This window comes from Ylistrum balloti, unplaced genomic scaffold, assembly GCF_031769215.1.
Source record: "Ylistrum balloti isolate Yb309-2 unplaced genomic scaffold, AGI_CSIRO_Ybal_v1 Utg370078, whole genome shotgun sequence".
Taxonomy (NCBI): domain Eukaryota; kingdom Metazoa; phylum Mollusca; class Bivalvia; order Pectinida; family Pectinidae; genus Ylistrum; species Ylistrum balloti.
In genome coordinates this window covers 228,973-517,330 of record NW_026782116.1, presented here as the reverse complement: position 1 = coordinate 517,330, position 288,358 = coordinate 228,973, and the positions used below count along the sequence as shown (strand labels likewise).

General features: G+C 34.4%; 9 protein-coding genes, 1 long non-coding RNA gene and 3 other non-coding genes across 16 annotated transcripts; 7 read left to right on the top strand and 6 right to left on the bottom strand.

Moving 5' to 3' along the window:
- Nucleotides 1–13,196: 13,196 nt before the first annotated feature.
- On the bottom strand, nt 13,197–52,634 carry LOC132549824 (apoptotic chromatin condensation inducer in the nucleus-like). Its single transcript, XM_060213797.1, has 13 exons — nt 52,469–52,634; nt 52,027–52,171; nt 49,445–49,693; nt 49,144–49,252; nt 38,272–38,295; nt 35,468–35,574; nt 34,149–34,214; nt 28,400–28,782; nt 27,712–27,834; nt 27,150–27,322; nt 21,482–21,758; nt 19,240–19,251; nt 13,197–14,989 (listed from the first exon to the last, which is right to left on the bottom strand). The coding sequence occupies exons 1-13, from the start codon at nt 52,632–52,634 to the stop codon at nt 13,464–13,466; spliced, it is 3,360 nt and encodes a 1,119-aa protein (XP_060069780.1). The 3' UTR covers nt 13,197–13,463.
- Nucleotides 52,635–53,686: 1,052 nt separating this feature from the next.
- LOC132549848 (endophilin-B1-like) lies at nt 53,687–100,010 on the top strand. 2 transcript variants are annotated; one of them, XM_060213822.1, is made up of 10 exons: nt 53,687–53,786; nt 57,896–58,037; nt 58,896–59,024; nt 73,282–73,415; nt 79,467–79,559; nt 82,851–82,886; nt 90,204–90,293; nt 90,589–90,689; nt 93,143–93,347; nt 95,679–100,010. In XM_060213822.1, the coding sequence occupies exons 1-10, from the start codon at nt 53,712–53,714 to the stop codon at nt 95,784–95,786; spliced, it is 1,113 nt and encodes a 370-aa protein (XP_060069805.1). In that variant the 5' UTR covers nt 53,687–53,711; the 3' UTR covers nt 95,787–100,010. The 2 variants fall into 2 exon arrangements, with proteins under 2 accessions (XP_060069805.1, XP_060069806.1); XM_060213823.1 differs by lacking the exon at nt 82,851–82,886.
- Nucleotides 100,011–145,238: 45,228 nt separating this feature from the next.
- Nucleotides 145,239–151,641, bottom strand: LOC132549806 (uncharacterized protein C1orf131 homolog). 2 transcript variants are annotated; one of them, XM_060213779.1, is made up of 7 exons: nt 151,619–151,641; nt 150,790–150,878; nt 149,559–149,941; nt 148,809–148,976; nt 148,301–148,387; nt 147,995–148,044; nt 145,239–145,365 (listed from the first exon to the last, which is right to left on the bottom strand). In XM_060213779.1, the coding sequence occupies exons 2-7, from the start codon at nt 150,842–150,844 to the stop codon at nt 145,248–145,250; spliced, it is 861 nt and encodes a 286-aa protein (XP_060069762.1). In that variant the 5' UTR covers nt 150,845–150,878; nt 151,619–151,641; the 3' UTR covers nt 145,239–145,247. The 2 variants fall into 2 exon arrangements, with proteins under 2 accessions (XP_060069762.1, XP_060069761.1); XM_060213778.1 differs by lacking the exon at nt 151,619–151,641 and adding an exon at nt 151,301–151,383.
- Nucleotides 151,642–152,857: 1,216 nt separating this feature from the next.
- LOC132549761 (guanine nucleotide-binding protein-like 1) lies at nt 152,858–167,282 on the bottom strand. Its single transcript, XM_060213720.1, has 13 exons — nt 167,163–167,282; nt 164,842–164,965; nt 161,854–161,941; nt 160,669–160,797; nt 160,245–160,385; nt 159,515–159,725; nt 157,523–157,618; nt 156,481–156,648; nt 155,975–156,027; nt 155,606–155,731; nt 155,052–155,220; nt 154,698–154,838; nt 152,858–154,432 (listed from the first exon to the last, which is right to left on the bottom strand). Exons 1-13 carry the CDS (start codon nt 167,236–167,238, stop codon nt 154,188–154,190), a joined length of 1,767 nt encoding a protein of 588 aa, XP_060069703.1. The 5' UTR covers nt 167,239–167,282; the 3' UTR covers nt 152,858–154,187.
- A 325-nt stretch (nt 167,283–167,607) lies between these two features.
- On the top strand, nt 167,608–175,216 carry LOC132549817 (alpha-tubulin N-acetyltransferase 1-like). Its single transcript, XM_060213790.1, has 9 exons — nt 167,608–167,699; nt 168,206–168,275; nt 168,452–168,546; nt 168,846–169,017; nt 169,260–169,473; nt 169,684–169,814; nt 171,901–171,983; nt 173,498–173,857; nt 174,958–175,216. Exons 1-9 carry the CDS (start codon nt 167,608–167,610, stop codon nt 175,145–175,147), a joined length of 1,407 nt encoding a protein of 468 aa, XP_060069773.1. The 3' UTR covers nt 175,148–175,216.
- Nucleotides 175,217–181,370: 6,154 nt separating this feature from the next.
- Nucleotides 181,371–182,853, bottom strand: LOC132549799 (uncharacterized). The gene is made up of 2 exons (XR_009554190.1): nt 182,608–182,853; nt 181,371–181,989 (listed from the first exon to the last, which is right to left on the bottom strand). It is a non-coding gene; the product is annotated as an uncharacterized LOC132549799 (long non-coding RNA).
- An 805-nt stretch (nt 182,854–183,658) lies between these two features.
- Nucleotides 183,659–199,859, top strand: LOC132549842 (serine/threonine kinase-like domain-containing protein STKLD1). Its single transcript, XM_060213815.1, has 20 exons — nt 183,659–183,705; nt 183,828–183,914; nt 184,491–184,535; nt 184,942–185,016; nt 185,621–185,725; nt 185,887–185,957; nt 186,886–186,998; nt 187,257–187,450; nt 188,423–188,490; nt 188,793–188,896; nt 188,997–189,245; nt 189,989–190,036; nt 192,992–193,053; nt 194,075–194,141; nt 194,447–194,575; nt 195,270–195,398; nt 195,646–195,777; nt 196,030–196,182; nt 199,122–199,204; nt 199,748–199,859. The coding sequence occupies exons 1-20, from the start codon at nt 183,691–183,693 to the stop codon at nt 199,832–199,834; spliced, it is 2,016 nt and encodes a 671-aa protein (XP_060069798.1). The 5' UTR covers nt 183,659–183,690; the 3' UTR covers nt 199,835–199,859.
- Nucleotides 199,860–202,301: 2,442 nt separating this feature from the next.
- On the bottom strand, nt 202,302–205,414 carry LOC132549782 (mediator of RNA polymerase II transcription subunit 22-like). Of its 2 annotated transcripts, none has more exons than XM_060213746.1 (4): nt 205,385–205,414; nt 204,602–204,768; nt 204,413–204,493; nt 202,302–202,902 (listed from the first exon to the last, which is right to left on the bottom strand). In XM_060213746.1, exons 2-4 carry the CDS (start codon nt 204,722–204,724, stop codon nt 202,684–202,686), a joined length of 423 nt encoding a protein of 140 aa, XP_060069729.1. In that variant the 5' UTR covers nt 204,725–204,768; nt 205,385–205,414; the 3' UTR covers nt 202,302–202,683. The 2 variants fall into 2 exon arrangements, with proteins under 2 accessions (XP_060069729.1, XP_060069730.1); XM_060213747.1 differs by having other exon boundaries at nt 205,389–205,413.
- Nucleotides 205,415–205,516: 102 nt separating this feature from the next.
- On the top strand, nt 205,517–214,886 carry LOC132549768 (large ribosomal subunit protein eL8-like). The gene is made up of 7 exons (XM_060213726.1): nt 205,517–205,544; nt 206,580–206,700; nt 207,184–207,333; nt 208,816–209,036; nt 210,619–210,749; nt 213,221–213,290; nt 214,740–214,886. Exons 1-7 carry the CDS (start codon nt 205,542–205,544, stop codon nt 214,842–214,844), a joined length of 801 nt encoding a protein of 266 aa, XP_060069709.1. The 5' UTR covers nt 205,517–205,541; the 3' UTR covers nt 214,845–214,886.
- LOC132549856 (small nucleolar RNA SNORD36) lies at nt 208,656–208,734 on the top strand. The gene has a single exon (XR_009554196.1). It is a non-coding gene; the product is annotated as a small nucleolar RNA SNORD36 (small nucleolar RNA).
- Nucleotides 209,207–209,283, top strand: LOC132549851 (small nucleolar RNA SNORD36). Its single transcript, XR_009554191.1, has one exon. It is a non-coding gene; the product is annotated as a small nucleolar RNA SNORD36 (small nucleolar RNA).
- LOC132549855 (small nucleolar RNA SNORD36) lies at nt 210,034–210,110 on the top strand. The gene has a single exon (XR_009554195.1). It is a non-coding gene; the product is annotated as a small nucleolar RNA SNORD36 (small nucleolar RNA).
- Nucleotides 214,887–216,232: 1,346 nt separating the features above from the next.
- On the bottom strand, nt 216,233–288,067 carry LOC132549823 (ATP-binding cassette sub-family A member 2-like). Its single transcript, XM_060213796.1, has 48 exons — nt 288,002–288,067; nt 261,296–261,389; nt 260,390–260,504; nt 253,013–253,170; nt 251,570–251,691; nt 250,764–251,111; nt 250,128–250,226; nt 249,527–249,628; nt 249,159–249,221; nt 247,944–248,159; nt 247,239–247,383; nt 246,898–247,019; nt 245,706–245,834; nt 245,264–245,525; nt 244,847–245,022; nt 244,368–244,471; nt 243,795–243,909; nt 243,131–243,321; nt 242,778–242,928; nt 242,308–242,512; nt 241,845–242,021; nt 241,541–241,611; nt 240,288–240,397; nt 238,238–238,369; nt 236,311–236,391; nt 235,775–235,971; nt 235,465–235,650; nt 234,707–235,006; nt 234,166–234,396; nt 231,757–232,359; nt 231,154–231,355; nt 230,648–230,865; nt 230,161–230,221; nt 229,135–229,309; nt 227,432–227,547; nt 226,916–227,063; nt 226,651–226,774; nt 226,182–226,320; nt 225,848–225,968; nt 225,558–225,629; nt 224,276–224,382; nt 223,550–223,691; nt 223,162–223,296; nt 222,824–222,927; nt 222,033–222,237; nt 221,442–221,579; nt 220,632–220,796; nt 216,233–220,264 (listed from the first exon to the last, which is right to left on the bottom strand). The coding sequence occupies exons 1-48, from the start codon at nt 288,065–288,067 to the stop codon at nt 220,232–220,234; spliced, it is 7,476 nt and encodes a 2,491-aa protein (XP_060069779.1). The 3' UTR covers nt 216,233–220,231.
- Nucleotides 288,068–288,358: the final 291 nt, after the last annotated feature.

The following is a 288,358-nucleotide window of genomic DNA, read 5'->3' as shown; positions in this document are numbered from 1 at the left end:
AATGAGAACAAGATAAACAAAAATGGAACCACGAGGTTAATTAACGAGCATAAAACATGTTCAGCTGCATATCACACAAAGACATAGAATATAGATCTATATATTTCTATAACCTTCAAGATTGCTGGCGGACTTTTGGTCCCCGAGGTTGTCATAGCCTGTATGCCACGTTTTAATTCATTCGAATAGTGGCACGATTCAGAATTTCCATGCGTTCTTGAATTTGTTCTAAAATAATTATATATATGGAAATTTCGAAATGTATTGAACTATGGGACCAGGGAAATTGAAATCACCATGCTTATCATATAGCTTGGTGGAAAGATGTACACGCTGGTTGTAAGAAAAGATCGAGATAAGCGGCTGAAGAGTCCTTTGTGTCCTTGAATCCAATCCTGGTGGGTATGTACGATGGACAAGGGAGGAACTAATAAACTTGGGCTATAAACAACGCCTGATTAGTCTTGGTCTGCCATCCTTAGAATATAGACGTCTTAGGGAAGATAGGTTAACGACCTTTATAGGTGTTGAGGTTATAGTAAACTATAATCACGAGAGTTCAATTTGAGTAGAATGAGACCAGGGCAACACACGGAATTTCGTGTAAGCTAACAAAAACATTGTAAGCTAGACGTAAGAAAAAGCATTTTCTTACAAAGGAAAAAGTTATCTGAGGACATAGCCAAAGCAGAGACCTTTAAAAACCTAGTAAAAATAAGAGACGTTCTAGAAACAAAACTGAGAATCATTCAATTTTTACCAAACTGCTTATCATGCCTAACAGAACCAGAACGATCACCAGTGATGGGTCAGAGAGGCCAAAGATCTGTTGATAGGGCAGTAACAGTCTAGGTTTGTAAAATTCTTGCCTGAAAGATGAGTTTTTATGACGTGTGACAATGTATATTGTAAAACATCTGATTTCATTCTTACAGGCATTAATGTTTTTAAAGTTAAGCTCAATATCAATATTTTTAAAAGTCTTTCTTATGAGTTATTATATTGCAGTAAAGGTTTTATTGTTTTGTTTCGTTTTTTGTTTTGTTTTGTTTTTTGTTTTTTGTTTTATTTGTGTTTTTTTTATTTGTGGCCAACATTTACAAAACGTATTCAAAACTATGTATCCTATTCGTAACCGATTTCTGTTATTGATCAAAAGCCAAAAATATCATTTTTACGTTGTTCATGCAGGACCATGATATTGCAATGGATACAGAATATTGTTTGTAGGTTATGGTGTAATGCACAAATAATTTGAACCTGAGCTTTACAGAAACGGCTTACTTTACCAGATAACTCAAAGGCATCCGACATTTCGGTCATATTTCTCTCAGTGAATCCTTAATATTTTTGGTAGCTAGATTAAACCAATTTTTGCATGATAAAAACACACCAGAGCCAAATTTGTGTTTAAATTACGTTCAATTATGTTTCTATGAAAACCCTTTAAACGACAATTTCATCAGACCACGTTAAGGTTTTCGCGGAAGACTGCTTTGATTGGTCTCTATTGGGCTACACAGAAGCCGAATAAGAGCTACAGATAACATGTTCATACTAACTGCTACGTCGAACAGCAGCGTCGACAGTGACCCAGTTTGAAAATAAGATGCCCATTGAGTGTTCAATTACATAACCTGCAAGCTTTCCGTCAACAGAGTGAAACATTATGGCTTGTACACCTAAGGAAACTACAAAATTGGGGATATATGATCCAACCCAATATAGTAATCTGGGTACGTTTTGTGTCGATGGGGACCATATGATTAAAGATGCAAATATATACAAGAAAATTCGCTATAGTGGGTACATTTATCAGTCTTTTTTGGTACATTTGTACGTGTAGCTTATGGCCAATTTACAGCTCCGGTAATGTCTGGTAATATTGCTCAAGATACACGTCAAGAACGGTATCAAAATTAAAAAGTCAAATGTTACGATATCTCAGCACTCAGTATATGATTGGTGGGTGTGTCATAATGTCAAACATATCTAAAGTAAATGACATTTCCAGACATATGTGAAATTTTTATGATGTTCTCTAAGGCAAGAAATCAAGAATTACTGCTCCCAATGAAGGTTTTCGAATTTAAAGCTCTGGTCCTATTCCACTATTATGATATATTGTTTCTGAAACTTCTCTATCGAGGAGTATTGCTTAAGATGTACCTCTTATAAACCTTGTTCAGGCAACAAATCTAGTGAGACATAATTTTTTTTGGTATTGGTCGGTAACATGTGTATCCACGTACAGGTGTCAAGTGAATCCATGCTACGTTTTGTTCATGTGCCTTTTCAGAATTCAATCACTCTATATGATATCTCTTGCTTTCTATGTTCACCCACTCTATATGATATCTCTTGCTTTCTGTGTTCACCCACTATATATGATATCTCTTGCTTTCTGTGTTCACCCACTATATATGATATCTTTTGTTTTCTGTGTTCACCTACTCTATATGATATCTCTTGTTTTCTGTGTTCACCCACTCTACATGATATCTCATGCTTTCTGTGTTCACCCACTATATATAATATTTCTAGCTTTCTGTGTTCACCTACTCTATATGATATCTCTTGCTTTCTGTGTTCACCCACTCTATATGATATCTCTAGCTTTCTGTGTTCACCCACTCTATATGATATCTCTTGCTTTCTGTGTTCACCCACTCTATATGATATCTCTTGATTTCTGTGTTCACCCACTCTATATGATATCTCTTGCTTTCTGTGTTCACCCACTCTATATGATATCTCTAGCTTTCTGTGTTCACCCACTCTATATGATATCTCTTGCTTTCTGTGTTCACCCACTCTATATGATATCTCTTGATTTCTGTGTTCACCCACTCTATATGATATCTCTTGATTTCTGTGTTCACCCACTCTATATGATATCTCTTGCTTTCTGTGTTCACCCACTCTATATGAAATCTCTTGATTTCTGTGTTCACCCACTATATATGATATCTCTTGCTTTCTGTGTTCACCTACTCTATATGATATCTCTAGCTTTCTGTGTTCACCCACTATATATGATATCTCTTGCTTTCTGTGTTCACCAACTCTATATGATATCTCTTGCTTTCTGTGTTCGCCCACTCTCTATGATGTCTCTAGGATTCTGTGTTCACCCACTCTACATGATATCTCATGCTTTCTGTGTTCACCTACTCTGTATGATATCTCTTGTTTTCTGTGTTCACCCACTCTATATGATATCTCTTGTTTTCTGTGTTCACCCACTATATATGATATCTCTTGATTTCTGTGTTCACCCACTCTATATGATATCTCTTGATTTCTGTGTTCACCCACTCTATATGATATCTTGCTTTCTGTGTTCACCCACTCTATATGATATCTTGCTTTCTGTGTTCACCCACTCTATATGATATCTTGCTTTCTGTGTTCACCCACTCTATATGATGTCTCTAGCTTTCTGTGTTCACCCACTCTATATGATATCTCTAGCTTTCTGTGTTCACCCACTCTATATGATATCTCTTGCTTTCTGTGTTCACCCACTCTATATGATATCTTGCTTTCTGTGTTCACCCTCTCTATATGATGTCTCTAGCTTTCTGTGTTCGCCCACTCTATATGATATCTCTAGATTTCTGTGTTCACCCACTATATATGATATCTCTTGATTTCTGTGTTCACCCACTCTATATGATATCTCTTGATTTCTGTGTTCATCCACTCTATATGATATCTTTTGCTTTCTGTGTTCACCTACTCTATATGAAATCTCTTGATTTCTGTGTTCACCCACACTCGATGATGTCTCTGGGATTCTGTGGTCACCCACTATATATGATGTCTCTAGCTTTCTGTGTTCACCCACTATATGATATCTCTAGCTTTCTGTGTTCACCCACTATATGATATCTCTTGTTTTCTGTGTTCACCCACTCTATATGATATCTCTTGCTTTCTATGTTCACCAACTATATATGATATCTCTTGCTTTCTGTGTTCACCCACTCTATATGATATCTCTTGCTTTCTATGTTCACCCACTCTATATGATATATCTTGCTTTATTGTTCGCCCACTCTATATGATGTCTTGCTTTCTGTGTTAACCCACTATATATGATATTTCTTGCTTTCTGTGTTCACCCACTCTATATGAAATCTCTTGATTTCTGTGTTCACCCACTATATATGATATTTCTTGCTTTCTGTGTTCACCCACTCTATATGAAATCTCTTGATTTCTGTGTTCACCCACTATATATGATATCTTTTGCTTTCTGTGTTCACCTACTCTATATGATATCTCTAGCTTTCTGTGTTCACCCACTCTATATGATATCTCTTGCTTTCTGTGTTCACCCACTCTACATGATATCTCATGCTTTCTGTGTTCACCCACTATATATGATGTCTCTAGCTTTCTGTGTTCACCCACTCTATATGATATCTCTTGCTTTCTGTGTTCACCCACTATATATGATATCTCTTGCTTTATTGTTCGCCCACTCTATATGATATCTTTTGCTTTCTGTGTTCACCTACTCTATATGATATCTCTTGCTTTCTGTGTTCGCCCACTCTCTATGATGTCTCTTGGATTCTGTGTTCACCCACTATATATGATGTCTCTAGCTTTCTGTGTTCACCCACTATATGATATCTCTAGCTTTCTGTGTTCACCCACTATATGATATCTCTTGTTTTCTGTGTTCACCCACTCTATATGATATCTCTTGCTTTCTATGTTCACCAACTATATATGATATCTCTTGCTTTCTGTGTTCACCCACTCTATATGATATCTCTTGCTTTCTATGTTCACCCACTCTATATGATATATCTTGCTTTATTGTTCGCCCACTCTATATGATGTCTTGCTTTCTGTGTTAACCCACTATATATGATATTTCTTGCTTTCTGTGTTCACCCACTCTATATGAAATCTCTTGATTTCTGTGTTCACCCACTATATATGATATTTCTTGCTTTCTGTGTTCACCCACTCTATATGAAATCTCTTGATTTCTGTGTTCACCCACTATATATGATATCTTTTGCTTTCTGTGTTCACCTACTCTATATGATATCTCTAGCTTTCTGTGTTCACTCACTATATATGATATCTCTTGCTTTCTGTGTTCACCCACTATATATGATATCTCTTGCTTTCTGTGTTCACCCACTATATATGATATCTCTTGCTTTCTGTGTTCACCCACTATATATGATATCTCTTGCTTTCTGTGTTCACTCACTATATATGATATCTCTTGCTTTCTGTGCTCATCCACTCTATATGATATCTCTAGCTTTCTGTTTTCAACACTTTGGAAGTATTCTCTTTTATTTATACATAACTTTAACGGGCTATTTTTCTGACCTCTTGCAGTACTTTTGCATCATCTGCTGTCTTTACGGTAATCATGAAGTCGGACACCGAAACGTTCACCTATCTCCTGAGTATTATCATTAAGTTTTTGCGTCTTATTTTGTACATATATGTAAAGGTAAACTGTAGTGTTCAGAAATGTCATGTTGCGTTTTTTTCTGTATTGCGATGTCATGAGATGGTGGAACCTCTTTTTGTGAAAGATTTGATGACTTTGCCGCCTTCACCATTTTGGTTAATTAATTAACATTGATTGTCCCTTAATTTTCTCCTCGTGACCCAGCGTTGACGTCCAATCTTGAAATGTTTAACCGAGTTTTGTATGCTCGACACACGATGGACATTTGATTTCAAAGTGGTCTATTTTTATTTCTATAACTGTCTTGTTATGGCAATTGAGCAAGCAAACAAAGCGCCAGTTTGCCTGAAAAAGTTTTTTTGTCACTTAAAACGACAATAAATACCATAACAATACAGTTGAAGGCTTTGCTAATCGACCAGAAATTAGAAATGTATAGTTTTTAATACACGTTGTAATAAATTCTGTGTCTCAGCTAGTTTCACGAGCACCAGACTAATTGTTATCGTATCCTGCATGTCAAAAGATGCATGAAAGAAACCAATTACAATACAACGTGTATAAACAGCGGGCGACAGATAAAACCTGTTTAGTCTCACTGAAGGTGGATCAGGGTTGTGAAATCAGGAAATATCACCAAGCTACTCAGGAAATTACGGCATCTCACACATTATCTGTGTGACAGCTTCATATCAAACATATTAAAAAAAACATACAATAAATCTTCCCTCAACTTTTCCGGAAAGAGAGTGTATTGAATTCAAATATATCCCTTTCCACTTGATTGTGGTATACAAATATTTTGTTATGCGGGTATTGAAGAGGATGTTCTACAGTAAAGTCTTGTACCTTTGCGTTTATAACAAAAAGAGTATATATTCTAACGGCAAGCTATATATGAAAAAGTAAAGGTCATCATTCTTAAAGAAAAACGGAAAAGCCTGACAGACAAATAGACGTGTCTGAGTGGAAAGGAAATGGAACCAATTACAGTATAAGGTTGATTTTTCAGGGTTTCTCTTAGTCTCTGGCAACAAACAAATATAGTCTACTCTTAAATGTTGACAAATTAAGTAATCATACAAATCCATGATAATTTTTTTTCTTTTTTGAAACCAGGTTATTGTTTTGGTGTTAATAAAAAAAAGAGTATTTCATACAGTATGATGTAATGGTAAATCATCAAAGTTTTGCAAAATATCTTGGTTATTAACAGAAACACAGTGAGCATGGTATCGCGTAAATATTCTCCAGTCCCTCATCTTTTTTCAACCGAACTTTGTTGATATCGTTCATCATAGCGTTATACCGAAATAATTCTGACCAGGGATTTAGGAGATATATCGTACAAATTCTGATTTCAAAAATGGTCACGTGTGACCTTTAACCTTGATCTTGACTGATGACCACCAAAATTTACAAGTGTTTTTTTAATTATTTTATCTATTTAATTGGCTTTATTTCCGCTATTACAGACTTTCAGCCTTTCAGCGAACGAGAAAAGTGAGAAGAAATCGTAACGCAATAAGTAAGAGAAGGGGATGGGATAGAGATAGAGTCCACTAATGGTCCTACGTGGCCTAATACTCTTATACCTTAATTCTGACTACTGGAAACCCTCTGCACTTACTCGATATGCTCGTGCGAGAGGACTGGAGGGTTCTAATCTATGATAATATTGTATAGTATGCTTTTTCGAACGTAGTATTTATTTGATCCTGTCTTGATCTAAGCATATCCTAACGGGACACCATTTTAAGCCCCATCCGACGAACTTGATGTTAGTCATTTTAATATTATGCTCGTGCTATGATATATTATTTTTGGTGTCCATACATTGATCACCACTACACAGCTGTCTACTCTGTGAACTGTTCTCGTTAACCGACTTCATGACACCTCTCCACATTCCGACGTTTCCGGCGTGAGGTAAGTTAAGGGATTTGATTTTGGATTGTGATTATGTTGTTGGTTTGTTAAAAAAAGAATTACATTGGGATAACTAATAATTTATTGTGTTAAGTATGTCAACGTCTAGGTTGGGTTAAGGCCGAATACTGTTAAAAGGTGAGTTAGGTAAGAGTTGGAGGAAGGGTTGCTTGAAAAATATGATTATAGATAAGGACGAAGCTACAGAGTTTTCCTTTCAATATTTCTGTAGTTGGGTTTCCCTGAGGTTTACAGGTGTAGAACTTGGTGGTATAATGTTAAGGTGTGAAGACGAACTACATATGTTGTAAAGTTCATAAGATATCTTGTACACAAGTTTTCATTTTCAAAGTGGTCAATTGAGACCTTTGACCCTTAACTTTGACCTATGATCACAAACATCAGATCAGGTGCGGAACTTTATTGAATGATGCTTTGGCGTGAATAGGAACTGAATCTGTCCAAGGGATCATGAGATATCTTGTACATCAGCTTTGCACACAAGGAGGAACGGATCCGAGCGACGGGTGCACAAAGTGATTACTTTAGAGTCCTTCTCCCATTGTGTTGCAGTGTCAGAATGCAGATTTTAAAAGAAATAAAGTAAATTCCTGTCATGAAGATATTCTTCAAGTAGTTGTGGAAACTTCAACGAAATTAAAAAAAATATCGAAGGATAAATCCGCTGAGAGCACATGTCACCAGCTATTAATTTGTCTACAACCTGTTCTCAAAGTATTAAATGAGTTAGTCCATAAGAAATGAAAAATGCAGATGATGCTATAAATTCACGTGAAAGAAATAGGATTAAGCAGAGTGCGGGCATTAACCCAAGTTTCACTAGAGTGTTGGGCGGTAGGCTCTAACAGCAGCGCAGTGATCACTCGACGACAAACGGATAAAAACGGATCCGAGAATTTAATAGCTTTCGGTGCTTCATGTTTTTACAGAGATGGCATTTAAAGAATTTCATAAAACAAAAAAAATGTAAAATAAAATCAGAACATAAAAAAATTGTAAAACAGGAAAAATATACGAATTCGTTTTTATTGTTCCCATCGAAATTGACAATCGGGACTTCTTATACAACAGAATGGCATCGTAACAAGGACCTTAACGATCACCAAAATTCTACGATAGCTGTCGTTTTGGCTGTAATATTTCTAACCAAGTTTCAATTATATCCAATTTTGAATGACTATGTCTAAAACATCATTTGGTTTTACATAAATGTGTAAATTCTGATCGAGGGAAATATAGACCCTGAGGTCATAGAAGGACAAATTTGATAAAGAGCTCGATGATCCTTCCATCATGAACCATTTTATTCTATCATATCAGAATCTAGAGAAGCAGTTAGTGATGCTACAAAATGTTGGTCGAGTTTATGTCTTCACTTCAGTTTGACGTTATCGCAGAGCACGGCAGGTAACCGAAAACAAATACCATAATACGTGTTTCAGTTCCACTTACAATGGCGTTTGAAATGTTTGTCGTCCTACACGTCTAATGTTGTAGTGTTTGTCGTCCTACACGTCTAATGTTGTAGTGTTTGTCGTCCTACACGTCTAATGTTGTAGTGTTTGTCGTCCTACACGTCTAATGTTGTAGTTCCACTTACAGTGGAGTTTGAAATGTTTGTCGTCCTACACGTCTAATGTTGTAGTTCCACTTACAGTGGAGTTTGAAATGTTTGCCGTCCTACACGTCTAATGTTGTAGTTCCACTTACAGTGGAGTTTGAAATGTTTGCCGTTCTACACGTCTAATGTTGTAGTTCCACTTACAGTGGTGTTTGAAATGTTTGCCGTTCTACACGTCTAATGTTGTAGTTCCACTTACAGTGGAGTTTGAAATGTTTGCCGTCCTACACGTCTAATGTTGTAGTTCCACTTACAGTGGAGTTTGAAATGTTTGCCGTTCTACACGTCTAATGTTGTAGTTCCACTTACAGTGGTGTTTGAAATGTTTGCCGTTCTATACGTCTAATGTTGTAGTTCCACTTACAGTGGTGTTTGAAATGTTTGCCGTTCTACACGTCTAATGTTGTAGTTCCACTTACAGTGGTGTTTGAAATGTTTGCCGTTCTACACGTCTAATGTTGTAGTTCCACTTACAGTGGAGTTTGAAATGTTTGCCGTTCTACACGTCTAATGTTGTAGTTCCACTTACAGTGGAGTTTGAAATGTTTGCCGTTCTACACGTCTAATGTTGTAGTACCACTTACAGTGGAGTTTGAAATGTTTGCCGTTCTACACGTCTAATGTTGTAGTTCCACTTACAGTGGAGTTTGAAATGTTTGTCGTCCTACACGTCTAATGTTGTAGTACCACTTACAGTGGTGTTTGAAATGTTTGCCGTCCTACACGTCTAATGTTGTAGTACCACTTACAGTGGAGTTTGAAATGTTTGCCGTTCTACACGTCTAATGTTGTAGTTCCACTTACAGTGGTGTTTGAAATGTTTGCCGTTCTACACGTCTAATGTTGTAGTTCCACTTACAGTGGAGTTTGAAATGTTTGCCGTTCTACACGTCTAATGTTGTAGTACCACTTACAGTGGAGTTTGAAATGTTTGCCGTCCTACACGTCTAATGTTGTTTATATGTATCTTGGTGATATATAGAGAATAAATGGTCAGTGTCTTAAAATATAAACTGTATTTTGGCGTGGTGAAGAAAGACAAAATTGGCAAGCCTCTAGCGAGCCACTTCCGTCTTTCTATTCCGATTTATTTGTCCAGCAACATTGATTGAAAATCTGACTATTGAAACTTAAACAGTTCTGTTGTTCCTTCCGTGTCTATCTTACATTGACGTTATGCTAAATTTTGCCTGATGACGGACTCGAAAATAATTGCTCCGCGCGGAAACATAGTTCCAAACTTAATCGGATATAACAGCAATTTTATGAATTTTCATAAATCAATTTGTTCATTACAACAACTGCTGATTTCAACAACTATTTCTATACGTCATGATAATTGTCGAATTACCGTACGTGCTAAACTTCAGTTGTTTACTGTCACTGACAAATACAGCAAAACGTACAAGTGGCCAGATGCAGGATAAATCAACTGGCGCTGCCATTTCGGAATACACCTCCAACAAATGTTCTTGTTATGTTCGGCAGTTCTGTAAAACAGTAGTATTGTAGCATGTACATTAATTCGACACAATTACCCTCTGAATCTACTTAAACATTACGCTTACAATGCAAATCACTTATTAAAGATGGGATTATATATGCTGTAAAGACCAGATTTATTTACGGAATGTAATCAAACTTGCTGTTACATGGGTTTAAGTTGAACTATATTTCTGCGCGGGGCATTATTTTTTGCGTGTGTCGTCAGACAATGTCAACGTTAGGTAAGCAGATTGAACAAGCTGGTGACGTTTTGATAGTCTGAATTTTTAATCAACAGCTCACCATTGTGTCTTTCTTCATTCCAACCAAAATACTGCTGATATTTTAGACACTAACCATGCACTCTATATAAATGGTTTTATTAAAGCAATAGATGATGCAGGTTGATGACTTATGCGTCTAAACTTCACTTCATTGCATATGTCGATGAGTCGCTGAGATGTCCTACAGTTGTCAAAACTGACATTTTAAAGAGATATCGTATATTTAAAAAAAATTGAAGTCAATAATTGAATATCGAATGTAAGGCAAAGATTTTACAAAAATGTGCGTGCTTCCTTCGAAATGGACATCAAGATCATTTCATCTCCGGATATACGACGGTACGTGCAGTGTCGCCAGGGAGCCATTGGTCTATACATTAGTCACACGTGTCTACCAAAGTAAGTAAGAAGACCAAACAAATCATCTACAGTGTCACATAGAATAGCAGATCTTTTAATCTGAATTGTGTTTCCAACGCAACCAACGTTATAAGTGTACAAAGAAAACGTTTAACCGATAAACGTTCTGAAATCACTTAGCATTGCAAACTGATATTCATTGGATTATGGGTAATTGCAAACTCCCGATTTATATTTACTGTATATAATTCTTTTGTACTGAAATAAGTTAGATATGTATTGCGTGTCTTTTGTACCATCCTTTATGCTAATCTCTGGAAATTACGTAATATATGATACTTTCTCATCTTGTCATCAGGTAGTAAGTTAAATATAGATTTAGTACACAGGGACAAATTGAAAACTCGAAACGACCAGACAGCCGGAATTATGACATCACAACTGAGTCATTCCACTGGAAAACACAACACATACGTCCCGATAAGCATGATGACATGTGCCTGGTCCAATGTAGGAGAAAAGCGTGAATCACACGTGATTCAATAAAACACGATGAAATTAGTAGTTTTCTGAAAAGCAGTTAAACTAGTAAATAATGGCCTGGAATCTGCTTCAGAGTTGACCGTTAGAATCTTCTGATTAAAACGGGTGCTATTTATTTACTGACAATAGAACGATCATATATTTACAGACAGTTTCTGTTTTGCCAGTTGCAAAACACACTAGGAATTGGTCTTTATCAAAGAACTGACACTGTGATGAGAGGTCGACATTTAATGCCTATTTTGTTCTTGTGTGCCCTATTGATGTTTAACAAAAAATGATAACGACAAGAAGTCCAAACTGATAGTTATATTAATATATTTCAATATTTACAAAATAAACATTTACAGCTGTAGATTCATACAGCATTTCATTTTTTACAGAGATAAATGAAATAATACTTGAAACATTCATCATAACCAACAGTATCACAAAATAGGAAATATCACAGACGTGTGTTCGCAAATCGTATACATGTACCAAATTATAAGAAATGTTTCAAGTAGCAGGTCACCAGCAACTACCCATAGCCTTGTGTATCGCTCATAAAAATTATATGTATGATCCTAGGTTTCAAACTGATATAAAACGTTTTATTGTTAGAGGCCTAATTGTATGAATGGCGTTACTATTGAATATGCTGTCAATTTTGTCAATCGATGCAATCTGTTTTAGCACAATACACAATTATTTAGAACTGCTAGTGACAGCTCAGAATTGCATTTCAGTGACATCTAATGAAACTGAAATATCAGCAGTGTGCGTACAAATTCCAACTTTCACTTAAACATGAGCCAATATCTGACATATCACCATGTGCTCTCATAAAAAAGGAGAGACAGGCAGCTACCAAATTATGATTAAACATAAGTAAGGACGGACAGACATGCAACAACAAAATTATTATTTAACCTAAAGTTAGGACGAACAGACAACCACAAATTTATTATTCAACATCTGATCTATCACAACGTGCTCTAAATAAAATAAACACAAACAACCCACAGCTAAGTGTAAAGTTCAGTAACAGGTGTACCATCACAATGACCGTAGATCGTAAATGATGACGACATAAAATCAATATACATAAGCAATGACAACTAGAGCCAAAGTTTCTCAGGAAAATATCATAGTTGACGAATTTTAAACTTTAGATAATATGTGATCAAAAAGACGATATATAATAGTGTAAAAAGTTGTAATGCTTTCAGATGTCCCTATGCTTTTACAGTTACCGCTGTACATATTGTTAGTTTTAATTGTAGTTATCCATCGAAAAGTGCAGTTCATGGCATTTATGATTTTCTCGGTCTTTGGAAAAAAATCATAAAAAATCTATATATAAAAATATATTGCATATTCTATATTAAAAAGAATAAATAATTTGTAATATGTATCCGAGACATATTTCTCACTTCTTGTAGAAAAAAACACATGCTCACACGACAAATGCTGAAGTAATATATTCTAAACAAGAAACTCACATGATTGGAGTATTGAACATCAGAAATTATTTCATATATGTAATATATATACATATATGTAATACAAAAACGTAGGCCTCATACCCAATTGATTTTGTTCTGTATATATATAACTAACCAAGAGTAATACACAGGCTAAGCAGTGTATCAACTCGCTCACTGACGCCCTGTTATGTGGTCACTAGCTACCGTAAAGTCAGTAGGATAAACGTTCCCTTTTTGTTGGTTCCACGGTTCACTAATCTTCCTGTCAGTGATTGTCTGATGCATTTTAATGTTTTTATTCACTCTCCTTGGCTTACCGATGAAGAAATCTGCTCTTTTACATCATTTGGCGATTTCTCTTCTGACACCTCAATCTGAATCTCTGATTGCCCCTGTCCCTCATGTTTTGAATCAATTGCCCCCTCTGGGACTGGTCTTGATTCCTCATCATCCTCACGTTTTGAGTCCTCTACAGATGTCTGCTCTTGCATCTGCCCAGTCTCCTCCTGTTCGGCATTTGGTGCCTTGACCTGTTCACCTTGTACGTCGTTTCCTCCCTGAACTTTCTGCAGCTTCTCTAACTCCTCTCTAAGCTCTTGTTTAAATCCCTCGTGATCGCCTCCGTTCTCCGTTATATCCTCGTCACCCTTTGTTTCCGATCGCTCTGTGATCTTACCATTGTGGTCCTTTTCTTGGTCTCCATTTATGAAAATTTTCAGATCGATGTTTTGTCCTTTATCTGGAACTGTAGAGGTCGGTGATACATTTCCTGCCTGGGATGGGGCTACCCCAGCAGACATCATGTCCGACATGGAATCTTGGCCATCAATAGATGGATCTACCATAGAGCTCATGGCAGACAATGGAACCTCTCTGGTGTTGAGGGTCTGTGTAACAGATTCAATATCTTCCTGTGATTCTTCAACAGTTGTTTCCAGTCCATGAGTGCGACCTACCTGTTTTGCCATTTCATTATCATCTTCAGCCAGGTTCACAGAAACAGCTGGTATGTCTATGCTTACAAATGTATCAACAGTGCGGTTATTCTTGTTCCTTGGTTTTCCAGCTGTTCCAAGAGGAGGCACAGACACTACAATCGTCTTAACATGTCCCTGATTGAGAATTATTTCCCCTTCCTCATCACCCTCCATTAAAGGTGTCATCGTGAGGGACTCCCGGGACAAAATGTCACGCCTGCGTCCCCCAGACTTCGGAATGTCATAAGCATTCCTGCTTTTGTCCTTTGCTTCAGGGGATGGAGGAGGCGGACCTGGAGATTCTGCCTTCTTCATATCATCCTGTTTTGTGTTAGCTGCACTTGAATTACTGCTAATTTCTTCAGACTTTCGTCCATTATGCATTGAGGAACGATCAGACATTGGGTCTACCACAGCCATCCTGGAGTCATTGGCCACACCATTTTTAGTATGTTCACTGTGTAAAGCCAGCTTAGTTGAAGACGGTGTGACATCAAAGTCTGCTTCATTGACTGCTGGCCAGGGTTCGGGTGTGGACCCCATGGTCGACTCCCGTTTCCTATCTGCTGGAACTTGAAGGTCGAACGAGGTGAGGGTAGGCTCTCGAGTGTTTACAGTGTTCTGGTTTGTAAGAACAGTGACATGACCTGCCCGATCCTTGACAACTGGCGTGGCCAGTGGTGTTGTCAAATCTGATCGATCATCTTCCTCTTGCGGAGAGGATGGAGGAGGTGGGATTTCAGGAACCTCATTTGCAGTAAAATGAACACTGCGACTACGTGAAACACCTGCCCCATTCTCGGCTGTCTCCTCGTGTTTCTTCTCTTCAATAGTATCAAGACCCAAACCTGAGGAATGTAAAATATAAATAAGTATTTACAAGACAGGAAACTTTATCTGTGTATTGTAAAGATGTTTATGATAAAATGACCTTTCACAATGTGAAACATCTGAAGCAAAAATGTACAGAAAAAAATAAACATCCTCGGCACATACATTGAAGTACTAGATGGTAAATATACTCAGTATTACCTAAGGTATTCATATAAAATATAAACCATCATGGAATAATTGGCTAAAACATTACTATTCACATGTTTTACCAATATTTTATTTATACTTCCATAAAAAGGAAAAACTAGTCTAGTTAAATGGGAAGCATTATTGATATTTTGAGTTCATGATTAGAACATCATTACATCCGCAACAAAACATTGGCGGTCTCATCCGCTAACTACCACAAATGTTTGTATTTCACAGCATTCGGCCCCATAATATATCCTTTTTTTCATTTGAAATATTTAATAAATTTCATTTTTGAATTTAGTTCTCATAAACCAAATCACATCTAACCATACAATATCATTCATGTCTTTCTGGTGAAGGATAGGTACTGATCCAAAATCATTGTCACTATTCATACCTCAACCTGTACTTACATCCAGTCGTTCTTACAGCCACTTTGATAGAGCATAAAATCAAGATCCGTCACATACTTTCTATGTTGTCAATTAGTTAACAGTACAAATGTACGGCGAACGCAGTCAAGCTTAACATAAAATGCCAGTATCAGGTTCATGCAGGTTGTGTAGAAGTTAAGTCGTACACAAAAAACATTTCAAAAACTTCCTTTGACTTTTTGGCGTATCATATCGCCTCTGTCAGAACTAATAGAACCTCAAGAGTCTTCAGCCAAATGTCATCACACAAAGATAACATTCTATTCCAAAATTACCAGCATTAACCAAACTAACGACACCCTGGAAATCTACAATCAGATTGGATTTTCTTTTTCATTTGCCCGCATCTAAGTTCTACTGTAGAAAACCATTACTTTTCTTGAATCACTTTAGACCGTTTCTCGTAAAAATACTGAGGATCAAATCCTGAGAATGATCGAAATTTTGATTGACAATGTCTTCAAATCTTTATTTTGTGGCAAAATTTTCTGACAGATTATTGGCATAACAATAGAAACTCATTTGGCCCCTCTCTTGGCTGACATATTTATTTTCATACAAGGCCCAATCTTTTAAGATCTTATTCAAAACAGGTAACAAAGACCTTGCAAAGCCCTTCAAGTTCTCTTTCAGATGTCTTAAAATCCGAAGAATACAGACCAGGATTGGAAATCAATGATACCCCGATTTCTATCTTCAAGGAAATCAATTTCACTAGCTGTATGACAAAAGTGATGATTTCGTTTATACTGTTTCAAATTTTCTATTTCCACATCCTACAGTGTTTTATATATTGCAAATGATCCAACCTTCAATGACTTGTTCCCGATATCACAATATTCATGAAAGATAACCTTACAATACTGGGATTCGGGATACACAGATGAATATACAGACTGCACCAGGATTTTGTCGTCACCGTTATATTCTCACTGGGAAATATTAATATTCTATTTCCTTGTGCATATGAAGTTAGAGTGCTTGATGCTCGTTAGTATGCCCAGTAGTTTCATTGCTAAATCTGGTTTTCTACAAGTAATATTCCATACTTGGATTCCCTAGTCGATAAAGCACCAAGCATTTACTCTTCAAGAACGCCTTATTTTAGTCTGTGTGTACATTTGTCTTTTATTCAAATTTTACCCTTGTTTCATTGATTTTCAGCTTGAAATTAAAACAGAAATCATTTTTAAGCATTTCGTTACATTGCTGTTGTTTCTAAGAGTACTTGTCATAAGGAAAATACATGCAAAGGTGTCTATAAAGCCATTAAAGAGAGCAGAGTAAAGTGGTCTTTATATAGAGGTTCCATGACTATGAATTGTTTTACACAGGTAATCAAACAACGGCCTTTACAGACAGCTGGCTTTGTATAAAGGTTGCCTGTAAACCAGGCTGGACTGTTGAAAATTTCCTGATAGGCAGTAATATATTTTTTTTTAATTCCAATAATGCTTTTTATGTTAGCAGTTTCCGTTTTTCATCAATTTTATCTCACAAACAATTTCATCCCTCATTTCAGGAAACAATGGCAATATTTAGATTAAAAAGAGAGAAAAAAGGAAAGAAATTGTCTCATATATATATATTATATATCAGAGCAGTGAGTACACAATTGTCACTCCGTTTACAATATTAATTCAATTCTGTCTTAATATTGTTACAAAAACCCTCTATAAAATAGCTCCAGGTTCAATTCTCTTGAGAATTGGGACCGAAATAATTGTATTTGAGAGGCATCTCGAAGTCATGTTATTCACAATTGCCTAGCAACTTCTGTCTAAGATCCTATTGGGAACAAGAAACTAAACCATGCATACTGCCAGTCTGCTATTCTTGATATCAATGCTAGCAATGTTGAAAGTACTAGCTACTGTTTATACAATAGTGGAAGAACCAACTACTGTACACACAATGTTGGATGCACCAACTACTGCATAACCATATTAGAAGTACCAACTAATGTACACATACTGTTGGAAGGACCAACTACTGTACACACAATGTTGGATGTACCAACTACTGTACACACAATGTTGGATGTACCAACTTCTGTACACACAATGTTGGATTGGGTAACTACACATAAACCTTGAAGGACAAGCTATAACCACTATTAACCTTGTATAAGTTTAATAATACTGGATACAAGATACTATAAAAACTCCAGTTATGGTTCTGATGAAATCGTTCACCATTTCAAACATCCTAGACAAAAGATGTACACAATCACACTGGTCATGATAGGATAAAACATATCTAATATACTGGCATCTACATCCTTTTTTAATTTGATTGTTTTCTGTGATATTTATTCATTTATCTTTCTAAAATCTACCTTTATTAACAATCAGACTGCTGTGATCTCATCTGGAAGAAGTAATACACCTAACTAATCCCATGTACTGTTCAGCACAGAGCAGCTGATTTGGTATGGAGATCGGACATCTATTAGATTTGTATTCCACCGGAAAATACGGTCAGAGTCGTTTCCCACTGGAGAATGCGCCAGTACACGTGGGAGGTTGGTCATGCTTGCCAGAGAGAAGCAGATGTGTTTCTGATCATGATTATGATCAGGTGTTAATACAAAGTCCTTCTCCCAGGTAATTTTAGTCACTAATTTAGACCTCCAGTTTGGATTACAAATGACAGAGTAAAAAGGACAAAATCTAAGCTAGACTTTAGTTGTCCTACATTTAACCAAGGGAATGTTTTCTCTGTATAATTCACCAGCAGCCTTACCTTTGATCATTGTAGTGACAACTATATATATATATATATATATATATATATATATTCCTCATAAAGTCTTTTTTCAAAATAACATTAAGTTAATGCAGCATAGGATTTTGCACAGACACGCATTTAACAGAAGTATAAAATTATTCATGCATAGATATAAAAGTCAATACATTGCATGCAAAATGGCTATAACACTTATAAATTGTTTGGATTTCATTACAAATAGGGAAAAAAATACAAGAATTTGCAGAACTATTTCAAAACAAACTGTTTTCATTATGATGCTGCAGTGTCAGTGACAACATGGCAGAAAGCACATACATGAGATAAAAGACAATTGATCCGAACCCTATCATTTTATTTTCTATTTCCTGGTTCCCAGACACAATGAAAGTCAGTAAATTAAATGGAAATCAGAATTCAGATAAACATTTGTTGTAACAAGTCGACCATAAGTAGTTAATCATTCTTGTACGCTGGAAACTGACATTTTTCATATTTGTAAAAGAATATCCACTCTCCGGAGTCATATCACAGCTTATAAACTACCTCTTAGCTCTTTAATGGGAGGTAAGCATTTATGCTAAAGCTCAGAATAACTATGCTTACATATCAGTTGTGCATTGAAAGGAAATAATAAAATGCATAAGTTAATAGCATGTTCAAAGTTGAAGTAAGGAGCACTTGCAGGTCCATGCAATGATATATATGTATAGACACACTTGGATTTTTAAGCCAAGAAATAAAAAAGTACTGCAAAAACAATTCACCAAAATCCTTCAATTGACATGCATTGATAAAATAAATAGTGCATTCATGGTATGTATTGATGATGGAGTGATGCTTTTCCAGAATATTTAGTAGTTTTACAGGTATCAGTAGATATTACTTACCAAAAATCCTTCCTGTAGACATTTGATAAGCATGAAATAACAAACAGTCATTTTGCAATTTACTTTTTCTTGCTTAACTTAAATGAAATCTTTTCTGCAGTCCAAATAGTAGTGTAACAATGGTGCTGTACAAGTACTAATTAATTTTTAAAAAGTACCCTAACATTGATGATGTTATCTATAACATTCTACAGATCTAAAAATCACATTTATGTTTTTTTTTTATGATAATGTGGCTCTAAAAGATGATGTAATTTTTCAATTTAACATTTGATAAGATAAATGGGATTTTTCAAGTGTTTACACAAATTCACGACTCGTTATGCTAATGTTAATGAAACTATTACTATTACTGCTATTGCTCCTTGGAAATCAAATGAAAACAGAACACCCTTTTTTTGCTTCAAACACAGTTCACAAATAAATTATAAATAGAAAATTTTACATAAATATATGAAGCCATAAAAGTAATTAATACTGTTTTGGAAACTAAAGCTTGATCAACATGCCTGCATTACTCTTACGTAACATTGAAATTCTGTACATGGACAAGTACGGCCACTGACTTGGATTTAGAGTTAAAATCAATTATTCAACATACAGGATTCCAGAGCACCAATAGGAAAAGAAATAAAACTCTCTCATTAAATCTCATACATGACATCCATCCAGTAATGATCCCCTCAAGTCGTAGAAATCTGAGACAGACTCAAACACTGAATCTGCCTGGCAGTGTTAATCAGAAATTATTGTGCCTTTATTATAGGACTTCCAAGGATATGACATGAAAGCTTGCTATCTTTCAGTATCAAAATTCTCTAGAAAATAACACAATGATTTGAGCTTCAGCAAAGGCTCCACATGTGTACAGTGAAAAACAGCAAATTAAAGATTTAATGCTTTAAAGAGAGAGAAAAGAAACAGTCCTCCTCCAATGTTTTAATCTGACATGTGAATACAAATTCATCAGAAAAACCATATGGTGGATCCTAGCTACCTAAAGAGTAGAGGTCTACGCTAATGAAAATTCAACAGAAGATTTTACCGTATCATAATTAAGACTTTACATTCAAAAGACAAACTTTCACTGTTCCCACTGCCAAACTGTTGTATAAAATTGGCAAGATCTAACAAAATTTGGAAAATTCCAGTACATCAATCTGTGATTATAGATAGCCTTGGAGCATAGTATCTCCTGTAGAATGTTTTTTGACAATTCTGATCAAATTAATGATAATAATAGCACAATAAAAAAAGAAGGAGGGGGAGGGGGTAGGTTTGGAGCTGAAATAATAAGACAATTATCTAATTATGAATCAGCACTAGGACTACTCCTAATAACAATCTATTTCCTAGCAATGAAATCCAAATCTTTCTCTCAGAAATCCCTAACTTAATTTACAAACAAAGACACACCATTGCTAACATAGTTTAGATAACACTGTCCAGACATGAAGATTTAAGCCACATTCATCTTAAGTCTTCTCAAAACACACCTTCCAACAAGGACACATTCAACAGAAATCATGTTACGTCTAAATCAGTTGACTGGGATTAATGAAGTGACAGTGTGTTGAGAATGACGATCAATAAGTGAACTAGGGGGCAGTGTAGGCCATGTGTATCATATCACAAATTAAAAAAAAAAAGTTAATTTATGTGATTCAAATGCAATTTTGGAATTTTAAAACATCTTTTTAAAAAGCGTTTGTTTCGCATTCACAAAAAAAAAAAAAATGAATGTCTTTTAGAAATAAAGTGATAACTGGGATGAATATGTGACAGATCTGCATAAGTGAATATACACTTAACAGGTTGAAAATAAAAAATTGCTTGTTACTATAGTAACTATTCAAATTACATCTCAGATATATCTCTGAACATTTTACCAGATTATTCTATTTTTAATGTTTTCCAATTTCTTGTCATTTCTGAAATTTGATGCCAATTCTTGATTGAGAAGTTTGTATATAAGTTTTTTAAAAATTTTATTTGAAGAATAAAAAGATATGCTCGCCTTCATGAAGATAGAAAATGGAGTACGAAAGTCTAATAGCTTGTAAATGAAAATATTTGCAACAGAACAGAAAATGTCAGGATACAGAAAAGATAACTTACTTATCGACCTTACTCATAAGTATGTAGTAGTAATGCATGGAACAAACACTGACGTTAATAGCCTATGTGTAGGAGAATCGATTTCATGAAGCAATGGGTAAAAAGTCCCAAGTTTTATACTGACCTGTCCGAGTTCGCTCTGGTGAAGTTTCCCGTGGGGAATTCATAGGTGCCCTGATGTTCTGTGTGGGAGAGAGCGTGCTTGTCCGTGAGATCATCAGATCTGCTTGAGTACCCTCTGCTGTCGGTGGAGGGGCTGAAGGCTCCCTAAAGAAGGCCTTGGAGGGAGAGTGAGCCGCCGCAGGAGTGGTGGCTGGGGCCTGTGGCACTTTAGTACTCACTGCCGGTGAGACAGCATGCAAAGGTGTCCCAGACATTCCAGTTGCAGATCGTGTTGGGGACTAATAAAAACAAAATCTGGTAACAGTATCTCAACATATGTACAATAACATATCAACGCTTTTGAAATATGCCAAGTTAACTAGATGGAAATTTTCTGCAAATGGAATGCTGCATACAAGAAGAAATGAAAATGATAAAGAGAAAAAGATAAAGAATAGTGTTATAATTCTTCATGTATTCAAAATTAAATTCATACTTTACTTACATTTCATTCATTTTTTTAATTTTTTTTTATTTTTTTTTATTTTTTTCTGAAATTCTATGGTGAATGTTTGTATGGTGAAAAGCTTACCAATATCATGCAAAATACATTAAAAGCACACTCAGGTGTTCCCTCAATAAGCTGCTGTGATGAACATCAGACATGACCTATTTATTAATTTTACCTGTGATGACTTGAATATTGCATGATAATATAGTGCTGATGCCATGGACAAAACTCCATGTTAGGCTTTTGAATAAATCATTCCTACCCAACATTATGACATACAGCAGGGTATATTCAGAAAGTGTATGGTAACAAACCAGATATTCAGTTTTATGCCAAAAAAAGCATGTTTTAATATGTCCCAGTTGTTCACAAGGACAGCTTTGGTAGTGGTGAACTGCGGAGGCTGCCCAGGAGATTGTGTAAATGTGATTTAGAATGCATGATGGCCCTGCCAAATCTAACAATCTGGCTCTGGTTGTTCAAAGGCTGGTTAGAGATAACCAGTGGTTAGTGCAAATTTTTAAACATGAATTAAACAAAATTGCTGGTACACTTTATCATTTCGCATTCATAAATTTGTTGAGACAGGTCAAATTGGTATTTTTGAGTGTCAACTTTGCTTTTTTAAGTCCTTGAGTTTTTAGTGGCATCAATTTGAATTTTTCACTAGTCACTGGTTAGCACAGACTCACCTTTGAGCAATCAGAGCCAGAAGGACAGAAAACCTCTTAACTACCCTCAATAAACAATCATTTATAGTGACACATTGACACGGTTGGCCAACCAGATGGCGCCACTGCCTTGTTCAATCTTTATTTTGTTTTTTGCATGATTTGCAATAAGAAAGTACTTTCTCATCATTTTTTTTTAATCAAGACTTAATATTTATTCAGTAAAGAACAATCTTATAAAAAATAAAATTTGCTGTAATTTGTCCCTTTTTTTTTTTAATTTTCATTATAAAACAAAATAGGACCAATGAAAGAGTTACAAATGTATACTGAATATCTCAAGTCCTACTGTTCACTCACGTATGATATTAGAATTTTATTTTTTTTCCATTTTTGGTAAAACTTCCTACCAGAAATTCCTACAATCCTGATCATATAAATGACAATTTCTTGCTCCAGTGAACAAACACTGAAAAGAGAAACTTATTTGCTTGTATGATGAAGCCCCAATACAACTGTGGTTGATTTAGTATTTCAATGAAGTGACCGCTGAGGAAAGACTGTTCAACTAGGTAAGCTTAATAAGAAAACATGGGATAGAACAATGGATATTGTTAATTAAATACCAAGAAAAATTGTTTACAATGGACAAGAACATGTTCTTGCAATAAAGTATATGAAAATATAATGATTGACTAATTATTCTGAAACAGAAAGCATAACCTCATAACTAAACATTGCTAACCACATGAATAAGACATGTCTTATAAGATATTTATAAGAATTTACTATAACAAAATTGTCTCTTTCAACCATATAAAAAAACAATCTTTTCTTTAATCAAAGTATAAGAACTGCCTCCCTTAAGAAATACAGAAATTACATGAAGATTGTCACCCTTTTGTAGCAATGGTCTACCTTAAGTCATATTTCAATTCTTCCAGGGATTGTTGTAATCATTGCAATTCATTTCAAACAATCAAAACTAATGAATTTTTCATTTCTGCCAAAATAAAGATAGATTTCTGCTAAGAGTAAATTCAACATTAAATTGTATATATATTAATCTACCATTTTAATTTCAATTCTGAAATTCAAGAATTCCAGCCATTAAAAATTTGGAAGGGCCAAGAGATAAATAAACAGATATATTGACCCTCACCAACCCTCACCAACCCTCATCATTTCTTCATTGTTATGGCGCCCTTTAGGAACAGTGACAACATGTCAGTCACAAGAAAAGGTCACCTATTAAAATGAATACAACCAAGATAGTAGTAAAATACCTTATATAAATATAGTACATAGAAAACCATCACAGTGTTTTAAACCCTTTACCAGACCATTCAAATGTATACATTGTACCACCAACACATCAGATATAAAACCAATCAGACCAAGTCAAACATTCAATGTCGCTGAGAAAAGTTCCACAATGCTGTGATGAAATACATGGTATGTATATATGACAGCCATGTACATTAAGTATTTCTCAAATCTGCCTGTGTGAATATGAAATTTACATGACTGAGATATCCTGGATAGACATAGAAACAAACAATACTTTTGATTAGAATAAAACAAACCTGACATATGAAATTAGAAAATGGGAAGTGTCAGTCAAAATTGACATACATATATCTTTCTTTAAAAAAAAAAAGGTCAAATAAAATTCTTTTAAATGAGATTTGAAGTTCTTCCATTAAAAGTGAAATATCTTTTTGTTTAACTTTCTTTTAATTACCACAGACAGATTTAGAAAGCTGAATGATAGGACATACAACATCCAGCACCGATGATGATGAAGCCTGGGTGACACATGTGATTATCTTCCCTGGTCCATGTGTATGCTTGCCTCAATGCCATTGTTACAATAAAATGTATACATAAATATATATTTTAAGACTCACATGCCAGTATGTCCATAAATGGACAATGTCCCGCTTGAATCGCTGAAACTTAAATATTAACATTTTTCTTACAGAATGTGTGCTGTTGATTGTGTGTTGTAATGTTAACTGAAGTCAACAGTTCTTACACCCCTTCCTGTAAACCAGCTTCAAGGGACGTGGGAGGATCTGTTATCAGGTATAATCTATAGATTCACAATTAAATAAAAATAAAATCCAATGTTAGGACAAAAATAAGTAAACTAACAGTCAAACCCATCCCAACCCCCACCCAAACTGGGTAATCCCCACCCAAACTAGGCTACCCCCAGAAAAACAGCATGATGGAAAGAGTCAGCTGAGCAACAGTTCAAGAATCCCTTGCGCCCCACCCCCTTCACAGACACATACCTAAAATTACATCAAGGTGAAAAGGAACAACAAAGTCAATTGTTTCCCACTTACAATACAGAATCTGCTGGCCCAACTTTCTCCCTTAAGAATAAAATGGACTATTGGTAAAAGAAATGGCTGTATAGTTTTATATCCACGGAAACTTTCAGACAAACTTCTTTGTGACAGACTAACAAATAATATCCCCTATGCACTGTTTGTGCTTTATTGTAATGCACATCATAGTTCAGTTGATCTCTGCTTAGATTTTACAACAGAAAGTAATTGTTCAATTTCACATTTAACATTACTTAGTACATGTAAACCATTGTATAAATTTCCGTAATGTCAAGCCAAAAGTATTAGATACATACAGGAATACACAAATCACTCTACAGAAAGATATCACGGTAACTGTATAGCAGTTTCTGTCAATCAATATCTTGTAAAATATCAGTGGATGTAATTCTTCAAAAAAAATGTTTTACATTTTATAAAAAAATATAGAAGAGTGATATTTTAATGTTGGACCAGTCTTTTCTTATTTTTTGTCGTATTTTAGCTTTAATATAAATTTGCATTCTAAACAAAGTGAAACATAAAACTTTTCCACAATACATGTTTAAAAGGTTGTGAGCACACTTTACATCTAATACAATGCTATTGAACTAGATAACTTCCAAAATCTAATGCATGTTATAGAGTAAGTCACTAGAACATTGTCACTACAGAGACTAGAGACAGGGGGCTCAGCTCACACATTACATTCCTAGGACTAAATCATTATCTCACATCTTATATTGTTGGACCAGTCTTTTCTTATTTTTTGTCGTATTTTAGCTTTAATATAAATTTGCATTCTAAACAAAGTGAAACATAAAACTTTTCCACAATACATGTTTAAAAGGTTGTGAGCACACTTTACATCTAATACAATGCTATTGAACTAGATAACTTCCAAAATCCAATGCATGTTATAGAGTAAGTCACTAGAACATTGTCACTACAGAGACTAGAGACAGGGGGCTCAGCTCACACATTACATTCCTAGGACTAAATCATTATCTCACATCTTATATTGTTATGTATATGAGAAGTATTTCAGGCATATCCTACACTCTGACACTGTTGAACCAGTTACTAAAGGTGTTGTAGTAATGGGTTTTACTGTAATGGGAGGGTATTGGAGCAGAAATTCAATTTCTCTCATTATAAGGCTGATTTGTTTTTCTGAAATTTGAAATTTTAAAGTATAATATGTCAACTTTATAAAAGTGTTTTTCTCTGTGGGAAAATTGGGACATTGTTTGACTACTCTATAGTATCAAATGTAACACAGAATCCTTTGAAAGATTATCCTTAGAAAAGCAAAGTAAACATATTTCAATTTTCTTAACTGCTTAGCAGTAATGATGGCATTTTGAAAGAATTATTTAAAGCCTTAATCTAACCCTAAGTATCCAACAAAAAGCCCAGAGGCCAACACATTACCTATGACTTTCAGTTAGCGCTATCTGATGGTGATATGGGTGGGCTTATTAAAAGGCATGGGCTTATTGATGGATAAATAGAGCACAGTATAAATTCTTTTAAGTTGGAATGAATTTTTTTTTTTTAAATTTAAAGACCATATACAATTGTCTATGATCATACCATGTGTACATGACCGAATGCATGTCAATCAAAAACACACTGATCTAACTATGCAAGTGGAAAAAGTTTCCAGAACAATATTGAAATGAAGTTATAAAATAACCTTTATAGTGATATTAGCACACTTCTAGCATTAAATGAAGAATGTTTATTGAAATCAACACACAACTGGCTTTCTACTGAAAACAGCACACTTTATTTAATGTAAACAAAATCCATTAAAATCTCTACTGAAGTATAGTCAGGTACATGAGCTCTACGTAAGGGTATAAGCTACCTTTTTGAGGCTTTTTCAGACTTATATTTCCATAATGTAAATGTTCAACAGCATGAACACTTTGACTGTTGGCTCAGACTTTTGATAAAGGATGAATGATAATGATCACAACATTGATAATGGTAACAGCATACAAAATCATTCCATTTTTATTGGTCAAGGAAGACCTCTCATCTATCAGAAATATTTCCAGTCAGGTAGCTTATACTTGCAAAACCTGTGTATTCATGACAATCTAAAGACCTAGCTGTAGACAATGAAATTCTGACAAAAATGGTGTAATTATTAAAACATACCTGAACAGCTTCAGCAGCCACCTTCCTCTCCTCCTGGGATACGACTGGTATTTCCAGGGGAGCTTTCGGTGTGGACGGGGACTGAATGTTGACCTGTGAGGGTGAATTGTGTTCAGACTGTTCTTGGAGTTCTGCAGATTCCCGTAGACTCCCAGGTGGCAAGGGCATGGGAGCTAATGATAAAACATATATTTGAAATTTATCAATCTCTTCTAATATGCATACCATTCTTTATCACATGGGCCTGAAACATACAAGCCCTCTTCCCCAGAAACATTGTTACAGTCCCCTGTGTTCTTTACTTCCAATATACTGTATTCCAAAATAAAAAAGAAAGCATTTGTTTTCAAGAGTATAAATTATTCATTAAATATGACAGCATGCAAACATGTAAAATGGAGAGATTTCCCTTCAGTAATAGCCACCGTCTACCCCATAGCTTGGCCAGTCTCCCAGGAATTGATCTATAAAAAACTGGATCCATTGAAAAATACTTTCAGCATTACATAAACAATGGATTTGTGAAGACAAAACTTGAAACATCTGAGAGTAGAATACCTACCAAGTGTGAAGTCTACATCTCTGTAATTTCTCTTGTTATAGGTAAAGGTACGTGTTTTACGTAGACCCAATGGTAGCTCTGGTAGGCCAAGGGAAATGGATGGAATCTTGACTGGAGTGTCTGCTGCAAAATTCAGTGTTTGATGCTATTTTTAAGCAGAATAAATCAGAAATATTCAACATTTTCCAAGCAAGACAACAACACTTCATCAATCAAAACTTGCTAAAATTCTTGTGCTTTGTAAATTCTTGTGCTTTGTAAATTCTCGTGCTTTGTAGATTCTCGTGCTTTGTAAATTCTTGGACATTTTCTGCTGTATGGATTCCATGTTTTCATGATTAAAGTTTTTATTGTACCGTAAGTGTTTAAAACAAATCCACAGTGCCACAGAAATCAGATCTTTATTGTAACTCTTCTCCATAATAACCCCAAGGGATTGTAAAACAAGTTTTCTCTGCAGTAAAATGTGTTAGTGATAAACTACAAGCAATTAAAGAAATTCATTTTCTACTATGAGAAAAAAAAATTAATATTAGATAAAAATTAAATCAACAAGTAACAGAAAACTTAACTAAATAGTCTTTTCTGCACAAGAATATCTTGAAAGTGAAAAAAAAATCTGTAATATCATCACTACTGATATTAACTCTGGTGTATTACAATTTGTATTTGTTGTACCAGTAGTTACCTCCAATAGCTGGTAGAGGCTTCCGAAATCTTGGAAAATCTTTCATGCCCCCAAAATAGAAGTCACGGAAGGACCCATAATCACTATCAAATCGCCTTTCGTTGGTACGTTGTGTGTCGGTCACACGTCCTGTGACTTGACCTTCCTCTTCTTCTTCTTCCTCCTCTTCCTGTATATTATCCTCCTCATCATCCAGGTAAAACACAGGCTTTGTTTCCATCAGGTGGGCTTGACGAAGATGCCGGGCCTTAGATATATGTAGGTTCATCTTCTTCTGCTGCAGAAGGTCAGAACTAGCCGTTGACATGTTGGTGTTCACACGGTCATAAGGTGGCAAGAAACGTTCTATAACCTCATGGATACGATCTCGTGACATGAAGTCACTGAAAGTAGACAAAAACATCTGATATTATATTCACATTTTACTCCTAAGTTTGGCTTGCTGAAAGACAAGTAGCTGTTTAACTGAACAAGAATAAATGGTAATTTAAATTCCAAATTGAAATTATGGTAATGTGACATCTAATTAAGAGACACTGAGAACAGATTATCACATCATGGAATTTAAAAATAATTTGATTTGAAATTTCATAACTTATTTCATAACTTGTCAGTTACTTCACCTACTTTCACAGTTTGTTGATTTCATCAAGCAAAATCAATTTCCTCAATTAACAATATCAACGCATGTTAAGTTTTAATGAATATGAGACTGGTTTCTTCATTTCATGAAATAGAAATTGTCATCCAAATGAATCCATCACCAAATTAAGTACACATATATAAACATTGTACAGTGATCTGTTCTGAACATCCAAATTGGCATGACATGTAAAGTATTGTTCTTATACTGTGATTCTATAAGCAGCAATTCACAAATACCATACCATATTTATCAAGCAGTAAGCCCATGTCTGATTATCAGTACATCTTCTTACTTTTACTACAATGTAACATATTGGACCCTGGGCTTATTGCAGAGTAAATATGGCTGTACTCTAATCAGAGCAATGAGGGACAAGGCACTGACTTGTATACTGTGATTCAGTAAAGAATAATTTCTGAAACCTGAGTCCTTTATTACAGAGATGGATATTACCAAGCTGATTTTGACTGATGTAAGTCTGTCTTTGACAATAAGTCCCCTTGTCGATACTTTCACAGGTGTTATTGTCAGGGAACTTACTGTTACATGTTTTAGCTGCAATCTGATTTCAGCATTTTTTGCTGAATCTTATTTCAGATTTTACATGCTAAAATATGACTGAGGTTTTGAATGTCATTAATAAGCCATTATTGTGAATGTCCAAATTCATCATAGCACTTCAAAACTGATATTGCACTTAAATTTGATTGCATCAAAATAGGTATGTTCATAGTTTTTTGAGCCATAAACTCAATAGTCAGTCTACCTGAATTCTTTTGTGATTTAATTAATCTCACATTTAATAATACTATTGTCCAAAATGGATATTGATCTGCTAAACCATACATGCACTAGTGCTGGAGGAAATGGATTTTAAAAATTTCAACCAATTACCCATTTGGGTTTTTCGCTTTAAGGGCCAACCATCTATTTCAAAACAACGTTCTTAAAAACGTGACATCTTCTTGTTTTGGGAATTATTTACAAACAAATCTGAGGCAACGTATTCTGTCGAGCACCCCAACAGGAATCAAACCCATGTCTATGGTGTGATAATCCTCGACTCTACCAACTGAACGAAAGAAGAATGCTCTGTCAGCTGAGTGACAGAGACGGTATTTAACACTATGTACAAGCCACATCAACCCCTCCTTTAACACCACTCCCCCTGTTTATCTAAAGACTTCCTAAATCTCAACCTTAGACTCTTAATACCACAACCTGTTAGGTTTTCATAGGATGTCAGTCCTATACGCCCACACATTCCACACCATACCATGTAGCTGGTTATTCTCATTAGGACGATATTTTCACTATTTCAAGGTACATTGTTATGCAATTATTTACAATAACTTTCAATCTAATTAGGTGTTCATGAGATATCTTGTTCACATTTTTTTTTATTTCCATAGTGGTGAAAGATGAACTTTGACCTTTAACATCAACGAATGTCCAAAATCTAATCAAGCGTAGACCAATGTGAAATATCTGATACACAAGCTTTTTATTTCCAAAGATGTTAGACTGGTCTTCGACATTTTACCAATGACCTCCAAAACCACATCAGGTGTAGACCTTGATGGTAAGATGCTATGGTATGGATATGAATCAAATTTGTTCATGAGTTCATGAGGTATCTGGTATCATAGATTCACAGAACGAGGGATGCAGTTACACTCATGCACAACCAAATAGACAGTGATTACTATATACCCCAATTACCTAAGAGGGGATGGGGTATAAAAAATGAAAAGGGTTTCTACACTTATATATATTCTAACATTTAAGGTTCAATATATGAACCTTATTCAAATATATTCTTTAAGATAAACTTCACAACAGTTCGGTATACATTGTAATAATTTCTCAATCCATCCAGTTCTGGTGCTTTAAAAAATTCAATCCTTTCAACTGTAAACAAATATTGCAGCACTTGATGATTCAAATGTATGTACTTAAGGCCAGCAGTAAAACATAAAGTCAACACCACAGACTAGCACATTAATGTGATATAGTACACAGGGAGTTTAGAAACTGTTTAGTGGCTTTGTATTAAATGGCAATTGGATGTGTAGTTGGTAAAATAAATAGACTGAAACAACATGTTTCTATCAGCATGATCATTGTGTTATATTTGTTTTGAGTGGAAATATGAGAATTCTATGGGGAAATTTGATTGTACTTAAAGTATAACATAGACATGAGTAACAGATGAATCCACAACATCCATGGTATATTTTTCATTATGAATGCCATCTAACTAGGAAGTTTGTTGTCAATGTCAGTGAGAGACACAAATGATGAATAAATAATAAAGCTGTTGGTTAAACCACCTCTATCTTCCCTCCTCCTCCACATTCCCATCTCCCTCTCCCTTCCCCCCTCCACATCCCCATGTCTATCTCTCCTCCCCCTCCACATCTCAACCTCTATCTCCCCTCCACCTCCACATCCCCACCTCTATCTCCCCTCCACCTCCACCTCCACATCCCCACCTCTATCTCCCCTACACCTCCACATCCCCACCTCTATCTCCCATCCACCTCCACCTCCACATCCCCACCTCTATCTCCCCTCCACCTCCAAATCCCCACCTCTATCTCCCCTCCACCTCCACATCCCCACCTCTATCTCCCCTCCACCTCCACCTCCACATCCCCACCTCTATCTCCCCTCCACCTCCACATCCCCACCTCTATCTCCCCTCCACCTCCACATCCCCACCTCTATCTCCCCTCCACCTCCACCTCCACATCCCCACCTCTATCTCCCCTCCACCTCCTCCTCCACATCCCCACCTCTATCTCCCCTCCACCTCCACATCCCCACCACTATCTCCCCTCCACCTCCACATCCCCACCTCTATATCCCCTTCACATCCCTACCTCTATCTCCCCTCCACCTCCACATCCCCCTCTCTATCTCCCCTCCTCCTCCTCCATATTCCCACCTCTATCTATCCTTGCCCTCCACACCCTACTTTTTTTTTAAGTTAATCAGAAATATTTGTTAAAAGGAAAAGATCATCTTTGATTCAATAACATGACAATATTGGAGATCTGACGTCTGAACACTCAGTAAAGTTTAATGAGCTCCCCCAGGAGAATTTCTGTAAAGCCAAATATATATACAATGGTACAGAGATCATACAGGATCAACATGCAATGAAAAATGTTGTGATATTTATCACTTTCTTTTATAAGACCAGTTGCTTTTGCCTTGGAAGTTGATAGACAAGTTATTGATTGTCATGGAGTTAAAACAATAAGCTGAAATCTACATTTTTCAAAATAAAAATAAAAATAATTTGCGAAACTGTCGAATATAAATATTAAAATTCTGCTTAAACATTGCACATCCCAGTAAGTCAAGTGCTATATAATTAGGATCAAGTAAAGAGTTACTGTTTCTAACTTACTCTAGATATAGCTTTCTCATTAAATTTGATTTTGTCTCTGAGTAGAGAAACTCTGACATTTCAGAAAAGCCTTGTGTCATAGAATTTTACCACTAGGAGGCAACATCATGTCAGCTATAAAATAAGTTATAAAATTAATAACAGACAACTAACCTTTCACAAAAATAGCAGTGGTGATTAATTTTAGTTGGTCTGGTTTTCTAAGTTAACTTTAAATCACTGCTTAAAATTATGTCCCCTTGAATTATTGTCCATATCAAAATAGATAAAACAAACATCCAAATCTGTATTATACACTTGTCCAAGTCATTTAAAAACAATACTCAAGAAGCACCTTATATTTTACCTGGTAAAGATTTAAACTATAGATGCATTTGAGATTTTTACCTGGAAATAATGTAAAGACACTTGATATTTTACCTGGTAATGATATTAACATACAGTAACAAAATATTTTACCTGGTAATGATATTAACATACAGTAACATATTTTGCCTGGTAAAGATTTAAACTATAGATACATTTTACCTGGAAATAATGTAAAGGCACTTGATATTTTACCTGATAATGATATTAACATACAGTAACATAATATTTTACCTGGTAATGATATTAACATACAGTAACATATTTTACCTGGTAATGATATTAACATACAGTAACATAATATTTTACCTGGTAATGATGGAAACTACAGAGCACCTGATATTTTAACCAGTAATGATGTTGTCAATAGAGAAATTTGATGGTTTATCCAGTAATGATAACACCTAGAAACCAGACATTATGTGATGATTGTAATTTCTTCATCATAAACATGATTATGTCATTCAAATCAGTAAAATCTTATGTGTTTTCCTAAAAACTGCAAGCATATATTTTTACATTTAAGGAATCTCCAGGTGTGTATAAAATACTAAAACATGGCTGAGCCAAGTAATGGTTGAAACCAGGTAACGCTAAATCATTTTAATGCTGGTCTCAGAGGAACAAATTACCATGAAAAGTTTTCAGGCAGTAATCTCTATGTTCCATGTTGTAGGTATCACAAAGCAGTTTCAGGTGCGAGCAAAAGATATATATGTACCATTTATCTGTGATGGTACCAATGGGAGCAATATAGTTTATTTCAGGAGAGTTTCCACATTAAATTACATAGATAATGACACCTGATAAAGGTCACCAAGGAACCAAGGTGCACTTCCATTGACAATAAATCCTTCGTTAGACTTAATGACATTACAGCTGCGGGGTATGGAGAATTATCCACAGAAATAAACCATACCCATTAAAGTGGCTGATAACTTGCTGAATCTAGAAAAATGTGGTGACAGTTTTTCAACAGACTTGCACCAATTTTTTCAAGCACTGTCAGCTTAACACCAAATTTATGCAGAATCTAAATTTTGTCAATTCTTCAAATCTGTTAATTGTTGAAATACAAAACCACTATTTTATGTTTAATCATTGAAAATGATATCCAAAGTAAGAAAAATATCAAATTATCAAAATGTTCTCAAAACAATCCTAAACAGAAATTTCAGAAGTAAACTCCATACAGCAAAACTAAAATGCCCATGGATATCTTGGGTTTCAGGGGTATCTTCTCTGTCCTGACATGTTTATTTGTACAAAGCATCTGGTTCAAATAGCGTTTTTTGATATATACAGTATATGTCACTCACCTTTGTTTGGCATGATCCAATACTTTCACCAGAATGTCTCGTGGGAGATCAAGCAAATCGTCAATTCTACACAGCAGAGCAAAACAACACAACATACATGAAACACAGTCATATCACATTCCTTCACCGTTAAAAAGAAGCATGGGACACACACAAAAATACATTAACAATTTCAACATATAATGCATTACCTAAGCATTTTTTTTTTTTTCAATAAACTGATTGAAGCGAATGTTATTGTAAAATTAGAAACAGACAGCACAAAATTTATTGGTGTTTTGAAATAATATTCATAACTGGACCTGTCAGTATGACATGAATGCCTCCCGCTGGGACAAAACTGGAAATTTGAACTGTTTGAAATTTGTAAGTCCAAGGGGCATAACTCTATTAAAAACAATGTATCATTTAACCCAACTAAACAAACACATGACCTGCCTTTTTCCTTAATAAATGTATATACCAAATTCCAATTCAAAATTTCTGACAGGTAATGAGCAGAAGCTATTAGTTGCTTGAAATTTTCTCAGGACAAGGGGCATAACTGTAATAATATATTTAACCAGCAGTGAATAATCTTGAAATTAGTGCAATTTAAACCTTGATGGAGATTTTTAGAGTGGTCAATATCTTAAATATTTCAATATACATGCAAAGTGTTATTTCAGTCTATTGAGGCATTCTATAGTTATGGTGTGGAAACCAAAGTTTCTAAGTCAAGAAAAGGCCATAACTCTGGTAGAAACTGTCAGAAATTAGCAAAAATCAAAGCTGGCCTAAATTTTTAATATCTAAAGAAACATGCAAAATATTATTTAATTTCATTAAGGCATTCTTAAATTATGGTGCGAAAATTAAATCAGGACAGACTAATCATACATGGGTAACACTTAATGCACCCCATTTTCGAAGGCAAGGGCATAAAAAGGAAGTCTGAAGTATATATCTATTACACATGTGCTAAACATGTTAAGTATATATTCAATTCAGAATAGCTTAATGCAAGGGAAATAACTCTTTCATACTCTTTCCATTACATGTATTGTTGTATACACAGCCTGTTCAAAGTTTCCAATTCATAGTGTTTCTGTTAAATTTCCCTTCACCATTTAAAACACTTCAAATAAAGGCACACAAATAATTTTGTAAGGATTAATGTTCTAGAACACATAGACATCATTAGACATGTCTATTAAATAAGCTCTTTTTATGGTTCAATATGTATAACCAACTCATAAGTTTAGTAATAGATGGGACATCTTACAATGATAATAATTCTGAAATAGAAGAATATGTGACATCTCATTATGGCTACTGACCCATCCGTATCAAATGCTGTCCTGTCATGAGCAGAATTACCAATGCTTGAGTAAGGGGTTCGACGATTGTACTGACTGTATGTTGGTGACATCACAGCACGTTTTTTCTGTAAAATAAATCATTAAAATAATTTAACTAATGTTTACCAGTATGAAGAATATTGTATTTTTTTGGCATTTTAAACAAGTCTGATCAATTTGTGGAATTTTGAAAAAAGCGAGAGAAATGACATTCTATTCAAAATACCTACCTTTAAACCAATTTACAAAGAGTGCTAGGTATCAATGAAAGTGACAGTTTCTCACAGAGTTTAAATCATACCAGTATCTATGTATTTACAGTACCATTATGGTAATATGATTTCCAAATTATGTAAATTTGTCTGAAAAAATCTGAAAGTAAATTGAAGAAAAAAATGTTTCAGAAGAGTATGTTGGTTACTAATAAATCATCCCATTTGATCAACAAGATGCTATCTTGATTTTTAATGTTTTGAGAAGACAGTAATTGAAAGTTTCAAGAGATTATATGTAGTAATCAATAAATGTTTAAAATATTTACCTATCCTTTTTATGTATAACATGCTGAACATTTTTAGAGCAGAATCACCCACATATAACATAAAAGTCACTAAAACTCTGCCACTTCATTTATCTTTTACCACTTATGTGACACCAGCCACCCCCTCACCATGATAGCTCACGCAGGTTAAAACATTGGCCTGCTCAACCTCAATTAAGATCAGTGGTACTTGGTTCGATGACCCCTACCCTTGGGAGATTTGTTTTTCTAAGAAAGCTGAGAAATGGACCAGTCTTTACTGACATGGTTATGTCCTTAGGCAAGACACTAGGGAGACTTCTAATTCTTGTTCATCTCACTTGGTCGGCGCTGATCTTAATTTTAAAAGTATATTGCCCTCCTCTTAATGCAGTGTTGTCATTAAATATATTGTTATTTTCTTCCATGGCACCACTACTCTCTGACAAACTAGTTCCATGTAAAGTATTATATCCCTTGAGAAAGAAAATCTATTTTTTGGATTATTTTGTCAGGCATTGTTGCTTTCCAAACAGGTACAGTAGTTTCCAGTATCTGTGTATTACTTTCCTCAATACCCCAATATTTTGTAGACAGTTTCACCTATGTTAATATTATTGTTCCTAGAATTATCATCTTTTTTACAAGTAGATTCAGAATATGTGCATGATTTCCTTTGTCACAGCTATCCTCTAAATAAAAGGGTTAACATATCTGTGTATCATTTTCCTAGTATCTTCATACTGTCAGGGGATATTTTTAGCTTCCTCTTCAGGTATTTGTGAAGAACCAAAGAAATTTGCATTAATGTCAATATCAAACTCTAAAGAGTCAGAAGTATCTGACCATTCTCAATCTGAGGGAAGAGAAATTTCTTGAACAAAAGAGTGTTTACTTAATGACAATTACATTGATAACTGTTATACCTCCTCTACATCATTTCACCTGTTTCTTCTAAGAATTTCAGAAATTCCTGGGATAACATTTTTTTTCAAAAGAATCAATATTCCCCTGATTCAGACAAATGGGGTCATATCAGATAATTGAGTTGTAATATGAAACCAAAACCCATTACAATGTGTGTGCAACAAGGCGCCTTCTCATGACAAGGCATCTTGTTATACAAACTGATACTGAGATTGCACCTTGTTGCTCAAATCCTTATCTAATTTCTGAAGATAGTACGTTTTGTTAATAAGCAATTACCTTCTTTAATTATCTATATTTTACTTAGATATCAGAAAAAACTCATTTAAGCTAAAAAAAAATCCAAATAGCACCATGTTGCTCTGATGGGATGAAATAATCTGTGTATTTTGTTAATTGGACAGCGCTGATATTATAGAGGCCCATGCAGATCATATACCATCACCTACAAAAGGCGGATTATTTTTACAGTAGACAAACAACATAACATCAATTAATCATCTATACACTAAATACTAACTAAACTTATTATCACAACATCCCACTTCCAGTCCTAATACCAGAGACCATCACATCACTCTCATGTTTTACACTGAGCCCTACATTACTAATATCTAGGATAGTCTTCTGTCATTCTCCAATGCATAAGAAAATCACTCATCTGAGTTTTCTACAGATTTCCCATATTTTTATATGTTTGTACTGAGAGAAGGTATCACCGGGAATGTACAAGTCAGGAGAACGTGGTATATATTATGATAAATAGCAAAACTCTTACGATAAATGAAATTTTTCAATCTTCCACTTATGACAATTAAAGACTTATGATGGGTAATGTTGACTTATCAACAGTTAAAAGTTGAACTAACAAGTGAAATAAAGGCTGCCTTTGACTGCTAAATCCTGACTATACATTTTAATCAAAGTTTACCATTGTGCAGTGAGTTTGTAGTAAAATTCATTACTACATTAGAGATTGTTCTAAAGAGGCGAGAAGGGAAGCTCACACAGATCAGGGCTAAGGCATGCAAAAGGTCAAAACAAAGGTGATGTAAATACTGACATGATTTACTATATCCATGCATGTGTGTGAAGATGTGCAATCACTAAATACAACAGAAACTAATGGGAATTAAAATTGGCAATTTTCTAAGTGACAAGTTAAAAAAACTGACTACAGAATTCTACAGTCAGATAAGTACACATATTTAACAAGCAATATTCACATAGGTTTAGACAGGCTACATAATGTTATCATAATGATCTGGTATAGTTAAAGGTATTTAGGCAGACTATAGGTAGGTACAAAGGTATGTATACAGAGACACAAAACTACCTTCAGTACGGGCCAGCTGTCAGCCTGTAAGGAATCATCACAAATATATGTAACAATGTCAAAACTTTACAAATAGGTATCATGATCAAAGAATTCAAAAATGGCGAAAAACAAAGCTGTTAGTATTTTTTAATTATTTTTCATTAATGCAAAGGTAAAAATTAAATCAAAGGAACAAAACAAAAAAAATAACAGCTGGTAGTCATCCTTAATTAATCACAACTGCAACATGTAGCTCTGTTTAACAATATCTGAGAAAGTGCAGATAAATTTTCGATCGACTCTTCACAACAATGTCCTATAACTATATTTATTCTTCAATAAGCCTAAAACAGGCCCAACATAAAACTTCTGACATAAAACAGGGGAAGTAACTGGCTCTTTGGAAGACAATGATATGTCATTTCTTTGTATTTCAACCATGGTACTCAAAAACTATAACACTAAATTTATTTATGTTTATCATCAGCAATGAGTTCAAAGCTGTATAAACACAGTAATATTCATGATTTGAAACATTAGGCATTTTTATCATATCTATTTCTTATCACTCCAACGGCATCAAAGATTTTTTTCATAAAATTCATGATACTAAATTGAAGTAGCAGAATGTTTTTGGTCAATTCAATCTGTTTCTGGCTTTTAAAATTGGTTTGGTCCAGAGTGTAAAATAACATATTCATTTGAGAAACTTATCTTTCTACATTAATGATAGTATTGCAATGTGCCTTCAACTCGGAAAATTTAATACCATACCGCAAAACTGGGTACAAACATGTACAGCTATTTTATCAATTCATTTCAAAAGATGCTTCAGTATTTATTTCAGTGTTTCAATTTAATGAAAATAAATTTGAAAAAGTGAAGTTTGAAATTATAGCACATGTTACACTTCATGAGAAATGCTTTAAACAGCAATATAGCATTGTAAGAGTTGTGCATACATTTTGTAGGATGGCTAGAGTCTATAGATTAATCAAACATCATTATCTCTAACCCAAAAATAAGGAACAAATCAAACTAAAGATACTTCTATTTATTCAATTACTCAATTTTCTTATTTTTACATTTTAAATCCATTAAAAACAGTCAGCATCCCTATTCACCATTAAAGTAATGGAAATTCTGTTAGGACAAATGTCAGTAACCTATCTACTTCACAGTCAGCTTCATCAACTAAACAGACAAATAACTTTAACTATTGATTTAGTATAATAATTAACTCTAGTTTAGTAAAACTACCTCTGATGATCAGAGTGTATAGTGCTAAAGTTTAACTACAGACAAAAAACAACAAAGTAGTCCCTAAAGTCAGTCTCACCTTGAATTATAGAATAAAGTCAATAATTATGCATGCAAAAGATTGTAGATCAAGATATTAGAATTTCTTTCCTGAACGTTGATATACAGTAAGTACAGTAATAGCACAGTTTGTGATTTATGGATGTTACGTTATTTGAATTTGTTTGCCAGAACTACTTTCTAATAATGATGAATTGATTTCCTTCCATACATAAAAATCAACAAGTGAAAAGTTAGATCCCATGTAGGGAGATTGTATATACCTAATATGAATTTATCTCTATAGCCAAATAAAACCAGATTGGATCAACATCACATTTTACAAACTTAATGTCTACTGACATGATTAATTTCATTCTACACCATTACTAAGACATTATACATACTAAGTTATTGATAGTAAAATTGCTCTGATATTTTTTGGTGGGTTTGTCCAGAACTATCTATCAGTGAAAAATATTTTGTCCAGCACATTTTAACAGTAAGCAATAGGGAAGGATGTCATACTATTTTTATCAAGTATTAATAAGTAGTCTAAAGTTAAAACAATGTACTACAAAGTCAGTACAATCTAAAGACCACACTTGTATTAATCCCTAAAATATTGAAGCTCTCTAAAAAAAACTGTGACAGGATGATAAAACGACACACTTGGAAAGTGGAACCACAGTGATAACCAAACTGTCCAATAGGAGAGTGGATACAAGAATAATAAAACCTTCCACTGGAAGAGTGGAAACTAATACAATAGATAGACCATCCACTCTGACAGTGGGTACCAGGACAATAGATAAACCATCCACTCTGACAGTGGATACCAGGACAATAGATAAACCATCCACTCTGACAGTGGGTACCAATACAATAGATAAACCATCCACTCTGACAGTGGGTACCAGGACAATAGATAAACCATCCACTCTGACAGTGGACACCAGGACAATAGATAAACCATCCACTCTGACAGTGGATACCAGGACAATGAACAAACCATCCACTCTGACAGTGGATACCAGGACAATGAACAAACCACCCACTCTGACAGTGGGTACCAATACAATAGATAAACCATCCACTCTGACAGTGGGTACCAGGACAATAGATAAACCATCCACTCTGACAGTGGGTACCAATACAATAGATAAACCATCCACTCTGACAGTGGGTACCAGGACAATAGATAAACCATCCACTCTGACAGTGGGTACCAATACAATAGATAAACCATCCACTCTGACAGTGGACACCAATATAATAGATAAACCATCCACTCTGACAGTGGACACCAGGACAATAGATAAACCATCCACTCTGACAGTGGACATCAATACAACAGATAAACCATCCACTCTGACAGTGGACACCAGGACAACAGATAAACCATCCACTCTGACAGTGGACACCAGGACAACAGATAAACCATCCACTCTGACAGTGGATAAGATGACAGTAGATAAACCATCCACTCTGACAGTGGATACCAGGACAATGAACAAACCACCCACTCTGACAGTGGATACCAGGACAATAAATAAACCATCCACTCTAACAGTGGATACCAGGACAATAGATAAACCATCCACTCTGATAGTGGACACCAGGACAATAGATAAACCATCCACTCTGACAGTGGACACCAGGACAATAGATAAACCATCCACTCTGACAGCGGGAACCAGGACAACAAATAAACCATCCACTCTGACAGTGGATACCAGGACAATAGATAAACCATCCACTCTGACAGTGGATAAGAAGACAGTAGATAAACCATCCACTCTGACAGTGGATAGCAGGACAATGAACAAACCACCCACTCTGACAGTGGATACCAGGACAATAGATAAACCATCCACTCTGACAGTGGATAAGAAGACAGTAGATAAACCATCCACTCTGACAGTGGATAGCAGGACAATGAACAAACCACCCACTCTGACAGTGGATACCAGGACAATAGATAAACCATCCACTCTGACAGTTGATACCAGGACAATAAATAAACCATCCACTCTGTCAGTGGATACCAGGACAATAGATAAACCATCCACTCTGACAGTGGATACCAGGACAATAGATAAACCATCCACTCTGACAGTGGACACCAGGACAATAGATAAACCATCCACTCTGACAGTGGATACCAGGACAATGAACAAACCACCCACTCTGACAGTGGATACCAGGACAATGAACAAACCACCCACAAAGTGGAAACCAACACAATAAATGAAACATCTGAGTGGAAAACGAGACCATAATTAAACCATCTGAATGCATCTGAGAAAGCAGATATCTGGGAGAAACCAACCATCCACAGAGAGATTGGATATACCCGAATGACAAACAAACCACCCCCTGGGAGATTGGAAACCAGGATGATGAACAAACCACCCACTAAGAGAGTGGAAACCAGGATGATAAACAACCCATCCCCCATCTCTCTAATGGAAGAGTTGGAAGAGTGGATACTAGGATGACAAACAACCCCCCTCCCCCTTTCCCCCCTTTGGAGGAGTGGATACTAGGATGACAAACAACCCCCTCCCCATTGGAAGAGTGGATACTAGGATGACAAACAACCCCCTCCCCATTGGAAGAGTGGATACTAGGATGATTACCCGATTGCCATTGGGAATACCAAGTGAATACCAAGATGATAAATTACCCACTGCCAGATCCCAACTGATAAATACTCTACTCACTTGGAGAGTGGATAACAGGATGATAACAAATTAACCACTGCCAGATCCCAACAGATAAATAAACTATTCACTTGGAGAGTGGATAACAGGATGATAACTACCCACTGCCAGATCCCAACAGATAAATAAACTACTCACTTGGAGAGTGGATAACAGGATGATAAATTACCCACTGTCAGATCCCAACTGATAAATAAACTACTCACTTGGAGAGTGGATAACAGGATGATAACAAATTACCCACTGCCAGATCCCAACAGATAAATAAACTACTCACTTGGAGAGTGGATAACAGGATGATAACAAATTACCCACTGCCAGATCCCAACAGATAAATAAACTACTCACTTGGAGAGTGGATAACAGGATGATAACAAATTACCCACTGCCAGATCCCAACTGATAAATAAACTACTCACTTGGAGAGTGGATAACAGGATGATAACAAATTACCCACTGCCAGATCCCAACAGATAAATAAACTACTCACTTGGAGAGTGGATAACAGGATGATAACAAATTACCCACTGTCCAGATCCCAACTGATAAATAAACTACTCACTTGGAGAGTGGATGATAACAAATTACCCACTGCCAGATCACTCACTTGGAGAGTGGATAACAGGATGATAAAATTACCCACTGCCAGATCCCAACAGATAAATAAACTACTCACTTGGAGAGTGGATAACAGGATGATAACAAATTACCCACTGCCAGATCCCAACAGATAAATAAACTACTCACTTGGAGAGTGGATAACAGGATGATAACAAAGAGTTACCCACTGTCAGATCCCAACTGATAAATAAACTACTCACTTGGAGAGTGGATAACAGGATGATAACAAATTACCCACTGCCAGATCCCAACAGATAAATAAACTATTCACTTGGAGAGTGGATAACAGGATGATAACAAATTACCCACTGTCAGATCCCAACTGATAAATAAACTACTCACTTGGAGAGTGGATAACAGGATGATAACAAATTACCCACTGCCAGATCCCAACAGATAAATAAACTACTCACTTGGAGAGTGGATAACAGGATGATAACAAATTACCCACTGCCAGATCCCAACAGATAAATAAACTACTCACTTGGAGAGTGGATAACAGGATGATAACAAATTACCCACTGTCAGATCCCAACAGATAAATAAACTACTCACTTGGAGAGTGGATAACAGGATGATAAATTACCCACTGTCAGATCCCAACTGATAAATAAACTATTCACTTGGAGAGTGGATAACAGGATGATAACAAATTACCCACTGCCAGAGATAAATAAACTACTCACTTGGAGAGTGGATAACAGGATGATAACAAATTACCCACTGCCAGATCCCAACAGATAAATAAACTACTCACTTGGAGAGTGGATAACAGGATGATAACAAATTACCCACTGCCAGATCCCAACTGATAAATAAACTACTCACTTGGAGAGTGGATAACAGGATGATAAATTACCCACTGTCAGATCCCAACTGATAAATAAACTATTCACTTGGAGAGTGGATAACAGGATGATAACAAATTACCCACTGCCAGATCCCAACAGATAAATAAACTACTCACTTGGAGAGTGGATAACAGGATGATAACAAATTACCCACTGCCAGATCCCAACAGATAAATAAACTACTCACTTGGAGAGTGGATAACAGGATGATAAATTACCCACTGCCAGATCCCAACAGATAAATAAACTACTCACTTGGAGAGTGGATAACAGGATGATAAATTACCCACTGTCAGATCCCAACTGATAAATAAACTATTCACTTGGAGAGTGGATAACAGGATGATAACAAATTACCCACTGTCAGATCCCAACAGATAAATAAACTATTCACTTGGAGAGTGGATAACAGGATGATAACAAATTACCCACTGTCAGATCCCAACAGATAAATAAACTATTCACTTGGAGAGTGGATAACAGGATGATAAATTACCCACTGTCAGATCCCAACTGATAAATAAACTATTCACTTGGAGAGTGGATAACAGGATGATAAATTACCCACTGTCAGATCCCAACTGATAAATAAACTACTCACTTGGAGAGTGGATAACAGGATGATAAATTACCCACTGTCAGATCCCAACTGATAAATAAACTACTCACTTGGAGAGTGGATAACAGGATGATAACAAATTACCCACTGCCAGATCCCAACAGATAAATAAACTACTCACTTGGAGAGTGGATAACAGGATGATAACAAATTACCCACTGCCAGATCCCAACTGATAAATAAACTACTCACTTGGAGAGTGGATAACAGGATGATAACAAATTACCCACTGCCAGATCCCAACAGATAAATAAACTACTCACTTGGAGAGTGGATAACAGGATGATAAATTACCCACTGTCAGATCCCAACTGATAAATAAACTACTCACTTGGAGAGTGGATAACAGGATGATAACAAATTACCCACTGCCAGATCCCAACAGATAAATAAACTACTCACTTGGAGAGTGGATAACAGGATGATAACAAATTACCCACTGCCAGATCCCAACAGATAAATAAACTACTCACTTGGAGAGTGGATAACAGGATGATAACAAATTACCCACTGCCAGATCCCAACAGATAAATAAACTACTCACTTGGAGAGTGGATAACAGGATGATAACAAATTACCCACTGCCAGATCCCAACAGATAAATAAACTACTCACTTGGAGAGTGGATAACAGGATGATAACAAAAACATTAAGACATTATACACTTTCTGATATAGTTAGTAATGAGTCATGCCTAATGAAATCTCTAATCCTCCTAAAATGTCAGCCATCACCATTCTACTTCCACCATTCCAAAATCAACTAGTTTACCTCGTTAAACCTAGAATTGGTTTTCTCATATCTTAAACTGTCTGGCTGTATAACAAACAAATTTTATTATCAGATTCAGGAATATTTAGTAATTGTTACCAATCTGATCAAAATGTATATGCTGATATATATAGGTAAATAAAGACTGTGATGCAATATATAACTATATACCTTCGTTTCACAACAGAATTTACAAGAACTTGGGTGATTAATACCATTGGAGTGTAAGTTAACACTTGGCAATGCCATCTAGCTTACAGATACATTTAGCTACTTAAAGAATAATGAAGGGGCAATAACTCTTCTTTGTTTAGTATTTTGGAACATTTTTTGTTAAAAGAATTGTAAGGAAAACGAAACCTCCTAAGCCATGAATCATTTCTGTTTGTAAATATTGATATCAAATGTAAGAAACAAATTATATCAAAGCAAAATGTTTATTGTGTTGTAGATTTAAGAATTTAATGTGGTACAAATTTAATCATCAAGAAAAAAAATATGCTTGAAATTTGTATGATACAAAATTTAACTATTCATTCTGAAAGCTAAAATAGTGACTTAATAAGAAAAATTATTCTAGTGTAGATTATTGTATTGATTAAAGTTAATGATGATGAGTGACTATGTGATCTAACTGATATAAATTTGTGTTACAGATAAATGAAACATTTGTGACTAAACAGTATAACTTATTACCCGAATAGATGGCTGAAATCAACAACATAGTGTAAACATTATAAAAATGTATTTAGCGTAGTAATAAGTCAGCCAACAAAACTGTAACTATGTGATGTCTGCCCTTCTGTGTGTTTTGTAACACAAGACATAAAAAGAATCTTAATCAAATCTTGTGATTTTTACCAGATAGAATTTAGATGTCAGGCTCATTATTTCTTTCTTGCACTCAATCTATTATTGTTATGTTAGAGTGTATTTATATTTGTGGCTAATTAAGGTTAAGTTGAAACATCTTATCTCACTGGATCAATATCTTATCTCACTGGATCTTATCTTACTGGATCATTATCTTATCTCACTGGATCTTATCTTACTGGATCATTATCTTATCTCACTGGATCTTATCTTACTGGATCAATATCTTATCTCACTGTATCATTCTCTTATCTCACTGGATCAATTATCTTATCTGGTCTTATCATTCTCTTATCTCACTGGATCAATATCTTATCTTATCTCACTGGATCAATATCTTATCTCACTGGATCAATATCTTATCTCACTGGATCATCTCATCTTATCTCACTGGATCATTATCTTATCTGGATCATTATCTTATCTCACTGAATTCTTATCTTACTGGATCATTATCTTATCTTACTGGATCATTATCTTATCTCACAGGATCAATATCTTATCTCACTGGATCAATATCTTTTCTCACTGGATCATTATCTTATCTCACTGGATCTTATCTTACTGGATCATTATCTATGTCACTGGATCAATATCTTATCTCACTGGATCAATATCTTTTCTCACTGGATCAATATCTTATCTCACTGGATCAATATCTTATCTCACTGGATCAATATCTTATCTCACTGTATCATTATCTTATCTCACTGGATCAATATCTTATCTCACTGTATCATTATCTTATCTCACTGGATCAATATCTTATCTCACTGGATCTTATCTTACTGGATCATTATCTTATCTCACTGGATCATTATCTTATCTTACTGGATCTTATCTTACTGGATCATTATCTTATCTCACTGGATCTTATCTTACTGGATCTTATCTCACTGGATCAATATCTTTTCTCACTAAATCATTATCTTATCTCACTGGATCTTATCTTACTGGATCATTATCTATGTCACTGGATCAATATCTTATCTCACTGGATCAATATCTTTTCTCACTGGATCAATATCTTATCTCACTGGATCAATATCTTTTCTCACTGGATCAATATCTTATCTCACTGGATCAATATCTTATCTCACTGGATCAATATCTTTTCTCACTGGATCAATATCTTATCTCACTGGATCAATATCTTATCTCACTGGATCTCTTACTGGATCAATATCTTATCTCACTGGATATTATCTTACTGGATCATTATCTTATCTCACTGGATCATCTTATCTCACTGGATCTTATCTTATCTGGATCATCATTCTTATCTCACTGGATCTCTTACTGGATCATTATCTTATCTCACTGGATCAATATCTTATCTTACTGGATCAATATCTTATCTCACTGGATCAATATCTTATCTCACTGGATCATTATCTTATCTCACTGGATCTTATCTTACTGGATCATTATCTTATCTCACTGGATCATTATCTTATCTCACTGGATCAATATCTTATCTCACTGGATCAATATATTATCTTACTGGATCTTATCTTACTGGATCATTATCTTATCTCACTGGATCAATATCTTATCTCACTGGATCAATATCTTATCTCACTGGATCATTATCTTATCTCACTGGATCATTATCTTATCTCACTGGATCAATATCTTATCTCACTGGATCAATATCTTATCTTACTGGATCTTATCTTACTGGATCATTCTCTTATCTTACTGGATCAATATCTTATCTCACTGGATCTTATCTTACTGGATCATTATCTTATCTCACTGGATCAATATCTTATCTCACTGGATCATTATCTTATCTCACTGGATCTCTTATCTGGATCATTATCTTACTCAATATCTTATCTGGATCTTATCTTACTTACTCACTGGATCATATCTTATCTCACTGGATCACTGGATCAATATCTTATCTCACTGGATCTTACTGGATCTCTTATCTTACTGGATCATTATCTTATCTCACTGGATCATTATCTTATCTATCACTGGATCAATATCTTATCTCACTGGATCAATATATTATCTTACTGGATCTTATCTTACTGGATCATTATCTTATCTCACTGGATCTATCTTATCTGGATCTTATCTTACTGGATCATTATCTTATCTCACTGGATCAATATCTTATCTCACTGGATCATTATCTTATCTCACTGGATCATTATCTTATCTCACTGGATCAATATCTTATCTCACTGGATCAATATCTTATCTTACTGGATCTTATCTCACTGGATCAATATCTTATCTTACTGGATCTTATCTTACTGGATGATTATCTTATCTCACTGGATCAATATCTTATCTCACTGGATCAATATCTTATCTTACTGGATCTTATCTTACTGGATCATTATCTTATCTCACTGGATCAATATCTTATCTCACTGGATCAATATCTTATCTCACTGGATCAATATCTTATCTCACTGGATCTTATCTTTCTGGATCATTATTTTATCTTACTGGATCAATATCTTATCTCACTGGATCATTATCTTATCTTACTGGATCAATATCTTATCTCACTGGATCTTATCTTACTGGATCATTATCTTATCTCAATGGATCAATATCTTATCTCACGGGATCAATATCTTATCTCACTAGATCAATATCTTATAGGTGATCTATATTCTAAATATGATGTTGATGCTCCATCTTCAATGCCATTTAAATATCCCTTGTTTTCATATCAAATGTTCAAAATATCACATTGATCTAAAAATTAATCAATAATTTAGTGAGTGCAAGAAAAAATAAATAAAAAAGGAAAGAAAGTCAATGTCTTTTCACACATTAAAATAATACAGAGGGTAAGATATATATATATAATTGCCCACATTACATAAAAGTCCCAGTTATCTTCTACTTCAGAATTCAGCTATCCCAGTTTTGAACAACGGTGAATGGATGTGCATAAAGGACTTCACTATTTCCAGTTGCTCAAAGCTCAAATACTTATACCAGGATGTTATTACATGATTGGCATTACAAAATTTTGAAACATGTTCAAATTCATTTGTTAAAAGTTAGCTTAAAAATAAATAAACACAATCATGGCAAAATAAATCAGATTATTTATCCCTGAGGTATATTTTTACAGGTATAAAGAACATGTACTTACAGATCTGGCCTGCATGTAACGTTCATACTCATAATGACGAGGGATCATATCTTCTGTCATGTCTTTTACAAGAACTTTCTTTGTGGCATTCATTTGGCTTATAGAGGATCTACGAATGGAAAATGAATAAAGATTTAGCTTAATGCAAATCTTCATGCTTAAGTAATAAACTTAGAGAATAAATGCTACATACTACATCCAAACAAACATTTCTGATTAAAATATCTAAGTATAGTATTACTTGTCAATCATTTCTTCTTTTCTTTCTCTTTGTCCAGACGTTGAAGGAGAGTATACTTACTGTTGATCATTTGATTTTTCACTGCGTGGGGTTCTGCTATTGGCCTTGGGGACCCAGACGTAGTACTGTTTGGCTATAAATGTATCGTCCCAAGTACTGTTAAGATCCTCAAGGTCAAACACCTCCTGAACTTCAACATACTTGAGGTTGCGACGATTGAACTGGTCTTGCTGCCGCTGCTGTTTAGAGCGAGGATCCAGATTGTTGATCACAGGAGTGCTGGCAGGGGCTGTCAATCGCAGACCCGTACTACAATAGGGGAGACAACTCGAGTGAGTCATAAACAAAACACAGTGTGAACTTCATCTTCTCATTCTATTTTGTATCTGTGTTCAGTAGTATTTTGAACAGCACAGAAAGTTTTAAATATTTGTTTTTCTTAATATTTCAAATGAAATGATTGAATATGTTTTCCAAAAAAGTAATCTACAGATAATTAACTTTGTGAAATTCTTTTAACATTTTAAATTTTAGACAAAATTGTTTCCTTTGAAATTATCATTTTCCTCTTTGATTGCTATCTTTCACTTTTTGCTACGATTTAGCTATATATTAATGTAATACTATATCTCTGATATCATAACATTTATTTTGGTTAAAATTCTACCTTATAGTCATGTATTAATGATGCTATATAGGGAAGAAAATGAACAGACTCAAATAAATCCCAATCCATAAATTTATTAATAATGTAAAAATCAAATTCATGATGTCAATAATACCTGTCACCAGAGTGCTTCATCAGTACCTATACACTTTTCATCGTGAAAATAAAAACAAATCTACCTTCAAAACCATGATAAATCCTTTCTTTTTTACACCACTTACCTGAATGTCACTTTCTTTTTTCTTGATTTGAAAAGATTAAAATATATTATAATTTTTTTTTAACTTTTTCTCACAGTTTTACCAACTTACTAGCCTTACTAGTACATCATGTACATTGCAGGACTACAGTAGCTTACAATGGACTAGCATGTATTAGCTTGAGACAGGGAAAAAAAGCTTATTGCCTTGGCTTATACATATATTTAACTATAGTATGTTACTTAATACAAAAATGTATATTAAGTAAGTATGTGCAAGTCAGTGTTAAATTAGGTCCAAATTGAGGGAGTAATTGTCAGGACAAATAAGTCTCCACGGAAGGATATAAATGAAAACTGTAAAATTCCACAACACACACACATGTTCACACACATGATCCCTCTGAACTCCTTTTCTAGCAAACTTTGTTGCAGAGGGAAACAATATCAAACAAGTAACACTACGACAGCAACAATTTTAATACACTACAGTACAATTACAATAGTCAAAAGCAACACCATCAAATCAAACCAAACAAAGCAAAACATTGAGCAGGGTTCTCCGTAACATATAGTCCAACAAATATGTAACTGATTTACAAATACTTCTCTTTTTCTAGCTATACACATAATTATGTAGCATATACATACATCAGTCAACAATGAACAGGTTACTACATGTGAATACACTGGTTTTTGGTAACATGGAAGACAACCTTATTTCAATTTCCTTAAATAAAAAGTTAAAAATATTTTCAAGTTAATCAAATTAAATCATAATGAATATTTTGAAAGTCAAACACAGTACATATATTTGCATTATATTTTTAGTATTTTTCAAAGACAAACTTGGTTTCATCAAGTTTTCATTAAGGCATGGATTGTTTAATATAAAACGAATTATGCAGCTTATAAGTACAACAGCTGTCTAAAAATACTTCCTTGTCTTTTCTGCATTACAATAAGAAAAGTGACGGAGAACCCTGAACATGAAAGTGTCACACTAATGATCCAATCCTCACCTCTGATAGAGTCTAAGGGGGAGATAATCAAACAAAAAGCATGCAATTACTGTATCTAACTTTAAGTTTTTGTGTCCATAATGTAAAACTTATTTGTAAATGAAATGGGAGAAAAAATCTGTACAAAATGTTGTACAAAACAGATGTTTCAAAGGAAAAATTGAAAAAAAAAAAAAAAAAAACAAAACAAAAAAAACAAAAACAACAGAACCGTGTTGGTAGAGGTTGTAGTGAGGAATATAAAATAATGAGTATTTCAAGAAGGTTTGACTGTAGTCTTGCAACAGAAGTACATATATGTACAAGGTATGTACACGAAATATATTGTTATGCCATGATATGCTTTAAACAGATAGAAGTGCATTGTGTTAGATTATAATGATTGTTGGTATTTGTATTTTATTTTTATGGGTTTATCATGCAAGATGAAATAACATGCATGTTCAGTTATACATCCATAAAACCACCCACAACAAAATCAAATGCAAAAACATTATACCACATGCATTTCTAAATTACCAGTAGCTCAAAATCATGCAAGTAACAGATACCAGAATAGGAGGGGATTTACAGGTGTATCCACACAAATGTTTTCAAGAGATTCACATACATATCTTATTTATCTTTTATGTTTCTTTCAAACTTTTCTAATTACCAAAACAAAATGTATATATGAATAAGAAATGTAAGAGACTGATCTTGCTTTACATGCAGGAATAATTTGTTAAGTTTGATCCAACGAAGATTACTATACCTGGTCTTGGTCATCTGTGACGGTAGGTTTGGTACCGACGTAGCTCTCATATTGTTAGGCTGGTTGGTATGATACATGGGATAGTGATCCCTTGAATCTTCTCCATAGTCAGCCAGCATGTTACACACCTTAACTGTTGGCAAATCTGGGGACAGTAAACTTGGATGTAATTATTCAGTGGAAAATAAAACATATCTCAAGTGTTAAAGGTGTGTTCACAGTTTATAAAGTGACCAGCAAAATCTGATTCATTTTAACTAACTATTACAAATAAAATTTTGAGATTTAATGAAAAAATCATGAACATCAACTTTTATAAAATAGAGGGTTTCAGGGGGAGGAGGGAAACCCATGGTAAGTAAGAAAGATTACCAAGTCCTTTAACCCTACATTTATTGAATGTACAGTTTTTAAATGTATCTCAACATATTAGTTTGCGCACCTGTTTCAATTTCCTCCCGTGGTGGAAGTTTCTCCAACTTGCGAGGGATATTTTTGATACGTCGATTTGTCGACTGCCAACAAGCTGGGTGCTGACAAAGAGGACCACATGCAGTTTCATCTTCATGGTAAATCTTCTGTGATCCCCGTGAATTGTACTTCATCATCTTGCTTCCTTTATGTTTACCATTTATCTACAAGTCAACAAGAAGAATATTGCTATTGTTCAAACAAAAAATCTAAGTAGACTTATTCATTAAAGTATATTCAAGTGGATATTCTCATTGAAATAGACAGTTTGTCATGAGTTCTTTATTCTAGAAAGTACATTTGTTATAGCTAAAACAAGCCATCCTATATTTCAGCATATCATTTGCTCCCTAAAAAGCTTTTTTAAAATATTGAAGGCTGTATTGTAAGCATAATAATAAGTCTTTAAGTTTCCTTATTGAAAATATTTTATAAAGATTTCCGAAATGAGCTTCCCAAATATCGGGAGAGTTCAGTAGAGGTACATGCATCGTTTTATCTGAGAATTATCAAATATCTTAGGATGCCATGCCATGTACCCTTGATAGTATTATAAATCATGGTCTGAGGTTTTGTGTACAACTAAAAGCTAAAAATAAACAACATACATGTAAACAGACATGTAAACAAATGAAACATGTGTCATTATTGCAACTGTACCAACCGCATAATAATACATTCTTATAAAGAACTAATTTCATCATGGTGATAAATCCGAATTTGTCTTCAAGTTCTGAACAGTTCGGTAACAATTTACATGAATGTATGATAATATGGCTTACAATCTGATAATTCAGCGTTGAAGTTAAACTTTTACATTAATATGTATATTGTTATCAAAACTGTGAACAGAAAAAATCTCACATAGTACTAAATCCAATGAATTGTCCATTTTTGTGATTTTTTGAACGCACAAGGCTTTTTACAAGCCGAACTTCACTACATTATCTTAATCTCATTGATCATAGCCGCCATTTTGAAACAACTTCTTGGCAACTTGACCGTCTCGGGGTGAATATAATAAAACTATATTCCAGAATTACAAATATATCTAATTCTCAGCTCGATAGAGTATTCGTTAACTTGTATATGTATCTTGCTTAAAATTTATGGTGCTTCATTTTTTTCAAAATATACTTTGTAGTATAATTCAGTGCGGAAAACCCGGAAGTGATTGGCCTGTCGGAAATTGATTTTTAGTGACTGGTTAATGGATGCAAAACGGTGAGCGCTTCAAGATGAAAAAGTTCGCAGCAGACGCAGGCACACTATTTAACAGAGCAGTACAGGTATTGAAATAATAATTTCTTTGTCGTTCCGTGAATATATACGAATATTATATGATCAAAATGCAGTGAAACATGTTCACGCCCCCTCAGTCTGTCAGTCTGAGTCAGGCTCTCATGAAACACTTTCCCTTCATCAAGACCGCCGTGCACGTACGGATATATCGGTGCATAGGCCAGTATGCTATGATTCATCAACCTTTTACCTGTGTGAAAACCAATCGAGATATTTCACAGATATCGATTAAACAACTATTCTGAGTTGTCATAATTCTGAAAAGCAGAAAATTTAAAAGTAACTAAATGAGATTTTACAAATACAAATTTTGCTCAGTAGCCGGTACTGATTTGCGACAGTTTACGGTCAGTTTACTCCTATTAATTTGCTTCCTAGTTGGCATGTTTACTTTACAAAAGAAGACCAACAAGAAGTCCAAAATTGACAGAAAAAGCCTTGTGACTTCACTTGTAAAGGAAACTTAGTGGCACCAGTTGCTTAAATTTTACTTCATTTCAGTAGACACTATGAATGAACTTACATCAGTATCTATAATATTAAATTACAGGGTCAAACTTTCAAAATCATTTCATTAGTGACCATCAACAGCAGATTAAGGTTCAATTTACACATGTTCTAATTTTGAAACATGAAATAGCCATTCTAAAAGAAAAAAAAATCAAATTCTTCATCAAATTCTGGACTTTTATTATAGAACAACTGCTACTGCCAACATTAAACCATAGTTTATGGAATCTGTGCTTCTTGGTCAAAGTACATTAAATAGAAAAAACCAAATGCTTTGTATAAAAAAAAAATATTGACAAATATGCCCACTCCCCATTGCTATTATTCATGAAGTATATCATTAAAATGCATCAATTTATTTCTGTTTGAATGCTAACAGGATGCAACATAACCAGAATGTTGCGTCAGTCCAGTTGTCAAGCATACATATAATTTATATCATTGACTTCAGCTGTAACTGCAGTCTCAAAAAGAGAGTATATATGGAAAAGAAGATCATATATCACAATAATTTCTCTGTTTGAAGATTATTGAAAAAGTGTCACATATTTTTGTTGTAACACTTAGAAGTTGGACCTATACATAGCCAAAAGAAGGCAGCAAATTCAGATTTAAGTGACTTTTAAAGGTTGATTATTTTATGCACCCCTAAGGATCTACTGTATTCATCAGGCAATATGTCCATGTCTGGTTAAAAAAACACCAATATCTATTCATGTTGATTTAGAACCACCAACAAAAAATGCTGTAATATTCTGTTATAATCTTCAGATTATGGATCAGATGTAAATACCTTGTCCCCTTTTCTGATACTGCAGTTGCACAAAAATGGCAGTTGTTGGATATACTGCAATGAACACTATATCAGTTAAGAAATAATCATTACTGTTTTATCTTAATTTCTTTTGTACGTATTTGCTAACATCATTGTGAAGTAGTGAAAAAAAATCAATGATATTGCATGTACATCATCAAGATTCCTAACATTAGTGAACTTTTCGTGTAATGTTGTATCAGGCAAAGAATATCTGTGTACAAGTAAGTAAATGTGTTTTGTCCCTGGATTAAGGTTTATCTCATTATTTTAGCCTCTTTTTGGGACAAATATTGATTTGGATGCTTATACCTACCCATGACAGCACTATGAATAGACAATGGTGAAGTTTCCTTTACCACAAAGTAGTTTTAGCCAAAAATAACTAAGTTTTCTTACTATCATTTGGGAAAGGTGTGCAAACCTCCATTTCTCAAAGCAGAGGGCAGGTGTTTTATAATTTGATGATTATGATAAAAAGTGTTGCTTATTGTACTAGGATATAGTATAGTTCCAGACTTGTGGACTCATAATTGACTTGGTTTATATATGTGTATGATTATAACCATAAAACTGAATGTTATATTACTCAATAATTGTAAATTTTTGAAAAATCAAGTTTAGCTTTCTTGGAGTTGGACATGATCCTCCTTTTGCTGGTAGATAATATATATATTTAGATGTACCAAACTTAATACAATTGTCTTAAAAACCTATGTGTACAAATTGTATAATGTAGAACTGCTTCAGATAAAATGTAACACATGTTATTGAATTGATGACAACATGTTGTATTGATTTTTCCATATGAAGAATAAATGAAAAGCCTTCTCAATAGTCATGGATGAACACTACAGGTATTTGTACATGCCAGTAGTATAGAAACAATACATTGACAATGTCAATATGTAAATGCTAATGGCAGACAAACTAGGTAGTCTATGCTGGTATGCTGGTACTGTACATATGTATTATCAGAAGATAATGACCTGCTGGGCTGTTTTATTAAGTAATTTAAGAATTAATTTACTGATAACTTTGTCAAACAATTTCTCAGATTCTTTGATGTTAGAGCTTCCAGTTTTCTGTATGTACTGTGTAACAATTCCTAACAACACTCCTTAATTTGTTTGAAACTGTACACTTCACCTTGATCATTAGACAAACCAATCATAACCTCCAAAGCCACATCAGATGTTAATATATTCATTGCTTTGATTAAAGTAAGATACAGAAAACTAACTAAATATTTTTGAATTTGAAACATGATTTGATAAATTTCTTTTCATTCAAAATGCCAATAAGATATATTGAGTATTTCTGGTATTTATTTCTTTGTGGGGTTGAGATGTATGATCATTAATCAATACTATATTTTGGACCCAATAATCCTATTGACTTCTTTCAGTACATTTCTGTACATGTCTAGATCTTAAAATCTTATGATTATACAAACTACTTTAAAATCTCTTGACAACAAATTGTTATCTATGTAGGACCTTTACTTCCTGTATCTCTATTGACATTTCCTTCAGATATTGTTTCTCACCTTTCCTTCTCATATCTCTTCTGACCATTCCTTCCCATATCACCTCTGACCTTTCCTTCCCATATCACCTCTGACCTTTCCTTCCCATATCACCTCTGACCTTTCCTTCCCATATCACCTCTGACCTTTCCTTCCCATATCACCTCTGATCTTTCCTTCCTGCATCCCCTCACCATTCCTTCAATTATCTTACCTGACCTTTCCTTCTTGTATCTCCAAGATCTTTCTTTGAAGTGACTCCCCTGACCTTTTCTTCCTGTATCTCCCTTAATCTTTCCTTCCCATGTCTCTCCTGGCCTTCTTCTTGGTATTTTTGTGTCTCCCCAACCTTTGTTCCTTGTGTCTCCCCAACCTTTGGTCCTTGTATCTCCCCAACCTTTCTTCCTTGTGTCTCCCTGACCTTTCCTCCTTGTGTCTCCCTGACCTTTCTTTCTTGTGTCTCCCAAACCTTTCTTCCGTGTGTCTCCCGACCTTTCTTCCTTGTGTCTCCCCAACCTTTCTTCTGTGTGTCTCCCTGACCTTTCTTCCTTGTGTCTCCTGACCTTTCTTCCTTGTGTCTTCCTGACCTTTCCTCCTTGTATCTTCTCAACCTTTCTTCCTTGTGTCTCCCCAACCTTTCTTCCTTGTGTCCCTGATCTTTCCTCTTTGTATCTCCCGAACTTTCTTCCTTGTGTCTCCCTGACCTTTCCTCCTTGTATCTCCTCAACCTTTCTTCCCTGTATCTTCCTTGACCTTTCCTTCCCATATTTCCCCTGGCCTTCTTCTTTGTATCTCCCCAACCTTTCTTCCTAGTGTCTCCCTGACCTTTCTTCCTTGTATCACCCGACCTTTCCTCCTTGTATCTCCCTGATCTTTCCTCCTTTTATCTCCCAACCTTTCCTCCTTGTATCTCCCGACCTTTCCTCCTTGTATCTCGCGACCTTTCCTCCTTGTATCTCCCGACCTTTCTTCCTTGTGTCTCCCTGACCTCTCTTCCTAGTGCCTCCCCAACCTTTCTTCCTAGTGTCTCCCTGACCTTTCTTCCTTGTATCTCCCTGACCTTTCCTCCTTGTATCTCCTCAAACATTTCCTTCTTGTATCTCCCTTGACATTTTGTTTCAGTTTTCCTAACTTCAATAACTCGTATGACCTCTCCATGTTACTAGTTTACCAATCTGATTTCTGATATACCTGTTACATGTATACTTCCTTTCACATTCTAATTACTGATTCTTTAATTATAGTTTACAGAAGAAAAATTGGGATCAGCAGAAAAAACAGAATTAGATGCCCACTTTGAAAACCTTCTACAGAGAGCTGACAAAACTAAGTTATGGACAGAACGAGTATTACGCCAGACAGAAGCTGTTCTGCAGCCAAACCCGAGTAAGTACAGACAGTGTAGAGAATGAAGGATGTTCTCATTCCAAGGTTAGGATTTATATACCATTTGGCATTGTCTCCATTGTCCAAATTAATAGGTTCTATCTAAAATTTGTTTACTGTACTAAAAGCCTTTTAATGTTATCAGGTGGTTGATTGTATATAATGTAATGACCTTTCAATTCTGCCCGAAACTGACTTGAAGTTGTAAGGCGAAATTAATTGTCAAAAGTTAAGGTCAGTAAGGAAATAGTAGCACATACATGTAATGTTTTCAGTCATTATCTAGGCACAACATACATGTAATGGTTTCTGTCATTTTGTAGTGAAACATACATGTAATGGTTTCAGTCATTATTTAGGTACAACGTACATCTAATGTTTTCAGTCATTATGTAGTTAAAACTTCTGTCTAGGTACTTTCTCTTTTCCACAAAATCATTACATGCGTATATATTCATTGTTCTGTAGAGACCAGTGGACACTTGTTTTGTATACAGAATGTTGACCATTAAAATGTTCTACAAGTATAATATCTATATATCAACTATCCTTACATTCTAATTAGTTCTGTGGTAGATTTATTTGACAACTATTTCATAACCTACAAATGATCCTACCAACTTCAAATCCAGTTTCAGAAGCCAACATATACTGTATCATTGTTCTGTGATAAACACCTTCTTTTGAGACCTAAATATTGTGTTTTATTCATTGTATTAGAAATGGTTATCCCATCAAAACAATTATGGCAGTGACAGATATAATTTTTCTTACACATTGTAGTCAGCAGCCTCTGATGGTTGAGTAATTGTCCGATCGATAAACATATGTTTGACGTTGTCAATTTAAACATTTCAGATATAAGAATGGAAGATTTCTTCTACGAGAAATTGGATAAAAAGAAACGAGATAGAAACAATCACCAGGAACAATTGGGCAATGTGATGATAGATGCAGGCAATGACTACGGTCCAGGAACATCATATGGTGAGTATTTTTTATTCATCTTAGAATGGATCTTCAGACATTTTAACACTTTTCAGATTTTGAATTTAGCTTAAATTTACTATGAACCAGACTCTGTCTATATGCATTTCAGTATCGACATTTGTCAGTATCAAATGTCCATTGTCCAGTTTATTACTATCAACTAAGACCATATTATGTATCATAGCTAAGAAATCTGAATTTGATTAACCATCACGTTTAAGATGGAAGTTTTTAATGTGATAATAGATATCACAATAAATGTAAACTTAAGAATGGACACCATAAGACATGTAGGTTTGAGAATGGACACCATTAGACATATAGGTTTGAGAATTAACACCATAAGACATGTAAGTTTGAGAATGAACACCATAAGACATGTAAGTTTGAGAATTAACACCATAAGACATGTAAGTTTGAGAATTAACACCATAAGACATGTAAGTTTGAGAATGAGCACCATATGACATGTAAGTTTGATAATGGACACCATTAGACATGTAGGTTTGAGAATGAACACCATAAGACATGTAAGTTTGAGAATGGACACCATTAGACATGTAGGTTTGAGAATGAACACCATAAGACATGTAGGTTTGAGAATGGACACCATTAGACATGTAAGTTTGAGAATGGACACCATTAGACATGTAAGTTTGAGAATGAACACCATAAGACATGTGAGTTTGAGATTGGACACCATAAGACATGTAGGTTTGAGAATGAACACCATAAGACATGTAGGTTTGAGAATGGACACCATTAGACATGTAAGTTTGAGAATGAACACCATAAGACATGTAAGTTTGAGAATGAGCACCATCTGACATGTAAGTTTGATAATGGACACCATTAGACATGTAGGTTTGAGAATGAACACCATAAGACATGTAAGTTTGAGAATGGACACCATTAGACATGTAGGTTTGAGAATGAACACCATAAGACATGAAGGTTTGAGAATGGACACCATTAGACATGTAAGTTTGGGAATGCACACCATTAGACATGTAAGTTTGAGAATGAACACCATAAGACATGTGAGTTTGAGATTGGACACCATAAGACATGTAGGTTTGAGAATTAACACCATAAGACATGTAGGTTTGAGAATGGACACCATTAGACATGTAAGTTTGAGAATGAACACCATAAGACATGTACGTTTGAGAATGGACACCATAAGACGTGTAAGTTTGAGAATGAACACCATAAGACATGTAAGTTTGAGAATGGACACCTTTAGACATGTAGGTTTGAGAATGAACACCATAAGACATGTAGGTTTGAGAATGGACACCATTAGACATGTATAATTGAGAATGAACACCATAAGACATGTAAGTTAGAGAATGGACACCATAAGACATGTATATTTGAGAATGAACTCCATAAGACATGTAGGTTTGAGAATGGACACCATAAGACATGTAAGTTTGAGAATGAACACCATAAGACATGTAAGTTTGAGAATGAGCACCATCTGACATGTAAGTTTGATAATGGACACCATTAGACATGTAGGTTTGAGAATGAACACCATAAGACATGTAAGTTTGAGAATGGACACCATTAGACATGTAGGTTTGAGAATGAACACCATAAGACATGTAGGTTTGAGAATGGACACCATTAGACATGTAAGTTTGGGAATGCACACCATTAGACATGTAAGTTTGAGAATGAACACCATAAGACATGTGAGTTTGAGATTGGACACCATAAGACATGTAGGTTTGAGAATTAACACCATAAGACATGTAGGTTTGAGAATGGACACCATTAGACATGTAAGTTTGAGAATGAACACCATAAGACATGTACGTTTGAGAATGGACACCATAAGACGTGTAAGTTTGAGAATGAACACCATAAGACATGTAAGTTTGAGAATGGACACCTTTAGACATGTAGGTTTGAGAATGAACACCATAAGACATGTAGGTTTGAGAATGGACACCATTAGACATGTATAATTGAGAATGAACACCATAAGACATGTAAGTTAGAGAATGGACACCATAAGACATGTATATTTGAGAATGAACTCCATAAGACATGTAGGTTTGAGAATGGACACCATAAGACATGTAGGTTTGAGAATGAACACCATAAGACATGTAGGTTTGAGAATGGACACCATTAGACATGTAAGTTTGAGAATGGACACCACAACACTGTAAATTTGAGAATAGACACCACAGCACATGATGCAGATTTTAACAAATGAGCATGTTGATCAGTAAGTGGTCCATTGTCAATGTTACTGCATGTAAATATATAGAAAAAGGAAACTCATAGTGTCTGATAAAACTAGCAATATTAATGATGTTTGATGGTTACTTATATCCAGTCAAATATTACAAAGTCAGACTAACTGCAGGCAACATATATCATCCTGGGTACTTTTTGTTGAAACTTTGAAGTAGATTACTGCACTCAGCTTATCAGTTGTATTAATCACTCACCATGACATGTTAGAAGAGGAAGTGTGATTAAGTTGTCACTTTCAGTTAGCATGAGTGTTGACATTGAAGTCATTGTCACCATCCATTTTAGTGTTAATATTAGAGTTAATAAGTTCAGTTTTTCAAAACGTTTAAGTTCTATAGGATCTGGGAACTTCATTTTTAGAGATATCAAAGAAAGTATGGCAGGTCATTTTCTTCTGCTGCCTCCTTCTAAATCTATTTGTGGTTTTGAACAGAGATTGAAATCTGTGCAACTATGTGTACTTTCTTAAGAACGCCAACTAGAGATTTTGATGGGAAATGAAAACAGTTTAATACCACTGAGAGACATGAAAATTGTAATTATGGTTTTGATCAGAATGACTTTTCTAATGTCACTGTAATGTTTTTGAATGGATTTCAGTGCTTTATGGATTGTTATTTAAATGATCATCTTCCTGTAGAAACATTTGCAGAAATAATTCCACAGAATATTAAAGTGTGCATGCTGCAGGGTCTTTAAAGGAGATTTTAATTATCGAAAGCTGTCTTGTGATAGGGCTATTATGTCAGATGGGAAAGGTATAAAATTATGATTAAATATGGCCTGGCGATAGATAATGAAAGGAACATTAATGAGATTCTTGCTTCTAGTTCTTTTTATATTACACTATCCCAGCTAGAATATCTTAACCTGTATTTAACTGTTTGAGCAGTGAGACTTTCTACCCTGCCTTTTTCTGGGTGATGGGGCTCTCTACCCTGCCTTTTTCTGGGTGATGGGGCTCTCTACCCTGCCTTTCTCTGAGTGATGGGGCTCTCTACCCTGCCTTTCTCTGAGTGATGGGGCTCTCTACCCTGCCTTTCTCTGAGTGATGGGGCTCTCTACCCTGCCTTTCTCTGAGTGATGGGGCTCTCTACCCTGCCTACCCTGCCTTTCTCTGAGTGATGGGGCTCTCTACCCTGCCTTTCTATGAGTGATGGGGCTCTCTACCCTGCCTTTCTCTATTTGAGTGATGGGACTGTCTATCCCACCTTTCTCTGTTTATCTGTTTGAGTGATGGGCTTTCTACATATTCCCTGCTTTTTCTCTGTTTTATTGGTGGGGCTGTCCTTCCTGCCATTTCACTGTTTCAATAGTGAAGTTGGAAGTGGTTGGTCTATCTACATTAGCTGCTTTCCTTGTTTCAGTGCATTTGGTGAAGCTCTCAACTTTCCTTTCTCTGTTTCAGTGGTGAGGCTCTCTACCCTGCCTTTCTCTGTTTCATTGCATGTGTTGGAACTCTCAACTTTCCTTTCTCTGTTTCAGTGGTAAGGCTCTCTACCCTGGTTTTATCTGTTTCAGTGGTAAGGCTGTCTACCCTGGTTTTATCTGTTTCAGTGGTAAGCCTCTCTACCCTGGTTTATTTGTTTCAATGGTAAGGCTTTCTACCCTGGCTTTATCTGTTTCAGTGGTAAGGCTCTCTACCCTGGTTTATTTGTTTCAATGGTAAGGCTTTCTACCCTGGTTTTATCTGTTTCAGTGGTAAGGCTCTCTACCCTGGTTTTATCTGTTTCAGTGGTAAGGCTCTCTATCATACCTTTCTTTGTTACATTGGTGGGGCTTGCTTCCCTGCCTTTGCAGTGGTTAGGCTATCTACCCTACCATTCTCAATTTCAGCAGTTTGGCTCTCTACCTTACCATTCTCTGTTTGACAGTGGGGCTCACTACCCTGATGTTTGTTTATGATTACAAGCAGATAAAAGAATATCTTGGATTGACACATTTACATATTTTTATTGCTATTAGAACAAAAGTATGTGAGAGATCTCCCTAAAATTTCTTGTATAAATTTTCACTATTTATTCACTTGTCAATACAACAAATAAGGAAGAAAAGATAGGGAGAAAGAAGGAAAGAGAAACTAAACAATGTAAAACTGATAAAGAGCATAAGATGGTGAGTAGAGTGATAATATGAAAGTCTATTTATAAACAGGCCAATATAAACCGTGTCTAAGTCTCCATCAAGCAATGGAGGTCATTAGAGTTATATTAGTGATTAGAGCCTTATTTGGACATGAACATGTATAACAAAAAACTATTGGGCTTTTGGGACCTTATCTTGTTTGCCAGGGTGCTAAAATCCACACCATAGCCGAATGTATTAGTACAGTAATCAATGTCCTTGTATTACAACGGTTCACACGTGCCCCCGACAGCGACGGTGTATTGATCCGTCTCACAAGGTAATCAACAGAGGCAAAATTCTGATGGAGGCCCACTCCTGTGCAAGAGTATTTCATAATTGATTCTGATGAACCATTCATCTGTTAGTCAGAGTCAACAGGTGAGGTGGATGGCATATACTGTGTAATGATTACATAGTAAATTATTTCACAGAAGTAAAAAAAACACTGTCAAAAATCATAGTATCACTGTCGAATGTCATAATGTCACTGTCAAAAATCATAGTATCACTGTCAAATGTCATAATACCACTGTCAAAAATCATAGTATCACTGTCGAATGTCATAATGTCACTGTCAAAAATCATAGTATCACTGTCAAATGTCATAATATCACTGTCAAAAATCATAGTATCACTGTCAAATGTCATAATGTCACTGTCAAAAATCATGATATTGATGTCAAAAATCATATCACTGTCAATATCATAATATCATTGTCCACTATCATAGGAGGAACACTGTCAAATGTTATAAGAACACTGTCAAATATTAAGATATCACTGTCAAAAATCATAATATCATTGTCAAACATCATCAGAACTTTGTCAAGTATTATAAGAACACTGTCTAATATCAAAATATCACTGTTAAATATCACTCATAGCATTCGAAGATAACATTGGATAGTTACAATGACTCTGTAACAGTTATTGCTAAAGGCAAGAACATTAACACAGCTGACAACATGAGTTATCAAAAGAACAGTCAAAATTCAGAGCTTTCCAGGCTGAAAAGAAATTACAGCCAGCCAATCCTTTGTCCTATGAAAATATCAGCTTATTCTTTTCCCTTGGAGAGAGGAGAAAAAGCATGAATTGAGTTAGTTATGTTTCTCCTGAGGAAAATTAAGTTGAGTGGAAAGATTTTGTCATTTTTTATTTTTCTACACAAATATTAAGCTTTCATTTGGATGGTTGGGTAGAGTTTGGGCTGGCTTGCTGCTTTTTACATTAGCGAAACTCTCAGCATGGGTTTGGAGGGGATGGGCAGGTGGAATTGTCTTACAGATTCATTGGTGATGTTAAATTTGATCAAAATGATTGTCCTAAATCCTGGCACTGGAAATATCTGTAGTATAAATGTCAAAATGTTTATATAACAGCCTGTTATTTCTAACCTACCACCCTCCTGGTTTTGAGCTGCAAATGAACAGACCTTGATATATCTTTAAATTCAAAACACAGACAAGTGTTAAAGTATATATACCAAACAATAAACCATAGAAAAAAATGATTTTGTGTCTGAGCCAGATCAGATTTTAACAAATTAAGCCCAAGCATTTGTTGGAATTTTCCCAAATTCTTAATTCTCTCAGGGAACTGGAAGTGACAATTAATGGAATAAGTCAGCCTAGCCAGGAATTGTTTGTACAGAAGGTAGATCATGACCTTGATCCCTTTGATTATACAGTTTACAAGACCTACATACTATATATTTAGACTATACCAAAGACAGACTGCACTAACCAGGCCTTCCCAAGGACAGACCGTACTAACTAGGCTCTATAGACCATATAAACCAGGGACACACCCTTCCGCATGTTTTTGCCAAATTTGTTATGCATCGGTGAATTCACACACGTGTTGATGATATTCTATTTAATTAATCATATTTAAAATGGAATAGAAAATCTTCACTAGAATATGTGTTGTATTTTTTGTAAGTGGGCCTACATTGTTTACATGGCACTATCCAAACATTGTTTAAAATTGAAGAAACTATGTGAGTAGTTTGAGGCTCCCACGGGATACGCCAAACTGATGAAATATTGAATAATTTTCAGAGTCGTAGGTGCGTTGAAAAATGATTTGCTTGTCTGTAACTGAGCGAGATCGGGGTATCTCAGACTTGGGCTAAGATCTTGTAACATCCTAATCTTGGCTAACGCCTAGGTTGGGATTATGTTACAGGATCTTAGCCCTGGACTGAGATACCCCAGATCTCGCTCAGTTACAGGTAACAGTTTTGATTAAATTATATGGCTTGGGAATACTAACAAGGCTTCAGCAGAGACAGACCATTTACACCAGGGTTTACTTAGGACAGACCATATGTTTTTACTCTGAATCTAACAGGGCAAGGGAGTGCTAAACAGGCTTTACTATATGGCAAGGAAGTGCTAACTAGGCTTTAACAGGTACAGGCCAATCAAACCAGGCTTTATCAAGGACAGACCATACATTTTAACCAAGTATTTATCAGGGCAAGGGAATACTGAACAGGATTAACTAGGATGAAGAAATGCTAACCAGACTTTACCAAAGACAGACCATACATTTTTACCAAGTATTTATCAGGGCAAGGGAATACTGAACAGGATTAGCCAGGATGAAGAAATGCTAACCAGACTTTACCAAAGACAGACCATACATTTTTACCCAGTATTTATCAGGGCAAGGGAATACTGAACGGGATTAGCTAGGATGAAGAAATGCTAACCAGGCTTTACCAGGGACAGACTATATTTTTTTACCCAGGATTTAACAGGGCAAGAGAATACTAACCAGGCATTGCCAGGGTGATGATTTGTTTACCAGGCTATACCAGGGTAAGGAATTGTTTACCAGGCTACACCAGGGTGAGGAATTGTTATCTGACCATTGATTACAGTGTAGTGGTCAATCACTCTGTGAAATGCCACAGTAAAGAGATCTGCCTGATTTCTATAGTCATGATGATAGTGGTATTTTGATGAGGAACTCTTGGTGGGGATTAGACTTAACACTGCTAGATGGACTTTAGTGATTATACTGCCACCTATAGGACTGAATAGCAAGGACATTAACATCTATGTAATCATTCCTCTACCAATAGCTCTTAGCCAGAATCATTTAAGTTGTTGATAGACAAATATTAAAAAGATATATTGGAAGCATATGAATCCTCTGGTCATCTGATTAACTTATCAATGCATTTAGAATTAAACATGCTGTCAGTATATGTGTGAGCGTGATGCACCCACAGTCTCTATCAATCATTGTATAATGTAAGTAAACCTGTTACTGTCGCCTTCCTAATACAATGAGGAAGGGTGTTTCATGGTGTTTAACGTTAATGCTGGTGACTTTGATATACAAGTCAGTCTACTTTCCTCACCAGAACACCTACCGATACAATTAAATCCTTTCTATCATAGTAATCCATTCCTACAGTATGTACTTCCAAGCTGCTAAACTGGAGACATTTTATGAAATCTAAATGACTTGGTTGGTTGGTTATAAGTTTTCTGTCCTTTTTCACTGAGGAAATCGGTGTTTAGTAGCTATAAAGGGCAACCTGTCTCCTTGTGCCTCTAAGGTCAGAACATAGACCCTCTCGATATTTCTGTACATTGCCACAGCTAGGCCAAGTCTCTGGATCAGACTGGTGTGCGTTCCAAATCATGAGGTCTTAAAAGCAGTTATCATTTGTCTGACTGACTGACACATGCAGGAAAGTGTGTATATGACCCCAAATAGCTCCGCAGTATTGACACTGGTCACATGACCCTAACTGTGCTATCAGGTGAAACTGTAATTTGATTTTTTTTGTTAATTTCTGAGGAAGTGTTAACTTCTTAGATAGGTTTCTACTGAATACTATATACCAGGTATACAGAAAAAAAGCACAGACCTGCTGAAATCTCATTAGTACCACAGTAGAATGTTAAACTACAGATATCTAACCATGCCTGTGGTGATTTTTTGTCATCAGCAAGATCTGTGAGGATCCATCTTTAATCAAAGTCTTCAAGGATCTGAGTCAACTTGAGCACTCTAGCAGCACTATATGTTGTAATGGTTCAGCTGGACTTCTGTTAATAGGAGCTTTGGACAATAGTTTCTATGATAAATATCTTATATCAAAAAAATCCCAAAACAGATTTTTTGTCATTATTCAGCTCCTTATGAGAGTTAGGGACATAACTACTTACAGAACCAAGTTAAGGACAATAGCACCAAAAGAAGAATAGGGACAACGGTTTCTACAGAGACAAGGATTACAGCTCCTAAAGAGAGTAAGGGACTGCAAAATGCAGATAGTGAGATCAGTAATTTTTTTTCGGAGAAAATTGTATTAATTGTAAGGAAACATTTCATTTCCTGAGATTTTAATGTAATCCTTACTTTGAGAACAGCCGATTACAATGTGATTGATTTAAACTACTCACCCAAAGGCAGATTGGGGAAAGCTATACCTTCAAACCATCTCATATTTTCTTAGTAAATATAAAAATATTTTCACTAGCTCCGACCGGAGATCTGCTAGACTTGCACTGTTGATGATCAGAATTTTATACCCCTGAGGGAACTGGTACTTTATTGAGACCTGTGTCATCTTTATTATTGTGTGACAAACTTTTAATTAGTACACTGCCAAGTTTCAGTGTGGTAACTTTTTAATGTCCCATACTTCAGTGACTTTCTTTATTATAATAAAAATGACATCCATTAGACTTCATGAAAGGCCTCTACTCCAGCAAACCTTTGGATGTCCTCTTCGTTTTGTGTATGTGAATAGTCTTATGATCCCCAATCTAGATTGTGCTGGAATAGAGAAATACAACATTGAAATGAAAGTGCATTTATATTTTAATGATAACTTAACAATCTGACCATTGTAACAATGCCACTTTAGACATGGACATCACATATCAGAACCTAACATACGGACCAAGAAAAATGAAAAGCATTACAAATTGATGGTAGAATTCCTAATAAGGTATTAATGTAATTACTACAATATCACTAAATGATCTGACAAACATGACAAATGTACTTTATAACATAAACTCCTCTGTATTGTTTGATGATATAATTCACTTAGAAGCTGTTCAGAACACATACAATTAGGCTCTTTTCAGCAATTTTAGTCATTATCAGTATAATAAAAAATTAATGGAAGGGTCATTTTGAGCCTTGAGAGGCTCCAGGCCCCTAGGCTGCAGGGTCATCCCTGCCTTAAAGTATATGTTACATTTAGTTACCTCTAAGGTCATGATTAATCATATATTAGACAGTTACCAGGCCAGTCTAGCCAAGGAATTCTTGGTTATGCCATCTTATATCAACAGTTATAATATAAGGTGGTTCCTTAGTTACCAGGCCAGTCTAGCCGAGGAATTCTTGGTTATGCCATATTATATCTACAGTTACGATATAAGGTGGTTCCTTAGTTACCAGGCCAGTCTAGCCGAGGAATTCTTGGTTATGCCATCTTATATCTACAGTTACGATATGAGGTGGTTCCTTAGTTACCAGCCCAGTCTAGCCGAGGAATTCTTGGTTATGCCATCTTATATCTACAGTTACGATATGAGGTGGTTCCTTAGTTACCAGGCCAGTCTAGCCGAGGAATTCTTGGTTATGCCATCTTATATCTACAGTTACGATATGAGGTGGTTCCTTAGTTACCAGGCCAGTCTAGCCGAGGAATTCTTGGTTATGCCATCTTATATCTACAGTTACGATATGAGGTGGTTCCTTAGTTACCAGGCCAGTCTAGCCAAGGAATTCTTGGTTAAGCCATCTTATATCTACAGTTATGATATAGGGTGGTTCCTTAGTTACCAGGCCAGTCTAGCCGAGGAATTCTTGGTTATGCCATCTTATATCTACAGTTATGATATGAGGTGGTTCCTTAGTTACCAGGCCAGTCTAGCCGAGGAATTCTTGGTTATGCCATCTTATATCTACAGTTACGATATGAGGTGGTTCCTTATTACCAGGCCAGTCTAGCCGAGGAATTCTTGGTTAAGCCATCTTATATCTACAGTTATGATATAGGGTGGTTCCTTAGTTACCAGGCCAGTCTAGCCGAGGAATTCTTGGTTATGCCATCTTATATCTACAGTTATGATATGAGGTGGTTCCTTAGTTCTAGCCGAGGAATTCTTGGTTATGCCATCTTATATCTACAGTTATGATATGCCCAGCCCAGTCTAGCCGAGGAATTCTTGGTTATGCCATCTTATATCTACAGTTATGATATGAGGTGGTTCCTTAGTTACCAGGCCAGTCTAGCCGAGGAATTCTTGGTTATGCCATCTTATATCTACAGTTATGATATGAGGTGGTTCCTTAGTTACCAGGCCAGTCTAGCCGAGGAATTCTTGGTTATGCCATCTTATATCTACAGTTATGATATAGGGTGGTTCCTTACGGTTGTTTTCTATCTACAGGTGATGACAGGCTTTTCGCCACATAATTATATTGTTGTATCCTATGGGAAAACATACCAGATAGCAATGTCGCACAGTTTTCCTGTATATGGAAATATGTATGAAGAGGTAACTGTTGTAACCTGGTATGGAAAACTAAGCCGCAGAAAAGTACGGCAATCATTCGTTTTATCTTTATACCGTAAAAGGATTATAGATACTTGATAAATACAACTATAAATGATTAATCATATTCAATAATGATTTCACAGTGCTGTAACATGACAGGGTCATTAGATCAACATTCTGGTATCTATATTTTGTGATGGGAGAGACACAGTGATGTAACATGACAGGGTCATCAGATCAACATTCTGGTATCTATATTTTGTGATGGGAGAGACACAGTGATGTAACATCACAGGGTCATTAGATCAACATTCTGGTATCTATATTTTGTGATGGGAGAGACACAGTGATGTAACATGACAGGGTCATCAGATCAACATTCTAGTATCTATATTTTTTAATAGGAGAGACACAGTGCTGTAACATGACAGGGTCATCAGATCAACATTCTGGTATCTATATTTTGTGATGGGAGAGACACAGTGCTGTAACATGACAGGGTCATTAGATCAACATTCTGGTATCTATATTTTGTGATGGGAGAGACACAGTGCTGTAACATGACAGGGTCATCAGATCAACATTCTGGTATCTATATTTTGTGATGGGAGAGACACAGTGCTGTAACATGACAGGGTCATTAGATCAACATTCTGGTATCTATATTTTGTGATGGGAGAGACACAGTGCTGTAACATGACAGGGTCATCAGATCAACATTCTGGTATCTATATTGTGTGATGGGAGAGACACAGTGCTGTAACATGACAGGGTCATCAGATCAACATTCTGGTATCTATATTTTGTGATGGGAGAGACACAGTGCTGTAACATGACAGGGTCATCAGATCAACATTCTGGTATCTATATTTTGTAATAGGAGAGACACAGTACTGTAACATGACAGGGTTATTATATCAACATTCTGGTATCTATATTTTGTGATGGGAGAGACACAGTGCTGTAACATGACAGGGTCATTAGATCAACATTCTGGTATCTATATTTTGTGATGGGAGAGACACAGTGCTGTAACATGACAGGGTCATCAGATCAACATTCTGGTATCTATATTTTGTGGTGGGAGAGACACAGTACTGTAACGTCACAGGGTCATTAGATCAACATTCTAGTATCTATATTTTGTGATGGGAGAGACACAGTGCTGTAACATGACAGGGTTATTATATCAACATTCTAGTATCTATATTTTGTGATGGGAGAGACACAGTGCTGTAACATGACAGGGTCATCAGATCAACATTCTGGTATCTATATTTTGTGGTGGGAGAGACACAGTACTGTAACGTCACAGGGTCATTAGATCAACATTCTGGTATCTATATTTTGTGATGGGAGAGACACAGTGATGTAACATGACAGGGTTATTATATCAACATTCTAGTATCTATATTTTGTGATGGGAGAGACACAGTGCTGTAACATGACAGGGTCATTAGATCAACATTCTGGTATCTATATTTTGTGGTAGTAGGGACACAGTACTGTAACGTCACAGGGTTATTATATCAACATTCTAGTATCTATATTTTGTAATAGGAGAGACACAGTACTGTAACATGACAGGGTCATCAGATCAACATTCTAGTATCTATATTTTGTGATGGGAGAGACACAGTGCTGTAACATGACAGGGTCATCAGATCAACATTCTAGTATCTATATTTTGTGATGGGAGAGACACAGTGCTGTAACATGACAGGTTCATCAAATCAACATTCTAGTATCTATATTTTGTGGTAGTAGAGACACAGTACTGTAACATGACAGGGTTATTATATCAACATTCTAGTATCTATATTTTGTGATAGGAGAGACACAATACTGTAACGTCACAGGGTCATCAGATCAACATTCTAGTATCTATATTTTGTGATAGGAGAGACACAGTGCTGTAACATGACAGGGTCATTAGATCAACATTCTAGTATCTATATTTTGTGATAGGAGAGACACAGTGCTGTAACATGACAGGGTCATTAGATCAACATTCTAGTATCTATATTTTGTGGTGGGAGAGACACAGTGCTGTAACATGACAGGGTCATTAGATCAACATTCTAGTATCTATATTTTGTGGTGGGAGAGACACAGTACTGTAATATGACAGGGTCATTAGATCAACATTCTAGTATCTATATTTTGTGATGGGAGAGACACAGTGCTGTAACATGACAGGGTCATCAGATCAACATTCTAGTATCTATATTTTGTGATGGGAGAGACACAGTGCTGTAACATGACAGGGTCATTATATCAACATTCACAATGCTGTAAAATACAGTTGCAACAAACAAACATTGTAGTCTTTATTTTGTGGTGGGAGTGACAATGTTGTATTGAAAAGATTGAGACCTCAGTGCTGCCTGTTTGTAATATGATCCCAATTCGTGCAACAGTTATAAAGTCCCTATCAGCAGAAATTTGAGATGTGTGGAGACAAAAAATAAGCTGAGAAATAGGAGGTAACTGGTGTGTAGAGGTCAGCATGTTTCTGGGTTTTACATGTGCCATGCTTACAAAGTGTAGCAAGGTCATGAAGGAAAACTTCCAGCAGTTAGAATGAGACATCTGTTTTCTCTGTAACTAATTTTTGAAGTGAACACACACATCATGTAACAGATAGGTTTGTAGGAGGGATTTAATTAAACAAATCTTTATGTTTGTATCAGAACAAATATTGGCATCTGTCACAGTAGTATCTTTTCTCAGGCCTGTTATTTTGGAAACGATTCTCAGTAGGATAATAGCTGAATATTTTCAGTACACATATCCTTGTTAAAATAGTTCTGACAAAGTTCTGTGATTAAACCATCAGCTTGTTGCCATTTATACTTTTTGTTATAAAAAAATCCTTGCTTAAATATATATATTTACATTGATAGATGAAATCATTAATGTTTGGTCTTCAGAAAAGATCACTTTAAGCATTTACAAGCTTGAATTAACATATGCTTTTCAATGGTCTTATACATTGTCCCTTTCAGCTGTCTCCTGTGCTATTTATAGAATATATACCCCTTTGTTTTGTTTTTGTACTTACTTAGAGGAAAGTTAATTATGAGAGTTTAAGAAATAATTTATGTAAAACTACTGAATGACAACCTGACTATAATAACCATCTGATTTCTAAAATTGATCCTTAACTCTGAAATAAATCAATACAGATGTAGTTACTAGATAGTCAAAAGTTTCTTGATGACAAAAGGTTTTCTAAGGCAGGTGATAATGTAGTTAAGGAAGCAGAGGTAATTCATTTTAATATGTGAACTGTTTTGTTTCAGGTAATGCCCTGGTCAAGTCCGGTCAAACACAGATACAGATAGGTAATGCAGAACGTGAATTCACTCAAGCCACTGTCAATAACTTCCTACAGCCCCTGAAAAGCTTCCTGGAAGGGGATATGAAAACAATACAGGTAAATTTCAGTAACATTACAGGGATTGTAGGAGTTTAGTTTTTGTCGCCTGTTGTGTCATATGTCATAAATATCACACGCCTAATACACATGTAATAATTAAGCCTGTTAAATGGTGGGACACAACAAGTCGTGAATGGTAGGTTTGAGGTTTATTTACTGTCGACGTCAGTTTAGCCTGTGAAGGAGATGACAGGACAGTTTTACACACAAAAATTCTTCCCTGAAGTATACACATTCTGGAGCAAATAATATAATGACATCATAGAAAAGGAGACATGTGAGTACATACCACTCACTGATCACTACTTGGTACCGTTGCAAAATATGTAAAAGATCCTCTGGACGCAAAGAAACCTACACGGGACATTTCACAAAGGTTCATCTAGGTTACATGGTAGAACCTGAGATTTTACAAGATGAGACCAGAGCTAAAGCTGAGAAACCCAAACAAATAAATAGACCAATGGAAACACTCACTAACGAACAGTTGGAGAGAGTCAAACCCGGGGCATCACTGAAACTGACACTCACTAATGAACAGTTGGAGAGAGTCAAACCCGCACGGGGCATCATTGAATCTGACACTCACTAACGAACAGTTGGAGAGAGTCAAACCCTTCACGGGGCATCACTGAAACTAACACTCACTAACGAACAGTTGGAGAGTGTCAAACCCGCACGGGGCATCACTGTAACTGACACTCACTAACGAACAGTTGGAGGGAGTCAAACCCGCACGGGGCATCACTGACACCTGACCTATGTCAAAGATCCGTCTGATTGTTGATATCACTAAGGATAAAGCAGGACTTGGAACCTAGTGATTCCGAGGACAGCTCTAGCAGCACCAATTCATCAGAACACAGGGAGGACAGATGGTTGATCCTGAAACCTTGGGGTATGAACATGAAACGTCGTCCACCTCAACAGTATGGCTGGACAAAAACCCAAAATAACTATACACAAAAGACTGGTCTCAAAACAACAATTTTATCCAGTAGTTTATTAAAAACTACAAGAGTTCAAAATCCCATATGGACATAAGTGCATATACAATATTCATGATAGATCGTATTAAGCCTGATGGCATCACTATATTGTGCATTTCATAACCATTTCTATGACGTCATTATATTATTTGCTCCAGAATTTGTATACTTCAGGGTATAATTTTATGTGTAAAACTGTCCTGTCGAAGCCTTCACAGGTGAAACTCGAGTAGACAGTAAATAAACTTCGAACCTACCATCCCCAACTTGTTGTGTCCCACCACTTCCTAGATGTATTATAACCCCTAGTGGGATGCCCTGCATACCCTCGGGTATCCTAGCATGTGGATGACTGAACATCTCTGAACCCTAAACCTCCGGCATTGGCTCTCTCTTTGGAATTTTGAGGAAGTCTGTTGTGGCATCATAAAGTTGTCACACATGTATAATGTTACACTATCGTCTCTGTGAAAATAAAGTCTGTTCTTTAGGGAAATTAGTTCAAGAGTTTTCACTTATTTCTTAGAAGTATGGGTTATATGATGAATAGGATCTTATACTTGTGTAGATGTAATATTGAATCTATTAAGCTTGTTCCATGTCACTAAAGGCTCATGACATATCAAATTATTGAACTTCTTTACAAAATTCCATATTGCATTGGCACAATCGAGTTTAAGATATTATATATATGTAATCTATATGATTCATTTCTTACTATTTTCAGTAAATGTTACTTGTTAATGTATTTGAGGTATTTATCAAATTGCTGTAAATATGTGCATATAAATTTCAATTTTTAGAAAATTCTTAATTTCAAAAATATGATGCATGCTATTTATACGAACAAGACAGAAATTCATGATCAGACTAGGATCCATGATAGGCCAATGGTTCCCATATCAAAAAGGATTTGTCTACAATGCAGTCAAACATGTTCTTTTTTATTGTATTTGAGTCTCATTTCAGTTATAGAACTTGGTAAATTAATCATGGCGAGTATCCTGAACATTGCAGATATTCATGTCAACATAAGCAATATTTCCATTGTAGAATTGTAGCAGTGCATAATATAGTAATCACAGATTGCAATGGCCTATTCTATTTTTAGAAATGTTGAACAAACAGAAGTAAGTTTGCTACATAATTTCCTGATCAAAATGTGTATTGAGTTGTGAATTAGAAAAATTACACAATGTTGATGTCATGTGTAAAAAAATATCACTAGGTAATTTTCAACCACAGTAGTGATCATTGCAGAATCATGTTGATTCATCCTCCATTTTGTAACGTTGTAGTATTGTCATCAAGTGGATAAGAAACAGGACAGGCAGGATATATACCTAGTAGATGTCTTTCTGATGTTAGATAGTGTTTATCCATGCTGTAAGAATCAAGTGAGGGATACAATCTACAATCGTAGCTTTGATATTTGTAACTTTCCTCCCTTTATATACGATATTTTCCATATAAGCCTTGGCGGTTGGGCGTGCATGTGCGGTTTACACCGGCAGAATGAAAAAAAAAATGAAGCATACTAGTACATCAATACGAGACGGTACCAAGTGTTTTACAAGTCCATCAGGTGTTAATGACTGAAACAAATCGTCTAGAACCATCATTTGCAACTGTATACAGGATGATTTTAAGATTCAAAATAAAAATAACATTATTGTGGATTTAATTAATCATACCTTTTAATATGAATCACAATAATATCTTCTGAACTTCTGTGGTTGCTTTGGAAGCCTTAATGGAAGTTTACAATAGTCTGTTGCATCCTGGGATTGATAGGTCATCAGTTTATGTGCCATGCTTGATTACAATGAAAAAGGCTTTGTGTAACATTATGGGACTATTAGAATGTTTTCAGCATGCGAGAGTCTTCACTAATATTTAACAGTACAGACACCAATGGAGATATTTTGAAGTAAACCGTATGTAATGTCAGGACCTTTATCAGTGGATGCTCCCAAGCCAAACGAGTCAGATAATTGCTCTTTGACATTTTTTAAACACATCAATAAAATAAAGGATTATCTGTGTATATTTCATTTGTGAACTGATATCAAATGTTTCACTGATGATCTTGATAAATTGCCTTCCGTTGTTTGTTATATCTACAAAATTTGGTCAAATAACAGTTACCACATCATACGAAATGGTACAACTTATATTCTGGTACGCCTAATAAGTGGATCCAACGGAAAAAATCATTAAAAATTGGCTTGGAGGCTTATATACCAGTGCAGTTTATAACCTGGGTGGTAGGCAGTTTATAACCTGGATGGTAGGCAGTTGATAACCTAGGTGGTAGGCAGTTTATAACCTAGGTGGTAGGCAGTTTATAACCTGGGTGGTAGGCAGTTGATAACCTAGGTGGTAGGCAGTTTATAACCTAGGTGGTAGGCAGTTTATAACCTGGATGGTAGGCAGTTGATAACCTAGGTGGTAGGCAGTTTATAACCTGGGTGGTAGGCAGTTGATAACCTGGATGGTAGATGTATTTAGACTTTTTTGGGATAAGACATGAAGGGAAACTTTAAGAGGTTTGTAGACTCTGACATCATCTGTTGTAAATTGCTAGGTACTTCTCCGAGTAAAAATTGTGATTTTAGTGTTATCTTTGTGTAGCATAGTTTTATGTATTATATAAAGATTGGTGATATCACAAGGAATCGAATACAACAAGGTTTTCCTGGACTTGGTCTTGATTATCAAGACGACCTCCAAAGATTCTGTCCTCCAACAGTCATGTCAAGGTGTGAAGATTGAATTCGTGTCTGCCTGGTAATAAGCTTTTCTAGCACACAGCTTGTGAAGTAACATCATTTTCTTCCTTTTCTGATCAGCAGATGCTGACAAGTGGTTTGACCAAGCCAAGTGTCTATACTGGATGGCAAATTTATTTTCCAAAAACATTATATATATTAATACTCTCTCTCTCTCTCTTTTTTTTTTTTTTTTTTTCTCTTCTTCTTCCAAAAATAAATACAAGTGTACATAACATGCAAGTGGACATAATAGGCAAATATTTATGGTAACATGAAATAGTCAATACATGTACCTTCAAGTCGTCTGGTCTGGGAAGTCATCTGCAGTGGAACAGCATACACCATATATCTCTGGTGATTTCAGGAGTCCAAAATGTCAACTTTGTTAAAATTAATGACCTTGGCCAACTTTCAAGATGCCATGAATGCTATACTTAGATTTTTACAACCACTTTGTTGGTATGGCCTGGAGTTTGAATCTTACCTGGTCTGGGGCTGCGGTATCCAGAGATGAATTTAGTTCCATGACGAAAGTTATCACCTGTAGCCAGGGTAACATGATGTAGGCTGTCTATCTGGTTTGATCAATGTTGGCATGAAGTTAGGACAATGGAGTTTGTTAAAATCAATTATTTCAATCCATCCTTCACTATGGTCAGATAGGTACAATTGTACTAATTAATGATTTCAACCCCTCACTAATACCAGAAGGGTATGATTGTACAAATTCATGATTTCAACCCCTCACTAGGGTCAGAAGGGTATGATTGTACAAATTAGTGATTTCAACTCCTCACTGAGGTCAGAAGGGTACAACTGTACAAATTAATGATTTCAACTCCTCACTAAGGTCAGAAAAAGTAGAATAGATAAATGATTTCAACATTTGCTTAGATCAGAAGGGTAAAATAATGATTTCAACTCCAAACTGAGGTCAAAAGAGTAGTATAAATTACTACAGTAATGATTTCAACCCCTGGCTCAAAACAGAAGGGTTAGTTAGTATCATGATTTCGACCCCTCTTTTAAGGTCAGAAGGGTTGTATAAACTAATTATTTCACCCCCCTCACTAAGGTCATAAGGGAAGTAGAATGATTTCCACTGCTCACTGAGCTCAGAAATGCTGCATGTATAATGATTTCAACCCTTTCCTGTGGTAAAAAGTGCAGAAGGTATAATGATTTCTACCCCTTCCTGTGGTAAGAAATAATGGTATTATGTGTTATGAATTCAAACTCTTCCTGTGGTCAGAAATTATAGTATTATGTATGATGAATTCAAACTCTTCCTGTGGTCGGAAATAATGGTATTATGTATTATGAATTCAAACTCTTCCTGTGGTCAGAAATAATGGTATTATGTATGATGAATTCAAACTCTTCCTGTGGTCAGAAATAATGGTATTATGTATGATGAATTCAAACTCTTCCTGTGGTCAGAAATAATGGTATTATGTATGATGAATTCAAACTCTTCCTGTGGTCAGAAATAATGGTATTATGTATGATGAATTCAAACTCTTCCTGTGGTCAGAAATAATGGTATTATGTAAGATGAATTCAAACTCTTCCTGTGGTCAGAAATAATGGTATTATGTATGATGAATTCAAACTCTTCCTGTGGTCAGAAATAATGGTATTATGTATGATGAATTCAAACTCTTCCTGTGGTCAGAAATAATGGTATTATGTATGATGAATTCAAACTCTTCCTGTGGTCAGAAATAATGGTATTATGTATGATGAATTCAAACTCTTCCTGTGGTCGGAAATAATCATCAGACAACTACAGATGTTGAAGACACTTTTTAGAAAAATAAAGTTTTAGTTGCAATATTTGTTGAGTTTTAGACACCTGATTGTTATTAGTAACTCAATACCCCAACTGCTTGGACGAATTCCAATGTTTTCTGTCAGAATAACATCTTCAAACATGTGCCTGTTTATCTTCATTCTTACACATGTATACAGCACTCTCATTAAACACTGCAACTGTTTCCTTTGTTGTTAGTTAAATTTTTTATGATGATATGAAATGTTACCATTTCTACCACTTCATCACTACCAATGTGCCTATGTTGACTAAAGTCAACTGAATATCAACTGTGACATCACATTAAATACCTCCACAGGAAGTGGGATTTTCAGGTGTCAGTATGAAGTATTTTTCAATGATCAAATGTCATTTTCAATTTTGGTTTTAAATTAACAAAATTTATATGACAGCAAATGCATAACATAGATCACTTTTAACCACTCTGTAATTTTTGTTATATTTGTTTCAGAAAGAAAAGAAGATTTTAGAAGTAAAACGATTAGACTTAGATGCTTCTAAAAATAGATTGAGGAAAGCAAAATCCACCGCAAGTCAACAACAGGTAAGATTATGTACTGGGATACTAATCAGGGGTCTAGCACTATTTATCTTAGGCTGTCGTCATTGACATGTATAATCATGTTATTGATTCATATTGAATTGTATAGTGAAGGAGCATTTCAAATTTTATAGTTATTCCCAAAAAATTATATGATACTCTTTCATTAGGAACACTTTTTATTCTTTCATTTAATTTCAAAATAGGTTCAAACTTTGTGTCTTGATTTACGAAATTTGTGAAAGTCTAAGTCAGTTCTAAAACCATAAACAAATAAACATACAGTATGTCTGTCCTGTCTTTTAGTAATATAGAGTTATCTGTTATTAGAGCTGGTACTGATTGTCGCATCAAAAGTTTGTGTGAGAAAATTTGGCATTTTTCTCATGACATGATTCTCACAAACTAACGACATAACAATGAATACCTGCTCACAAGGGCAGATAACTCTGCATTATTGAAATATGGAATACAGACTGCCTTCACAATTTTTAAAGTTCTTGTGATTAATTAGCTCCATGTTGTTTGGTACAACAGCTGTGTTTTTGACAGCTGCCATTTTTCTGGACATTGTACAGGCAGTCAGTACAGTGATCTTTATTGATTAGAAGAAACAGCTGTAATATCAGTTTTGAAATATGAACTTTAATTTATCAAATGATATATATTTCACTGCTGGAATAATGAGCATTTAGGTATCTTTATCTCTCTGGTATCAAAACTTATAAAAACTTTTGATTTTCAAATTGTACAAGGTGCCAGTGGGGTCTTTAGGCAATAAATCTGGTAGTAACAGAAAGATAAACATCAGTTGTAAAACGTTAGCACCTCTTGATATCCAAACATGGTAACCAGTTTATATCCTATGAAAAAATCATGATGAGTATTATCCATTTAAAGTTATCATTGTCATAATAAGGGTAAGGAACTTCGGATATAAGAAATATTGTATTGGCTCTGTTATTATTCTGATTTAGACAAGTTTTAAGTACATGTGGCCATGGGGAGACATAATTACACAAGATTCTCAGACTTGTGTGAAAACATGTGGCTGTTAAGTAAGATTAAAAGATTTTCAAAAAATTTAATGCACAGAAATCTATAATGAGAGCACAGAGTTAAGTGGAGTTAAGTGGGAATGATCACATCCTGAATTGTAATTCAACTTGTAACTCCATGTACCAGGTGTAGAGGATATTAAGAGGGGACAACTGCAACTTTATATCATTATTTTCAGAATAGTTAAAAAAATGTTTTACAATTAGTCTGTTTATATGTTTTTATTATAAATGTGTAGCTATATTACAAAATATTTTATTTAGTATGGTCATGTGTTGGAATGTCAGGGTGTACTTAGCTTCTCTGGCTGAAACGTTGATTATATAATTAGCTGATTTGATTATGCAATATTTATAGGATGTAGGGTCACTACTTGTGGTCACTGTGATCTAGCAGTGTGATAAATATTACATCATATGTATTTTATAAGAATTCATGTACCACATATTTTATGCATATGATATATAAGACTATATCTAGCCTGGCTCGTGTTCCCGCATTAATGCTTAATGTGACTCTGCAATGATGCTTTACATATATTGTAATAATTACAATACATAGATACAGGCTAATAAATGGGGACAGGTTTGTGAATGTGAGTGGGCAAAAGGGAAATGGGATTGACTGATATTGAGTGTGTGTACCCTAATGAGTTTAATAGTAGGGGAGGCTGTAAGTGAGTGAAATAAGGGGCTTGATTGATGTTGAATACCGTAATGAGTTAAATAAAAGGACTTAAGACTACTGGTAGAATAGATGGCAAAAAGCAGGATTTCAGTTATATTGATGTTATGGTTTTGAACATATAAGTATCTCTAGGAATTCGTCCAAAGTTTGGTTTATGAATAGTATGCCAAACATTATGTCCTACAGGAATCCCACAATTAGATGGTTAATATGAATATACAGCCAGCCAATGCCTCTTTTGAGAATCCCTTCTAAGTTACCAGTAGATGGACATGTCCCCTGGGAGTCTGATACTAGTATTTATACAGAACCAGGCTGCTTATCCTTGGAATTTTAAGTAGTCCCCTCCCACACCATGGATAGTCAGCTACTGAGGAAATTCCCCTCTTAGTCAGTTATACAACCGTTTAGAAGTATCCTCAAAAACAGTGGCTATCTATAGCTATCCAAATACACATTCTCAGAGCTTGGAAACTTGCATATCGCCATCCCTACCTGAATTACTTAAAACAATCGGCCTATTTGACATGTCACCCCTAAAAGTCCTCCTTCAAACAGAGTTATAGAACCAGCATCAGTACCACATTTCCTGTTGTACCTTTGGAGACTCATTATGTTAGGCATCACAATTAGCACACATATGATGGATGTTATTTATATAATCTGTCCCCTAGACGGTATATAAATAACTAATGATCATGTATTGGTATTTGTCTGCTAACCTTATGGGACCTCATATTCTGAAGTAATGCATATAGGGTGTAACTATATTTACGTGACTCTTAAAATCACAACAGATACATAAATAGGGGGTATATGGGAAAGTGTTACGTATATTATTCATATGTATCTAGCTCCTTTATCTGGTGACTGTTGTATTTACACCTGTATATGTGTTTATCATAAGTATTTACACCTACCAGGTATATATGTGTTTATCATAAGTATTTACACCTACCAGGTATAGATGTGTTTATCATAAGTATTTACACCTACCAGGTATATATGTGTTTATCAAAAGTATTTATACCTACCAGGTATATATGTGATTATCATAAGTATTCACACCTACCAGGTATATATATATGTGTTTATCATAAGTTTTATGTTGCACCATGTGTAACTTGTGCATCATGTGTACGTCATATATATGTGTGTAAAGGAATAGAAAGGTCACACCTGTGGTTTTAATGTGTAACTAGTAAGCACATTTAGATGTGTACAATACATATATCTATTGTGTATCTGTGCAGTTATGTGTTCCCAACATTGCTGACAATGTAAGTGTAACACACACTTGTGTAATACCACCGGTCATTGGTACTACCTTGTGTTTGTATGACTTGTATATATAGCAGTGTCGGTAGGTTGTGATAACACACCATAATATCATGTGTTCTATATATATTTATTGTGTGAGTAAGGTATGTCCACCATATCATCATGAGTATTTTTGTATTTTCTATATAAATGGTTGTAGTGCGGGTAAGGCTGGGTATGACCACCATCGTGGGTACTATTTTGTAATGTGTGTCTGTCTTTTACAAGCCTAACTCCACTACCAACACCCTGACCCTCGTAGAGGTTAGTGACTCTTGTTTTCATGCATGGTTGTTGTCCATCCTTGTTTTGTTGATGTGTGTAGCTAGAGTAAGTATCACAGTCAGTTTTACTCAAAAACGAAATTGAAATCTTTTAATTTGGTTGTGTATTGTAGTACAATCCTAGCCAATTCTAATACATTGTATATATATATATATCTTTATGATTTACAGTCATCAGACTTTATGTCAGTATAGACCTGGTGGACAAAATAATGTGATGACTTATTGATTATTGTGCTCTACACACACTTTAATTCGATCCACAGGGATGATATTTTACTGTGTTAACATCTTAAAATTATGCAAATGATATCAGTGTTGCATTTAAGCTTACAATATGCAAAGTATAAAAAAGAGAGGCATCTCTATGATGACAATTTAGGTTATGAGGGCATATTTCTAATGTCAAGGACATAACGGAATGTGTAAAATGTCAAAGTCATAAGACAACAATGTGTATAATGTCAAGGTCATAAGACAACAATGTGTATAATGTCAAGGTCATAGGACAATGTGTATAATGTCTAGATCATGTCTGATGTCAAGGTCACTAGATTATGTATTTTCTGTTGAGGTCAAATGTTGACATATAATTTTAGTAGATATAAAATCAGACAGGTTTGGGTATGTCAAGATTATGTAAAGTTTGGATAAAGGTCACAAGTATATCTGTATAATACATCTATGTAGTAAGGTCCTTACTTATAATGTGTCAACATACGATCGTAAGGTTAGTGCCAATCCAGGTTCTCTATTGAGGAGTGTATTATTAAATGATAAGATGTTTCAGAGCTGTCTCTGCCTTGTGTTTGTGTAGAATTATGCGATATTGCTCACAAATAGTGTAATTAGACATATATAGCTAGTGACTTTATATTAAACAAGAAAGACATCATTTTCTGAACATTGTTTTTTAGTGTTTATGAGTAAACCTTTTTAGAAGAGGCCCAAGGCTAGACAAGTATTGATATATTAACATGTTGACAATGGTGTGTTAGTGATTTAAGGCGTTCAAGTAAGGCCACTGATCAGACTCCTGTCTGGTGTTAGTCCAACTCAATAATCTCATAGCTAATACTGTGGATGGCAGGAAAATCATAAAATACCAATTTCTGTTTAATACACATCATGGCGTCAGTATATGCTCCTTTTGGACCCTGTGCTTATTGATTATGTAGGGCTGTAGAAACATTGCCTGTATGTATATTATATATACAGCAAGGAACAAATTCTCTAGATGTATTTGTAAAAATTGACAGTGTTTATCTATACTTGTGAGTGTACTTGTTTCTATCTAAGTTCAGAATTTTGATGACCTCTGTTATAATAGTTTGTCATTCATGTTTTGTTTGTTATCAAGGAAAGGTGAGGTAACTAATTGATGTGATGAAACATTGGATGTTTATTTGAGGCAGTGATTGGTTAGGTAACTAATTGATGTGATGAAACATTGGATGTTTATTTGAGGCAGTGATTGGTTAGGTAACTAATTGATGTGATGAAACATTGGATGTTTATTTGAGGCAGTGATTGGTTAGGTAACTAATTGATGTGATGAAACATTGGATGTTTACTCGAGGCAGTGATTGGTTAGGTAACTAATTGATGTGATGAAACATTGGATGTTTACTTGAGACAGTGATTGGTTAGGTAACTAATTGATGTGATGAAACATTGGATGTTTACTTGAGACAGTGATTGGTTAGGTAACTAATTGATGTGATGAAACATTGGATGTTTACTTGAGACAGTGATTGGTTCGGTAACTGATCAATGCAGGGGAGTTTTTACATGATGAACTTGTGGTATATTTTAAATTTGGTTCAGAGCATGTATTTGTTACCTTCCTTTCAATAGGTTAGTCAACACCTTATGTATACTGTATCCTCCAGCACATCCACTATTTACTAAACTGTCACATATTACATGGGCTGAGCAGAGCATGAATTGACAAATACATGTACATATTATGCAAATGTTGCAACATTTCTGATATAGTTGTCCTCGGTGGCTATGAAATTGATAAAATGTATATATGTCACCATGCCGTAGAAAATCAGTTGTACGTGTATCAGTAAATAAACCCTGGATTCTTGAAGTAAAATTCTGATGAAGGTGTATTTATTTTGTCATCATTTGTAAATTTTTTTGTCCAGAGACATTTTATTATGGCCCTTTTACTTTTTTGGGCATTTAACTCTTGTTTTGAAGATTTCTGTAAGTTTTAGACTGATCAATAAGATAATTAGTATGCTTTATATGGTCATAAGTTAGATTTGATTTAGTCAGGACCATTTTGCCAGTTACATATCAAAAAGTTTTTAAATTGCCCTTCTTTTTTCTGACATTTTAATCTTATCCAGATCTCTTCCTGTCTCTCTCCCTATTTTCAACTGATCCCTTGGATAATTTTGGCAGACTTTGTTCCAATAACTCATTCTTTTGCTTCCTTCAGTGGTATTGTCATTTGATAATTATTCTTACACTTCATATTTTTACAACATTTTGATACAAGAATGTTGTCAGATAAAATGCTAGTATACACAGTTCCACTGTGCTGTACTATGATCAAGTCTTGGTATGTAGAGCTAGCAGTTTAGTTTTGAAAAAGAGATGACTGTTTAATTAACGATGATCTGTTTCTATTGATTTTACCTGTTGACAAGCCAAGTAGATGTATCCAGTCGGGAACGGAGGTCAGTGGGCTCTCCTCGTACCCTGTAACCATGGTAACGCATACCAACCCTGTTAATGCACCAATGAGATTTAGCTATTTGGAACTGCCTTTATTTTCGATTTGTACATTATTTAATTTAATTTTGATTATTTAGTTAAGTAGTTATCCCTGTTCCACTGGTAGATATAGGACAATCATTGTTATGTTGTTGACATTATAAACAGAGCTTGGTCACTTGGTACACACAAAGTTTGGCTGCCTCAGGTTCAAATCATGGCACATGGGCTGTTGTATTTTCCTCACTTCTTTTATGTATGGCCTTTAGTTCTATAATGTTCATATGTTCTGGATTGGAATACCAGGAAATCTGTTTATTGCATCCCCAATTATAACACATACCTAGACCATGCTACATATCTAAAAGAATTACAGCAGAAATTTGGAATTGTTCAAAGAAGACCTTTTAGTCTTGAACTAGAAGTCGTCTGTAGGTCTGTAATTAATTTTCCCCAACAATGGCCTTAAATTTCTCATATAAATCAGTTTTTTGGTTTGTTCGTTTTGTAGATATATGATAGATAGTGACTTATGAAATACCTCAATTTCATCATTATGTGAATTGTTGTTATACATGATACTCACAATGTTTCCTTTCCTGATTATTATAGCTGTAATGATCTGACAAGTCAGCCACATATTGGTATCTTTATGGTTTTGGAATCATAACGACATGTTCACAGCAGTACAGCTATTCTATGTTGCAGTTCATGTACCTATCTCAATGTAAAACCACACAGCAATAGGTGAATTGTACCGATCTATCTATTGATGAGAACAGCATGTATCGGACTTTTCAGTTATGCAGTTTCAGTTGTTGTGCCTAGCTTTCTTCTGGACGTTTTACATTCATTTTATTTCATAATTTGATTTAGGCACAGAAAGCACAGGAAATGCTGATTGAGTTTTATACCTACTGTTTGCAGACTGGTGTTAGGTAGAGGACTTATTGACTTGCCTGTCTATTGATCTATCCTGAGAGTACAACAGCACACTCCAGAAAACACAGTACAATAGTACCAGCCCTTTGTTATACTTTAAATCTTCTTTTCTGATTAGCTGAAGCAGTTTTAGAACAGACTACTGACTTATCCTAGTGTCTCTTGGATATACACATTAAAACAAACCCATTAACTGTTACTAGACTTTGCAATTATCTTTTTAAAAACTTTACTGCTGATCAAGTTATCCAGTACATTGTGTAAATCTAGTGATGTAAAATTTAATATTTTCTGGATCACTTAGAAATTAGTAGACTTTAAATTATTTAAGTTCACACAAATTTTCCATTCTTGATAAAATTTTTTGTAAAATTCTATCAACTTTCAGTTATTATACATACTCTTACTTTGAAAATGAAAAGCAACAGTGCATTTACGGCCATGGTGCAGTGATTGTAAATAAAAAACAAAAACGTATGTGAGATTTTTAGCTGACTACATCAAAACAAAAGAGGAGATAACTTATCAGATGTAAAGTTTCTGTGACTATATATCACCATTAAGTTTCTGTTTGTCAACCCAATGTTGTGTAGAAAACTATGCATGATACTGGCACAATGCACACATTGTGCTGTTGACTATATGTTTCAGAATTGTGTGTGCAGTTGACTGTAATCTTTTTCAGAATTCCATTAACTTTTCACATGTGATCTGTTCTAAATTTGTTTTATATCAGTGTTGTATATCTAGACGATATGAAAGGTTCTGTTGATTAAATGTCAGTGATGACTGAATATCCGAGCAGTAATTCTGTCCAACAAATGAAATACAATGCGATATTACATTGATGCGGACCAAGAATATGTGCATCAAAAAAGTATGAAAATCAATAGAATGATCTTTGATGTGTTGCTGTAATGATATTTCACTTTGACAACGAAACAGCACCATTTTCTGTTTGCTGTTCAATGCCGTTTCACCATTTTCTAACATTGTCTTATAGTCATGCAAATTTGAATAAAACAGTGTATGCATGCAACAAAGATATAGGAAGGCAACACACTTTATAAATCTTGAGCTCATTAGCATCTGGTTAGAAAAATTAGTGAATTTCCTATCAGTTTAAAAAGAAAACGACATTTAATTAGCCATTTCTTAAAAAAAATGTATATATATCATCAATTATAGAAATTTTGATGGAGGATTCCATTATTTTATCAAATTGGTAATTTCTGATATTGGTTCACTGGTAAAAGTACATATTAATTTGATGATGATGATATTGCAGGTAGTAAGTACTGTGCTTTTCTGGACCAGTAAACTACAATAGTTTCCTTTGAAGATGAATGTAACAATTCTATATAGTTATAAGCAGTGTTAACACAGCCACATGTGACTAAGAAGAAGTAGCAACTGATTTTAATGATTTTAAAAACTTCCTGAAAATGAATTGTGTTACAACTGTTGGTAAATGTACTATGTGTTTTAATGTGCCTCAGTGATGTAATCGGAAACACTTTTTGATGTTACAATAATAAGAATGACAGTATTCACTGTTACGTTTGTCTGTTTTTACATGGTATCTAATAATTTAGCATGCCTGTCTCTGGCAATATTACAAAGTTCCAAACACATATTCAAACTACTGAACCTGTACAATGTGAACTGTGACCTATGTTAACTTTGACCTATTGTTTGTGTTTGTGCGGACCAGGATGATGTCATTGCTCGAGTAAGACTTTTGTTTGTATCAGTAGATACAGCATGGTGGCTTGCATGCATAATTAGTCTTGTATTCAGCTTTATTTACATATTGGAAGTTTATATCAAATTTTGTATTCAATCATTATAGAGGATTTCTAAGTCTCTTCTTTAGGTCACCCGAGGGGAGGTCTCGGATGATCTATACATTACCTTTTGTTTGTCATTATCCATAAACAATTGACATTTTTTGGCTTGAAAATCCTTTAACTAATTGTAAAGAAATTTTGCAGAAACCTTCACCATTTTTGTGAATTATATGATTCCCACCCCCAGGGCATTTAGGATGGGACCAGAAGGGCTCAAATTAACATAAATTTTGAAATCTTCTTTTCATTATCGAGATACAATAGATTCAAATATTTTTCATTGATGGAAGGGTGCTTTACTGAAAATGTCACTTTCATGACCCCAGGGTCTTGCAGTAAGATATAGATAGGAAAATTATGTTTTTGAGCATGATTTTTTGTTTAATTTCTGTTGGGAAAAAATTAAAACTTAGTTAGAACTACAAACGTATTAAAATCCGGTGGCAGATAATTTTTTGCAAATACAAAATATGGTCCAAGTTATTTTACTTCAACAAAATTATTTTTAATATTACAACAACAAAAATGACAGTTTATAGAACTGAAGTGGCTGTTCTCAGACTTGAGCCTCCTGTTTTTTTGTTTCAGCAGTTTCAATAAAAACATATTAATATATTCTGCCATTTGGGTGCAATGAATATGATACTCAACAAGAAACCTTTGTATTTTATCAAAATTTTCAAAGTGAAAAAAAAAGTTTATATGTAAAAAAAAAAAACGTGTGAATTATTAGCATAATGGCAATGAACAAGAAGACATCTCCTATTTGATAATATCTGTTGTTGTTTGTAAGGCATTGTTTATAAAACTTATAAAAGTTAGATATAAAATATATTGTATGTAGAGGTAAAAAAATCAAATTTATTTATAAACTGTATTGTCTGCAGCAGTGGAGTTGTAGAATACCCACTTATTCAACATTAACTTTATTTACATCTCAAGAGAAAAATAAATCATCTCGTTGAATAATAAGATGGTATCATTTTTTCCCAAATTGATAACTTATAGTGTTTCAGTCTTTATGATAAAGAAATATCACCAGAAAGAATGTGTCACTTATGGAGATTACTGTATGGATTGGTAGCATATTTAAAAAATTAAATTTTGTGAAAATTCATGAAATAGGCTTGAAATAATCTAATGTGTTGTTTATATATCACAGTAAGTAACTTTTGAGAATGTGAGAAACATTTTGTAAGAAAATTTATTCAAATACACTGAACAGGTAAAAGATGATTTGTTTCTTCTTTTTGTATTTGAATGAAATTTTAAAACTTCTCCAATGAAATGAAGCAGCCACAAAAATGTACATTAATAATTTGAATGGTTAATATTAGTATGTAAACCTAGTGAATGAGTCTGATATCTTGTAAGTGGTTTGCCTGCTTCCTGTATTGACCCATTGTATATAGGCTTGCCTATTTATCTTTGTAGAATTTTCTGGGTTTGGACAAGTTTTTAGTGATTCTGTAATAATGCTTACCTGTGATTTGTTTTGATGTGTCGCAATGTGTACTTTGGTGGTAGTTGAATTATGATGTATTGCACTCTTTTGGGAAGTTTCACTGATAAGAAAAGTATTACTGTCACATTTTATCAATTGTGCACCATACAAACTAATAAATGTTGTCAGTGAATTTCATATGTAATAAATGATCAAAATCAGAATTGGAAGGATGAAATTTACAGTAATATAGGTATTTGTTATTATGAACTTAGATATGGATCAGTGTTTTGTTGAAGTGTATATAACTGTTTTTTTCCTTTCTCAGGCTGAAGCGGACTTACGGGTGGCCCAAGCGGAGTTTGACCGACAGGCAGAAATCACAAAGCTGTTGTTAGAGGGTGTCAGCAGCGCTCATGTATGTGATTTACAGTGTAATGTACTTAACCTGTCCTAATATGTGGTTATATATTAACATGTTAAACAGACAACAATCCAATGCCTGGTAATAAGCCACCCGAGCTATTGCTCACATTTGACTTTCAATTTTAATAAGAAGTGAAATGTTGACATCTTCATTTTTGTAGTCTTTAAGTTTGATACACCATTGATCGCTCTTACTAGCTTCTAATGTACACTAGTATATCAGTTTTCTGTCCACATATTTCTGTAATATATATACTGTGTCATGTCTTCTGTTTACATACCTGCAGGCCCATCACTTGCGGTGTCTGAATGACTTCATTGAGGCCCAGACAACCTACTACGCCCAGTGTTTGCTGTACATGCAAGATCTGCAGAGACAGCTGGGAAGGTAGGTCAAGGTTACCCCAAGGTGGAGAAAGTACACGGTTTCCTTTGAGGTTTACAAATATAATACACATAATAATATGACTGCATGAGTTGAAATACTTGTTCTTTTCATGTCTGGAGTTGAATTTTAAAGATTTTCATTGACCTAATGAGCAAATAAACATAACTGGCAACAAATGATTAAGCATTGCTAATTAATTGAGTGAAGTGTATGCATGCTTTACGCTGCCAACATATATGTGATATACATCATTTTCCTTCATTTAAATGCCTTGCTATATCTGCAAACATTGTAACTGTACTATTGATATGAAATATCTTAATAAATGCACATGTATGTAATAAGTTTGCACCTGTCTAACACCCTCCTGCCCCGCCTTGTATTGTACAGTTTACATGTTAAGGGTGTTATCTAATAAAAGTAGTGACAAGAACATCAAAGTAATAAATCAATTTACCTGGTTTACTGAGTTAGAGAAGTTCTCTTTATAATTATATTTCTTTGGTAAAAGAAAACAAACGGAATCTTGTGATAGTGTTATTAAGGAGGCTCAACCCTTAAACAATTAACAACTAGATTTTCTTTAAACTTTAACATGAGTATGCTATCATGTGAATATGATTTTCTGAAAATCTAAGCATTCCAAACACTTGTTCAATTTTTTATGAAAAATGCAAAAAAACTGATTATTCTCCAGATTTAAAGGAGAAGCGTGCAAAGTCAAAGTGGATAAAAATTTCCAAACTACCTGTCATGGTCAGCAATATGTTGCTTCACCATGATTAGTATTGTTATTATTCAGAGTTAAATTCATCCAGATGATGTTATAAAGATGTTACTTTATTGTTATCTTTTAGTAGTCACACCTTCCTTTCTAAATGAAGTTCCTTAATATGATGTTAAAATGTTTAGTATATTCTTCATTGCATTTAATTTCATTTCTAACCAAATTTCTTCGTATAATATTCAGTGGTATAACATTGTAGTATATCCTTTAATCTGTGTTCATATTAACTATATGTCCATTACACTGACTATATTTCCATTCCTCGCTGACTAGTAGTTCCGAGGGGGAATCAAGGTAAGTGATATCATATAGTTACAGTAGTCACAGACAACATTATCAGCTGTTTTGCTATTTCAGGTTTTTGAAAAAAATGTTTGCTTTTTGCATTTTCAAGAACTTTCTATTGCATGCATCTAGGTGTGGACTGGGCTGTTTCATTTTATGTGAGCGGGAAGCATAGCCATGGTACAAACTAAATACATTTGTGTATAGATATAGGACAAATATATGGAGACATTATAACATTTGACTTTTAAATAAAAATGGGATATAACTAAGTTTCTTTTTATTATTCAGCACTTGTGTCTGACTAAATGTTACTTTTTTTTATGATAATGATGTTAAAGCAAATCTTACTTTTATATCTTTAAACTTAATGCTGTTGATATACTAGAAACAAAGATTCACATACAGTTCAATGTTAGTAGGAAGGGGAGACAACTGTTGTAGAGATCATTCAATCAGAGGTCCATTTTACATTAAAGCAAGATTCATTAGAGAAAGAGCTAACATGTTTTCTGTATTTCATCTTTCCCTGATTGAATGTGGAGTGTAAATGATACTGCTGTGCACCATTGTGGTTTTACTGTCACCAGTGAGCTCCATTAGAGACTTGTAAACACTTGCTTCATCCCTACTGATATTTTTGTGGCTCCACTTTGCTTCTATATCATTAGTATGTCACTTCATAAAATTTCAACTATTGTTATAAATATCTTTATTGTGCTCATAAAATAGCTGACAAATAAAGTAAGTCATTACTAAATGTGTCAATGGTTTAATTTTTAAAAAGATGCAGATAAACAGGTCTTTACAAATATGTATGTAGTTTGGGAAGGGAGTGAACTCCTGGTGGTTGGCGCTGCCATGGCTTTGCTTCAGTGATATATATACAACATATATACTTTACAGTAATTAGTTGTATTATGAGACTGTTAGTTATCTCTGTAGTAGTGGATGGCACTAGTGTATACCTCATGTTTACCATCTTACCCTGAATAGCTTTCACAGATGTGTCTTATTGGTTAAAATGGACAGTTTTTAAAATTATCTGGAATTTTCTCACACAATTTCCAGTCTTTAATAAAGAAACCACAAATGTTCTCTTTTTCATATTTGAAAAGAGATTGTGGAGTAGTTTGGATATGCTTCAATTCATCAAAAATCTTCCTTACATTGTGTGAAAGTCTCAAAATGCCAATAAAAATGAAACTTTTGATTAGAATAAGAATATGTGAGGACTCTACTGCCATTCCTAGATCTACTCTAATGGTTTTCTTTCAGTGCTACAAGTGTTATGTTTCCAATACTCTCCTGTCCATCAGTTTGATTTTTCTATACTTAGTTTGTTTCCTTGGTTGGTTGAATGTTTTTGCTGTCGTTTCAGTTACAATGTCGGTGGCGGAAACACTGCGCCAAATACCTTGGGTCCAGGTATTTCAAATAACTTTTCCACCGATCCCATGATACCTAGTGCACCTCCCATGATACAAGTCATAGCTGCTACTCCAAACACAGAGAAAAAACAAGCCCGTGTTCTTTATGACTACGACTCGGCTGATAGCTCAGAGCTCTCCTTGTTGGCTGATGAGGTTAGCAGCACTCATGCTTCCGTAGCAGTCCCTGTCATGACCTTTAACCCCCTACATGTCCTTAGATCTTCCAAGGTTTTTGTTTCAGTTACCATGGCAGTGTCACTTTAAATTGACAGGCTAAATAGAATACAATTTTGAATTTAAAAAGGAAGGTTTGTTTCTGATTTAATACCAAAAGGGAACGCAAGTCAAAGTTTGAGAATCAGTTATACCTGACCTTTGCCCTCATTTTCCATTTAGTCATTTTCGAATTGACCTCATCAGGACTGCTCCAAATTTTATCAAGGGAAGGGAGGGAAAACTGATAGGTCTTACTTCCAATTATAGATATCTAAAAAGGAAAGCTGAGTGGTTTTCCTTGACCATGTAGTTATCTCCCTTTAGTTGTGTCTATTCAGTCAACAATGAGTTAGAAACATTACAGGACTTCATTAATGGTCTCTTTAATTCTGTTATAATAGATGATTATTTCTCAGAACATGCTCCGCATTTTTATTTTTTGCTATTGGTTGGAGTGTTGTATCATGTGAGTGCTTTGTACACCTCTCACAAAGCTTATACTGGCAGCACACACCTGGGTTAACTGCTTCAGGCTAACTTCATACCAAATTCATATGCCAACTAATGTCAATATGTATGACTGCCATGTTTTCCAACAAAATATTTGATTGTTTTTAAGAAAGCAGTTAACTCCATTGGCTTGTGTTATGTAAAATATATTTGGCTTGATATAAAACTGTACATTGATTTTGACCAAATCTGTCATGGATTTGATAAAAAAAAATTAAGTTGAATAAGTGATAAGAAATAATTGATGGGTTTGAAGTAAACAAAGCCATAAATGGTTGGTTAAATGTATATACCTCTTTTCCTGTTAGGCTTAATAAATCTTTTTTCCTGTTACATTGAAGCAAATGAAATGAGTTGTGGTAAGCTCTCACACATTTTCCTTTCTGAGGTTGAATTTAACACCTGCAGATCTATTGACAGAGAAAACTTCCAATGCAGAAGAAAAATAAAACCTTACATTCAGCCATAGGTTTTTAGATATTTACATGTCTAATTCCCAAATTAAACACTATTTAAGAACAGATTCCATTTGAAGGATTCAGAAAGCTGGAAAATGAGGGTAAAGGTCATGCAGTGCTAATAATCAGGTCAGGGGCACTGGGGTTGTTGAGTTCATGACAGTCTAAACTTTCTGTTTCAGATAAATATTGATCTGTAATGGAGGATTATGATTTGAACCAATCTGATAACAATTAACCTTGTGTTTCCATTGGGTGGAATGATGTCCTTATTGTAGATTATTCGTCCCAAAAGATAGGTCTTGAATGTATGTCCTAGTTATTGTTCTCAAAGTCATAATGTATTTAACATAATTTCATTCATAAAGTTATGGTCTATCCCTAACATTTATACATATCCAGAAATCTGCCTTGCCGTAGCCTGCTAATGACAACCCCATCCTGATCCTTCTAATAATGCAAGATTTATCTCCCTTGTTGAATATAACTCCATGGAATGCCTGCTTAGAGAACAGAAAGTTAATACATTATATCAATGATAATCAGATTCTGGTTAAACAGTATACATTTTATTTCTTAAATTTTATTGTTGTCAATTGAACTTGTTGGTGTTTAAGATTACCAGTAATGTTGTTACTTCTTGATATTAAATGCTGCTTTGCAAATTATAAACAACTTGCAACTTGCTGTCATTGGGAATGAATGCTTGTTGTTGTTAAATGTAGTTACAGTGGGCAACTCAGGAAGTCATTACTATGTGGTTCAGCATGCTTATGTTTGGTCATTGAGAGACATTTAAAACTTGTGCTGCAGTTCCGCTGTCATTGTCAGCTAAATAACTGATTAATGCCTTGTTGATATTGTCTAACAGTTGGTAGGTATTATACTTATATAGTATATATATGTTTATGTATAGCTTGACTACTGCAGGTTTTGTTTTTTTCTTTTCTTTTTTTTTTTTCTTGTCAATATTCATTTAAGAAATAGATACTGCTATTGTTGGGAATTCTTCCTTTCAATAACTAAACGGTGATAGTATTTAGTAGAAGGTGATGTGAAAGAAAAATAATCTATTACACTGAAGTAATTTAAACTAAAACATTTACATTATAAATCCAGAATCATGAACATTTGATGATTGATTGATGAAGTTTATTGTTTTAGGGTGTTTATTAACAGTAGTACACTGACAAGTTTCAGAAGGAAAAAAAATGAAATCATCTGTTCTATTTAGTACAGTTTAAGAATTACGTTTTAATTTTTTTGTTTACTTTTTTTTTTTTTTTCAAACTGTTCACAGTTAATAACAGTGCATCGACTTCCGGGTTTGGATCCTGATTGGCTAATGGCAGAAAGAGGCCCTCAGAAGGGGAAAGTACCAAGTACATATTTGGAAGTATTAGAATGATGCTAGGTCACTGTATAGTTGGACATCAGTAATTAACAACTCTGTTTTCACTATCGATTTATATAGAATGGGTTTACCATTGTAATCAAATTCTCCACACACATGCTCTCAGAATTTTGTTGCCATCTTCACTATTTTATAATTATGATGTGACTGATATGTCTAAGTTTTTGTTGTTGAGGATGTTGGTGATTTGTGTTCATGCATGGTTGGAAAATCATGTGTTAGATTTATGATAAAACATTGATAATTTTTTTAAATTATAATCATTAAAAATGTACATTTGACATATTTGAACAAAGATGTCACACATCAATTTTTTTATGACCCAGATTTTCTCATAACACATATTGATGCGCAATATCAGCACTGTGATATACAGAGGTATGAGATAGGAATTCATTAAATTGTAATTTTCATGACCTTCAGCAGACCAAAATTAAGGTCACATCAGATAGTTTTTGCTTACAATTGGAAACTATAGCATCAAAGTTTACTTAATGTACAAGGGTATCATAGCTTACAAGCTTTCTAATGAAGGTATGGCCAAGATGTGGAAGCAAACTTCTGGAAGATCAAGATTATTGGTTTTAGTTATGGTGAAGGCTTATATTTTTATTGTCTGTTATGGTTTTATTGTAGTTTTATGCTTTAAGCTTAATTCTTTAAAATTGTTGGTTTTTAATTTCGTTAATCTGTTGAAAACAGACATCAAGTGCATGTTTAAATTTATCAAGTAAAATATTGATGATTCAAAAGGCACCTGGTTTAAGAAAGTCGGGTACCACTTAGAATATACACAGTCTTGAATGTATGATTACCATTTTTAACACATTGCTAAGGTAGTTTAATCTCCTGAATCATTGCTTACTGTGATTGAAATGTGAGAAACTTACTTGTATTTTACCAAAATGAAACTTATTTAAAAATTCAATCATTTTACATTTATAAGGATCTGTTGTTTTTATTATCATAACTATTATTTCGCAGTAAAGCAAAAATATGGTGTCCCTGTAGTGTTATTGGTCCTACTGATGTGGTTTTTAGATTGTTATTTTAAACAATTATTGATTGAATATTAAAAGTGTGTGACAGTGCTGATGTTTTGATCAGCAGTGCATTCCATGTTAGGGCCTCCAGTGTATCTTATCAATATTTTAATCAGCTGAAACGGGCTCTACTGTTACACATATTCATACTTTTTAAAGCTATACAGGGTTGTGCTCTCCTTGATATCCAAAATGATTTATTTTCTTTAATCTATTTTGGATTGGAATGAAATCAGAATAGTGTAACAAAAACAAAATTGAACATAATTTTGTGTTGAAACTGATACATGTGTGAATCATGTACACGTAAATGTTGTACATTTTGTAATTCAGATTTTTTTAGGAAATCCCTTTATTCTTAACACACATAATTATTCCTTAAAGAAAAACAAAAACTAATCAAAAACAACACAAAAAAAACAAAATAACAAGATGTAACAGCGTAACACTTAATTTGTTGAAGACACTGGCAATGTTTTAGTACATAGGTAAACTGTAGATCATAGATAAAATTAAACTATAAAAGCGTTGAGACCTGTAAGAACTAGAGTAGAATTAAATCCAGTAATTTGGGTTGGATTTTTTAAGGCAAGTTCAGAACACCAATTGCAAAATTTTGATAAAACCCAATACTCGAGAGATATAGCAGGGTCCCAAAATTTGAATGAGTCCCACAGGAAAAGCTTGAGTTCAGGACTCAAATATCTGAGTCCCAAAAGTCATTGAAATCTACTGGACCAGAAGTCAAAGTAGTTATGTATCATTATAAATAATTTATCGTGTACAGATAATTAGCAAGCTCCACTGTACTTCATTACAGTTTTCTCTGTTGTCAAAACATGATATATATTTTAGTGATTACTAATAAAGAATTTTTTTTAAAAAACCTGGAGGATGCATGCATACATCAATATTAACTAACAATGGGAAAACTGGGAACTTGATTAGTTTGACTAAAACCTAACATTGTCATCTTACTGTATAAAATATCACATTATTGTGTGGATAACTCACAGGCCCCTGTGTTTTACTGTATATAGCTTGCATATCTGTACTTTTACTATTTATAGAACTTCAGAGGTCTCCATGTTCCCTACTCATACCCTATTGATAGCAGAGCATTTGATATTTACATACTGTATGGTAAATCACGGGTACTTGTCCTTTCTGAGTGTAGAATGCAACAAGCACCTGTGCATATACAGTTCAGGTCCCTGTGTTTTACTGGATATATTCTGTGTAGTAAATCACAGGTCCCTGTGTTTTACTGGATATATTCTGTGTAGTAAATCACAGGTTCCTGTGTTTTACTGGATATATTCTGTGTAGTAAATCACAGGTTCCTGTGTTTTACTGGATATATTCTGTGTAGTAAATCACAGGTCCCTGTGTTTTACTGGATATATTCTGTGTAGTAAATCACAGGTCCCTGTGTTTTACTGGATATATTCTGTGTAGTAAATCACAGGTCCCTGTGTTTTACTGGATATATTCTGTGTAGTAAATCACAGGTCCCTGTGTTTTACTGGATATATTCTGTGTAGTAAATCACAGGTCCCTGTGATACTTACATAAGATGCAACAGGCCCCTAAGTTCCCTACAAAGGGATTTATGGACCCTGTGTTTTACTTGATTCAATTTATGTACATACCAATCAGGTAAGTAACAGGTCCCTGTGGTTTTTTTCAACAAATCTCTTTATAGGTTACAGGTCCCTGTGCTTAAGACAATTAAAGTTTTTACTGTAATTTAAACAACTGTACAACTGATTCTTGTCAAGTGAGAATTATGAAAATATCAAATGTTGAATGAATGAGTGAATTAATAATTGTACATAAGATTTTAACTTTGATTTATTTGCATTAATTGATGTCAATTTTATCACTTGAATGCATAGTCTGTGCAATAGTTTGCTACAGAAGTTGAAATACTGAGAATGTTGACTAATGCACAGTACTCTGTGAATAAAGAGAGAATGACTATGCGATGACATTGTGGTTATTTAAGTATGTCACTAGGTACTCTCAATAAATCTCTATTTTTACTTGTTTTCAAATTTTTTTCAGTTTCATTTTAGTATCCCCATTGTCATCCCATGTACTGTTCCATTTCCTCCCACGAACACATGTTGTACAGTGAATTACTGACGAATATTTAATTGCAATGAAATCTAAAGTATTGCTTGTACATACAGTGTATTTATGTGTTTGTGAAGCACTGACATTGTAATTACAATTTAGAGATTGTTTTATATAAAAAGCCAAGTAGACATGTCACTCTCAGAGTTCTCACTAGTTTCCTGGAATGCTACCCTCTATATGTATGCTGTCAACAATTACCAAATTTTGCTTTTGATTTTCATATTGTAATCTGTAATTTAGAAAAAATGGGCTTAATAACCGTCACTTTGATGATATGATAGCACACAGAATTTGAATGATAGTCTAAAAGTTATCACATCCTTCCTGTTATTGCTTAGGTCACAGGAGACAATAAAGTGTCTTGTATTGTCATAAATCCTGCTTTAACACTAAGAAGAAATGTTCACAATTCAACCCAAATGTATAGTGTTTGCAGTAGCTAAAATTGACTTTTTCAAATTCATACAAATTCTAGTCTTCGTTCTAGCTGTAGGTTTTGATGTAAGTCTATTAAGCTTATGCTAACTATTGACATATGCTATAAAGACTACATTATGCTAGACATACATAATGTCAGTGCTGTTAAGACAAACATCCATATACATTAGTTATGACGTTGATAAACATAATGTATAGCAATGTCATCACAGGACTGTGCTAGCATACAAGTAATGTCATATCTAGTAAACAAAACAGTATTATGTAGCATACAAGTTATAACTTATGTCAAACTTAGCATACATTGTACAAGTTTTAATGTCAAAGGCAAAAATCTTATATAGATACTTCATGTATATTGCAATTAGTCACACAGTGTATAATATTGGTGCTGGCCTGTCACACAGTGTTGGCCCAGTAAGGTTGTTTACTGACTGTAGGAATCTAGGTTACACGATGCAATAGTGATGAGATTTGTACCCACTCCCTTGTACATTACCCTGGCCAGCAAGTCAGCCTGGGGCTGTACCTTGAAATTCTCTGTATATAGGGTTAAAGTATAGCCAACCCTCAAATAAACTTAATGAAACATGTACATTTTCTTTCTTTTTCTTTATATATGGTTTACAAATATACATATATATGACCATTAGCACTTATTCTTTTAAATCCTACCCCTCCAGTAGGAATGAATGTTTATTGCTCAAAGTTGATCTGAAGTATTCTTGGGTGAATGGAAATCAATCCTGTACAGAGGTTAAATCTTGGTCTCCTCTGGGATGGGGCCCAAAAGGGGAAATAAAGGAAATTCTTTAGAATTCTACTTCTCCTGTAAGAATGATTGGTCCAAATTGGGTCAGAAGTATTTTAGGGTGGAGGCAGATCAGTTCTGTATGAACAGTACAACTTAACCTCCTGAGGATTAGAGAGGTAGAGCCTAACACCAGAAATGTAAGTTGTTAAAAATCCTTTCCATAGAAGAATATTGTTCAAGTTTTGTCGGATGCAATTTTTATGAACAGTGAATCTGGTTTTGACCCAGTAACAACATTATTACAAAAATTAGTCATTTTTAAATTCTTTTTGAAATGAATAGTTAACTTAGCCAGGTGAGTGATGCAGGCCCCCGGAGCCTCTTGTTTTTGTGACCTTTATCTTGGCTAATCTTATTGATGATATTTACCTTGGTCAAAGCAGTTTGTGACATTAACTTTGGTCAAGAGCTTTCTGTAACATTAACCATACGGCCATTTGTGACATTGAGATTGCATGAGTATTGTTTGTGACATGGCCCAGGTTATGTGTGACATTGACATCTGCCTGAGTATTGTTTGTGACATTAACCATGGCCCAGGTTATGTGTGACATTGACATCTGCCTGAGTATTGTTTGTGACATTAACCATGGCCCAGGTTATGTGTGACATTGACATCTGCCTGAGTATTGTTTGTGACATTAACCATGGCCCAGGTTATGTGTGACATTGACATCTGCCTGAGAATTGTTTGTGACATAAACCATGGCCCAGGTTATGTGTGACATTGACATCTGCCTGAGTATTGTTTGTGACATTAACCATGGTCCAGGTTATGTGTGACATTGACATCTGCCTGAGTATTGTTTGTGACATTAACCATGGTCCAGGTTATGTGTGACATTGACATCTGCCTGAGTATTGTTTGTGACATTAACCATGGCCCAGGTTATGTGTGACATTGACATTTGCCTGAGTATTGTTTGTGACATTAACCATGGCCCAGGTTATGTGTGACATTGACATCTGCCTGAGTATTGTTTGTGACATTAACCATGGCCCAGGTTATGTGTGACATTGACATCTGCCTGAGTATTGTTTGTGACATTAACCATGGCCCAGGTTATGTGTGACATTGACATCTGCCTGAGTATTGTTTGTGACATTAACCATGGCCCAGGTTATGTGTGACATTGACATCTGCCTGAGTATTATTTGTGACATTAACCATGGCCCAGGTTATGTGTGACATTGACATCTGCCTGAGTATTATTTGTGACATTAACCATGGCCCAGGTTATGTGTGACATTGACATCTGCCTGAGTATTGTTTGTGACATTAACCATGGCCCAGGTTATGTGTGACATTGACATCTGCCTGAGTATTATTTGTGACATTAACCATGGCCCAGGTTATGTGTGACATTGACATCTGCCTGAGTATTGTTTGTGACATTAACCATGGCCCAGGTTATGTGTGACATTGACATCTGCCTGAGTATTATTTGTGACATTAACCATGGCCCAGGTTATGTGTGACATTGACATCTGCCTGAGTATTATTTGTGACATTAACCATGGCCCAGGTTATGTGTGACATTGACATCTGCCTGAGTATTATTTGTGATATTAACCATGGCCCAGGTTATGTGTGACATTGACATCTGCCTGAGTATTGTTTGTGACATTAACCATGGCCCAGGTTATGTGTGACATTGACATCTGCCTGAGTATTATTTGTGATATTATCCTTTGACTGGGGATAGTTAATGACAATGATATTTGACTAATATCTATTTGTGTCACTGACCTTCAACTGAAGTCTTTGATCACTGACAGGGGCTGTGTTTATAACTGGTTGATGACTTTGGTCCACATCAAAAAAAAATCTGAAAATCCCCACATTGCAACATAATCATAATCCAAACTCATATTCCATATATACTCATATAAAACTAGAGCGAAACATGAACAAAAGAAAGATCTACACGGTGACTCCTGAAAAGGTACAAAGTGAATAAGACCAGGAGTTCCGAAAGACTTAGCGTATTCTGGTTGATCGACGACACCTGCCATGTAAACCTTGGTCAATCCAAGTAAGTAATGACGCCTTCTCAAATGAGAACCAACAGGCAAACTAACGAGCATCAAACACGTCCAGCATCATAACATATAAAGAAAAAGAAAATTTCTCAACGAGATCACTATGTCGGCTATGAATACCACTGACTCCTTAAGTGGCAATTGGACAAGTTTTGCAAAGAAAAGGAATTATTCTCCGCATTTTGACTAAGAATACGCGGGGATACCGACATGTATACGAACGCAGAATCAAAAGAAAGATGAAATATATGAACAAAAGATTAACACTAATTCCGTGAAAAAGTAAAAAGAGATTAAAATCAGATGTTCCAGAATGATAAGCGTCTTTACTTTATCGATGACGCTCGCCATGTATATCTAGGTCAATCCACGTTTTATGTGCTCAAAACGAGGTAGACTGATGGTATGTTGTCGCCCCCTTTCTATTTTAATAAATGTCGGCATCCATCTTTGCGCTTTTCAAATTTTAAAGAATGGATATTATTTAGGAATGCAAAAAACAAAATAGTTTTAAAAAATGAAAAATATTTTTAGGGCTAAGCTGAGAGATGACATTTTGATCAAGTGGAGATCAAAGAAACATAGACGAATCTCGTGTCTTGATTTCAGATTTCTGTGGGCATATTCGATGGAAATGCTGGATTAGTTTGTGAGTTAAAGTCAAGATATCGTCAATATATCAAAAATAAGGAAGGCAAAGTCCTTGTCCACAAACGTCAGCAAAGCATAATTTCATATTTATTTGACTCGAAATGGACGGTCTTGGTATTAACAGTATTGTACTTTCAACTTACATTTAATATTTTATGTCTATGAAATCTGAACGTTTTCATTAATTATAGTTTAGAGTTAAAGACAGAGCTAGGATTGACATTAGCTTTGTTGATGTTCTGGAGTATGTCGTCTGGTTTGGTTGTTATAAACCTGACTCTCATTTGGAAACGTGACATTCCTTACTACTGTCGACCAAGATTTTATATGACAGGTATGCTCGATGAAGCAGATGACACTTGCCCTTCTGGAACTTATGGGCTTATTTTTCTTGTTCTTTTTCATGAGTTTCTGCGTAAATCTTTCTTGTGCTTACTTTTTTCTTTATTTCATCGATTTTTAATTTGTATTTGGGTTTTTCTGCAGATCTGTATTCCCTTAAGGATTTTTGTACGGTTTCTGACTGCATCACGGAACTCGGTATTATGTTTGTCAGATGCAAAATGTGGGTTTTTTCAAACATGATTCGCCATATTCCCGGTGTATCATGGCATTGTGAAAGCATGGTGAAATAAACCGTAGTCAAAACACCATAATGGTGAAGTGAAGCGCGCGCTATTTTACCATGGGATTCACTTTACCGTACGAACCGACCGAGGCGCGAAAGCGATCGTCGACCTAGTGCACGCGCAAAAGCTGAACGAGTTTGGTAGACCGCGTGGATGTAGTCTCTTGTTTCGTTCTTGTGCCAGTAGGATTTTGTGTTGGATGGCGCTGTCCATTGCTGAAGAAGCAATACCAGTATCTTTTATCAACTAGCCTTGTATCATGTGATGGCCTAAACATTGAATATTCTAAACCAAAGTGAAGCATTCAGAATTATTCTTTGGTTAGTAGACAAGAGCCCTGGTTTTGATTCTTGAACGAGCTAAACTTTTCAAGTTTCGGAACCAATCTTATTCAAACACTGCACTGTTCGTGGTAGTGATGTTGGGAATGATTATCCAAAGCGCTGATTAAGTTTAATTCCCCCTGGGTTGATATACCGATTACTTTAGTTGACATGCCATTGTGAGTGTCCCATGATGCAGTTCGAAAAGTTTATATATGTAGGTATACGACTTTCACGTGCATCACTTACATAATTAATGTCAAGTTATTCAGCAATAATGATCTGGTGTTCGAATTGATTTTATCGTTCATTCGCTTGTAATTAGGAAACATTACAACTTAACCTTTCCCCATAAATCCATAGTATTATAAAGGTAAGTGATAATGGGTTCGCACTGACAAATTATCAGCAAAACAGCCGAGTAAATTAGAAACAGGAATGTTGTAATAGAGTGAATGGCCACATTAATGACAACCCTGAAAGTTGTAATAGAATGAAGGGCCACATTAATGAGAACCAGGAATGTTGTAATAGAGTGAATGGCCGAGTTAATGAGAACCAGGAATGTTGTAATAGAGTGAATGGCCACATTAATGAGAACCACATTAATGAGAACCAGGAATGTTGTAATAGAGTGAATGGCCGAGTTAATGAGAACCAGGAATGTTGTAATAGAGTGAATGGCCACATCCATGACAACCATAAAAACTGTAATAGAGTGAATTTCCACATTAATGAGATCCCTGAAAGTTATAATAGAGTGAATTGACACATTAATGAGAACCAGGAATGTTGTAATAGGCTGAACGGCCACATTAATGAGAACCATGAAAGCTGTAATAGAGTGAATGGCCACATCCATGACAACCATAAAAACTGTAATAGAGTGAATTTCCACATTAATGAGATCCCTGAAAGTTGTAATAGAGTGAATTGACACATTAATGAGAACCAGGAATGTTGTAATAGAGTGAATGGCCACATCCATGACAACCCTGGAAGTTGTAATAGCGTGAAGGGCCACATTAATGAGAACCAGGAATGTTGTAATAGGCTGAATGGCCACATTAATGAGAACCAGGAATGTTGTAATAGAGTGAATTGACACATTAATGAGAACCCTTAATGTTGTAATAGAGTGAATGGCCACATTAATGACAACCCTGAAAGTTGTAATAGAGTGAATGGCCACATTAATGACAACCCTGAAAGTTGTAATAGAATGAAGGGCCACATTAATGAGAACCAGGAATGTTGTAATAGAGTGAATGGCCGAGTTAATGAGAACCAGGAATGTTGTAATAGAGTGATTGCCCGAGTTAATGAGAACCAGGAATGTTGTAATAGGCTGAACGGCCACATTAATGAGAACCATGAAAGCTGTAATAGAGTGAATGGCCACATCCATGACAACCATAAAAACTGTAATAGAGTGAATTTCCACATTAATGAGAACCAGGAATGTTGTAATAGAGTGAATGGCCATATTAATGAGAACCAGGAATGTTGTAATAGAGTGAATGGCCATATTAATGAGAACCAGGAATGTTGTAATAGGCTGAATGGCCACATTAATGACAACCAGGAATGTTGTAATAGAGTGAATGGCCATATTAATGAGAACCAGGAATGTTGTAATAGAGTGAATGGCCACATTAATGAGAACCAGGAATGTTGTAATAGAGTGGATGGCCACATTAATGAGAACCAGGAATGTTGTAATAGAGTGAATGGCCATATTAATGAGAACCAGGAATGTTGTAATAGGCTGAATGGCCACATTAATGAGAACCCTGAAAGCTGTAATAGAGTGAATGGCCACATCCATTACAACCATGAAAACTGTAATAGAGTGAATGGCCACATTAATGAGAACCCTGAAAGTTGTAATAGAGTGAATGGCCACATTAATGACAACCCTGAAAGTTATAATAGAGTGAATGGCCACATTAATGACAACCCTGAAAGTTGTAATAGAGTGAATGGCCACATTAATGACAACCCTGAAAGTTATAATAGAGTGAATGGCCACATTAATGAGAACCAGGAATGTTGTAATAGGCTGAACGGCCACATTAATGACATCCCTGAAAGTTATAATAGAGTGAATGGCCACATTAATGAGAACCAGGAATGTTGTAATAGAGTGAATGGCCACATTAATGACAACCCTGAAAGTTATAATAGAGTGAATGGCCACATTAATGAGAATATGGTTTTGCAGAGTGTATAGAACATCCAGTATCATTTTGAGACAGGATCTCTTTGTAATATCTGACGGCTTTACTACTGAACAACATGCGAGTTTTGCTGCATTCTGTTTAGAACAAGTGGAGATAAATGTCTTCCCCAATGACATAAGCAAAACATGACAAGACATTCCATGATTTCGAGAACCAAAACACCTCGTGTCGTCGTGCTCTACCGACTGTATCGGCTAGCCACCTAATGTCAAACTAATAAAATGTATGTTAAAATTGTAAGGTTATTAAGTGCAATATATATAATTGGTGCTGATCTATTGAAGTGTGAAAGGTTACATAATTGAATCCGACACGCGGACTCAAATTATCATTTCAGAGTCTTGTGTTTTATTGGTTTACAAGCAAACAAGAAATCATGTCTGTCAGAAATGCAGTAAACAATATTGATTACACAGGAGAGAATTAATGGCATGCGCACGAGTACACATGGGAATATACGTCACCAATATTTGAAATTCTTACTTATTTTCGTAAAAGTCTCACCGTATTATTTTAGTCAACTTTCAATAGAAAAAAAAGATAAGCACAAGCCTTCGTCCTTCAATGAATATTACTCTTGTATAATTCAGTGGAAATTACATTATGAGATATGTTCAGTGCAATTTCACGACGACACTACCAACCGAATACTCCAGTGGTTAATTATCTATTCATAATTACTTTTATTTTTTAATGTCGATCTAGTTCCTGTTATGGAGCTTTAGAGCGTTTCTACGTACTCGTGCATGGCTGTAATGCATACCCCGCCCAGACACGCTTGGATGAGATATAATGAGCTATAATTCATCGTGCCACGCTCGTTACCTGACAACGGATGCTGACGGTGTGATGAGCAAGATTATACCTGTAATCCAGAAAAACGTGCTTGGAACTATTGTTATTAATCTGACTACTTGTCCGGTAGGGATTGTGACACTATTATGCGGGTCTGATACCTCGACAACGTAAGTAAAATGCTTTTTGAGATTTGTTTAACCGACATTCACCAAACAACAAGCACATACTGTTTATATCGTTTTCTTTTGAAGAACAATGTCATCCTATAAAATAGCCCATTGAGAGGACACCACTGACACTATAAGACAGCCCATTGAGAGGACACCACTGACACTATAAGACAGAACATTGAGAGGACACCACTGACACTATAAGACAGCCCATTGAGAGGACACCGCTGACACTATAAGATAGCTTATTGAGAGGACACCGCTGACACTATAAGACAGAACATTGAGAGGACACCACTGACACTATAAGACAGAACATTGAGAGGACACTACTGACACTATAAGACAGCCCATTGAGAGGACACTATAAGACAGAACATTGAGAGGACATCGGTGACACTATAAGACAGAACATTGAGAGGACACCGCTGACACTATAAGATAGCTTATTGAGAGGACACCGCTGACACTATAAGATAGCTAATTGAGAGGACACCGCTGACACTATAAGATAGCTAATTGAGAGGACACCGCTGACACTATAAGATAGCTTATTGAGAGGACACCGCTGACACTATAAGACAGCCCATTGAGAGGACACTATAATACAGAACATTAAGAGGACATCGGTGACACTATAAGACAGAACATTGAGAGGACACCGCTGACACTATAAGACAGAACATTGAGAGGACACCACTGACACTATAAGACAGCCCATTGAGAGGACACTATAAGACAGAACATTGAGAGGACATCGGTGACGCTATAAGACAGAACATTGAGAGGACACCACTGACACCATAAGACAGAACATTGAAAGGACACCACTGGCACTATAAGACAGAACATTGACAGGACATCGGTGACACTATAAGACAGAACATTGAGAGGACACCACTGACACCATAAGACAGAACATTGAAAGGACACCACTGGCACTATAAGACAGCCCATTGAGAGGACACTATAAGACAGAACATTGAGAGGACATCGGTGACACTATAAGACAGAACATTGAGAGGACACCGCTGACACTATAAGACAGAACATTGAGAGGACACCACTGACACTATAAGACAGCCCATTGAGAGGACACTATAAGACAGAACATTGAGAGGACATCGGTGACGCTATAAGACAGAACATTGAGAGGACACCACTGACACCATAAGACAGAACATTGAAAGGACACCACTGGCACTATAAGACAGAACATTGAGAGGACATCGGTGACACTATAAGACAGAACATTGAGAGGACACCACTGACACCATAAGACAGAACATTGAAAGGACACCACTGACACTATAAGACAGCCCATTGAGAGGACAATATAAGACAGAACATTGAGAGGACATCGGTGACACTATAAGACAGAACATTGAGAGGACACCACTGACACCATAAGACAGAACATTGAGAGGACACCACTGGCACTATAAGATAGCTTATTGCAAGGACACAACTGACACTGTAAGATGGCTTATTGAGAGGACACCACTGACACTATAAGACAGAACATTGAGAGGACACTATAAGACAGAACATTGAGAGGACACCACTGACACTATAAGATAGCTTATTGCAAGGACACAACTGACACTGTAAGATAGCTTATTGAGAGGACACCACTGACACTATAAGACAGAACATTGAGGGGACACCACTGACACTATAAGATAGCTTATTGCAAGGACACCACTGACACTATAAGATAGCCTATTGAGAGGACATCGGTGATACTGTAAGATAGCTTATTGAGAGGACACTATAGACATTTTTAATGTTTTAAGTTATCCGAATAGTTGCACATTTTGAAGTTATCAGATAAATGAAATTACGAAAGTGATTTAATCATGGCTAATGTAATTCATCATCAAAATTTTGACATTCCTTAATTTCAACTTCCCTCGGTCTCCGTAGGTTCCAAAATTTAGGCCCTTAGTAACACTAACGAGTCCTAAGTTGACGAAACAGCTGTAGGACGTAGTTTAATTATTTTTACTTTTACTGTTTCTAATTCTAACTTTGTATTGAAAGTTGTTATTGAACGGTGTATCTTTTGTACAATCAGTATTAATATAGAGCGGCCATTTGATAAGAGTTATTCATTGTGATTACTAATATCTATATACATTTCACGAATAAACAATAAAAAAACTGTGAAGTATGAAGCGACACTATTTTTAGCAACTTTGTACAGTATACCAACATGTCCAGGAAAATTTCGAGCTCATAAATGTACTCGTTGTGGTGTGCGTAATTTTTAACTTTGTTTTTATCTTTTTATCGATACTATAATCATTTCGAAATGTTTAAACAACAATTCTATTTTTGATAATGGGAATCATCATTCAAGCCAGATTTTCACAAGTAGATGTGTTTTAACAAGTAGTTTGTTAACAACATAGACGTCCTATTGGGTATGTGTATTATAGAAGTCAGATACTTTAATTCGAATAAAATGAGTTTATGTGTATCTAAATCAGGATAGAAAATGAGCCTAGTCTTCCTCGTAAAACATTTCTATGTAAAATTGCTAGTAATGGAAGTTGGGAGTATTTTTTTCTATGAAGTGATGTATCTTCTACCAATAAGACATCATGATGACACTGTTATACCTGAAACTAGATATAGACTAAAATTACGACAGAAGAATGAAACTGAAGGAACTGAAGCGTTAGACTGATAGTGAGTGCCGGAGTTTTATAGCAAAGATATACTTCAATTTGTTACTCCAAACAAACATTTTTGAGCGCTGAGAACTTATTTTTTTTTTTGTATCGTTATGTTGTTTTCATACACCAATATATTCATTATGAAATTGATTGGTTGTGTTTTATGCAGTACATACCTGGATCATTTGATTCAATTTTTTAATATTGGAAATTAAATCAAATACTTTGACAGCTTTACTGTTATCAGCGGGGTAACCATGACACCGAGTTCATCAGAACAAGGATGTTGTCCCGTCCGTGTATATGTTTATAAAATAATTAACAACACGGCGTGTAACCAACATAGCGACTGATTAGGATGACACAATGTTCCCATGTCATTAGGGTTTAACTTCAAACAGGATGATACGGACTTGATCACAGACTCAGAATCGATTTTTTTCCCGTTTCTCTTCAGTTAGGGTATCCATGTCACTATATTATGATACACAATTGTACTTTTATGAAACACCATGAACTTTGTCGTGACACACCTACCACTGTGTCACACTTTAGACAAAATAATGATTCTTATTTTCTAAATTGAATCGTATGATCAGAAATCCGTTTTTACTACCTATATTTTATCTATCTTACAACTATGTCAGACTTGTGGTGAACATTGTAGATTTTTTTCCTCCGCAAGGCTTAACAGACATTACTAAAAGTGGTCTGCGATCTCACTGTTTTACAGACATCACTAAAGTGGTCTGCGATCTCTCTGTTTTACCGACATCACTAAAGTGGTCTGCGACCTTTTTGTACGATAGTATTACAATTTTTACCAGTATTTCAGGGTTTCATTTTAAAGATGTAAGTGCGGTATCTGTGTTATTTATTGAGACTATGATGGTAAACATGCTTATCAAACTTTGAGCAGTCGAATATGGGACTGTTGAACTATATCTAATCGACCTTTGATTAAACATGTATGGATTTTGATTCAATTACGGGCTTCGTAATTGACACATGAAAACAGCAACGCTACCAAGGGACATTACAGTTAGCCGATCACAGTTAAGCTACGGAACGAAAGGTGCCTCAGCTGTGAAGGAACTCTTACTTACTTACTTACTTACTTACTTACTCGCCGGACCTAATTACTGAAGCCTTGATAACCTACCAAACCGATACCAACATGTTTTTGTTAATTATAGCTACTGAATTTGTTTATGAGTGAATGATTCCTGTCAAGTTTATACACATCAGTACTGTGATTCTGTTTAATAAGGCTAAAGTGAATTCGGCAGAGAAAAACATCTGAAGTGTACAATAGATAGACGGAGAAGGGTATTAACCTGAAATCGATAGACACTGTAACGACAGGTGTGAAGGGCCAATAAGTAGTAATAATCTACTGACCATTAATAAGTCAATTGCTGTCTAATTATTAATGAGATGAGTTTAGTTTAGCATAGCTTTACTACCTATTAACAGCCAGGGTCATTTAAGGCCATGCCAGGTTTGGATGGTGATGAAAAACTGGAGTTCCCGGAGAAAAACTGGAGTTCATGGAGAAAAACCACAAACCAGTGACCAGTACCTGGCGATTGCCCCTCGAAGGTCTCGAGCCCTCAACCACGAGATGGAATGGTACTGACAAAGACGGTCAGACGCGTAAACCTCTCGATCACCGCGGACCCTATTAACAAGATGAAGAGCAGAATAAAACGTACATAAAATGATAATAATAATACTACCAAGTAAATGGATCGGCCTCGTGAAGAGAAGCACCGGCTCGACCATGCCTTTAGAAAACTGTAAAACGCATGGTATGTGCATGAAAAATACACATTACTACTTAATTGCTTTTGGAAAAATCGCAAATGTACGGCATTCGGTGCATAATTCCCCAGAGCAAACACATCAGTATAACAAGTTTTGATGTTTACAACACATTTTGAAATATCGTATTAGCATTGACCTGTGCAGTTCACATGACGTTTAGGGTCATTTGAGTCATTAAAAGAATTTGAAATCGGCCAGATACTATAACATATTACCCCTAACCCAAGTTTCAATAGCTTACAATGATACAGCTTGTAGACAATGTCCATTGTAATCATATCAAGTATTGGGGAAACGGCGCTATATTTTGTTACATCCGTTTGCAATATATCGAGAGTGTCAGCAGATTTACTCTCTGTGCAAAGATGCGATGTCCTTATGTTTGTGAACATTAATTATTGACTTGCTTGTGACTGTGACCTAGACGCTGGCTTGTAGAATAAGAGAATGGCTAGATAACCTATGTGTGGTTTTTTTCATCTCGATGCGGCTGCAGGATACCATAATATGTAGTTACGTTTTGTAAAGAACGCATAAACGTCCTACCAGACAGTTATGGGTTCCTTCAGATGTCATGGGTATTTTTTGTAATTCAGTGACTAGCATTCTTAATATCTCATAAGGAAATTTGCAATGCTATTCGCTACAAGATTTTTAGTTAGAAAAATAAATGAAATAGCTGTTTTGATTCGACAATGATATTAACTACGATGAGTCTTGTTCATTCTAAAGAACAATTTGTTGTAGACGAGCACATACAACATGATGTAATAACATTTTGTGGTCAACATTATTTTCTCAGTAGAATGCCAACCCTTATAGGGTCGCAATAGCCCATTGGCTGTGAGGTATGTGATTTAATCCCTACCGAGGACGAATTGTTGTGTCAAAGGATGCTGAGGTTTCATAGTTGTGTCCTTAAGAAAGACATTTTACCTCATTTGACGCCTGATGTGTAGTGAGGTAATCGCCAGCTACTACAAAAAATAGCCTCAAAATGATCCTGGTTGTTCACGGGTCAATGAACCCAGCAAACAAACGAACCTGCTACCTACAGATACAAGGATATTTTAAGAACATGTAACGAACTTGTGGGTGATGTATTTTGTATCAGCTACAGGATCATAAAGCACGCTGTTATAATACACAGCCGAATGAGTTTATGAGTTTGTCTTTCCACAGACAGCCCCATATTCACCTCAGTCATGGCTCCTTGTATACCAAATATAGATATTTATTGTATGGAAATGTCTGATGACGTTGAAATCCGCTCTCTTAAAATTTCTTGTTTGTTGACACACGTTAACGTATGGATGAGTAGAATGTTATTACATGTTTTTCACATCGATTCCTTTTTACTAGTATCCAAGTCTTGACACAGCAGTTAATCATGATTACCTAACGTCATAGCGTCATTTTTAGACATATCGCAGCGTCTGTCGCCCGTTCATATTTTCTACGAATCACTTGTAGTCGTAAACTTCTGATAAGGCTAGCGAAATTTGATCAAAAGCATCCTCAGGGAAAGCAGATTTTTTTACTAGCAGATGGGCCTTGAACCCAACACCTGCCTCCACCCTCTCCGGAGCGTGAGGGACAAGGCCAAACAGAGGAATTAATCTAGCAAGTTCTTTCAAATCCTTCTTCTTTTGAGCTGAAGTATCATAAAGTGAACAGGATTCACTTGTGTATAAACAGTGGGTCTGTCACTCATACAGGACATAGAGGCAGGGTCAATAAAGGAATTAGGCAAAACCTTTAAAATCCTTCTTCTTCTTCTGTTTTTGGTGAAGGTTTTGTGGCCAAATTTGGTCAGAGCATCATTTGGAGAAGGGAAACAGTTTTGCATAAATGGTCTAATGATGGGTCTTAAATATGATTTTAACATGTCCTATAGAGTTGTGTTAGAATCAGTTAACATTAGCAATTATTGTTGTTTTGATAATTTAATCAATTCAATATTGATATTTTTTTGTAAGACAAACATTTTGGAATTAAGTTTTATGTCTCAATGTGAAAAATTCAGGACAGAAAGTTCAAATTACATGTATGTTTACTAGGAAGTACAAGCCATAACATAGTAATGACATTTTGTGAAAGATGAAAGATGTAAAGAATTTTGATATACCACAAAGTCTGCATACAAAGTCTGCAAGTATTTTACAACAATAAACTTTACACAAAGTAAAGCGGATGACTGCCTGACGTGTTTGGTTAAACGATATCACAGTAATGGAAGGCATTTAATATAATGAGTCCACTGAAAGCCTATGTTGACATCATAATAAACATGATTATCTTGGACTTTTTTCCAAAGTCGAGTTACCTGAAATATTGTTTTTACCCACTAACAAAGATACAGCTCAAAGGTCGCGGATTTGACATCTTTATGTTTACCTTTAAATGAGCGTTATCTTGAACCAGTGAGTTACTTGAGATAGCTCCATTTGCTAAGTTTATAACTATGGCCCAGAGTAGACTTGTACAAATTTTAACACTTTTATGAAATATGCAGAACTTTGCAATTATCTGTTCCATAGTAATGAACAAAATTATATTTTTTTTTCTAAAACCACTCCCTTTATTATCGAAATGGTTACTTCTTTCCACTGACTAACATCTCTTCTACCCGTACGGCGTTAACCGTCAACATAATGGCCTTCTTGTGTATATAGTGACATACGTTATTAATTTCCCTGCGGATTTGTTATTTCTTTTGCCTGGAGCCCAGTTATATTGGCATTAATAACTTAGTTGTTATTCCCAAGTGGAAGTAAGACACATAGAAATGCATTGATAATGTTGTTTATTCCGAAAAAGAGCCACAAAACATATCCTTCTTTATTGACAGGGGGAAATATATATAACTCAGTGCTTGTATCATCTCCATCACATACGATAGACTTGTTTACGTATTTATAGATAGACAAGGTTCTGCCAAGGACGAATAATAAAATTAATATCCGTATCATAGAAGACGTAGCATATACAATTACTTACTACTAGGGTAAGAAGTTAAAGTCTTAATTCTCACATTAGGAGAATACTGTGGTTCCCGGATATGATTGTAGCATGGAAGCGATTTTGTCTAAAGCGAACGCACTCATCTCGAGCACATTGTGGCAGCCATCAGAATAATTCAAAGAATTGGTACATTTTAAAGAAGTAAAAATGTAAACATATCAACATAAATGATGTTGATTTGAAGTTATAACATCGTTTCTATCGACGATACTGGCTATACATGTAACCAATAAGGTTGGTAATAGGACTAGTTGAAGAACTTAAAGTTATCACCTTTCTCAGAACACATTCGTACCAATTTAGCTTAACTTATTCCCTGTTTTCTTCAATTTGGCCTATGGTTTAAAATGTTTTAGCACATATGTTATTACTTAATTTCACTCCTGCTTATTTCCAGGGCTATTTTTTCAAAGGTAGTTTGAGTAGCATGACAATTGACATCTATCTTCGAAAATCAGTCGTGAAAGTATTGTCATTCATCAAAACATGTATTTATCTAGATATTAAAACCAGTAGGATTTATTATTTTATTAAAGAAAACGTCTTATTCTGGAGAACAGACCATGAATGGTGGGTGAAAATCAATACGTAATGAAGATATTTTATTGTGCATCATTTCCATGCTGCGCCACTCTCGTCTATATCTTAATTATTTCTAGTGTACGTCACGTAGTCGGGAATAACAGGGAGGATGCATTGTGCGACACATACCACATATTGATGGAAAAAACCACTCACACTTTTTCTCAGAATCTTTGTATTTTCGAATATGCTTTGATAACCCCTTGTGATAGATGATGAAGTTTATATTTTTTCGTTCTAGCATTGTAAAGTTTGTTCACTTAAGGTGAAGATCCATACTAATGCATAATGCAGTGTTCGGGAAAAGAAATCATAAAATATTATAGAAAAGCCTTCTTCAACAAAACAAACAGTCTTTGACTCAAAGAAATGTTACCTGTGATACAAATATAGGTACGCTGATATTTATAGTGCGTGCATTCCAATCAATGTAAAATTTAGGTAACATACCGCTGTTGAGGCTGGGATGCAACCGCACAAACGGGGCTAAAAGGACCATATGTAGTTACACAAATCATGCACTTAAGTACTTGTGTGTTTATTTGATTTATTTATTGTTTTTGTTTTTAAACCTCAATAACATATATAAAGAATTGGGATATCAATCATGATCTATTTGAAGTTTTGTTTCTATTTCCTTCTTGCTATATATAGCCATGGACGCTTTCCCCGGTATCGCATTTTTTAATCATACGTTACGTACGTGATATGGAATGCAATAGTATAAGCTAAAAGCAAGCTTTTATATGAGCCACTCCTTGTCATGGTAAATATGGTTCAGAGTCATATTAATTTGTTTCCATTTCTGATAGGAATATCCGCGAATACCACGGATATAAATCATTGATTACCATCCGTGATGGTATCGATACACATGATTTATAGTCTACTGAATACTACAATAGTGAAGGAGGAAGTACGTTTATGCACGAGGTAAATGTAATCTTGCATGCATGGATGAAGTAAACATAGCGTGAGAGAAATTTATACCTTGAAGCTAATAACATGTTTTATTTTAATGTATATCCCAATATTATCAGATTCACTGTTAATTAGAGTGGCTATAATACTTTCATCTGTCAAATTCGGCTTTTCCATCTTTTCATATTTTTATTTCGAATAAATAGACATTTTTCCCACAGCTGTAAAATACAAAATCGCCCTATTTGGTACATTTAAATCCTACTGTTTCGAAGTCGGTGGTGGGGGGCATCCTTAATGTGATATATTCTTTAGTACAGTTTTGTTTTCATTACGTTTAGCATCAGAGTAGTACAAAGCGACCGTATATCGGATTGATATCGCACTCTGTATTCTTCCCTGCCGCCTAATCTCTATCTTACCTATGCTATATCAGCTGCAAAGGTTGCACTATCATTCCACCAAACAATGGAGCATGTCACAAAGTTTGGTATGACTTATTTTGACAAAAGATGTGGCTCTAGGCCTTACAACAGTGTAATGTAAGCGTTATTGATGTAACACAATCAGACTTTAGTTCATTTTAGCTCACTCAAATCAGCGCAATGATGAATTCGTACATCAGTAATAACTGCAATAAATAAGCAATATATAGAAGCAGAATAATATTTCATCGCCATACTTTAAACACAAAAAACGCAAAAGTAATGTTAACACTGAAATGTGTACGTTTGTAGTATGTAGTTTTCATAACAAAAAGTCGCCATTTTTTTCTTCATCGAAAAAAGAAAAATACGAGAATCAAGATATGTTTGTGAAACAATAGGCCCTTGGTTGCAACTAATTCTGATTGCATACACATTTTGTGAAACACTGACGTCTTAATTGTGGTTAGATTATTTTACTTCATTACAAATGTTGGTCAAAGGTCATGGTCAAGGTCACGTGACTAAAAATTTTGGTACAAGAAACACATGCCAAATATGAAAGCCCTACTTCTTACCATGCAATAGTCATGACCAATGTTAACATTTTTCATATGTAGGTCCAAGGTCACAGTCAAGGTCATATGATCAAAAAAGGTCTTGTCTCAAAGAATATGCATGCTAGATATAAAAGCCCTACTTCTTACAGTGCAAAAGTTGTGGGCAAGGTTAAAGTTGACAATAGACCAACAAAAACAATATGCCCTCGATCTTTCGATCTGGGGGTACAAATATGAATAAACAACGACTCTTACGTCCCGTCATTGATAAAGGGCAGTGTTGTGGTATTTGTATTATCATAACGGACAACGGTGTCGGCTGCATCCAAGATGATATCTAATCTGTTTAACATCAAAAGACATAAAACCCCCAAACAATAATGCTACATTAGTCAAGTATCATTACTGCCGTAGATCATTATTAAGTGACAGACGTGTATTAGTGTGTAACTAGTATACCTGTGTCTAGGGCCCAGGTATTGGATGGACCAATACATTACCAACCGGTATGCACGGGGTATATGATAAAGTCATAAGGTCGGTAATTAGCTCGTGTTCTCTTACCTAATCAATTTCTGGTAATTTGGAACAGACGTCCAGACTAAACACCTAATAGTAAGGTGTTTGTTTAATAATTCATCAATCATTAGATTAACGATACACTAAAGTACACAATACGACCTGCAACATTGTAGATTTAGGTTTTATCTCCTCGTAAGGCACGGAAATACAGATACAATACTAGTAATAGTGTGCTACGTTTGTGTGTGACATAGATCGGAACTGGCAAGACGGTTTTGTCTTGGCGTATCGCATTATATAAGCAAAAGATGACAGGAGTCATGTATGATGTACCCGAAGTTACCGGGCATTTATCGGACCTTCACCTGTTGATACAATATGATATATGGTGATGTCCAAAACGAGATTTTTTCCAACATGAATGATACTTGACTTAAAGTATAATCATTTGTTCATTTAGTCAGAGAATATTGCCTAGAATACCTGGTTATATAATTGACAATCAAACTCGAGATGTTGGATACTTTCTTGTATTCCATAATGGAGTTAATTTCTTTCCATCAGTCCACCAACTTGTTCAATGCGGAGATAACCTGAACAATGCATGCACGGGATTTCTCATATAAAGAAAATTATAGCTTGTTTCGTGAAATGGAATTTATTGCTGGACTTGTATCAGTGCTCTGTAAGATGGGATAGGACTAGTGTTTTTACCTGAATATTTTTGTTCACAAACTTTAAAACAATTGGACTAGTGAACTAGTATTACAGTGTCGCCTGATTGATATTTCTGATTTATACTGTTATTACAGTTTTAACTGTAATGGTATTCAAGTGTGCAGTGCTTTAATGTACTAGATAATTTACTTATGTAAACAAATCAAGACCTCTGACGGTCGACCACAAGTTGTCAGTATGGAGTTTGAAAGTGGCCATAGAATTAACACCAGGGGACTCGGATCTAAATCCCATGCGTCCGTGAGTATACTGCGGCATATCATTCGTACATCATGTAAATTTTGTTCTGTCATATCGAAATAGGTCATTACTTCTGCCTTGTATGCACAAATCGTACCTTGGTACCGCCATGTGTTGGTGTATGTTGGTCGATCTATGTTCTAAATTGTACTTTTGTACCAGTACATGTTAGTATGGTACATTTCGATCAAGTCTGCGGTCAATAGTGTGCCTTGGTACCGTTACATGTTAGTATGGTAACTTTCGATCAAGTCTGTGTTAAACATTGTACTTTGGTACCGTTACATGTTTGTATAGTAACTTTCGATCAAGTCTATGTTAAAAATGGTACCTTGGTACCGTTACGTGTTAGTATGGTAACTTTCGATCAAGTCTATGGTCAACAGTGTACTTTTGTACCAATATATGTTTGTATGGTAACTTTCGATCAAGTCTATGGTCAACAGTGTACTTTTGTACCAATATATGTTTGTATGGTAACTTTCGATCAAGTCTATGGTCAACAATGTACTTTTGTACCAATATATGTTTGTATGGTAACTTTCGATCAAGTCTATGGTCAACAGTGTACTTTGGTACCGTTACATGTTTGGTTGATATATTTTAGTTTACATTGTATTACTGTTCAATTTTGAACATAAAAGAATTGATTATATTTTCTGCTTAAAAACTAAAAATAAACCTATGGATGTCACACTTTGATACTTTAAGAACGTGTGTCTTTTTGAAATGAATGATTACATGTATTACTTTTGATTTGTAAGAGGAATCCCGAATACAAAGAAGAAATCACACTAAGTCCGCCTGTTAAAACTATATCTTCTCACTACGCCACACTACCATATGAAATATAATCTGAATTGGCGACACTGGATAATGACGCAATATTGCAATTATATTTCTGGTTTTAATCCAAAAAGCATTGCAGCATTTCCTTTATATTTCTTATGTTGTCTGTATAACATCGCTTAACGTTTCAAAATTTAGATCATAAGCATTAGTGAATAGTGCTAGATGTCCTAATAAGGTAATAAACACTTTTGATTTTAAATTGTTTTGAAAGGTGCTATTCACTTGTGTGTCTTATAAAATCTACGTAATAGGAGATCGAGGCGACATGGGAAGGAAAACCGACAACACATAAGATGAATAGTTTCTTTCTGAAGATATTTATCTTATGTAGCAAGTAATGTTACGTAATAATGGTTTTGCCATTGCTAACCAGTAATCAGTGTTACAGTATTGGGACCAGACCGGTTGTTCTACCTTCCATTTGCTACATTATCACTAACAAAGGTTACGGTCAACTTTGGCGTAATAACAACCCAATAGATCAAGGCCAACAGGAAGCAACATGAAATATTCAACGATTCATTCAAGAAAAAAAGATCTGGTTCAATCGGTAAATTAAAGGCAGTTAAGAAGTTCCTGTATGCCTTAATGCGTTATCCAATAGGTGTTATGAATTATTAAAATGTAGAAGATCAAAAGTGAAGACCTTTAAGTGAAGTAGGAGTTATCTATTGATAATATATAAACTGATTAGTGAGGTGAGGATTAGTTTAACAAATCTGTTATCGTTATATATATCAAACTAGTAATGGTAAGAAAAATTACGCAGCATGTGATGTTTTCATTTCTCAATTTTTCATCTTTCGGAATTCCATTGTTTCTCGAGTTCCACATAGTTTCAGACAGTGAAAGATAATTGACTGAAACTCTGCAATAACAAGTAAGGTATGGGGACCAACACTGCGTGTGTCATTGTTGACAATCATACTTAATGGTGTTTGTGTCTTTCCGTCCATAGGAACTGATTTAGAACCCGATAATACTCTAATTCCTAAAGATCAAGTTTGTTTTGTTTTGTGGTGTTTTTGCTTGAAAATTGTCCATAAAATGAGGTAACGACAAACACGGAGTAAAGCGTATGTAGGTATAAGTATGGTAAGTAACAAGTAAACGAATATAAAATACGAAAGAAAACCTGTTGCTTGTGTTGTTTTCCTGTAGATGGACAGCATTCAGCGTCATATTCTACAGAACCACTGCTTGTATCAGAAAAGTTGGGTAGAGGAGCAGAAAGTCAAGACATTTACAATCACTCCTCGAAAACCTAGACGGACACCCCGAACCTCTAATAATGCCATTAATGGCTCCAACACTAGTCTTGATATATTACGAAAATATGACGCAAGAATACCTACCTATGGCGCCTCCATGGAATCCCTCTATAATGGCCAGGATCTGGATGATGACACGCCAAGACGTCATAATAACAAGCGCTTTAACCGTCTGATAAAGGTAAACTGTGTTAATTTCCCCACATTTTCTATCTGAATTAGATGTTTTTACACTTTTAGATATGTGAAAAAACAATACGTGAGAGTATTGCCATCGTATCGGTTATCCAAGAAAAAAATTAATTTTAATTCATGAAAAATGTATCATATTCGATTGATATAACATTTACTGTCAGAGTAATTTTTCATATATTTATCTCTTTAATACAGTCGGAAGCGCCTGACTCGTCGTCGAATGCTTTGGTCAGTTCATCAGTAAATTTTGACCGGAAGGCCAATCGTCCCTTTAGTCTGCCTGCCTTTTTCAATAATAGCAGTGACAAAGACATGATAGCGAAATATCAAGAGCTCGAGATACGACGTCAACAACGCGTCAACAGACGGAAACCTTGGACGGAGCCAAGCCACTCTGAGTCCCTTAGCAAGGCCTACGACTCAGGTATTGTATCAAACACATAATTCATCACTAGACCAATATTGTTCAACTATAAAATGATAAAAAAAGAATGACAAAAGAATCACCACCCAAACATTATTAGCTGTAATGGTAGTGTGCAGTACTTTAATGTACTATACAATTTACGTGTGTTATAAAACCAAGGCCTCTGTCGGTTGACCACAAGTTGTCCGTACTGAGTTTAAAAGTGGCCATAGAATTAACGCCCGACTCAATTCAGTTCCCAAGGACAATGAGGAAAATTTGATCTTAATTCAATCTCAAAATTCAATTCAACTAGGGCAAAGAAGAAACAAAAGAATATCTTACATGGAAACCACTGAAAAAAGTCCAGGAGAATAATATTATGTGTGTTCCGGAAGGGTTATCGCTTTGCGCTTCCCCAATGACCCAAACATGTAAAACTTGTTCAATCCAAAATGGACCCACAATAGAACCACCAGGCATACAAACGGGTAACAAACACATCATACATAACACCACATTAAGAAATAGAATACTTCGAAAATTGTGATATTGTGAACAAACTGTTGGTGGAAATTTCTAAGGAAGGTATTGAAATGACGTAGAAATCTTATTGAATTCATAGTTCCTCATTCCTACGCTTGCATTGCTGCTCCCTTAATAATTGACTTTTCCGTTAAAAGCAGGCAAGTTTACGTTCCCATTCTATATATCACGTTAATGGACATTTGACTAAGTATCACGTTAGTTGATGCTAACCATGGTATCAGGTTATTTGACGATGGCTTCGTATCACATAAGTTGGTGCACGCATAAGCATCACGCTAGTTGACGCTCACATCAGTATCACTTAAGTAAACGATCAGATCAGTATCACGTAAGTAAACGATCACATAAATATCACGTTAGTTTAGAGTCACATAAGTATCACGTTAGTTTAAGGTCACATAGGTATCAAGTTAGTTTAAGGTCACACAAGTATCGTGTTAGTTTAAGGTCACATAAGTATTACGTTAGTTTAATGTCACATATATATCACGTTAGTTTAAGGTCACATAAGTATCACGTTAGTTTAAGGTCACATAAGTATTACGTTAGTTTAAGGTCACATAAGTATCACGTTAGTTTAAGGTCACATAAGTATCACGTTAGTTTAAGGTCACATAGGTATCAGGTTAGTTTAAGGTCACATAAGTATCACGTTAGTTTAAGGTCACATAGGTATCAGGTTAGTTTAAGGTCACATAAGTATCACGTTAGTTTAAGGTCACATAGGTATCAGGTTAGTTTAAGGTCACACAAGTATCACGTTATTTGACGCCTACATCACTATTACGTTAGTTGACGCTCTCATTATTATCACGTTAATTGACGTTCGCCCTAGTATTATGTTTTGGAAGTCCGTGGATTGAATTTCTCGTCAGAATTATGCTTATTAATATTCTTGAAACTCAGAATAAATGTATAATAGATGAAACATTTAAAATGTTATACAAAGGGTGTTACATATAAGGGAATTACAAAGTAGGCAATGGTTATTGTCTGCCTGTTTTGGATGGTTTGGGTGTCCGTCCACACAGCGGAGGATGGTTTGAAGCATGGGTGGAAATTATTGGATACGTAATATCATAGTGTTAATTAGCTTCATTAATAGTCTTTCATGACCTCAATAACAATATTCCTGGTAAAAGAACATCAACATGACATACTAACAGTTGTTCGGCATATTTCATCATATACTTTACAGTATAACACAAACCATCCAACCAACAACTGCCAACCATCAGCTGACAATCAGCAGGCGGAATTATGACTATTTTACTATCTGATTTTTAACCAGTGTGTTCCCATTGTGATTCCTTTGTTAAACATTTGAACATACATACAATGAATAACCTGTAGGGAAGATAAATAATGCATAGCTTTGTTGAAAAGACTTGAAGCTATCAACAGTGTGAAATGATGTAAGGGAACTAATATAAATGCGCTGATCGACTATATCTGTACTAACACGACAAAAACATCACTACGATGGGTGAGGAACCGCTGTTTAACCTCCTGATAACGTCTCTGACGAAACAGATGAAACGAAAACAAGATTCTCGATACCAGGATAATATACTTTGTGATAAATCTAATGGAACATCTGGACAAGGTATGCTTTATTTCAAGAAACCGTAAGCTTTGAAACCAATTTCTGTCATTTAGTTATGTCGGAAAATACCATTATATATTTCATCAAAATTGTTTTAGTAATATTGTGAAAATGGTGTATCCTTATCACTTGTTATTGTTATTTGACTGACAATGGATATTATTACATCGTATTACAGCACTTCAGCCTGTGTTTCATTATACTGTGGTGTCTGTGTCAAGGTCATGAAAAAATGCTTTCCTCGTTAACATGTGCTATAGTGAGGTGTTACGTAGTATATCTGTTATCTCTGATATCATCAAATCATTAGACGATAACGGCATGTTTCGCGGAAGTGATATGGGTCAGTGAACAAATGAAAAGTCACACTGTAACAACAGATAAAAGAAAGAAAGCATGATGCTTGTCAATACGTCAGTTATTCAAAACATTACCATCAAACCTTCTTACTGTCAACTTCATTAGATAATACTAAATAACATAATAACCCAAAATCCACAGTATTGTATATGTCCCCATGGTTTTTACATACTTAATCTGTACATTTGCTTTTTCAAAAAAACTAGTTTTAATATATCGATGATGGAACTAGATAATGTAGATAACACTGTGTTAAACCCATCTCAGTCCTAACAGCCAGGAATTGTCATCAACCTTCAGACTTAATATGTTCTACTAAATCGTTTCCCTTTACTTATTCTACGTTAGCCCGGAAAAATCAATAGACAATTTTTAAATGTTCATATATAATATACATAAACAAATAATATGTAATAGATGAAAGTGGCTTGCTAGAGGCTCGCTACTTTTGTCTTTCTTTACTCTCGCCAAAATAAAGCTTATATCAAAAGACACTGATGACATGAACTCTTTGTAGTCATATTTTTCCATTTACTAATTCCTGTTTTGTTGTTGTCGTCGTCGTCGTTATTATTATCGTTCTTATTGTCGTTGTTGTCCTCGATTCATGAAAAATTAATATCATATGAATTGTATGCAATGGCAAAACCACGACCTCGACTAGACAAACTGTCGAAAATACATCATTGTAATCTTTAGAATATAAATCATGCCAGCGAACAATCAAATTAATGATATCGTATTACGACAAGACATAAAACTGCCAGGACCTAGTGATATATCGATCCCATCTTATATCAAGTAATAGATTCAATCATAAAGTTCCCCCAAAAGCAAAATACGGTTAACCACAAAAATGCTTTGTATGTGTCTATTTTTACATCATATTTATCTAAGTGATGACTGTTTTCGTGTTTAGAAATAGTCATGTTTCTTGTCCCCTTTTGATTACATGCAAGTAAAAATTTAGTATTCTCTTTCCTGCGTACCGTTTGGGTGTATCAGTACATGCTCCAACTTGCATCAAATTAAAATGGCGGTATGTAAATTGATTGGATCGATTTGCAAACTGCAATTAGAAACCCCAAGCTCAGCAACACACCTATACATCGAGTTAATGTTTTATATGGTATATGTGCGATAAGATATTGTTTTCCACGGTACTGCTTGATAGAGTATACATCAAACAATATGAAATACGCTCTAGTAGAACAAGCCCGTTCACTCAATACCTGATGATTTATTTATGGAATGGAAAACTTCAATATTGAAGGTAATTCCAAATGGAAAACCAGTAATCTACACTTAAGTATACAGGTCTGCTTCAACATTTAGTGTAAATGATTATAAATGTTTGCTTTTATTGTTCCCAAATGTGTCGTAGTATTCAACACCCTAAAAGCCCTAACTTGTATTAAATGGACTTTAATAATTACGTATTTTATCTTTAGGAATTTACCATAGAGATTTTCATATTTTTTGTATGTGTCACGAACTGGTAAATATCTCAGTGTTTGAAAAAGTAATTATGATATTCTCATATATTTCTTGTAAGTATTTAGAATAATTGTGATTTGAATTAATTTTTTTACCTAAATGGCTACCGATGTTGTCATATTTCTACGGATGGATAGTGAGCGAAATTATCACAACATAAGTTGAACAGGTCTCGATGTGTCGAGGAAATCTTTGTAGCAATAGATACCCCGGTTCATTTATTTTAAAATATTGTTAGTCAGGGATTTATCGTTTGTGTTAAATGTCAGGGTTGTTAGTCTCCTAGAGCGTTCAATACATATCTGATGTTGAAAATTAGCCTTGCATCTTTGCGATTCATAATAAATAAAAAAAAATAAATCCCCAAATTAAGCTACTAGATCATTCAAATCACATTGAAAACGCAAACGAATTTGCAAATAACGAATGTTTTTATACGAAGTAATGTCCAGGTCCTGTCATTGAACATACTTTTACACTTTTAACACAGCTTCCGAAAGTGCTTTAGAACAGAACGGGGTAACTACCAGAAGATGAAACATTATGAAAAAGACGTTTGTCGTTTTGTTGTTAATCAATTCATTTCGAAAGCACTTGTATTGTTGACTCAAATCAATATCTCAATATCGACCAAAATGGTAGAGCTAATCATTCTGACGACTTAATATATTTCAGAGTTTTTCTACGACGCATACTTACCGGAGGACATTGACAAGGAGGACCTAAAGAAAAAAAGCCGGAAGTTTGTCACTAACTCGAAATACGGAAATGTTTACGAACTTAGGTAAGCAAGTATTTGTGTGAGATGTACACATGGTATCAGGGTAGAAGATATAAGGTGGGCTGACTCTATGGACCTTTACACACCAAGTTATACCAACACTCTTTTCATCAAATATGAATTAAAAAAAACTCATTTGAGATCTTAAATATGATACGCGAGAATGTTTTATGTGAAAAGGGAGAAATTCATTTATAATTAACTAAGCCATACTACTCTAGTCGAATGTAATTGATTTCAAGAAGAATTAATGTTTTTTCCTATATTGTCAATTGGAAACTATCGTCAATCAAAACAATTCACTTTGATAATAAAACTCCCTTTTTCTAATAACTAGACACCGTTATGATGATACATTGCAATGGTATATATTATTTAGAGTGTATCTCGGTCACAATTGACGGATCCATTAGCTTTACGCTACTTACGGCATTGTATTTCCCACAGGGTGATGTCATTTTCCTGTGGTGACAATAATTCAATAATTTAGTATTAAAAAGATACAATAATAAGACACAATATACAGGTTTCATTGGAACATCGTCCCTTATCTATCAAACCTCTGTTGCTAAGTCGTCATTCTCATACTAGTTTACTGTAACACGCGGTCAGGATAGAAATCTAAATTGTCACAGTTTAGTCCAGTTGTGATGGCTTCTTCTTTCAGGAGTAATAAACACAAGCCCAAAGTTCGGACACCGCCATTAGGAACGTGGCTTTGGGAAGATGACTTTAACATTTGGTTATACAACAAAATGACGTCATCAGCTCCCGCGCCGTCAGTCTCTCGGGGTGAACCAAAGTAAGCTTTTGTACATGTTTTTGTTTTGCAGTTAAAGATTAAAACATCTATAAAAATGAGCAATGTAATTATTGAACTTTTTATATAAATATATGTTTATAATTTGATAATATTTGATGGCAATATGTAGATAGAGATCTGTATTGACAAATTTTCGTCAGTGTGCCACTGTCCTTCCTCATTTACAAAATCGCTAGAGATGAAATTTCGATGCAAAATATCCCGATATTATCAAATGTATCTTCGTTTTCCACAGGCTTTCATCGAATGCCAAGGGTTCTATGTAAGTATTTAGCTACCATATGTTTATTAGAATGTAGGTTAACAATAGTACCGTTGAAGTATAATGGTTTTTTTTAGTTCATTCGGATTTAGCTGTTCCATTATGCCTTACAAAACTTCCCTTTTGTGATAAAATAGTCTGATGCTTATGTTCGAGGATTGTTGATATCATTCTTTTACTCTAAAACATGCTCTATGTTGAAATTATCTCCTGTTTATAAGTCGAACCTCGTAATCTCGAGCTCTTGTAACTCGGAGACCCGTCTAACTCAAAGCATATCGTCGGTCCATACCTAACACTAAAACATTCGTATTTTCTTGAATCGAATACTCGATTATTTCGAGGTTTTTCCATGGTCCCGCCGAGTTCGAGATAACGAGGTTCGAATGTATTTCACTCCGATAGTTTCCAGTCTAGCCGACCGTATTTTTGTATATCATTTTTGAATTGGGTTCTTTCTTTCGTGTATTCTCGAAATGAGGCTTTCGACTTCCATATCGCACAGAATATTGTTAGACTATGTTGATATGACTTGCGTTATGATAGTGAAAACCAGCTAAAGTCTCGATTGATAAAATGTTATAGTTCGGTTCCTCTACCATTTAGTCCTTTGCTTGTAATGTTTTATTTTTGTAAGTTTTAATTTTCTGAAATATTTGAAGTCGGTCTGTTAGTGTCATCAAACATCACTTGAAAATAATAATAATAATAGAAGTACTTGTCATTAATGTCAGAAATGGTAAATATATCAGCCTATTCTTTCGGTTCATGTTGATGAATAATTCATAAATAGTTAAATATTATATGTACCCTCATCGAACATGACTTCAAAACGACGTATATATCAGTTTAAAACAGGAATGGCATGTCTATACCCACCTAAACCTCATTTATGCTGTTGTATTAGTCTAAAACATTGAAATTTTTACTATGTATTTCATCCAACATCATTTCAATACAATATAAAAAACCTGTTTCCAACTTTTGTCAGGAATAGTAAATGTATATCTTTTTTTCATCGGGTATGGTCCCTTGGCCATATTATTGATTGTTGTATTTCGTGTCATGTAGGAATTAATGTCAACCTGTATACACCATTTATTTATTTACCTGTTGTTGGCAGGGCACTTTGAACAAGATAAAGCAGCTTATTATGGAGAACAAAGCCTTAGTGTATAAGTTATCTATTAATATTATATTACTAGAGATAAAAGATAAGATGTCATTGTCTAACGCTACAATACATCTATGACAGATATTTCAGTTATATACATTTTGATAATGAATTGTTCAGTTTATTTGTTTTATCATTATATACGACGGATTGGTGTCAGGGATAAATATGTTATCTTTATTTGAATGACATTTATCATTAATTGCACGCAAAGTGTTTCAGTAGCATTGATGTTATTGAGATCGAACAGACAAATATGATGTCATCTTTTTTGGGAATGGAGTGTTTTGTTCTTATGTCATTTTATCATTTATTTGTTTAATATATGGTATTTTTTCTTTCATTTTACTTGAATGGTTAAAAATCACTCACTTGACTTAAGAATAAGTCAGGATCAATTACAGCTCAATAAAGTGTTGTACAGTAATGTATACTGATATTTAAGGACGAAACAAAGGATACGTTACCAAATACCGTATCACAGGTTTTCAAATTATGTAGGTTGCTAAAAATTAAAAATTTTACGTTTATCATTGTGATCTCATCTAGAAATATTCTAATTCTTTGTGTAATATAATGCTGGACATAGTGGATACTCGTTAGACCTGTTGGTTTCGTTGTTGTATACCTTATTCTCATTTGGGAACGTGGCATTGCTTACTTGGATTGACCAAGCTCACATAGCGGGTGTCGTGGGTGAAGCAGAGAACGTTTACTTTTCCGGAACACCTGGTCTAATTATTCTGGTACTTTTGTCAGGAGTATCCGCGTAAATCTTTCTTTTGCCCTATTTTTATGGGAAATTGAGTTTGGATTATGATTTTATCTACATGTTGGTATTTCCTTGTTTTATTTAATTCCAAAATCATCAGTTAAGTTGACATTAAAACACTTTTCCAGATAGCAATGTAGGTACTGAATATTCATGGAGGCCAGCGATACAGTTTAGGTCTGATCCATCACTTTTGGAAATATTATTTATTGGTCTATTATAGAGAGTACCATCTCTTGCATAAAATGAACACTTTGCTTGATTATTTTTTACCAATGACTGAAACTTTTACATTTTACTTGCCAACCAAATCATTTTTCTAAATTTTAAGAAGATATATCATAATTTATATATAAGGACGAAACTTTATGTATTATATAATAAACAATATTTTCTCTGAACTTGCTAAAAATGATCAGCTTGAAATCTGAAGTAAAAACGTAAATCTGTATTCTTTGATCCTGATGTTAAATCCACTCCATTCTTCATTATTTACATTTTATTGTTTTTATTTCACTGTTGATTCAATAACAATAAACCAATGGACGTATATATCTGTTATGTTTAGCCTTAATTGTTATGATAGTTACAGTGCAATGTTGGGTATATCATAGAAGTTACATTAGTATTGTATGGTACAAAATGTAATCTTGAAATCACAAATCAACAAACTGTCAAAGTGTGGGGAAAGCAAGAACAGTAACAATGTGTTCACGACATATAAGCTATTTCACATTAATTTGAAACAAATATACACCTGATCCACAGACATCAAAGTGAGGGGATCAGGCACGATTTATAACAACTTGTAAAACGTCCACTCTCAGGAGAGTTCCATTTCCTGCGAGTTACACGGTAACATAAGGCTTGAAAGTATTATCTTTGTCTGTTATATATAGCCACGAGACTACATTTCAATATAATTACATCATAGGCATGTCATGCGTTAACAATTTACATACCGATAAATCTCCATCGTATTACACAGGATGGACATTATTGTGTTCTTTGTAATTAAATAACATATATTTTAAAAATGCCTTAACAGCAGGACGTTGATTGAAATTTAACTTTTAATGTAATGTATTGATTTCAGGGTATGTACCAGGCAGATATACGATCCTAATGATACAAGAGCATTTCGCTCAAATCAATTAACAGCAGGAATTGTCAAGGGTAGATTAATTTCCTGAATATCTATAACTTTATATGATTCAATATCGCAGTTCTTTTTTCTTGATTTTATAAGCAAGTTTGATCTACAGGGCCAGTTCTTTCGTAAGTTATATTTACATATTAATTGGTATATAAAACCCAAACATTTCTTTGCTTAAACGATATTCAGATATGAATATATTCACAAACACATGATACAATGTCATTCATGACACACGCTATGACTCATTGTTTGAGAGGAGAAGCAAAGCTCTCATATTATGAATAATAAGAATGTGGAAATTAGTTTTCTCTGGATATACTGATTTACTTTCCCATTGAGATGATATTACGATTAATAATTAATGAATGATAAAATTGTACAACTTGAAGGGACATTATGTCACCTTCACCATTTTAAGTTTGTAATTCAACCTAAAATATAAAATATGTGTGTTCAATTTATTTTCTAAAAGGTTTTGGATTTTTTTCAAATGTCCATGATTTGAAGATATTCACTATCGAATCAGTTTGACGTAGTAGTAACCTCCCGGAAAGAACAATGTAAAAATAAAACGAGAAAAATACACCACCGGAAAACTGAAGTGTAAAAAAAGGCATAAATGTTAGCATGGTATAAACATTGTACCAGTGGTGTAAACCTTGATACCATGTGTGATAACATGGCTACTGATGGTATAAATATGGCTACCAGTTGTGTAAGCCGTGATACCATGTGTGTTAACATGGCTACTGATGGTATAAATATGGCTACCAGTTGTGTAAGCCTTAATACCATGTGTGTTAACATGGCTACCAGTGGTGTAAGCCTTAATACCATGTGTGATAACATGGCTACTGATGGTATAAACATTGCTACCAGTGGTGTAAGCCTTGATACCATGTGTGTTGACATGGCTACCAGTGGTGTAAGCCTTGATACAATGTGTGTTAACATGGCTACCAGTGGTGTAAGCCTTAATACCATGTGTGATAACATGGCTACTGATGGTATAAACATGGCTACCAGTGGTGTAAGCCTTGATACCATGTGTGTTAACATGCCTTGATACCATGTGTGTTAACATGGCTACCAGTGGTGTAAGCCTTGATACCATGTGTGTTTACATGGCTACCAGTGGTGTAAGCCTTGATACCATGTGTGTTAACATGGCTACCATTGGTGTAAGCCTTGATACCATGTGTGATAACATGGCTACTGATGGTATAAACATGGCTACTAGTGGTGTAAGCCTTGATACCATGTGTGTTAACATGGCTACCAGTGGTGTAAGCCTTGATACCACGTGTGTTAACATGGCAACCAGTGGTGTAAGCCTTGATACCATGTGTGATAACATGGCTACTGATGGTATAAAAATGGCTACTAGTGGTGTAGGCCTTGATACCATGTGTGTTAACATGGCTACCAGTGGTATGAGCCTTCATACCATGTGTGTTAACATGGCTACCAGTGGTATAAGCCTTCATACCACTGTTGTAAGCATTGTCTTGTATCGATATTTTCTTTGGTGATATTGCTACAACTGGAATAAAGGTTGCTACTATTGGTATAGGTCTTACTATTTCCACTATTGCCGTAAACGTCATCTTCATAGAAATGAATATAGACAATGTTATCAACATCTCGTTGTTTGAGTCGTAAAGGTAAACAGATATTAACTTTGTGTGGTTTCCTTTACTGCAGGTCATGGCGATCTGATACTGACCGGACAACCACCAAGACGTACAAAAACTACCAGTCTACCCCAAGACGAGATCGTAATGGCGATAAGCCACATGCCGACCTGTTCGCGTAAATATTGATTCATTTCTTGACACCTAGCAATTAATTATATGTAACATGCTATGTACAGACATATATTTAGTGACTTTCATTATCTTCGTAGGATTGTTTTATCTCTTAAGGATCTAAAAGCTTTTAGAAGCCAAAGTATGATCAAATAAAAATATTTTATTTACCTTTGTTAAACCAACCGTGTACCTTTCTTCAATTGATCAGCGCGTGTGTTTTACGAAATTAATGTATGCTCAACATATTTCTTAAAAACAGGCATTACCATTCATACCGTCTAGAAAAGCAGAGGAGGCGTGACGCCTGTCTGCTCATACAGAAAGTATTCCGGGGGTGGATTGTCAGGAAACGTTTATCAAAACTCAAACGAAAGGTAAGCATTACATAATAGTGGCCGATGGACGTTATAGGTCATAACCATGGAATATATAAGCAGACATATAGGGAAGTAACATGTCAAAAGTATACCATAATGTCAACACAGATATATATCGTACTTATACTATATCAAAACTTTTCACATTATTTACACATACAGGCTTTCCAGCCCTTGTTAATATCATGTTATTGTAGTTTGCCTTTTTGTATATACACTATTCAAACTGCTTCTGAAGGCTTCATTCTATATAATTGATTTAACGTTACCATTAACCACTACGTTTTTTAAACGATTTTTCTCTCTGACAAGTATTTTTCCAGTTATTTCATGCTTTTTCATGTCAGACTTCACACAATCGTGGCTCTGTGTTAAGTACTTCATGGTGACAACACACTATCTACTCCTGTTGTCACATAAGGTCATATATGTATTGCATTAGTTCATATACAAAGATATAAGTAAAAATAGAGTGGGAACACCTTTTTTATATAAGTATAATGGAGTGTGATATTTCCGTGATAGGCGGTGCTTGAACACGGGACACCCTGGCAGAAGTTTGTTACAGAGTACAAGGAGTTGATTATTAGGATTCAGGCCAGGTATGGTGAACTTAAGGGTCAATGTGGCATCAACCTCACGGAAATAGAAGAATTCATGGACCAAAAATTTAGTAAGTCAAGTTTTAAAACTTTTCTCGTGCTGAATAAAGCATTTTCTATTTACTTACAAACTGATGACGGCATGATACTATGAATTTAATATATAACATATTTTATCACATAATTTGTTACAGAATATGAAAGAGCATTTGACGAGACAGCATATGGGTCGAAATTAATGAAGCAAGATTTAGTGACCTTTTTCAATACTTGCAAGCTATCACCCACTAGCAATGAGCTCTCAAAATCATTTGACAGTGTTTTTAGAGGTAGGTATTATCACAGACTCTTTCGTTGAAATATATCATTTTAAAAATGCTTAACAGTTTTCAACACATGACAATCTATCCCCGAATCTTAAATCTTATCATTTGTAACCTTGGCGATTAGAACTATTTTGTCTTACATACCGGCAAAGTTTCTAACCCTCATTTAAATGAATAGAATATCGATCTTTTTTATCCAATGAGTGTGCTTTTGCTGAAACCCTAAATGCTTATGTTTTAACTCATTGTCCGTCCCGTCGCTTATTGCGATGTACCACGTCGTTTTGTAACATTCTTGTCATAATGTAACATATCTAACTAAAACGGATCTCCGAACTAACCGTCCAACTTATTTTGTAGTCTCTGGGACCACTGCGGAAGTAGTTTTTGTCTTAGACTCTTCATCTAGCATTGGAACTTGTGGCTTCCGGTTTCTGACTACATTTGTTAAAGATGTCGTGTCGTCATTTGACGTAGGACCAGAACGTATCCGAGTTGGCGTTATACCTTACAACGACGCAATCTACAATTCATTCGGGTTCACAAAGCATCCATCTAAGCGAGGGGTACTTTGTGCTATAGGTATGCCTAACGATTACTTTGTTATGGTTTTATTCAAATTCCAGGCACTTAATTAACAATGCTTTGACAAGATTATATATAGAGAGATATGACTTTAAATTGAGGCAATGAGCCTATTTACTGGTCGTCCCATTTAAGGATTTATATAACCAATAATTCCATAATCGTTCAGCTTTATTATTATAAATATATTTATACCAAGATATTCAGCATCCTATTTAGGGTGATTTTTTTTTTTTTTTTTTTTTTTGCGAGGAAATTGTAATATATGAAGCAGCATGCTTCAGTTTGAAGAGTGCGTCTATTTAGTTATCTGTATTATACTCAACCTGTCATTGGTATCTAAGATATCCGAATGGATTATCACACCGTGAACATGTATTAGTGACGCCGGTATTTACCGAAGAAAGTTATGTATTCTATATAAGGGCACAAATAAACATTCACTGATCAACTATAATTTTAGATGAACTGGAACCCAGGAGCGGAGTAACACGAACAGATTTAGCCTTGAAAAAAATGTCCCATATGATGTTGGTGAGTTTCACACAATTACGACAAGATTAATAGTTATTTGGAATCATAGTACAAAGACAATTGAATATACAGCGAATGCAAACGAATGATATAAATAAAGTAATCATACCGAGTTTGAGAATTACCTTCTTACAAGAGGAAGACGAACATTGTTGAGAAAAAAGTATTGAATATTAAGTAACCATAAAGCTATCATAATAGATGTATACCTTAGTAAGCTGTGTTGGAAATTTTATGTATCAGACAATTAATGAGAAATGCCATGAATATGCCATTCAGTCTGCAAGACCTGGTGTACAGAGAATAGGAATAGTGATTACAGATGGGCGATCATCCAATCCCGATCACACCCGACTAGCCGCCCAGGCAGCGCACAATGAAAACATCACCGTGTTCTCCATTGGCAAGTAGCATCATTTAGCTTACATTGTGATACACTATGATTTAACGTGTGGTCAAGGTGACTTATTAAACGGTCAATGAAGTGATGTCAAGACAATACTTTTACCTGCCATTGCATGTTTTGGCTGTTGCAATTACTATACATTTAAAATACAACCAGTAGCGACTTTCATAGGATTTCCAATAGTCCATTTCCGATAATACGACTACAATTACATAAAAAAGCGACATGTTTCAATGACAAACAATACCTCCTGTGACTTTAAATATGAATGTTCCAGTAGCTGTCAACATTAGTATATACGAATCATAATATAGACCTTTATTTCAGATATCGTCAAACAGAGAATGAAGGGTTAAATTCTCAATGAAAGGATAGAGGTCAAGTTATCCAGATTTCTGAAGTCTTATGGGGAAATTAAAAATAGGCTGTTTTCTTTAAAGATTCATCCTCTGATTTAAGTTTATGTTTTTACCTACAAAAGGTGTGGGAGATGGTTATGACAAGGACGAGCTGGAGGCCATCGCATCGTCAAACGAAAACGTGTTCACAGTTGCTGACTACAACGCCTTAAAGACGATCAAGGAAAAGTTGGCAAAGAAAACGTGTTTAGGTGAGGTACCAATTTACTGACTCTTTACGTCCTCAATATACAACATGATTCCTTAGAGAACTCCAATGTAATCAAATTGAATACATTTAAAATAAGTTTCAATATCAGTTAAGTTGAATAACAATGTGGTATATGGGAGTACAGTAAGGTTTTTTCCGAGTCGTGTGGCACTTGAATGTGTATGGGAGATCATTTTGATGTAAAATCTTGTAGGTATAGTTGTTTAGCTGCATAATCCAGTATAGAAAGATACTGTTCTTAGTATGATAAATTCTGATAGATAAAGATGGTTGTACTTTTTAAGCCGCTTGCATCCTCTGTCAGCAAATCCTCCCTCGGATCAGAGACATGGGCCTCTACAAATCGGAGGTTTTGGAGGTAGCTTGGACACTGTATCCCCCTCCTGGGTGTGAAATCGGGTACTTGAGAACGCTATCATCAGACCTTATGTGCGATGTATCATCTAAACTCTTCTACACCTCCAGTACGAATCTCACCGACTCTTCCCATCACGCTTTTCTAACGTTATCAACAATATGTTTCTCTTATAATAATAAGGACGTTGTCAATTCTATAAACAAATAAGTTTGCTCAACACAGTAATCTGATAATGGCGAACATTTACTAACTAAACCTTTTAGTACATAATGAATACCTGCAATCGCCCTGATATTATGAGAGAATTAACATATTGTTTTCCTTTATAGCCGAGCTTTTGGTACATGTATCTCACTATGCATTCACAACCGACCTCTTAATTACGTAATTATATTGAATACCCCTTCATCTAATTAGCGATTTCTCTCTACATTATCTTTTTATAACAGACTTTCATCAGTATTCGCTTTAAGTATCTAATTTCTGGGGATAGAAAATACTTTCTTGACAAAAGATCTCCTGATTTACAACGTTTGACGTATTTTTCTCGAAATAGGGATATGTCACCTTAAAACTGTCTCCAATACAGGTAGTTTTTAGTGTAATAGAAAAATCGTAATTCTATCCATAAATGATAAATTAAATATTTTGATAATATCAACAAATGAAAAATGCATGGAAAAAAACAGATGTTTCGCAAGAGGTAGAATATCTGGCTTCATCGACGACACAGTAAGAAGTCTGGCACAAAGCAAAGAATATAACGAGAGACGTCCAGAGTCGAATGACTTACCTTTAACACCATCACAACAGTCGAATTAACCGGTTCTGTATGGGGTAGACATTGAAGCTCACATTGGTACATATAAATACCGGGAATGGTATCGCTTTGATAGTTGCCATGAGACGATAGTTAGAATCTTTGAAGTGTAAGAATGGTTCAATGTGGGAGGTTCTGTAGAGAAGGCATGTGTATGTGTAAAGGTAAGAAGTAAGAAGCTTTATTCATTGCATAAACATTTCAGACGACTCAAACAATTACATATAAGCATATGGTTTTGAAAAAAAACATCGTTCATATACCTTATCAACATTTATAGATGCGTTATTGTAGTATTAAAAAATTGGCACGAAGCAAAGTCGGTATGCATGTAGGTTAGTTGTGGGAGTTGTATTAAGACAGGCCGTCTACTTGTGGTGTTGTAGCGGCGGGCCGGGACGGGACTCTGAAGGGTAAGTGCCAGCCCTTATATAAGAAGGATGTTATGGAGATGTTGTGGACCATCTATCCACCCCCTGCAGCTCACATCACCCGGAAGTCTCGCTGGATACATCCAATCGTTGATGGCCAAGAGGCCAACGCTCAATCCATACTTGGTATGTGTGAGACACTAAATTATCTCTCCTAGTAATTTGAGTAGACACTAGATTCAGAGAAACGATATAGATCAATATTGAAAAATAATAAGCAAAACATTATTTACTTAATTTTCCTGAGAATGAAAAAAATAATCCGAATACCTCAAATTCTGAGTTTGCAAAAGAATCCGATATATTGCTGTCAGATATGCTTTGAGTAACAGTGAGAAGAGAAGTCATTTTAAGCTTAACAGACAAGTTTTGAAATTCTTTAATCGAGGTCTCTTTTCAATGCACCATTTGCACATCTTTCTCACCAGTATATGATATAACGAAATCACGCACCCGATATATTGTCGCTTACGTAGACTAATCACAGTCGTTGGTTATAGTTTAGAATGTATTATTCACAGTGTCTATATCACAGCCTTGGTATTTTTATCATGATACAGACCCAACACTATGAACACTACATTGTGATACTGCTATTAACTTATTCTATAGTGATGTTTAACCATCAGTTTAAGAGTCTTCCATATCGCGAGAAATTAAATGAGTTCAATGTTGTTGATTGGTCAACTTGTGTGAATTAGCACCAATTACAAACGGAAAAGAGAGTAATTTTAGTAATAAAGCTCTTTTCTTTGAATTGTTGGAAATTATCATTTTTCCTTTTCTCAACACTGGTTCGTAAAACATGGCACTTGGTAATGGAATCTGACAATACTGAAGATATTCAAGCACACAATTCTACAAAGTATTTTATTTTTCAGTAGTTGTTCATGATTAAAAGAAATATCATTTATCACAACTTTAAGTATCATATAGAAGTTTAGAACCAAATCAACTCGCAACATAGTTTCCCTTATGAAAATGAACTAAGCCCATTAGTGGCTTGATTTTGATAAAATTCTTCATATAAAATGTAAAGGCAATTTGTTATATCATTTAATGTGAGCAAAAATTTACAACAGCTTTCAAAAATGAATCTTGGTGCTCCCCTGCAAAACAGGAAGTCGATACCTACATCAGGCAGTAGATGGATATTTGATTGGTCGGTGATATATTCAGCCGAAATGATGTATAGTCATAGAGTACTTTGTTGGTGACTGATACATACAAAGTGCCTTAAATTCTCTATATTGATATATGCTGGCTTGCTTGATAAAACTATTCTCTTATAATTCTCTTTTACCTATTATTGAATTTATCCATCGTTTAATTTTAGAAATGTTTTTTAATACTTACAATATTTATCCAATGTAAGATAACAGTTTTGGAAATAAATCGACAAATACAACTTAAACAATGTCTACAGGCAGACGGCTATGCTTGTTTATATTTATAGATTCTATTGTTAAAGAGCTCCCAAAAAGTTTTTGAAAGGAAATTAATGTTATCCTATTGCACATCAATGCATAATTAACTTACTACGTTATAAAGTTTTCTGATATTGTAAAAATAATTAAGTACATGTAAAATGTGAGAACCTCAGCCGTAATACATGATGTATATAATTGTCCTTACCATGAACATGATGTTTCAGACGAGGAGGAGCTGGACGCGACAGACATTAAGACTTGCCTAAGAGTAGTCATACAGGCTAAATTAGAGAGACAGGGCTTTATTTATCTGCCCGCCAAGGAGAAGTACAGTGTAGAGAAGGTCACCAATGCTGAGGATGCCGTCAGAATCACAGAGGAATGGATGAAAACAGAGGGAGCACAAGAATTGATGGGCAAGAAGAAAGACAATAGTTTTACGAAATGGCTCAAGTAGACTTTGAAGAGTTTCAAAGTTACGTGTTGGATTTATCAATCTGTGTCTTGTCTGAATATATCAGTGTGTTTAGTCTGGATATACCAATCTGTGTTAAGTCTGGATATACCAATCTGTGTTTAGTCTATATATATTTATCTGTGTTTAGTCTAGATATATCTATCTGTGTTAAGTCTTGATATATTATCTTTGTTTAGTCTGGACATTTCAATCTGTGTTTAGTCTGGATATATCAATCTGTGTGTAGTCTGGATATATCAATCTGTGTTTAGTCTGGACATTTCAATCTGTGTTTAGTCTGGACATATCAATCTGTGTTTAGTCTGGATATATCAATCTGTGTTTAGTCTGGATATATCAATCTGTGTTTAGTCTGGACATTTCAATCTGTGTTTAGTCTGGACATTTCAATCTGTGTTTAGTCTGGACATTTCAATCTGTGTTTAGTCTGGACATTTCAATCTGTGTTTAGTCTGGACATTTCAATCTGTGTTTAGTCTGGATATATCAATCTGTGTTTAGTCTGGACATTTCAATATGTGTATATCAATCTGTTTAGACATTGTGTTTAGACATTTCAAAAGTTCATTTCAATCTGTGTTTAGTCTGGACATTTTAATCTGTGTTTAGTCTAGATATATCAATATGTGTCTTGTTGACATTGTGGACATTAAAAGTTCATCGCCTAACTTACTTAGTTGTACAGAAAAAAAACAAGTAAAGAAATACAAGTTATATGTAATAGATACTTAAACGTCTTGTCCCAAAGGTTGTGACCTTATCCAGGTCTGATAATGATTTACTCATTATGGATACAGAAAAGTCAAATATTGCTTACAAAGTAGATTTTTAGAGGTCATTAATCATCATTGTTACTGTGATTTCATTGTTTTTTTATTGTTCGCGTGGTGTTTCATTTCATGATATTGTCGCGTCGTTTTACTTCAAAATGATGCATAATTTGAAATACTGGATTTTTACTGACACATATCTTGAATAAATTAAGTGATATTATATTGTACATATAGTAATGAAAATAGGACATGCATGGGTTATTTCCATGTGTAACGATGTATTTTATGACAGAGATGGTGATGGTTAGCTTTGGATTAACAATATTGATTCATTTATTTTTATTATTATCGCTTACGGGAAAAAGTATATAGAATCGGCATGTGTATCTTAAAAACTCGCTATATAGTTATCATTAGTCCAGAGGAAGTGTGTATTATTAAGTAGCTTGACGATACAATGAAAACAAAATGTTGCAAAAAAAAAAAAGTTTACTCCAAGACATATTGTTGGACATCATAACATAACAACCTGAGTTTTTATCTGTAGATTTACACATGTATTCTTACAAATATTATTTTTGTCGATTTATTTGCAAATCAAGGTCCATAGACTTACCGCATGTAATGACATTCTTTTTACGTGTACAAAGTTATGTGATGTTCACTTTCTAAAACAGGTTATGTTTATTTGAATGTTCATTGATCTGTTTCGGTTGGCTTTCATAGCTATATTTACATATACTGAATTTGTGTTAGTTCCCGTTTGGAATTTATATTGACTATGAATGCCAAATTATCAAAGCTCAATAATCTGTAACAACCATTTTGCGAATTGAAAATTATTGTTAAAACTTTGATACTATGAATGGAATTAATAATTGATCATTCAAATTTTGGACTGTAAGACTTTATAAAACGTAATTCATGTGTTTATTTTTGTAGTTTCCATGCTATTAACTCTTTGAGGAAATCCAATGGTAAAAGTTGAAAATTTTAAATGTGGAAAAACTTAGTTTTACACTTCACAATTCCATCTTATGGAAAGTTCTTCGTCTGTTTCACTTCGTATTACGTTAACGTTACAAAAGCAGTTTAAGCGTAGGAAAAGGGAAATGGAGAAACCCTAAAAGCCTGCTCCAAGTCGGTAAATCTTTCTATATACTTATTTTCATGTTCAATCAAGGCTATCGTCTCCGTGTGATTAGACGTGCCATCCCGTCCTACCTGTTGCAGTATTCTGTATCTATACAGCATTGTACAAAATATGAGTGTGATGTTACATATAACTCCTGTGATAAATATGTAAATATTATATCTCTATATATAGAACAGTGATAGTTATGACTATATGTCAACATTACTTATATGCTTTGTGATTCAGTCTTCAATCCTATATTCATATAACGTTCTACTCAAACTAATATGTTTTCACCATATTTAACCTTCCCTATTAAGTTAAAGAATATGTCACCTGTATTTACCTTTTGCATTCACTACATGTTTTTGTACGTATCTATTAAATTCTATTTATTTTTGGCACCATGTAGAATAAAACATTTTTTACTCATCGCATTTAAGATTACATGTATTTCATGTCTGTTCATTGCATATTGTATTTAATTATCAATATGCTGTTCTAACCACCTGGTTCAATTGTTTTGCAAATCATTTACATTTATGTTGGTACACTGCGTCTGTATAAATATATTAACCTTACTATATTATGGTTTCTTTTCCTCTTTCTTTGTTCTTCGTTACACACAAGTACTGCATGAATTGTGAGATATATGAAAATTACAAAATTTATTGAACTATTGGTCTAGTGCATCTCCTTATTTAGGTTTAGACTCACTTTTTCGATTTTCCTCAGTCGTCTCCTGGCCTGAAAATTTAGGTTCTTAGCATCACTGACGAGTCATAGAAGGATGAAACAACTTTATGATGTAGCATCACTGACGAGTCATAGAAGGATGAAACAGCTTTATGATGTAGCATCACTGACGAGTCATTGAAGGATGAAACAACTTTATGATGTAGCATCACTGACGAGTCATAGAAGGATGAAACAGCTTTATGATGTAGCATCACTGACGAGTCATAGAAGGATGAAACAGCTTTATAATGAATTTTAATTCATTATTTGGCTCTGCTGTAGCTAAATCTAAATTTGTGTCAAAAGGTGCTATTGACCTGTTTGTCTTTATTTTGGTTATATATCTTTTCCGATTAATAACAAACAATTCTGAAGAAAAGTGTAGAGAAATACACTTTATATATCTAACACTTGATGGTATTTTATTGCTTTCTATGATCATTCATATACATATATATATGTATATTCATATACAGTTACACTTATCAAATTTTCGAGATATATACTGTTAAAATTACATTGTAAAAATATCAATTTTCCATGTAAAAATTTGCTGAATGTTTTGTACAGTTAAAAAGGTAGTACTATAAATAATGATAACCTTCTAAAAATAGTCATTATTTTGGACTCTAAAGATAGTGACATTATACACGCTTAAAGGGAAGTAATTCATTTAAATAAAACATCCTATAAATCATTTTTATTTGTTAATAACTTGCGTGTTTTCATTTATTGTTGATAAAGTTACAATTTTGTTGCTGTTTCTTAAACCCCCTGTTTATCGTTATAAGTGTTGAGGTTTATTGTTATAAGTGTTGCTGTTTATCGCTACAAGTGTTGCTGTTGATTTCCTTTATCAATTAAATATTTAATGCTACATACATGTATATATTTGTTATCAAATAAAAAGTCTTTTCTCTTTACTTATTCATATTGGGTTGTGTTATCATAAATTCACATGTACCTGGAAGTTATACTGTAACAAGGAAATATACCGCGTGTCTACACTTTCCTGATGTAGACACAGCGGGTTGGGGCGATTTTTAAAAATGTTTTTGGTATTAAGCACCGATGTTGGTTGGTGTTGAGTATTTCATATCGATTAATGGAGCATACTAAAGGATTTAATCTCAATTTAAATAACTTAAATATATAACTTATTTTGCAATTCGCATACAAAAAAAAAAATGGAATCTGTGATGGAAGTCTTGGAGCAAATACCCCCCTAGAGGTGTGAAAATCTCAACAATATCAGATAAAAAAATCGATTTCTAGGATATTACCCACCACATATATAACACAATTAAAAAAAAGAAAAAAAGGAAAATATTAAATTCCGGAGTGATTTCCTTTATATGTACCCATAACATATGATTTTCATTCTTTTTCAGACAAACATTTCAGTATATTTTCAAACAAGGCGATGGCAGTTTAGATACAATTTAGTTCTGATATTCAGCTTCACTCTTATACGGAGAAATTGAATGCATTTTATACATGCTATTCGAATATTTGGATGTAAGCTCTGCTGGTAACTTTCAGTCCTTCGATGTTCAATGGATTCATTAACCACAAAAAGTGTTTAATATAACATATAGCATCCATTTGTAGAACCCATCAATCATCTTCCTTCCAAAGCACAAATATGAATTATGTGCATGGATTGGCTTTGATTTCTTACCAAAGCTAATAAGAAACTAACACTTGGAATAATGTTCCAAGACAGTTCTAAAGAGCTTTATTTAATGAGGTTTTATTGTAGAACAGTCAATATTCAGACATACAAAGTGGGACAATTTGAAACAGAAAAAAATGGAAAAAGAAAAAGAAAAAAAGACGGGCTGCTATTAGCTAGGGTAGAAGTGAAAGTTGAGAAAATCAAAGCAAATGGAACAGAAAAACATCAAAATACCAACATGTGAACTACCATAATCCAAACTCAAATTCAATATAACTAAGGCAAATTATGAACAAAAGAAAGATTTGTAAGGATACTCATAAGAAATGAATAAGATGAAGACAGGGTGTTCCAGATGAGTAAGCATCTTCTGCTTCCTTGACGACACGTTTTCAAATGTACGTAACAGCAGAACGAACAGGCAAACTAAGGAGCAATAAGCACGTTAGCTTCATATTGCACAAAGAAATGATTTTTTTTTCAATGAAATCGCTATGACAACCTTTAAACTTCCCTATAATTCCTAACAACCTGGGTCTCGTGGAACCCAGTGTGTTTTGAGTATGTCGGTCATCTTGCACGAAAATCATCTTATTGGGAAGAAGCCCAGATTATATCATCAATACCTGGGTAGCATGATGCACGTGTTTCCTCCAACTCCTACACCAACCTTAAGACACACTGACAAGTAGATATTTGGTATGGAGGCAACACACCAGACATCTGTCCACCGAAATGTGGAGGAGCCAGAGGCGACTTGCACTATAAACAATGATTTGATGCCATTGGTGAAGGATAAAGCAAGAGATGAAGTATGGTACACAAAAGATAAAGGGCAGCATTATTAGGAATACTGTTAGCAAGGAAACGACTGGAAACTGGTGAAATAATATATTGGTATATTGATCACTTTGTCTGTGCCCCATTATAAACTTGTGTAGTGTACAAAATATCTCATGAACTCATGGTCAGATTTAGATCCTACTTATGCCATAGCTTTACCTAACCAAGGTCTACACCTGATGAGATTTTACTACTAGGCTCAGGTTAAAGTGTATGGTCATCCTTAGCCACCTTTTACTTCATATCCACACCAGTGCTTTACCCCACCAAGGTCTACACCTTATAAGATCTTAATGGTCATCAGTCCAGTCAAGGTTAAAGGTCAAATATCACCCTTGACCACTTTTAAAAACAAGAGGCCTAGCAGCCTTGACAGTCACTATTGAGACAAGCAATACTGAATATAAAGGTCAAAGGGTAGTTATCAAGTATCATGAAACAGAAATTGTGACACTGAATGAAGTAAGCTGGTGTCAATACATGCATACCACCAAAACTGTCATCCTGTGCAAATAATTCTTAAAAAGTTACTTCCAGTGGGAAATAACCAATGTAATATGTAATGTAATATTATAGTAAATGTTAAGAACACTTCCTCCCCAGAAAAAAATATGAGACCCATTTTGATAAATAAATTACCTTTCATGATTCCATTCAAACAGATCATTTTATTCTACCACATCAGGTGGTTGAGAAGATGATTTTTGAAATCTCTGTCAATTTCATTCAAGGTCAAAGGTCACTCTTGACCATTTTTGAAATAAACAGCTTTTGTAAAAGATATCTCATGAACCCTTTAAAAGATTAACCCCTCAAAACATTTAGATCAGAAGAAAAAACTGATGGTATGTTGGGATATATATGTGAGCCCTCGGTCATATTGTTTTTTATTTGAAACCATTCATCATGTTTATTAAAAGATATCTATTAATGAAAATTGCTTAAATTAGAAAAATACAATAAAGTCAGATTATCTCCTTCATCGTTTATTTTTTCTGTTGAATCCCTTCAGGTCTTTTTTCTTGATAAATTGTATGCCATCCTTGTAATGACCTACTTGTCCATCCAACACACCAACATCATTTCTGTCTTTCGACCTAGACAACATAAAAACATAACCATTGTTTCATTCTCTATCAACCAAAACAAGGGTAAAAATAACATGATTTAGATATTTCAACCTAGATAAATTAAAACACAGCATCCTGAGTTCCTTTCTTCAAATATCAAACATTCCAAACACATGTGTTGCCTTCGGTATAAGACTAACAAGTGAATGCCTCCATCATACCTTCTTCATTTTGTCACTCATGGAAGTGAAATATACATTTTGAAAAAAGGGCTTGGGGCATCCTTTTTGTTTTTAAACAGTGACAAATATAAAACAAGGAACATCTGTAATTATTACTCGCTTATCCCGCCAAGTTGGTATGGTACTTTTATACAAAATATATAACACATTTATAGTTGTGACTTCCCTTCTCCAATACCAAATTTCCCCAAGTTAATTTTAATTGATAATATTTAATGGTCATATTCATGTTATCATATTTGAATATTGATGCATTATAAAACATGAAATGAAAATCATGTAAATTCTCCTATTCTCAAAAAATCATTCAGATATGACATTTTTAACCCAAAGTATATTCCTGATTGGAATAACACTTGTATCTTAAAAAAAAGTGAGCATAAAAGCTGCTGGACCATAAAATCCAGGAGGTATTTTTATATGTAATGGATGTGTCGAGGTGTCTATTATCTGATCTTGCTAAATACCAAGTCTGGTTAAAGTTTTTGAGCAACAGATCTAAATGTAAACCTTTTAAATGAAGATGAAGGGCGTACATTCTTCCTTCAATCACCCTGCATACTTCCGGGTATCCAGACGAAGAGGGTAAGGAATCCAACCAACCACCTACCGAATTATACCCGGTGTTGGCTCTACTACCCTCTTTATTTCCTTTTAAATGAAATGTTAATGGCGATGTTGTTACTGTAGGAAAAGTAATATGAGTCTCACTTCTGTGACTTTTCTTCCCAGGCGTGAAAAAGAACCATCACCATTATTTTACTAGTTTAGAAGGTACATGTGTTTATCTGCATTGCAGAAATCCACTTAAAACCTGATTGTTCTTGGTTAAAAAGAGTAATGACCCATGGCACCTTTTTCGCATCTGATCTCAAAACAACCTCAATCTAAGTGACTTTACTTAGAAAATTAACAATATTTACATTCATCGCCTGTTACTACCGATGAAGGGAAGGTGTGAACGTTTCAAGTACTGAGGTACTGAACAAAGTATTGATAGTATTGTACTGAAGTACTTCACCAATCAAATTCCTTAAATTTATGCAACAAGCTCTCTGATTGGCAGAGCCAAGTCTAGATCGATTGTGGGTGGAGCCAGGTGAAAAAATACTGTGCAGACATCGGCATTTCACAAACACTCGACTGTCGCGAGAGGTTAATTGGAAGAGTCCAAGTCACAGGTGGCTTCAGATCAGACCTAATTGGGTTGTCCCATTTTTTTCGTTCTACACCCAATGATACCTTGCTTTTCCATCGACGGTACAACGAGAAAACGAAAGTTACTCCGTACTAAACTAATTTACGTACAAAATATATATCAACAGGTTAGATCACTGGGACCGGAGAATTCATAACATCTTAACAGTGAATATAGTCATATAGTCATTCTGTACTAGTTTTATTTATTTATTTATTTTTTTGAAAGGGGGGGGGGGGGGGGGAGGGTTGGCTCAAAATATTTCGGTTTAAGCCCAAGCTCTATTAATGTAACAAAGAATTACGATTTACCTGGGACCTCCTGATATATACCGATAATTCATACTGCATTAAAAAGTAAAGGAATTCTGTGGTCCCATATATTTTTTATTTTATTTTTTATCTTTCCATCGAAAATTATACATATCCGCAACATGTGAAAAAACTTTGAAGTTGCTTGGGCGGAATATCTAGAGCATTTACTACTGCAAGTTCCAGAAATTCTGACACAAGTCGGGTATTTGCCCGAAGCCTCTGTCTCATGACATTGAATACATATTCAGTTACGTTGTATTCCGGGGAATAAGGCGGCTGAAAAACCAGGGACACGCCATATTCTTTCGTCATATTTCTTAAAATGCGCTCTCCCTGTCTATGGTGATGGAATCCACAATTATCCATCACAACCACATCGCCTTGTACAAAAACAGGATTCCCCATATCGTTCGTATCGGACATAATTTCGTCGAAGAAAATTTTGCGTACTGTTGCCGTCGTCGGACATTTTTCCAGCGATTACTTTGTAATTGTTATGTAACTGATAGTGTACAATAACTCCGCCTACCGGAACAAATTGGGTGTCAGATCAACTATTCAGGTTGTCTAAACTCCGCCCCCGACCAATCACAGAGGTCGTTGGAAAACTTGACTCGATTATTTGAATACTTCAATACAATAGTATCAATACTTTGTTCAATACTATAGTGTGTCGTTCACACCTTCCCTTCATCGGTAGTAAGATGACAAATACATTGAGAGCCAACATTCTTTTCATTAATTGACCGACCTCGAAAAAATGTCCTTTATGTTAAGATCCAGTCATTTTAACTTATGACACCAACTTCTACATAAAAGTAATTATGATAGCAGTTTCAGAATTTCCTGGATGTGCTAAAGCTGGTAAATATAGGTAAACACACAACCAAACAATAACTTACTTCTTCTTTGTATTTTTAGAGCTCGTCACCTTGTACCCAAGTCCTCGGTCCTGTTACATAAGGAAAGTAATTCATTTGAAAATGAAGTTAACATCTACTTCTATTCTATCACCATAACATCTACTATAAAATAATTACAAATGAAATACCTCCAGAGTTACTGTCATACTTTTAAACATGAAAAATGGATTCAATATGATCAGTACATCTACAATATCTATTTTAAAAAGTTCTATGAAAATATAGATTTGTTTACTACAAAACACAAGTTTGTGATAGTTAGCAGCTTCATGAAATCGCCCTTACCACAATTTTCTTCTGTTTAACCGACTCCTTTTCTTGTTTCCTCATCTCTAGGAATTCTTTGTATTTATAGCATTTGTTTTTGGGAAGCTGAGGACAACAGAAAAATATTTATTCAACAATACATTGAGATATATACACAGCAGAACACAAGCCAGCCTAAACATGTTGCCATGGAGAACAATTTACCGATGATGAGTCCACAGCAAAGCTTATATATATCTAGTACCCTTATTACTAAGTACAACCTTGGGATAAGTATAAATTAGAAGTGTTTGATACAAAAGCCTGTAGTTTTTAGATAATTTGGTTTTCACATATACATTGTCCATGTACCAGGTAATACATGTAGATATTTATTGTTTTCAGGTATCATAGCTCCAGTACATACATGTAATTATTAGTTAATATCAATGGAATAACTAGTACCAATTGTGCAATTTTAAATTCTATAAGTTAAGTCTTTTACATTGTACAAATTCCAAACATTCCATTCTTATGTGCAAGTTACCTTGGCTCCCAACTTGACCAGAAATGACGTCATTGCTTCATCTTTCTCATTGCCACTGAACCCTTTAATGCCGACTTTCTGAACTTCAAATCTCGCTTTCTTCATATCAAACTCTGGTTGATCCTCAGCTACATTGTTGCTTTTTTCAGAACTGGACTCCTGTGCTCTCTTTCACAACAATAAAAACAAACACAAAATATCATCTTATTCAGTTCAACAATATAAAATCCATGAAAGAGGATCTTGTTAAAAGAACAAATTAAAACAAATATTCTGCAAGTTAAGTACTTAAGTAATTAAGTAACTTGAAAATAATATCAGAATTTAAAAACATTTCAATAAACTTATATTAATATTGCATAGTTTGATACTGTCTACGGAAAAGTGCTGTAAATATCTGTACAATGTTTGTATCTTTATCACAGTCGCCTCTCCCCTCCCACCTCTAAAAAAAATATAGATAAAAAAAAAAAAGAGATCAGCTTGTCTGTCTGTAGAAAATATTTGTCTGGATAACTCCTCCTAAACTACTGGATCAATTTCAATGTAACTACACAGGAATGTTGGGGACCAAGTGTAGATGTGCATGCAAACAAGTTCTTGTAAACTAATTAATATATCAGTTTTATTTTTACGACACATAAGGTGTACTATAAAACTGGGGTTATTAGTCAGTCATTGGATTACAGGTCTAGTTTAATTTTACTTTAAAATTAAACTTCAAATAAATCACAATGAAAACTTTTTTACCTCTTCCATTTGTTTCTTTTTTCCAGGCTTGTGAAATACAACTACCTCAGGACCCTGATGTTTTGGTTTTTTGGAAATCTGCTCTATTTCTTGATCACAAACTTTTGATTTAACGTCACTCCCTGTCAAACCCAGAGATTTCTTTAAGTCCTGGAGATGTCTCTTTTCTCCTTTTACAGTATGTGGTTGACTGATTTCTACAGTCATACTGTCCAAACTTTTCTTCTGTTCACATTTCCGTTGTTTCTTCTTCTGTCTTCTGCTTTGTGTTTTATGTGTCCCTGTATCATCTGTGTCACACTGACTGGATTCTGATTTCCTTTTTCCAAATCTTGCCTTTTTCACACGTCTTTCGTAATCATCATTGTCGAGGAATTGTTCATCTGTGTAAGATAAAAATATAAAATGGATAACATTCTCAAAATATCAACATTGTCAACTTGCAGTTAGTTTGAAGTGTACTGACAATCTATCTGTAAATTTCATATTTTGTCTTTTGTGTAAAACAAAATAATAAAAAACGAGACCATGGAGGGACAGTCAGAATAATTTGGACTAGCTTCAAGGTTTCGATTGATACTGCTTCAATCACTCACTTGATGTTATTCAAGTAAATAATCTTCTTAATGTTTTCTTAGTTTAGTATGGTTTACTGTTGATTAACAGCCTGGGGTTTGAGTGGTGGCAGGAAGCAAGAGTTCCGGAGAAAAACTGATCCATGACCAGATGCTCAGATGTTTTATCAAAATGATAGTAACTATCGTCATGTAACACGTATAATCTGTGGTGAATTCAAAATACTCAATGATATATTTAGTCTATTATAAAATTATCAAACACTTTGATTTTTGTATGTATGCTGATCGCTTTCAGATACTTTGAACAAGTGGTGGTTATTAATGTTGATGTAACTACATAAGTCTGGTTTTGAAATAGCGACAGCTAATCCAACATGAATGGAACAAGTAATGTAAAAGAAATTAGTAATGACAAACATGTTCTGCACCGGAAGGCTTCAACTAATGACCTGTCACTCTCAAGGTGGATATTCTACCATTTGACAAAAGGGAAAGTCTCCCTCTCTACTAGAGATTAGTAGCTCTAGGGTAACCTGTATTCTCTCCTTTCACAATATACTTCTTTCCACTATAAAGTGCTAAACCATCCTTTTTCAAGAAGTACATGAATAAAAATTTCACATATTTTACCTGATCCCATTTCAAATACTTACTTATTTGTTCCAATCGCTTTAGAATTTGTTTCTGTAATTTATCTTCAGTGTCCATGATTTCTATTTCTGGAGAGTAATTAATGTTCTTCCTGAAATATGAATTAATATTAAGATAACTGAATGAAACAATAAAACAACCCAAACAATAATCTTGAAACATCATTACTGCTAAGTGCCCTGTCATATATTTGTAAATAATGCCAAAGTTGCATAAACATCAGATTATCATGTAAAATATGGTATACAGATGTATTTACAACAGATGTGGGGCTGGGGAAATTCAAGCTGTTTCAACAGGTTGGAAATATCCATGGCACTGAGAGGAAGAATTGAAACTCAAACATATTCTCTCTTTACAGACAATATTACTACTTTGATATACCGTAACACATGAAACTTTGAATAGTAGTACACAAAATATAAAGCCGAAAGATTAACATAACAAGGTGAGACACCGTGCAGGGCAAGTGGTTACTCCTATACGTATCTGAAGGAGAGAGATCCGACATACGGCGCATGTCGAACGTTTCTCGCCGTGTTGAACTACTCAACATCTTTGGAGTAGGCACGTGGTATACTACCGGATCCTTGTTACGGTACTCCAATATCAACATTATTGAATTCCATATTGAAGGGATCAGCGGGTGCAAAGAACAGCTGCTAAACTGGTCCGTGCATCATCTGGTACAAGTGTGCACCTTTGGTACAACGTATTGGGTCATAATTTGTAACGATCAAAGACAGATAGTTTTCCACAAAATCATAAGTGATTATAAACAATAATCAAAGCTCAGCAATGACCATATACTTTCGTAAACATTACACTCACGCATAACATCATGGAGGCTGCCATATTTGTTTTTACAGTACAGAAACCGTATACGGATCTAAAATCCGGAATTTCTAAAGCAATTTTGAACAATTTTCACAGAAAAAACGAATATCTCGACGAGAAAAAATAGAATAAACGATAATTACAAAACATATAAATACATTAATATTAGTTAAGTAAAGGTACTAAAAAGACCTTTCACTAGTATCTGTTACATAAGTATGTACCATAAATTAGGCCTCTTGGAAAAAAAACTATAATTATATATACCACGTTAATTGAAGTGGGGGTGTCGGTGTCAAAGAGATTCTTATCTTAATTCTTAATATAATGGAAATCATTAAAAGGGTTTGATATCAGTTTAACCAGCTCCCACAAATTGCATTTCACACAATATTTTAAAAGCAAATTTTGAACAAAGTTTCGGAAGGGTGTATAAGTGCACATGGAAATGATGGTTTGTGACAAGAAGCTGTAGAAATTTCTGCAGTTTCAGTTAAATATTGACTCAATTTTTTTAAAGTTCAAAGACACACAAAAAGATATGTACATGATCAGTTGACAGATGACTTCAAATAAAAAGCAATGGCCTTATTAGAGCAAGAATAAATAGTTGATTTTAACATTTGCTCTGCTACCACCATTGGACTCAGCCCTACTGCTCCGGGAGGCCATGACCTACTGTTAATACAAAATTGATTTCCCTTCACTCAACAATGCTTCATACTAAATTTAGGCAAGATCAAATCATTCTCACAGGAGGGGGAGAATTTTAAATAATTTGCTCTAATATCCCTTACAGAGCCCTATTGCCTTAGGGGACCTCGAGACCCACTATTCATACAAATTGATTTTCCTTCATCCAACAATGCATCTGACTAAATTTGGACACAATCCAATCATTCCTATAGGGAAAAAAAGGATTTCATAATTTCCCCTTTTGGGCCCTGCCCCTCCGGCCCATGGGGACCAAGAACCCATCATTTTACAAATTTGTTCCCTCTTCCCCTTGGGATGTTTCTGACCAAATTTGGTTAAAATCCTGATAGTTTATGTTTATGACTAATAGCGATTTGTATGCCATAAGCTCACATGGCCCTTTGGTTATGTTATGAATAACAAAAACAACTAGTATTATCTATATCATAAGATTTATTTCAATAATAAATAACAAAAACAACTAGTATTATCTATATCATAAGATTTATTTCAATAATAAATAACAAAAACAACTAGTATTATCTATATCATAAGATTTATTTCAATAATAAACATGATTTATGCAAAGATTAAGAGTCCAACTGAAACACAAGTATGTAATACTACATATTATAGGTTATGTTGATCAAACCATTATTTATTTCAATATTTTAAACAGGAAATTCAACATTCACATTTACTTAAATAACATGTTACATGTAACAAATTCTGCTAATGGGACATTCTTGAAATCTGTACAGCTTATAAAGCTAAAATCTTACATTGTATACTATTGGCAATATTTCAGTCTCTCTTTCATATGAAGTTGTGGTGATGGTCGATCTTATTGAAACAAAATTGGATCAAACATCATTCATTTCAAGGCACATTCATAATACCAAACTGATGAATTTCACTCCAATTGCTGGATTGATATTACTAACTGTAAAATTACATAAACATTTAGATTGTAGTATAAAACTTAAAACTTCCTTCACCCACCTTCCCATGCAATAGGCATGACACATAATCTCTGTACATAACACACCTGCAGCTAAGTTAAATGCATAAAGCAATGTACAAAATTGTGAATATTTTGCATAGTGCATAAAGTATATTTAATTTTTATTCAATTCTGCAAAGGTGTCATAGTCTTGAAAATAAAGTTCATACTTAAAGCTAAACCAGATCTACGGATATATTATAAAATAGGTCATTCAACTAATCACAGTCCCCTACCTATACAAAGGCTCACCATTGTTAACCTTTATCCCAAGTATTAAATTTCTATGATTAGTTATACAGAAGACAAGGCTCAGACAATGTTTTTAATGTAAGTCAAATGCTATCATTAGAATTCATCATTTTGGTTCACCTTTAACCTGTAAAGGTTTCTGCACAAAATTTAGGGGTCTTTCAGAAGAATTAAAAAATTATGATTGTTATCGACCTATAACTGATGATGTACAACGCCCTATGAGGGAAATGCAAAAGCAAATGGTCACTTGAAACTTTGTCTTAGGTGACCAATCCGCAAAAACAGACAGCCAGCTATAAATTCAACTGTATGGTGTTTCTTTGTAAAAATTTAGAGGGTGTTTTTTTTTTTTTTTCTTTTTAAATCCTATCGAAATCATTCAATTTTTATCACTTACATTTTTTTTCCATCTACAGCATTGCAAAACGTTTACCTGATTTCCATGAATTTATATTTTATGGATAAGTTAGATTTTGAATGAAATCTAAGACTGTTTCATGATCATTATCTCACTGCAGGTAGTATACACTGACCCTCAGGGCTAGTTTAATTTGCTACCAAAATATTTAGTCAGTGACAATATAAGACCTGTAAGAACTGTGAAGAACTTCAGTCATCATCACTGTCTAAGAGTGCAAAAGGATTATTGGACACATATTTAGATTCATCTTTATTTTCCTCTTCTTCTTCCTCACTTCCTCCTTCATCATCATCATCGGAGTCCTGTTCTAGAACTAGATGCCCCAATTCATCATCGCTAGACTCATCCTCTCCATCAGACACATCATCATTGACTCTGTAAAACTCCAGGTCACTGATCAGCTTTAGTGTTTCTGGATGCTGATCCCACTGCCCTGAAAAATAAAAAACAATGACACAACTTTGAAATCTTCTAAAACATCTTGGAATATCTTCTTCAAACATATTAAGCACACATTTCCTGATTCATAATTTGTAGTATTAAATCCTAACATCTTAATCCTGACAGGTATAATTAGTGGCACTGTGTCGCACTGCACATTCTGTATTTTAGGTTCACACCATTATTATTTGTGTTCCTTGGATATCTAAAGTATATATCTTTACTGTCAGTGTATTATATAAACCTGAGGTACATACCTTTATTTTCAGCATACCCAAGGGGTCTCAGACACAGGCAAAGACGACCATCCAGACCCATCCTCAGCAAATTATTGGCTGCTCTGTAAAGATCAGGTCTGCCTGACTTGGCGGTAATAAATCCTCGTTTCTCAGCCCAGGCTAGAAATTAAAAAAATAAAACGTGTGTGTTGATATTTTTTTGCCACAAATTGAGCAGATTATACTAAAGCAATAGCAAGCTATGGATGACCTTGATGATTCTTTACTATAATCATCCTTCACTATTTCACTATTTACATTGATGCTTTACCAGCTGTACTTATCTACATTCAGTAATGAGAGAGTAATTCACACATTCCTCTTCTCACTCACCTTGACATATATCATATGCACTCCATTCTATCTGGGACTGAGCTTTATTCCCTTCGTAGTGTGGATGTTTTAGGCAGAGTTGTTTCACAACATCTATTCTCTCTGCCAGGAAACCTACAGGCGAGTATGGCTCACGCACTTGTGCAATGGGGTATATACCAGCCAATATCTAAACATAAGAACTAAAATGTGTCAGGAAAATCCATGTATTTGAAACTGATATTACCATCAAAATATTCTTACCATGAAAATGCCTTTTTCTGGGCTATTAAAATTGTGTATTGCCATTATTGTAATCCGACTTATTTGATCATTCATTTTTTGTTTGCAACAAAGCACAACTGCAGTTGTTGAAAATTTTCTGAGACTTCTAGGTAAAATATTGACAAAAATGTTAAGCACAAAATATACCGATAGAAGGTTATTTTTAAGCAAAAAGGACCTGCACAAATTATATAGCTACACAAATTGCAGCTGTTTCTTCAACACTCAAAAGTTGTCGAATTATAAATTGATACAAGGAGATATGGTGAATTAGAGCCTATACACTTTACCTGTAATGATTTGTCAATGAGTGATGGAAACACCAGACCTGGACAGTCACACAGCTTCACTGTTCGGGTTAGAAAAATAGTCTGGAAATGTTTGGTATGGCCAGGGGTTCTTGACACACTGACCACCTGAAGAGAAACCACTAACTAAATTAATCATAGCTATATGATACATTTCTAATAAAAAAAACAAAAAACCACAAACAAACAAACAAAAAAAACCCTAAAATATCACAAACACTGAATGTCTAGTTTAGTCAACTGCTTCCAATCATTTTCTCTAAGTTTTATTCAGATAATTGAAAGTATCACAAAATGAAGACATTATAGAATATCATTAAAACATTCTCATAAATAAATGATGATACTCACCTTTTTACCAACTAGTCCATTCAATAAAGATGATTTCCCAACATTAGGGTAACCTGAAATTATAGACAACGTTTAGTCATAGTTTCACAAATTATCTAAAACTGTCATCTTGGGGATTAGAGTCCTGCAGTACAGGTGTTAATCCTGTACATTTCAACAACTCAGGGGCCTACATTCAGTCACTTGAGGGCAGAGCAAATGGCCATAGGAAAAAGGTGATGGCTAATTTTGACCAGTCTTTCTCATCCATTCTAGTTCCCATGAGAGTAAATATTCTCAAGGCTGGTACTGTTATGGAATTCCTCATTTCAATTACATTACAGGTAATTATGCAGGCAAGACATATGGAACCAAGAGTGATACCAGGATTTACTCCCAAAACTTCTTTGTAGAGTGTAAAATGAATGTGATTAATTTGCTCTCTGCATTTTAAAGATTTCCAACATTCATGAGCTAATATCAAATAATGTTTTAACATCGGCAATCACTGTAAGTTTCATTCTCACCAACACATCCAATAGTAAGAACTCCATTTTGGAACAGAGTTGTGTCCCCTTGTTTATAGAGGCCATCATCATCCTCTCCCCCAACCACTGATGAATCGGCTATTTCCTCTTCCTCTTTAACAGTACTAGAGACTGAAACCATTTTGTCTTGCCAGCTACGCAGATCAACTGTCAATCATCACAAAAGAATCCACAGATATAGTCAGATCAGGATAATTCCTCACAACAACATATTCCAACCTGGCTTTAGCATGCCACATTTGAAAGAAATATTTTCAATATTTCATTAAATGCACTTTTCATAATATTAAGGAACGATGGCTGATAGTCAAACTATTAGATTAACTGGCAAATGTGAACAGAGAAAAATATTTATCTGCAAAATTCTGAATTAAATGATTGAATAGGGCTGTACTTTTGAATTCTTTTTAACTGCGTAAGTGATGGAATAGCCTAAAACATAATTTTTTATTGGTGATAGGATGTTCAGAAACTTTGAAGTAATGGATTATTTTAGAAATGTACCAGAGATTGGATATTTCAGATTTCATCAATTAATTTTATGGACAGTATAACCTCAGTATACTGTCACCTAACGTTAAATGAAATTTTGGGTACAAGTTTTCAAGTAATGTGAATTTTTGTGTAATCAATGTTTGTTTAATGCACAATGTAAATATGTACCTGTTTTGGTAATAACAACAATTACATATATGACATATTCATAAGACACATTTTATATAATAAGTAGTGAATTGACAGCGCATTTCTTCTCAATATATATATATAAAGCCTTAAGAATTACATTATTACTTATCACCTTATCTGAAAGTCCATATTTTACTGTTGCTGAGTGAAGTTATAAAGCCACGATAACAACAAGGTTACACTGTACAAATGTATCTCATTTTTAATTTTTCTGAAAAAAGTCATCCTTTCCTCCTATATCATTAAAAAATAATGGAACAGCAATTAGTAAAGACAGAAGAAAATTAAAACTAGAACATTAATATTACCACAACATCCATTTAGACTAACTGACCTTTGTCACCAACAATATCCTGGCAGACACTGAGCAGCTGACCCTGTCCCATGGCCCTGGTCCATGCCCCACCTCCACGCTTTCGTCTCATCTTAGCTACAATAAATCAACACAATCAAAGTGTCAAGGACACTCATAGATGCTGTGTAATATGTAAATGAGTAAAGGAATTGATATATCGATATGAAATGGCATGTAATCTTGATTGGTCACATTGATAATATATATATATTACATGAAGGTTCAAGACATTTAGTCATGATAAGATCTTCATATGATCATTATGGTGGATGAGTACGATTGGAGAGGTAATAATTGATTATGTCCAGTCAAGTGTGACTCTCAAATCTGCACCTTTTGCAGTGTAGTGCATGGTTATAGGCCACTGCGGGTTTGAATATTTTCTTGTGTTCATGGAGATGGGTTGATACTTCAACATGGATGATCAAGTATTATAACTGGCTAGTAACCAATCAATTACTAGTTTGTATATCCAATTAACTGTTTTTTTTGTTCTTTTAAATTATCTTACACTTAATTCATCAGTTGATAGCTTGTTCGAGAACTGCACATTATTGGGTCTCAAATACAAAGTGTATGTTTTAATGACAAGTCCTACTGATACTAGAAGTTGAGAGCAGACATGGTCACTTTTCTAGCTGTAGCTAGAGGGGATTTCTCTTTAGTCTAGTGGTAGAGTGTCTGGCTAGTGACCAAAGTGTCACTTTAGTCTCACCAGAATCACAAGTAAAGGTGGAGGTGACAACCAGAAAGAAGAAGCTATACAAGCTATAGGCCTAATTCTAACCCCAACAGCTAGAAGCTGTGTCTTTATGACATCTGTATGTTTTAACTACTGCATAAGAATCCAAGAAGATCTATAAACATATTCATTTTTTAGTCAAAGTATAAAACAAGTACACCTTCATTTTCAAGATGCAATCAACAACGTCTGCACAATAGGTTTTGTTTAAACTGAAACAAGTTGATATTATCACAAGAATATATAGAGTATACTCAATTTACAGACAGAGACAAAGGTATATGGGCATTGTTGGGCTTTTTGTGGTGTTGTGGACTCGGTCCAAGCTATAAATAGACTACCAAGCTAACAGGTGATCTGGGTGATGGCACAGCATCTTAAAAACACCAAAGTATTTGAACAAGTCATTCACTTAGGCAACTGTTTTGTTTTGTTTTTTTCTATCTATAGTTGTAAATGATGTCAGAGAATTTTGTGAGCAGTGATTCAAGTTTCAGCCAATTTCTATTCGGAATAAAGTTGACATCGATTTGTTAACCACCAAGATTCAAAACTTAAACTCATACAATGGAGACTTTCGAGCAATGACATGAATATTTTGTAAGTTACCATTTATAGTAACACTGACTTGGTATTTGACTGCACAAGTTTGGAAGTCAAGCTGGAATAAGAAGAGATGTTGGTGATCATGCGTTTAGAGATTTGTACTAATCAGTTTAGAAATGCAGCCTGTTGAGTGGTGACATAAAAAGTTTTGTTCATATCTACTGATAGTAACAGCAACCTAGTTTTTGACTGCACAGGGCTGGAAGTCAAACTTACACAAGAAGTGATGATTGTAATCATGTGTGTGGAGTTTCATACCAATCATTTCAGAAATGGAAATGCAGCCTGTAGAGTGAAAATTAGTTGATTTCTATTTATAGTAATATTGACCTAGTTTTTGACCACACCAAGTTGGAAGCCTAATTCATACCAGAAGTGATGTTTGTGATCATGTATGATTTATAGTAACAGTAACCACACAAGAGTTGAAAGTTTAACTTGCACAAGAAGTGATGTTTGTGATCATCTGTGTGGAGTTTCATGACATTTTGATGAGAAATGCAGCGAAGTAGAACAACGATGTTGTTTTATACCGACATACATAAGTATGAGGGTTATTCCTATATACCCTTGACGTTTTATTGCGAAGGTATAAGAAAATCATCACAGTATTTAACATTTACCTTTAGTCTCATTACCTCCCTCTGCCAGAGCCTCATTTGGATATGAAGTAAACAAGACAATGTGAACTTTTTCATATTTTTCCTGCAGGAAATTCTTCCATGCAATAACCAGAGGAGGTGGGGCCAGGTCAACCTTATTTAGGATGATGATGATTGACTTGCCGAGGTCATGGGTCACTGTATGGTATAATGCTGGTGACATGTGTAGAACCTGCAATCAAATGTTTATTTCTGATAATATGATAATATAATGTTTTTATCAGACCTGAGGCTAGAGCTACATGTATTCTCTTTCCACTTCATCCTCAGGGCTGACAAACATGCTCCCTTTGTACCTATACATCAACGATTCTTTTGCCCTGTTTTATGTGCAAAAACTCTAAAGATGCCAAAGCCAAAAATTGTATTATTTTCTCAAAATGAAGCAAAATCCCAGAATATTCTTCAATTTTTCAAAAAATCACATTTTTCCAAGATTCATGAAGGATATGTGTTCCTCTTATATTCATATAGAAAAGGTATATTATCAAATCAAGCTGAGAATACACTGTATCTAGGTCTCCACAAGATATGTTTTACCAATTGTAACATAGGAAGTGTCTAAACCATCAAATAATACAAACTGATTTTCTTTTGTACTCAAACCTGATTAAGTAATCCGACAAACTAAGGTTTGTATTTGTCCCATTAATCAAAACATAGTCTGTTGGTGAAGTATTGGATTACATACTGGATATCTGATGTCCAGGATAAGGAGCAGAATGTCTGACATCTCCAACACTCGCCATAACTGCCGCCAAGTTTCTAGATTCAGCTCAAAGTAGCTCAACTGTTCTGGAGAGTATTTTTCAAAGATGGCCTCTGTGTAGTCCTAATAAGAACACCAATTCAAAAACAAACAATAAATAAAATCAACAATAAACCTACTGAAAATTTGAAACTCAAACCTTACTTAAAAAATAGAACGATATAACTGGAAATTTTCCAAGATTCATACTACTAATAATTTTTTGGCTAAAAATACAATTGCTTTCTTGTTTACGTTAAAAGAGTTGTGTTAACTGATTGTCAGTGTTGCTTACAGTTTTAAACAAGAAATCATTTCTAGAACAATAGTGATAGACATCAATTAAATAACAATAATTCTGACTTACTTGAAAGTAATTCTGTTCCCTGGCCTCCAACTTGGCTTTGCTGAGAGAGTAGTTCCATGGAGGTCGTTTGGGGAGGTCTAGCACAGATCCTGGCTGGTACACCTGATCTATATTCACTTCTAATGCTTCCTACAACAGATCAGTCATGTTCAGCACAAATCTCATGATCAGCTTCTGTAAGTTCTTTTACACCATCAGATGAGTATGATTTGATGAGTCACAAGTAAATCAAGTTAAGTAGGATGAGATTGCAACAAATTTGGAGTAAGTTAATATTACTAGTAGTTTATTATGTATCGTCGACCAGTTTCGCCCATAACTGTGGGACTTCTGCAGGACACTCAAGTAAGATTCTCCTAAAGTAATCAAAATGTGGGCAAACATATATTGTGGTGTTAATAAACTGAGTCATGTGTGTGACCTATGATCTTCTATCAACTCCTCCTTTTTCCTTTTCGGTTCTTGGCTATAGTTCTCCTTGTCGTTACTAGTTGGGAATCTGAACTAAAAATTGTTAGTATCTTTCTAGGTCATGTTTGCAGGAAGGAAATGGTCCAACAGATTCTGTTGTTCCTTCAGTGAATCCGCAGTAAATCACTTAACAACTTCTTGCTGTGCTAAATGAGACGGAGAGTGATATTGTCATACTACAAGACTCATTTTACCACAAATTTATCATCGTGAATAAATCCATTGATCACCATATTTGCACTTAAATGCTCCAGTAACAAATAAATAGTTTATATTTCTTGATTATTTCCACTACTATATACCTAGCAATTTTCACAGGTGTTATAATTTTCTGATGTTTGTGGTCATTAAAGATAGCATAAAATTAAATACATAGCAAATAATTTTACGTCGAATGAAAATTTGATGAAAAATGTTATCATCTGTGTGATGGAAACAATACATGGATGTGTATGAAATGTAATACATGTACCTATGAATTTGCCAAATCTGGGACATCCAGCAAATACTGGTCCCAACAAATTAAATAACCATACAGTATTGCCAGCAAAGATGAGAAGTCATAAAAGGCTCAACGGATTAAAATATTCTGAGTGTCACCCTTTAAAGCATTCTTGGCATTAAAACCTGTTGCTTAGTTAAATATGTTTAAAAGCTTCCATAAATTTTAGAGTAATTTTTTTCACATTAGTTCTAAATCATTCACATTTTTACCTCTGGTAAGTGACGTAGAGGTCTTCTAGCCAGTTTCTTTCGACGATCAATCTCTTCATTACTCTCTTTAAAGAACTGCAGACGGTATCTGTTAATTACAATAGGATGAAAGTATATTGTTTTGAGTTCTAGTTGTATTTCAGAAGACCGAAAGGCATCCAGAAGATGAAACACAGAAGTTATGAGTCAAAGATTCTTGTTCCAGAAATCCTGGAAATCAAAAACAAATCCTTACAGTCAAGCTTCTTAAATGCTGATAGTCAACAATTGTTTTCCTTTCGATAATCAACATTTCAGAATTTTAATTTTAAGTATTTAGGTTTGAAACTTGAGTTTAGTCACTGACACCAGACTTTAATATTGTAGTTTCTGGATGCCTTGATTTTGACATAAAGAGATTGCTACCAAGATATGTTTACTATTATACACATACCTGTATATCATTGTGCTAAGTGTACTAGTCCACACCTCTCTGTGTAACAATATTAGTGCTTCATAACATTGTGCTAAGTGTACTAGTCTACACATATCTGTGTAACAATATAAGTGCTTTTTAACATTGTGCTAAGTGTATTAGTCTACACCTCTCTGTGTAACAATATTAGTGCTTTATATCATTGTGCTAAGTGTACTAGTCTACACCTCTCTGGGTAACAATATTAGTGCTTCATAACATTGTGCTAAGTGTATTAGTCTACACCTCTCTGTGTAACAATATAAGTGCTTTTTAACATTGTGCTAAGTGTATTAGTCTACACCTCTCTGTGTAAAGATATTAGTGCTTTATATCATTGTGCTAAGTGTACTAGTCTACACCTATCTGTGTAACAATATTAGTGCTTTTTAACATTGTGCTAAGTGTACTAGTCTACACATATCTGGGTAACAATATTAGTGCTTTATATCATTGTGCTAAGTGTACTAGTCTACACCTATCTGGGTAACAATATTAGTGCTTTATATCATTGTGCTAAGTGTACTAGTCTACACCTATCTGGGTAACAATATTAGTGCTTTTTAACATTGTGCTAAGTGTACTAGTCTACACATATCTGTGTAACAATATAAGTGCTTTATATCATTGTGCTCAGTGTATTAGTCTACACCTCAATTCAATCAATATTATGCTTTTTAACATTGTGCTTTGTGATGATTGCACTACACATTTCTGTAACAATTAAGTGCTTTATATCATTGTGCTATAGTAATATTTACACCTATCCATGGGTAACAATATAAGTGCTATATATTGTGCTAAGTGTACAAGTATACACATATCTGGGTAACATATAAATACAGTGCTTTATATCATTGTGCTAAGTGTACTAGTCTACACCTATCTGTGTAACAATATAAGTGCTTTATATCATTGTGCTAAGTGTACTAGTCTACACATATCTGGGTAACAATCTAAGTGCTTTATATCATTGTGCTAAGTGTACTAGTCTACACCTATGCATTGTATACAATATAAGCATGCTTTATATCATTTGTGCTATATTACCTGCCATTCCTTCTGAAGAAAAATTATTTTGAAGAATTTGCTCTAAATTTGGATCTACCAGAAGAAAAGTTTAACAAAAATATGGACCAAACAAGAGCCCAGGGCAGATGGATGGTTAAGTTTTCTTTGATTTTGCAGACTGATCACAAGCCGTTTCAACATGCAGAGTACACCACAGGATTGGATGTTCAAGGTGAAACAAAAGACATTCTATATCTGAAATATAGCCATTATACTGTAAAGTAGGTGGAATTATACATATATATGAATTTTGCTATATATCCTGATTGCTATATTCCACATACAGAATGTACAATTCCCACAGACATAGTTACATTATGCCACCCGAATGTTGTCAGAGTTGATTCCCCCACTACCTACGATTGAATACTTCATTATTGCATATATATTGTACGTTTCGATGAAAGTATTAAAAAATAATTTCCTATTTGTTTTTTATTGCAATTGATCTATCTTATTTATTTAACAGTTTTAACATCCACTATCAGTCATTTGCAGTCATACATCTTGATAAATATGACATGCATTCTAGGTCATGCTTGAGATTCACTTCATGATTAGCTTATAGTTATGAGGCTCGCCATAGGGAAATCAGACTCAATATTTTCTTTAAATTCCTTTACATTACTGATTGTGCAAATAAACAAAATTGCCTTTTAAACACAGAACAAATTTCTCACTTTCTGCTACAGCTTTACACAAACGATTCAACATTTAATAATCTAGTGTTTCAAATCTCAATTATCATGACAGGTAGGCAATGTATTACGACGCTAGTGTAAACAAAAGGATAAACACAATAGATAGCATGATTTAAATTTTCAATGTTAACAACTTGGGATTGTTTATTTTCAGTGATCCCGGATCACTCTGACTTTTGTGCACTCGGCAACTCATAAAAGTATCTGGAAATTTGACATACCTTAAAATGTTTATGGAAACAAATGGTTTTTTTATAACCTCAAATAATTGCCCACCTAAAAATTATTGCCCATGGGTGGCTTATCAACTGGGCAGTTTTCTGGTAGATCCCAGTATTTCCTCTATTGCACACCCCCCCCCCATTTCTTTTGGCCCTGGGGTCAGACCAACTGTTTATACAATAATGATTCCTTTCACCCAAGGATGCCTCAGACTATATTGGGACAGATATTTCCACACAAGAAAAAGGATTTTTAATATTTGTTTTCCTATTTCCTTTATTAGACCCCACTCCTACTACCCTTATAGGTAGAGATCCAATGCTTAATACAAAATTGATTCCCCTTTACCAAAGATGCCCCATGCCACATTGGGAGGGAATTCATGCACTCCTTCTGAGAAATTAGGATTTTAAAGAATTTGCTCTATATCTCATATTAGTCCCTGCCCATTTGCCCCAGGGGGGTCAGACCTATCACCTTAGGTCATTAGCTCAACTGGCCCTTTTGTGACAACCTGATAAAATCTGCAGCAGTCTATACCTGTTCGGATCAGTTCTCCTGTCAGGAATAGGTCCTGATTTGCCCTTTCTCAATTTTTTCTGTGACTGTGATGAATCCTGACCAGCGGTCTCAATATCTTCAGTATCATCTTCATCTTGAGTGGCTAGAAAATCAAACAAGAACATTTTTCGGAGTGTAACAAAAACAAGTATACAACAATACCCAAAAAGAATGTATCATATCAAGGCACAAAAGACACATACCTGTATATCATGATATACATTGTGGGGGCCATTCAAGGTCAACATGTGTATCTCATCAAACTGTCATCTTATACTTATAATTCTAATCAAGTCTGAACTATTTCTAAAAGAAAATAAGCAATCTATGCTCAAAAATTTGATTTTCCTTTATAGATTATATTACCTCCTCCCCAACAGGAAATGTGAGACCTTGGGGCCATTAAATTTACAATTTATATTAAGTCTCTGAAGGCCTTTCCATCCATGAAGAGTATTTTATTCTACCATACCTGAGATTTGAGTATAAGATTTATGAAGTTTCAATAAATTTGACCATTTTTGGCCCCAACCCTCAGGTCCCTGGGGGTATAGACCATATAATTTACAATTCTAGTGTGCCATGAGCTATGGAAAATGTTTGTAAAATATCAGACATCAGTTCAGGAGTTTGAAGAAGAAGTGGAAAATGAGACTTTGTCTCAAGTGACATAAAAACTATAGCTTAACTTGAACTTGCCCTTCAAGTTTTAGTTTTTATAGCTTAGATGCTTGCAAAAATAAAGCTTTCGTAAGACTCTGTAAATGCTTGTAAAGAATCAAGCATTTATGAGACCTTGTATTATATGGTAACAAAATATGGTGTTTAACTTTTTTCTTCATACTCATTGTGATAGTTTTCCTTTCCAGAACAGAGAGACACAATTTATGTCAAAACTATGAAAGATGATATATCATGCATCTGAATGTAAAGACCACACAATTATATTGTAAGATGTGATGCTATGCACATGTCTGAAAATTTTGTGTCAGTGTTTTACAGTACATGACAGATTCAATAACAGCAACTGTTTGTTACTTGATTTTCAATTTCTACCATTTATCAGTATCCATTCTTGAACTTGCTGGGAGTCTGACACTTTTCTCCATATTAGCAAATGTATTTTTGTCTGAGCTCAAGCTGTAATAACAGCCTGCAGCTAGGCAGCTCAGATAAAGATTGCCTCACTTTGTGAGACTAGAACTATTTTATAACCCTGTGCACATGTGCCCAAATATAAAGAAAAACACACATCTTTAAAATAATTTTTTTTTCCATTTTTGTATTTCTTTTTATATTATTATGAACAACTTTTATTCATCATTAATGATTTTTTGAAGAATTTCAAAAACTGCCTTATTTTTACATGTAATCAGTAATTTTGTACCATAGATTTATAGATAGATAGACTTATTTGGTAAAACATACATTACGTACATACACATACATGTATTGTTATACAATTAATATTTTAACCAGGATAACACAGTAAAGTATGTGGACTTATTTCCACTGTGGTCCATTAACATAAAAGCATTACAATACAACACTGGATAAAATATTATTACATAAAGTTAAACTATTCCTAAAATATAATGTTTCTAAAATAAACTAAAATTATGTCCAATAAATGTTCATGTGTGTGGTAAGAATATCATAATATCACAGAAAACAACATTCTTTATGCATTGTCCTGTACCATCAGATATTTGTCTTAAACTTTATAATATTAATGAATAATTTACGATCAGATATGTATAAATATTGTCTGGAATTTAAAAAAAAAAATCTGAAATCAAACCATATGATAGCTGAAAAAAAGTGAAAATTCCATGGTTGAGTTTTCACACCCTGAAAAATACTTATCGTCAGTTAAAAAAATCTCAATATTTAACATGTTTCATTCAAAGTGTCAGATTTTAAAAATATTTAAGTGGCTTATGTGAAAAGTTTGAGATTTATTAGGTAGAGTTTTTATTTTCGAGATATTAGTTATTTCTTACTCGCTGGTACGGGTATCTGGGCCGGGCATACACGAATTTTCGAAACTACCGAAATATTACTTGTGGAACCTGTTGTTTTCAGCCATAAGTTGAATAAAATCATGAAAATAAAGAGTAGCTTGATAACTGGATATATCACTAATACTAACACTTAGTCTTCCCTTTTGCAATGTTATTAAAGGTAAAAAAGATATTTTTTACTGTAATAATTTGAGGTCTTGTAATATAAGGGAGGCAATTCATATAAAGTTTAACGTTATTTTTTCTGACAGGTGCTCTAATCAGGATGTGACATACATTCCTTCTTTCTTTGCCGTTTGTCTTGCAGTTGAAACTTCTTTTGTTTTGAACTGAAAGGCTTCTTACGAGGCATCAAAATAGTGTGTCATAGAGGAAAACCTGTCGGACAAAAATTCGTGTTACCCGCGTTGCGCAATTAAAGTTGTCAAATTTAAAACAGGAAATAAAGGGGGAAAAGGACCGCAGAGAAAATTTAATTTCGCTATAGTTTCACTGTTGGAATACATTATTTCAATATATACACAAATAGCGATATTGTCATAGTTGATAAATATATGTCAATAACTTGTATTTTTAATCTATTTTTTTTCCGAAATATTCTGCCCGGTCCTGCAATGTTTGCTTGGAGCCGAAAAATGGAGATATCTTCAAGCACATATATATGATTTTAATCTAATTATGAGTTTACAACCGTATTTGAGCATACAAAACAAACGTTCAAATGGAGTTTCCGTTTAATATCAACAATCTGATCGGAAGTGAAATCTCAAAGTTAGATAGAAATGTGGCTCCTTTCCGGAAAAATGCAGACGGGTAAGTGTTTATTTTGAAATCTTTTATTTGGTTGTTATGCTTTATTAAAGTATTTAAGTTCAAGACACGTATCAATAAATGTCGTGATTATAATCTTAAACCTTTATCGCGAGTTTCACATCACGCTAATTAAAAGTTACGCGAAAAAATGGTATTAGATTCATTATTGTCGGAGAAATAGTTAAATAGCTAATCGAGTTAGCTGTCTTTCGTTCTGTAGTCGGGTCTCTCAGGGGCTTTACTGAAGAAAAATTCCTGTCAGCGCACAGCTAGAAGGTGGCCATTTATCCATGTTCAATGAAAACCCCCATACTACTACCCACTTCTTACATGTTCGCCTAAGAACACTACTTCAACACAATATTGCTCAAACATCGTAGTCTCATCTAGTATGAAAGCTACTTATTTGGTTTAAGCTATCACTGAGTAATCATAGAAGCAAAAATAAAGCTTTGGTTTTAAAATGCCATTAATAAAATAAATAAAATTGTGTCTAATTTTTAAAGTTACACCTATGTTGACCTACGGTCCCAGCTCTTCACAGTCATTGACAAGATGGGGGAGGCATCTTCACGGGTAAGTAATGCAAGCTTGTTATTTATACTGTATGTAAGACAAACATGTTACTTATTGGTAAGGAATAGTAAATATATTGATCTGTTACATATAATACCCATTTCCAAATCAAAGAGAATTTTACAATAGTATTATTTGGTTATGTATTGGTTTTATTATTATTATATCTGTTTTAGGCACAGGGCCTCCATGGGACAATTACAGGGGGACGAAAACTCCAGTTGGCCGATCACATCCTGTACATAATGAAGGATGCCAATAATAACAATAAGTCAGTATTTTGTGACAAATTGATAATAATTCCACATAAAGTATAAGCAAAATCCTATAATATGTAAATATATTACATATGTTTTTTGTGTTCAACAACCACAAAAAGGATGTCTCATTATCAGAATTAATATCTTTCATTCTTCAACATGTGAGTTAATGTGAAGGACATAATTTTTAGCATTTATTAACACAATAATGCAGTCTTATTTTGTATTAGGTTATATAGCTAGCACCAGCATCATAATATCCTCTGCACTTTTTGCATATGCTTAACAATATAATCTTTCACTTTTCTAGTGGATCTGGAGCAGTAGTGGGTATTCTAAAGATTGGACACAAAAAACTATTTGTGTATGACAGAAATGGTGCTGTCCATGAGTTGGAACCTATATGTGTGCTTGATTTTTATGTCCATGAATCCAGACAAAGGATGGGGTGTGGACGCAAGTTGTTTGATTATATGCTTAGAGTAAGTCATGATACATAATCCAAATTGTGGAAACAGATATTAATTGACTAACTTTAGTATTTTTTATTGAAGGATTAACTAATATATACATTATACAGATTATGCCTTCATTGTTATCATAGCCCATTATTGTTCATTACAAAGTCGTTGTTATATGTCCAATATAAAGTCTGTTACCTACAATGTTGCATTCACATTAATTTATATACATCAGTATAGTTCAATGCATATGATTTATACAGGATGTGAATGTCAAACCACAACAACTGGCAATTGACAAGCCATCATTCAAGTTCAGCCAGTTTCTAAACAAGCACTACAACCTGAAAGCAGAGATCCCACAAGTCAACAACTTTGTGGTGTTTGAAGGTTTCTTTAATAACCGCCCAAATACAGGTGCTGGTAATGCCAGGCGAAGATTTGGGGGCAGGCCCCCTATTCACCCTGATTCAAACTGTAAGTAAACTAAGTTTTTCTTCTGGTATTTCCAATATTTTGAAAGTTTATATGATACATGTGCTTTTGTAAAAAATGTGAAGAAAAAAAGTAAAAGATTAAGTATCAGTAGCTCATGTTGCTTTAATCTTGATGTTGTATTTAGTCAATGTTTTGTTAAAGTATTTGTTGTTAAATGAAATAATAGTTTGAACCTTTCACTATTTACAGTTGGTGATGGAGAGATGATAGTGCAGCAAGGTCGAAGTTCTAGTCATTATGGGCGACCAAGGCGTCATTACAGTCGGCCAAACTCTGGTCAACTGTCAAGTAGGAGTGCCCCACCTAATCGACAGGAGGAGGTCAGTACATAGATAATAAGATCTGTGACTACTGTGTCACACAAAACCTGATATCACAACTGATTAATGCTCATGAGCAAGACAAATCAACTGAAACAAATTATTGTATCGGAAAATAATGGACTTTATAACAGTAAAATGAGAAGAGGTTAAAGGAAATGGAGTTAGTCAAGTGAGAGACATGACAAGAGAGTTAAAATGAAGTGATAAAGGGTTTGGTACATTTTGCACTGGATATGGAGGATTGGTATTGATTTTGTATACACTGCATAGTTAAGTACTTTCAAAACAGGTGATCAAACTTAAACAGTTTTGGACAGAACTTTTTCTATGAAGTAGCTCTTGATTTGTATAAATCTGTTTGAAAATTCCCTCAGATAATGCCTATTTAGTAAGTTAATTTACTATTAAGCAAACAGTACCTGCTGATTCCTTTTGTTATACTGAATGATGGCAAAATTCAAAGGATTCTTCTGACATTTCTATATTTATTAGATGTGAAATTGAGGATTTTATAATACAAGGCTTCTTACACTGGATAGAGTTTAACCACTCAAACTCTCACCAGTCTTGTGAGGTTACCATTATTAGTTTTTACATCAGTGCCTCAATTTACCAGTAGTCATTTACCTAAGTGTACCATATTCAGTCATATGTAGGAATTTGTAAAGATAATCAAATACATGGATGTAATGATTTAACAACTAAACGTGTAGATATACTCAAAATAGTAACACTGTATTTGATGTAGCATTAGTCTCTCATGTTGAGAAGGATTAGATTTCATTAATGTTGCATGTGACCTGTGGAACGTATAATTAATGTGAAAGTTGTCACAAACTAGGAATATCCATATGGTTACACTGACCATTTGGACAACTATGAATTGGGACAGACATCGGCAAGCCTAAACCGTCAAGGCACTGGTCATTTTTACACCATGGACCACGTAAGTGACCATATGTGGTCAAGGAATGCTGAGATGGACATTGGTAGTGGAAGACTAGTGTGTGCTTTTTAATCTTAACTGTATGAGTATGGATAGAGGTGTATGTAAAACATATTGTGATAGTTACATCTAGAGCAAATAACACGTGCCAGTATTAAAGACTAGTATGTGTTTAATCTTAACCAATACATTGGTATGGAGATAGCTGATTTATGAATTCTGTGTCTGGAATAGTAACAAGTGCCAAACAATTGTCTGTAACCTGAACAGTCTGAGTATGGAGACCGCCGAGAAATGTTGCAAGTACCAGTATTGTATTTTTTAAGCTAAATATAACATGGTGTCCTATGTGATAAAATGTCTTTTTAATTTGACTTACAATGCAATTTGTAGATAAGTTGTTTTGTATCTCAGAAGAAAGAAGTTGTTAAATCTGCATACAGATATTGATCCATTTTCAACATTTAACACAGTACATAATTTGTGACAATCTGTCACCCAGGAAATAAGGGAGGATTCCTGTTTTGTATGCAAAATCCAACAGTAGCAAATCCATAGAATGGAACAATATTGAATTGGGTAAAATCTAGAATTGCTAGCATTTCAGCATTTGCTCAGTCATTTTCCGTTCAGCTTCCAGCATTTCTCAATTACAAGACATTTTTCAATACAGTTATGAACATCGTGATTTGTTTTTAGGCTTAACGTAAATCAGTTATTGTTTCAGCCTATTGTCACTTTTTTGTTATTAATACTAATCCTGCATGACACTTTCTAAATAAGGACTTTAACAGCATTGGTGTTAAAAATAAGACAAAACATTTCTCAAAACAAGTGTTACTGTATAAAATGCTCCCTGTATTATCATATCAAAGTATGAAGTATAATTGTTCCTGCTACAAGCAAAACCAGATCTATCCTACTACTCAACAGATGACCATGATGATGTTGATTTCTCAATTTTCCGATTAGCTGCCTTAATGAATTAAGTGTTGATTATATTAAATGTAGATCAGGCATTTTGATCATACATACACAGAATTTGGCCAAGAATAGGTTGAGAAAACTAAAAAGTTGACAGAAAGTTAAACGGAATAAAATTACAAATGATACATAATCTTATATTTATTCCAACAGCCAAACTTAAGAGAACTTGAGATGCAAGTACCAGTTGGTGTGAAGGATCTTGAAATTGATCCACTGAGAAATGCTGACCAAAAGTAAGTAATGTTGTATGTAGTTCTGATCTCCTTGAACTTCTCTCTGTTGCAGATTTTTCAAACAAACGACAATATTAGAATAATCATCTAGTCATAACAGTTTTTCTGCATCTTCTTATAAAATTGGTTATAACATAATAACCTGTTTGAAATGATTTTGAAAAAAAAGTAATCTTGAAAGGCAGTATTTTAGAACAAAATGGTGTCAGTCGAATATTTATTGACATATGTTCATTCAGAAGCCAGTGTGTCTGGTTTGAGGTTATTTTTTCTACAAACATTTTACATATACAAATCTGTTGTTTGTTTTTTACATATGAACTTTCATCTGTTTTTGTTTGTGTTTTGTGTTTGTTGAATAATCAAAATGTTAACAATTTACTTTGATTGATCATGCAATACTAAAACATTTACAACATATACAGGAATGTACACATATAAACAGCGTAGTATATATAATCATAGTCTTAGTTTGGTATGTATATATATACTTTATATACATAATATTAATCTGCTTCTACTATGTACAGGATATTATCACACTTCTGAGTGTTCATAATCACTGCATATAGGACTTTGATGATAGTTTGCCTGGCTCAAAGGACAAAGAAATTTAACAAATATGCAATATACATGTCGTAGATTTAATTGTCGTATCTATAAAAATTACTGAAATTTTATATTCGCCAATTTCATATATTGTATCCCTGTTCCAAAAGAAATCAGTGTTGTTCAAAATGAGGTTGAAACTGGTCAACAGGGGCAGAAACACATGGCCACATAAAGATGGGGGTATGGGTGGAGAAGGGCTTGTCTACTCTGTGTAGATGAAAGGATTTAAATCTGATTGGATTTGGAGGATTCCAAAATGAAAGGATTTTGTATGTGAATTAATTTAGATCTTTTATTTTTGATCTAAATTAATTTAGTTCATAAATCCTCAAAGAGAAGAGAAATTGAATAGGCGAAAGAATTTTAACTTATGAAATTAAATCCAGGTCTAAATTTTTATCAAATTTCATAAAAATACCTCGAAAGTAACTCTTTATATTTGAAGGATTTGAAATGAATTATCTGAATAAAGGTAATAGAAAAAAATCTTATTAAAACAAGCATTTAGGTTTATTGGTCTTGCTTCAACCTTATTGATTAAGCATCATTGGCCTAAATTTCAATTAAACAATCAAAAGACAAAAAAGAGACATTGTGTACAAAGCAAAGTTGATATGAGGTTTTGCATTCTTTTGAGTGAATCACTCTAATTAAACAATGAGTTATAAGTAGAATGTTTTCAAAACAAGACAATTTTTAACTTAAAAACATAAAGCAAAGTGAATTTGACCAAAGCCAAGTACAAAGTCTTCATTGTTTTCTCCACAAAACCCCCCAAAAACACCAAAATAATCTTTGTTTTTTCCCTAACCCAGGTAAGTAGGTTTGTCTGACTGTCATATTATCCTCCATTGTCCTAACCTCTTCTAACTTTGTATTCTCTCACTAATCTTTTTTTGAAGTGTGCACTTGAACCTGCAGTCTCTAAACTCCACACATAACTCAAGAGCCTATGGTGCAGGCGCTAACTTGTACAGTCGCCATGTCAACACTCCTCCTGAGGGAGGACATTACTCACGTCCTAATAGCGGTTCGTACAACCACAGGGAAGGAAGTCGAGCCGGAAGTCGAGCCAATAGTCACACTGGTGGAGGGAGTCGTGCCAACAGTCGAAATCGTGACCCACTTCGAGGACCCTCTCCACCAATGCTGAAGAGACTGGACTCTCCTCAAAGCTACATAGACAAACTCAACCTTCACCAAGACTATCAAGGTCGTGGTGGTCACCTCAAAGTTCACACGGGTCTAGACAATCCATCAAGGTTAGAGAGATACAACATTACGGAGATGTTTTTATACAATCTTATATTTCATTGATCTATTTTTTCATCATTTTTTTTTTCATTTCTTTGTCTTTATATCATAATTTCAACAATGGTCACAAGTAAGTTTTCAATAGTGAAATGCATTCTAACTAAAATAGGCACACTAGGTAACGCTACACCAATCTGATTAAAAACCAGATAAAAAATTCACTTCTTACAGATAGACATTACTTAATTAAAATATCAGTAGAACGGGCACCTGTATGGAGTTTGAATTTAGGTCTGCTTGTAATCATATTTATGTTTTTAAAATAAATTATTTACATCTTATATCATGAACTGTCAAAGTGGTGTCTTAATCTAATTCTTTAACTTCAAATATGTACTAGCAAGTTTACAACACTAAAAGCTAAACACTATTCATCAACAATTAATAAATCATTTCCTGAAAGACAAGTTTGACCCCTGTGACTTTAAATATGGGTCAATGTCACTTCAATACATAAACTTTGCCAGGATTTCACCAGTAAACTGCCTGTCAAGTATCTTGATTATTTGTCTTTTGCTTGATTGAAAGTTTAACCCCATGAGCTTTGATATGGTTCAAAACTCTGCGGGTTTCAACACAGGAACCTTAGCTACTTGTGGAATATTGTGATTCTAGGCCGTTTGGTTATGTTTTGACCATTGTGACCCTGAATAAGTGTCATTCATTTTCACAAACCTTTTCAGGCCTTCCATCTCAAAAAACTACTGTCCAAATATCATGATTCTTGGCCTTTCAGTTAATCATCAGAAGTTTTTAAGTGTTTTCACAAATTCAACTCCATTGACTTTGAATATTTGGTCAAGGTTATTTCTTTCTTCAAAAGTTTGTTAGGCTTCCAATAACTCTTGACTTCTTTGTTATTAAAGAAGAAATTGTTAACACAAAAATGTTGACACTTGAGGGATGTTGAAATATGCTATGGAATATATGCTCCGGTGCAGGAAATATTACAGTGGACATTTTTTTATGTCCTTCCTACATTTTTCTGTGATAGCCTATATGTATAACTATTTCTAATTCTTGTACTAAATTGATTTTTTATTTGCAGTAATTTACCAACCATTCAGACCTACACGAAACCATCAGTCCTTCCTAACATCGCCACCAATGCTTACAAATCAAGCCTTGCTGACCGCTACAAGCCCTTACACACTATGACAAACTGGACACCTGGGGGACCTAGTCCAACCCACCAGACCATTGGTGCAAGACACTATTCTCATACAAGACTTTGGTAGGCTAGGATTATCAACTTTACCGGGTTTAGTCAACAATCGCTTGCCATCTGATTTCACATCCATGGCGTTTTCATTATGTTCCCCAAAGGGACAGCATATAGTTGCCGCTTTGTCTGTTGGTCCGTCACAATTATGTCACAAGAACTGTAAACGGTATCAACATGAAATTTCATATGCAGATAGATCTCGATAAGGAGAAGTGCAGTGTACAAGAACCATAACTCTATATTGCATAATTTAGAAGTTATTGAAACTTGGTGTATACATTAATCATATTAAGAGAATGTGCAGTATATCAAATTCTGAGCCTGCAACTTCTTAATTACAGAATTGTTGAGTCCAGTAAAATCAATTTTGGGTGTATTCATCAGTTTCACTGATACTCTTTTGCTGATTACACAATGTTGTTGAATACATTGTTGAAAGAAGATGACAAAGCTGATGGTATTAGACATTAGAGAAAGTTTGGCAAGGTATCATAATCACATTCATCGATATATATAATTTACTAGAGTGTCTGAAGGGGCACTTCAAAAAAGGTGCCAAGTTATCAGAAGTTGTCTTAAGAGATCAAATCCAGGATGCGTAAGATTTGGTTACTGGCTTGATGTCTACTTTAACCAATGTTCATCAGTGTTTAGCAGATACAAGGATAGTAGCCTTCATCCCCTTACTCATTCAGTGCTGAAACTTTGTAAAGAGTCAAGCCAGGTCTCAGGTACAGACTGGCACACAGTATACAAACACAAGGCGTCCCTTAGATTTTGTTAGGGCACACCCTGATTAACCCCTTGCATTAGCATATGTTGACCCTCTGGGCTTATTAAGATATTGATATTGCCTGGTGATTATGCCAAGCGACATGTTGCATTTGAAAACATTTAATTGATTAAGTCAGGTCACAGTGTTTACCATGTTATTTGTGACTTCAGTATGAACATAAGCCTGTTACATTTCAAAGCCTCATGTAGCGATTGTGGAGTTAAGAAAAGATTCAGAGTCTCTGTGTATCAATTGACATTTGGCTCACTGACATTCCATTTCATGTCTGCTTTGTTTGGTCTTTTTTCTAAAACCTGTCAGTTAGGCAGCTCCAGGCTTTCTGTATCTATGACTTCCTATTGCTGGACATTGTCTCACCATCACTTATTAGTTGGTTATCAAATACCACAAACACTATACTTGTTAAAACACAATAGTAGTGGCAGGTTTGGTGATCTATTGTGTGTATTTCTAAATCAGATCACCTAGTCAGATATTTATTTTCTATCTAAAGCATATCAAGTTCTATATGTATATACAAAATAAAGTTAATGTGTTGTTATTAAAATATGATATTGCTGTTTGTACTTGATAATGTAACACTGAAAAGGGTCAACAGAAACAGACAATAGAGACCAGTATGAGAGATCTTTGTTTGTTGTGATAATTAAAGTTTTATTAACCAGATTTTAGTTTTTAAAAGAAAAATATATACATGCAAACTGTGATATTGTACTCCTGAGTAGAGATTTATGGTTTGTTTACAGAGGTCATTATTCATATTGTGACAATTTTTAACAATTCTACAAATTTACACTAATGCACATAAATACTGGTGACTAAGTGTAATTGTTATACATTTAAAAGTGTACTACCTTGAATTGAATTCACTTTGTATGATGAAATTTTGAATATAACATTTTAAACATGAGTAAAATTGAAAAATTCATTAAATGCATGACTTTTTTTCCATTGATTACAAGTGATTATAAATTCAGGGCATTCCAATAGATCACTGTAATACTAGTAAAACATTGCTGCCAACTTAATACATATACATGTATTGCTTAGTCAGACTACCATAATTCAGCTTTAATTTCATCCTGTCATGTTTCTCATTAACAGAGAAAATTTAGTGTCACTTTTAGATTACAACTGTCATCATTGTTTAATGTAAATACAATACATACATAGACTTTTACTTTTATATTAGTATTCTATATATAGACTATTCCTGTATATACACTGGCCTTGAAAGCTTATTGACACTTTATTGTACATACTATAAAGGAAATGGAAAAAAATTCTCATTGACAGTCTCAGGTACAAGCACATGTAGTATCGAAAATGCTCCACCTCCTTGAAATCGTAAGAAGGGTGATGGGAGAAACACATGAATATTTTCAACATTGTTAATAATGTATAATTGATTGTTTATGAGATCACTCTGTAAAATTGCATGATAAAACTTACTTCTAAGAAAATCAAATTTGCACAGATATTTACTTACAGAGATGCAAATAAAGGCAAATAATGTTGTAAAAATGTATTTTTAGGGTTTGTATTGTTCAATAACCTTTATACACTTTTTAGAAACTAAGAATGATTTTGTCAACAAGGTATGCAGTGGCTAAGTTATAAAATATTTTGCATGAGAAGTGTTAAGGGACATGGTCAGTGTATTTAGGCAATATAGTAGTAATTAGTGCTTGAATGAATTTCCTTTTAGATAACCATTTACCAAATGCTGAAAGAGCTATATTTGTAAGCTGAATAGCATGTACCTAGTGAGAGAATTGTATTATTTTTTCATTTCACTCTGTGTAGCTCAGCTGTGTGTATCAACAATGTACTGTAATTTTCAGTCACTTAAATAATAATTCAATGTTCAATTTCATCATTTTTTTCAACTTGTTTTAATTTTTCACACTGAAGAAAAAGTAGTGTGGTGAATTAAGTTTTAAAAATGATGAAATTTGACACTGGTAGTTTTAGAGATTGAATTATTCAGCTTAAGTACATACTGTATACTATTTCTGTGTATGGGTGTTATGATCAGTGTAGATGACAGACATATATATATTGAAGTTTATTTATTTATTTGATGATTGTCCATTTCCTTTTATCAGTTAAAGTCAACTGAATGTTACTTACAATCTGCCTCACTTTGTTTTCTTAAGGACTTATAGTTATACCTAGACCAATGTCTGGTTTTTCAAGTCAAATCAAACAGATCTGAAAATCTGGTACTTTTGGAATAGTCAGTCTTACATTTAGTGCCAGAATATAAAACAGGTAGATATGAAATTGAAAACACTGTTTTGTGTTTGATAGCTGTTACATACTGTTTAACACCTATCATACTTATATAATCAAAACATCTCTAATTCTACATACACTATAATTGCCCATTATACTAGTGACAATCTGGAAGTGTCTGAAATGTCATGTCTGCCATGTTGACAAGTTTTCATATCATATTTCTTCTATCTGAATTTCTTCACCTGTTTGTCACAATAATTTGACTTAGCTTCATACATATCAAGCTTTTTAAATACACCTGATTGGCACAGAGATTGCATATATTTAAAATAATCTCCATGCAATCCACAGGATCAAACTTACATGGAGATTTTATTTATTTTTTGACAGAATATCTGTTCAGTACAACGACTATGACGATACTTATCAAAGCTTTATAAAATCTGGTCAAGTCAGTCTCCATACTTAAGGTTTAAACTGGAAAAAATATAATGAATTATAAACAATATGTAATAAACTCCAATTGACATTATAAAGTAATTGTCTTTTTTGGATTAATATAAGCTTTTCCCAAAATGTCATTCCCCTCCTATTTAATGTTTTTAATATCTGTCTTCATACAAGATGCATTGCAATGGTCTTGATTAAAAACAATGTTATATTTTACTACATGTCACCATAGATATTTATGGAATTTGTAATGATTAAACACATTTATATGCTACATTTTGCTATTAGTGGTGCATGACACTTGTCTTGGATGACATACTGATGAATCTTGGAATGTATTATAAAGAACTTTATGATTTCACTAACCACAATTTAAATAAAATGAAATCAAAAACATTTTATTCATCCTAAGAGTGTTTGTTTTCTTACTAAAGATCATCAGGTGGTGATATTTTGAAGTACATGTATTTTTGTTCTATTCAAGCAATACATCTTAACTGGATTTTTAAAATTTTTTATTTTATAAGAATTAAAGAGAGGATAGCCATTTTAGGACCCATAGAATTTTCAAAATGGCCAATAGCAGTATGGACCCAGTCATCTACGCTCCATCTTGATTGAGTGTAATCACAAACATGTATTCTAAATTTTTGTCATGGGATTTCTCAATTTTGAAATATTACTATTTGTAAAGATACATACTAAAGCATATCTGTCCATTGTTCAAATTTCAACTTGAAGAAGGCAGTTTTCCACTCATGTTTACACTGCAGGGGCTATGTCATAGGTCAACAGATAGGTCAACAGATAGGTCACCAAAGGTCACAAATCAAATTGATCATAAATTCTTCTATAACCTTAAAGCAGTTTTTTCATTTCTACATCTTATAGCTTTATGACAAGTTATTACCATCAGAAAAGGTATTCCAAAATAAGAAAATCAATCTGATATGAATGAGGATAGGAGATCCATGGGAGAAAGTTATGAAGAATACAGTCATGATGAAAATGAAAATGACATGACAACTTACACATGATGATTTAAAATCAGATGAAGGTTAACAGATGTAACCAGCATATTGATCATCAATCATATTACTATGGCTTTCTTTTCAATTCCATGACAAACGTCAATAAATCATCAATCAACGTCTTCAAATCTCATCAATATTTCTCATTTTTTAAATTGCACATATCCTAAAATGACAAACATATGCAAAGATTAATATGAAGGTCATCAAAGGTCACAGGTCAAGGCAGGCTCCAATATTGATAAATTAAGTAAACTTTTCATTTGCATATCTTATGAAAAGTTACATCATATGTCATTAAATAGGCCATCAAAGTGCACATGTCTAACAAGTCTTCAATTTCAATCATTATGAAACATTTTTTATTTGAAGATCATACAGCAAGAGAAAGCTATACATTGTATAGGTCACGAAAGGTCCCAGGTCTAATGAGTCACCAATTCATTAAATATTTGATGCCAATGAAATTGATTGCTTGATTGTTTTGCTCATTTTTTTAAGTCAATATACAAACTTTTCAATTCCAACCAATCAAATTAGAATTCTTCCCTTTATCAAGCCGACTATTTAAACAACATTGACTTCTTTATTTACAATTAACAAGTATACAGTTAAGTTAAAATATATTTTTTTCTGATATGATTTCCCTATTTGGTCTCGTTCTTATGGTCAAACAGTGGTCAGATTCACTATTCATAAAAATTGTTTCAGACCAAACGTAGACAACTTCGACTTGTATGGAAGGACGACTTTAAAAACTTACATTTCCCCAATTTAGGCCCACTCCTCCAGCCCCTTGGGGCCAGAATGCACCATTCATACAGAGCTAAGTCCCCTTTACCCGTGAATACTTCACACCAAACATGGGCAATATCCATTTATTCTTATAGGGAGTAAGATTTTAAAGAACATTTAAAAAATCCCCTTTATGGCCCTGCCCCTAACACTCCTGGGAACTGAGAACCAATCCTTACACAAACTTTGTTCTTCATCCAAAAAATACTGACCAAACTTATGTGAGATCTAACCATTCCTAATGGAGAAGCGGGAATTTTAAAGAATTTGCTTCATTTCCTTATTGGGCCTCGTTCCTCCAACCCCAGGGAGCCAGAATTCATTGCTTATACACAACTGATTCTGCTTCACCCAAGTACACTTCAGACTAAATTTGGGAAAAATCCATTCATTCCTACAGGAGTACGATTTTAAAGAATTTGCTCTATTTGAACTATTACGTCCTGTCCCTACCACCCTTGGGAGCAAAGACCTACCATTTATACACAATTTTTTACCCGTTACCAAACAATGCTTCAGACTTAATTTGGGTAAAATCCAATCATTCCAAAAGGAGGAGTAGGATTTTCAGTACCACCAGTAATTTGTTCTATTAAGAAAATACCTCAGCAAACCATAATCTAATCTTGCAGTCACTTTGTGAATGTGTTCCAAACAAACAAAAAATAAATGTTTAGATAGGTTCTAAAACTGTATAATGAACAGACTATACTTACCCTGTAATAAACTTTGGGGGTCAAAACACTAACTTAACTCAAAGTAGAGGGTGGGCTTATAACAAGGGAATGATATAAAGCATTTGTTTGAACACTTAAAACTGATAGATGTGGTGGGCTATTTCCAATCATGGATTTTTTTGCTAGGTATACTACTCATCCAAGGTAAAAAGAAAAAGAAAACTGATAAAATACTGAACACAGTGCTTCCTCATATCACATTTTTATGTATAAACCTGTACAATTCTTTAGAGAAAAAACATAAGTATATACAATTTTGTAAAGAACTTGTCTACATACAATTCATCCTCACAACACTCATACTGAATTGAAATATTACCACAAGTCAAGTTTTAAAAATCAGCTTTTAAATCAAATCAACATCGCTTTTTTCTGAATTAAAATCTGAAACATATTCAGTCAAGAAATAATGCATATTTGTATTCAAAATTTGTGTATTTTAGGATGATCAAAAAATTATTCAATCAGTTTTCAATTATTTTAAGTATTTTTTTTTTCAAAATTACACAGTATGTTGAGTCCCATTATAAGTGCAGCTCTGTATATTTATCCTAATGTACCCAAACCGGCTGAATACAATTGTATATCAACACCAAGTTAAACCAGAAAGTAAATCATCAAACCTAAGGTTTCATTATCGTCGAAAGTCTTTATAATCTAAATCATGGTTTCTAAAACTCCTCAGCACTTCATACATAAAGAAAGCTGACAAATGTCTTGACTTGTGAGCAGCATCTTCTAAAAACACATCACCATTCTGTCACTGCTTGAATCTAGTTCCATCCACACAATATCTTTTGGCAAACTGTCAACAAAAAAATATTGTAAGCAATATTTTAGTAACAAAAAAACTTTACCACTGAACATCTGATGGACAAAAATTTTCAAAGAAATATTCTCATGAAAAAAGAAAGGTTTGAACGGTTTGGAACTTACAATGATACTTTATAGAGTTTGGATCTTTAGAGAAATTACAAAATATGAAGCAGACATGCATCCCATTTGAGATTATCACATGGCAAAAGAGCCCAGAGGAGACTAAGGCTAATTGGTACTTGCTTCACATGTCAAGCATCTAGTGAAGATATATCCCTTATAAATTACACTTAGATAAATGCCCTGCCTCATTCTTTACCTGCCAGAGGACAAAATAATATAAATAAATTGTGACAATGTCAACAATATTTCAACTATCAGTGCATTGGGTGCATTACAAACAAGGCAAGTATATATTACCTAACTCCTGTAATACACGGAGTGGACGGGGCAAAGGCGACTGATTAGTTAGTAAACCATGTTGATTCTAGACACTACAGATATGTCGTGCATAATGTAATAACTTTTATGTTTGGGCTATTTGTCATACGATTATCGGGCTATATTATTTTAACTTATCTCGTCATCAATGAAATGATTGTATTACATCATGGTCTCTGTGATTTTTCGGGTAATTCAAGATCCTCCAACTCCAACTTCGACACTTTCATCGGACCCATCCGTTGTGTGTATTTGGTGAACCCATATGAAAATATCAGGCATACTCCTACAAGTCGTAAGATCTTCAAATTTTCGATCGTTCGTTCATGCAGTCTTTGACCATGAACTAAATAATTGTAAATGCCCCGAAGACCTTTCCTCTTTGGTAGCGGCATACTCGGGGTCAGTTGTATAATCAACGTTTTGCGTGAGCTTAAAACATGAAAGTAGATCTGCGTCTTGCAGGCGCTTAAACATGAGCGAGTCGTACTAAAACTATTCAATACCTGCCAGTACGGTTCGGCTACTCAAACTTATAAAGAGACATAATTTACAAAGATACATGCATTTAAGATACGTTTAATTTTACATAAATCACGATTGGTATATTCTCATACGAAGGAGTTCGACGTTCAACTCGGCAAGATGCCAAACCGAAACTCTGTTTTTTTTTTGTTTTCATATATATGACAGTGTTAAAATATTGTGCCAAACAATAAACATAAGAACAATAATTCCCTGTCCGCATTGCATTTATAATATACATGACGAAAAAGTCTCTGTCTACGTGGGAGCGAGTTGATATATGATCATTAATTAGTATGAGATATGAAATGAGTTGTTTTATGTCCTTGGGTTAAAAAAAGCTATATATTTTAAAAAAATAAACAGATATTATCATAGAAATTTATACATAGTATGTTGCAAGTTTTAAATGGCAAGAAGATCATCAAGTTTATGGTGTTAACCAATATTAATCCTATAATATTTTTCAGACCAACAAATGTGGTTTAATATTTCATCATGTCACGCCATGAAAGATTTTGTGTATTTTGTGAAAACATTGCATAATTAGCACTCGACTTATAATGTGTTTCCACATTGAGCAGAAAGTGTGTTGGTAGTATAATACGTCCCTGGTAGTACTACACAAATATTGGTTAGGTACTGCATTTATGAAGTTTTGGCGCGCTCTGACGTGTTCAGACAACACGCATGCGCACTGTAAAAGCTTCATGTTGTCAAGAACATGGAGAACTACAAGGTATGGTGTCTCGCATCCTGTACATACCAATAAGTAATTTCTTTCAGTTCTGATAGAATTAACCATAGTTGACTCTCAAAAGTCCTTAACAGACAATAAATAATTTCTTTGGTTATTTTCAGATTGTTCGACAGCTGGGTCAAAGTGCCCAGGCAACAATTTACCTCGCCGAAAAGTGCGATACTGGTAAATCGTGTGTCCTCAAAAAGGTAAACATTGTCTACGAAGCCAAGAAAACTCGTTTAAGTCAAATTTTAGAAACGTTATTGAAATACACGAAATTTTAACAACATTTTGTTTTCATATTGTGGTTTGTAAGCTTAGGGCTACTTCAACACCCGTAGATATAGGTAATTACAATAATACGTTATTATCAAGTTGACACGCTTGGGTAAGCACGCGGTACATAATTTTTAACTCCAACGTGAGAAGATGCATTTATTCAGCTGCATAGGTACCAGTGTCATCTGTCAATGCACCCATTCTATGCCCAATGTATTGACAGACGAGGCAATGTGGCGAAAATCAATTGTTTGGTATTTAATCTTAACGTAATATACTGAAGATGTCCTGGAATGATTTATGAATTGTTCTGTAAAACAGTCGAAAAGATTGGATGGACCAAGTGAAAAGTGCAGGATACATTTGTATGCTTTACAAAGGCATTGATTTGCTACCAGTATATAAGTTTGTAGAGCATTTTTTCTTATTTTTACAATCCAAACAGAACAATTCGATTTTTTCTCCATAATTGTGTGTAAATGTACTATTATGAATACTTGCAGGTGGAATGCTTTGATGAGAGTGAAGCTAATAAGGCGTTCAGAGAGGTAATATTTTACATATGTGTTTTTTAGGTAATAGTTTGTTTTCTATGTTAATTTGTATGTAAGTACAATTATACCTATGATACAATTCATTGGCATACTGCATATTATATTACAGATACGGTAATGGCATTTTACTGTCTTTGTATTCAGAAAGAGTGATTTATGTATTGTTATCTTTTTATTGTTATTCCAAGCGTATTTAATGCAAATTCATTTTGATTCCTAGTAATTCAAGTTCAGATATCAAGAAAAACCTTGAAACCTGTATTTACCAGGCATTCATCCAGATGAAATTTGAACTAATATATAAATATGTGTATATGAAGCCAGCACAGTAAGAGATTTTTTCTTTAGATGTCCATATTGTAAAAGGGACTGTTGTACTGATAACCAGTTTTCTTATTAGGCTCAGGACCTGCTGAGTTTAGAACACCCCTATGTCTCTGGATACAATGAGTTCTTCGTCATGTGGGAGAAAGAGGTAACAACCATTGATAGTGATATCATCTAGACATAATTGGGAGTGTCAACAACATCTCCCTTTAATTTCTAATGAATGTTTTTACTGTAATGTCTTTTTAAATTCATAATTAATTTCCAATGTTGAAACGTCAACATTCAAGCTAAATCTATACATACAAACTTTAAGATATATTTATGTATCAGTTTAAATATACTTTTAGGCAACTTTTTTTTATATAGTTTAAATATACTTTCAGGCAACTTTTATTTTCTAATCGAACTGACCAAGTAATATTACTTTAAATCACTTATATTTTGTGTTGGATTTATACCATGTCAATAACAAATTCCAATTCTTTGTATGAAAGTAACAATTGTTGATGAGATCTGTGTTTATTCTGTTACTGACAGTGGAATCTTGTAGAGTCAAAGTCTCTAATAGCTCATCATTTGCAAAGATAAAGTCATTTCAAGATCAGCTTTTTCAAAATTATGTATTTGCTGGTATGTTAGAATAGGTAAAATCGTGAAATTAAGTACATGTATTTGCAAAACAAAAATGGTTTATGGTATTCAAAGAATGGCAGAATAATTCTGTTACCTCTGCATACTTTTTGTTTTAGAATTCTTCAGTTTTCATGGCGATAGTTATGGATTACTTTCCTCTTGGTACGCTTGGCACCATCATGCAAAAACACTGGGAGAGCAAGGAAATCATTCCAGAGGAGGTAATATAGATGATGACTGTTATTTCTTTAAAGATTGATTTAAGGCACATCTTAATTTTTATACTTAATAAAATCAATGAATTACTCTGACATCTGATCATGGAAAGTAATTTTTTAGATTGTTTTGTTCAGTTGTTTACTTAATATGTGAATTGTTTCAGACTATCAAAAATTGGGTTGGTCAGGTGATTGAAGGCTTGGTGCATGTTCATCAGCGAGGAATCATTCACAGGTAAGTCAGTAACACTTGAGAGCAGCAAAACTCTAAAGTTGACACAACAGTATAAAATATCGATTGCATCCAGTAGTTTGATTTCACACACAGAGTTATATAGTGTTTGAATGCATAGTTTTTAGCAGTGACACACTTTACTTTTATTATTGACTTCACTTTAAATGCATGCAACTCGATATCATGGATACAAGTTTAAGCAAATGATATTGTGAAATGTTTTCCATATAAATCTACAACCACAACCTAAAAACTTAAAATCAAAAAGAGTATATTTCACAAATGTTGAACCTGTAGAATATTAATTAGATTGAATGCTAGCTCACATATAGAGTGATTGTAACCCCTAGCGTATTGAGGATGGATTTTTATGGCCTTGAACTTTTGAACATTTGATATAATGATTGACTGTCAAAATTAGATTGACAAAGTAGGATTGCAGAGTTGGAACTATTGAAGCTTATATACATTACTGCTAATATTGTTTGACAGTACATATACTAAGTAGTAATAAGAGTATGAACAGAGGGTTTTTATGTCACAATACATTGGATCCATTTTAATTGTGGAGGTCTCTCCTGCAAGAAAATGTCACTTTGGATTCTATTATATTTATAGTGAAGATATAGTACATTTTTTCAAAGACCAGGACTTTATTTAGCTGTCTGTGATGTTGCATTTATGCCTCATTCTGGGATGAAAATTTTGAATTTGGAAGGAAATTTGCAAGAGTATATTGCAAAGTTTGGAATTTTGACTTTAATATGAAATAATTTAAATGAGGAATGGTGTACATCAATAGCCCCTGAAAGTCCTGAAAAATACTTTTTAAAGAGAATGCTTATTTTAAAAGTATTAGCATTAAATAGCCATTCTTTCAGCTGTCAAGTTGTTGATTTATATTTATCTATTATATATACTTTCACAGAGATTTACGACCTAATAACCTTTACCTACAAGAGGAGGGAAGTTTAAAGCTGGGAGATTTCTCTGTAGCTACAGTGATGGGAGACACTCAGACCTGCACCAGGGCTAGTCTCAGTGAGTACCTTCTGATAGAACATTGGACATGTATCTTGTTTTAATTGGTGCCTGTGGAAAATAATTTGTGTGATCATATAAAGTTGAATTTAATTTCATTACTCTATTAGCAGAAGTCTTGAGAAATTTTACACCAGTATCTTTAAACATAAGGAATTGTAGTATTTTTGACACTGGTTCCATTTTGTTGAGCACCATTTCTATCAAAATAGGAGGTAGGATAATTAGCTTACTAATTGACTTACTTTTGACTTTCAGGTAGTGCCAATTACTTGGCTCCAGAGATTGAGAAGACAGGCTTCAGTCCTGTCACTGACATCTGGTCACTTGGCTGTATACTGTTTGAGCTTACAACATCAACTTTATATGATGAGAAAGATGTTACAGAAAAGATGAAGGAGGCAAAAGAGGACCCTTATGTGATGGAGGAGGTGTTTGAGGAGGTGGCTAATGTAAGTGTCAGAACTACCAGTACATTTAATTGAATGGTGTTTAGCTGTGTCTTTACTAGAAAAGTGATGTGTTAGAAAGATTTGAACCTTGAGGTATTCAGATATTACCTAACAGATGTTGCACTTTCCCACTTAACCTCTATAATAGGCTTTGTCTTTGTAATTGTCTCTGCTCTTCCAATGGTAACACAATATGGCCATATGTTCTCAAAGTCACGAATAATTACAAAAAAGGGGTCGGGGAAGGGGGTGCCTTGAAATGTTGTTTTTGACATTGTTTGCAAATATGTGTAAAAACAGCATTAACAAAATGTCTGTAATAGACTGAAAAACATAACTTAGTGGCATTTCAAAATATCTAGAATGGTAGAAACAAAACGGGAGGATTTAACCTTAAAGCTTTTAGTGGTTTCTCTTCTTGAATTATATGTGGGACATATAACATGGTTAAATAATAAACATTTTCAAGTTTTGATTTGAAATAATACACAAGTATGGGCTGCCAACCCTGTCTCTGCTAGGGAGTTGATACACCCTTTCAAGGGCCTGGCTGATGGTTAGAGCCAAAGAAATTGAATTCATATATGTTTTATAAGATTCTATCCTGTGTTCGTATAAATACGTATAAATATGTATCTGGATGCCACTCTGCCTCTTAACAATGACAATGGAGGATATCCTATCCCATAAGAACTTGTGTGTATACATTCAATGGCTGATGTAGAAATGAATACATTCAGGACACTTTGGCCTGAAAGTATTATTCTGTCCTTAGAGATTGAATTCCTAGTGATAATTTGAAATTTGCAGTTAATGTGCTTCAGTACATCCATTTTGAATTTGTTGGTATGAAGAGACAGTACACAATCTACTATGATTTTCACAGGTTTTTAAGACCTTCTAAGCACTAATTCAAACTAATAACACAGAGATGAAATCCCTTCTGTATAATACTTTGTCTTGATTTTTCAGCATTACTCTGGAGAACTGATCAGCTTAATTCGTCTAATGTTGAAGAGGAAAGACAGGCCTTCTGCTTTGTAAGAATCAATTTACAGATCTGTATAAAGATAAATAAGATACTGGCAAAGTAAGATACAGTACAGTTTTTAGCTCATGTGGTCCGCAGGACTGGTGAGCTTATGCTAAGGCAATGAGTGAATAATTATGAGTCCCTTTTGCTGGAATAGAAGCAACAGAATATGCTTTTCTTAAACTGACACTACTTTTTAATTTGTAGTGGTGAAAAAGTAAAGTTTCCTTATTTCTGTAGTTCATTAGGATTGAGTTGATTACTCCAGAATTGATTATTGGAGTAATTTGTGTTATATTAATTTTACAGAGACCTGAAGAAGAACAATGCATATGTGAAGGCTTGTGTAGAAATGACAGATGCCTCACAGCTTGAGAAGAGGAAACGACAAAAGTCAGCCCGTAAAGACAGACGTAAGACCTGTAGATGTCTTTATCAAATACATAAAGTTTAACAGTGTATGTTTATATTGGTTTTATATATAATGATGTCATGTGCTTTGTTGTATTATAGGTACAGTACCAAAGGATGGAGGTCTGATTCGAATCCTAGAACACCTTGCCACCTATATAGACTACGAGGAACAGGTGCTGGAATCTCTCACACTAATACTTGAAATGTGTAAGGAGTCAGAGACATTCCAGATAGATGCTAGTGGCAAGCGACTTATTAGTGTGGCCATGAGAAACAATCTACAAAATGAAAATATCCAGATCACAGGATGTAGTATATTCAACCGCTTGCTTGTGACTGGAAGCTCAGGTAGGTACAGAGAGGAAACTTAGTAGATGATATTCTTATTGTGGAATCTCATTAATTTGAACATAGTTTTGAACATTGAGCTCTCTGTTTACTCTAGTTGTTATACTTATTAGTGGGTCGTTGTAGACAGTGTATTTTCTGTGTACAGTGGAACCTCAGTAATCTGGACTGTGTGTTTTTTTCCTTTAGAGACAAAATTCATCAGTCTGGACATTGTGTTTCTTAAATATAAATTTTCTTTGTACAATAATTCAACCTCATTGTTTCGCACTTGGACCTTGTATTTTTGAGATTAGAATATCACAAATAAGTTATACCAATTACATCTGTTATGGCCATAGGTCATCATTAATATATATTCTATTTATTCAATCATTCAGTGTCATTACAGCAGTGACATCAATCTGATACATTTTTAAACATATCCAACTAAGTTGCGTACATGTATAGAGAATAAAAGAAAAGAAGAAATATATGAGTGGAATTTAATTTCCAAGTTCATTCCTTATGTATAGCAGTGCTTAAGTTGTTAATAAGAGTCAGATGAAATGAAAATGTACATGTAAATGACTGCGTCCTTCTGATGGGTACTTAATGGTTCAAGTCAAATGTCTGAATTGTCAGTATCAGAATTAGGAGGACTCTATACAGGCATTGAAATAAGAAGCTTCCTTACTTTGATCATAATTTCTGTGTTGGTTTTGAAATTTTTATACAGAAAAAGGTAATATTGATTTTGACAGACATTTTTATCACTCGTCATGAAGTTAAGAGAAAGGTTAATGTACGTGGTAAGTCTCACCCAGTCTTGGAATGTAGATATGATATAGATAATATTCTCTCATCCTACATAAACCTCATACCTTACTAACTGGAGCGCATGGATATTCTTGTAAACATTTTACTTCATTTTTTTGAAACCCAACAGAATACTGTAGTGGTTCAGAGTTATGTATACCATTGAAAACTACAATTTATTTTCTTACAAATAAGCTGTTCATCACCTCTAGAAAACAACATATATATAATACTAAGGCTTCTGTGCTATGTTTTATTCACCAGTTTTGAGTAATCATGAGCTAATGCTGTGTGATCATGCTGGCATCGAAATAAAAACTAATGTTTTTGAATAAGTTTATCAACTGAATCTTACTAAGTAGATCATGCATCCATAATATTTTGGGTTATGATGATATGCTTAAAACTTATAGTTTTTATTCTGTGAAATTTTATGATGTGATGGGCTTTATTGTTTGGCAATTTAAACTTAGGTTGCTTTTTGAATTAATTTAAACTTAATATACACCTGTTGTTTTGTATTTTTGATTATTTTGTTAAGAGTTTTTGATACTTAACTACATTGTAAATGCATTTTGCTATGGCTGTCATTAATTGCTGTGATGTAGATAAATGGTATACTCTACTCTGGCTCACTGATTAGACATTCTCCTAGAAAAATCAATAGTCTTCTTTTATTTCAATGCTCTTATAGTTTTTTTAAATCATTATTTGACATGTGTTTATTTTTAAGAAAATTTGAGATCGTTCAGAATATTTGATTTTGATACTAGAACTAAGTTGTTAGCTCTATTTGATATTTTTAATGTACATTCATTTTGGTCGTAGTTGTACATGATGCTTTTGCTGATTGCTGATAGGCAGCCATCTTGAATTGCAGATTGCTATCACAGTTTATCAGAGAATGCTTGAGAGATCTTTCTCTTATTTTATACATAGTTTTCCCTTGGTCCCTAGTTGTGCACATTTAATTTTGAGCATGTTCAATTGTGAAATTCAGGAAAATATTTTACTTAGAATGGCCAATTTCAAATATATTCAAAAATGGTTTTAGGACGTCTAACCATCATTCCCTTATTATTATTGACATGACTGACATTTCAACTGTACATGAAGAAGAAAGAAGTGAAAAGATCAAACTTACATGTTACATGGATTCAACAATGATCATAGGATTTTTAGGGCTAAAATCCAATGGGATATTTTTTTCCCTTGTAAGGTATTTAAACATTTCCTCATGAATTCAAATATTTTTTTTATATTTCTCTAGCAAGTGATAGGAATAACAGTGTCCTTGTTTTTTGTAGAAGTTGGTTCAGTAGTTCATTGAATGAATGAGTGAATGCAATGTAGTATGCCATGACTATTCTGCTGTTCATAGATGTTCTATAGATGTCACTCTGACTTGGTCAGTATAAGGCCATGAACACATGAATTTTCTTTTTTCATTCTTTAGCAATAAAAAGCACTTCCATCTAGTTGATTATATTGCACCCTATATATATGTTCACTCCCAAGTACCACATCTCATCCTTTTTTTTCTGCGTTTCTATTTTTTATCTTTTTCATCATTGAAACGATTATTACTTTAATGAAGCTCTTTTAGTAAATAAACAAAATAGAGGTAAAAAAAACTTGATAGCTGAATGAAATACACAGGATGATATATCAGAACAATATCAGAAATGCCTTGTTATTTATGTCACCCAGATATTGCATTCATATTGACAAATTACAGTACATTCTGAAGACTGTTTAGTGGTTAAGTATATCTATGTCAGATAAAATTTCAAATTCCATTTCCTAATTACATCTTGAAATATTGTTGTGTTGCTAGAACAAGGTTGCTGCAATATTTGTGTTCTTACTTTTGCCTTTGTTTCTGGGCATATCACTTTATTATTTCATTTAGAATTGTCAAAATTTCTCTGTAGGTACATCTTTCACAGTATTACTTTGTAAATAGGTCACAGTGACTCTATACTGTGATCCTTTACCTTCAGAAGTAAAATGTGTTTTAAACAGATTGTTGGGTCCAACCTTCCATAAATGTGTGGATATATCTTCAGTCATGTATCATAAATAGATCTGCTTTGATAGATATTTTTCACTTGTGACCGTCATACAATTTTGTACAAGAAATGTATCTTGCAATAAATACAAACAAGGGAATACTTAGGATGACTTGTATAAAGTCCATTGAACCCAGAGAAAATTGAATGAGATACATGACATATTTATAGCTATTGTTTGAAATTAATTCTATTTATGAGTAAATTTCTAGTATATTATACACTTGTTACTTGGTTGGTCTTAATTGGGATGAGACATCACATGATTTACAGAATTTCAAAATAACTACTATCATATTGTGGTTGAGGGCATTATAAGAAATATTTTTCTAAAAAATTCATTAACACCATAGCAAAATTTTATCAGCTTTTCAAGCAATTACTAGTTAATTATAAAAAACTGCTTTTCAATAGTCAACAAAATTTAAAGCAAAATTGTACAAATCTGTGTGATTCAAATTTAATTTTTACAATGTTTTACAGATTTACATTTTGCACTTTAAATCTTAGAGAAAAAATACAGCAAATTTGCATTATGCATTACATGATAGTTTTATCAAAATAAACAGAGTTTTTGAAACTTTTTAAGACAAGATTGTTTTGTAATAGATATATGATGGTACTGATTGTTTTGTAATAGATATATGATGGTACTGATTGTTTTGTAATAGATATATGATGGTACTGATGGCATACAACTGCAAAATGATTTGGAGGTTCTGATGGGAATTCAAATGTGACGATAACAGGACAGAAATCATAAAAAATTATTGTTTAAGTATTTTGCATCAAAATAATAATGATCATTATCTGCTGACAAGTACAATAAATTTCCCAGCAGACCTGGACTGTATGTATGTACCTTTGTGGTTTCAGACAAGCCAAATGATGCCATATTCTCCTCAGACGTAATCAGTATATTCCCACGAGCTATGGAGGTGAGACAAACTGTATGACTTTCTTTTCTGTTTGATTCCAAGGTTATAGATAACAACTAGTCTAAAACACATATACAAGTAACTTTTTTATGTAAACCTGTTTAAATGTTTGCTAAGTGTATAAAGTTTACTGGTCCATTATTGAAGCTACTACAAGGAATTGGATCAGGATTGTACATTATATTAGAAAGCTTTACATGATGTTTATATTAAAATATGACTGCTATATGATACTAAAGGTTTGTCTTCCTCTGTGTCTTTTCATTATTTTGTATGTGTATGTCTTTTATATCCCTCTGCTTGTAATGGCCAATTTCTCTATGCAGGTACCTTTTTGAGTAACTAGATTTTCCATACTACAATTTATTCATGACATGCCTTGATACATACCCATATATATTTGAGGACATTCTAATGGTGCACATTATTTTAACACCTCCAGACATTTGGGTTGCCATGGTAACTGGATCAATATACATAGGACTTTTATTGAAAAATTTGTCCGAACAACTCCACCTACAGCTGTTAAGAGATTCAGTGAAACTATACAGGAATGTTAGGGACCATGTGAAGATGTGCACGCAGTTTTTTTAAGCAAAAAGTTTGGTTGCCTCTGTAACCAGGTCACTATAAACAGGTTTTTATGTAATGACAGTAATTCATCAATCCTTTGATCAATTTTATTGAAACTTGGTCAAGTGGTGTAACTTATTAATGCCTGTAGTGTGACAAATCAGGTGTTTCCACAATTATTACAATTGAAATATGATAAAGGCTAGTGATTGGTCCAAATTAAGATATTATCTGGTAAAGTTGAAAATTGGTATAAAAAAGTTAAGAGGGATGACAAATATAATGATACCATTTTGGAAATAAAAAATTGTTGCCATGGAGTTCAAATGTTAGCCTCTTGGAGAAATCTTTTCGGGACAACCCTTGAGAAACTTGTTGATTTGGGAGGGGTTATTAGTCGGCCATCCTGGTGAGAGATCAAGTTTCAATGGATATACTTGTCTTTCAGGAACACAGTTCTAGTGCTGAAGTCCAGCAGGTAGCTGCAGCATCCTTGATGGCTCTAGCCTGCAACAGTATGTAATCACCTATATCTATATTTGCTGTACAATAATTGAGTGTTCATAGTTATACAGTTAATCAAATTGTCATGGTTATCATTTCTGTACTGACACTTTTTATCACCTATATCTATATTTGCTGTACAATAATTGAGTGTTCATAGTTATACAGTTAATCAAATTGTCATGGTTATCATTTCTGTACTGACACTTTTTAGTCCTTGTCAAAAGCCAATTTGTAAGATTACTAAATAATCAAATATATTGACAACATGACAAGAAACTGAAGGAAGTCTACTTACAAGTTGTTCTCATTGCAGGTGAGGCAGCGGAGGCTATTGGTTTTCTTGGTGGTGTTAACCACATTCTTGAGGCGCTGAAGAAATTCCCTAATAACCCAGAGCTCTGTGCCACATGCTGCCATGCTCTGTGGAGTCTTTCTGTCAATGGTGGGTGATGCTATGTTGTTCAAATTCTTTTTTTCCCGATAAAAGCATGACACTATAAATCTTGGACATACACTGTTTAACCTGATAACAGCACATCCCTTTAAAACTTGTAATACATTGTTTATCTAGATCATTAATGCTTATTGATAGCATGACACATTTAAGTTGATACATACACGATTTACCCTGATAATAGCATAAAACAACTTGTAATACATTGTTTATCTAAATCATTAAGGCTTATTGATAGCATGACACATTTAAGTTGATACATACACGATTTACCCTGATAATAGCACAAAACAATTTGTAATACATTGTTTATCTAAATCATTAAGGCTTATTGATAGCATGACACATTTAAGTTGATACATACACGGTTTACCCTGATAATAACACAAAACAATAAAATTGATTTACTATTAATGCTGATAACAGCACAACACAAATACTATGAAACTATTACTGTTTAAAAACAGACTTTTACCAAAATAACAGCATGACATACTACTTTCTTGTGATACCAACAAATGGAAGGAAAGTGTTAAGGCACTACAAGCCAGTGAATTAATGTAAAAATGTAAATACAGGATAATGTAAATAACTGGACAGGAATTCCTATCTAAACCCATGATTCTGTTGAATCCTGCTTGAAGACCAAATGAAAGTTAAAATTATATATCTTATTTGACAGAGAACAATGTAAAGATTGTGACAGCAGAGAAGGGACTTGGTTTGGTATGTGATGCCCTGAAAACACACATGAATTCTCCTGATGTGGCTGAGGCTGCTTGTGCTGCGTTGATGTCCACAACACTAAATGGTCAGTACAGTCAAGTGGTTCTGATTATCGTTGTTTTACGTCCTGTACCTGCAAGGTCAGTAGGATGTAAGCAACAATAAACTATGTGAACATGTATGGATACATATTGTATTATAGAATATGTTGATTATATGTGGTTTTTCTGCATGTCACACAAGTACCAGGGATATGTGTGAGCTTCACTATACAAAACAGTTGTTAATGTGTCTATACATGAGAATAATGTGATCGTGACCATGTTTTACAGATGAAAATTTAGTGTATGTTGGTGACCTTGACTGCGTTGGCCTCCTTATCAGTGCTATAGACAAACATACTGAGAACCCTAAGGTTGTCAAGAATGCCTGTATGGCCTTGGCCAGCCTGGTAGAACCTGATGGTGAGTTGTTGTCAGAGCAGTAGACATTCTGGTTTTGTGCTGTTGATATAAAAAAAATTAATGTTAAAACTATACAATAATCTCTACAATCTAAAATTGATAAAATTACATAAGTATAATTTATGTTTGGTTTGTAGAGGTCTACAAATGTAAGCTTAATTCTTTGTTTACCCTATGATAAGGTTAAGCCGTTAATGATAATTACTTACCAGTATTTCACATCAACCTACTCATTGTAAAATCTCTTTACAGAGGAAAGTGCATATAGGGTACTAGCCAATGAGGCTTCAGGTGGAGGTCATATAACAGGTATACCCAAGGTCATGAGTGCATACGAACTCCACAAAGACAATGCTGAGGTAGTAGAAAGTATAGCAACACTGCTTATGGAACTTGCTGAGTATGGTGAGTGTTAGATACATGAGATAAATACCAAACACATGTACTTTTAAGATAGAGTTTGGGCACATTATGTCATTTCCTGTATTTTTCCTGGCCAACCAACAAACTTGAAACATAACACACAGTCCAACTTAACAGCATACATTATCCATTTACACAAGTACACAAACATAGTAGATATACATGTTTATTAATTGAAATCAACTATTGATAGGTATGAAGTTAAGATGGTGAAGTATAATTTGGAAAAGTGTCATTTAATTTTCATTTTTGACTATAAATTGGTTTTTACTTCATGAAATATAGCCTGTATTGATTATCTTAATTTCTTTTTTTAATTTAAATACTGTAGTGAAAATTGAATTCTTTTGAGAACAAGACAACTACCGGTAGGTTTTTTGTCTGTACATGTGTACATGTGTATAATCAAGGTATACTGTCTTGATTGATGTAGATGGTGGATTGATGACAATTGAAACTAAGGCCTCTGGTAAAGTTACTATATTAGTATGTTTTAGGTAGTGCACATATTGCCAAAAAATATAAATCTAGAAAATACATTTATCCATTTGTTCAATGTCTATGCATCATAAATCATGAGTGTCCATAGACACTAATAGAAACTGGTTCATTGTTGTTACAATTAGAATTTTTCTCTGTCCTAATTGACAAGATAAGGAGTAATTCTGTTTCTAAATTATTGTTTAGAAAAAACAGTCATGTTTGGTTACCAGTAATAAAACCATTCTAGATTAATTTTGAAAAAATAATTGTTTTCATTTAATTCACAAACCCTATCATATATATATTTATCTGTACTACCCAATTCTGTATGAAAACACAGGATCAAACTTTTAAGGAAGTTCAAACCTTTGGATAAGTAGATGTCATTGCAGTAAATATGGGGGATTTCACATCAAAAAATAGTAGTGAAACTGTAAATACTGTGAGGGAAAAATAGGTCATTGGATTCTTTGAGTTATTAGAAACTTTGAAAAAAATTTCCTCGCAATATGGGAGAGGAAAATAAATAAGAATTTTCAATTATTTGGAGTTTTCATTTCTCCCAGATTTCTTTTTTTTATTTTATTTTTTTTTTTTTTTAATTTGGAAGTCTAAGTTTTAACTATCAATATTTGGATACCAAGTGACATTAGATGAATACATTTTAACACCGGTTACTTAGAAATTCTGACTAAATTCTACACATCCCACTGAACTTTGTGCCAATCCTAAAGTATCTATTCCATATTCCCATTTACTAGTATTTATATGGCTACAAATCTTCATTCTAGATGAAATTTGCTACGACTTAGTCAGCTTTAAGATTCAGAATAACCTGTATGAAATACGGCAAAAGTTTGCAAGAAATGAGGTGAGAGGCCTTGGCAACATAATGATAGTTGCATGTTGGCCATGTGCAGTGTGGAGACCACTGTTGTGATGCTGAGCTTTAGGAATGGTCGTTTACAGCTTGTTGCCTTTTGTCTATTAATGTTACATTCTACATTTGTGTTAAAAACAAAAAAATAATCTTGACTGGTTTTAGCTTGATGTGCTCAATGTACCATTGATTAACATGGAACAGGATCAGTCTTTTCTTTTAACTGCTTTTAAATACCACCATGACCCCTATATAACAGGGGAAAGCAACAACATTATTATTATATGGAATAAGAATAAATAAATATGATTATGTATTAATATGTATTTTTGGCTACCAAGGATAATTATATATTCTTATCCCATTATATCATTGCTAGCCAGGAGTTGTAATTTCTGTGTTTTAACAAATGTGTATTAATTTCATCTATGCATAAGCTAAGAGACATTATTTTAAATAGCTTCTTTTAAAAATTGCAATGTCTGGAGTTATATAGGTTGTTGAGCCAAAGAAAGTTTGTTCCAAATTTCCAAATGACACTGACATACAGGGTAAAGAACACATAGAATGAGTTTACATTTCCCAATATCAGGTCAATTATTAAACTTGTTATGTTATGAACAGAATTTTGTATAGAAAATGACTGTTGAAAACCATGTAACAAATGTAACTGTGAAATTGTCCAGCCTATGTTACTTCATAATTAATTTGTTGACAGCAAAAAGGAAAGATTTGTTCAATGACACAAATTTTGGATGTACTATCTTTTTATGTATTAAAAGTTTTGCAGATTGTACAATGTATGGAACGTGTGATTTAATCTGTATGTAGTGTGTAATTGTAACATGCAATGGTTGATTAAGTCCAGTTGGCTAGCTTACATTGTCTGGTGTGTGTGTATATATATATATATATAGTATGTTCTGTACTTCGTAGAAAAATCAGTATTTTTTAAAAAAGAAACAATATACCTGTTGGCTATGTACATTCACAACACCATATTAAGACACAAGTTCAACAGGAAACAGATCATAGATAGAAAAAACAATGTTTATACTGAACACAGTGGATAAACCATGTACATACTGAAAACAGTGGATAAACCATGTACATAATGGTACATGTATATCATTACCAACAGACAATAATGTTGCGCAGTGTACCCCATCCTCTTTTTTACTGTTTTGTGTGGAGCCAGACTAAATGCATGCTCCTTCATGCCAGTTTACCATAATTATCAGTACAACAAGTTTTACATCATATTATCATCATCAGACTGAAAATGTTGATTATTTAAAAAACAAAAAAGAAAAAAAAATTGTCCAGTTACCTTCTGGTTTCACTAAAATGTATTAAAAAAATTTAAACAACAAAAAAAATTCTTTTCAATGACAAATTATCCTTTAAATTTTTACCCTTTAGACTTGGAGAAATAAAATGTGTCCTAAAATAGTTAGCCTGATCAATTTATCAGTAATATGATGTAAAGCTTAACAAGTGTTTTCTTGTGTGGCCTGTATGTATAACGCTTGTTTTCTGTGTTGTGTTGCGGTAACAGATGATGTGAGGGCGGAATTGAGACATTTGAATGTGGGACCCAAAGTACTCTCAGAAATTTTCAAACGATTCAAAGAAAATGTGGTAAGAGAGAAGTATATAAACACCTGCCTGCACATTTGCTTGTTTTAAAGTCCTAACACATTTTACCAATTCTTCTCACATTTCAGATTTCTACTTTGATGAATCTGTTTTTACATATGAAGTCTTAATCTTGATATCTTTGGAATTTGAACTAATGAAATAACAGACAATTATAGCACCTGCACTTATCAATAAACCAAAAAGGGGAAAAAAAATAAGAATTTTCAAGAAATTCAACAATATGAATTATATTCATTGCAGTACCTGTATCATTTTGCTATTTCTATAACCAGTGACAAACTTTTCCTGGATTTGGAATGATTTGGTAGCAAAGAATTTCAAACTGTATGAATAGAAGCTTTCTGAATATATATAAATATATATATTTATCTTATATAATGTATAAATGTTAAATTGGTTCATTATGAACACTATGAATTACTTATTTTGTAATATTAAGAATACTGTATAACATATTGTACACTCAATGTAACTGTGGATCATAGGAATGTCATATTAAATTCTAACTTTATTCATTGTCAGGACATCATGACACCGTGTGAGAAAGCTCTGTCCCGTTTACAAACCACCATACAGCAAAAGGCTTCAAAAACACAGATGTCTGTCTGAATTGTGTCATTGTAATGGAGGAACACTTAGGAACCTATTTCATGTGAAGACTTGTAACAACTGGGAATTAGGAAGTACCCAGTGTGCCTACATATGATATATACAGTTATACATGTTGACATAAACAGGACATTGGTGGTGGCAGAACATCCAGTAACTGGGGACATTCAGCATTGATGAACTAAAACCCCACAGATTGACAAGGGCAATGTTTCTGATGAATAATTATTGTTATGCAAGAATAGATTGTGACAATCCATTCTAAAAACTTTGTTTATAGAAGCTACATTATACAATCTAGCTTGATATACTACCAGAGGTAAAAGCTGATTGATAAACTTACTGTATACATATGATACACTATCAGTATCTTTGTTTCCTTTGTTTAATACAAAAATAATTGTTCCTGGTATATTGTTCCTAGAAGAAATCTTTAACAGAGGAAAAATATGCACTATAAACCATGTCCAAATTACTCCAACAAAGTCTGAGGTTTACACAGCAAGAATTTTATGACAGGTGCCTTCATGCTGTATAGAAGTAGTGCAAAATTAGAATATATCGTTATTGATTTTTACTCATCTCAAATTGTAATTAATTATGAAGAATACTAGGTATTTTCTATACAAAGTTACCGTGACTTGTTTTTTCACTGTTGGATGTAACTTTTGTCTATTTCAACATTATATTGGAGTTTATACTCTTTATTCAACTGTGATACAATATTAATTGTCTGTGCAATAAATGTTCACAGTTCTGTGATAGAATCACATATAAGTACCGTTCATCTGGAATATGAATTTTAATTTAATTTAAAAAAAATGATGGTTGTTAAGTTAAGATTAAGGTGGAAAGATTATTGTTTATTATTTTCACTCTGAATTTTAAAGTAACATCCAAAGTTCTCAAAGTTTGTTTTAAATGTGTCCAGACCTTTTCTTTATGAAACCATTCTTTATCTATAACAGCTAGATATAATGTTACCCCTCCAAAATTGTGTAAATTGTAATATACTGCAATTTGAAAGCATAATTATCCTCTGCCTTCCTACTTCATGAATCACATCAAACCACACTTCATATGACTGGAGAGTGTGAGGTTTAAGACATCCCTATAGTTAATGGAAGGGAATTAGAAGTTTACCACTATTTTAAAAATTTTACCTGTGGAAGTTAAGTATGTACGTTTTCATTGATACTTCTATACGTTGCCAAACTTGATACTTATACAACTCAGTATACTTTATTTTATGTAGTATTCAGGGAGGTCTGTATTTATTTGCAGTTCACATGTTAATTTATGCCTTATTGCCATTTATGGATTTTAAGAAATAAGGTAATTTTAAATTATCAGATACCTTTGATTCTGAGTAGTACTTATTTATTACTAATTTTCTGTGATTCTGAGAAGTTCTTATGCATTTCCAGTTTTCTGTGATTCCGTCCAAGAACAATCTCCTGGAGGTAATATTTGAGTTCTGAAAAATTGTAATATTTGCAGGTATATCAAGCAGATTGCTTAAAAATAAAAGTGCTTGTTAGAATTATCAACATGGTTATACCTACCTACATTTTTGTTTTATTATATTTAAGTTGTGAAATCTTCCCTATACATAGCTATGTCACAATATTATTGGATGTACAGTTTTAAACATATTGTTGAAGAATACTTATAAATTATGTTCATGTGAAATAGTGTCTTTATCTTGAAAATAATAATTTTGAGACAATCTGTTTTGTTTCTGGTTTTATTTCATAATTAATATTTTTTAATATACTTTAAGACTTTGTAAATACAGTACATAATGTGGATCGTGTTGTCACATTTTAATTTATTCAAATAATGGAATGGTTCACATATCATCAAACATCATCGACAACTTGCACTGACAGAGTAATATGAATTCTAAGTTATTAGTCGCTTGTTTTTCACACCAATCGGAGGATTTTCTTAATTCTGTTGATTCTAAACTTATGTAGTTAAAATAACATAACTTCATATTCTGTATTGTAAACCTACTTTCTTTTGTGGCTACTAACTTATGCATTTCATTATTACAACTAGTGTAATTTACTTTCACAAATTCTGAACTACCATTGATATGTATAATCTCCGTTTAAACCACATATGGAGTCCCATTTACAGTCAATAATTTGGCCGCAACAAGTAAGCTAGCTTGCTGTAGAACATGTCGGGGACACGTCAGTTATGACCTGTTCAAAAGCTAGAACAACTTATGACACTATGTAAACATTGAATGGGGTACAATGCCATGGAATAAATCAGTCTAATAACTTTCAAATCAAGTGTCTCATGCTTCTGTTTCTATGGCAATGTGAACGTCAATCACTCCATCATTGAAGTCAAACGTGATTTTACCATAAAGACTAACTACTAACATATGACAGGTGTTTAGCTGTATGAACAGCACCTTATGTAAATGATCACACATCATTGACAAAGAAAGTTTAGCCATAAAAATCGTATTTATTTTCCATGTCTTCACTTGCAGCAAATAATTTTCAAATTTGCTGCAATTGCAAAATTCAATAAAGCACTAATAGTTATCTTTATATTTCCACAACAATGGCAAAATGTTAACATTCAGTATCATAGCATTAAAGCTGGATTGTAGAGTCATGCTTGTATTTGCTTTATAGCTTATCCTTCTGATTTGTAGAAGTTAATATCAGTATCGATCAATACATCAGGTTTGGAGGAGCAGTGAAATCATGGCAATAAATTTACATTCTTACCTGTATTCTCAACAAATTGCACCATTTGGGAAAAAAAATATTTCAACAAACATTTTCAGACATTGAAAGTCTATTAAATATATAAACATGAGGTCACTTGTAACTTGATGAGTAATACTCGTCCTCCAGCTCAAACAAGTCAACAGCCATATCATCACGGAGTGTTAACAGTTTAGCATCACATTCACTCTGTAGATCCTTGTAAAGTTTACTGTTCTTCGTAATAGAGTCATTCACAGAAGGAAAGTCATTGAGGATGAGGAACTGCTTCAAATCTGATACCAGTTTCATCAGGGATTCTCCAGCCCTCACCTGTCATAAGCAGAGATAACATTTTATAGGTAATTATCAGAAAATATTATTCTGGGTTATTTTTGTAGTATAATAATTAGGCACATTCAGTGTTGACGAAAACTTGTATGGTATGCTTAAGATTCACAATCAACCCAAATAACTTTGAAGTACTGGAGTCAACGTCATTTGAGTATCAAGATTATATATTAGCTTTCACTGGTGACGAGGAAGCTAAATTGGTAGAATGTATTTCTAGAGTTGGAAGGGTCCCAAGTTTGGACCTCTGTAAAGCATCAGAGCGTCCTGGTTCAAACTCTGGTGAGGCCTTTGCATTTTTCTGCTATTGCACAAGTAATCTATAAGTTTAATAAACCTCTCCAGAAAAAGTATGCTCCATACCAGTGGTGGTTTGTGTTTCAGGAAGCTGAGAAACTGACCTATTTGTGTGGTCTTTTTGGCTATATCCTTAGACAAGACACTTTACCTATAGCCTGTTCAGCAAGGTAACCATTGGATAATGTAGTACACAGAGACCCCACCTCAAAATGAAGGTTGCTGTTTACAGGATGATAGACTCAACTTCAAACTTCAAAGCCTAGCTTCTAAGAATTCTGATAGTTCTCAATTGCTGAACTGTAAATCGGGAAGATATTTTGTAAATGATGGGATGTGTTTAGGTGTCCACTAGGTATTAAAATAATCTAGATTATATACCAATAGAAAAGTAAGACCATAGTCTTTCTGTTGTGAGTTTCAATGCAAGCAATACAAAATCCAAATATCTTTACTTTTCAATGTGATTTCCATTGATTACATGTGATTCTGTGACAATTTCAAGACATGTTAGTCACTCTCATCACCTGAAAGATGTAATGAATAGAGTCTCAGATCTTGCCATGACATCTTTATGGTTGAGGAAAGTCAAAACATTAGGCAAGTAGGTTCCTAGGAATATTTTAAAATACAGATTTGGTTAAATATTATGTTGAAAGCTTTTATGACCATGTCTCATGACATATCACTAATATACTTGTGTAAAATACAAACAATGTTATCTAAAGAATCAGGTTACATATAGCAATGATAGTTTATAGGCCAGCATTGAGCAGTGTGTTTTTCTCCTTAAATGTGTCAATGAGATCAAACATCAATTTCAGCAATGGCCAGGGTCAAAGTTTAAAAATATTAATTCTGTTACTTCAGAGATTTTCCTTACAAAAACTCTCTTTATCTAAATTGACTAACCAGGTCACAAAATCAAATATGTTAAAACCACCCAAACTTTCAATGCCATATAAGTTTTCAATGCCACAAAATCCAAATTCATAACACACAAAATAAGAAATGTCAGGAACTGCAAATTTTAGACACTTAAATCTCTTTGAAAAAGAAGGCAACTAGTTCCATATTTAGTTTACATTATGCTCTATTTGTCGTCAATGCACACAACTTATCACCACACAGGATATTGAATTCCCTTCCTATATATTTATTTCATGTACTGGTATATGTACCATATGCTACTTACAATGTTAGAACCGCGAACCTGCATTTCATACTGGTCTTGTTCTATCTGTGTTGTCTTTGACACCTGAGATTCTTCTTCTCCCTTGAAAAAAAACAGGCAAATTGGTATAATAATGAATCTCTATCTCGCAGTTACCATAGCAGTGTTGAGATTACAAAACAGAATTTTTTTCTTGGGTATCTTACTTACCCTTGCAAGCTTGATGATTTCTGTAAAGTTATCTAACATTGACTTGATATCATCTTTTAGTTTCTTGTTGTAAGACTTCAGTAGGGCCTCTTTGCTCTGTGGAAGGGCACGTTGGCTAGCCATAGTGCAGAGGTCAAATATCAGGAATTGATTGTAACCATGGTTTCCTATAAAAATGTAAGATTTTTATCAAACATGATAACTTAATATAGGTTAGCTTAACATAAGCAGAATATAAATACTCAATTTATGAAAACAATAGCTGCTAATAATAAGATATAAGATAATAAATTTACACCATCATAGCAATCTATATGAATGGTTTTCAACAATATAACTTAATGTAAATAGAATGTCTTTATAGAACGAGTGGATTTGTCTAAATCAAAGGGTAAATCCAGACAGGATCATAAAACAGCCCTTGGTCAGATTTGATTTTGATATATCCGAAGAAATATCTGCTGTAGCTGATAGTCTTGTGAAAGTGATACTGGTCTGAATGTGTATGGGGGAAAGTTTGTTATATGACGCCTTTATTTATAAACCGATTATTCTTATCCCAAGAGACGTCTCTGTTATCCCTTACCAATTTCTAATAAATCCGTCGAAATAGGTGTCACTGGACTTAATGATCTTATCTAGTTTAAATGTTTATGCAAACATACTTCATTTATGCTACATATAGTCATTTATATGTCCTAACTGAGTTATCTCAGGGATATTTAATAGAAGCGTCATACGTCTCTGAATATCGTAACATTATATGTTTCATTTGGTGATTACCTACGGATCTTTTGTGTTGCAATGCCCGCCGCACTGGGACCGCGTCAATACAATGTTTGCATAATTGGATATCACCTTAAAGCGTTTTCTTGATCCGGGCAGAATTCTACATCCGGAAAGTGGGAACGAGAATCCCCCTTTTCCGGGGTTAGCCATCATGGTTAGTGGTTCTTGAATTGAAGTGTTCCATTATCGTAGAGTTATCGCCGACATCCTTGAGACTTTATACTTCAATGTCATATTAAATGAGAAACAAATATCCTTTTTATTTGATGTGGTATTGATGAAAACGGTCAAGAGATGTTTAAGGCTAAATAAATGTTTGAACTGAGGAACATATCACATTGTTGACGTTGAATATTAACCGTGTTCAGTGTCAACATACAACATGTGACTTTACCTTGCTTTCCTTTAGTTTATGGTAATTGTCCTTTGGACGATTTTTTTTAAAAATGGTAATGCGAACATCCGAAAATGGAATAACTAAATACTTGTTAAAATCCATCTTCCCAACCCTGGTTTAGAATTTTTGCCTATTGATGTAACGTTTATTGAGAACTTTTCGAGTTATTACACTGGTCTCTAGGAAATGCCATACTTAACGGACGAGGGATATTGATATGTTCACGAAGTTGTAAATTCTCTGAAGCTGAAAAAATACTAAAAACATCAATAGCTAATCTGCACTTTTAATGAAGTAAAATAAGAGAAATTTGCAAGGAATATAATTTCAGTTTAGGCGGATATAGTGAAATTGCATACCGATCAAACATTTCTACAGTGAATGAAAATAATTAAGCAATGCCTGAAAAGTACTGCATGTATCTCTTTGTAACACGATACCAGAGAAGTTTTGAGTTTACAAGACTTGCTGTTTTGATAAGCCAGTTTTCCCAAAAAGTTCATTACTGATCTTTTTAAAATCAAAAGTTATAGAAAACTTAACGGGCTAGTCATAATAGGAGTGAATAGGGTATAGGTAGATGAGGTTTGGTAACATGTTGATGAGGGGACTCCATGTCTCGGTGATTAAACACAAAAGCTAACTCCAGACAAGTCTACTGTAGGTATAATTTTTTTGTATTCCTCTATATTTTACATCCCTTCCTGTTCCTCGACTTGCACCAAATTTAATACCTGTGAACTTGCCCTAACTGGAACAACTGTATAATATTATGGTATATTTTAATTCCAGCCAATGAAAAAAAAGGGGAAGAAGAAGGTGGCTGCGGCCCCTTTGATGGCCAAAAGGGCTGTTGAACAGAAGAAAGTTGTCAATCCCCTTATTGAGAAACGACCAAGGAACTTTGGAATTGGTAATTATGAGATTCTAAAGATGCTATAAAAATTGTCCTAAAAGATGAAAGGTAGTGAACTTAAAAGGAAGTTTATATTTGTCCAACTGTAAACATTTCGGTTGAAAATAATGCATAGCAATGATTACCAATAAATTCAGGCAGTTAATGATAAAGACTCCGAGCTAAATTTTGAAGGGGAGAAGAGCTTTTGCATCTATTCTTGAAAGGAGAGAGAAGTCTAAAAACTTTGTTTGGAGCAGTTACTTTCTGTAATAGATGCTCAATTTTTTTTGATATATGAACTAAATTAGAAGTCTGTAAGTTGTAAACTTGTATTTTGAGATAAACCATTAGTCGTTAATCACAATAGTGCTGTTTCCATGATGCCTGCCTTTTCTGATCTGATCCCAAGTAGACATGCGACACAAAAAATGTTTCTTCTATCAAGGTTCCATTCCTTGTGAAAGAGAATTTCTTTAAATGTTTTTTCTTTGTTAACAGGTCAGGATATTCAGCCAAAAAGAGACCTTAGCCGTTTTGTCAAGTGGCCCAAGTACATTCGTCTCCAGAGGCAAAAAGCTGTACTTCTGCAACGTCTGAAGGTTCCACCCCCAATTAACCAGTTCAAACAGACTCTAGATGGAAAGACAGGTGTGTTTGATCATATAGAACTGCTGTCATAATCTTTAAAAAAAAAACTGTTTGAAAGCATTTACTATTAACACTAAATGTTATATTGCTAATATGGAGGGGGTTGGGGACAGGAGATAAATCAATAAAACCCAAGTTTGATCAACCTTATTATTTATGTTAAAATTACTGAAAAAATGAGAGCTTAAGCCAGCTGTATACAACATGATTTTTGCAGTGATGAGAGAAAGATTTTGCTGTCTGATGAGTCTATGCTGTTAGCAAATCTACCACCTTGATCTCTGAGCAAAAATTTGTGCTGTTAACTTGTATTGGTTTGCAAAGACTTGAATGATATTTGTGTTTGATTATTATTTAGATAAATGTTTTCATGAACAGAATCAATAGACATATTCATGCACATTTGTGTAAACTTTACAGTGAATAGTATTGTTAAGATAACAAGCTTCCAGCTTTCAGTTCTGAAAAATTTGTACAATGGTAGAAAAAAATTGAAATTTCTACCAACAAATCAAGCAGATAGGGAAATGATTCAAATGTTATGACAACATTATCATTCAGGTATTAACTGATGTAAAATTGCAGATGATCATAAACATTGTCAACCATTCTATATTTTATGTACCGCTTGTAGGGATACTTTTTTAGTAGACTGTCTGCCAGATACCGCCTGTAGGGATACTTTTTTAGTAGACTGTCTGCCAGGCAAGGAATTTGATTTACTACCCATGGTACTCTGCCAATCTAAATGAAATGCAATGATGAGAGAAAGATTTTGTATCTGATTTGTAATGCTGTAAGCAAATCTACCACCTAGATCTCTGAGCAAATAAGATGCAGACTTAAAGTTCCTTCTTGAATGTAGTAAAAATTAATCTCGCTTGACCTTAATAGTTTTAAAACATCATTCATTTCCATTACTTTAAACATTCCTGTGAGTGTAATGAATGCTGTGATGACTTATTTACCGGATTCTGAACAAATTGTGAAGTCAGATCATAATTATCTGAGCATCGTTACCTGAATCTAGGTTTATGAGGATGTCCCAAATACAAGTCCATGGAAACTCGATATTGCATCAATTTCCCGCAAGGCCAGGAGATCTTTGAACATGAGAATTAAATAGACCTTTTTTTAAAATTTCATTTGGGGTTATTTTTGGGTTCAGTGTGCAATTTTACATCTTTATTTTGTGTATAGTTATATCATAAATTTTAATTTTGTCTGCCCCTAATCTGAAATGGACAAAGGATAATTCTTAATCTGTGTTAAAATTTTGAAAGAAAATAAGTTTAAATATAAGATTTTTGTATTAATGGAGTTTGCAATGATGTGTGAATTTCTTCACCTGACCAAATTATGAAGATCACATCACAAACGAGCTTTTTAAATCTGAGCAAACTCCCAATTTGGAAATAGAGATATTTATTAAATATTCAGTTAGATTAATTCATCAGGAAAATTTTTATTCTCTCCCATCAGCAACACAAGTTTTCCGTCTGATGGACAAATATAAGCCTGAATCCAAACAGGCAAGGAAGGCTAGACTGAAGGCTCGTGCAGAACAGCGTGCCAGTGGTGGTGATGATGTACCAACAAAGCGTCCCCCTGTAGTGAGGTCAGGAGTCAACAACATCACATGTCTAGTGGAACAGAAGAAAGCACAATTGGTGGTCATTGCCCATGATGTGGATCCATTAGAAGTATGCTTGCTTAATAAGAGTTATACAAGTTTCTGTTAGTCATGTAAACTGAAAATGTTATAAGTATGATACTCTGAAAGTTTCATGTATTAGCCTATGCAGAGGTCAATAATAGTGGAGTTTACCGAGTACTTGTAGGTTTTAATCTTCATATATCAGTTATGTCAAATTTGCTGTGATGATTTATGAATTTCTTCACCTGAGAAATTTATGAAGAGTAAAACCGAGCTTTTTAAACCTGAGCAAATTTTGACTTATTTTGAAATATTTAAAAGTAGATAATGTCATATATAGTGTTATCATTAAAAGCTGGTTGCTGGCAAAAGAATCCTTTTATTCATCAACTCTAAACCAACTGTATTTCAGAAAATATATATTGGAAGATATAAGAAATTAATATAACTGGGGTTTTTTTTAACCACCTTTTTCTTATCTTAGGATAACACAAATACCGTAAAATTAGCCTATTTGTTCTGTTTATGTAAATGAAAAATTAATACAAATAAGATTTACACTAATTGTGAATTAAGAGGCAAATACTAATAATTGTTTTATTAAAAGAATCAGTGTACCCATTACCCCTGAATATGAGGGTACAAAATCATCTAAATTGGTAAAATTTAAAGACCTGTACCCCCACATTTGAAGGACTTCCATATCATGAATACATTCCCCTGGATAAACTACCCTCAGTTTCAAAATACAAGAGAGAATACTTAAAGTAGATAGCTTGTTCAGTGATAGACATGTAAAAGCTGACCATTACAGCTGAGTATCAAAATTTGCAGGATTCTGTGGAAAAGACTCCAAACAGATTTGTTTTTACATTTAAGATCAAAGTAAAGTTTGCCCATGTAATACAAGATTCATGGAGCAATGAGTAAGAAGTGTAACAAAATGATATTACCTCAGGACAATTCTTAGGGTAAAGAGGGAGAAGCTTGTGCACTTTTTTTACACAAAAGGAATTTCTAAGCATTACAGACTTATGCCACATTTGCAGTGATGATGTAATGAATTTCTTCACCTGAGAATTCATGAAGATCCAAAACGAGCTTTTTAAAACTGAGCAAATTATGGCATATCTTCACAGTACTTGTAGAATAGTTTGATTGTAACACTTTAAGATAAACTATGTATGGCACAGTAAAGCAAAGGTCCCAGTCATTGTTGCTAAAAATTGATTTTCATTTGAGCTGCTCCATAATTTTCTGATAACAGTTTATGTAAATTTACATGTACATTAATCTTTGATTTGGGCACACTGTTAAAAATTTCATGGTCTATGTTACTATTTCTGTTCATAGAAATATGCAGAACAATGAAAAATGAAGAGATTTTTTCTGTTGAAATTTACAACTTACGTGCTTCCTCATTATGAATGATAAATGTGTATATGGGATGCTGTGATGATTTTTACCGGATTCTGAATAACCACTGAAGTGTTATTTGAGCTTTTTAAATCTGAGTCCCATAAAATGCAAATCTTGTAACGTTTAGATAGTCATGTCGGAAATTGTACAGATATTGGTATTGATTTACACCTTAGTATCAGGGAGTATATTCTTCGCCTTTATTACAGATTGTGTTATTCCTGCCAGCTCTATGCAGAAAGATGGGTGTACCTTACTGTATTGTGAAAGGAAAAGCACGTTTAGGACGTGTTGTCAACAGGAAAACTGCCACATGTCTGGCAATTACAAATGTCAACCCGTAAGTATACTATCAAGTTGATGTTGGAAAGAGTTGTTAATACACTTACTGAAGATGTCGAGGGCATTGTGATATTATAAGAAAGGAAATAAATAGATACCATACGCAAGAACAATATAAAACAGTATATTGTAGACATAGGTATATATTTTGATTCTGTTCCATGGTACTCCTGTTCATTGAAGCAAGTAGTGATGTATACATTTCAATAGCCATGATATATATAAGTGATTATAACCTTGGCTGTGTCTGAACTTGCTTAAAATTAAAACTATACAATTTGAATAATTCCAAATTTACCTGTCTGAATTTTTACCTGGTAGTCAAAATTCAATTAATAACCAATATGTTAAGTTGTTGTAACTGAAGCATAATTATGTCTTTGCATGAGATAGACACATGTTCCTGTAGCTTCAAAAACAAATCCCTTTCCACTCAGTGGTACTGTAGTTATATATTTTTTTACCTACAATTTCATTTATTTTAAAAAACCAAATCTGTATCTTCATGCCAAAATCATCATCATATGCAAAATGTTAATTAACATTTAGTACATAATGCTTTAAGATGATAACTTATTTGTTCTTAATGTTTCGTTTGATGTAAAACTAGACAAAGGTTAGGTTGATGTCTGTGTTTTATACAATACTGTATAGCTACTTTCAATATTACACTGATGCAGGTAGTGATGCATACATTTCAATAGCCATGATATTTATATATGATTATAACCTTGGCTGTGTCTGAACTTGCTCCTTAAAAATCAAATTTAATTATCAATTGAATTTGTACCTAAAAATAAAAATTGATCACAACCATTTCAGTGATTAATCATTTAAAACATGTTTTAAATTTGAACACTGTGCCTCAAAAAAAAAAAAACAAAATCAACCTCATCACTGTAAAAGATTATCAGAAAATTTAGACATGGACACAAAAAATTGTCCAAACTTTGATGTGCTAAATGTTCCTCTAGGTAAACATTCTTTCAAGATAGAGAACTTTGTTAATGTTAATTTTTAGAATTAGAGATATGCTCTAGATCTTGATGAAAAATTGATTATGGACCTTGATAAGTTGATGATGACACAGATGACGAGGCTGATGTTCTGAGTGACCAAACCTTGTGGTCAGTTTTTGGCTGTTTGGTGAGGGTTACCAGTCGCTTGGTGATGCTAATTGAGGCATTTGTCTGAAACTTTTTATGAATAAAAAATACATTACTAATCTTTGGTGGTGGTAATTCGATTTGACATGATTTCTTTTGATCAAACTAAATTTGACCAATTACAATCAGATTTTGATGTTTCGAGGTTCAAGGGACTAGTGAAAAAACTTTTGTTACGTCAAGACTTTGTGTTATTCGTGGTGGGATATACTGACATAGTCATGAACATGAAAACATTGATTACACTATATTTCTACCTGAACAAATAAAACAAATTCCAAAACACAAGTTTAAATAAAAAGGGGCATTTTTCATCTTAAAACAAAACATTGTCATTAATGAAAACAAAGAAAAAACTTTTGAATAGGAATCAATGAGATATGGACACAAAAATGACTAAATGTTGGTGCACTAAATGTCCCTCTAGGTAAACATTCTTCTAAAGGTAAAGAGCTTTGTTAATGTTACTAGTTCAGCTGTATAAATCAAGAACACATTCTTAGAAATAGAGATATGCTCTAGATCTTGATGAATAATTAATTACGGAATTGGATGAGTTGATGATGACACAGATGACGAGGCTGATGTTCTGAGTGACCAAACCTTGTGGTCAGTTTTTGGCTGTTTGGTGAGGGTTACCAGTCGCTTGGTGATGCCAATTGAGGCATTTGTCTGAAACTTTTTAGGAAGAAAAAATACAGTACTAATCTTTGGTCAAGACGATATCGAACACAACAAATTCTAAAACATGAGTTTAACTAAAAAGGCATTTTTTTATCTTCAATCATCATTAATGAACACAATCAAAAACCTTTAAAGAGAAATCCTTGCTTGTATTTGGATTTAGCATTAAAGTTGTTTTCACATGTTACAGTAATTATTTTAAAAAGAAAGCAAATTAATGTCATAATGCATTCTGTCCAGATGTGTTCAGGATTTCCTCACATTGTTTGTACAATTCTGTAAATTAGATCCAACTATATGCTATTACTACCATGGCTGCAGTGAACATCTCATGACATTCCTTTATCTTTGATTAAATTTCATGGCTTCTAAGCTTTATTCTGTATCCAGTCTTACTTAACCTAACAACGAGTCAATAACATATCGTAATTCCATTGTCAGGTAGCACTCTTTGTTGAAACATGAAATTTTGACCCAGGGCAAAATTATCTGTACAATACTGGTCAGTCTGTACAATACTGTTTTGTTCAAATGATGAGGTGTCATGGACAGTGTTATCATATCATTTGTATTATTAAACTTTGCCTGTACATTGTTTTATGTGATGATTTTGTTTCAGTGAGGACAAGTCTTCTCTCAGTAAGCTGGTGGAGGCAGTCAAGACCAACTTCAATGAAAGACATGAAGAGGTATTAATTAGTGTATATGTGTCCTCCGAATACTAAATTAACTAATGATTTCAGTCCTATTTGGTGTGGCCTGTTCCCTTCTAGATTTTCTATTCAATAGCAGTAAAGACTTTAAAATTTTACACATTTGCCATGTGAAGACATTTATAGATACTTAAAAATTTGCAATCAATTTAAAGTAAAATAATCATTGCTGATTTTCATGTGACTGATTTAGTTTTTGAATTCTAAAACATGGTTGTTGGTCATGTCAGAGTGATGCTATGATATTGATAATCCATAACTACATAAATCAGAACTTTTAGTCAAAGATGTTCTTTGTGCTATGGACCTTCATACTGTGTACCAAATACCTAGAGTTGATGATGACACTGATGACGAGGCTGATTGTCTGAGTTACCAAACCTTGTGGTCAGTTTTTGACTGTTTGGTGAGGTTTATCAGTCACTTTGTGATGCCAATTGAGGCATTTGTCTGAAACTGTTTTGAAATCATGATGTAATTTCTGGCAGTAGAACTTGCAGTGTGTATATATCCTGATAAAAGGTTATGATGTGATAATACCATTTTTGGAATGAAAGTACATAGTTTGGCACAAAATAAATCACAACAAAAGGACAAGTTATGTATTCAATACATATTTCAAATTTTCTTGTGACATTTGTTATATAAAATCTTATTAAATATTAATAAATGATGAAAATCACGATGATTTCTAACATATCTAGTAATTTAGGTGAAAATTTGCATATTAAATACTTAACTTATAAACCGTAACTATTTAGTGGTGTCATAAATATTAAAAATTTCACTGAATCATAATGGTCTGAATACTTAAATGAAAAGTTGATGATGACACAGATGACGAGGCTGATGTTCTGAGTGACTAAATCTTGTGGTCAGTTTTTGACTGTTAGGTGAGGGTCACCAGTTGCTTGGTGATGCCAAATGAGGCATTTGTCTGAAACTTTTTTAACCAATATAGTTAATTGATGATGTGTGGACATATTTTGTTGTATCAATTTGGGTGATAATGCCAACAATAACCTAAATTTTCATCCCTGTCCCCACACTGGATCCTTATATGATTGGGGATTCTTGCAAGGGATTGCTTTTGGGGTCAAAAGGTCCAGGTCACTATTACTATAAATAGAAAATAGGTCCAGACACTGTGGTATTTTTTTATTGCTTTTCAAATTTTATTTTCACAAAATAACTTATTTTTGCTTAGTAACTCGAGTCCCACTGGATTGATAAATTTTTTTAAAATTAGAAAACAGTCCCAGCACAATCAACAGAAATAGTTAGTATCATTAATGATGCACTGTTTCACATGCTAAAACATGTTTTTAGGGCTTGTATGATCATTTGAAAGTTTAAAGCTAGGATAGGGAACTTACTTTCCATAGAAATCTGCCATAGTTTGAACAAAATGTATTTTTGTTTCAGATCCGTCGTCACTGGGGTGGAGGACAGATGGGCAGCAAGTCCCAGGCTCGCATCACCAAGCTGGAGAAGGCAAAAGCAAAGGAACTTGCACAAAAAATGGGCTAGCTCTTTTCAACACCTGACAAATAAATTATGGCTGGAAGGAAACATTCTTTCTTTGTTTTGTCAAACCTGCCCTTAAGTCCATCTCTATATAACAAGTACTTGTTTATAAAAGCCACTTGTTTCTTATCTCAGTGTATTACAAACTGTTACAAAAGACCAGAACCTCTTCATAAAGGTCACTTGTCAATAAAGGACACATTTTTGTTCCCTTGAATGCCCTGTATAGAGGAGCATGACAGAGGTTACATCAATCTTTTAATTTTGTCATCCATTCTACTTCGCAATTGCTGTTTCAGTAATAACACCATTCAACCCGCAGCAAGCAAGGCAAGACAATTATTCATTCGAGAACTTACCTTAGATACATTAGAAAACAATGAAATTATTTAATATACATGTAGGTTGTCAGTAGGATCTATCTAACAAGAATTTTAGGTCGTGGCTTGCTGATAAATGGGGTAAAAACCTCTATAAATTTCAAAAACGCAATCTTGCAATCGGCTGCCATATCGTCTAATGCCCAACCATCAGAATCTGCATCTGCGCTAATTAAAATGGATGCCAATGTTCATCTTGTATTCAGGCATCGTGTCTATCCATTCCTTGATAACCTTGATCATCCTCAGCTCCAGGTGAAATCACACTCTGTGAATAAGCAATGGTGTGATTTTCACCTGTAATCAATATTGAATCTCCATAAAGTTGGCAGTTGGCAACTCTTCAGCAGGTGAGAATGGGATTTCTGTATCTGCAAATAATTCCTAGGGGTATAGAGGTGTGGCTAACGCAATGTCCTGACAAAGCCAATTTTATGCACTTGCCATAAAATGAGTGCATATAGTGTTGCCCAAGTCCGTCCTGTCCCATCCTGATTTAATGTAAACACCTAGCAACAATCTTGCGTAGATTTTGGACAAAAATCAATTTTAATTTTCAATTCTTTGGACATCGTGTTTCAGAGGGTCAAGGACAACCTTGCTATATATAGATAATTATCAACTGGTTCAATTTAAATGCTAAGCAACTTCAATCTTTCAGGGAATTTAGGTTAAACATGTTAATAACACCAAAGTATGAGTAAACTTTTTCAGATGGTCATGGCCTTAGTGCCTACAGCAGTTATGTTTAAAGACATTTTCCGTTTTTACCCTACGTCATCAGATGGTGGGCTGTTAAATCGTCCCGTGTCCGTGGTCAGTCCGTGATAATTTCTGTTTTGCTATGAAGGGCGCCAAGATCCCTTGGGTTTTTAAAACAAATTCAACCATATCCCTAGGTAGTTGTGTGATTGCCATTTAATTCTATGAGATTTTCTTGGACGAGAGATTATCTTTCTGTGGAAATGAAGAGGTTTAACAGTGACATGCAGATTGATATATAACAACGTCTTTCTAGAATTCCAATCACATTTTATTTCAGCACCTTCCCTAGCAGATCATTGTGCATGACCTTGCAACAAACCAGAATATAGTTCTCTCGAATGAAAAAATATTGTGAACTATTCTCAAAAAGATGAAGAAAATGTATAAATATTTCAAGATGAATACGTAAAATGCTATCTAGAATAGCTGATAAGGCAAAGTGCTCTACTAGGTCACTTAATGACATTGAAAAAGGTATACTATGAGACCTGAAATATTAACGATAAAACACGAAATTACAAAAGAAAAATGTTCGGAAAGAAACATCAAGGGTATTATGATGATAAAGAACACGGCACAGAATGATCACTTCATAGAAATATATCAACATAAGCTGTCATGTTTTTATCAACAATTAAGACATTTGCAAATACACAAGCACTAGACATTGATTCTGGAATATATTCTAGTTTTCTAGACTTGAGCAAATTACAATATCTTGTTAGGAAATAAAATAAATTACAACATGTAGTTTGAACAACAGAAGTCCAATTCTGTACAACAATTTGTGTGGAATGCATGATATTTCAGTTCACCGGTCTGAAACTATAGAGTAACAGGGAGTTGAGGTAAGCAGAGGACAGAATGGTGAAATAATAGTAAAATGAAAAAAATGAAACTAAATTAAAAAAAATGCTGACTAGAGGAATCACTAATGTGAACTACCATGTATCACTCCTGCAGGGACTAAGATCTGATGTTAGAACTATTCTTACCGGCCAAAATGATTCAATTATTTCCTTTATTTCAGAAGCCAAACAAAAGCAAAATTGAAAAGTTCCCCATACATTTATATTGACACCTTTGTAATACAGCCTTCATCCTTTTCTGTCATTACTGCTTTCGGATAGATCTATTTTTACCACGGTGTCCATAGGAATCTTTCTTCTCCAAGCAAGATGAGGCATCTTAACCCATGGGGAAACAACTTGTGAATAAATTAAGTCAAAGCAACATCATGCATAAAAACATTGCATAAAAAGTAAGTTTGTCTTGAATGATATCAAAGGGATGGAGAAATACTGGGGTTAAATAACTACAAAATGGATCACACAAATCTGAAATGCTGGAATATGAACAAAGTGGTTAATATCTCCTAAACTACCCCTCATGTGGATACATTATGCTTATAGAAGTTAATGCTTGCAAGGACAATATAATACACTAAAACACCAAGTAAGATGGAAATAGGATAAGACAGGAAATTTTACCAATCAGAAGCAACTCTAGAAACTTCTTGTCTTCTGAACAAGAAACAGAATTTGTAACAATGTTCATCATGCATGTCATAAATCGTCTACGTACACAATCAGGCAATATAAACATTTAGACAAGATAATGGCTGTTGCGGAAGAAAACCAGTCCGTCTCCAAACATTATTTAGGGACTTCTACAAGTTAATTTTATGCTGACAATGAATAACTTAAGAGTTGCCATCACAAACATTAGTACACCAGTAAAACATACGTTTCAACTGACATGCAATATCAACGATATTTCTTCAAATTTAAAAGTTGGATACCGTGACATATAGATAACAAATTATATAATAAATAAGTAAAACATTTTGAACAACAACAGATAGGATCACTTTGATTTTTAAAAAGCTGATCTTTTTAGTTTCACATCTTTCAATGTAAACTGTTAAAATCATGATGTAATGATAAATGACTGTCAAGCAAAATAATCGTACAACTTCATGAGAGAATTAACAAATTACAAATACAACTTTTTGCAATAGCACAACTTATTTGTTACTTACCCAATAGACCTTTAGAAATTATTCAGTTACCCTATACCAGTAGGTAGAACAGTTAAAAAGGTCCATGGTGTAAGATTAAGCTGAATCATTTGTGCTGTGGTTGATCAGTCACTCCCAACTTAAAAAATGATCTGTTTATTCACAGGGTTTATCAACCCTTCAACAGCAAGGTTGAATTCTTGACAGTCTCTTTAGTAGTAGCTTGTGGTTACTACCATCTTCAATTTAAGCACCTTACGTTTAATTCAGATCACATAACCTTACAGTGATGGCCTAGATCACTATATATAGGATAAGTATAACATCTAAACATTGTGATACAAAACAGCAATATAACACCAACAATCAGACTTCACTACTAGTTTGAAAACACTAATTGGTCAGTTGAAGAACTGCTCTTCTTTAACATCACTAATAGTAATAAAACGGAAATTACTACATAAAACATTAAATTGTGATACATACACCGTATATATAATCACTAATGTCAGATAAGGTATTCAAAATAATAAAATAACATAACGAATTCAAAACAATTCTTAGCAAGAGAGGGCTTAATTAAAACAGACAGTACAAAACAACATGTCTATGAACTAACTACATGTATATTATTGCAAGTTCTTATACAAATGTAAAGAAATCTGGCGGATTCAGAGTAATCAGAAACACCATCAAGATACTAGACACTATGAGAAGAAATCTGCTTTGGTCAGTCATTGAAGAGTGGTGCCATTATGTCGCCAACTATAACATCTATAATAATTTTCCTTATGAGAAACTCTGGTCCTTGTCAGCGAAACCTACAATATGTCTTTCAAAAGAAAGCAAATAACAAATTACAGATATATTTGTTATGTACATCACTAGCTAACAAGAGTTTGGAATTAACAAGGGAGATAATCTAACAAATCACAGCTACTTTTTATGATAGTATATAATCGTAATTTACTGACTAGTTGAAAGTTTAAGGAATATGAAGGATTATCTTAACAAGGGTAAATTAAAGGGAGATAAATAGAACAGAATAAAAATTACAGATTTTTTTCTACAAGTTGTTGGACACCTCAGCTTATCACAAAGTATGTCAGAGTTCAGGATTATGCAGATCAGGAAAAAAATAAAAAATGATAATCGAGCACTAATTAACAGACACTTTATAGGTAGTTAATATATCTTTCAACATGAAATCAGTTTGTTTAGAAATTTTGAATGTAAAGGGGAAAAAATAGGGAAAATAATATATGAAGGCATAATAATCTAACACAAATCACAGACATTACTTATTAAAGAAGTATCAAACTTTCACAAGATATCTGGGACTTTTGTAAGAAAAATTATGATATACTCTATATTACATGGCTCAAGTTTCTACAATACTGCAAATAACATATACATGTGTATATTGCATGAGAATTTAACAAAAACAAACATGAACTTTTGGATTTTCAACCCTAAACAACTGGTACGATTCATCAATATCTAAACATGTTAATGTAAAAATATACTTTCTGTATGTCTAACTATCCTAGAAATTCTGCTACACATTAATAAAAATTTACAATTGTAACAGTAACCCATTACAAATTTTGTCTTGTGTCAGAGTAATCTGTGTAAACTGACAACTAACCCTTTCACTACTTAACTGCTAACAATTAAGTTACACATGAACAAATTAATGAGACATTTCAAACAAACCCTGTCACTATGGTAATGAGGGTTTTGGGTCTGTACATTGTACACAGTGATGTAATTAAATTTAACCACTCCCTTATACACAACTAAGAAAACTGGCTTTCTCATTGTACACCATAGCGCCTGAACTGTTTATCTAGTAACAATCTAAATATAAAATAATAGAATACCTAACGTATGTATAAAGCTTGGCAATAGTCTATGGAATTTGTGAGAAATTGTACAGGAAAAAAAAATCTATAAAAGCTCAATTTATTCAATGAAATTGAGATCACATGAATGTAGTGTGTAGAGCTCACTGACAAACAGTTTTTATTACATTATATCTGTGCTTTAGATTTGTAACAGTTTTACTGATTCATTGAGCAAGCCACGAAGATAAATAAATACTTTGTTTAGTAAAAGTGATGACACCATGCCTGAGAATAATGTCACAAATGCAGCCAGGAAAGCCACTGAGATCAAAGTTGAGCAGATGATTTGTGTCACTGACTGAACTTCTCATACAACTGTCAGGTCTCCATGTTCAGAAGTGAGAGGTGAGTCTAAATAAACAAAAAATAAAATCAATTATCTCCATATGATTTTTTTCAAGCAAAAGAAAACAAAACTGATAATGCTTACTAGTCTAAATGAATTTCATACATCTGTTCTATATATGTGTACTAAAAACAGCAATTACAATCTTCAGATCGTTTTCATATAAATTCACGTTTGTTAATGTCTTATAAAAACACCATTTCGCACAGACGAATATATATCGGATGACTTTAACCTGAAAATGAATGAAGTTAATCACACCAGACTCATTCATTACATCAGCTGATAACACCAAACTTGTACCTGACTAATATCACCTGATTCATAACCATGTCAATCGTAGATTTGAACATGTCTTTTTGTAAAACTTACACCTGACTCGTTTATTCTGAAAGTTGCATCATCTTCATCTGAATCTATTCCAAGTCCATGGTCCTGTCCATCTAGTGAGATCATTGGACAGTCATCTTCCTCTTTACTGAGATGACTGTTTTCTTCCACAATCTCTACCTGTTTCTTAACGAAGTTAATGAAAACCTACAACAAAGAAATGACAATGGCATCAGTACCTCAAAAGATCACAAACCAGATTCTTGAAATTCTTGTTTAAGTTGTAACTAGAAGTTCAGGCACCATAAAGCTAGTATTTCCATTTGGTATTCTTATATTGCCTCTAGGTTTTGCTGACAAACTTCAATTTCATACAAGGCCTTTCAATTATACAGATCACATTTTTGTCGTTTACCTTTACACAGTATTTGGTGCCAAGTGATCTCAATATTGAACTGACTTATATCCAATCTTTTTTCTAATGCATAACCAAAAAAAAGGAGTCAATCTAGACACATCAAAGAACATGGAAATGAACATGATTGAGAAAGATTTTGAGAGAAAAAGAAAAAGAATCAAATTACACAATATGTTCAAGATAAATTTATCTCTGTCCTCGGCTGACAGTCTGTAACATTTTATTCTGGGCTTCACCTCAAATGAGATTTTATTACTGAATACCAATATCCCGTGGAGATAAATTGTCAATACCCCATGGAGAAAAATTGATCTTGTAGACATCCAACAAGTCCCATGTGATCCCAGTGTCTTGTTGACTGATTAGTCATTTCGTCAAGTGTTATCCCAGGACCCAGAATTTTCACTAACAGGGTAGTCCTTGTATATACTTACATTGTCCAACGTGTTTTGACTAACAGAGTAGTCCTCTATATCAAGGTCTTTCTGAGCCTCCTCCAATTTATTAAAAAGTTGAGCCAAGGAAACACTCTGATTCCGCAACTCATACTGTAGTAGGTTATAATGGTGCTCCTGTTATGAGAAATCATTAACAAAGATCAGAAGGATGGAATAAATAGATGAACAAGAAACCAATTGTTCACAGAAGTGTCAATGTATTTGTTAGTGGACATTTGGAACTACCAGTATATTTCCTTACAGAGTGATCATTTGGGCATGCATCATCTGGCTCGACTCGGCACTTGAAATCAATGTAAGCTGCATGCAGTTTAAACACAAAATGTTGAAGTGTTGGAGGATAAATACAATGCATGGTAGGTGTCAAATTTATTTTGGCTCTGGACCGAAAAATCCCAGTGGATAGATCATAATGTAGTTTTAATGCATGGGAGATGTCAAATTTATTTTGGCTCTGGACCAAAAAACCCCACTGGTTAGATAATAATGTAGTTTTGAAAGGTATGGAAATACATCCCCTACAAATGATAAAATCTGTTATTATTCCACAAGTACAAGGTCCCGTACCTTTAACAAAGCCCCAGGAAAGCTTCTGTCTACAAATCTCTGTACTACTTCACTGGAGTGGTCAAAATCTGGTCCCTTTAATCTGATGCTAAAAGTGTAACCATCTCCATATCTGCTTTTCAGGTGTTGTGCACTTCCCAGGCACTTAAATTGGCCGTTCACCATGATAGCCAACCTAGAGCACAGGACCTCACACTCCTCCATACTGTTAATAAATAATATAAAGTCCAGGATGATGGAGATGTTAGAGATATCCTTAAATGTTAGAAAAAGATGAGAGTATAATTGTTTATCATTAGATTCTCTGCTTTGTTACTGGTAACCAAGGACTATCAGAAAGTAGACAATGCTATGTAAGTAATAATTATAAATCAATTCATCATCAAAACTATATTCTTATTTTTCTACTGGTTGAAATTTAAAGTATAATTCATCATTCTGACAATTAACCTTGGTACATGCACTATAACGTGAAATTGTATAGAAACTTTTACCATGACTATACAGACAATAATGAAAATAAAATGCAGTGAGTAAGACTTCAGATCAAAGAATTATGTCTATAGTTACATGGTATATTGAAAGTTTTTATCCTTGAAGTAATGTAACACAAGAAAATACCCAAAAGAATTTCATGTTATACAACAATACTAAACTAGAGTGGTACTCATGGCATATTCAACTTACTTCCTGATTGTGTGATGAACTTACTGAAACTTCATGAAAATCGAAATTTCAACTGAATGATATGATGATGTGGACAATCTAGTGTCTTCGTTTTTTTTACTTACCTGTGAGACGTAAGAATAATGCTTCGTCCGTCTCGTACAAGGCTGAGAATGAGGTCCCAAAGGAACCGACGAGAATGAGGGTCCATACCTGTGGTGGGCTCATCCTAAGTAGTAAAAAATACATCTCACTCTGTGAACAATTACATCTCAATAAATGATTACCCTGTTAAGGTATTTTTTTATAAACCACTATCATAATTTGATATTCTTGTAAACACAAGTACCATTAACAATAAATCGAATAGGAGTAAATATTTTATTCACCAATTCATCTCTACAAATTAGAGTCAGATGAAAATTTCTCCCCAGAGATACATACAATAATTCCACATAATTACCATGAAGATTACTGGTGGATGGCCTATCAGTGCTATGGCAGTGGACAGCTTTCTTTTGTTACCTCCGCTGTACGTTCCAGACGTTTTGTCGGCATACTGTGTAAGGCCAAGTTTGTTCAGCGCCCATTCGACAACCTACACATAAACATACACACAAAGATCTCAGTCCTAGGCCTCATGTGTTAAGCATTCACTCCTAAATGTAGGTTGAAGGATCAGGTTTATTTGAAAAGTAGGGAATATTCTTAAATATATGAGCCCATAAATCATAGAAAAAATTCATTGTTTGCTATGTTATAATGTTTTATAATTAGGGAACTAGTTCTTCACTAACTCAGCTGATTTCTATTCAGAATCATTTCACAATGAGAGGATAATGGAATCCTACTTGTTTTTCTTCATTTGGTGGTATTCCCCGCAGTCTGGCATACAGCTGAATATGTTCCCTCGCCGTCAACTCGTCAAACAAGGCATCAAATTGTGGACAATAACCAATCTTTTGTTGTACAGACAACATGTCTTTACGCACACTGCCAAAAATGATTACAGAAATACTGTTGCAATCTTATGAATTGTAATCAAACTGTGTACATTAGCCTTCTGTTATACTGTGACAACAACATATCTTTATGACCCTAAAAAAACAACAAGAGGCTCAAGGGCCTAAACGGTAACATGAGTTACAATACCTCGTGTAATATGTCATAGAAATGAATCTCTTTAAAAAAGTAAGATAACTTTAACTACATTGTAAACATAATGCAACAGTAAACTGTGCATAGCATTAACTGCTCTCCCATGCTAAGGCTTCTAAAAAAGTTTGAATTAAAAGAAATTACACTCAAAAATTGAATTTTTCTATAAAAAAAAAATTCCATCCATGAACAGTAGACATCTTTGAAATATTAGTCACTTTGACCAATTTTTGGTTCCCACCAATTGTCACCTGGGGGTCAGCCTTAATCAGTTTGTGCATTTCATCAAACTGTCACCTTATACTAATAATCCAACTTTTTAGAAACTTATGCTCAAAAATGAACTTTCCTACATAAACTATAGTAGTCTTACTATAGTATCTTCTAGCCATTGACTAACACTGTTACCAGATACCAACCTGTCCCTGTTGAGATAGGCATCTCCACTTGTTGGCTGTATGTCACCAGTCAACATTTTAAATGTTGTTGTTTTCCCTGCTCCATTCACTCCTAACAGTCCAAAACACTGGAAATGTAAGCATAGATTGAAGAATTTTAAATGAAAGATTAATCTATTTCAAAGTTCAGGTAAAGGAATCAATACACAAGAGACCAATGGGGCCTGTATGGCACACCTGGCTTTGCTTTGCTGAAATTGCATCATTAAAACTAAAAGTAAAGGAATTAAAAATATCCAAGCACACAATACAAAAAATATCTGTTTTACTACTGGACCCCAACCCTCTGTCATTAGGAGGTCAGCCAAACCATTAATACTTCAGACCAAATAGTTCCTGCAGGAGAAGTAGGATTTTTAACGAATTTGACCTATTTCCAATATTTGGCCCCATCTTTCCTATTCTCAGGAATCAAGACTGTTTATTTATTCAAAATTGATTCCACTTTACAAGAATGCTTCAGACCAAATTTGGACAAAATCCAATCATTCCTGCCGGAGGGGTAGGATTTCAAAGAATTTGCTCTATTTCTCCTACTGGGCCCCACCCTTCCTGCCCTAGGGGATTGAAACTAATAGTTCATACATAAATGATTCCCCTTCACCCAACCTTGCCTCAGACAAAACTCTGGCAATATATCAATCATTCCTACAGGAGTAGGATTTTAAAGAATTGGCTACATTTCCTATATTGGGCCGTGTCCCTCCTGCTCCCGTGTGGCACAGACCCATTGTTTATAAAAAAAAAAAAATGATTGCTCTTCATCCAAGAATGCTTCAAACCAAATTTGGCCAAAATCCAATCACACCTACAGTAGAAGTAGGGTTTTAAAGAATTTGCTCGTTTTCCTTTATTGGGCTCTGTCCCTCCTGCCCCAGGGGGCTGAGATCCACAGTTGATACAAAAATTGATCCCCTTTCCCCAGCAATGTATCTGACTGAATTTGGACAAAATCTAATCATTCCTACAGGAGGTGTAGGATTTTAAAGAATTGGCTCTATTTGCCATATTGGGCCCTTCAGGTCAGGTGAGCCAAAAAATTCAGCAGAATACTTTCTTTTATGAAATTACATCAGTGTAATCATATTACCAGTACATTCTGTGTAGGAACCCATATTTGAAACATTTATATTAAGTGCAATCTTAAGTCTCTTACTGTTAACATAATCCCAATGTTAACTACAGGTCTTTTGTTTCCCCTCTTCTCATCTTTCCTGAAGGAACAATACTCTCAGACACTTACCTCTCCTGAAGGTACTCCAAGACATAATCTATCTACTGCTAGGTGGCGCCCTAATTTCCTTGTTTTATACACCTGTAAAAAAATATTGGTACAATAAATTAATTTCAATGTTAGAACTAATAGATTATTTTGAAGGATCTTCAATTAATTTCTTTTCATTTATTTTTAACTTTCTTTTTCTAAACAAAACAGCAATATGATCTCATTTACTTAATGTTTTTTCATCATCAATAATACGACTTGTTCTAAATTTTTGAAGTTGTAAATAAAACATCATAACTAATTCTTACCTTTGTCAAATTCTCCAATCGGATGAGGTCATAACGACCACTTCCCCGTAACAAGCGCTTCCTTTCCGTAGCAACATCTACATCTTCATCTGACAGACTAGACATTGAGTGAGTGTTTTGCCTGGTTTAAAGATAGGGGTCAATTATGAAATCTAACTTGTGTCCAACTTAATCGACACAAAAACTGAGTGGAAGCTATAAAGTTATTGCATTATTTTTGAGACTCACACACTTTAATGCCTATGAAATGACTGTAAGACAAATATTAAGATACATTTGATATCAGTATGCAGCCATCTAAATAACAACTTGTATGACATCTTTCTCTGCTCACCTGTAGCTACTTTTGATGAAAAACTTAAATTCGAAAAGCAAAGTGAGAAGGAAGAAGCTTATTCCAACTATGGCCATTGCCACCAGGTTCCTGGAGGTCAGCTCCCATGTAAAAGGGCTTTTGATCTGGTCATACTGTCCTAAAATTAAACAGAAAGAAGGCTTCATTGTGCTGTTTGCTAACATATGCACTTGTTAGGAGAAATTTCTTAGCCTTTTTAGAAGAAATTTTCAATGTTACCTAGACATTAGTAGTAAAAATAGACTGACAGAACAAGAATGACACTGAGTGTTTGGTGTGAAACAGAATCAATGAAATGTTTTATATCAGCCTCAAGACTGCACTCATATTGAGAGATTGACACACAGTGGCGGTGTAATATACATTACTTACTTTCAGAAAATTCAGTTTGAAGGAGTCTTGAACGATTGGATATAAAGGACTGCAATGTTACTTATAAATGACTGACCTGTTTTAAAGAAAAATTCGTTTTTGTATTCGTTGAATGCAATGTCCATCAACCCTCTTCCAAGGCAGTAGTTGGGAAACATAAGGAAGACGTCCTTTAGGATAAGATGCACTCTGTTCAAGTCCTGTTAAGTAGAAATGAAATACAAATGTAATCTCATCACAGGATACAACATTTTGAACAATATTTAACGGGCGTTATACACAAGGGACTTCCAAACACAGCTCTACATATCAATGTTTATATAATGTGACTTTCAACTGACCTTGTCATAAGAAAAGATTTCCAGCAAGAAACTGCAGACGATGCAGGTAATGCCTGTGAAGAGGTTGATGACGATGAGACAGATGTAGGCAGTACTTGGTTCTTTGAACAGGAATGAGGCTGGATACATCACTGGTGTGATGGACCATCTGTAATGAACATATGTATGGAAATTAAAATTTTAAATATAACAGTATATACATTGTATTGTAAAATTAATATTGACATCTAATGATGTTGTCATCTGTACACTCTGGGAAAATCAAACAAATAAATAATATTTATATGTAAAGACACAGATGTACAGATAAATTTGCCGTACAGATAAGTCATACAGGTAAATCAGTCACAGGTAAATCACTATTACAGATATTCTCTTTAATTCATACGTTTATATGTAAAGTATTAAATACAGATTGAAGACATACACTGCAAGTAAACAATGATACCTCTTTACAGTATTATGTAAATGGAATGATACAGATTATACATATATAATATGTACCGACATACTTACCCATATAGAAGAAAGAGTGACACCACTGCTGGCATGTTCTGTGGGGAAGTGTATGCTGGTATGTGGAATATCTGGAGTATCATGATGATACAAAATGCCGGGATAGTATAGTTACACTGTAATAAAAAGTGAATCAATATCAGATATCAAACACATCCCACAACAACCACATAGGAACACATTCTTTTATAGTGATGATGGAACATCTCTGATAACAACCACATAGGAACACATTCTTTTATAGTGATGATGGAACATCTCTGATAACAGCCACATAGGAACACATTCTTTTATAGTGATGATGGAACATCTCTGATAACAGCCACTTTTATAGGAACACATTCTTTTATAGTGATGATGGAACATCTCTGATAACAGCCACATAGGAACACATTCTTTTACTGTGATGATGGAACATCTCTGATAACAGCCACGTAGGAACCCATTCTTTTATAGTGATGATGGAACATCTCTGATAACAGCCACGTAGGAACACATTCTTTTATAGTGATGATGGAACATCTCTGATAACAGCCACATAGGAACACATTCTTTTATAGTGATGATGGAACATCTCTGATAACAACCACATAGGAACACATTCTTTTACTGTGATGATGGAACATCTCTGATAACAGCCACGTAGGAACCCATTCTTTTATAGTGATGATGGAACATCTCTGATAACAGCCACATAGGAACACATTCTTTTATAGTGATGATGGAACATCTCTGATAACAGCCACATAGGAACACATTCTTTTACTGTGATGATGGAACATCTCTGATAACAGCCACGTAGGAACACATTCTTTTACTGTGATGATGGAACATCTCTGATAACAGCCATGTAGGAACACATTCTTTTACCATGATGATGGAACATTTCTGATAATAGTTACTTAGGAACACATTCTTTTACCATGATGATGAAACATTTCTGATAATAGTTACGTAGGAACACATTCTTTTACTGTGATGATGGAACATTTCTGATAATAGTTACTTAGGAACACATTCTTTTACTGTGATGATGGAACATTTCTGATAACAGCACATTCTTTTACTGTAGGAACACATTCTTTTACTGTGATGATGGAACATTTCTGATAATAGTTACTTAGGAACACATTCTTTTACTGTGATGATGGAACATTTCTGATAATAGTTACTTAGGAACACATTCTTTTACTGTGATGATGGAACATCTCTGATAACAGCCATGTAGGAACACATTCTGTTACTGTGATGATGAAACATTTCTAATAATAGTTATGTAGGAACACATTCTTTTACTGTGATGATGAAACATTTCTAATAATAGTTACGTAGGAACACATTCTTTTACTGTGATGATGGAACATTTCTGATAACAGTTACGTAGGAACACATTCTTTTACCGTGATGATGGAACATTTCTGATAACAGTTACGTAGGAACACATTCTTTTACCGTGATGATGGAACATTTCTGATGATAGTTACGTAGGAACACATTCTTTTACCGTGATGATTTCTAATAATAGTCATGTAAGAACATATTCTATATTGTAGAGTGGAAATGAATTCTTTAGACGTGCTATGAGAACATTTAAAACAGGTTGTAATATAGATTTTAATATATGTATATATATCACAGAAAAAATAACTTCACTGCATCAAAAACTGAACACAATCTGATATTAGATATATTGCTATAGTTACCATATCCCAAAGGTAGTTTCCCAGCCAGTACATGACAGTGTCAATACCACTAACAAACTGTAGGTGTTTGGCCTTTATAGAACGCTCATACACCAGGAACACAACAAAACTGGCTGGCACAAACGACATGGCAACAATGATGAAGATAGAGATGAGAACATCCGACCCCTGGAGACTGGCAAAAAAAGAATGGTGATGTCAGTATATGATGATAAGAAGTTGAAGTAGGATGTGAGACACATGACTTTCAATCCTATAACTACTATTATAAATCAGGTTATCTGCAGTAAAACCTGTACCTCTAAAATTATATCCACTTCTGACATTCAATAAGTATGGCTTAATCCCTTTATATCCAGACAACTCCATTCACCCAGCTAGAACCCATTTTCTGGTGATATCCACATTTATATACACTATTGTAAATTATAATGACAAGTAAATCTTATTTCATTATTCTATGATAAGCCCAATGCCTCACCGAAAGTCAGAGGTCATACTGTCGTCCCAACATCTGAATATGGGTCAGAGGTTGATCATATTGTTATTCCAACACCTGTCTGTACGTCAGAGATCATATTGTTGTCCCACCACCTGACTGTGGTTCAGAGGTCAATCATATTGTTTTTACAACACCTGATTGTATGTTGTATTATTATCCAAAACCTGAGTGTTGTTCATTGGATGAATTGTTGTCCAAATTCTTATTGACTAGAAGTCAGAGATACCAGCGTGCCCCCCACCCTCCCCCCATCCTCACCCCATTACCTTATTGAAGCCCAAATAAGGCAATGCAACATGGATGCAGCTAGGCCTGCCCCAGCATTCTGGTTGTAATGACTTGAGGAAAAGTGACATTTATATTCATATTTGAAATGTATTGATTCATAAGACCATTGTTTCTTAACAAGAACAATGTAACATAAAATTATATCAACATCCACAATTGTACCATGCATTCTGTTGGAAAACATTATGAGCATTTTCAAACAAAACATCTGGTTTAAGGAAATGAGAAGCACTTACATATAGTCTTTATTTAGCTTATTGTTGGTCTGATTCAAGGGATGATTAATCACGGTTATACCTGAAATATGGTTAAAAAAAGACATTTATACCAGTAATATTGAGAAAAGAAAGACAATTATACTTGACATACAGAACAAACAATACTTATACCTGAAATAAGGACAAAAAATTTCAACAAGACAAACATAATATTAATATAATTGTTATTCTCAAATTATGGATCACACAATACTATTTTAAGGTCATATAACAGAAATCTCCATTAATAAGCCTTTCCTTTGACCACAAAATCGCAGCAAACAACACATTGTATGTGCTTAATGTGAAGCCTTCTACATAGTTACAGATAATATCTGGTTGTACCAACAATCACTGCACATCTTTCACCAATGCACTCAAAAAGATCAAATTAAATCTAAAATTATTATTTACAATCTATGTCCAAAATTCTTGACTCCTGATGATTATTCCTTGGTATACTCACCATATGCAGCTGGATGCCCTTTAGACTTAGGGAGGTTTGCTCTCAAAATCGCATTATTAAGAGTGTTAAGGAAGACAGGCATAGCATGGTAGCCTTTGTGATTGTACCAAGCCTTAGCTACTCGACGCACAGCAAACTTCCTAAACATTGTCGGGGCAGAATTTCCAAAACCTTCAGGAACCACATTACTCTCCATACCAAATGAAAATGCTCCATATCTACAAATATGAATTTCAAATTGTTAAAAAAAAAAAAAAAATCAAATTTATTTAATGATAAATTTGAAGAAATTTTTCAGGAATTATATTTCAAATACAGAAGTTATGAAAATTCCTGTGAAAAATTAAGGGCACTTGAAGTTTAAGGTGATGGACCGAGCAATCTGCCTTATCATTTATTTCTACTGAAACTACACAAAAGTGGATGAGCTAATGACTAAGCTTGTGTTCATTACAGGATAAGACATCCAAGGCTTAGTGACTGACAGGTGTGACATCACATGATACCTGTGTAGTCTATACAGGGCATCCTGGGTATACAGAAGGAATTTCTCAGTGTTAGACCCTGTGATGTTCTGTACTTTGTCCCTGGTCACAACCTGGAACTCTGGTGGCTGTGAAAATGTACTGGATCCTGGGCACACAAAACCAGATTTATCTCGGGCACAGTGACAGGTGGGGTAGTATTTAATCTCCTCTGATGGGCTTTCTATAATGCAAATACATGTATGAAACTGTCAGTAAGTTGATCAAGTAAGATATATATATTATCAAAACTGGTTATAAGCTAGTTTACACATATCACAAAATATGATTTCAGTTATGGGGATATTATTTGTTGTGCCATAATTCACCTACATACTGAATCAGAACTACCAGGTAAATCTGACCATGTCTAAATTTCATCAAGTCAATAACACAGGTATTGATCATCAGAACCTGTTCTTGCATACTACATGTAGCTGAAATATAGACGTACTTCAACCGATATTTTGAAGCATTGAAATTAATGGTGACAAGAGGATTCACTTCTTTTTACACAAGAATTAATAATTGTTTTCAGGGTGCATTAATCTTAATACAGGTTCTGTTGCCTTGTGATGCTCCTACCTGGAGAAGGAATGGTGTCATTGTCTTCTAACTTGTCCTGGTTATTCATGATCTGTACTGGTGGGACATAGCTCTGTATGTGAATCCCTGACACAAACACCTTCCCACACTGAGTCTCGTAATATCGGTACAGCAACTCAAACTGTTTCTGATTGGCAGTGATGTTGCTGGGATTGGGAAAGTCAAATGTGTGCCCATGTGAGGATTTCAACACACATGTTGCACCCACACCAGATGCCAAATGAAATGTTCTCATCAATTCTAAAGGACCTGCATCCAAAGAAACAGAATAGTTTGTGACCATCGGGTTTTCATTTGTGTAAGGAATATAATTTCCTCTTGGCTGAGTGACATTGAAATATTGTGAAGGACTCAATTCTATTGGTGGTGGGTCCTTCACCTTTGGAGCAGACAAGGCTACAGTCATGGCAACTGACACAAACAAAGCTGGCAGTATTATCTGAGAAAATAGCCCCTTGTAGTTCCGTGTGATGTAGTGAAAGCGTTTTATAAGGACAGCTCTAAGCTGATTCAGACGCAACCATTTCTTACTGAGGCGAAAGGTCCCCTGGCCATTGCAGTTAATGATAGTCTGTTTTGGTCCTGAAAACGAAGAAATATTATCAAGCATGATGTAATTAACAAGTCCCACAAACTAATTACAAAGTTATAACTATTGCTTAAGGGTTGCTATGGTTATGATTTAAGTTTAATTATACACCTGTATACCAAATAATTGATTGTGATAGGAAAATATATAAACTATGTCCAACAAGAAGCTGTTTCACAGCTACCATCAAGTCCAACCAAGAAACAGAAGTCACTTAAGTGTTCACCATGTACACCAACATAGCCTTAACAATGACTTCTCAAAATCAGGCAAATATTGGCCACGAACATAGCCTTAACAATGACTACTCAAAATCAGGCAAATATTGGCCACAAACATAGCTTTAACAATGACTACTCAAAATCAGGCAAACATTGGCCACCAACATAGGCTTAACAATGACTACTCAAAATCAGGCAAACATTGGCCACCAACATAGGCTTAACAATGACTACTCAAAATCAGGCAAATATTGGCCACCAACATAGCCTTAACATTGACTTCTCAAAATCCGGCAAATATTGCTTTATAAACAACAACAAACGATGGATATACGATTAGAAAATTGAACACATGCAATATAAAAACCATACTAATAAGATCATAACAAAACATATATATACATAACATTGGACAACATGAAAACATATAAAAATTTTGCATTCAGGGCTGTCTCAGCTGCTTTATGTGATAACCAGATGTATGAATGAAGATGAGTATGATTCCTACATGCAGGCGAGTCCTAGTCCGAAATAGGAAAAGGTGGTCCTGGTTGTAGGAATGAGAAGTATAAATGAAAATTTTGAACACTGCTTGATCGAGAATGACGGTTTAAACTATTAAATAAAACATGACAAATTTGAAAATGAGTAAAATCAGCTTGTTGCCAGGCAAAGGAGTCCTGTACAACGAAGACTTCTAACACAGTCTGAACATCGCCAGGCGAGGTCTCAAAATCACGGATGCAAAACTGTATTACGAAACTATGTATGTAGAAAATGAATTGAAAAACCAAATTGATATGCGCAACATAACATAGCCTTAACATTGACTACCCAAAATCAGGCAAACACTGGCCACCAACATAGCCTTAACATTGACAACTCAAAATCAGGCAAATATTGGCCACGAACATAGCCTTAACAATGACTACTCAAAATCAGGCAACCATTGGCCACCAACATAGGCTTAACAATGACTATACTCAAAATCAGGCAAATATTGGCCACGAACATAGCCTTAACATTGACTTCTCAAAATCAGGCAAACATTGGCCACCAACATAGGCTTAACAATGACTTATCAAAATCAGGCAAACACTGGCCACCAACATAGCCTTAACATTGACAACTCAAAATCAGGCTGTTCATTCAGGAGGTTGTGACATTAGTCTGAGAGACTTAAAGATAAGATAATGAAATGATGAAATTCAGACCATATACAATTTGCAGCAGAAGTCATTTTACAATGATAGAAACCAGAAATGTATGTTGCATAAGCATTTATTACAGCTAAATACACCTTCACAACAACTTTAAACAAAATTGGATGATATCCAAATTTTGGGACCAAGTGTTACAGTATGTGTTCTAATACCCAAGGCACCTTTTACACTATACCTAGACAGAAACTGTTCTGCCTTTCTAGACTCAAAAGTCTTTTAAAAGAAATAAAATAACAGTAAAACAAGGATGCTACACAAATGGAAAAGTTTCTTCCATGATATAACATCCTCCTTTGACCCCTCTCTTCCCCTCAACATTCTTTTTCCACTATTTTGCTCTATCCTTACTATTTACCGTCATCATGTTGGAGAAGTTGAGAGTAGCCATTTGCATCAAGCTCTTGTAAATGTTCAATCAGAGATTCATCGCTGTCATTTCTCCTAAGATCAGCCATGTTCCCCAGTTCCACCTCGTGGTCTATATCACTGACTGAAGTAGCTTGTGTCCTTGGTACGGACTGGTCCGATTCATTACTGTGATTATCACTGTCTATTGGACTGTTATCATTTTTGTTTGCATTTTTGGCTGAAGTGAGAGAATCATAACAGATGTGAAATTTTCTGTGAGTATAGGTATTAAAATATTTCAGAAATTTGTTAAACAACAAATTATCATTTCTTCTACCAATGATTGAACACTATCAATATTTCAGAAATATCTCATCTGCAGAAGTTGATAGGCACCAATTTGTTTTTTAAAAGAGTTAGAAAGGAGAAGTTCCAGAACAAGGATAAAGAATAAAATTTAGCTACAAACATGCGAGGATTTGCAATATCTCTTCAACATGAATTAAGATTTATCAATAAACGTATCAATTTACATCATAAAGTCTTACCATCTTCCTCCTGTAAGGCTGCCTCTGTGACCTTCAGGAAAACTTCCTCCAAATTTGTATCCATGACGCCATAACTAGAGACATGAAGCTGACCAATACTAGTATCTAGGGCATTAAAAAGTTTCTCAAAATTTCCTTTCTTTGCTTCCTCAAAAGGAAGTATGTAATGCAGCTCTCGAATGGTTTCCGACTTCAAAAATGCTGTTGATACATGTTTTTTGATAAACTCTGTGACTTTTGCCTCCTTACATTTGCTGACAAAAGATTTCCTATTGTTATGGATATCACTGTCCCTGATCTCTGAGAAATCTGAAACAAAAGACAAGATGACAAGAGATTGTCACAAGGTCTTGTGTTATATTGAGTACACTGATTCAGTGTTTATCTCAAAACAAACTCCCAAACATCAAACAATGCACAATTACAAGTATATACACTCAACAAATTTAATTCCCCTTTACCCTTTTATTTCTCAAATAAGCCAGAAATACATGTTAATACTTTCCTTTCCCATTTACCCTGCCAATACAACAACTGACCCCCACTCCCTTACTTGACCTGCTGCAATAACATTTCATCCCCACTAACCCACATGACATGCCCCTACATTTCACCCCTACTAACCCACATGACATGCCCCTATATTTCACCCTCTCTCTACCCTTCCTGACGTGCCACTACAAAATCAGACCACTTACAAAAAAATTTGCCATCCTCTTCCTTACCTGACGTTCACTCCAACATTTGACCCCACTTACCTAGACTTTGGATGTCTTCCTCTGTTTCTGACTTAACAAGATTCAAATGGTACCCCTCTCCAAACGTGTTTTTCAAGAACAGGGAGGAGCCACAACATTTGAGTTCTCCATTAGAGATGATGGCAATACGGTCACCCAGAATGTCTGCCTCGTCCATGTGATGTGTCGACAGCAGAATTGTTCTTCCTGGAAAAGATGAAGATAACAATATTGAGATGAAGTCATAGGGTGATGTGATAGGATAAATCAAAGTAAGCTTTTCTGCTAAAAAGACAGACCCTATTTGATTTTTATAAAGATTTTGACTAACCATGTTTGTATTTCACCAAAAGGTCCCAGATGGCTCGCCTGGCATAAGGATCCACACCAGCTGTTGGTTCATCCAGAATGACAGTGTGAGACCCACCCACAAAGGCAATGCCTACAGACAGCTTCCTCTGCATACCACCAGACAGACAGTCAACACGGCAGTGACGTTTCTTAGGCAGGCCTATATCCTCTATCATCCTACACAAAGTTGACAGCGATATGTCACATCATATCATTAACAATGAGAAATGCCTCAGTGATATCATTCCTTTTTCAATTTCAATGCATTCTGGAATTCTCTTTCACCATTTACATACTAATGTGAACTTTTTGTTGAGAAAAATAAGATAAATATGACTTTTCAGATCTGAATAAAAAAATATTGCTTCTGGAATGAAGTCATCGACCAACAAATCATTATAAAGTATGGAATGCAAGATTCAATGACACATCACAAAGAAAATGTTATAGTAACACTAAGGTAATACCACAAATAATAAACCACTTGCCATTATGAAATTGATGAGTGATACATACGTTTCCATTTCAGGTTTGATGTCCTCCATCTTCATACCCTTGAGTCGAGCATAGAACCAGAGGTGTTCTTGTACTGTCAGTCTGTACAGAAAACAGATATCATTACTAAACAAAGAAAGAAATTTATTAAATGTAATAGGATGGTTTAAAACGCATACTGCTGTACTTTACATTCTTATACAGCTATCTACTATTTTCTTCAGCCATTATCTACAATATGTTGGCATTGTCCTAACTTATAAATTATTTCCTTAAGCCACTATCTACAATATGTTGACATTGTCCTAACCTTTAAATTATTTCCTTAAGCCACTATCTACAATATGTTGACATTGTCCTAACTTATGAATTATTTCCTTAAGCCACTATCTACAATATGTTGACATTGGCCTAACCTTTAAATTATTTCCTTAAGCCACTATCTACAATATGTTGGCATTGTCCTAACTTATAAATTATTTCCTTAAGCCACTATCTACAATATGTTGACATTGTCCTAACCTTTAAATTATTTCCTTAAGCCACTATCTACAATATGTTGACATTGTCCTAACCTTTAAATTATTTCCTTAAGCCACTATCTACAATATGTTGGCATTGTCCTAACTTATAAATTATTTCCTTAAGCCACTATCTACAATATGTTGACATTGTCCTAACCTTTAAATTATTTCCTTAAGCCACTATCTACAATATGTTGACATTGTCCTAACCTTTAAATTATTTCCTTAAGCCACTATCTACAATATGTTGGCATTGTCCTAACTTATAAATTATTTCCTTAAGCCACTATCTACAATATGTTGACATTGTCCTAACTTATAAATTATTTCCTTAAGCCACTATCTACAATATGTTGGCATTGTCCTAACTTATAAATTATTTCCTTAAGTCACTATCTACAATATGTTGACATTGTCCTAACATATAAATGATTTCCTTAAGCCACTTTCTACAATATGTTGACATTGTCCTAATTTATAAATTATTTCCTTAAGCCACTATCTACAATATGTTGACATTGTCCTAACTTATAAATTATTTCCTTAAGCCACTATCTACAATATGTTGACATTGTCCTAACTTATAAATTATTTCCTTAAGCCACTATCTACAATATGTTGGCATTGTCCTAACTTATAAATTATTTCCTTAAGTCACTATCTACAATATGTTGACATTGTCCTAATTTATAAATTATTTCCTTAAGCCACTATCTACAATATGTTGACATTGTCCTAACTTATAAATTATTTCCTTAAGCCACTATCTACAATATGTTGACATTGTCCTAACTTATAAATTATTTCCTTAAGCCACTATCTACAATATGTTGACATTGTCCTAACTTATAAATGATTTCCTTAAGCCACTATCTACAATATGTTGACATTGTCCTAATTTATAAATTATTTCCTTAAGCCACTATCTACAATATGTTGACATTGTCCTAACTTCTAAATTATTTCCTTAAGCCACTATCTACAATATGTTGACATTGTCCTAACTTATAAATGATTTCCTTAAGCCACTTTCTACAATATGTTGACATTGTCCTAATTTATAAATTATTTCCTTAAGCCACTATCTACAATATGTTGACATTGTCCTAACTTATAAATTATTTCCTTAAGCCACTATCTACAATATGTTGACATTGTCCTAACTTATAAATGATTTCCTTAAGCCACTATCTACAATATGTTGACATTGTCCTAACTTATGAATTATTTCCTTAAGCCACTATCTACAATATGTTGGCATTGCCCTAATTTACAAATTAGCAACACTTTGCTTTCAATACTTTTTTAATGCTAAATGAATTATATCCCCATACTAAGTGAAGTGTATAGCCTAGTTTCAAGTATGAATACAAGATTAACACAATTCAAGTATAGATATGGAATAAAGATGCTGTGGCCCTTACTTGTCAAAGAGGACATTGTGTTGGGGACACATTCCCAGGCTCTGTCGGATTAGATCCATGTCAGTACGGATGTCATTGTCATAAATCAGTGCATATCCAGATGTGGGAGGAAACAGCCCTGTCAGAATCGACCTTCAGAGACAAAAGTAAATCTTCATATTTTGAATTCAGAAAAGCTTACACAACAAGGATGTTTCAGAGCCTACCAGCAACACAAGAAAATAACATGAGGTTTACAGAGATTTACAGACAAATGACATAAGATTTACAGACAAATGCCATATGTTTACAGAGATTTACAGACAAATAACATAAAGTTTACACAGATTTACAGACAAATGACATGAGATTTACAGACAAATGACATGAGATTTACAGACATATGACATGAGGTTTACAGAGATTTACAGACATATGACATGAGGTTTACAGTTTTACAGACAAATGACATGAGGTTTACAGAGATTTACAGACAAATGACATGAGGTTTACAGAGATTTACAGACAAATGACATGAGGTTTACAGACAAATGACATGAGATTTACAGACATATGACATGAGGTTTACAGAGATTTACAGACATATGACATGAGGTTTACAGAGATTTACAGACAAATGACATGAGGTTTACAGAGATTTACAGACAAATGACATGAGGTTTACAGAGATTTACAGACAAATGACATGAGGTTTACAGACAAATGACATGAGATTTACAGACATATGACATGAGGTTTACAGAGATTTACAGACAAATGACATGAGGTTTACAGAGATTTACAGACATATGACATGAGGTTTACAGAGATTTACAGACAAATGACATGAGGTTTACAGAGATTTACAGACAAATGACATGAGGTTTACAGAGTTTTACAGACAAATGACATGAGGTTTACAGAGATTTACAGACAAATGACATGAGGTTTACAGACAAATGACATGAGGTTTACAGAGATTTACAGACAAATGACATGAGATTTACAGACAAATGACATGAGGTTTACAGAGATTTACAGACAAATGACATGAGGTTTACAGACAAATGACATGAGATTTACAGACAAATGACATGAGATTTACAGAAAAATGACATGAGGTTTACAGACAAATGACATGAGGTTTACAGAGTTTTACAGACAAATGACATGAGGTTTACAGAGATTTACAGACAAATGACATGAGATTTACAGACAAATGACATGAGGTTTACAGAGATTTACAGACAAATGACATGAGGTTTACAGAGTTTTACAGACAAATGACATGAGGTTTACAGAGATTTACAGACAAATGACATGAGGTTTACAGACAAATGACATGAGATTTACAGACATATGACATGAGGTTTACAGAGATTTACAGACATATGACATGAGGTTTACAGAGATTTACAGACAAATGACATGAGGTTTACAAACAAATGACATGAGGTTTACAGAGATTTACAGACAAATGACATGAGGTTTACAGAGTTTTACAGACAAATGACATGAGGTTTACAGAGATTTACAGACAAATGACATGAGGTTTACAGACAAATGACATGAGATTTACAGACATATGACATGAGGTTTACAGAGATTTACAGACATATGACATGAGGTTTACAGAGATTTACAGACAAATGACATGAGGTTTACAGAGTTTTACAGACAAATGACATGAGATTTACAAACAAATGACATGAGGTTTACAGAGTTTTACAGACAAATGACATGAGGTTTACAGAGATTTACAGACAAATGACATGAGATTTACAGACAAATGACATGAGGTTTACAGAGATTTACAGACAAATGACATGAGGTTTACAGTGATTTGCAGACAAATGACATGAGGTTTACAAGATTTACAGACAAATGACATGAGGTTTACAGAGATTTACAGACAAATGACATGAGGTTTACAGAGATTTACAGACAAATGACATGAGGTTTACAGAGATTTACAGACAAATGACATGAGATTTACAGACAAATGACATGAGGTTTACAGAGTTTTACAGACAAATGATATGAGGATATATAAATACTATAGTAAACTCACATAGTTGTTGTTTTCCCTGCCCCATTGTGGCCCAGAAATGATGTTATCTGTCCCTCATAGAAACTTAATGTCAAATTTTTTACAGCTAGTTTTTTTCCAGTCTTGTAAATCTGTAAATGTTCAAGAAATTTAAGATTTTGTCAGAATCACATCAACTCATAATTATTAATACACATAGTTATCACAATTAGGAACTCTTTAGAACTAAAGGACTCGCACAACTAAATCAGTCAATCAGTCATTGTGATTCTGTTTCATCTGCTAAGAATCTTACCTTAATTGAGATTTGGTAAAAATTTGTGCCCTCTCTGGGATTTAGATTTATAATTGGTGACAGGTGGAAGAAATTAGCATTTTTTAATTGGCTTCATAAAAATGAATAGTTTTAATAGATTTCTATGGTTTCATGAAAATGATCCATTTTACATATTTCAGTATCAGTGGTGCAGATTTAGACAGGTGTAAAATGTTGAGATTTTTCGCACAGTGAGTACTTAGTTTTACTTATAACTTCTGGCTGTTGACTTCTGAAGATGATAATAGTCAGAAATACCATTTAACCTACTATATTAAGCTATTTGTAGCCTCTGACAGGCATGTTTCTATGAATTTAGACAGTTGTTACTTGTGTTGAACTTCAAGTATTAATGTTATTAGCTTAAATGCAAAGTAATAACATATAGTAATTGATTTAGTTACCGAGACCTAGAAATAAAAGGGATTTTAGACAAATCATAGGACAGCAAATATTAAAAAACTATTTATTACTGTTCAACAACCTCATCATACCATCATGACTTCATTATATGTATCAGTTGGGGACTTACACTGATAGTCCCTATTTAATGAAGAATTAAACAAAGCAATGAAGTGAAAAATATTAGACAGTTCAGATTGGAATTTGTCCTATCAACTTTCCTGCCTTACTGCAATGAGGTACAGAGAATATATATTGTAGAAGCTAAGATATTTTTCTTTATTTCAGACACATATTCCACAGCTAGATTATGTCATCTGCCCCAGAAATCTGTGGTATATTGATGAGTCATGTCTTTTTAATTCTTTCGTACGATATTCAACAAAGGGAAATAACTCTTTTGCAATCATGATAATTCCTCTTACACTTTTTAACGAAAGAGCTTTGTCCATTACCTCTTGTCAACCTTATGACAAATCTAAGAACTTGTTTTCAATTCTTAGATAAAAAAAAAGTAAATCTACTATATGCCTCTATGAAATTCTAAATGACTTACCTTTGTAAGGTTCTCTATGTGTACACCCTGAGGAAGATGTGTAGGTTCTGCTTCAAACTTTCTAGCATACTCTGTAACACAATACAAAGATAATGGTTATAGGAAGCAATCAGACTTGGTTCCCCTTAAAAAGACTCCATCACAGTGATGTATATTTTAATAGAATTCATACAAATTACTTCAATGTCCTGATGAGATAATATTACATTTCTATTAATGTCCAACAAATTTTGTTTCAATTTATTAGTATAGATATGTAAGACTGTTTGAGAATTACAAATGAGTGTAACATCATATGACTGACCTGCATCCCTATGGTCCAGTGCACATGCCTGGTCCTCTAGCATTGAGCTGTAACCATTGTTACGACGACACATGTCCAGAATGTTGCCACAGTCCATTTCCTGCACCTTTGTAGATCCTGCACACCAGTAGGTCTTGGAAAACAGGAAATACCAGGGTCGAGGCAGGCCGTAAGATCCTGGAGTATCAACCATTTAGACTAAGCTATTAAACAGGCATCATAACATCACTTCTATCTACAGTTTCTTTACAAACTCTGGAAAACACCAGATCATTCAACCTCCTTTAAGGAACTCTTCATAGATTAAAGATTTGATAACAATTATAAATGATACTAGTAACTTAGATGCATTGTAGTCATGTTACAAACATTATGTTATTGATTGGACCTCATCCATGCGATATATTCAAATGTACACGATAAATTATAGTGAGGAAATCGGGTATTCAAATCTAAATCTTACCTGGAAATACATTCTCTATGTACCAAGCCAAAAGTGAGTACAAGAATGAGTCGAGTATCATCATGAGTACTGATGTGAGCAAGCTGTACTCATCATTTTCAACAGGGGACAGATGGATGTTGTCCCACTGAACTCCAACTCCCTCCTCCTCGTAGAATGCAAAGTACTTCCCACTTAGACCAAAAGCAGTTGTAGAAAACAGAGACTGGAACAGAGTACATTCAAATTGGCATGAGTCATTGAAAATACAGTGAGAGTAGAAGTTTCTAGCTTTACATTATAACAACTGATTATTTTATCAGATCAGCTGACATCTAGTTGTCAATGGTTCAAATCATTAAGTTTAGTTAAGTCTTGTTATTTCCTCCAAAGTCAAATCATTTTTTGCTTTGCTAGCTGAGAATTTTCATATCTTCATAATTCATAAAAGAAGAATTACATGTAGATCTAAGATTTGGCAATGCACTGACCACGAGAGACTTGATGACCGCCGAGATCTGGTCCCCTGCCACATCCTCCCTGATAGCCACATACATGTAGGGCACATAAGTGAGGAAGTACACAATACCAGCACAAGCTGCTGCCACCTTGGCTTTAGAGTAGAATGTGCTCACCAAGAACCTGTTACATACAAAGCATTTCATTACCAACACATACAAATATGTGCAATGTCCCATGCAAATCAGTTGATTATTAGATTTCTCAAAGTAAAATTGTAAAACATCATTTTTAAACTTAAGACCTGTCTCAATACTTATTTCAATCAATACATTTCCTCACAGACTGAAAACTGGCTGGGTAACTTTCAAATTGACCAACTTACGAAAACGCTATGGTGACAACAGCAAACACTTCCAGAGTAGTGAACACGATCCAAGGATTACTATGGGCCAGAACATTTCCCACCTTGAGCATGACAGTCAGTAGGCCCATAGTGATGGTCATCTGTATGAAGGTCATGGTAAACCACGCACACCAATGGACAGCGTTGCTTAGACCCATCATCCTCATCACCTAGGTAACACATTTATGTAACACTAACACCTCACCTAGGTAACCCATTTACGTAACACTAAAAAAATTAACATAAAAAAATTATTAACGTAACACACTTATCTTCACGCAAATGATCTGCTTGAAATATCTGACCTCAAGGTAAAAATGTTGAAACTGAATTAGCTTTCAGTTGTATAGGGGACGGGAAGTCCTAAGCTTTATTAGAGTCTTATTGTAATGACAAATACACAACAATCACATGACTACATATCGTATTTATCCTGCAATGAGCCAAGGAAGCAAAACACCAAACCTGAGGTTTAAGGTAGAATGGTATACCATTATAAAGAATTGTAGGGATTTCTACTTAAACACTAGGCACTTGGCTTGTAATACTCCAAGAACTAAAACCTTACTTAAACTGATGTATACCTAGGATATAACTGTAACAAACTACTTCCACGTAAGAAACAATTAAATCTGAATCTTACCTCCTTTAGTCTTTGTTCTTTCTCATACACAATGTTCTGCACCAGCATAGCAACGGAGTAGACCCAGGAAATAGTCAGACACAGTGGCATCACATGTTCTATCATAAACACAAATCTGAAGAGGAACACATGTTCTATCATAAACACAAACCTGAAGAGGAACACATGTTCTATCATAAACACAAACCTGAAGAGGAACACATGTTCTATTATAATCACAACTCTTAAGAGAAATACACATGTATCATAAACACAAACCTGATGTTCTATCATTAACACAAATCTGAAGAGGAACACATGTTCTATCATTAACACAAATCTGAAGAGGAACACATGTTCTATCATAAACACAAATCTGAAGAGGAACACATGTTCTATTATAATCACAACTCTTAAGAGAAATACCAGTACATGTTCTATCATAACACCAATCTGAAGAGGAGAACATGTTCTATCATAAACACAAATCTGAAGAGGAACACATGTTCTATCATAAACACAAATCTGAAGAGGAACACATGTTCTATTATAATCACACATGTTCTATTATAATCACAACTCTTAAGAACTCACTCATCATATTTATAACAGGAGTGGGGAAACTGTGTGACGTAACTGCCAGGCTCCACTACATCTCGACCAACTTGTACGTCAATGATGGCACGTTCAATGATGTCCTGAAACCAGAAGATTCAAGGTCAATGAAAGGGTGGTCGGGTGGCGCAGTGGTAACGCACTCGCATTTCACCTAGCCGACCTGGGTTCGATTCCCAGAACAGATGTGAAAAGATAAGGGGTCACCTGCCCGACCATGTTGGTTTCCCCTGGGTACTCCAGTTTCCTCCCACAATAAGACCCCTCGCGCCCTTACATTTGGGCCAACAAGAGTGATTAGTATAAGTTGACATAACTTGTTTTGCATTTGTTGTAAAAGAAATAAAGTTTATATATTAAGGTCAATGAAAAAGCCAAACCTAACAATATTCTATCATTTTTACAGAACATAAATAGATATTAATCATTTACCTGAAGACATGATCAAGGCAACTTACCTGTATCCAAACAAAGCCAAACTGGTAGTAGGTGTGTTGCCAGGATCCTGGCCCTGGATACCAGTAGCGATTCCGTACGTACTTAGTAGTTGGTGTGAAGGTAGCATTTTGTCGAATCTTGTATGTGACATGAGGAGGAAGACCTTTACCTTTCTGAAAGTTCTCAAATATCAACCCTGTGGACAACAGATCAATTCATTAAGTTGGTATACATGGCATGCGTAAACTTAACATTAATACAATTCATCAGCAGAGTGAAATAAAAATTTCCGTCATCAAATTAGTCACACTGATATCCTACTACTTATTCTTTTAATGTAGCAGCAATTTTCATTTATTTTCTTAAATATTTATGTTAATAATGTCATGGTACATATTTGTACTATTCTCATTTCTCTCTTACATAATATCACTAACCTGCAACAGTAGTGACATTTTCAGAATAAGCCTTAGTAAGGAAATAATCCACGAGATCTTCCTCTGTACGAAACCCTCGGAACACATTAAGGTTAATCCCTGCAAGTGTATTGAGCCAGCCACATGCTGCATTGTCTATATTGTCCAGTTCGTGAAGGAAGAATGAAATATCCGGTATGGAACTATTAAGGAACTGTTGAACGCCCTTCACTCCACGTAGTAAGGAAAACATGCCTTGGTTGTTCTTAAGTTGTCTATGCATCTACAATGTAATGTGACTTTGTGTATAACTTCCATCAATTGTACAAATACATTATTAATATTCTAAAATTGATTTATTAATTTCTGACATGATTATTTTCTTTTTTAAAGTTGGTGTTTTGTTCTTAAAATAAACATTTCTGCATCAAGATATGTTCCTTATTTTTACAACATACACTACCTCTTTAATGGAGGCTAGGTTGTAAGCTGTGGTGTTCTCCATTAGGTAGGTCCTCAGCTCACCAGAGATGTTGAGCCATTTCCTGGCATACGTACTGATCTCATCCATCAAGGCAAAAGACTCATTAGCCTGTAAGAAATAAAATCATATTCCATCAGCATCCAATAATATATATACATCTATAACATTTCCTTATGTACAATAAAGCAGGTTACCTAACTAACGTCATTCCAGGAACACAATGTACTGACACCAGCTAGTAAATAATACATACAAAAACTGCTTAGAAAAACAAAATATTAACACTGCCCTGAAATTATAGATCAGCACAATCTAGGATCAGAGAAACTATAAAACAAAATCATTCATTTAGTAAAATATACATAAGTTTTAATTGAGAAACAAAATATCAACAAGGCAACACAAACAATACAAAGCTCCTCCTGGTTCCAACCTAACTCAAGCACAATAAAGAAGGAGTTGTTCCAGCCTGACTCAAGCACAATAAAGAAGGAGTTGTTCCAGCCTGACTCAAGCACAATAAAGAAGCAGGTAAGTTATTGTAAATTTGATCAAAATCCTTATAAGGAATCCTGGCAAAGATCATCTCTAAATAGTAACTTTGGCCTTGACTCAACAGCCTTGAAACTAAAACTTCTCTGCGATAATAAACAACGTTTATAAGCGTATGAAGTTTACTAGAAATCCTTCAAGAACTGACGTTGTTAGAGCACTGACAAGGATTTTCTGAAAATACATGTAGTAATAAAGACCTTGACCCTAGAATCCTGAAATTCAAACACATACAAGATATGAAAGTCCTTAATAATGTGAATAATGATCAAAATTCCTCATGAATTAAAACTGCTAGTGCTGACAAGGATAAGAATTACATACATACAAACAGCCCTATTCTTAGGCATTTATCACAAAGGGATAACATTCAAGGAAAAATTTATAAACACAAAAAAAAAACAAAAAATATCAATAATTCTTTAGTTATTTAATCTTATTATCTAATCATTAGACTTGAATGAAAATGCTGCAAATGTATCCACTTTAGATTTACTGATTAAAGACATAAATGTCTTCCTGGTACACCATTATCAAAATGTTTGAAATTTGAAATTACATTGTATGACTATAGAGTTTGGCACATGCCCTATCCATTAAGTACTGTAGGAGTACTGACCTTCTTGATGATCTTGTCTGCTGCAGTGTTGTTAGGGGCATACAGCACTTTAGGATTACTATACAGAACATGGACCAGGATTTTCAGGTTGTCCTGTTGCGCCCTTGATATTCCAAGGTCATCTGGAATTAGCAGTGACATCAAGATTCAAAAGTTACCAGTAACAAACTAAAGATAAATATATCAAACATTCATATGCTAACAGGTATAGTTCTTCAGGGCCTTTCACAGTCTTTACAGAGGAGAGAGAAGATCAGGAAATTTATACCAATCAACATGTGATATAACTGCTACTGCCAATATTAGAACGGTATATTAATGACAAAACAAGAATGACATACCTAGATTCAGGTGTTTTATGTCTCGCTCCATGCGTTTTTTGGGTACTTCCTTTGGTTGTCTACCACAAAACGTTCTCTGCATTCTATTCCACAGGTGCAGAAATCCCGCAAACTTGTTAGGTGGCTTTTTCGTCAGTTGGTCGTCCTTTTTGTTTGAAAACATATAATTATACTTTATTAAAAATTCATTCATGAGACCTAAATTTTGATTTTTTTTTTTTTTGTATAAACTATTGGAAATGTAAAAATAAAAGATAAAAAAATTAACAAAAAAAGAGGGTTTTTTTTACTTATACCTACTTTCACTGTCATAATTTCATTTCAACAAAGTTTATTGACAATATTTAAACGTTGAACTGGATTGAATAACAGTCACTGTCATAATATGATATTAATCCAACCTTTTGACAGTGTATTTCATAATAGCAATAGTAAAGTATAGAACTGGTAGTACAAAGGTCCAAAGTTCAATCTTGATGAAGGCATATGATACTGTATACATCACAATATCAGGGATTTTTTTACAGGCTACTTGGGTCTGAAAATGGGCCCCATTCCCAATAAAAATGTTCAATTAACTTCTAGATATGTGTTGTGTATTTTACTCTTCTGAAGAAAAGTTTTTAGAAAACATAACTTGATAGCTGTACAAGTAAATGTGTAACACTATATTTTCACCTAAAGGGCAGTTCTTTTCATTGTTACCTTATCTTTTTTTTCAGCGTCATCATCATCATCCTCATCTCCATCCTCTACTACTGTTGCTGCTGTAATGTTTCCAGGTAACCCTGCGGTGACTGTGACATTGACAGGGCTGGAAGGAGTGGTCAGGTTAACTCCATCGCAGGCATCCTGGGGAAGGGTCTCCGCAAATACACTCATCTCATATAGACTCTCTTGGAACTGGTAAAACTTCTGGAGCTAGATACAGCAAAGAAAAGTAAAAACTTTAAATGTGGCACGTGTGGGTAGTTATATGACAGGAAATTTAACCAGGGAAATTAATTATTTTATAGCAGACCAATTGTTAAGTAAACATAATTGAAATACTTGTGCACAGATATAAACAGCTATTACAGAACCCCAGTGAATGCTGAGATATCCATAAAATATGTCCAACTGCTTGTCTCAGTTTGACTTTTATCGCAGATCTCAAAGAGCAATAAGACTACTTTTGCTGTTTGTCAAAACAAGAATGAGCTTAATTTATTGAAGAGCTTATCAAAATGAGTCACAAAGGCCTTGCAGAATGGCAAATCAAGGACATAATTGACTCTTCTGCATCAGCTGCTTATCTTGATCTTTTCCTACACTGAAACCAACATGGACAGCTTTCCACCAAGCAGTAAGATAAACAAGATTATTTCAATTTCTCTATTGTGAATTTTCCATTTCTGGATATCAATATTCCTGCATCCCCAACATGCAAGAAGTCATCAACTGACAGACAAACTTATAACACAGGGTTTTAAAAGATTATGGGGAAGTTCTATTGTTGCCATAGCGATCTCATTGAGAAATATTTCTTTGTGTGATATGAACCTGGACATGACTGATGCTTGTTAGTTTACCTGTTTGTTCCATTGTTGTATACCTTGTTCTTATTTGAGAACCTGACATTTCTTACTTGGATTGATCAAGGTTTACATGGCAGGATGCTTACTCAGTTGGAACACCTGATCTTATTCTTGTACTTTTTCATGATTCTCCATGTAAATATTACATTTGTTCATATTTTGCTCTAGTTTTATGGAATTTGAGTTTAGATTATGATTATGTTGACAGGTTGGTATTTTCTTTATGTTTTTCGCTGATTTGTTTTCTAAATATGATTCCCCCTCAGATTAAAATTCTTATCTATCACTTGATGTAGCTGTTCACAATTTTGACCTTCATTACCATCTGAAAATATTAACTTACCTCCTTCATAAATGTCTTCACTTTAGTTTCTAGAGATGTCAAGTTGACTGTATGAAGTTGTAACTGAAACATCAAATATTAACAGACAAATTGGTTCTCACGGTCATCTAAGAAGCTTTCTTTTAAGAAAATATTCTGCAAACCTTTTCCAGGAACTTCTTCAGAAATTTTGAATTTAGTTAAGTATGGAATGTTGGCAGTACTGGATACAAAACAGTTCAAAACTGCAGTAAGCATTAATAGGCACCACAGGAACTAACATGTAAAATTCAAATTCTAGTCAATGATTTCAGAGAAAATGCTCTAATAACAGATGTATAATGAGATGGCTACCAGCACTGTTTTACAGGTAGGACAATAGTACTTACAGCGTTGATGACCTCCTGGTCATCGATCTCCTTTTTGAGAAGCACAGAGAGATTTGACAGTTGTTCCTTACTCATATTACACAGACGACTCTTGGCATCAGCCTGCAGGGACCAAGTTAAAATTTCAGGATATTTCATAATAAATATATTTGTATATAAGATAATAGATAAGTTTACTCAAAGCAACTTGGTGTATTGAAATGTCCATGTTCAAAATGTTTTGTCTGTCAATCAAAATACAAAGGAAACCTTGTCATAGGGAAAACAAGTAATAATGCATTAAGTCTCCATATAGTAGCATGTTTTACTGGATTGTAGCTTTCTACAAGGATCAATGGATGCACCTTGGATATTTATCTGAGACTAAATACAATTATTATTGGTACACATAACCTAACATTAAGATATGAGGTCCTTGGTTTGACACTTCCAACCCATGTTGGTTGTGTTTCACACTTTACCCCAATTGCTGTGGATGACATGTGTTCAGCCTCCCATATGTTGTTTAATGAGACAGTCACATGCTACTACAAGGAAACCAACTTAACTGAACTAACCTAACAATCCATCATTTGACTCAGGTTAAAGAAACTAAACTTACGATGTATGACTCATTACTACTTGTCTCAGGAATGATAACTTGAAGGAATTCATCATTACAAGCTAGCCGGTGTAATGCTGTCGGAGAGAAGAGCACCATCTGCAATAGAAAACAAAATCAAACTGCACTGATCAAGTCTCAAAGCTTTTTTCTACCTGAACAACTGAATGTACCTGCACAAATCAGAACATATTGCATTTATATGATATTTTCTTTAAAATTGAGAAGTTAATCCAATTTTTTTCTTCATTTTGGGAAATTATCACTCACTTAAGCAAAGAGAAAAATTTTTTTTTGGTTATAAAGCAGCTGAAATATATCACTAGGTTCTTAAAGAGAGTAGTGCCATATTGAACAGTATCCTTATAATAGGTGAATTACATACATAGTTGGAGTAGAAACAACAATGACTTTTAACTGTGATTAAACTTAGAATGGTAATAGTTTGAAGATTCTAATGATTTGATTGTAAAATAAATTTGAATGATTAGTGCTGCTATTTTGTCTACAATCTTAAATTAGTCTTAAGACAGAGAAAACATGAGTATTCAGTGCCGTAAACTTTCTTATGAAGTAAAAAAAACAAAACAAAGATGAAACACATAATTGCCATTTAAAAATAATTGATGTTGAGACCTTCAGAATCTGTGCAGTCTCTGCTGGCGTGATAGTCTGTAAAGCTGGGTTACCATCCATCAGGTCTAGGTAATGTGTGAGAAACTTCTGTACGACAGGGTCAGTCAGCAAACCCTCATTGTGAATTACATTGTAAAATAAAGTTTCAGAGGAATCTGTATTTTGTGAGTTGAAGACATCTTCCAGTAAGTTACTCTCATTGAGTAATGACTGAAAAGGCACTTGCTGAAACTCTTGATGGTCAAAGAGTGATGGGAGTTGTAGATGGTCCCATGGGATATCTCGGCGGAATCTCCGTAAAATGGTATGTGCTGTCTGTAGATCTTCTCCAAATAATAACTTGTTTAACTACAATCAAAGAGACTCCTATTAACACAATAACCAGGTAACTTCCGTTGGTTCTAAGTGATCTTGATAATTATACTAGAATTTGTACAATATAATACCATACCAAGTATCTATATTTCAGTATGTCTCCAAATAAATGTGAAAACTATCAAGTAATGAAAGTTTACATACTGAGTGGTAAATCAAATTCTTGAAATTAACATCAATTAAACTTTGACTTAAATTAAAAAATGGCTGTACTTATTTTTTTTTTAATTTTTAATTTTGCTTTGCTTCGTTTAATTGATCTCTAAACTGAACATGCATGAGAGCTTGGTTTTTAATTGGTATAAATATCAAACATTAACAATTATAGAAAGCAAGTGGAATCTGTTCAAATAAACTTTCAGAGGAGCTATTAAGTACATTTCTGGAAATAGCTGTGAAAAGAATGGTTTTGGGACCAGTCCATGTTATACCTCAGAAACATGCACGGTCGCATTTAATATGCTGTACACATCGTCCAAAGGAAGAGACAGGTTGTTATGGAGGTACTGAGCAAACGTCTGTCTGTTCCCTACTACAGAACCAAACCTAAAATCTACAATACAAATAAAACAAAGGATCATTTATTTACAGAATATAGATCAATATATACATTGGCATCAGACATTCCCTTATATCAAGCTGTGAGAAGGCATGAATGAGATTAACTACCAATAATCCAACAGGCCTAAAGATTACTCTGACTCATGTCAGGGTTAGGTTCATCAGAGAATCCCAGAGAGCCAGCACATTACCTCTGACTTACAGTCAGGAAATGGGCTCATCACAGGACCCAAGGGAACGAACACATTACCTCTGACTCAAACTTAGGCAGCGGGCTTATCACAGGACCCAGCCAAGGGGACCAACGCATTAGCTCTGATGTAAAGTCAAGAAGCGGGCTTATCACAGGACCCTGGGAACCAACAAATTGACTCAAAGTCAGGCAGTGGGCTTATCACAGGATCCAGGGGACCAACACATTGACTCAAAGTCAGGCAGTGGGCTTATCACAGGATCCAGGGAACCAACAAATTAGCTCTGACTCAAAGTCAGGCAGTGGGCTTATCACAGGACCCAGGGAACCAACACATTAACTCTGACTCAAAGTCAGGCAGTGGGCTTATCACAGGACCCAAGGGACCAACATATTTGTTCTGACATAAAGTCAAGAAGCGAGCTTATCAAAGGACCCAGGGAACCAACACATTGACTCAAAGTCAGGCAGTGGGCTTATCACAGAATCCAGGGAACCAACAAATTAGCTCTGACTCAAAGTCAGGCAGTGGGCTTATCACAGGACCCAGGGAACCAACACATTAACTCTGACTCAAAGTCAGGCAGTGGGCTTATCACAGGACCCAAGGGACCAACACATTAACTCTGACTCAAAGTCAGGCAGTGGGCTTATCACAGACCCCAGGGACCAACACATTACCTCTGACTCAAAGTATATGTACAAATACACCAAGTTTGATGTGGAACTTTGATGTAGAACTTCTAACCTTGTACAGATAAACAGACAAATCCTTTAAGCAATACTATGAACAGTCTCTGTTATGTGACAAAATCCTGCATAACCAAAGAAAAAGGACATCATCGGAAGGATGCAGCTTTAGATCAATCATAATTTCCAGGACATCATTGGAAGGATGCAGCTTTAGATCAATCATAATTTCCAGGACATCATTGGAAGGATGCAGCTTTAGATCAATCATAATTTCCAGCTAATCATTCTGTTAATTGTATTGTCATTACTTTGAATGAACAAATTTTTACACAAAAAAGCTTTAATATTTTTGAGGGTAGACTTAGCATAGTTTGCCTATGTTGCCTTCAATGGGATATGGTTGGTCATGATGCACTCTGGTCCTCACCGTGGCCATGTTTGAACAGCTCATGAAGTGTGGCCGGGTCATCAATGATACTTTTGTAGATGTAAGGGAGATCATCCATCTCAGACGGGGTGTAACCGGGATTGAAGAAATGGTGATTCTTAGCAACTGACTGTAGCTGGTTCAAGAACTGTGTTGTACTGTGGAAATATCAAACAAAACATTTAAACAAGAAAACTTTCACTATCTTTTCCAATTATTTAAATCTTGCAAAGAGTTTAGATCAGGGCCACTTTCTCTTATACTGTTTACTAAATCTGGACAGAATTTATGCAAAATTGTGGAAGGAGTTGATTTCACAGGATATTGGAAGGCCAGAAATGCCACACCATAGTACCCAGAGATGTCCTGTCAAAATCTAAATGCACCCATCTTTACTTTTTCATTGAACATATCATCAAATATATCCACTGGTCATAGAATACTTTGGATTAGTAATCTTGTTAATATCTATTATCAGAATATAGACTAGTTTAATTGGGGTTTACAAAATCTGTGTAAAGACCAAACCTAAACATGAAAACCTATGTACACATTTACATCGGAAGATCAAATCAAAATTTTCAATGTCATTTCCTATCAAAGTAATCTCAAGGTTGTCTGATGGTAATAAATGTACGTGTGTATAATGGCTGTATAAATGTATATACACCAAGTCTACAACACTACTTTCAGTGTAATAAACTGATAAACAATCACTTTGGTTCACAATCGCGTGTAACCAATTGATTTAAGGTCAACCTGTCTTTCTGATAGGAAATATATTATTACCTGGTCCTACAAACGTGACAAGGAATGGGTAGAACACCAAAGGAATAATAAGTTTATCAAGTTACAGACAGTCACAAGAACAGCAGGTTTAACGGGGTAGAGATATGGATGGGTCAAGGACACCCTCAAGTCAAGCATCTTTTCACAACACATATTTGACCTTATATAGATCTATTTTAATTCCAAATGTCTTCCTTGTGACTTTTTGATGTCAGTTATTTGCTTGTGTTCCAAATTATTTCTCATCCATTCTTATGAATATATTAAGCTTAATTATATCCAATAGGAACGATTTCTCTAAAATCACAATGAAAACAGATTTTTTTTTACCCAGGTAATTACCCCCCAAAATTAACTTGGCCTTTATCCCCTGACCTTGAAACATGAGTTCATAATCCAATGAAGAAGAAATAGTACATGAATCATGTTGATATGTTTTACAAGAACGTGATTGTTGTAACAGAAAGTGATCTTGGCTAATCTTTAAGAGAGCTGAACTTAGTACCTTATATTTTGCAATGTCATTTATAATGATACTGTTCCATATGGAGTGGCTGTTGTTGTTGTTGTTGTTAATTTTTCAGAAACAACAGACACCTCCTTTGTATTTTTAAACCAGTAGCATTCAATGGGAAACAAATACCTTTGGACTTTTGAGATCAGATCATTATCATCACAATGTCTATGTCAGTTTAATACATTTGCAGATATTGTAAAGTAGTTATACTACTAAAAATCATTTTCATCGATCAATTAGGAACTTCGTTACATCTTGCATTAATTAAAATAAAGTCTATTCTTCAGAAACGGGAGTAAACATTCAGATATATTCACAGCCAGACAAATAGACAGCTAAATGGCCTGTTCATAACCTCAGTGATATAATGATTTCCAGAAAATTAGGCGGAATAATTACATATTCATTTGAACGAAGTTTCTGATCACTGACCCATGATGATTCAACCAGCATGTACTTTATTTAAAAAAAAAACAGGAAAGCTCCATACTCCACATAATTCATGTCAAAGCTGTAGTTAAAAACGCAGCTACAAATGTTAACAATATTCAGTTATCAATGCAAATAACAATGCACTGAATATATTGTTGGACAATTAATTGGTATTTGTATAAAACTACATGAACAGGACACACTTATTCTTTCTGTGATATTTTAATTCAAATCAGCTGTAATTTCAGTGACAGACCTCATGGACTAAATGTAATCTCTACATGTCCTAGCCTACAATCAATGTACCACACACAATGTTTCCTCCAAAGCTTGTCTATCCTGACCATCTGGACCTCAGTGACAGAAATTACAGCTAGATCAGACAGTAAGAAATCCTATCAAACATGTACAACATGGATGTTCTGTGGTGTGTACACATGCTACATCACTTGTCACTGCCAACAGCAGTACATCAGGTCTAAACAGTGCACAGAACACTTGAATCTGGGGTCTGAACGGTCATTCAAGGAATAGAACAATCCTATGGTCATACAAAGAGTTTGAAATATTGACACTTCACTGGTCATTATTAGGTCTTTAACAGTAGGAACAGTAACTCAGATTATTATTAGGTCAATAACAGTTAGACAAGACACTCACAGGTCAATATCAGGTCATTTAACAGTAAGAGAAAAACACTAACAGGTCATTAACAGTAAGAGGTACACTAACAGGTTAATATCAAGTCATTTACTGTAAGACTAGGCACTAACAGAATGTTTAACAGTAAGACTAGACACTAACAGGTTAGTATCAAGTCATTAACAGTAAGACATGACACTAACAGGCCAAAAATTAAATCATTTACGGGAAGACTAGACACTATCAGGTCATTAACAGTAAAACTAGACACTACCAGATCATTAACAGCAAGACAAGATACTAACAGGTCAATTTTAGGTCTTTAAAATGACTAGACACTCACAGGTCAATATTAGGTAATTAACAGCAATACAAGACACTACTAGATCATTAACAGTAAGACTAGACACTATCAGGTCATTAACAGTAAGACTAGACACTTAGAGGTCGTTAATAGTAAAACTAGACAATTGCAGTTCAATATTAGGTCATTAACAGTAAGACTAGACACTAACAAGTCAAAATCTGGTCATTAACATTGATACTCAACACTTATATTACAGGCTAGTAGCCAGTAATTACCAATTAACAGGAAGACTCAACTCTCATACAGTTTAACATCAGGTCATAGGTATGCAAACTCACTTACCATCGCTTCAAAGACTTGTATTACTTTCTAAACAGCAAGGCCTTCTGAATTTTTTTTTTTTTTTGTCAAGTTCTGGTATTTTCAAATTAATTTGCTACAAATGTTGGCAGAAGATCTTCAACTGTGACTGATGAATAATTCAGAGTAGCCTGATGGCTGCAATGAGTTCATTTAGCCTACCATTGATGTAGCTTAACTTTAAATCATTAATTTTTCACTAAGACAAAAACAAGTCCTTCACATGTAAGAGTTGCCAATTGTGTATTTCATTCTGTACGTCAGAATCATGATATGTATTATTAGCAACTGTAGAAACCTTCTTTATTACATGAGTAAATTAAGCTGAGGAACCTTCCTATTGTACAACAATGTGTATTATCCAGCAACAAACTGCAGCCAGTTAAAAAGCCCATCCATACATTTTGCAGTTTTGGAAAATTATAAACAAATGATATTTGAATGTCCTGTAATAAGCCTATCTCCTGACTCTGGTCTTGCAGCAGAATATGTTTACTTATATTCAATTTGCTATTTTTGTGATGCATTAAGAACATGAAACTATGACTGATAGAATTATATTGCATGTGTATATATTGTATAACTATATCTATTTGATCTCCTTGTGGAGACACAATAGCTCAATTGGTTAAAACTTTAGTATCAGGTGAAGGTCTGAGGTGTAAGGTTCCAAACTCTCTACCCATATCAGTCTATACTGCTCAGGAAACTTAAAAACACACCAGTCTGTGCTGATGTGGTTATGTTCTTGTGTGAGACACCCCAATTGCTGTAGATGGCATGTGATGGGCATTTTATATGCTTTTCAGTGAGGTTGCCATCAACTAGTACAAAGAAGCACTGCCTTAAAATGATTCTGGCTGTTTGAAGGTTGTTACCCAGCAAACAAACAATTTGATCACTCTCCCTTGTCCTGTAAGACCTTCCTGTCAATGCTTGCATGACATACATAATCCTTTTTGAGACAATCTTTTGAAAACTGACAGTATCTGTATCTGCACAATTTTATAGTAAGAATATTTCCTTTGGGTTCTATCAATCTTCATATATAAGTGACATCATGGTAAACTTTTGAAAAGCTTGGGTTTTTTTTCCTTATGAAATAAAAAATAAAGATTGAATAGTAATCTCTGATACTCCAACTACTATATCTATATTCCTGTCAAAACAGACAGTGGATAAATACGCAATAAATTTCATCATTTATGTGGTACACGAAAAATCAATTACAGATGTAGACAGGTTTTACAGAAGTCTGGGCTCTGCTCTTCAGAATCAGTTCCAGAGACAGCAAATGAGCACCTTCAGCAAAGTCTGAACTTAAGACTTATTTCATCACATTATTTCAAAATGTCTTACAGATTTAGTAATTCTTCAGAAGATTTTAAAGACCTCATTAATTATAAATAAGCAACAAATCTATTTCATATTTCAGTAAATCATCTGTTAACCTAATTCATTATTTTCTCTCTCCAGTATCAAGTATTTTCCCTAACTCATATTCCATTACCTTTTTCTCTCTTACTTTCTGTCTGCCTCGACCTGTTGTTGACAAGGAGTGTAGAACTTGGTGTCATTTTATTCTATTCTATACTCAGAAATTACATACTGTATATAATTTATATCATCATTTGTTAAATGTTGGTTACATGTTTGATAAAATATTGATTGCTCTTTTATTTATTTCAAAAACTTCACACATTCTCCTCCAACTAGGAACCAGGGATATATTTACCTCTAACTAGGAACCAGTGGTATAATTACCTCTAACTAGGAACCAGGAGTATAATTACCTCTAACTAGGAACCAGGGATATATAACCCTCTAACTAGGAACCAGGGGTATAATTACCTCTAACTAGGAACCAGGAGTATAATTACCTCTAACTAGGAACCAGGGATATATAACCCTCTAACTTGGAACCAGGGGTATATTTACCTCTAACTAGGAACCATGGGTATATTTACCTGTAACTGAAAATGATGAGTATAATTACCCAAAACTATCAGCCATGCATTTTTCTTTCAGAAAAAAATAGCCAACAAAAAGTGTCATACTTTAATATGACCATTGTTCTTGTTTTCATTTTTTTTTTTTCAGTTAAGGTGCAAAACAAAGTTTACAGAGAAAAATCTTTCTAATACTTTCTGAGAAATTGCAATAACATAACTTGGTTGTCCAAATTCAACATGTCTGCCTGTCTACAATAATTTTACGACAACTAGAGGCCATGTTTGTTTAAGGCTGGACAACTAGAGACAGTGGGCATTGTAAACAGCCTTTTATCAGATGGTGGTGGGCTGATATGATCAGATTATAATTTGAATGAGTGGCTACTCCACTGTTTGAGATTAGGCTAAAAGTTACACTGTTTTTTTTTTTTTAAAGTGGTTTATCACAAGGTCATCTAGTGCAAACCTGACTAGCATACGTAAACACCATGATTTGTGATACAACCTTCATGAAAGTACTCCATGGTTTATCTCTTTATTACAGGTCTTGTTCTGTCGGTAACTTCACACAACATTTAGGAAGTAATAGGGCTACCACAGCTGCAGATCTATGTAAATACATCGTCACATTCCTTCCATGTATATACCATATTTTTATTTCTAAATCAGTAACCTATCACTAGGAATTTCTCATTCTGATTCGACTCCTGTTTAATGAAACACTGAAATTGTAAGCCAGGAAGCAACAGACATATCAACAGAATAAGAAGAAAGTCCATTTAGATGTAAATTCCAAGACTTTGGAAATTTATGATTAATGAAATCTATCATTCTGAAGTTGGAATTGGATAACTTTGTTTTACCAACCCAGTAAACATGTGACATCAACGAGTAACACATAGTTATTCTACTGTGTTTTACATTACCAATTATTTAATGAACATGTACAACTATAAGTGAAGCAGTGAAGAAAACATTTCATTATTTAATATAACACAAGCAAATTGATTTAACAGCAAGACAGTTCTATTGTAACGACACATGGCCTTGGTGAAACAAAGAGATATGCTTTTTCAAACTGAAGGTTCTTGTACGGATCACCTGAGATGTTAACCAGAATTTTTTTGCAGAAAATGTCAAGAACTAATATGTTCAAAAAGCATTTCTGCTTTTCACAAAGGTAATTTTCTCATCACAGGTCAAGAGTAACAGAACAGTCAGGTTGATAGATGCATCAGATGATCAGAGACAACCCTCAACAAATGAACATTGGTCAGAAGGTAAGAAAGCAATGATGATCAACAGTCTACTGTCAGAGACAAAGGTGATAGAGGAGTTCAAATCTCCAAGTAATATATCTTCTATATACCCTTCTACTGATGGTCAGGTGTGGACCAGCCATTACAGTGACACATTAACTCTGTTAGACAGGAATGGTGAAATTATGAAGAAGGTCAGACACATTGCTGATATCAATGGAATCTGTCTGTCACCACGACAAACACACTGTTGGTCTCTGACAAAGAAAACATTATCATGGAGCTGTCATTGTGGGGATGGTCAAACACATCTCTAAATTCACCACACAGAGTCAGTTGTTACCATCTACTCTGACAGACACTCCAGGAAAACCATTAATTTGTTCACCGTATAGAAAAAAGTTTTTACTGTTTTAGTCGTATGATTTCAAAGTCTGAGCAACAATGTTTCATCCTGGGAATTTATTGTGACTTGAATCAAGTAAAGTTAGCAGATTTACAAGGAAGCTTCAGGATAAATGTCACGACTCTTTTACAACATTAACATTCATTTGAGTGTTAGAACTAATCTTAACCCAATGACGTTTAATATGGATAAAGGTCATTTTCGTTTCCAAACTTTGTAACATTTTATGTCAGTAAAACACTTGAAACTCCAAAGAGTTCAAACCTTTGGATGTTTTTGATACATCATTAGAATTCTGTTGAGTATTTCAATAAATGCGACCTATATGACCTTGGAAATACCTGTACCTGAAAATTATATCTTTTCCTTGTAACTTCAGCACATCCAGACATTTAAAAAGATTCTTGAATAATGATAATGATAGAAGAATTTGATGGCTGATTGGCAATTTTGCATTTTCCATCAATCGTAAAATTAAACATAAAAAAATTAGCACCAAAAGGGACCTACATATGAATTCAGAAAAAATACAAGTTGTGCTTTTCAAGAAATAGCGATAACAAAAATTGTACAAAGACAGATGGAGAACGTCAAAGGGACAAGATCAAAGCAAGATCACAGACGAAAGGTGATTTGAACAGTTCAGTCTGAAGATGACTTGTTCACTCTAATTTTACAGAAAAAAAAAAGAAGACATGACATCGGGTACATACTTTGCACGGTGAAACTCTCGGAAACCATTCTTGTCTTTTGAAAGTCCACCATCACAAAACATTTGCATAATTGGTACGACACCAGAAGATGGTAAAGGTTCTGCAAAATAGTTTCCTGAAACAAGTAGAAGATACTTATTTAGAGTTAAATACACTAGCAATATCCAAGCAAGACAAGAAGTGTACAGAGGAAGAAGTGTGAAGGCAGTCTTACTGTCAAAGGGAACAAAAATACATAGAGAAACCTATTAAGTCAGATAGGTGACTCCATACCTCTTACATCTGATTAGAATTTTGAGCCCCATTTGCTCTGTTGAAAGGAAAGTGCTTTACCCACTGAACTGATGGTGGTTGTCGCCCATGAAGCAGAAGGTGCTTACTCTACCAGAACACCTGGTCTTATTCTCCCTGTACTTTTCAGGAGTCTTCGTGTAAATCTTCCTTTTGTTCATATTTTGCCCTAGTTTTATGGAATTTGAGTTTGAATTATAATCATGTTGCCATGTTGGTATTTTCTTATTCCTTGTAGTGAGAATAAAACACTGAAGACTAAGATAAATTTACTATTATCTATTTTTTCATGTATATTCAGAGAGAAGTGTCAGATTATTACTTATTACTGCACTATCCTCACTTACAGAGGAATTGCCTTTTGTTTGCTTTTCTTGTCCGAGACATAACTTAAATAGGAAACACTTTCATGATCACTTAGAATGATCTTGCCTGATATTGTCAGTTAATTTATTCTGGACATTTTGATCACCCTTGATTTATTTCAACTTGATAGAAGTAGCTTATAATTTAAGTTTCGGTGATCCGTTACAGATCAAGGAGTTATACAAGACATAAGGTGTATATGAATCTTACTGATTAAAACGACACATTTAGATCAATTTTGGTGGTTACCTTGTGGCATGGGCACCGCTGGCTGTTTTTTTCTGATGAGGATCAGGATGACAAACAGGACAAGGGGGATGAAAACCTCAAACAGCAGCACAAACTGTAACATAAACACATACACTTGATATACAGCTAGTACTTGTCAAGCAGGTCTCTTTGTGGGTCATTATGTTAGGGTGGTAGATATTGATTATACAGATAAGTTGTCTTAATTATTATGTTTGGTGCTAATTTGACATGCACAATCAAGAACCATTACATAAAATATCTAATTAAATCTATCAAATGAAAACTGAGGATGGAACATCCAGTCATTATCAAGAGGCAGTGTTAACAACACGTACCAAGGATGGGTGTATTGTATTTGTTTACAAAGGATAACAGAGCATGTATGAAAGATGATTTGAGCACCCTAGACTATATGATGCAGCCTCAAAAGTGTCATCAAGTTTGATCAGACAAACATCAATTGATTCAGCATTGAATAGTGAATAGATAACAATACTGGCCAAGGCTGTCAACCTTTAAAATGTAACATTTATTAATGAAATTCATTTCAGAAATGGTTACATTATCCAAGGCACTTTAAAGCAGGTCTTACATCACAGGTGTCACAGTGGTATTGTGTAACTAATCCTCTTAGATCTGGCATTAACTCACAACACTTGCATCAAATTAATTATTCCATTAAAGGAAATTCACAGCACAATATCAGGTATACAATTGAAGTAAATTAAAATGTGACATTCGCAAATTGAATAACATAAATACATGGCTACAACAAAAAGGTGGAGTGAGTGATGTATTTCTGGTTTAATGTCAGCTGTCAGACTGATTAAATTATGTAAGCTGAAGGAAAATCATTTTCTAAATGAACTTAAATCAACTCATATCAATGATGTACTAGTAGAATGAGCAACAATGCCAAGTTTTGAGAATCTTTAATCCAAACTTCAAATAAAGATATAGATATGTGACTATCGTTACTGTTTGGTAAAGTATCTCTTATGTGTACAGTGTATTGTGATATATCTTAATGAAATAATTTCACAGAGAGTAATGAAATTCTAACTTATCACTCTGAATGTGGCATCCTACGATCAAACAAAGAAAATAGGTGGTCTGAAGTAAATGTCAGGTTTATTTTGTTCAGATATTGAAACTGATGAGTTCCTTTCACACTTTAACCTTTAGAATTTTAAGGAATGGAAATAACACACATGTACTCTAAAGGAAATATGACTCAGTGGTAAAAAAAAAAAACATATATCACCTTGGTGGAGTTCTATGTAATTGCATTGCCTATATGGACTTAAGAGGTATGTTGCAGGACAATGAAATAGCAATTGTTAACATGGGCTTATTATCAAAATGGGTTTATTATAAGGCACAGACTTATCAGCCATGGGCTTATTACCAGACTTGGGCTAATTACCAGACATGGACATATTACCAGACAAGGATTTATCACCAAATATGGGCTTATTATCAGACATGGACTTATTACCTGACAAGGGCTTATTACCAGACATTGCTGGATCTTTATATATATAGTTTTACATACAAGTTTATATTTTTTTACAGTTTCCACTGACAACTATTATATCAATAAAACTAATCGATCACATTGCTGTAGTGTAACCAATGAACGCTTCCCACAAACTTTATAGCCTATACTTGGCATACTTAAATACAGTGTATTTGAAATTCCTGTTTTAATCTTTTTATTTAAATAAAAACTTAAAATATTAACTCTCTATTGGAATGATTAAAACATTTGACATGCACTGGTTTATTGAGTTAACGATATTCAAATATGCAATATCTATAGAGTTAGTTACTCCTATCATTGTAATGATGATATCAGATAGGCTGAAACAAAAGGCTGTTGCCGGAGTGTAGTTTTTCAGGTTAGCAAACCTTGACTGTTTTATAGTGTGATGGAAACCTAGATATAAAGCTATAACATAACAGCCTCCTACAGAACATACACATGCAATTACAGAATAGATATCAAATCCTTCACAAAATTTTAATTGATACATCGCCAATTTATAAAGTTTGAAATCCCTTGTTTCCAAAGAAAATGTCATTCTTAAACTTCATAAAGCACAAAGTTGTTAAAATCAATAGTGGATGCATGTTAGTGAACCATCAAACTTCCTCTGGGGGCAACAATGAAAAACTTTTCTATTACAAGTTGGCAATTTATTTTTCTGTGTAAATATTTTGACATGTTCTGCCTTGACATATACTTTGCATAAAACAGTATATGTAGGCCCCTGAAATACTGTCCTTTTCCCCATACTATTTCAAACCCCATATACTGACAAAATTTTGCTCAAAACCTTTTTCTTTTTCATACAAAACTCTGCAATTATATTAACATTTGCGAATCGTTTTCAAATATAAAACTGATTTATCCTACAACTTTGGTCAGAGTTGTAAATCATATTCAAATTATCTTACAACACTTCAGAGTATCTCTGGAAAAATGTTACACTGTTGGAAATATTCTATCACTGAAAAGATTCTCTCTGACAACACCTCCAACATCTCATCTTATGAAAGCAATGCATATAACATGTGACCATGGAGAAAGCTTTGTATCTGTGCTTCACAAATATTATAAGTCCTAAATCAAATCTGTCTTTAACAATGATAATATAACAGATCCTATTGCGACTATATCATGTCACTGACAATGACAGGTTAACTAAGCACTACTGTGACTATATCCTGTCACTGATAATGACAGTATAACTGGGCACTACTGTGACTATATCCTGTCTCTGACAATGACAGTAGGATTGGGCACTACTGTGACTATATCCTGTGACTATATCCTGTCACTGACAATGACAGGTAAACTAAGTACTACTGTGACTATATCCTGTCACTGACAATGACAGTAGGATTGGGCATTACTGTGACTATATCCTGTCACTGACAATGACAGTAGGATTGGGCATTACTGTGACTATATCCTGTCACTGACAATGACAGTAGGATTGAGCACTACTGTGACTATATCCTGTCACTGATAATGACAGTAGGATTGGGCATTACTGTGACTATATCCTGTCACTGATAATTACAGTATAACTAAGCACTACTGTGACTACATCCTGTCTCTAATAATTACAGTATAACTAAGCACTACTGTGACTATATCCTGCCACTGACAATGACAGGTTAACTAAGTACTACTGTGACTATATCCTGTCACTGACAATGACAGTATAACTGACCACTACTTTGACTATATCCTGTCACTGACAATGACAGTTTAACTGGGCACTACTGTGACTACATCCTGTCACTGACAATGACAGTAGGATTGGGCACTACTGTGACTATATCCTGACACTGACAATGACAGTATAACTAAGCACTACTTTGACTTTATCCTGTCTCTGACGATGACAGTATAACAGGGCACTACTGTGACTATATCCTTTCTCTGAAAATGACATTATCAATGGCCACTACTATGACTTTTTCTTGCCACTGATAATGACAGTAGGATTGGGCACTACTGTGACTACATCCTGTCACTGACAATGACAGTAGGATTGGGCACTACTGTGACTTAATCCTGTCACTGACAACGACAGTAGGATTGGGCACTACTGTGACTATATCCTGTCACTGACAATGACATTATCAATGGGCACTACTATGACTTTTTCCTGCCACTGACAATGACAGTAGGATTGGGCACTACTGTGATTATATCCTGTCACTGACAATGACAGGTTAACTTAGCACTACTGTGACTTTATCCTGTCTCTGACGATGACAGTATAACTGGGCATTACTGTGACTATATCCTGTCACTGACAATGACAGTAGGATTGGGCACTACTGTGACTATATCCTGTCACTGATAATGACAGTATAACTAAGCACTAATGTGACTATATCCTGTCACTGACAATGACAGTTTAACTGGGCACTACTGTGACTACATCCTGTCACTGACAATGACAGTAGGATTGGGCACTACTGTGACTATATCCTGACACTGACAATGACAGTATAACTAAGCACTACTTTGACTTTATCCTGTCTCTGACGATGACAGTATAACAGGGCACTACTGTGACTATATCCTGTCACTGACGATGACAGTATAACAGGGCACTACTGTGACTATATCCTGTCACTGACAATGACAGGTTAACTTAGCACTACTGTGACTTTATCCTGTCACTGATATTGACAGTATAACTAAGCACTAATGTGACTATATCCTGTCACTGACAATGACAGTTTAACTGGGCACTACTGTGACTACATCCTGTCACTGACAATGACAGTAGGATTGGGCATTACTGTGACTACATCCTGTCACTGACAATGACAGTAGGATTGGGCACTACTGTGACTATATCCTGTCACTGACAATGACAGGTTAACTTAGCACTACTGTGACTATATCCTGTCTCTGATGTTGACAGTAAAATTAGGCACCAATGTACACAGTGATGACCTTGTCACTGACCAGAACAGTTTAACAGGGTACCAATGTATATTATTATGATATGGTCACTGCCCTGTCAGTGACTTGATCGAGTGTATACCTGTAGGTTATTCTCTGAAATATCTACACTGTATGATACAGTTCTAATCAGAGTGATAAAGTGGATTTGATCATTTGTTGACTGGCTAACTATCAAGATTGACCAAAAATAGTGATGTCACTTATAGATCAGGGAAATTTGTTTGAAGGTTAATGGCCAATTGACCTGTCATTAACAGTAAAGCTATGGTAAAAACAGAAATATCTTAGACAACAATGATAACTCCAATTGTTTAAATGTGTCCTCTGATAACACTACAATAAGTAACCAGACATGGAGACTATATGTCTCTGCTTACAACTTAAACACACTTTATGACAGGACAAGTTAAAACACATTCAACAGTTGGTTAAAAAGCCTATAGCTTCATTACCCTACAAGTTAAAACACATTCAACAGTTGGTTAAAAAGCCTATAGCTTCATTACCCTACAAGTTAAAGCACATTCAGCAGTTGGTTAAAAACACATTTAATGAATAACAAGCCTATTACCAACATTCATTAAACTTAAGAAAAAATATATAACTTTATAGGTATGTTTATGAAATATATCCATCTCAGCTATTTAAATAATATATAAAAATAATATATATATATATATAAAAAAATATATTCTATAGCTATTTAAATACAGCAAACTAACAAACACCTATGCTTCAAGATTGTTCTGTCCCTTTTAACTTGGTTATACAGCTGGTGAATATGACCGCTTTCAAACTCTGAAAGGGGAGTAAACATGAACCCAGAAAATGTGTGTTGTGACAGAAATTAATTCAAGTTCTTCTTTACAGAAATGAATTAATTATACAGCTCAAAAGTTTTTCTTGTATTCAAAACATCTAGATATCAGTGTGTCACCACTCAAAATGCCAGAAGTATCCGAAATCATAAAAACTATCGCCAACCATGATACTCAAGGAAGTTGATTAACCAATCCTGTTAAGTTCTCATCTTTAACTAAATTTGATTGATCAATTTGGATGGAAGATTACTGCTAAGAGCGATTTTATGTTTCCTCCTCGCTAAAATGTGATGATACATGATATTTATTGCCTAGAAAATGAACAAGAGCTGTCAAGGCAGTTGTGACATGTTAAATATTGATTGTTTTAACACCCATGACCGCCTGCGGAAATACAATTATTTCATAATGTACTACATGATATATATTATTCATAAAGACCACATATGGCACATAGCTAACACAACATCACTTTGACCAGGACTTGTGAATCACCTTGGCAGAAGTAAATTGACCACTATCAATACAGAAAAATTCAGATATCAAAACAATATTCATTTCATCTGTTGTAGTTGATCTGCTCTCTCTCTTGCTGGTCAGATTAAAGCAACCCCTAGAAAATGGATTACACCTTCCTAGGCTGCTTGCTGTTTAGTGATGTCCTAAACAAAGACTTTATTGCAAATGGTCATCTATCCAGGGTATCACTTATCTGACCATACCGGGTCATTACACTGACCTACAAGCTATAGATAAAACCCAGTGTATTGGGTAAATGATCACCCATTCTATCCAGTCGTAGCAGCATTTCTAGTCACAACTACATCAATACACTTACGCAAATGTCAAGACGTGATGAATACATCCAGATTTGTCTTAAACAAGAAACTAAATAGACCTGTTTTTCTCACATAAATATCTCATTTTTCTATAAACGTCAAAGTGAGTCAAGGGCAAAACTATAAAAATAGTTAAAAACATACTGTACACTACACTTTGAACTAGAAATTTTTGCTTATGTAGCCTTCAAAATTGGTCTTTTTTAGTCATTCTTTCACACAGACAACATAAACAGGCTACATATCATACCCTAGGATACTTAAAATATTGTAGAATCTAATACATTTGTCCTGTGACCTTGAACATAAGTCAAGTCATTGGTTACTGAATTGAAAAGAGACTAAGATACCTCCGCTCCATTGCATCAGTGCTAAGAGCTAAAGATAGTACATTTTACTGTATGACCTTCAGCCCCTGGTTAATTAAGAGATCGCCTCCTACCTAAGTCCAGTGAAATAAAGCAATGGTCAAAATCATTTGGTCAATCATGAAATGTTCTTTTCAATGTTTTGACACTACTGATCCAACTGTTGTTGATAATGATCCAAGGTCATGTATTTGTACAAACTTGCAATTTGCTAGCCCTGCCACCCAGAATCAATCCAGGCCTGTCGTCTTTCTGCTACTGTGCTGGTAGATAACATGGTTTGGCTAACTTGACAGGCCATCTTCAGGGCATAATAGTTTTCAATATGATGCTGGACCCATATAGCCATAAAAGGTCGGACAAGGTCCTTACACATAAAACATGACCCTACCAAAGCTTCTTTGTTATTCAGAAATAGAAAATGGCTTGATTTACAGGCCAGTAACAAAATGGCCATGTTTTGTTCTCCACCATTAACATACCTAATGCTATGAAGATCGGCATAAATGAAAAGGTAAAAAAAATGTTTGTAAACCAACACAATTATCCTGCAAAGAGATCCAATGTATCATGGGCATAGAGATTAAACGTATTACAGGAAAAAGTTTGTTGTCTGTCTGTTATTAGACTCCGAGGTGGATTCCATGAAGAATATTCAAATAGAGTGCCTTCCAAGTGAGGTAAATTCAATCAGGTAATGGAAGGAGCAACAACGTCCAGGATTCTGTTAAAGTTGATGTTTTATTGTTGACATGTTTCAGTAGGCTATGCCTACCATCATCAGAACAATATCACAGCAGGTGTAAATTATGGTTCATAATATGATATTAACAAATTAAACTGTTTCTGAATCAATAAGCAAAGTGTGAAAGTAGTAGTTGGTAGCCCTCCATCCCACCATCATACAGGCCCAATATCAGCACACTGGGACTCTGGTTATCGAGAAAAAGCTGTTTAAAGATTTTAACATGTTTGACCTCTGTGACCTTGAAAGTAAATCAAGGTAAATCATTTTAACAAACTTGGCAGCCCTTCATCACATCATGCTACAGGTCCAGTATCAGCACCCTGGGCATTTTGGTAATTGAAGATAAGTCATTTGAATGGAAAGTTTACACACAGTGGACAGTGCATGATGACAGACAAAACACATTGGCTATAGGTCATCTGATCCATAGAATCAGGATAACCTAACAATATTGGTAAAATGAAATATTTATCAATAAGGTCAATCAAAAAGCAGTCATACTGTTGCTTTCTGGTAGGCATGTTCAGTTAGTGTTCCTTAGATGCCATGTGGGGATTGTTACACAGTATGACACAGGCAGGTAGACTGGGGACAGTATAAAATTATACTGTGACAGGAATGTTGGGTAGTGTTTTTTAGTTCACTCGAGTTGCAAGTTCTCAATCAGTGCTTACATTGTGGTCACTGTACAAGTATAACAGACTGCAATCTAGATATTCAAGATTGGCATAGTAACAACTAAGTATAGCAATCATTGCACTTCACACTACCTCCCATTTCTTGTCTCACTTCTTATCAGCATTGTACTTCTGACCCCCTTTTTTTTCTTTAAATTGCTTTCATACTTTTTACTTCCATGTATCATCAAGTCCATTATAAAACCAAAAAGTCACATAAAAACTAGTAGCATTAAAGTAAAGGTTTATCTTTATAACATGAAATCTAGCCATAGGCTGCTACTGTGTGAACTTATCAGGAATTTACTAAACAGTTATTGTATAGAAATGCCAATTTTTTGTGTGTAACACTGCATCATAAACAGTATTGACTGAAGATGACATATTCTCCAAGAAATTAAATAAAAAAAAATTCCTTCTCCGATAACTCTACCAGAGATTAATTAAAGCTTCCGTAAACAGAATTAGAATTCCCCATCCCATTTAATCATCAAACATCAAAGACTGAACATGTAAATGGTTTATAATCCTAGCTGGTATACACGATTTATTGTATAACTCTAATGTCCTGATAAATATAACCCAGTGTTGACCAGTAAAGTGGCAAAATGACCTAATGGTCACCTTAATGACAGCCAATCGTTCATTCAGCCTTAAGTTCAATCAACTATTCAATCAAGCAGAGTACAACAGCCAACAGGCTATGTTTTAACAACCATTTTTATGGGCAGTCAATGTCTGTTGGTTACCGATATTCTGATACAATCAAATATCTTTTATTCATATTCATCCAGATTCAGTATATGCAAGGTTTTAACTTGTTCTTTCATACGTTACGTATGATATAACAAATGTGAATACAATTCAAGCCCGCTGATCATGTCGTTCTTTCATACGTTACGTATGATATAACAAATGTGAATACTATTCAAGCCCGCTGATCATGTCGTTCTTACATACGTTACATATGATATAACCAATGTGAATACAATTCAAGCCCGCTGATCATGTCGTTCTGTCATACGTTACGTATGATATAACAAATGTGAATACAATTCAAGCCCGCTGATCATGTCGTTCTTACATACGTTACGTATGATATAACAAATGTGAATACAATTCAAGCTTGCTGATCATGTTGTTCTTACATACGTTACGTATGATATAACAAATGTAAATACAATTCAAGCTTGCTGATCATGTCGTTCTTACATACGTTATATATATAACAAATGTGAATACTATTCAAGCTTGCTGATCATGTCGTTCTTACATACGTTACGTATGATATAACAAATGTGAATACAATTCAAGCCCGCTGATCATGTCGTTCTTTCATACGTTACGTATGATATAACAAATGTGAATACAATTCAAGCCCGCTGATCATGTCGTTCTTACATACGTTACGTATGATATAACAAATGTGAATACTATTCAAGCCCGCTGATCATGTCGTTCTTACATACGTTACGTAAGATATAACAAATGTAAATACAATTCAAGCCCGCTGATCATGTCGTTCTTACATACGTTACGTATGATATAACAAATGTGAATACAATTCAAGCCCGCTGATCATGTCGTTCTTACATACGTTACGTATGATATAACAAATGTGAATACAATTCAAGCTTGCTCATCATGTTGTTCTTACATACGTTACGTATGATATAACAAATGTAAATACAATTCAAGCTTGCTGATCATGTCGTTCTTACATACGTTACGTATGATATAACAAATGTGAATACTATTCAAGCTTGCTGATCATGTCGTTCTTACATACGTTACGTATGATATAACAAATGTGAATACAATTCAAGCTTGCTGATCATGTCGTTCTTACATACGTTACGTATGATATAACAAATGTGAATACAATTCAAGCCCGCTGATCATGTCGTTCTTACATACGTTACGTATGATATAACAAATGTGAATACTATTCAAGCCCGCTGATCATGTCGTTCTTTCATACGTTACGTATGATATAACAAATGTGAATACAATTCAAGCCCGCTGATCATGAACAATTGCTCATGCCAGCAGTACAAGCATATGCATTTTAAATGAAGACAGTTAAGCATAACAAAGTGCTGAACTTGGTGCCCAAGCACTCAATATCAGTACAGTTGTATAGACTTGTTAATAATTCAACAGAAAGAAAACATGCCTGATCAGACAGTAATTTGTAACAGTAGAATAAACACCTCAATTATCAGAGGACAGTAAACCTTGTGTAAAACGGTCACAGTATAAACATGAAAGTATAACACCTCTATTAACTGTGTCCAGACAAGTTTCTCCCACAACAATGGATGTGCCTGAGGATAAATTGTAGAAATGTTACATGTATATATTAAAAAGGTATATTAAAGTTCTTAGGTATATATATATTACTGTACACTTTATACCCGAGTACGTACACTTAGGTAAAGTAGTGAGTGTACTAAAGCATAACATTGTATCCTGTACTCAGGTAAAGTGTCTGATACACTATGTTAACATGTTGGGTACTCCAGTAATTTGTCTGATTTATATTGTTAACAACTGGGTAGACAGGTAAGATGTGTGATATATATATATATTGTTAACAACTGGGTATACAGGTAAGATGTGTGATATATATATATATTGTTAACAACTGGGTATACAGGTAAGATGTGTGATATATATATATATTGTTAACAACTGGGTATACAGGTAAGATGTGTGATATATATATATATTGTTAACAACTGGGTATACAGGTAAGATGTGTGATATATATATATATTGTTAACAACTGGGTATACAGGTAAGATGTGTGATATATATATATATTGTTAACAACTGGGTGTACAGGTAAGATGTGTGATATATATTGTTAACAACTGGGTAGACAGGTAAGATGTGTGATATATATTGTTAACAACTGGGTAGACAGGTAAGATGTGTGATATATATATATATTGTTAACAACTGGGTAGACAGGTAAGATGTGTGATATATATATATATTGTTAACAACTGGGTAGACAGGTAAGATGTATGATATATATATATTGTTAACAACTGGGTATACAGGTATATATATATATATTGTTAACAACTGGGTGTACAGGTAAGATGTGTGATATATATTGTTATGGGTGTGCATATATATATATTGTTAACAACTGGGTGTACAGGTACAACTGGTGTGCAAGATGTGTGATATATATATATATGTGTGATATATATATATATTGTTAACAACTGGGTAGACAGGTATATATATATATTGTTAACAGGTAAGATGTGTGATATATATATATATGTGTGATATATATTGTTAACAACTGGGTAGACAGGTAAGATGTGTGATATATATATATATTGTTAACAACTGGGTAGACAGGTAAGATGTGTGATATATATATATTGTTAACAACTGGGTAGACAGGTAAGATGTGATATATATATATATTGTTAACAACTGGGTGTACAGGTAAGATGTGTGATATATATTGTTAACAACTGGGTAGACAGGTAAGATGTGTGATATATATATATATTGTTAACAACTGGGTGTACAGGTAAGATGTGTGATATATATATATTGTTAACAACTGGGTAGACAGGTAAGATGTGTGATATATATATATATTGTTAACAACTGGGTAAACAGGTAAGATGTGTGATATATATATATATTGTTAACAACTGGGTAGACAGGTAAGATGTATGATATATATATATTGTTAACAACTGGGTATACAGGTAAGATGTGTGATATATATATATTGTTAACAACTGGGTGTACAGGTAAGATGTGTGATATATATTGTTAACAACTGGGTGTGCAGGTAAGATGTGTGATATATATTGTTAACAACTGGGTAGACAGGTAAGATGTGTGATATATATATATATTGTTAACAACTGGGTAGACAGGTAAGATGTGTGATATATATATATTGTTAACAACTGGGTAGACAGGTAAGATGTGTGATATATATATATTGTTAACAACTGGGTAGACAGGTAAGATGTGTGATATATATATATATATTGTTAACATAGTATTGGGCTTAGGTAAGATGTGAGTACTCAAATAAGATGTATGATATATAATGTTAGATAAGAATTTGGTAGACGGCTAAGTCTATGATAAAACAGTACTTCGTACTTAGGTATAACTGGTACTGTTAATCAGTAGATTTTTGTTATTCAACAAGATGCCATGTTTAGTCCAGTTATCTACAAAGTACCAATAATTATACAACATTTCTACTGATATATTCTTTATTGTTTTAACTCAGAAATGAGCCTCTGACAATCCAATTCCTGGTGTTTTGCTGTGATTCTGTGGGATGGCTAATTGTTTGTAATCACCCATGATAGAACTGACACACTATGGAATCACCAAACTACAAAAAATACACAACTGCTACCTGAGAAAGGTTAGAGCAACAAAACTGATAGACATCATAAGATGATTCAGCCATTGTTATACCAGTACAAATAACCTCACACCATGCAGCTCTTTTATGGCAAAATAATCAGCAGGTTTTGACAGTACTTTTTATCATCCAATCAACAGCAGAGTCTAATTGTGCTGCTCAGTTTGGTTTTTATGTAGCTAACACCTGTCAGTGGGAGAACTTTACTGTTGTCAGTAGTGACACCGTAAAGGTGAAATTCTATTTTAGTAGTGTGACCTTGAACTTTGATCAATCATGCCATAAATAGATCTTACATAATGTAAATATTAAGTAAAAAGTGACCTTGACCTATTAACAGCTACATTGTATCATGGCTCATGCAAATCCAAGGAAATCATACATGGAAAGCGACATTATTGCCTGCAGATAGAGAAATACAAAAGTTTGTGTGGTGACATTGGGATTGTCATTAAAATGGTATATCTTCACGTGATCTTGACCTTTCAGTGACCTTGCCTACAGATTGTTTCCTATGTCAGTCCCTAGACTGAGGAATCATCAACAACCATTCTGGAAGTGAATGATTAGATCGATGAGTATGGTAGTAAAACTAAAGTAACATTATGAATTGGGTTTGAGTGATTCATCAAAGTAACAGTAGAATTTCAAACATTTTAATTTTCAGAGAGACTTTGACCATTGTCATTTGACATTGGATTGATAAGGACATAAAAGTTTTAATTTTGAGCAAACATGCCATCAAAATTATTCAAGAACAGAATGATAACAATCCTGCCAGATACAATATTTTGCTGCATCATAAAATTTAACAAACATGATCATTTATCCATCTTTATTTCAATACAATTGTCAACTGAAGCACAGCATCATTTATCCAAGTAGCACTCTCCTTTCTTTATTACCTTTAGAACAAACACTAACTTTTGATTAAACTTTACCATTTCACTTTCAATTGAAATTGATTCAGCTATCTCTGAACAAAATTTCTAATTGAAATTTCTATACAATTTCTTCTCTTACCTGAAAACATGAATGGACTCATCCAAGACAATAGAAAATTGATTCAAGTGTGTAATTTTGGGTAATGGGTTACCCCAACAGGTATAAAATGGTTAACCAGTGTTGACCTTTCATCCCTCACAATGACAATAAGAATGGTCCAAATCAATAGAAAAGGCAACCTACTATAAGTATCTAGGGGTGTTACATGGTTAACCAAATGCTCCATGACATTTTGCTGTCCCAGGATCAATAAAATGCCCTTTCCAATAGTTTCAGCCCTGGTCCTTTGTAGCGAAATACATACCTCCAGAAACCAATCAACTAATACCATTCTCTTCATTTCAAAAGTAAAAAGTCTTGCAACAGCGTAACAGTAACAGTTTAATACTACAAAGACATACTAAGACACTTACTGGGTAATTCTTTATGTCAGCTTTCATGAAAGCTTTTTATTGCTACAGTGCTTAAAATAGAGGAAGTTTTTACCAAGACACCATCACACAAAACACGTCTGTATGACTACCTACTTAATCATTCTGTGTAATTTGATGTTTCATCATAATCTTTCAACTTACTATAAGAGTACATAACACACAGTTAAATGGCAAAGAAATATGATAATTGACTCTTAAATGTCAATTACTTTACTTGGTTTATAGAACTTTTTACTAAAAACATTTTAAAACTTTGACTCTATGAAATCCCTTTAAACAATAAACTGTTACCAGATGGGTAATACAGTTGAAATGAAGTCAATCCTGTTGGAAGATAAATAGAATGGCGTCCGTAAGGGTGCCATGAATATTTATCTTCCACCAAGATTTGCTACATATCATTGTTTACCCCATCTGGTTACAGTTCAGTATTTATATTTCCATTCTCAAATATCAATTAAAAATCAAAATAAAACAAAAATCAGGAAACGTTAAAATTACTCGCCTAATCAAATGCTGATGTCAGCAAGTTAGCATCTGAGAACAGCTATAATGATATTTTTTGTGTCATCATAAATAGCAATTGTATGAAATAGTATAGTCACTAGATTATTGATATAAAAGTGTAAACTATTACATTTTTTTGTTCATTTGAAATGAAAGTGATTTATTGCAGGCTGATATTTCATTAATAATTGATTCAGCTCTCAGTCAGATTTCATTGAAAAGTTGAAATTATAAATGGAAGTTGATCCTTTTAGTAAGTGGCAACATTTGAATGCAACACAGAATGTAAAATTGATATCACATTTATAGCTACTAGGATTACCTCTTGGTGGAGGTTTCACCTTGACAACTAAATACACTCCCATCTCAACCCCAATACTTTCATAGAACTAAACGGGGAAACTGGTGGTAGAATGGAACTATAAGGTAATATTTCTCTCTCTGTAACTGTCTCTTTAGGCCTGCCCTGTGGGACTGCTTTGACTGGATCTGATACCAATGTTTATACATTTCTAAAATAACTTTGGTAAATTGATTCAGTAATTTCAGGGCGTCTCAACATATCCTGTTGATCTACAAGAAGATCTTTACGTTCATTATCAGTGTGTATCATCTCTTATGTCTTTTAACCCATATGGTGTTGGGAGCATGGTCCTCCAGGAATTATTATCTTATAACTGTAAATGAATTTTTAAAAATCATTTACCTTTTTCTCATTTTTCAAATATTCAGCTAATTAAATTGAAAACGGAAAATATTTTCAAATATTCAGCTAATTAAATTGAAAACAAAAATATTTTCAAATATTCAGCTAATTAAATTGAAAACGAAAATATTAAGATGGTAATCTTTATCATTTTTCCACTTTAAAATTTTCTGCTATATAAACAATTCTAAAAAGCTACCAAATAAAAAACAAACACTCCGCACTAATTTGAATTAAGATCATCAACAATCCTTATATGGAATAGGAACCGAGCACTAAAGAATCTGCTGTAACAGGAAGCCTGTAACATGCACGTTATCAATGAATCTTTCAAGAAATGTTGTAAAGAAAACTTTGTCATTTTTGAAAACTGATAAATTTACAAGCACATGCAATGCCACCATATATCCCAAAGCTGTGAGACATAAATTACAAGCTGTATCCTGTGTCATACTGATAAAATACCAAAATCAATGATGCCTCGCAGCTAACTAAAGCCACCACTTTGCCCTCCAGTTGTGATGCAAGTGTTGTTTTGTCCTATGCTAAATTACGACTTTTAAATTATTTATCTCTGTAATATCTGTCTGAGAACCAGGTCCATGTATCAGGCCCCATTCGCTGTCTCACTGCTGTAAACGGTACTCATCAATTACATCATCTATAATAAATTTATGCATTCTCTTGGGTTACTCAATGGAGTTGCTAAGTGAGTGCTTAAAATGTTCTAAGTGATGATATTTTTAACTGACTGTGGCATATTTTGGCTGCACTTTCAAGTTTTCTACACAACTTTGAAAACCTACTTTACTGCCAAACTAAAATTAATAACAAGTGAAAGCTGCAACCATTTCGTGGTGTAGATAATGTCTGAAAGTCAGAATCAAACAAAGCCACAGCACCTGTCGGTAGGTTGTATAATAATATAACACAAGACTACTTAAATCAATGTAAGGTATAAGTATGTAGGTCTAGCTAATTCTATACTAATCTTTGTCTATTCAGGTACAGGAACTTCAGAATGGTATCACAGAAAAAGGCTTACCTTACCGTATTGATCAAGCAATATGTATATGTCTTGTAATAAGCCCACCCATATCTTTAACTTTATACTTAAATTACAAATGTTCTTTTATCGCAATTAGTCCATTTTGCCTTGAATCAGAAGTTCTGTGTCGGCCCCTGTGCTTATTGCATGATAAAGATGGTACTTTTATAATTGATATAGCATATTCATTACAATAAATGTACACAAAGTCTCTACATGCCTCCATTTATGATCATTTCCAAACCAAAGTCAGAAAATCTGTAGACATTTCAATATGTGGTCGGTATTAACTATAAACACACATTCGCCCTATTAAGACTACAGAGAGCCCTCAAATGAAAATTCACCCACATGCAGCTTGTGCAGCATTGAACTTTACCTGTGAACATGCCTACTTCACCTGTACATCTTCGCATGCAGATTGGTCATGTTGTTTTTGTGGTGACCTTCTGAACTTCACATAACGTCTTGTTGTATTTTCAATTGGACCCACTTTTATTAATTTTAATCTGTTTTGGTATCGTTTTAATAGATACTTCTCACCTTAAGCATGTTAAATGCTGTCTTTGCATAATTATCAAGCAAGTTTTCTAAAAACCTTTTTGAATCTTAAAATTTGCCAAATGATGTGTATACATTCGAGCTTTTAATGGTTCAAAATTTCTTAAAAGTAGTTTATATGCCAATGTTTGGTGAAGAGAAAATAGGTGCAAATATCTTATACTAATGAAATAAGGTAGTGATCAGCTACTACAAGGACACCAAACATGAAAGTGACCATGGCTTTTTACAGGGAGATAAGCCCAGCATAAAAAAAAACATTTATCACTTAAGAACAAACATCTGAAGTATGTGGAAAAGTTTGTACATATCTTTATAAGTTATTCCAAAGTAGCTTATCACACATGTGTAACCAATCAAAACTGAAATCATACATTGAAAAGGTTAAAACATCATATAGGTAATATAACAATGTTTGCAACTTCTTATGAAAGTGTAAAGAGATTCATCTATTATGTAAAGCTCTCACAATGGTACATGACACAATGTCATTGGGTTTTTTTGTTTAGACACCTTACACTGTTGCAAATCAAATTTAGTTAATAATTGATAACTCACAACTATATATAGGTTGTGGAGGTGGGTGTGAATGTATCTGGGTTGTCATACTTAGTACCTACAATCACATAGTATGTAATAACCATAATATCTAGACCTAAATACAAGCTGGCAATCACCACAATATTCAGAATGGGTCTTTCTGGCAATCACCACAATATTCAGAATGGGTCTTTCTGGTAATCACCACAATATTCAGAATGGGTCTTTCTGGCAATCACCACAATATTCAGAATGGGTCTTTCGTAAGTGACATTGGGCATTTTTTAGGTCTGTTAGGTAGTTTAGGACCTTGATACATGTATAACATACATGTATGTACCATGTATCTATCTGACAATAGACAAAGGGTTCAAAGTTATAATTTCTGACATAAAGCAGAGACAACAGCAATGACAGAACAGTTTTTGGCATTTCTTCTAAACAGTTACCACAGTTACAGGTGAATTTATTACATGTATTTAAGCCTCTAGAATTACTTTGGTACTAAATCAATTAAGACTCCTTAAAACCAAGCTACCAAAATAGCATCCAGGATTCCAGGTACATCATTCTCACACATCAGTCATATAAATCACGATGTGTAACTTCAGAGTTCACACTGCCAAACAGTTTAAGATATACATGATCCCAGTCTATATTGTACAGCTGCTTGAGAAATCCACCCTTTCTACACCCAACATACATTGCACTTGTAAGCAATCCTTTTTTTCATTTTCATCATTACAAAAACACCTGTTGAAATAATACTCAAAATGCCAGACATGCTACTGTATTCAACTTTCAACAAGTTCATGTGATGGACACATAACTTTTGACTCAAATTAAAAAAGAAGGGCTTATTAAAGGACAAATATATAGTATTTGTTGATCATTCTACTAAACAGCAATAGATATTGGTGGGCTTATTACAGGACAGTGAAATAGCATTTGTTGATGATTCTACTAAAACGCAATAGATATGAGTGGGTACATTACTGGACAATGAAATAGTATTTGTTGGTAATTCTACTAAACAGCAATATATATTGGTGGGCTTATTACAGGAGAAAAACAGCAATATATGTTGGTGGGCTTATTACAGGAGAAAAACAGCAATATATATTGGCGGGCTTATTACAGGAGAAAAACAGCAATATATATTGGCGGGCTTATCACAGGAGAAAAACAGCAATATATAATGGTGGGCTTATTACAGGAGAAAAACAGCAATAGATATGGGTGGGCTTATTACAGGACAATGAAATAGTATCTAATGGTAATTCTACTGAACAGCAATAGATATTGGTGGGCTTATTACAAGACAATGATGTAGCATTTGTTGGTAATTATTCTGAAAAGCAACAGATATTTGGCAGCTTACTACAGGAAAATGAAATATGTGGGCTTATTATAGTACGATTTAATAATATTTGCAGGTTATTCTTCAAAACAGCAACAGATGTATATGACTGGGCTTAATAACATTTAGCAATGGAAATGAATACAGTAAGATTTTTAACATGACAAAGGACTGATGAATTAAATTTACAGATCAGACGCTGCTGACCTTCGGACTTTAAAGTCATTCAGTGATTACTTAGAAACAAAGGCATTGTTATCAGCTTATTGATGTCATGAGTGTATTTAATAGTCAAGCTCCTGGCTGGGTGTCAATATTGCCAGCTGCACAACCTAGTTTGCCCTGGATCTTTATGATGCAGTCACCTTTCATTTTCTTGCATCAAAAATATAATTCTCATAAGATATAATATCAGGACTATACATAACAATTAAAAAGTCTGTAATATCTGGGTTTACAATGATAGTTTTGATTTTCCTGATTATAATCCTTCCTGATATCTTTTGTAGTGTTACCCTACTTATCCTGTAGACTCCGAACATGCAATATCTGGGTTTACAATTGTAGATTTGATGTACAAGATATTGTTCCCGGAATCTATTGTAGTTTAACCCTGTTTACCCTAGTTAACAAAGGTTTGTTGTCATGTACAGCCATGTATATACTTATACTGGGCAGAAATCCTACAATCATACTAGTGGCCAGGAAATCCTACAATGTCATCTCATATGGCCAGTATTTGTAAGATATAATGTCTGCATCAGAGGTTGTAACATACTGGTGGTAGATTTCTAGGAGTAGCATGGCAACATCTGTACAACACCTTTATACCTGTAATCAATATTACATGTCAGAACATGTTGAGTTAAGTAATTAACACCCAGCATATAGGTGGTCTCTGTTTAATTATTCCAAGGAAATATGCAGAAAATAACAATGGATAAAGTAAATTGTTATTCCAAAATAAAGATTTACCATTGGAAATCAAACCTTGCCATATGAAGCCTCAGAGAGGAGAAGAAAACTTCAACATTTCATCTCACACCAAAAATGTTCATACTTCTTGACAAAGAAATTAATTTAGCCACACTAATCTATCTTTCTACAACATGCACATTTTCATCCCAGCAATGACACCACTGGTATTCTGTGCTAATTATTTACAGCCTCACGTATAAATTACAAGCAAATTTATTCAAATTTAATCTCATAAACACAATTTTTTTTGACAGTTTCATTATTAATGAAATTACACTGATGTTTTATTAGAAGCAGACTTCCATCATTGACAACAGAAATTGTTTTCGTATAATCATGTATCAAAGTCCACAGAGACTTTTCTAAATCGAAATAAGTTTTCAGAGGTATACAATAATTGAGGAGCAGCCAGGTTATCTGTACATATATACCATTAGGTAAGATCCTAGGTAATTTGTTTTCTCCAGAGTGATAGATTGACGACCTTTTCCATACACAAATATAGCCGAATCTTACTGTGAGATTCAATATAATTTCCCCTACAACAAATTATATCAAATTGATGATATGAATTTTGTATGATATCCAGACCACTGCTTGGAAGGAAGAAAACTTCAGGTAAATCATTCTTTTAGTGCTTTTCTGTGACAATGTAATCCAAACCTAAGACTACAAAATAATATTCTAATCACAATGTTAGCAAAGATCACACTTTATGTCGCCAAGCTGTAAATGAAGACATGCTAGCTGATACATTTATGTAGGAGTGGCTCTGACATCAGCGCCTCAGGAATTAGTAACCAAACTATACATTCTGCTGACTACAAACACTTTAGATCTCCTAACAGCAATGATGACTATTCAACTTTTTGTATTGTATGGCTGTCATTACAATTATCTTGAATGAGACATTGTTCAGTGTTTCAGTTTGGACCAACTTCGGTCTGTTTTCAGTTTGGACCAACATCAGTTTGTATTTCAGATTGGCTTAACGTCGGTCTGTATTTCAGTTTCGCCTAACATTGGTCTGTATTTAAGTTTACCTAAAATCAGTCTGTATTTCAGCTTGGCCTAACATTGGTCTGTATTTCAGTTTGGCCTAACATCAGTCTGTATATCATCTTGGACTAATATTGGTCTGTATTTCATTAAGGACTAACATTAATCGGTACTTCAATAAGGACAAACACTGGTCTATATTTCAGTTTGGACCAACATTGGTTTATTTTTTCAATGAGGACTAAAATTGGTCTGTAATTCAGTTTGGACCCTTTATTATAAAAGTAAACTTCCATTGCAGACAGTCACCCTTGATAATAAAGGTTAACTTCCATAACAGACAGTCACCCTTAATAATAAAGGTTAACTTCCATAACAGTCACCCTTGATAATAAAGGTTAACTTCCATAACAGTCACCCTTGATAATAAAAGTTAACTTCCATAACAGTCACCCTTGATAATGAAGGTTAACTTCTATAACATACAGACACCCTTGATTATAAAGGTTAACTTCCATAACAGTCACCATTGATAATAAAGGTTAACTTCTATAACATACAGACACCCTTGATTATAAAGGTTAACTTCCATAACAGTCACCATTGATAATAAAGGTTAACTTCTATAACATACAGACACCCTTGATTATAAAGGTAAACTTCCATAACAGTCACCATTGATAATGAAGGTTACCTTCCATAACAGTCACCCTTGATAATAAAGGTTAACTTCCATAACAGTCACCCTTGATAATAAAGGTAAACTTCCATAACAATCACCCTTGATAATAAAGGTTAACTTCCATAACAGTCACCCTTGATAATAAAGGTAAACTTCCATAACAGTCACCCTTGATAATAAAGGTTAACTTCCATAACAGTCACCCTTGATAATAAAGGTTAACTTCCATAACAGTCACCCTTGATAATAAAGGTTAACTTCCATAACAGTCACCCTTGATAATAAAGGTGAACTTCCATAACAGTCACCCTTGATTATAAAGGTTAACCTCCATAACAGTCACCCTTGATAATAAAGGTTAACTTCCATAACATACAGACACCCTTGATAATAAAGGTTAACTTCCATAACAGTCACCCTTGGTAATAAAGGTTAACTTCCATAACATACAGACACCCCAGATTATGAAATTTAACTTCCATAACAGACAGACACCATTGATAATAAAGGTTAACTTCCATAACAGTCACCCTTGATAATAAAGGTTAACTTCCATAACATACAGACACCCCAGATTATGAAATTTAACTTCCATAACAGACAGACACCATTGGTTATAAAGGTTAACTTCCAAAACAGACAGACACCATTGGTTGTAAAGGTTAACTTCCATAACAGACAGTCACTCCAATTATAAAATTTAACTTCCATAATAGACAGTCACCCTTGATTATAAAGGTTAACTTCCATAACAGTCACCCTTGATTATAAAGGTTAACTTCCATAACAGTCACCCTTGATAATAAAGGTAACTTTCATAACATACAGTCACCCTTGATAATAAAGGTTAACTTCCATAACAGACAGTCACCCTTGATAATAAAGGTTAACTTCCATAACAGACAGTCACCCTTGATTATAAAGGTTAACTTCCATAACAGTCACCCTTGCCCTTGATTATAAAGGTTAACTTCCATAACAGTCACCCTTGATTATAAAGGTTAACTTCCATAACAGTCACCCTTGATAATAAAGGTAACTTTCATAACATACAGTCACCCTTGATAATAAAGGTTAACTTCCATAACAGACAGTCACCCTTGATAATAAAGGTTAACTTCCATAACAGACAGTCACCCTTGATTATAAAGGTTAACTTCCATAACAGTCACCCTTGCCCTTGATTATAAAGGTTAACTTCCATAACAGTCACCCTTGATAATAAAGGTAACTTTTATAACATACAGTCACCCTTGATAATAAAGGTTAACTTCCATAACAGACAGTCACCCTTGATAATAAAGGTTAACTTCCATAACAGACAGTCACCCTTGATTATAAAGGTTAACTTCCATAACAGTCACCCTTGCCCTTGATTATAAAGGTTAACTTCCATAACAGTCACCCTTGATAATAAAGGTAACTTCCATAATATACAGTCACCCTTGATAATAAAGGTAACTTCCATAACAGACACCCTTGATAATAAAGGTAACTTCCATAACATACAGTCATCGTCTGTGATAAAGATTTTCTTCTTTGAGCAAAATGCCTGAAAAATTATATATGACACACAGGAAACTGTATATGAAGCATTGTTGAGTGAGAAGTTGTCAGTTGTACATTTATGTTAAGTGCTAGGAAGCATTTTACAGATTGTCTAAAACAAATTGCATAAAGTTGGAAAAATTGCAAACTGTTTAAATATGTGAGATGGTTTTTCTAAAAGTCATGTGCTATATACAGAAATGATGGTCATTGTACAAAAACAATGACGTGTGAGAGCATGTTGGCGAAAAACTGAAAGCAATGTTAAGATGTTTGTTAAAAAATACAAAATTGTACAAGACAAACCCATGACATCACACTACCTTGTCAAATTTTGAGCTTGCATTTCTGGTATCACTTAGTAGATTGAATTTCATTGATCACAACTGTAAATCAGTATATATGTTCTGTATTTAAAGTATATGTATTGCCAGGACTTCAAAGCTTGTCAGTCACGCCAAATAGTTCCCAAGATATCAGGACTCAAGGCAAATACATCTCCCACTGCCAGATGACAAGAAAACTTGATATAGATTTTGTATCACATGGTAGTTGAATTGTAGACAAGAGACTGGCAGAGTTCTAAGGAATAAAATGGATCTGTCTTTAGTTCAGTATTGACCATAAATACAATGCTATGTACTTTGATGATAGAGCTTACACAAAGGAAAACCAAACACATAACTAGCTCTATCAAAAGTGTCAACTAGTCCTTTATTCTGTCTGTGATCAAGCTTTAGAAAACTTTGACCAGATTAATGCTTTTGTACCCAAGTCTACTCTCACAATTCAAAATCATTTGAAGCTGTTGGCAAAATACATCCTTCCCTCCTGTCTTCTACATCTAAACAGATTTTGAAACGAGCCTAAACGGTCATCCTACTAATTTAATTGAACATAGTATCAAACTCGTCCAAGATCTTAATTATATACATTGTGAGGTTTCATACCAAGTCAAAAACCTGTTCACATTCACTGAAATTAGTGTGTTCTCGTGATTCAATAGTAATAAAACTAACTGTAAAGGGTCATAGCTCTGTATGTTACAAATGAATCAATTCCATAGTCAAACTCCTCTGAAATCATCTTTCCATAAGGCAGCAAACCCATTTCATCAAAATATGCTCATATTTACTCCAATGATCATGTTCACAAGGTCCATCGCAATAAATTTGCAAAGGGCCACATCAGACATTTTGTCACACTCATCTGAGATCTTATTGACATAAGGCTGAATATCAAGTTTCATATTTCCTCGTGTCATGTTCACAAGGTCAATGACAATAAAAGGCAATTACTCTGTAAATTTTGATAGCAAAATCGGTAGCTCTTCATTCCAGCATGCTACAGGCCCTATATCAGCAACCTGGGCATTTTAGTTATGGAAAAGAAGTTGTTTGAAAATTTGAACACATTTGACCCTGTGATCTTGAAAATGGGTCAAGGTCACTCATTTTAACAAATGTGGTAGCCCTTCAACCAATCATCTTACAGGCCCAATATCAGCACCCAAGACCTTTGGGTTATTAAGAAAAGTTGTTTGAATGAAAAGTTCATACATGGCAGACGTCACATTATAGGGGTCAAATTACTTAAATATGTCACCTCACAAGATCAAGAGCTTAACTTGAAAGAATTTTTTACTCAAACTCACACTTGACAACTAACACCAACATTGCAAGTTAAATATCATCACTCTCAATATTCATGGTTTTAGTGATTTAGCTTTTTAATGGTTTTTATTTATTTTAATTATGACCATTACAGACATTGACCTAAAATTGTGATATGACCTTTAAAGATGTAAAGGTCAAATAGTTAAATCAACTTGATACTCAAACAAATCAATTGCAGTACAAATATCATGATGTTAAGCTAAGCCTCCTAATTACACAGAACAGTGCTGCAACATTTCAGTAAGAGATACATATGGCATTGTATTTACACTAGCACTTCCAAATTGTTTGAAGGGTATCGAGGCTTGCTAAAGCTGCTGAGTTTCACCTTAGAATTCTACATGCCATAACTGTTAAATCAAAGTCATTATATGCACAGTGATTAGAAGATTAATGTTATTTTAACATTTTCAAACATTAAACTCTTATGCATAATCTTTGAAATAGGTCTATGCTATTGATTTTTACAAACTTGTTATTAATTTACCTTAAGCACACTTTAATAAAACAGATATATTGACCATTGAAATCTTGGTTAATTCAGAGAAACAGTGTTTTAAAAGGTTTCATATACAGCATTTGACCTCAACACTAAAATTGTTATTCTCACTATAATATATATATTTTTTATCCGTGTATGCCACTAACTCAACACAAATGCAGGTTAAGATGTGAGATGCATCGTTCTATTCCTACCTAGGGCAGGTTTACTTATTGTATTTCTATGGAAAGGAGCATCACAGATTGTCCTGCGTTCTAAGGAAGACATTTTACTCCAGTTGTTTTAGATACATCATGTGGCATGCTTCTCACATTTTGTTCAATTAGATAGCCACCAGCTATTACAAGAACACCCTGCCACAAAATGACTATGGCTGTTCATGGGGTGATAAACTCCAAAATAAACATACTGGCCCAGTACAGGATTGAGGCACAGCATGGTTCTGAAGCATGATTTGTACTAATGAGTTCCTTAATTCCATTCTTCTTCAGCCAAAAGATCAAAGAAAATTGAGGTCATTTTTATCAATGACTATGTTTACAATGGTGAAGTGAATCTGCTTGGAGCTGAACCCAGGACCAATTGCTATGTCCTAGATAGAAATATTCTAATAGAAATTATTGTGTATAGTGGTTCAGGGCCATAAATGGAATGGTAAGGTAGCACTTGGCCCCAGTAGAATGGAGATCCTCCAAGGTAAAAAGACACAAATGTCTAGTCAGAAAGAAATGGACACAATTCATTGAAACAAGTATGAAGGAAGTCCTATTTTGCTGGTAGCAGTTTTACCCATTTCGTTTCTTTGTGTCTGGGTGTCTGAGTAGTCTGTATGTAGCTTCCTCACTGAACAACATGTAAGAGACATGGTATATAAAGCAATTAGGGTGAAGTGTCTTGACTAGGACATGATCACAACTTCGCTGAATGATCTGTAATCTCACCACACAATATGGCATATGGTGTGTTCAGATAGAATTGGCTTTGCAAATCCTGTTCACATTTTTTCTGTGGTCATGAGCTGTTGAAATGGTTTTATGAATGTTAAGACAAGATGACTTGCCCTTTCAGAACAAAATCTGTTTAGTTTTTCAGGGATAACAGCAGGATTGTGTTTGTTTTTCAAATATTTCCCAGATCCCTACATAAAACACCAAAGTAACTGACATCATTCTCATCAGATCAAACCATAACAATGGCTGGCTTAATTGTTCAGAAACTGGCCATGATTAGTAAAAATGACAGTTCAGGAATGGTTGATAACAAGGCTGTTATCAATAAATTTGATGGAAATAAGTACTAGTAGCTGTACATGTCCTGCTTGTCAATGTTGTATATGTACACAAAACATGTAGTTAATGTTTTCTTCATAACCTACTGAATGTTTTTCCCAACCAATTACATTGACTATAGTCTGCTGAGTTTTGAATATCTAAATTATGTATTTGATATTCTTGACTTTTTATTCGTCGTGCTAGTCTATAGAGACACACAGAAAAATATAATTGATAATACTTGAATATCATTATACTACCTACCGGTCTCTGGCAGCATATCTAGATATTCTACATGAATACGCAAATTTTTATATACATGACCAGACATCGCTGCAATCACGGTATGATACACGTACGTACATGTACATTACAATTTTAATGTAGGTCTTTATAAGTGCATATGCACACATGCAATTAATGGGAAGCGCCACGGGTTGACGTGGCTATCGTGACTTCGGTGTTCTACGTAAAACTCGGTGTATTTATCAGTATTTATCAACACTTACTGGGGTCCGTTTTTTCAGCGTAAAATTCTTCCACAACAGTAGACGAAACTGGTGAAAAAATCCCATACTGTCACGGTCATTGGCGAGATATGGAACCTGTCGAACAAAAGAAGAAAACAAGCATGATTTATAGGCATTTTATTTACGATTCACCATATTGTAGTCTATGTTACAGGGATCGCACATCTACATGCAAGGTCCCATGTACTTGGGCCAACTGATAAGAAAATTTCAAGCTAAATTGTCTATGACATCGACGTATATATTCTTAATTCAAGTCACATCGTCCTTTTTGAGCCCGCATACATGCTTTCTCTGACTGCTTCGTATGTCTACACCTCGATAAGGCCATTATTT

Bases quoted from the DNA above. Each gene is read 5' to 3' on its own strand.
- LOC132549817 (XM_060213790.1), top strand. From the start codon at position 167,608: ATGGAGTTTCCGTTTAATATCAACAATCTGATCGGAAGTGAAATCTCA. The intron at 168,547-168,845 runs GTCAGTATTTTG...TCACTTTTCTAG, and splicing joins GATGCCAATAATAACAATAA to TGGATCTGGAGCAGTAGTGG. The intron at 169,815-171,900 runs GTCAGTACATAG...TTATTCCAACAG, and splicing joins CACCTAATCGACAGGAGGAG to CCAAACTTAAGAGAACTTGA.
- LOC132549761 (XM_060213720.1), bottom strand. From the start codon at position 167,238: ATGCCTCGTAAGAAGCCTTTCAGTTCAAAACAAAAGAAGTTTCAACTG. The intron at 160,386-160,668 runs GTAAGTCAGAAT...TGTTCTTATTAG, and splicing joins GGGAACAGAATTACTTTCAA to GACTACACAGAGGCCATCTT. The intron at 157,619-159,514 runs GTAAATGTTAAA...GATTTATTGTAG, and splicing joins GGGAGGTAATGAGACTAAAG to CTAAGATGAGACGAAAGCGT.
- LOC132549782 (XM_060213746.1), bottom strand. From the start codon at position 204,724: ATGGCTAGCCAACGTGCCCTTCCACAGAGCAAAGAGGCCCTACTGAAG. The intron at 204,494-204,601 runs GTAAGTAAGATA...TTTTTTTTCAAG, and splicing joins AAATCATCAAGCTTGCAAGG to GGAGAAGAAGAATCTCAGGT. The intron at 202,903-204,412 runs GTAAGTAGCATA...TGCTTATGACAG, and splicing joins AGGTTCGCGGTTCTAACATT to GTGAGGGCTGGAGAATCCCT.
- LOC132549842 (XM_060213815.1), top strand. The intron at 185,958-186,885 runs GTAAGTCAGTAA...ATACTTTCACAG, and splicing joins CAGCGAGGAATCATTCACAG to AGATTTACGACCTAATAACC. The intron at 188,897-188,996 runs GTAAGACCTGTA...GTTGTATTATAG, and splicing joins GTCAGCCCGTAAAGACAGAC to GTACAGTACCAAAGGATGGA.
- LOC132549806 (XM_060213779.1), bottom strand. From the start codon at position 150,844: ATGGACACTGAAGATAAATTACAGAAACAAATTCTAAAGCGATTGGAA. The intron at 148,977-149,558 runs GTAAAAAAGTTT...TTGTTGTGAAAG, and splicing joins AAAAGAAACAAATGGAAGAG to AGAGCACAGGAGTCCAGTTC. The intron at 148,045-148,300 runs GTAAGGGCGATT...CTTATGTAACAG, and splicing joins TTAAACAGAAGAAAATTGTG to GACCGAGGACTTGGGTACAA.
- LOC132549848 (XM_060213822.1), top strand. From the start codon at position 53,712: ATGCAAAACGGTGAGCGCTTCAAGATGAAAAAGTTCGCAGCAGACGCA. The intron at 73,416-79,466 runs GTAAATTTCAGT...TATTTGTTTCAG, and splicing joins GGGATATGAAAACAATACAG to AAAGAAAAGAAGATTTTAGA. The intron at 79,560-82,850 runs GTAAGATTATGT...GTCTTTTACAAG, and splicing joins CCACCGCAAGTCAACAACAG to CCTAACTCCACTACCAACAC.
- LOC132549768 (XM_060213726.1), top strand. The intron at 207,334-208,815 runs GTGTGTTTGATC...CTCTCCCATCAG, and splicing joins GACTCTAGATGGAAAGACAG to CAACACAAGTTTTCCGTCTG. The intron at 213,291-214,739 runs GTATTAATTAGT...TTTTTGTTTCAG, and splicing joins TCAATGAAAGACATGAAGAG to ATCCGTCGTCACTGGGGTGG.
- LOC132549823 (XM_060213796.1), bottom strand. From the start codon at position 288,067: ATGGGATTTTTTCACCAGTTTCGTCTACTGTTGTGGAAGAATTTTACG. The intron at 260,505-261,295 runs GTAACCACCAAA...TACTTGTTTCAG, and splicing joins AGCGGTGCCCATGCCACAAG to GAAACTATTTTGCAGAACCT. The intron at 232,360-234,165 runs GTAAATAGTAAG...CTTCGTTTTCAG, and splicing joins ACTTCTCCAACATGATGACG to GACCAAAACAGACTATCATT.
- LOC132549824 (XM_060213797.1), bottom strand. From the start codon at position 52,634: ATGATGAAGTACAATTCACGGGGATCACAGAAGATTTACCATGAAGAT. The intron at 27,323-27,711 runs GTAGGTATTCTA...TTTTATCATTAG, and splicing joins AGATGTAGACTTCACACTTG to CTCCCATGCCCTTGCCACCT. The intron at 21,759-27,149 runs GTATGTTTTAAT...TGTTTTTATTAG, and splicing joins TGGCTGCTGAAGCTGTTCAG to TCCCCAACACGATCTGCAAC.